Below are 288358 nucleotides of genomic sequence, written 5' to 3'. Positions count from 1 at the left end.
ACGCATCGCCAGAACCTGCAGAGGCCGAGTCCGCACCATCGGTGACTGTACCTGCGCCGGCGGTGCCAGCAGATGCCAGCGACTCCGACACAGAGAGCATCGGTGAGCAGATTATCCGGCTGGAGGAGAAGTTGCGGGAGCTGCGCAAGATCGCGACCGCCAGGATCCAGACGCCGCCAAAGAAGGACGAGGTAAGGGTGCCTGTCACCACCCGTAGACCACCTTCTGCTGCCACCGCTCCGTCAGTGCCCCAAAGGAGACCCCTGGTTGTTGTGAATAGCTGCGCAGAGCCCACCGGACCGCTGGAGACGGCGGTAACCACTCCGTTCCATCCCACCATTATCATGCCGGGACCGGTACGGTCCACCCAAGGGTTTACCCCTAGGCCCATGGGGCCAATACCTATTAGGGGCCCCTTCACCTTGCAGCTGCCCCATAATGCAGTTATGTGGGCCCATCCTCCTGTAGAGGACTACTACAGGCCGTATTTGCCAGCAGAGCCAAGTGGTTATGATATGCCACTGTGAATCAGCCTGCTAGGCCTTTGATTTATTTCACTGAAGAAATATGGTGTTAACCCTTCCAGGACAGGAGTCCTACGTTTCCTGGTCCTTTGTTGCGGTTGCCAGTTCATCCACGGCTCAGTGGTAGGTGTTGACCACTGAAATCACAAAGTCAACAAGGCCACGTTTGTTTTCAGGACCTCCTGCCTGCTTTTGCTACCCCACGCCAAGTTGTGCCTGTTCCTTAGTTGCACCTTTTACCCTTCACCCCCCTTTTCAGGTTGATCAGGGGTATTACAGCACTTGCCTTTGCTGTCCTTTTATTGTGCAACTTCATACTAAGGAACCGTGCCCGGAGACAGACTCAAAAGAACCTGAGCCTCTGAGATTTTTGCTCTTTTAAAGGAAATGTGCCCAGAGATGGACTCCACCGCACGAGAGCCTCTGTGATTTATAGGAAAGTAACCTGGGTACGGACTCATGTTTGTTCTTTGAGCCTCCAAGAACTTTTATACTGTTTTATCTATTGTGCTGTTCTATTATGGACTTATTCATTGTCATGGACTATCCTGGTTATAATGTTACGCTGTGCCAGGTCAGCGCCCCAGTTCCATTCACTATCCTGAGGAGAAGAGAACGACGCCCCTTGTCACCACCCTTCACCTTTGCCAATTGGACCTGATCTGAACGTAAATGCAGATGAATTACATGTATGTATGCCTGCATGTCTCTTTTTTTTCTGTTTCAGGTAGAGATTCCAGTTGGGCGAGCCCTGATGGAGTACGAGGTCGTACTCAGCTTAAAGCAGTGGGGTATGTAGTGTACGGGGACTGTAATGCCCGTCACTACAAAGGTGTCACTTGGTGTGCTGTCGTCCCTCCTTGGTCATGGGAAGTTGGTATATGTCAGTTTTATAAAATGTCATGTAATGTAATGCTATGTATTTCCCTATTGCTGTGAAACTTGCATGTACAGGCCTGCTAGGGGTGTCATTCCAGCTTCTAGTCACTAGAGGGAGCTAGGGAGCCCTAGTTTATATAAGGCCCAGTCAGGGAAGTGAAGGGAAGACGGAGTCTAGTGTCTGTAGTCTACAGTTGGAGATTAGACAATGTCAGAAACCAGTCCAGGCCTGAAGCCTGCCATCAGGAGAAGGTTTCCCTCCTGAATTCCCTTATGCAGAAACAGGAATACTTAAGTTAAAGAGCCTGAGGAAAGAGAGAGAGAGACAGAGGCAAAGTGCAAAGAAAGCAAGAGGTACTCAAAATAACAGAGGAGGTACTTTCTAAAGCTACAACCAAGGATATAAAGCCAGAACGAGGTTATTGGGCCTTGGTGAAGATTTGCTATGTTCCAGGATCAGTCAGAGATAGAGTGCAAGCTCCTGTACTGCAAGTCCTGTGTTTAACACTCTGTAATCACCTTGCTCAATCTGTATTGCCTGCATCAACCGTATTGCAAAATCGACTGTATGCCAAGGAACTGCGATTCCATGATTGTCTCTATGAAACCTACTAAAGTTGGAGTTCTGCTTTAACCTCACGGTGTTCCTCATTTATTCCTGCTATCCGCAAACGGCGTGCCACCGTTTAATTGGCACTGGCGTCACGAACAATTTCTTACCATCACCTGCCTATGCAGAGAGTCAGCCGTCTCAGGTTAGTGTCATTGCACTACTACACCCAGAAACTCTATTACACACAACTTGAGTACGCTGCATAGCCCCTCACCTCCAATGTTTCATACGATCTGCTGACCTGTAGGCCCTCACCTCCAATGTTTTCCAGGGTCAGCTCACCAGCAGGCCCTCAACCATAATGTTTAAGAGGGTCAGCTGAGCAGCAGGCCCTCACCCGTAATGTTTTAGAGGGTAACCAGCAGGCTATTATTAATAATTTTTAAAGGGTGTGTATGATGCCCTCCTTTATGTATAATAAAAGGTGCATTGGAGTGCCCATTCCTTGTCATTTTTGGCAGGCCTTTTACTTAGTGCATAGGCTGTATGAGTGTAGGAGTCCCACTACCTGAACAATAGCACCATGTGAATGAGGTTATCCTTTATGTGATATAGAGGCTGTATCTCTTTTTCCTTGTAATTTTTGGCAGCACTTACACTGTATATACAATTGAATCTACAGGAAAGAATGTTTCCTAACAATTTTTCCTCGAAAAATGATTATTTTTTTTGTGGGAGCGGGGTTTTGGGCGTTTTTTTGTAAGTCTGTAAAAGTGGTGTACAACTCGGACAACATGGTTCCCAGCAGCGACATTGGTGTCCAAGATGCATCATGGTCCCCCTGCTGTTCCTGATCGATTTCAGAGGTGTTTCCATCACTTTCAGACCTTTTCCTATGAACCAGGCACCCTCCCCTCATCCGAGCAGGGGGTGCCTGGTCGCCTCCCATTGACTTCCATTATACTCGGGTGCTCGGCCGAGCGCACGAATATCGCGATGTGTTCGGACCGAACACCCGAACACTTTGGTGCTCTTTCATCACTAGAGTTGATGGCATGGATGGAATAGTTTCCAGGAATATTTTCCCAACAGCTTGTTGAGATACAGGGAATTCATTCTGATTCCTGTGTGGACAAAAGTTAAGTTTCTTTCTCTGTCTAAGCATTTGTGTGCCCCCATTGAATGGGTCAAAAAAAGGAAAAATTTCAAAATGTAGACCCCTCTATACCCCAAAGATAATGGAGTTTTTATACATGGAATAAGCCATCACATATTAACAATCTATATGTGAACTGAATATTCAATGTAATATTTTAACGGTACAGTACAGTACACCTACGATGTGTAGGCAAAACAGTGCTAATATTCATTATAAAGTAATATGCAGGAACAGTGTGCTAATGAGGTGACGTAGATAAGCCTGTCAAATTGTAAATGGTCTCATTGGTAAGTGATTTTCACCGATGCAGCTGGGTAAACCAAGACAAATGGTCACATGGGGATCCAGTCTCTGCCAGTGATTGGCTGCGGCGATGTCAAGATGGAAGTTTACAGCGAAGGAGTCCAGTGGAGCATTGCAGACTTGGATGAGAAGGAGCTGGAAGCCAGTGCCAGGAAGCAGGTAAGTAAGCTTCCTTTCACAGGCCATGCCAAGTGAAGGGGTTTGGCAAAAACTCCTCCATTCTTGCACAACCCTTTTAAGACTAAAATGTACCAGAATGAATTAAATATATTAAATTCTATTGAAGAATATGAAGTTTTGAATGCTAAAGGATATATAGGTGTTGGCGTGCTCATTTCCAATCTACTTTCAATAGGTTTATCATAAATGTAGCACATCAGTAAACCTAGTGACCACATTTTCCACAATAATACACCGACTTTCAGACGTGGGCATTTCCCCCGCTCTTGGAGATGATTGCGTAGATTACATTTTTAGCATTATTAAATTGCACACAAAACAGATGAAATGATGAATCACTCCTGATTAAAATGAAACTGGAGCATCTTTAATTCTGTAGCATATTCTTGGTAAACCTAATGGAAATGAGCCATAAAGAGGGTGTATAGAGTGAGAGTGGATGTTTGGAAATTCCTGGTAATCAGGTACTGAGCAAACATTACACCACTGTCAATGTCAGGAAATCACCTAGTAGTCAGACTGTTTAAAGGAGTTTTCCAGGAGTTCAATATTGATGGCCTATCCTGAGGACAGACCATCAATATGTGATCAGTGGGGCTCCAACTTCTGGCATCCCCACCAATCAGCTGTTTGAAGAGGCCACCATGCTGTGTTGAGCACTGCAGTTTCTTCTTAAGCCAGTGAAATAACATTTATGGTCAGGTGGCCTTTGTGCAGCTCAGTCTTATTCAAGTGAATGGGTCTGAGCTGCATTGCTTTGGTGCTCTTCCACAGGGTTGGCAAAGTTATGGAAACAGCCAAGCTGCATGTGCAATGCTGTTTCCGTAATCCCGAAGCTCCAGGAACAGAGTAGCCCTCTGTACAACGCTGTTTGTGTATAGTAGCTCTTATCCACTGTTATGGGAGTTACAGCGGTCATCTCAGGGAGAGTTCACATGTCCGTTTTTTTTTGCTTTTTTTTTCGTTCTTCTGATCTGTCAGAAGAACAGAAAAAAAACAGCATCCTGTAAATAAAACAGATGCTTTGTATCAATTATGCACAGGATCCTGTAAAAAAAAAAAAAAAGGATCCTGTTGTATCCATTATGCACATTTGGTATTCATTTGAGCCATTTCCTTCTGAGATCAGTTTTTTAGATGGAAAAAAAGTCCTGCATACAGAACTTATTTGTCTGTCTTAAAAAACGGATCTCGACGGATCTCACTTCACTAAATGCCATTTATCATGTAGACAATGGCTTGATTGACTTTTCCATCACATTATACACTTCTAGTTTCCATGGTTGTGATGGAATGAATGAATCTAGCCAGCAATGGAGGCAATATGGACATTCGCAATACATTAATAAGTGCCTTGTATTAACTTTCTCTGCATAATAAATGCCATTTGCTAAAGTGAGACAACCCCTTTAAAGGGGTTGTCCCACCAAAAATTTTCGACATTTTTCAAACCAGCACTAAAATCTGAATATCTTTGTAAATGCATGCAAGAAAAATTTGATATAGCCCCTGAGTAGAGTTGAGCGGACACCTGGAAGTTCGGCCGAACTTTTGGCCACTAAAATGGCTCTAAAATAGCCCTGGAAAGAGCTAGAGGGCTGCAAAAGGCAGCAAAATGTGCTTAAGAGCATGGCAAATGCTCTGCAAACAAATGTGGATAGGGAAATGAATTAAAAAAACATAAAAGACCTTAAAAAAATAAAAATTAGGAATGATGTAGGAGGAAGAGGTTGAGGAGGCGGTGAATGGGTGGATGTGGCCGTGTAGGCTCACGTGGCGGTCTAGGTGGAAGCGGCGGCGAAGGAAGAATAGGTAGCCAACACAGACGTGTGTTATTTTGCATTTTTACATAGGGGTAAAAAAGGAATAAGTGCACTTGACTTGAGTACAAGGATGGATGGTTGAGGCTGTTAGAACTGTCTATTCTGCACAAGTTACAGACAAGTCTTGTGGGATCCAAGCCTGGTTCATTTTAATGAACGTGAGCTTGTCCACGTTGGCTGTGGACAGGCGGCTGCGTCTGTCTGTAATGACGCCTCCTGCCATGCTAAATACACGTTCAGAGAGTACACTGGCTGCAGGGCAGGCCAGCATCTCCAAGGCATACAGGGCAAGCTCTGGCCATGTGGACAATTTGGAGACCCAGAAGTTGAATTGGGCAGAACCATCAGTCAGTACGTGTAGGCGTGTGCACAGGTACTGTTCCACCATGTTGTTCAAATGCTGCCTCCTGCTAACACGCTCTATATCAGCAATTGGGGCTGGTTGTTGCGGCGAGGTGACAAAGCTTTTCCACATGTCGGCCATGCTAACCTTCTGAGGTGCTGGCGCTGACACAGCTGCGTTGGCGACCTCTTCCTTCTCCCCTGCCTTCGCCTTGTGCTTCAACTTGTCCCCCAGCGTCAGTCGGGAATGCTCTCAGGAGCGCGTCTACCAGCGTGCGCCTGTGGTCGCGCATCTTCCGATTACGCTCCAGTGAGGGAATAAAGGACGGCACATTGTCTTTGTACCGGGGATCCAGCAGGGTGGCCACCCAGTACTCAGCACACGTTAAAATGTGGGCAACTCTGCAGTCGTTGCGCAGGCACTGCAGCATGTAGTCACTCATGTGTGCCAGGCTGCCCAAAGGTAAGGACAAGCTGTCCTCTGTGGGAGGCGTATCGTCTGCGTCCTCCGTATCCTCCCAGCCATGCACCAGTGATGGGCCCGAGCTGCGTTGGGTGCCACCCCGCTGTGAACATGCTTCATCCCCATCCTCCTCCTCCTCCTCATCCTCCTCCTCCTTGTCCTCCAGTAGTGGGCCCTGGCTGGCCAAATTATTACCTGGCCTCTGCTGTTGCAAAAAAACTCCCTCTGAGCCACTTCTAAAAGACTGGCCTGAAAGTGTTAGAGATGACCCCTCTTCCTCCTCCTCCTCCTCGTCCTGGGCCACATCCTCTTCCATCATCGCCCTAAGTGTTTTCTCAATGAGACATGGAAGTGGTATTGTAACGCTGATAACGGCGTCATCGCCACTGTCCATGTTGGTGGAGTACTCGAAACAGCACAACAGGGCACACAGGTCTTGCATGGAGGCCCAGTCATTGGTGGTGAAGTGGTGCTGTTCCGCAGTGCGACTCACCCGTGCGTGCTGCAGCTGAAACTCCACTATGGCCTGCTGCTGCTCGCACAGTCTCTCCAGCATGTGCAAGGTGGAGTTTCACCTGGTGGGCACGTCGCATATGAGGCGGTGAGCGGGAAGGCCGAAGTTACGCTGTAGAGCAGACAGCTGAGCGGTGGCAGGATGAGAACGCCGGAAGCGCGCACAGACGGCCCGCACTTTATGCAGCAGCTCTGACATGTCGGGGTAGTTGTGAATGAATTTCTGCACCACCAAAGTCAGCACACGCGCCAGGCAAGGGATGTGCGTCAAACCGGCTAGTCCCAGAACTGCAACGAGATTTCGCCCATTATCACACACCATCAGGCCGGGCTTGAGGCTCACTGGCAGCAACCACTCATCGGTATGTTGTTCTATACCCCGCCACAACTCCTGTGCGGTGTGAGGCCTGTCCCCCAAACACATCAGTTTCAGAACGGCCTGCTGACGTTTACCCCTTGCTGTGCTGAAGTTGGTGGTGAAGGTCTGTCGCTGACCGGATGAGGAGGTGGTAGAAGAGGAGGAGGAAGCCGAGTAGGAAGAGGAGGCAACAGGAGGCAAAGAATGATGCCCTGCGATCCTTGGCGGCGGAAGGACGTGCACCAAACAGCTCTCCGCCTGGTGCCCAGCCGCCACTACATTTACCCAGTGTGCAGTTAGGGAGATATAGCGTCCCTGGCCGTGCTTACTGGTCCACGTATCTGTGGTTAGGTGGACCTTGCCACAGATGGCGTTGCGCAGTGCACACTTGATTTTATCCGATACTTGGTTGTGCAGGGAGGGCACGGCTCTCCTGGAGAAGTAGTGGAGGCTGGGAACGACGTACTGTGGGACAGCAAGCGACATGAGCTGTTTGAAGCTGTCCGTCTCCACCAGCCTGAATGACAGCATTTCAAAGGCCAGCAGTTTAGAAATGCTGGCATTCAGGGCCAGGGATCGAGGGTGGCTAGGTGGGAATTTACACTTTCTCTCAAAGGTCTGTGAGATGGAGAGCTGAACGCTTCCGTGTGACATGGTGGAGATGCTTGGTGACGGAGGTGATGTTGTTGGTGGCACATCCTCTGTTTGCTGGGCGGCAAGTGCCAACGTTCCTCCAGAGGCGGAGGAAGAGGCCGAGGCAGCAGCAGAAGAGGGAGCAGGGGGAGCCTGAGCCCTTTCTTGGTTTTGAAGGTGCTTACTCCACTGCAGCCCGTGTCTCGCATGTAGATGCCTGGTCATGCAGGTTGTGCTAAGGTTCAGAACGTTAATGCCTCGCTTCAGGCTCTGATGGCACAGCGAGCAAACCACTCGCGTCTTGTCGTCAGTACATTGTGTGAAGAAGTGCCATGCCAGGGAACTCCCTGAAGCTGCCTTTGGTGTGCTTGGTCCCTGGTGACGGTGGCCAGTAGCAGGCGAACTGTTTTGGCGATGGCTGCTCTGCTTTTGCACCCTGCTCCCTCTTTTGCTACGCTGTTGGCTCAGTCTCACCACTGCCTCTTCCTCCAAACTCATAAAGTCAGTGGCATGACCTTCATTCCATGTGGGGTCTAGGACCTCATCATCCCCTGCATCGTCTTCCACCCAGTCTTCCTCCCTTACCTCCTTTTCGGTCTGCACACTGCAGAAAGACGCAGCAGTTGGCACCTGTGTTTCGTCATCATCAGAGACGTGCTGAGGTGGTATTCCCATGTCCTCATCAGGAAACATAAGTCGTTGTGCGGCAGTGCATTCTATGTCTTCCACCCCTGGGGAAGGGCTAGGTGGATGCCCTTGGGAAACCCTGCCAGCAGAGTCTTCAAACAGCATAAGAGACTGCTGCATAACTTGAGGCTCAGACAGGTTCCCAGATATGCACAGGGGTGATGTGACAGACTGATGGGCATGGGTTTCAGGCACCACCTGTGCGCTTTCTGCAGAAGACTGGGTGGGAGATAATATGAACGTGCTGGATCCACTGTCGGCCACCCAATTGACTAGCGCCTGTACTTGCTCAGGCCTTACCATCCTTAGAACGGCATTAGGCCCGACCAAATATCGCTGTAGATTCTGGCGGCTACTGGGACCTGAGGTAGTAGGTTCAGTAGCACATGTAGCTGTGGCAGAACGGCCACGTCCTCTCCCTGCACCAGAGGCTCCACCAACACCACCACCACGACCATGACCATGTCCCTTATTAGATGTTTGCCTCATAGTTAGCGTTCACCAAGCAAAGTAAAAAGTTGTCAAGTCTGTTAAAAATAATTAACTGCCAATAAAAAGCCTGATGTAGGGTATTGCACTCCAATTTTTTTTTTTAAACTGTATATGACAGCGGTATTTGTGGCCTAAATTTCACAGTCACTTATGCACGTCTAATTCCAGATGTGCAGTATATTAAACAGAGGGGTTTGTTTCACCCAGTATGCCCCAGTATGCCAAAGCTGTTTTTCTGGCCTAAATGTGACACTCACTTATGCACCTATAATCCTAGATGTGCACTATATGAAACAGATGTTTTTTTTTCACCCAGTATGAGAAAGCCGTATTTCTGGCCTAAATTTCACAGTAACTTATGCATGTCTAATCCCAGATGTGCAGTATATCAGAGTGTTTTTTAACCCCAGTAAGCAAAAAGCCGTATTTGTGGCCAAAATTTCACAGTCACTTATGCACGTCTAATCCCAGATGTGCAGTATATCAGAGGGGTTTTTAACCCCAGTAAGCAAAAAGCTGTATTTGTGGCTTAAATTTCACAGTCACTTATGCTTGTCTAATCCCAGATGTGCAGTATATCAGAGGGTTTTTTAACCCCAGTAACCAAAAAGTTGTATTTCTGGCCTAAATGTGACACTTACTTATGCACCTATAATCCTAGATGTGCACTATATGAAACAGATGGGTTTTTTTTCGCCCCAGTATGCCCCAGTATGAGAAAGCCGTATTTCTGGCCTAAATTTCACAGTCACTTATGCAGCGATAATCCTAGATGTGCACTATATGACAAAAAGGTTTTTTTTAACCCCAGTGTCTCAAAGCTGTATTTCTGGACTTGCAGACATGCAGATAGCCTGTGCTGGTGCACTATCGTTGCATAAAATGGCTGCTGATTATGTATTGATATTGACAAACTGAAGGAAAACAAACTTTTCAGTAGTCGTTGGCTCAGGGCAGGCTTAAAACAATTGTGCACTGCTCCCACAAAACACATTTGCAGATTTGTAGATCGCTGAGTAAAGAAGCAGTTCTTCATAAGATTTCTCCCTGATCTCTCCCTCACAGCAGCTGCAGCCTCTCCCTACACTAATCCGAGCAGAGTGACGGCGGCGCTACGTGACTCCAGCTTAAATAGAGGATGGGTCACATGCTGCTGTTGGCCAATCACAGCCATGCCAATAGTAGGCATGGCTGTGATGGCCTTTTGGGGCAAGTAGTATGACGCTTGTTTATTGGCTGCTTTGCAAAATTGGCTGTAACAAAATTGACATGCCCTCTGATTTATGATAAGGAGATCTGCTGCAGAAGTGGCATACTCCCTGAGCTGTGATAGGGAGAGAGCTCCAGCAAAAAGGGCACACCCCTAAGAAAAGACACATTCCATGAGCTGCCGGCCTGGGGTAATTGGGACAAAAAATGAGGAGATCTCTGGATCCATGTGAGGTACAGGGCTGGTTCTAGCTTTGTTAGAAAGAGTCATGTACTATATGATGAATCAATTTAATTTTTTACTTTAATCATGGGATAATCCCTTCAACAAAAGCAAATCCAAGGCACAGGTGAACACATCTGAAATACATAGAACACTCCGGCCATTCCTATGAATTGATGACCATGTAATACTCTACATTAGTATGCCAACTCCACCACAGGAAGTGCTCCTCTCTACTTTGGCTAATAGAGTGTATGTGTGCGTGTTGAGGTTAGGGCGTATAACACTTTCAAAAATAGGGGACTATCCCTTGAAAATAAAACATTTGGAACAGTAGGAATAAAAATAGCTAAAAAAATTATAATAATAATTATATATATATATATATATTTTTTTTTAAATCATGTAGATTATTTAATCATTATAATTTATTCTACAGATTCAATCTCTGTCTTTAGTGCTGATAATAGGTGTATTTTGCTGTAGAAATTGTGGCGGTGCTGTATGTAAGCATTACAGCTTTTCTATTTCTCTCCCTCCCAGACTAGTGGTAATATAGAGTGGTGCTTTACCGATGATTTACAGGCTCCAAGCTACTTGACTACTGTAAGGTTATGTCGTTTCCACAATATACTGTAGCATCTAAAATAAAAAAAAGTTTCAGAAGTGCATTCCCGGAGTGAAATAACATCTAAAATTGCTACTTTTGCAAGGTGAAACGGCTTTTCTTATTTTTTTTACAATGCAGTAAGATAAGAACGCAACACAAAATAAAGCAATTTCCCAGTAGCGACGTAATTATAGTGCTTGTCTGATTTTTTTTTTTTCCTTGGTCTAATACCTATACTTCATCATTTAAATAATAGTAACGTTTTAGATGTAGCACGTAATCAAAAATTATAATATGGTGAAAGTCAAAAGAGAGAATATTTCTACAAAAAAAAATCCCCTCTTTTACAATGTAATAGTCCATGTCGAATTGCTCTCTATTTGCTTTTTATAAGCTTTATTTTTTTTTTCTAGCCTTTTAACATGCCGAGAGAGGGAGGAGGGAAGGAGCCGGCTACTGGAGAAGTAGCAGAGCTTTTATTGAATTGACATTTCCTTGGCTGTTTTTGCACCAAATTAACCCACTGCACAAAGGAACATCATTGATATGTAGTTTTAGAAGATGCCAATCATGTCTTGGGGCCAAGAGCTCCTTGCATCCTTCAGATGACTCCCCTCTTCCATCGGATGACAAATCCATACAATACTTTATTTTTTATTTATTTTTTCCATTTTAAATAATTAAATCTCAGCTTAAATATACGGATGCAGTATGCATGAACATTTATTCTCATACTACTCTGTATGTCACAATTTGTCTCTTTAGCATTGAAACCATTGATGCATGCTGCATGCAGTACCCTGCCTAACCACATGGTGTGCTGTGGATGGGTCCATGAGTAGCACAAGGCATGAAGCATTTTTTTTTCCAGCCAAATCCAGTTCATTACCTTACAGCACCACCAAGTGGTAACAAAAAAGAATTTATAAATCTAGAAATAACTACACATATTTGAAGGTTACAACTGAATTTGTGAGAACAGAGACACTTGCGCTGCCGTCAGGTATTTCTCTGAGGCTGACGTATTCACCTAGATTGCCGCTGCCTGGTATTAGGAGTGAGTGTCCAACCTACTCTCACCGATAATAAATGGCTGATTGTTATAAATATTTGTAGAATACCGGCGCTGGCACAGAGAGGGTAGGGGAGGGTAACAAGTAATACATATATATATATAGGACACTAATTATAAAGTCTTTACCTGTATCATATAGATGATCGTTCCGTGATGTGGTGTGATCCCGTTGCTCCAAAAAGGGCTGTGTAGATCTAATAGGACGCTTCTTGCTCTAACTCACACCTTGCGCGCTGCCCCGGCCGGTAGCTAGCGCACACGTGGAGGAGCCTGCAGGGATGAGTTCAGGGGGGTCTTCGCATGACGTCACAACTTCGCTCTGGGTGCCTCTAAGGGACAAATTTCCATCCAACGCGTTTCTGAACCAATATTTGAAGGTTAGCTTTACATAAAGTATCACCAAACCATAAAGTTTTAATCAAAGTAATTTATGCTAGCAATACACACGGTAATCCTCAGAAACACCTAGCCCAAAGTGTACCCCAACAAGACAATAGAATGTTTGTATAAAAATGTGACAAAATGTGCATGATGGTTACGTTCTACTTCTGTGTCCCATTCTGTGTCCCTTACTAGCCATTGGCTCACTTCTCCCTGCAGCCCTGGGCACCACACTACTCATCCAGCCTGCTTCCACTCCCATTAGGAGGTCCGGTTCCGCTACTTTGTCCTCCCTAGCTGCTGGCGGTGGTCCAAGCCACTGCCATCTTCAGTGAATGCTGCAGGCTTTGGCTTGCTTCCAGTTGTAAAGGCCTCCCAGCCACTGCACTCACACCCAATTTCTTCCCTGGCCTATGGCAAGCAGTCCCTGGGTACTTAAGGCACCTTCCCAAGTGGAAGAGTGCCTGAGCTTTAGGTTTCTTAGGATCTGGTAACCTGTAGTGTTGATCGAGCATGCTCGGCCGAACACCACTTCGGTTCGAGCCTCTTGATGCTTGGCACATGGCGGTATTCGGCCAAATACCGCATGTGCTCGAGCGCAATAATGAAGTGTCCTCCCCGCACATTTGTTGGCTGCTACGCAGCCAATTAACATGCAGGTGAGTACTGCCCTTCACTGTAATGCCGTACTGTTGGTTACTGGCATTACAGTGATTGGCTGGCCGGAATGCGTGTTCGGCTCAGTGTTAGTCAGGGATAGCTGTGCTGAAGAAGGGAAAGATAGTGTAGGGAGTGAAATTTTCTTTTTTTCATTAGAAAAACTTGTCAGAGACCCAAAAGTCCTTTTAAGGACTATTGTTGTGTGTGGCAGCAGCAATATATATTTTTAGCGCAATCTGCGCTAAATTGCTAAAACTTTACAGACCCAAAAGTCCTTTTAAGGTCTGTTGTGTGTGGCAGCAATATCTATTTTTAGCGCATCCTGCGATAAATAGCGTGCAATAGTTAGGCTGCTGCAGACAGCGACATTATCTGCGCTACATCTCCTGTGTAACGTGTGCGCATCCAAAAAATATCAGTGACATCCAGTGTACATTATCCGTAGACAGTGTCCTCTGCTGACAGTGACATTACCTGGGGTACGTACAGCTCCTGTGTAACCTTTCCACATCCAAAATACCTGTGACATTCCGTGTAATTTTATATTAGCCGCTGTGGACATCAGCGACATTATCTGTGCTACATCCCCTGTGTAACGTGTGCACATTCAAAAAATATCTGTGACATCCAGTGTATTTTTTCCGTAGACGGTGTCCGCTGCGGACAGTGACATTAACTAGGGTGCATCTCCTGTGTAATGTTTCCACATCCAAAATACTTGTGACATTCCCCGTAATTTTATATTAGCTGCTGCTGATATCAGCAACATTATCTGTGGTATATTTCTTGTGTGACGTTTCCACATCCCAAATACCTTGTTAAATTTTTTCGCGCATACACTTACAAATCCTACGCTACTGTAGGTGTGGCATACTTTTAAGCATACACTCACCTAAAGAATTATTAGGAACACCATACTAATACGGTGTTGGACCCCCTTTTGCCTTCAGAACTGCCTTAATTCTACGTGGCATTGATTCAACAAGGTGCTGATAGCATTCTTTAGAAATGTTGGCCCATATTGATAGGATAGCATCTTGCAGTTGATGGAGATTTGAGGGATGCACATCCAGAGCACGAAGCTCCCATTCCACCACATCCCAAAGATGCTCTATTGGGTTGAGATCTGGTGACTCTGGGGGCCATTTTAGTACAGTGAACTCATTGTCATGTTCAAGAAACCAATTTCAAATGATTCGAGCTTTGTGACATGGTGCATTATCCTGCTGGAAGTAGCCATCAGAGGATGGATACATGTTCTCATTCTGTTTACGCCAAATTCGGACTCTACCATTTGAATGTCTCAACAGAAATCGAGACTCATCAGACCAGGCAACATTTTTCCAGTCTTCAACAGTCCAATTTTGGTGAGCTCGTGCAAATTGTAGCCTCTTTTTCCTATTTGTAGTGGAGATGAGTGGTACCCGGTGGGGTCTTCTGCTGTTGTAGCCCATCCGCCTCAAGGTTGTGCGTGTTGTGGCTTCACAAATGCTTTGCTGCATACCTCGGTTGTAACGAGTGGTTATTTCAGTCAACGTTGCTCTTCTATCAGCTTGAATCAGTCGGCCCATTCTCCTCTGACCTCTAGCATCCACAAGGCATTTTTGCCCACAGGACTGCCGCATACTGGATGTTTTTCCCTTTTCACACCCTTCTTTGTAAACCCTAGAAATGGTTGTGCGTGAAAATCCCAGTAACTGAGCAGATTGTGAAATACTCAGACCGGCCCGTCTGGCACCAACAACCATGCCACGCTCAAAATTGCTTAAATCACCTTTCTTTCCCATTCTGACATTCAGTTTGGAGTTCAGGAGATTGTCTTGACCAGGACCACCCCCCTAAATGCATTGAAGCAACTGCCATGTGATTGGTTGACTAGATAATTGCATTAATGAGACATAGAACAGGTGTTCCTAATAATTCTTTAGGTGAGTGTATATAACATTTAATATGAAGAAGGCGAGCAGTAAGGGATAGGGAAGTGGCCGTGGTGCTGATGGTGCACGCAGAGGCCGTGGCTCTGGGCGCGTTGAAACTAGGCCTGCGGCCAGAGCACAAGAAAAACAATCATCCACGATACCTAGCTTCATGTCCCAGTTTGCAGGGCAGCGCAGGACAACGCTCTCGAAGTCAGACTAGTGCGACCAGGTGGTCGGTTGGATTGCAGCAGATAATGCTTCCAGTCGGTTAGGCACCACCCTGTCTTCCACAAAGTCCAGTCTCAGTAGCCAAGAGTCTGGTCAACACAATCCTCACCCTGGTCCTCCTTCCTCCCACCATGGTAACTCTTGCCAAACAAGTGATCCCACACTCGGATATTCCGAGGAGCTATTTTCAGCGCCATTCCTTCATTTGGGCCTCTCGACAAGCTTGTGTGAAGAGGGGCATGAGATCTTGTGCCCTGATTCCTAAACTCTTGAGCATCCACAGTCACAAGAAGATGATGATGTTAGTGTTTCACAAGGTGGATGATGATGATGATGAAACACAGCTGTCAATAAGTCAATAGCAATTAGTGTCTCAAGAGGTTGATGATGAGGATGAGACACAGTTGTCAATAACTGAGGTTGTTGTTAGGTCAACAAGTCAGGAGGATGAGCAGAGTGAGGAAGTGGAAGAGGAGGTGGTGGATGATGAAGTCACTGACCCAACCTGGGAAGGTGGCAAGCCGAGCGAGGGCAGCAGTACAGAGAGGGAGGGATCCGGAGCACCGAAACAGGCTGGAAGAGGCAGTGAGGTGGCAAAAGGGAGAAGGCGGGCCACACCAAACAGGCCCACAACTGTTCTCCGGAGCACACCCTTGCGGAAATCTACCTTGCCAAGTGGTAGGTGTTTCGCAGTCTGGCGCTTTTTTGAGGAAAGTGTGGACGACAAAAGAATTGTAATTTTCAACCTGTGCCATGCAAAAATGAGCAGGGGCGTGAACACTAGCAACCTCACCACCACCAGCATGATCCGCCACATGGCATCAAAGCACCGTAATAGGTGGGCCGAACGCCTGGGTCCACAATCTGTGTCTGCGGGTCACACCACTGCCTCCTGTTCCCCTGTGTTACGTGCTGGCCAATCCCCTGTCAAAGGCGCAGGACTGAATGCCTCCCACCCTGCACCTGGAGCTTCGCAAGCACCATCAGCGACCACATCCACTTCCGTGTCCCAGCGCAGCGTACAAATGTCCTTACCCTAGGCATTTAAACGCAAGCGCAAATACCCAGCCACCCACCCATAGGCCATAGTACTAAATGCGCAACTATCCAAATTACTGGCCATGGAAATGTTGCCATTTAGACTTGTGGACACTGAGGTCTTCCGCAGCCAGATGTCGGCGGCCGTCCCTCGTTACGCAGTCCCCAGCCGCCACTATTTTTTACGGTGTGCCATGCCCGCCTTACACCAGCATGTGTCCCGTAACATCACCCGTGCCCTGACCAAAGGAGTTATTTGGAAGGTCCACTTAACCACTGACACATGGACAAGTGCTTTCGGTAAGAGACGCTACATTTCCCTCACGGCACACTGGGTGAATGTTGTGGATGCCGGAAGCGAGTCATACCCTGGGATGGCCCAGGTGCTACCCACACCAAGGATTGCGGGCCCTACTTCCATCAGGGTTTCCACCACCACCTACATTAGTGGCTCCAACCCCCACTTCTCCTCCTCCGCCTCCTCCTCCACTTCCACCTCAGAATTATCCTCTTGCAGCACCAGTCAGCCATCATTCGGTAGCTGGAAGCAGTGTAGCACTGCAGTGGGGAAACGTCAACAGGCCGTGCTTAAGCTTATCTGCTTAGGTGAAAAACAGCACACCGCTGCAGAGCTGTGGCAGGGGATAAGAGACCAGACTGAGCTGTGGCTCTCGCCACTCAACCTAGAACCAGGCATGGTTGTGTCTGATAATGGCCATAACTTGGTGGCGGCTTTGGAGCTCGGAAAGCTCACACACATCCCATGCCTAGCCCACGTCTTCAACTTAGTGGTTCAGCGGCTTCTCAAAACCTACCCCATTTTGCCTGAGCTACTGGTGAAGGTGCGCCGCTTTTGTGCCGATTTCCGCAAGTCATCGACATTTTCCGCCGGTCTGTCAAGGCTGCAGCAGCGCTTACAATTGCCAGCTCACCGACTGTTGTCACGTGAGCACGCGCTGGAACTCGACGTTCCACATGTTAGCCAGGCTTTGTGAGTAGCAGAGGGCAGTAGTGAAATAACAGCTTTAACATGGTCGTCGCCCTTCCAGTCAACTTCTGCTCTTCACAAGCAACAAGTGGGCATGGATGTCTGACCTCTGTGAGGTTTTAAGAAACTTTGAGGAATCAACACAGATGGTGAGCAGCGATAACGCTATTATCAGCATCACCATCACACTTCTGTGTCTACTGAAACGCTCGCTTCTCACAATTAAGGACACCGCTTTGCTTGTGGAGGACGTGGAAATGGGGGAAGACATTACACAGGGTGATAGCCAGACCACCCTCAGTCCGTCTTCTTAGCGCAAATTGGATGATGAGGAGGAGAAGGAGGAGAAGGAGGAACAGGAGACGGTTGCCTCCGCTACGGAGGGTAGTACCCATGGAAGTTTAATTCCATCTGTTCAGCGAGGATAGGCAGAAGAGGAGGAAGAGGATGAGGATATTGAGAGTTATCCTCCTGATTATGACAGAGAAGTCTTGCCTGTTGGGACTCTGGTACACATGACTGACTTTATGTTAGGCTGCCTTTCCCGTGACCTACGCGTTTTACACATTTTGGACAACACCGATTACTGGTTGTTCACCCTTCTCGACCCCCGCTACAAAGAGAACTTCTCATCTCTCATTCCTGTGGTGGAGAGGACAAGCACAATAGTGCAATACCACAAGGTCCTTGTGGAAAAATTGCTCCAAAAATTTCCAGCTGACAATGCTGGCTGCAGAATACGTAGTTCCTTGGGCAACCGAGGAGGGGAGATGAGGGGAACACACAGCTTTTCCAATAGAGCCAGGGCAATACTCGCGAAAAGCTTGGGACAGTTTCATGACACCCCACCAGCACCCTCACTCTGATGCGCGGCCTAGTGTAACAAGGAGGGAAACATTTTGGAAGATGTTGAAGGAGTACGTAGCAGACTGTGTCAGCATCCTCAATGATCCCTCTTTGCCTTACAACTATTGGGTGTCCAAGCTGGACACGTGGCACGAACTGGCGCTCTACGCCTTGGAGGTGCTGGCCTGCCCTGCCGCCAGCATTTTGTCATATATAGTACGGGTATATAGGCTGCTTGGGGCACAGTAACTGATAAGCGCATCCGACTGTCAACTGAAAATGCTGACAGGTTGACTCTTATCAAAATGAACAAGGCCTGGATTGCCCCTGACTTCTCTACTCCACCAGAGGAAAGCGGCTGAACATAAAGGCACTTTAAATGTGTTTTTTATAATGTACTGAATACACTGTATTACCATGCACCCCTTCCACCACAAAAATGTATATGGTTCATGTAAAATGCAGGCCCTCGCATATAATGTTTTAGAGGGTAAGCTCACCAGCAGGCCCTCACCTACAATCCTTTAGAGGGTCAGCTCACCTGTAGGCCCTCGCATGTAATATTTTAGAGGTTCAGCTCACCAGCAGGCCCTCATCTACAATCTTTTAGAAGGTCAGCTCACCTGCAGGCCCTCACATATAATAATTTTGAGGGTCAGCTCACCAGCAGGCCCTCACCCATAATGTTTTACAGGGTCAGCTCACCAGCAGACCCTCGCCCATAACTTTTTCAATGGTTAGCTAAGCAGCAGGCACTCGCCCATAATTTTTTCAATGGTCAGCTCAGCAGCAGGCATTCGCCCATAATTTTTTCAATGCTCAGATAAGCAGCAGGCACTCGCCCCTAATGTTTTAGAGAGTCAGCTCTGCATCAGACCCTTACCCCTAATGTTTTAGCTGGTCATATCAGCAGCAGGCCTTCGCCCGTAATGTTTTAGAGGGTCACCAGCAGGCGTTTGCTCCTAATGTTTATGAGGGTCACCAGCAGGCTATTAATCATAATTTTTCAAGGGTGTATGATGCCCTCCTTTATGTGTAATAAAGGGTGTATTGGAGTGCCGGTTCCTTGTAATTTTTGAAAAGACCTTTCACTTAGTGCATAGGCTTTGAGTGTAGGAGTCCCACTACCTGAAAAATTGCACCACAATGTGAATGAGGCCCTCCATTATGTGATATGCAGGTTTTATCGGAGTGCCTCTTCCTTGTAATTTTTGGCAGCACTTGCACTTTATATTCAAGTAAATATACAGGAAAGAATGTTTTCTAACAATTTTTCCTCCGTCTAATTTAGATTTTATCTGCGGTTTTGTGCGTATTATGGCGTACTACTCGGACAACATTGTTCCCAGCAGCGACCTGGGAGTCCAAGATGCATCCAAGCATCCTCCCCATGCTGTTCCCGAACCATTTCGGTGGTGTTTCCATTAATTTCTGACCTTTTCTTATGAACCAGACACCCTCCCCTCTTCAGAGCAGGGGGTGCCTGGTTTAATGCTCGGGTTCTCCCTTTGACTTCCATTGTGCTTGGGTGCCCGGTAGAGCACCCGAGCATCCTGAGGTCTTCGACCTGAGCACCCGAACACTTTGGTGCTTGCTTAACACTAGTAACCTGTAAAGGTGTTTTTTTCAGTCTGACTACCCGTGTACTATACTCCTGTCTGACTACCAACTTTGCCTTCAAGGTGCCTGCCCTGACCTCAAACTCATCTCATGGATATGCTTGTATGCTGTCTCCAGACCATTCATATTGCCTGACCCCTCAGTGGTCAGCCGCCGACCACACCAGGACTATCTCAAGAGCTAGCCTCCCCACTACAGCGAAGTCCTGATCCCTAAATAAAGAGTAATTAAAAGGGGATTGCCAGGATAATACCCTTAGAGTTAACTCTAAGCCAAACCGGTTCTTGGTACAGTGGGTCTACACCCACTGCTCGTAACACAACGTCTGCAGAAAAGAGGAAGGGGGATCTGTGGGATCACTGTGTATGTGTGAGGATATTACTTTCCTGGTGATGATCAGTTATAAGGGCCTCTAATCAGTGGGTGAACCCAAAAAGAAGTGTTAAGTTTCCCTGCCTGGAAGGATTTCGGAAGCATAGACTGTGACAGTAACAAAACTCGGCCGTTCCACAATCGGTTACTGATGCTGCAGCCAATACTAATGGCAGCAAAGAATAATATTAATCATATAAAGAATAATCATTGTAAATAACTGCAATACCAAAAAAGGGTCTTGTGTATAAAATTGAGAACAAAAAGCTAAAAGGTGACCATATTGCAACAAATAGGGGAAAAGCATACAACCAATATGACCGCAATCACAAAAGAATTGTCCATTTTGTCAGGGCTATTTCATGATCACTCGAGTAGCTCTTTACAAGCCTAAAAGATAAAAACAAAAGGGTATAAAAAAATAATAAAGCCAGTGGTTAAAATGCTGTAGATGCCCTGCATTGTATTCTATGGGGCTCAGGGATATGGCATATACAGTATAAAAGAGCAGCATAAATTATATGTGCTGCCATACAGTGCCCCATACAGAGTAGATACACTCTGGCCCTAAGTGGGTGGTGTATGGCACAAGGTTCTTACTTTGGTTATACAGGGAATTAGAGATGAGCGAATCGAAGCTGATGAAGTGGAATTCGATCCGAATTTCAGGAAAAATTCGACTCGCAACGAAGCCGAATTTCCTCGTGCTTCGCGCACATGTGTGAGGACATGTTGAAAGGAACTCTGGTAACGCGGGATCACCCATAATGCCATGCATGCATGCAGCCAATCAGCAGCCAGCCAGCCCTGTGATGTCACAGCCCTATAAATAGCGGCAGCCATCTTAGATTCTGCCATTCAGCCACACCTCCACACTGTCACCTTGCCAGTCTGTGGCCACCTCATGCTGCTGCTGCCACCTCAACACTATCATTGTGCCACTGTGGCCTCCTCATGTCATAGGGCCACTCTGTGGACTTCTTATGCTGTTCCCACCCTTCCCACTTCATAACTGGGCTACTATTTTGTTTTTCGGCCTGGCTGACATAATCATTCATTTGACCCTTCTTCTGATCTGTCAGAAGGAAGGAAAAATCATGAGACGCACAACGGATCCTGTCTATGTAGCAGCTGTAAGGCCTGCATGACATGGTCCATATTTTGCATCAGAATTGGCTTATGATTTGGTAGCCAAAAGCAGGAGTGGTTACAAAACACAGAAGACATGCAAATATTCCATTCACGTGTCATCTCTGTTTTGGATCCACTCCTGTTTTTTTTTGGCATTAGCAATACTGATGGATTACTGACCAAATACTGAATGAGTAAAGGCAGATGCTGAACAGACAGGATCCATTTTTTGTGGGCTATTGTTCTGACGGATCAGAGGAAGGGCAAAATAATCAGTGACGTCAACACAAACTTACTGCTGACACCCTCTTCTCTCTGTCCGGGGGGCTCTACTTGTATAAGCGTTTAATAGAACAGGCTCTGTAGACATCTACGTGGAATCAGCTGATGACGGTGTAAAAGGAGTGCACTTCTTCTTGGCGCTACATCGACCTGTAAGGCTGAGTTCATACTTGAGTTATTTGGTCAGTTTTGGCCCCGTGACTGCCCAAATAAGTGATGTGTGCAGTGATTCTAAGAGTGACGCCTGTCATCTGCATGTCATACTGACTCACAGTATTATTTCACTACCACAGCAGACTCCCTATGCGTGTTACTGCAAGGCACAGTATTCTACACCACTATAAAGGCTCTCTGCAGCCAGGAAATAGCCGTTTTTTAACGCGTTTTGCCGCAAATATATTCGGATCGAACCAAATTTTTCCCAAAAGATTCGTCGAACCAGCGAATCGAATTTTTTTTTTATTTGCTCATCTCTACTGAGAATGACTGATCTCTCTCCAGTGAAATCATCTTCACATATAACAAGTTGCACGTCCAGCCTGATAAATGTGCCATTGGTTGAAAGCAATGCTGGATTTATTAGAGAATGAGGTTAATAAATGAGTCGCCCACATCACCCTGACTGCGTTTTATGGAACAGCCGCGTGGCAAAAGTGGCTAAAAGTTGCTATAAATTGATCCTATTTTACTAGAACTTTATTGATACACTCTAAACCAGGGGTCAATATGTAGCTCTATGCAAACAGTACATACCACCGCTAACTGAACCCTCTTATCTAATCAGAAGTAAGTAAAAGATAAAAGAAAAATTGGAGTGGATAAATGGGAAAGAAAAATATAGGGAAGGAAATGAAGGGAAGGGATAGGTAGAGCGCCAAAGGAGAACTAAAAATTAACGCGGAGACACCAGGTCGTGGTTACTCGTTACAGTACAAGGCAGCTACCCACCTAGAAAAGGCAGAACACAGGGACAAATAACGGTCTAGTGAGGCGCCAATTGCACGTAACTAGTAGAGTTGAGCGAACACCTGGTAACTAGTAGAGTTGAGCGAACCCGAACCGAACTTCGTCCCGAACCCGAACCCCATTGAAGTCAATGGGGACCCGAACTTTTGGGCACTAAAAAGTCTGTAAAACAGCCCAGGAAAGAGCTAGAGGGCTGCAAAAGGCAGCAACATGTAGGTAAATCCCCTGCAAACAAATGTGGATAGGGAAATGAATTAAAATTAAAAAAATAAAAATGACCCAATATCAATTGGACAGAGGTCCCATAGCAGAGAATCTGGCTTCACGTCAGCAGAGAATCAGTCTCTTCATGCCATAGCAAAAAATCTGGCTTCATGTCAGCAGAGAATCAGTCTCTTCATGCCATAGCAGAGAATCTGGCTTCATGTCACCCACCACTGGAAGAGGCCACTGTCACATATTTAGGCCCCGGCACCCAGACAGAGGAGAGCGGTCCCGTAACAGAGAATCTGGCCTTATGTCAGCGCAGAATCTGTCTTCATGTCATAGCAGAGAATCAGGCTTCACGTCACCCACCACTGGAACAGGCCACTGTCACACATTTAGGCCCAGGCACCCAGGCAGAGGAGAGAGGTCCTGTAACAGAGAATCTGGCCTTATGTCAGCGCATAATCTGTCTTCATGTCATAGCAGAGAATCAGGCTTCACGTCACCCACCACTGGAACAGGCCACTGTTACATATTTAGGCCCAGGCACCCAGGCAGAGGAGAGAGGTCCTGTAACAGAGAATCTGGCCTTATGTCAGCGCAGAATCTGTCTTCATGTCATAGCAGAGAATCAGGCTTCACGTCACCCACCACTGGAACAGGCCACTGTCACACATTTAGGCCCAGGCACCCAGGCAGAGGAGAGAGGTCCCGTAACAGAGAATCTGGCCTTATGTCAGCGCAGAATCTGTCTTCATGTCATAGCAGAGAATAAGGCTTCACGTCACCCACCACTGGAACAGGCCACTGTCACATATTTAGGCCCAGGCACCCAGGCAGAGGAGAGAGGTCCTGTAACAGAGAATCTGGCCTTATGTCAGCGCAGAATCTGTCTTCATGTCATAGCAGAGAATCAGGCTTCACGTCACCCACCACTGGAACAGGCCACTGTCACACATTTAGGCCCAGGCACCCAGGCAGAGGAGAGAGGTCCCGTAACAGAGAATCTGGCCTTATGTCAGCGCAGAATCTGTCTTCATGTCATAGCAGAGAATCAGGCTTCACGTCACCCACCACTGGAACAGGCCACTGTCACACATTTAGGCCCAGGCACCCAGGCAGAGGAGAGAGGTCCCGTAACAGAGAATCTGGCCTTATGTCAGCGCAGAATCTGTCTTCATGTCATAGCAGAGAATCAGGCTTCACGTCACCCACCACTGGAACAGGCCACTGTCACACATTTAGGCCCAGGCACCCAGGCAGAGGAGAGAGGTCCCGTAACAGAGAATCTGGCCTTATGTCAGCGCAGAATCTGTCTTCATGTCATAGCAGAGAATCAGGCTTCACGTCACCCACCACTGGAACAGGCCACTGTCACATATTTAGGCCCAGGCGCCCAGGCAGAGGAGAGAGGTCCTGTAACAGAGAATCTGGCCTTATGTCAGCGCAGAATCTGTCTTCATGTCATAGCAGAGAATCAGGCTTCACGTCACCCACCACTGGAACAGGCCACTGTCACACATTTAGGCCCAGGCACCCAGGCAGAGGAGAGAGGTCCCGTAACAGAGAATCTGGCCTTATGTCAGCGCAGAATCTGTCTTCATGTCAGAGCAGAGAATCAGGCTTCACGTCACCCACCACTGGAACAGGCCACTGTCACACATTTAGGCCCCAGGCACCCAGACAGAGGAGAGGTTCATTCAACTTTGGGTTGCCCCGCAATATAATGGCAAAATGAAATTAAAAATAGTATTGAATGAGGAAGTGCCCTGGAGTAGAATAATATATTGTTAAGGGGAGGTAGTTAATATCTAATCTGCACAAGGGATGGACAGGTCCTGTGGGATCCATGCCTGGTTCATTTTTATGAACGTCAGCTTGTCCACATTGGCTGTAGACAGGCGGCTGCGTTTGTCTGTAATGACGCCCCCTGCCGTGCTGAATACACGTTCAGACAAAACGCTGGCCGTCGGGCAGGCCAGCACCTCCAAGGCATAAAAGGCTAGCTCTGGCCACGTGGACAATTTGGAGACCCAGAAGTTGAATGGGGCCGAACCATCAGTCAGTACGTGGAGGGGTGTGCACAGGTACTGTTCCACCATGTTAGTGAAATGTTGCCTCCTGCTAACACGTTCCGTATCAGGTGGTGGTGCACTTAGCTGTGGCGTGTTGACAAAACTTTTCCACATCTCTGCCATGCTAACCCTGCCGTCAGAGGAGCTGGGCGTGACACAGCTGCGTTGGCGACCTCTTGCTCCTCCTCTGCCTTCGCCTTGGGCTTCCACTGGTTCCCCTGTGACATTTGGGAATGCTCTCAGTAGCGCGTCTACCAACGTGCGCTTGTACTCGCGCATCTTCCTATCACGCTCCAGTGTAGGAAGTAAGGTGGGCACATTGTCTTTGTACCGGGGATCCAGCAGGGTGGCAACCCAGTAGTCCGCACACGTTAAAATGTGGGCAACTCTGCTGTCGTTGCGCAGGCACTGCAGCATGTAGTCGCTCATGTGTGCCAGGCTGCCCAGAGGTAAGGACAAGCTGTCCTCTGTGGGAGGCGTATCGTCATCGTCCTGTGTTTCCCCCCAGCCACGCACCAGTGATGGGCCCGAGCTGCTTTGGGTGCCACCCCGCTGTGAACATGCTTCATCCTCATCCTCCTCCACCTCCTCCTCATCCTCGTCCTCCTCGTCCTCCAGTAGTGGGCCCTGTCTGGCCACATTTGTACCTGGCCTCTGGTGTTGCAAAAAACCTCCCTCTGAGTCACTTTGAAGAGACTGGCCTGAAAGTGGTAAAAATTACCCCTCTTCCTCTTCCTCCTGGGCCACCTCCTCTTCCATCATCGCCCTAAGTGTTTTCTCAAGGAGACATAGAAGTGGTATTGTAACGCTGATAACGGCGTCATCGCCACTGGCCATGTTGGTGGAGTACTCGAAACAACGCAACAGGGCACACAAGTCTCGCATGGAGGCCCAGTCATTGGTGGTGAAGTGTGTCTGATCCGCAGTGCGACTTACCCGTGCGTGCTGCAGCTGAAACTCCACTCTGGCCTGCTGCTGCTCGCACAGTCTGTCCAGCATATGCAAGGTGGAGTTCCACCTGGTGGGCACGTCGCATATGAGGCGGTGAGCGGGATTCCGAAGTTACGCTGTAGCGCAGACAGGCGAGCAGCGGCAGGGTGTGAACGCCGGAAGCGCGAACAGACGGCCCGCACTTTATGCAGCAGCTCTGACATGTCGGGGTAGTTGTGAATGAACTTCTGCACCACCAAATTCAGCACATGCGCCAGGCAAGGGATGTGCGTCAAACCGGTTAGTCCCAGAGCTGCAACGAGATTTCGCCCATTATCGCACACCACCAGGCCGGGCTTGAGGCTCACCGGCAGCAACCACTCGTCGGTCTGTTGTTCTATACCCCGCCACAACTCCTGTGCGGTGTGGGGCCTGTCCCCCAAACATATGAGTTTCAGAATGGCCTGCTGACATTTACCCCGGGCTGTGCTGAAGTTGGTGGTGAAGGTATGTGGCTGACTGGATGAGCAGGTGGAAGAAGAGGAGGAGGAAGCTGAGTAGGAGGAGGAGGAGACAGGAGGCAAAGAATGTTGCCCTGCGATCCTTGGCGGAGGAAGGACGTGCGCCAAACAGCTCTCCGCCTGGGGCCCAGCCGCCACTACATTTACCCAGTGTGCAGTTAGGGAGATATAGCGTCCCTGGCCGTGCTTACTGGTCCACGTATCTGTGGTTAGGTGGACCTTGCCACAGATGGCGTTGCGCAGTGCACACTTGATTTTATCGGACACTTGTTTGTGCAGGGAAGGCACGGCTCTCTTGGAGAAGTAGTGGCGGCTGGGAACAACATACTGTGGGACAGCAAGTGACATGAGCTGTTTGAAGCTGTGTGTGTCCACCAGCCTAAATGACAGCATTTCATAGGCCAGTAGTTTAGAAATGCTGGCATTCAGGGCCAGGGATCGAGGGTGGCTAGGTGGGAATTTACGCTTTCTCTCAAATGTTTGTGAGATGGAGAGCTGAACGCTGCCGTGTGACATGGTTGAGATGCTTGGTGACGCAGGTGGTGGTGTTGGTGGTACATCCCATGTTTGCTGGGCGGCAGGTGCCAACGTTCCTCCAGAGGCAGAGGAAGAGGCCGAGGCGGCGGCAGCAGCAGCAGAAGAGGCCGAGGCGGCGGCAGCAGCAGAAGAGGTCGAGGCGGCAGCAGCAGAAGAGGTAGCAGGGGGAGCCTGAGTGACTTCCTTGTTTTTAAGGTGTTTACTCCACTGCAGTTCATGCTTTGCATGCAGGTGCCTGGTCATGCAGGTTGTGCTAAGGTTCAGAACGTTAATGCCTCGCTTCAGGCTCTGATGGCACAGCGTGCAAACTACTCGGGTCTTGTCGTCAGCACATTGTTTGAAGAAGTGCCATGCCAGGGAACTCTTTGAAGCTGCCTTTGGGGTGCTCGGTCCCAGATGGTGGTGGTCAGTAGCAGGCGGAGTCTCTTGGCGGCGGGTGTTCTGATTTTGCCCACTGCTCCCTCTTTTGCTACGCTGTTGGCTCGGTCTCACCACTGCCTCTTCCTCCGAACTGTGAAAGTCAGTGGCACGACCTTCATTCCATGTGGGGTCTAGGACCTCATCGTCCCCTGCATTGTCTTCCACCCAGTCTTGATCCCTGACCTCCTGTTCAGTCTGCACACTGCAGAAAGACGCAGCAGTTGGCACCTGTGTTTCGTCATCATCAGAGACGTGCTGAGGTAGTATTCCCATGTCCTCATCATCAGGAAACATAAGTGGTTGTGCGTTAGTGCATTCTATCTCTTCTACCCCTGGGGAAGGGCTAGGTGGATGCCCTTGGGAAACCCTGGCAGCAGAGTCTTCAAACAGCATAAGAGACTGCTGCATAACTTGAGGCTCAGACAGTTTCCCTGATATGCATGGGGGTGATGTGACAGACTGATGGGCTTGGTTTTCATGCGCCATCTGTGCGCTTTCTGAAGAAGACTGGGTGGGAGATAATGTGAACGTGCTGGATCCACTGTCGGCCACCCAATTGACTAATGCCTGTACCTGCTCAGGCCTTACCATCCTTAGAATGGCATTGGGCCCCACCAAATATCCCTGTAAATTCTGGCGGCTACTGGGACCTGAGGTAGTTGGTACACTAGGACGTGTGGATGTGGCAGAACGGCCACGTCCTCTCCCAGCACCAGAGGGTCCACTAACACCACCACGACCACATCCGCGTCCCTTATTAGATGTTTTCCTCATTGTTCCCGTTCACCACAATTTTGAGAATGGCAAATTTGGGAATAGTTTTTCAACCCAGAACAAAAAATGTGCTTTTACGGTCACTACAAATAACTTGACCAGCTAAAACAGTACAGATTTGGTTGAATAGAAATGTGAGGCCTGTTTTTTTTTTGCGCTGTGTGACAGGTATAGGTTTAATCACAGAATTAGACTTCTATCTGCACGGTAGCGTGTGTCTTAGGTTTTTCTGAATGACACTATCAGCACCTTTAATGTAAGATATCCTTTTTGCGATAGATTTCAAGTAGGCCTCATATACCAGAAACTAGTTATTTTGAGAATGGCAAATTTGGGAATAGTTTTTCAACCCAGAACAAAAAATGTGCTTTTACGGTCACTACAAATAACTTGACCAGCTAAAACAGTACAGATTTGGTTGAATAGAAATGTGAGGCCTGTTTTTTTTTGCGCTGTGTGACAGGTATAGGTTTAATCACAGAATCAGACTTCTATCTGCATGGTAGCGTGTGTCTTAGGTTTTTCTGAATGACACTATCAGCACCTTCAATGTAAGATATCCTTTTTGGGATAGATTTCAAGTAGGCCTCATATACCAGAAACTAGTTATTTTGAGAATGGCAAATTTGGGAATAGTTTTTCAACCCAGAACAAAAAATGTGCTTTTACGGTCACTACAAATAACTTGACCAGCTAAAACAGTACAGATTTGGTTGAATAGAAATGTGAGGCCTGTTTTTTTTTGCGCTGTGTGACAGGTATAGGTTTAATCACAGAATCAGACTTCCATCTGCACGGTAGCGTGTGTCTTAGGTTTTTCTGAATGACACTATCAGCACCTTCAATGTAAGATATCCTTTTTGCGATAGATTTCAAGTAGGCCTCATATACCAGAAACTAGTTATTTTGAGAATGGCAAATTTGGGAATAGTTTTTCAACCCAGAACAAAAAATGTGCTTTTACGGTCACTACAAATAACTTGACCAGCTAAAACAGTACAGATTTGGTTGAATAGAAATGTGAGGCCTGTTTTTTTTTGCGCTGTGTGACAGGTATAGGTTTAATGACAGAATCAGACTTCTATCTGCACGGTAGCGTGTGTCTTAGGTTTTTCTGAATGACACTATCAGCACCTTCAATGTAAGATATCCTTTTTGGGATAGATTTCAAGTAGGCCTCATATACCAGAAACTAGTTATTTTGAGAATGGCAAATTTGGGAATAGTTTTTCAACCCAGAACAAAAAATGTGCTTTTACGGTCACTACAAATAACTTGACCAGCTAAAACAGTACAGATTTGGTTGAATAGAAATGTGAGGCCTGTTTTTTTTTTGCGCTGTGTGACAGGTATAGGTTTAATCACAGAATTAGACTTCTATCTGCACGGTAGCGTGTGTCTTAGGTTTTTCTGAATGACACTATCAGCACCTTTAATGTAAGATATCCTTTTTGCGATAGATTTCAAGTAGGCCTCATATACCAGAAACTAGTTATTTTGAGAATGGCAAATTTGGGAATAGTTTTTCAACCCAGAACAAAAAATGTGCTTTTACGGTCACTACAAATAACTTGACCAGCTAAAACAGTACAGATTTGGTTGAATAGAAATGTGAGGCCTGTTTTTTTTTGCGCTGTGTGACAGGTATAGGTTTAATCACAGAATCAGACTTCTATCTGCATGGTAGCGTGTGTCTTAGGTTTTTCTGAATGACACTATCAGCACCTTCAATGTAAGATATCCTTTTTGGGATAGATTTCAAGTAGGCCTCATATACCAGAAACTAGTTATTTTGAGAATGGCAAATTTGGGAATAGTTTTTCAACCCAGAACAAAAAATGTGCTTTTACGGTCACTACAAATAACTTGACCAGCTAAAACAGTACAGATTTGGTTGAATAGAAATGTGAGGCCTGTTTTTTTTTGCGCTGTGTGACAGGTATAGGTTTAATCACAGAATCAGACTTCCATCTGCACGGTAGCGTGTGTCTTAGGTTTTTCTGAATGACACTATCAGCACCTTCAATGTAAGATATCCTTTTTGGGATAGATTTCAAGTAGGCCTCATATACCAGAAACTAGTTATTTTGAGAATGGCAAATTTGGGAATAGTTTTTCAACCCAGAACAAAAAATGTGCTTTTACGGTCACTACAAATAACTTGACCAGCTAAAACAGTACAGATTTGGTTGAATAGAAATGTGAGGCCTGTTTTTTTTTGCGCTGTGTGACAGGTATAGGTTTAATGACAGAATCAGACTTCTATCTGCACGGTAGCGTGTGTCTTAGGTTTTTCTGAATGACACTATCAGCACCTTCAATGTAAGATATCCTTTTTGGGATAGATTTCAAGTAGGCCTCATATACCAGAAACTAGTTATTTTGAGAATGGCAAATTTGGGAATAGTTTTTCAACCCAGAACAAAAAATGTGCTTTTACGGTCACTACAAATAACTTGACCAGCTAAAACAGTACAGATTTGGTTGAGAAGAAATGTGAGGCCTGTTTTTTTTTGCGCTGTGTGACAGGTATAGGTTTAGTCACAGAATTAGACTTCTATCTGCACGGTAGCGTGTGTCTTAGGTTTTTCTGAATGACACTATCAGCACCTTCAATGTAAGATATCCTTTTTGGGATAGATTTCAAGTAGGCCTCAAATACCAGAAACTAGTTATTTTGAGAATGGCAAATTTGGGAATAGTTTTTCAACCCAGAACTAAAAAATGTGCTTTTACGGTCACTACAAATAACTTGACCAGCTAAAACAGTACAGATTTGGTTGAATAGAAATGTGAGGCCTGTTTTTTTTTGCGCTGTGTGACAGGTATAGGTTTAATCACAGAATCAGACTTCTATCTGCACGGTAGCGTGTGTCTTAGGTTTTTCTGAATGACACTATCAGCACCTTCAATGTAAGATATCCTTTTTGGGATAGATTTCAAGTAGGCCTCATATACCAGAAACTAGTTATTTTGAGAATGGCAAATTTGGGAATAGTTTTTCAACCCAGAACAAAAAATGTGCTTTTACGGTCACTACAAATAACTTGACCAGCTAAAACAGTACAGATTTGGTTGAATAGAAATGTGAGGCCTGTTTTTTTTTTTGCGCTGTGTGACAGGTATAGGTTTAATCACAGAATTAGACTTCTATCTGCACGGTAGCGTGTGTCTTAGGTTTTTCTGAATGACACTATCAGCACCTTCAATGTAAGATATCCTTTTTGGGATAGATTTCAAGTAGGCCTCATATACCAGAAACTAGTTATTTTGAGAATGGCAAATTTGGGAATAGTTTTTCAACCCAGAACAAAAAATGTGCTTTTACGGTCACTACAAATAACTTGACCAGCTAAAACAGTACAGATTTGGTTGAATAGAAATGTGAGGCCTGTTTTTTTTTTGCGCTGTGTGACAGGTATAGGTTTAATCACAGAATTAGACTTCTATCTGCACGGTATCGTGTGTCTTAGGTTTTTCTGAATGACACTATCAGCACCTTCAATGTAAGATATCCTTTTTGGGATAGATTTCAAGTAGGCCTCAAATACCAGAAACTAGTTATTTTGAGAATGGCAAATTTGGGAATAGTTTTTCAACCCAGAACAAAAAATGTGCTTTTACGGTCACTACAAATAACTTGACCAGCTAAAACTGTGCAGATTTGGTTGAATAGAAATGTGAGGCCTGTTTTTTTTTGCGCTGTGTGACAGGTATAGGTTTAATCACAGAATCAGACTTCTATCTGCACGGTAGCGTGTGTCTTAGGTTTTTCTGAATGACACTATCAGCACCTTCAATGTAAGATATCCTTTTTGGGATAGATTTCAAGTAGGCCTCATATACCAGAAACTAGTTATTTTGAGAATGTCAAATTTGGGAATAGTTTTTCAACCCAGAACAAAAAGTGTGCTTTTACGGTCACTACAAATAACTTGACCAGCTAAAACAGTACAGATTTGGTTGAATAGAAATGTCAGGTCTATTTTTTAGGCGCTGGGTGACAGGCTCAACTTGCCCCTGATGTAGTATATGGGCAAAAAATACCCACACTGTTGATGGTTAAATGCACTTGGGTGACACAGGCTCAGCCTGCACCAGATGTAGTATATGGCCAAAAAATAACCAGACTGTTGATGGTTAAATGCACTTCGGTGACACAGGCTCAGCCTGCAGCTGATGTAGTATATGGCCAAAAAATAACCAGACTGTTGATGGTTAAATGCACTTTGGTGACACAGGCTCAGCCTGCAGCTGATGTAGGATATAGCACAAAATAACCACACTATTGATGGTTAAATACACTTGGTGATAGCTTGTGCTGGCGCACCACAAGTCACAAAATGGCCGCCGATCACCCCAGAAAAAAAGTGATCTAAAAACGCTCTGGGCAGCCTCAAAAAAGTGAGCAAGTCAATATTAGCACTTGATGATCCACAGCTGCAGATCGATCACAGAATTAAGTCTTTTGGAGGAGTTAATCTGCCTAATCTCGCCCTAACGTCGCAGCTGCAACCTCTCCCTATGCTTGAATAAGCAGAGTGACGTGCAGCGCTACGTGACCCAAGCTTATATAGAGGCTGGGTCACATGCTGCACTGGCCAATCACAGCCATGCCAACAGTAGGCAAGGCTGTGATGGCCTCTTGGGGCAAGTAGTATGACGCTTGTTGATTGGCTGCTTTGCAGCCTTTCAAAAAGCGCCAAGAAAGCGCCGAACACCGAACCCGAACCCGGACTTTTACGAAAATGTTCGGGTTCGGGTCCGTGTCACGGACACCCCAAAATTCGGTACGAACCCGAACTATACAGTTCGGGTTCGCTCATCCCTAGTAACTAGTTGTAGAGAGAGTAGATGTATAAATATAGAGAAGATGTAAAACAGCTCAAATGGCAAATATGCAGTGGCATACAGAACCAAGTTAAGTCAAGGGACTTACTTCACCGGGGAGTAGGATGAACAGGATAAGCACAAAGACACCTGTCCTCCCTACCTCCCCCGCCGAGGTCGCCTGTAAGATGGATACACACCCCGTCCTTCGTGATGGAAATAAACTTGAGGACTTCAAACCAAGGATGCTTGTTTTATTCTTATTAAAAGCTCGATGCGTTTCAGGGATTACAGTTAGGTCCCCTTTATCAAGAGCATAAGCATCTAATCAGAAGCACAGAGTGCACACAGTTAGGCCTCTTTCACACTTGCGTTGTCCGGATCCGGCGTGTACTCCACTTGCCGGAATTACACTCCGGATCCGGAAAAACGCAAGTGTACTGAAAGCATTTGAAGACGGAACCGTCTTCCAAATGCTTTCAGTGTTACTATGGCACCCAGGACGCTATTAAAGTCCTGGTTGCCATAGTAGGAGCGGGGAGCGGGGGAGCAGTATACTTACAGTCCGTGCGGCTCCCCGGGCGCTCCAGAATGACGTCAGAGCGCCCCATGCGCATGGATGACGTGATCCATGCGATCACGTGATCCATGCGCTTGGGGCGCCCTGACGTCACTCTGGAGCGCCCGGGGAGCCGCACGGACGGTAAGTACACTGCTCCCCCGCTCCCCGCTACACTTACCATGGCTGTCAGGACTTTAGCGTCCCGGCAGCCATGGTAACCACTCTGAAAAAGCTAAATGTCGGCTCCGGCAATGCGCCGAAACGACGTTTAGCTTAAGGCCGGATCCGGATCAATGCCTTCCAATGGGCATTAATTCCGGATCCGGCCTTGCGGCAAGTGTTCCGGATTTTTGGCCGGAGCAAAAAGCGCAGCATGCTGCGGTATTTTCTCCGGCCAACAAACGTTCCGTACCGGAACTGAAGACATCCTAATGCATCCTGAACGGATTACTCTCCATTCAGAATGCATTAGGATAATCCTGATCAGGATTCTTCCGGCATAGAGCCCCGACGACGGAACTCTATGCCGGAAGACAATAACGCAGGTGTGAAAGAGCCCTAAGGGTGTCCCCATATTTAAGGGTTTGTACCACACAGCTAAGAACCACATGGAAATATCACAATGGTACATATCTACACTGGTACGAGCAGTGCACTCATTTAAAAAAGATTTCCCAAGTATCTCCAAGAAACGTTCCGTGAATTCGTCCATGGTTTTCAGAGACTCGTAGGGTGTGAAAAAGTCACAAATAGCCTGTTTGCTACTTTTTCAATGATATATTTTTTTGTGCAAGTGGTGGTTCTCCACCAGCCTTGCCACTTTAATGAAAAGGGGGCATGTTAAGGGCGGGGAGGAGGCAGGGCCGGTGGTCCCACCAGGTTTATCATCGTTTACTCCAGTTTTCTGGTGTAGAAGAACACTTAAATCTAGATATCAGTAGAGACACATGGACTGCCAGATTATAAACTAGGCACAGCATCCGGCAGCACGTCTTGGTATCATAGCCCTGTGTACGCCACCAGGCTATGAAAAGTCCCCAACGGGCTATGAGAAGTTCCCATAGAAGTCCCCAATGGACTTCCATGAGCAGACTTCCAGTTATCTGAGAGGACAGGAATGGAGAAAATTTGAAAAAGTTAGCCTTTTTTCTTTTTTTTTAGCTTTCCATTGCTCGGTATGTATTTATTTATTTTGGGGGGCAAACTCTTTGAGAACTCTAATTTCTTATTCATACACATTCAGTGTAATATCACAGTCCTTGACCTGCTGCAGTACACATCACAACTACTAGGTGGTAACACAACGACACATACTGTATTGGGCAGATATCTTGTGACACAGTATCTAAAAAATGTCTTATAAATTGCACATATCTCAGAACATATTAAGCCAAGAACAAAGAAAAGAAAACCTCTGTTTAGCTCCTACTTTATTCTAAACAACTAACAAGCTGCTATACCTTGATAGCTGCTTGTTAGCTGTTTGCATTACTACAGCTCAGCTTACTGCCAATGAGATAGGACCTATGCCTGGCTCTGGTGTGGGGCCCATGAATTCTTGTAATGCCCTTTGTACTTTTTATAAATTATATGTGACTGTCCTGGTGGTAGTTGCAGTTTAAAAATGTAAAATAGTAACCTACTAGTAAGTGTTTAGTAATAGTTATGCTTTCCAGTGATATTAACCAGTTAATCTAATTTTACAGACCGTGATAACTGCCAATAAGAGAGATATAGGCATATCATTTCTAGACACAGGAAATGCCAAATATTGCTAGTGACGTCATCCATCACTGTACTGTTAGAGTGCACAGTAAATGTGTCACTTATGGTACATGTGGTCTCGGTATGATTGCACTGCTTATAGGGACAGCCCCAGAGCCAATAGCCACAAACGACACTCAGATACCAGAGGATGACAGTAAAAGATCATTTTGGCAGGATAACTGCTTTTTACTGATCAACTTCAGTTCCCATTTTGTTTCAATCGGTTTCTCAGTTAACTTATTGTGCAAAGTATCCAAATAAATAATACTTAAAGGGGTTGTCTGACTTTAGCCAATGGCATTTATTATGTAGAGAAAGTTAAAACAAGGCACTCGCTAATGTATTATGATTGTCCATATTGCTTCCTTTGCCAAATTGATTCATTTTTTCATCACATTATACACTTCTCGTTTCCATGGTTATGACCACCCTGCAATTCAGCAGCGCTGGTCGTGCTTGCACACTATCTGAAAAAATAGGTGGCTTCTCTGGTGGCTGGGACCATGGGTGTGTGTAAGTATGGCCATCGCTGCTGGATTACAAGGTGGCCGTAACCATGGAAATGTGAAGTGCATAATGTGATGGAAAAATGAAATAAACCAGCAAAGGAAGCAATATGGACAAGCAGATTAGTAAGTGGCTTCTATTAACTTCCTCTACATAATAAATGCCATTTGCTGAAGTGAGACAACCCCTTTAAAGAGCACGGTCAACAAGATCAACCCTATCAAACCAGGCATATTGCGTGGTAGGGTTGAACATGCTGATTAAAGTGATGTCTGTCTTATGGCTAGAGAATCAACTGCTGCAGAAATATATTAGTTTATATATTCATGCAAATGACCTAGTTGGAGCACCAAAAGGCTGACAGTAATGCTTGGAGCACTGCTACACCCTTCGGTGCCCAAAAACTCCCTCTCTCCTTTGATTGACAGGTCTAATAGCCCTGTCTTCTTGTGTCACAATTAATCATTGGCACCTTCCTCCTGTGAACCAATTAGGGCACGTTCCTTTCTGTCATTTTCCCTGCTAATTTTCACTGTAAAATGGAGCTGGTACGGTTTTCAGCAATTTGACGAAATTCATCCAAAGTGAAATTTGGTGAAATTCGTAAGCAATCCAGTTTGTTCAGAATTCATTCACTCATCTCTATTGTGAAGTTAAAAAGTACCTGAGTTTTCAAAAAAAAAAAGTTTGCTTAATGGCTGTTCAATCATAAATGTGAAGGAACAGCTCTTTTTTGGACTTCCCCAATGTTTCTTTCAGTCATAGAATTCCCTGTTTCAACAGCACTGCTAGATGCATTTCTCTCACAAGCAGGTTGCTCCTTCCTTCTCTTGAATCTGCCAGTACTTTATCCAGAGACCTCGCTTTGCTTACTTTCAACTATGTTTTTTTTTTCTTCTAGGGAGCTCAGAGATCACACAGACACACATGAGGCTCCTATAATCTTCAAAAGCTGTGTAGAAGCAGCTCTTCCATCAGGCTCAGGATCTCAGTTAGCTCTGACACGCCCCCATTTCCTGTGAACCGTCTTCTGAGTCTCTATTACCAGGGACGGATCTTGCCTGACAACAGGTAGTGGGCTACAAGTTAGGTGGCCGTTAGACCCCTAGTGGCCATGACTTTACAGCTTTATTTCAGGTGGATGCAGGTACATATCTTCAATGAATTGATTTAGAAATTTGCTAATTTCACCGTTCTCTATTAAATGAAATGAAATTGTGTGAATGCACAGTGACTCTTTAAATAAAGATAACTGCTTTTACTGAAGAAATTGCTAGACTTCTGATTTCTCTTTTCTTTGTCATGCCAGCAAAAGTGTCACTTATTCCAAATAGCGGGACATATGTGCAGCGAGCCAATCATTCTCTTACATATTCTTTATTGAATTTAAATGTTATAACAGCACTGAATTTATTTGTATGTGTTTATTTCGATTCCATATTATTATTTAATATATTTAGAATATTATAATTATTACATTGGTTTAATAAAGTAGGTGTAATTTTCCACATCATGCCACTCCCTGGGCACCCACTCCCTGCACTTTTTTTGCTGTCATAACTACAGAAACCATCATCCATGCGGTTCGACCGTTGCAATTTTGACTCCATGCAACACTGTGGCTACCTCTAGAAATGGAAGCCAGACAAATGGATCCTTTCACACACAAGATTTTTGGCTGCGCTACATCTAATAAGCGCCAGCTGCCAGGGGACAGATCACGATCTGCTGTTCTGACAGGTACCTTTTAACCCTTTGGTGATATTCACTGTACATGAATGGTGGATGTGCGCAGGGGAATTATGCCACTGGCTCAGAGGCTGAATCCATACACGGCAGATGGTGCCGGCATCACACAGCTGACACCCACCTGCAGTAAACAGGGTTGGTGATGATGGGGATCACAGTCATTTAACACATTAGATGCCACGCAGCATCTGATTTGTTAGACACAGGAAGGGGACGCCTTCTGTCCTTGGTATGCCCAACCCGCACCAACCCAACCCCCTCTGTGACAGTATTGCAGGGTGACAAACAGTTTCCATGACAGCCTAGGGCATTGTGAAGACTTAAAGGGGTCGCCCCAAGAATAATATTTTAAATTTTTCAGACCAGCACCTGGATCTAAATACTTTTCTAATTGCAACTCATTCAAATTCTGTGTAACCGCTGAGTTAGGGCTCATGCACACGACCGTATGCCCTCCGAGACATACTTTCCGTGAGTGGGCCATATGTCCCGGAGGGGCATACATCGTGCGCACGGGAGCGCCCAGCATCATATCATATGAGTGCGGGACAATAGACCCGCGGGCGGCCCGATGCGCACAGCATCATAGTAACCTATGATGCTGTGCGCTCCCGTGCGCACGATGTATGCCACTCAGGGACATATGGCCTACTCACGGACCGTATGTCTCGGAGGGCATACGGTCGTGTGCACGGGCCCTTATTCACTGAAGCCTATCTGTTTATCTCCACCTGCTTTTTGCCCTTTTTCTAATTTCTCTGTTCAGCTCACTGAGGTGACATACATGCTCAATTCTATCCTTCATTTGCCACCAGCTGCAGCAGAAAGGACATGCCCACCGAGGAAAGTGCACTCCCCCTGAGCTGCCAGCTTGAAATAAGTCTCGCAGAGCAATTGGAACAATGAATGGGGAGATCTCTGGACCCATGTGAGGTACAGACTGGCTCTAGCTTTCTTAGAAAGAGATTGTCATGTACTATATGATGTCTGATTTTCGTTTTTTACATTAATCATGGGATAACCCCTTTAATAGGATAAAGGTTAATCACTATACACTGCAATACAGAAAGACAAGCATTCATGTCCACAAGGGGGACTAAAAAAAAGTTAAAAAAAACTTTAAAAGTTTTTTAAAATATACAAAACAAATATTCAATACTCTATTAAAACGTTATTTTTCACATGCAGTAAATATTGGTAAGGCTACTTTCACACTTGTTGTCCGGTTTTGAGATTCGGCACAGGGTCTCAAAACCACAGCACAACGCTGAAGTTTTGTCCCTATTCATTGTCAAGGGGGACAAAACTGAACAAACTGGAACGGAGTGCACCAGAATGCATTCCGTTATGGTTTGTTTGCGTTTCCCATACCGGACAGAAGAACGTTGCAAGCCGGATCCAGCACCAAAAACCATGTACGTCAATGGTGCCGGATCCGTTTTTTTTTTACACTAGAAAACCGGATCCGATGCTCATTGACTTACAATTGTTTTAGTGCCGGATCCAGCTTCTTTAAAATAATACAACCGGATGTATTATTCGAACGGAAGCGTTTTGCTGGGTGTTGCCATTCTTATTGTCTCTAACGGTCTGTCACTGCAAGCATTGTTTGGACAGTGTCTGCGTGTGTAGTGGCACCCCCAACTGGTAACACCCACATGTAAGTGTATTCATTTCTAGGAGGAACAGCACAATGCAGAGTTTTAAAAAACATTCTCCAGTATTTTTAAATTATAAGGAATAAAAGTCTTGGCTGAAGCAGACAATTCAGGAGTGGTGACAGGTCCTCCTGCTTCTCAGATGGGGGAGATTAGGGAGAACTTCAAGCAAATTTTAATTTTATGCTTTTGATGGAGTCACTTTCTTATTAAGATTGTATGAACTTAAAGTATTTCCTCACCCTAAGACATACTTTTTCCACCAAAAAGTGGGGAGAAAAGGGCAGTGTGTCTTATGAAGCGTCTTAGCAGTGTGTTGGCTGTACTCACCACTCTGGTGTTCTTCTGCCAGACAGCACACTGTGACCTGCAGTTGAACAGCATAAGGATGCACTATGACCTGACCCTGTGCAACATAAGGTCACAGTGCAGCGAGGCGCTGGCAGAAGACAAGGGAGGGGTGAGCGCGGGAAGATCGTGACATCTGGAGCAGGCAAGATAAGTTCATTTATTTATTTTATGTCTCATCTGAGGTCTGATGGGGTCTGTTGGGGGTTTAAACTGAGGTCTGATAGGGGTCTGATCTGAGATCTGATGAGCAATGGGGGTCTGATCTGAGGTTTGATGAGGTATGGTGTTGTAATCTGAGGTCTGATGATGGTTTGACATCAGGTCTGATAAGGAAAGGGGGTCTGATTTGTGGTCTGATAAGGAATGGAGGTCTGATTTGGAGGTCTGATCTGAAGTCTGATGAGGAATGGGGGTCTGATTTGGGGGTCTGATCTGGGATCTGTGAAGATTGGGGGTCTAATCTAAAACCAAGATGCATCCTATTGTGCGGGAAATATGGTTCACCTCCTCACTGCACTAGACGTGATGATCCAACGGTTTATGGCTGACCACTAATCAGAATAATGGCTCCATTTTCTGCAGCTCAGATTCTATCTAAGCAGTAGACATTTCTGGTTCTGAATTCTTTATATTTGAAGCACATCTATATAGAGGAATTCCAATGACAGATGTATATTATGTAATTATCATTAACGCAGATGAACCAAAATAGTAAAAATGTATCATCTTTTACTCATATATACTACTATACCACTCTGCAAGTATATGTTCCCCTATCAGAGTACTTATTCAACAATGCCTTTGCCCTTGTGTACTGTAAAACCCAAGGGAGCACTCAGAAAAGTCAAGTTAAACATCACATACTACCAAAATGTATTCTTAAGAAAAGATGGAGCATTGATGGAATATTCCTTCAGTCTACATTGGGTTATTTTGAGACATGGACAGACATCTCTTCGGGTGTGAGATCATGTGAGGGCAAACACATGAAAGAAGGTATTTCATACTTCACAGACTCCATTTCATCACAAGCAGATAAGATCACAACCAGCCAAAGTTAGGATGGAAAGGGAAGGAAAGATTTCTGATGGAAGCAATTCCTTTTTAAAACTAAATACTTTTTCAACGAACACAGGATAGATCTAATGTATATACTATGATGAACAGGAAGAACTATGGCGAAACTTTAGCAGAGTTTGCAGTCATACTTGTGGTGTCCATGACATCACCACAGGCACCTGTGATTGACTACCACCTTCATTAGACATGACACCACTATAGACTAGGGTTGAGCGAACCCGAACTGTAACGTTCGGGTTCGTACCGAACTTTAGTTTTTTTGGACCCCGGACCCGAACACTTCCGTAAAAGTTTGGGTTCGGGTTCGGTGTTCGGCGATTTCTTGCCGCTTTTTGAAAGGCTGCACAGCAGCCAATCAACAAGCGTCATACTACAGTACTTGCCCCAAGAGGCCATCACAGCCATGCCTACTAATGGCATGGCTGTGATTGGCCAGAGCAGCATGTGACCCAGGCTCTATATAAGCTTGAGTCACGTAGCGCTGCACGTCACTCTGCTGTTACAAGTGTAGAGAGAGGATGCTGCTGGACTTGTGATTTCAGGGAGAGAATAGGAGAGAATCTAACTCAGCGATCTACAGACAAATAGTTGTGTGGGTGCAGGGCACAATCGATTTACCCTGCCCTGAGGCCATTGACCAAAAAAAATGAAACTTTTATAATTCTGTTAGTTAGGTGGGCGGCGGCCATTTTATGCAAGCTCAGTGCACCAGCACTTCATCTGAGCTTTTGGGACATTGCAAATCACCATTTGTTTGGGCAAACTACAACATCTGGAATAGTCAGTGTGCAATTTAAGGTACAAATACATCCATCATTTTTTGGGGTTTTAAAAACACACAATTTTTTTCCAAAAAACAGTATTTTCCAGATCTGCAAGTGTTAAATTCAAGTTTAATATATACAGCTTTCATATTCGGTTACCAAAAAAAGACTTTTTTGGCAATCTACAACATCTGGATTAGTCAGTGTGCAATTTAAGGTAGAAATACACCCATCATTTTCTGTGGTTTGAAAAACACCCTTTTTTCTTCTTCAAAAAACAGTATTTTCCAGATCTGCAAGTGTTAAATTCAAGTTTAAAATATACAGCTTTTATATTATGTTATAAAAAAAAAAGACTTTTTTTGGCAATCTACAACATCTGTATTAGTCAGTGTGCAATTTAAACTAGAAATACACCCATCATTTTCTGTGGTTTGAAAGACACACTTTTTTTTTCAAAAAACTGTATTTTCCAGATCTGCAAGTGTTATATTCAAGTTTAAAATATACAGCTTTCATATTATGTTATCAAAAAAAGACTTTTTTTGGCAATCTACAACATCTGTATTAGTCAGTGTGCAATTTAAACTAGAAATACACCCATCATTTTCTGTGGTTTGAAAAACACATTTTTGTTTTCAAAAAACAGTATTTTCCAGATCTGCAAGTGTTAAATTCAAGTTTAAAATATACAGCTTTCATATTATGTTATCAAAAAAAGACTTTTTTTGGCAATCTACAACATCTGGATTAGTCAGTGTGCAATTTAAACTAGAAATACACCCATCATTTTCTGTTGTTTGAAAAACATTTTTGTTTTCAAAAAACAGTATTTTCCATATCAGCAAGTGTTAAATTCAAGTTTAATTTATACAACTTATATATTCTGTTACCAAAAAAAGACTTTTTTGGCAATCTACAACATCTGTATTAGTCAGTGTGCAATTTAAGGTAGAAATACACCCATCATTTTCTGTGGTTTGAAAAACACCCTTTTTTCTTCTTCAAAAAACAGTATTTTCCAGATCTGCAAGTGTTAAATTCAAGTTTAATATATACAGCTTTCATATTATGTTATCAAAAAAGACTTTTTTTGGCAATCTACAACATCTGTATTAGTCAGTGTGCAATTTAAGGTAGAAATACACCCATCATTTTCTGGGGTTTTAAAAACACACTTTTTTGACAAAAAAACACTATTTTCAGGCCTTGCAGCATCAGCACGTGTGAAATTACAGGCTTAAATACTGCTGTCAAATTCAGTTGTTAAACAAACACTCGTTTGGGCACAAAAAATTTAGTTGGCAGCCTTTGATGCAGATGTCATTGTAAGATACACCCTTAATACATTTGGGTTACATTCAGAGATTTTAAATACCGCCATTTGGTGCACCAATATTGAATTCAGGCCTACACTGGTTCAGGCCATGTGAGATGCCCCCTCTACATACAGGGGTTTGAATCAGGCATTTGAAATACAGCAATTTGAAATACAGCCATTTTGTGCAAAGATAAATTTACTTCAGGCCTACAGTGGTTCAGACCGTGTGAGATACTCCCTCTACATACAGGGGTTTGATTCAGGGATTTGAAATACAGGCATTTGAAATACAGCCATTTTGTGCAAAGATATATTTACTTCAGGCCTACAGTGGTTCAGGCCCTGTGAGATACCCCCTCTACATACAGGGGTTTGAATCAGGCATTTGAAATAAAGCCATTTGAAATACAGCCATTTTGGGCAAAGATATATTTACTTCAGGCCTACAGTGTTTCAGGCCCTGTGAGATACCCCCTCTACATACAGGGGTTTGAATCATGCATTTGAAATACAGCCATTTGAAATACAGCCATTTTGGGCAAAGATATATTTACTTCAGGCCTACAGTTGTTCAGACCCTGTGAGATGAATCCTCTACATACAGGGGTTTGAATCAGGCATCTGAAATACAGCCATTTGAAATACAGACATTTTGTGCAAAGATATATTTACTTCAGGCCTACACTGGTTCAGACCATGTGAGATACCCCCTCTACATACAGGGGTTTGAATCAGGCATCTGAAATACAGCCATTTGAAATACAGACATTTTGTGCAAAGATATATTTACTTCAGGCCTACAGTGGTTCAGACCGTGTGAGATACTCCATCTACATACAGGGCTTTGATTCAGGGATTTGAAATACAGCCATTTGAAATACAGCCATTTTGTGCAAAGATATATTTACTTCAGGCCTACAGTGGTTCAGGCCCTGTGAGATCCCCCCTCTACATACAGGGGTTTGAATCAGGCATTTGAAATACAGCCATTTGAAATACAGCCATTTTGGGCAAAGAAATATTTACTTCAGACCTACACTGGTTCAGGCCCTGTGAGATACCTCCTCTACATACAGGGGTTTGAATCAGGCATTTGAAATACAGTCATTTGAAATACAGCCATTTTGGGCAAAGAAATATTTACTTCAGGCCTACACTGGTTCAGGCCCTATGAGATACCCCCTCTACATACAAGGGTTTGAATTAGGCATTTGAAATACAGCCATTTTGTGCAAAGATATATTTACTTCAAGCCTACAGTGGTTCAGACCGTGTGAGATACTCCCTCTACTTACAGGGGTTTGATTCAGGGATTTGAAATACAGCCATTTTGTGCAAATATATATTTACTTCAGGCCTACAGTGGTTCAGACCGTGTGAGATACCCCCTCTACATACATGGGGTTTGAATCAGGCATTTGAAATACAGCCATTTGAAATACAGCCATTTTGGGCAAATAAATATTTACTTCAGGCCTATAGTGCTTCAGGCCCTGTTAGATACCCCCTCTACATACAGGGGTTTGAATCAGGCATTTGAAATACAGCCATTTGAAATACAGCCATTTTGTGCACATATATATTTACTTCAGGCCTACACTGGTTCAGGCCCTGTGAGATACTCCCTTTACATACTGTCGTTCTATTCTACTATTAATTAAACACCCATTTAGGGCAAAATCCTAAATTAGAAAAATATGAGGAGAGCGTCAAATAAGGGACGTGGCCCAGGTTGTGGTGCTGCTGGTGGAGCTCCTGTTGCAGGGAGAGGACGTGGTCGATCTGTGCCAGCTACACGCACAAGTCAAACCCCTTCCTCAGGTGCGAGTAGGCGACAAAACCTGCAGCGGTATTTGGTCGGGCCTAATGCTGCTCTACGAATGGTGAGGCCTGAACAACTACAGGCGATAGTAGATTGGGTTGCTGACAGTAGATCCAGGGGGCGGTGGTCGCACAGAGCCAACAGCACAGCAGAAGAGGGAGCAGGGTGCAAAAGCGGAGCGGCCGTCCTCTAGACAGTATGCCTCCTACTGCCCACCGCAGTAAGGGACCAAGCACACCAAAGCCAGCTCCAAGGAGTTCCCTGGCGTGGCAGTTCTTCAGACAATGTGCTGACGACAAGACACGAGTGGTTTGCACACTGTGCAATCAGAGCCTAAAGCGAGGCATAAACGTTCTCAACCTGAGCACAACCTGCATGACCAGGCGTTTAAGTGCAAAGCACGAGCTGCAGTGGAGTGGACACCTCAAAAACCAAGAAAGGTCTCTGGCTCCTCCTGCTTCCTCTTCTGCTTTAGTCGCGGCCTCTTCATCCACCTCCCGAGTGACAGTGCCACGTGGCACCCCGCATACCCATCTGTATTAGTCAGTGTGCAATTTAAGGTAGAAATACACCCATCATTTTCTGTGGTTTGAAAAACACCCTTTTTTCTTCTTCAAAAAACAGTATTTTCCAGATCTGCAAGTGTTAAATTCAAGTTTAATATATACAGCTTTCATATTATGTTATCAAAAAAGACTTTTTTTGGCAATCTACAACATCTGTATTAGTCAGTGTGCAATTTAAGGTAGAAATACACCCATCATTTTCTGGGGTTTTAAAAACACACTTTTTTGACAAAAAAACACTATTTTCAGGCCTTGCAGCATCAGCACGTGTGAAATTACAGGCTTAAATACTGCTGTCAAATTCAGTTGTTAAACAAACACTCGTTTGGGCACAAAAAATTTAGTTGGCAGCCTTTGATGCAGATGTCATTGTAAGATACACCCTTAATACATTTGGGTTACATTCAGAGATTTTAAATACCGCCATTTGGTGCACCAATATTGAATTCAGGCCTACACTGGTTCAGGCCATGTGAGATGCCCCCTCTACATACAGGGGTTTGAATCAGGCATTTGAAATACAGCAATTTGAAATACAGCCATTTTGTGCAAAGATAAATTTACTTCAGGCCTACAGTGGTTCAGACCGTGTGAGATACTCCCTCTACATACAGGGGTTTGATTCAGGGATTTGAAATACAGGCATTTGAAATACAGCCATTTTGTGCAAAGATATATTTACTTCAGGCCTACAGTGGTTCAGGCCCTGTGAGATCCCCCCTCTACATACAGGGGTTTGAATCAGGCATTTGAAATAAAGCCATTTGAAATACAGCCATTTTGGGCAAAGAAATATTTACTTCAGGCCTACACTGGTTCAGGCCCTGTGAGATACCCCCTCTACATACAGGGGTTTGAATCATGCATTTGAAATACAGCCATTTGAAATACAGCCATTTTGGGCAAAGATATATTTACTTCAGGCCTACAGTTGTTCAGACCCTGTGAGATGAATCCTCTACATACAGGGGTTTGAATCAGGCATCTGAAATACAGCCATTTGAAATACAGACATTTTGTGCAAAGATATATTTACTTCAGGCCTACACTGGTTCAGACCATGTGAGATACCCCCTCTACATACAGGGGTTTGAATCAGGCATCTGAAATACAGCCATTTGAAATACAGACATTTTGTGCAAAGATATATTTACTTCAGGCCTACAGTGGTTCAGACCGTGTGAGATACTCCATCTACATACAGGGCTTTGATTCAGGGATTTGAAATACAGCCATTTGAAATACAGCCATTTTGTGCAAAGATATATTTACTTCAGGCCTACAGTGGTTCAGGCCCTGTGAGATCCCCCCTCTACATACAGGGGTTTGAATCAGGCATTTGAAATACAGCCATTTGAAATACAGCCATTTTGGGCAAAGAAATATTTACTTCAGACCTACACTGGTTCAGGCCCTGTGAGATACCTCCTCTACATACAGGGGTTTGAATCAGGCATTTGAAATACAGTCATTTGAAATACAGCCATTTTGGGCAAAGAAATATTTACTTCAGGCCTACACTGGTTCAGGCCCTATGAGATACCCCCTCTACATACAAGGGTTTGGATTAGGCATTTGAAATACAGCCATTTTGTGCAAAGATATATTTACTTCAAGCCTACAGTGGTTCAGACCGTGTGAGATACTCCCTCTACTTACAGGGGTTTGATTCAGGGATTTGAAATACAGCCATTTTGTGCAAATATATATTTACTTCAGGCCTACAGTGGTTCAGACCGTGTGAGATACCCCCTCTACATACATGGGGTTTGAATCAGGCATTTGAAATACAGCCATTTGAAATACAGCCATTTTGGGCAAATAAATATTTACTTCAGGCCTATAGTGCTTCAGGCCCTGTTAGATACCCCCTCTACATACAGGGGTTTGAATCAGGCATTTGAAATACAGCCATTTGAAATACAGCCATTTTGTGCACATATATATTTACTTCAGGCCTACACTGGTTCAGGCCCTGTGAGATACTCCCTTTACATACTGTCGTTCTATTCTACTATTAATTAAACACCCATTTAGGGCAAAATCCTAAATTAGAAAAATATGAGGAGAGCGTCAAATAAGGGACGTGGCCCAGGTTGTGGTGCTGCTGGTGGAGCTCCTGTTGCAGGGAGAGGACGTGGTCGATCTGTGCCAGCTACACGCACAAGTCAAACCCCTTCCTCAGGTGCGAGTAGGCGACAAAACCTGCAGCGGTATTTGGTCGGGCCTAATGCTGCTCTACGAATGGTGAGGCCTGAACAACTACAGGCGATAGTAGATTGGGTTGCTGACAGTAGATCCAGGGGGCGGTGGTCGCACAGAGCCAACAGCACAGCAGAAGAGGGAGCAGGGTGCAAAAGCGGAGCGGCCGTCCTCTAGACAGTATGCCTCCTACTGCCCACCGCAGTAAGGGACCAAGCACACCAAAGCCAGCTCCAAGGAGTTCCCTGGCGTGGCAGTTCTTCAGACAATGTGCTGACGACAAGACACGAGTGGTTTGCACACTGTGCAATCAGAGCCTAAAGCGAGGCATAAACGTTCTCAACCTGAGCACAACCTGCATGACCAGGCGTTTAAGTGCAAAGCACGAGCTGCAGTGGAGTGGACACCTCAAAAACCAAGAAAGGTCTCTGGCTCCTCCTGCTTCCTCTTCTGCTTTAGTCGCGGCCTCTTCATCCACCTCCCGAGTGACAGTGCCACGTGGCACCCCGCAAACAGAGGATCTGCCAGCAACACCAACACCTGGGTCACCAAGCATCTCCACAATGTCCCACGGAAGCGTTCAGCTCTCCATATCCCAAACCCTGGAGAGGAAGAGGAAGTACCCCCCTACCCACCCGCGATCCCTAGCCCTGAATGCCAGCATTTCTAAATTACTGGCCTTTGAAATGCTGTCATTCCGTCTGGTGGAGACGGATAGTTTTAAAGGCCTTATGGCGGTGGCTGTCCCACAGTACGTCGTGCCCAGCCGCCACTACTTTTCAAGGCGAGCCATCCCTTCCCTGCACAACCAAGTAGGGGACAAAATCAGGTGTGCACTGCGCAACGCCATCTGTGGCAACGTGCACCTGACTACGGATACGTGGACCAGTAAGCACGGTCAGGGCCGTTATATCTCCATAACAGCACACTGGGTAAATGCAGTGGCGGCTGGGCCTGAGGTGGATAGCAGTTTGGCACATGTCCTTCCACCACCGAGGATTGCAGGGCGCTTCAGTTTGCCTCCTGTTGCTTCCTCCTCCTACTCTGCTTTCTCATCCTACACCAGCTCCTCATCCGGTCAGCGTAACACCTTCACCACCAACTTCAGCACAGCCAGGGGTAAACAACAGCAGGCAGTTTTAAAACTTATCTGTTTGGGGGACAAACCCCACACCGCGCAGGAGCTGTGGACGGGCCTTGAACAACAGACCGATGAGTGGTTTGCGCCAGTCAGCCTCAAGCCCGGCCTGGTGGTGTGTGCGATAATGGGCAAAATCTCGTAGCAGCTCTGGGACTAGCCGGTTTGACGCACATCCCTTGCCTGGCGCATGTGCTGAATTTGGTGGTGCAGAGATTCCTTAAAAATTACCCCGACATGTCAGAGCTGCTGCATAAAGTGCGGGCCGTCTGTGCGCGCTTTCGTCATTCTCACCCTGCTGCTGCTCGCCTGTCAGCCCTGCACCGTAACTAAGGCCTTCCCGCTCACCGCCTCATATGCGACATGCCCACAAGGTGGAACTCCACCCTGCAAATGCTGGCCAGACTGTGCGAGCAGCAGCAGGTAATAGTGGAGTTTCAGCTGCAGCACCACTTCACCACCAATAACTGAGCTGTTTCGAGTACTCCACCAACATTGCCAGTGCCGATAACGCCATTCTTAGCGTTACTATCCCACTTCTATGCCTCCTTGAAAAAACGCTCCTGGCGATGATGGAAGAGGATGTGGCACAGGAGGAGGAGGAGGAAGAGGGATCATTTCGTAGGGTTTCCGTCCAGTCATTCCCAAGTGGCTCCGAGGGTGGGTTCCTGCACCCACAAACCCAAGGTACAAAATTGTCCAGCCAGGGCACAGTTCTGGAGGATGAGGAGGTGGAGGATGAGGAGGAGGAGATGGAGGAGGAGGAACCATGTTCACAGCAGGGTGGCACCCAGACCAGCTCATGGCCATCACTGGTGCGTGGATGGGCGGATACAGAGGACACAGACGATACACCTCCCACAGAGGACAGCTTTTCGTTGCCTCTGGGCAGCCTGGCACAGATGAGCGATTACATGCTGCAGTGTCTCCGCAACGACCGCTGAGTTGCCCACATTCTAACTTGTGCTGATTACTGGGTGGCCACGCTGCTGGATCCCCGTTACAAGGACAACGAACCGTCCTTAATTCCGTCACTGAAGCGTGATCGTAAGATGCGCGAGTACAAGCGCATGCTGGTAGACGCGCTGCTGGTGGCATTCCCACCTGACAGCGGGGGCACAGTGGAAGCACAAGGCGAAGGCAGAGGACGAGGAAGAGGTCGCCAACACAGCTGGGGCACCGCCTGCACCTCAAAAGGCAGGGTTAGCATGGCCGAAATGTGGAAAAGCTTTGTCAGCACGCCACAACAACCAGCACCACCAGCTGATATGGAACGTCTTAGCAGGAGGCAGCATTTCTCCAACATGGTGGAGCAGTATGTGTGCACACGCCTACAAGTACTGAATGACGGGTCTGCCCCCTTCAACTTCTGGGTCTCCAAATTGGGCACATGGCCTGAGCTTGTCCTTCCTTTACGCCTTGGAGGTGCTGGCCTGCCCTGCAGCCAGTGTATTATCTGAACGTGTGTTTAGCACAGCAGGGGGCGTCATCACAGACAAGCGCAGCCGCCTGTCCACAGCCAATGTGGACAAGCTTACGTTCATTAAAATGAACCATGCATGGATCCCTCAGGACTTGTCCGTACCTTGTGCAGAATAGACATGTATACCGGCACTAAGCAGCCATTGTTATACTGCAGCGCAATTGCTCATGTTTGTATTTTGGATATTTCGCACTCTTTTGGAGTGTACCTTAATTTTACAAAATTAAATTAAAACCAAAAACCTGTGTTGGCTATCTTGTCCTCCTCCACCGCCGCTTCCACCTACTCCGCTATGTCCACCGCATCCTCAAACTCCTACTCCATATGGAACTCCACCTCGTAAATCAAATTTTTTTTTTTTTATACGTGTTTTATTTTATATCATTTCACTACTTTTTCATTTACATTTTCGGGTGAAATTCACCAATTTTTGGGTGTATAGTACCACTGCTATACCAAGTAGACCGGTAAAAAAAAAAAAATGTCAGTTACATTTTATGGTGAAATTAACAAATTTTTGGGTGTAATATACCCCTCCTCTACCTAGTTGACAGCTTAATAAATTTCAATAATTTTTCTGTTATATTCTTGGGTTGACATTATACAATTTTAGACGTGAATAAACCCCTGCTCTGCATAGGTGACAGGGAATAAAATCGAATAAATTATTCAGTAATGCGCACCACATCCTTTCATTCAATGCTTAAACTTTGAAAAGTTGTCCCACTTTTATGCTTTAATAATTTCTCCCATATTTCAACTCTAATTTTAAATTTGAAAAAATGAATCCTCCCTTGGATGTGGTCTCTCTTTCTCACGCTCCCTCTCTGGCCTGGAACCCTGATTCCCCGCCACCCGTGATCACCATGGTAGGCACATAAAAGAACATCGAAAGTTGATAGAGCAGATATCAAATTGGATCGTGAACATCACGGGGACGTGCGACATGGTGGGGCAGTAAGTGTGCACACGCCTACACGAACTGACTGACAGGGGTCAGCCCCTGCAACTTCTGGGTCTCCAAATTGGGCACATGGCCTGAGCTTGCCCTTTACCCCTTGGAGGTGTTGGCCTGCCCTGCAGCCAGTGTATTGTCTGAACGTGTGTTTAGCATGACTGAAGGGGGTTATCACAGGTTATATTTCCCAATGTTTTGGGTTGTACCCTAATTTTAAAAATAAAATTTAAAACCAAAAACCAGTGTAGGCTACCTCCTCCTCCACCGCTGCTTCCACCTACACCGCCACATCCACCGCCTCCTCAACCTCCTACTCCATATGGACCTGGTCCTCCTAGATCAAGATTATTATTTTTTATTTTTACGTATTTTATGTTATTTAAAGTCATTTCCTTATCCACATTTCTTTGCAGAGCACTTGCCATGCTCTTAACCACATTTTGACACCATTTGCAGCCCTCTAGCCCTTTCCATGACATTTTTGCAGCCATTTTAGTGCTCAAAAGTTCGGGTCCCCATTGACTTCAGTGGGGTTAGGGGTCAAGTTCGGGTCATGTTCGGGTCCCGAACTCGAACTTTTTTCTGAAGTTCGGCCGAACGTGTCGAACCCGAACATCCAGGTGTCCGCTCAACTCTACTATAGACCACATGTAATGGTCTTAGATCTACAAAGTTTAAAAAGCAAAAAACACTTTGACCCTTAGCCGTTTTTCACGCGTGTGAGGGCCGGATAGGATGCGGGTGCGTCGCGGGAAAATGCACCATTTTTTCGGCGCGAGTGCAAAGCATTTTAATGCATTTTGCACGTGCGTGAGAAAAATCGGCATGTTTGGTACTCAGACCCGAACCCGGACTTCTTCACAGAAGTTTGGGTTTGGGTTAGGACTTGTGTAGATTTTAATTTTTTTCCCTTATAATATGGTTATAAGGGAAAATAATAGCATTCTTAATACAGAATGCTTAGTAAAATAGGGATGGAGGGGTTAAAAATTTAAATTAAAAAATTTAACTCACCTCAACCGACTTCTCTTCTTTCTTCTTCTTTGATGACCTGGCAGAAAAGGACCTTTAGTGACATCACTGCGCTCATCACATGGTCCATCACATGATCCATCACCATGGACCATGTGATGAGCGCAGTGATGTCACCAAAGGTCCTTTTCTCCCACGTCATCAAAGAAGAAGAAAGAAGAGAAGTCGGGCTGCGCGAACAAGTGGATGGGGTGAGTTTAATTTTTTTTTTGTTTTTTTTAACCCCTCCATCCCTATTTTACTAAGCATTCTGTATTAAGAATGCTATTATTATTAGGGAAAATAATAAAGATCGGATCCCCATCTCGATCGTTACCTAACAACCATGCGTGAAAATCCCACCGCATCCGCACTTGCTTGCGGATGCTTGCGATTTTCACGCAGCTCCATTCACTTCTATGGGGCCTGCGTTGCGTGAAAAACGCACAATATAGAGCATGCTGCGATTTTCACGCAACGCACAAGTGAGGCGTGAAAATCACCGCTCATGTGCACAGCCCCATAGAAATTAATGGGTCCAGATTCTGTGTGGGTGCAATGTGTTCACCTCACGCATTGCACCCGCATCGAAAACTCGCCCGTGTGAAAGAGGCCTTAGAGGACCTTGCAATTTTCTGTTTTTGTTTTTCACTTCCTGCCATGTCAGAGCCTTAACTTTTTATTTTTTCATTCACATAGCCTTATGAGGGCTTATTTTATCTGGGATAAGTACTTTCTAATGCCACTATTTAATATTGCATATGATGTAGTGGGGAGCTGGGAAAAAATTCCAAATGTGGTGGAATTGGAAAACAAACGTTATGCTGCCCCCTTTTTTTTTTTTTACAGTGATCCCTATGCGCTGCAATTGACCCGTTACTTTCATTCTCCCCGTCAGAATGATTACAATGATACCACACTTGTATAGTATTTTTTTAATTTAAATTCTGAAAAAAAAAATTAAAGCCTTTTAAATCGCCAAATTCTGACCCCTATAATTTTTTGTAGTTATATGTACAGAGCTATACGAGGCTTAATTTTTTGTGGGTTGATCAGTACTTTTCAGTAATACCATTGATATTTTTATTTAGATTTTGGGGAAAGGGGGTGATTTCAACGTTTATATTTTTTATATATTTAAAAACTTTTTTTGCTTTTTTTATTGGTGAGTATAACTGACAATCAGTAAATTGATCATTGTGTTCTGTGATGGCTATATATATCATAGAACACTCCATGTAAAATATACCAATACAGTGCTGCCACCTGCTGGCCTGTATTGGTATATTCTAGTAATAGCTACGAAAGCCCCCTTGAGGATTTGCGCTATTACTATAACGTAACACATTTCCTAATCTCATCAAGGGAACGCTGATATGGGCGCGGGAGCTTGCAGCTGCTTCTGGCCCACTCAGTTGCCGTAATCACATTGCACCATAGCATCTGAGGGGTTAAATATATGCAAACAGCGGTAGGGCTGATTGCACACATCCGCCACAGATATCTGCTGTTTGAAACATAAGAAACCCAGCGGCTATGGCACCCACTGCACATGCCAGTGGGTGCCATATTTAAAGTGTAACTGCTGTTCTATTTTTATTTGTGTACTGTATAGGGGCGGTGATGCTGAGCATTTTTGTAATATACTTTAATTACTGAAATTGTACATTTCTATAAAAAAAATAGCTCTAAAGTGGCCCATTTTTAGCCTTAGCAACGCTCCTCTGTCTTCTGTTTACATAACACAGTCAGTGTTAGCAAGTCTCAACTGTTATGTAAACAGAAGACCGAGGAGCGTTGCTAAGGCTCAAAATGGGCCACTTTAGAGCTATTTTTTAAATAGAAATGTATAATTTCAGTAATTAAAGTATATTACAAAAATGGTTAGCATCACTGCCCCTATACATTACACAAATAAAAATAGAATGGTGGTTACACTTTAAAGGTAAGCACTGTACTCAACTATCTCCAGAACTCCCATAGAAATGAATGGAGTGGCCGCCCACATGTGTGACCAGCCGCTGGGTTCTTTTCAGGGGAGCTGCAGGGGATTGCAGGGGTACAGGGCCCCCGTTCTCATGATTGGTGGGGGTCGCAAAAGTAGGACCCCCACTGCTCTGATAGTTATCCCCTATCATGTGAATAGGGGATAACGTTAACCAATCGGAATAGCCCTTTAATCTCTTCTGGAGTTGAACGTTTGGTGGACAGCACATGGGTTACTACAATATGGACTGTGAAATTATTATTGTTGACAGGGTTATCTGTAGACACCTCCACATCCAATTATCTGCCTAACTGCATTGGTGGTTACCAGGCAAAAGAGCTCCATACGAAAGTACTTTAACCCTAAAGTAAAACCAAACATAAAGGAAAACTGGGTAGATAGTATCATGTGCGGAGGATGAAGCCATCCTGTAATAATTCACTGCTAAAGCAAAACTTCTTGGTACATTTTATACTTTCACATTTGGCTTCAGTTGGAAATACCCGCTGAAAAATCCTGCTGTAAGACTTTCACTTCCATTTCACTCTCTTAGCAGAAGAAATCAAGAACTGAAACTGATTGTCTGGCGTGCTGTTAAGGTTTTGGGACAGGCCCTTTAATTTCATTAGAAGTAAGACTTCACATTCAATTCCGTAAGAGAATGACCTCATCCATTTTATGAAAAGGAATATGACCTCGTCTCTTTATGAAAAGTTCACTTATGGGGACTTGAATATGCAATCTTGATCCATAAACTGCAAAAGAATACGATGAGATTTTCACTGGCTGCCTGTCAGGCCATGCTTAGGACACAGCTCAGAAGGTGGCTTACTGTGACAGGCCTTGGAGCCTTAACATTTAAAACATGATATTTATTAGTATGACTAAAACATATATAGTCCCCTTACAAACAAAAACAGACAGACACAGTCGGGACCTGGGTACATGTGAGCCACTAAGATGCGGGTCGCAGTACACAGAGTCCCTAGGGCGAGCCCTTTATTAAGGCTGTGTGGACCCCAAGGGTCAAGAGGAGCCACAATTGGTGCTGAGAAACACCCCAGCGTGGACGTCCTGAATCCCAATTGGAGAACAGGTGAATGCCCAGTCAGGGTGAAAAATAAGGGTAGATCTTACCGGTAATAAGTCAAACCATGCGTGTATCCAGCGGACACAGGAGACAACCGGAAATAAATTCTTTTCTCAGCACGTGGATAAGGTGTTCCTATGCGGGGGAGGGGTTCTTCATAGGTTAGGTCATGTCTAATCAAGGGCCGCAGGGAAATAAGCTGTCCCTGTTGTACCCTGCTTGACCTACTATGACCCTAATACCCTAACACGGGATCCGTGCCCCGCAAGGGGTGGTCCCGTCCGGAACCTTACCCTGGTATAAGGTCCCTATGAGACCCTGCCAGGGTGATGAATAGGACACCTATTCTAGTGAAACTAGAATAAATGATGGCAGAACCGTGGATATAAAGGAGGTATGTTCATGTGTCCCTACGCGTTTCTTCAATAGAACATACACGGAAAAAATAGTACTACAAACAACCCCTAGAATCGTCAGGGGACGGGGGTTAGTACTAGTAGCTGCTGCCTAAACCACTTAGTGTTAGTGATGTACTACTGAGCACGGGTGGAGAAGGGCAGACTGAAATGCATCACTCAGAAGGCTTAGTCTATTTGCACTAAGAAAAACCTCATAACCACATAAGAAACTATGCTTATGTTAGGCAGTTGGGAGGGAGGTGCTGGCTACCTCTAACCACTTAGTGATAAGTAACGTGGTTAATTTGTATCTAGAGTGCGTATGGCAGAGTCCAGGTACATAATCAGGCCTAGGTGCGTGTGGCATCCATCTGGCCGGAACGGCATCAATCGGTTTGTGTGAGGCCGGGTGTATGGCGGATCAAAGCCCCCTCCCTCTATTTCAATGCACAGATGCCAAGGTCACTACTGACCATGTCATCTGAGGGATAAAATGACTGAGATGGGAGATATCGTCAATCTTGGTCACGGAAGCTGCATCGCACATGCATGGCCACCCTCCATTCATTCCCATAAGAGTGCCGAAAATAGATGAACGCTGGATCGGCCAATTCTGTCAGCCCCATAGAAGTGAATGGAGCGGTGGCCGCGCTTGCGTGGTGAGCTTCCCATTCCTTTCAACGGGACTTCTGAAAATAGCTGAGCATACCGCTCGACAGTTTTTGGCTCTCCATAGGAATGAATGGAGGGCGCTCGTGCATGCTCGTGCTGTTCCTCCTGGCATCTTGGAACTTGTGGTGTTGCCCAAAACCTGCACACTGACTCTGGCTTCTCAAAGGGTCATTGTGTCCCAACACTGTTCTGTCTCAGCCTATGCCCTACAACTCCTTCACTATGTGCCTGTACAATAGGTTCCTTAGTTTTCCAGTTTCATTCTAGGGTATTCTCTCTCAAATGCTACTCTTGTTCAGATCCAGCTAGTCCTGGCTTAGTCTACCTGCCATGTTCTTCTGCCTGTTTATCTTTTACCTTGTTGTCTGAACATTGCCCACGTGACGATTTGTGCTCTTTGTTCTGTCTATCCACAGAAGACTACTCCTGTGGTTTCAACCTCATAAATCCCTGTAGTAAAGACCAGATTCCTAGCTAGGGTTCAAAGGGTGAATACCAGGGATCCTTAGACTCCAATCCCAAGTTCAGTGCTATGTCAAATCTGTTGCGATGTTGTGGGTAGTAGTGACATAAGCATCGTAAATCAACCAATATTTTGGAATACACACTTTAAATGAGTTGTCTGGACCATAGATATTGATGGCCTATCCTCTAGATAGGTCATACATATCAGGTCGATGGGGATCCAATATCCTGAACCCCCTTCAATCTGCAATTTCGGGCAGCCGCGAAACTATACAGTGTACGGAGCAGAGGCAGAAGGCTCCATCCACTGTGTAATTACTGGCCCTAGTGTACTGCAGCACAGTTCCCATTCACTTAAATGCAAGCTGAGCTGCAGTACCCTAACACGCCCACTACACAGTGTACGGCGCTGTCTGCTTCCCACTGTATATTTTCTAGAACATTGGTGGACCACCACCGATCAGGAGATTTGATATGGATGGCCTATCCTGATATATCATCAATATCAAATTCCTGGAAACCCCCTTTAAGGCTACTTTCACTTTAGCGTTTTTTGCGGATCTGTCATGGATCTGCAAAAACGCTTCCGTTACAAGAATACAACCGCATGCATCCATCATGAACGGATCCGGTTGTATTACTGTATGTCTTCTATACTCATGACGGATCCGTCTTGAACACCATTGAAAGTCAATGGGGGACGGATCCGTTTTCTATTGTGTCAGAGAAAACAGATCCGTCCGCATTGACTTACATTGTGTGCCAGGACGGATCCGTCTTGCTTCGCACCACATCGCGGACAGAAAAACTCTGTTTGCAGCTTTTTTCTGTCCGCAATGAGAACACAACCAAAAGGAACGGAATACATTTTGGTGCACTCCATTTTGTTCAGTTCAGTTTTGTCCCCATTGACAATGAATGGGGACAAAACTGAATCATTTTCTTCTGCCATTGAGAACCTATGTTGGATCTCAATAGCAGAATTGAAAACGCTAATTTGAAAGCAGCCTAAAATGTACAAATATTTTCTAATTAGGATAGTAACCAAGAAAAAACAAATAGAATAAAATTTCCATTTTATAACAACTTTCTGCTTTCTAATATCACAATATTGGTTGCAGCCTTGGCCACATTAATCAGTCATTTTTACCGCTGTCGTCTAATTTCACAGCTCTCGTTTTTTTGAGGGGAATAGAAATATAATTTCCAGAAATCAATCATTGGTTTCCTAGAATAAGCAGCTGGCAGGAATCTGGCAGATGGTGAACAAGTACCCCGACTTACAGCTCCTCAAAGTAGGTCAGAATAACTTATCTCACAGCGGAGGATTCCTTAAAGCAGCTTTATTTAAAGCAAGGAAGCTCCATGCATTCAGCTCTGTTATTTCTCTGAGAGATAATTTCCTTCCATTCAGTATCTTGGAGATGTGATTCATTATTTGCTATTTTCTTGATGAGGTAATAGCGACATTTTATTAAGCAGTAGTTCCCTGTTAAAAGATTATTATTTTTTTCTCCTCTAGGTTGTCACCCCGTATATAATGGCCATGCTGCTGATTAGCCTTGCATTGTGTATTATTCCTCTCGTACAGTTCAGTATTTTTTAGCATTATACTTTCCGAGACACTGGATGAATTTATGCACCTATATTAGCAATCAGTGCGATGTTTGCTAATGTGGCATGCCTCCCCATGGAATGCAGATGAAGGCTCAATGTGATTGCTCAGGGTTCAATGCATCTGAAATGTTTACTTGGCTACCTAAAGAGAATACATTTAAGACTGATTATAGATAGATAGATAGATAGATAGATAGATATTAGATAGATAGATAGATAGATAGATAGATAGATAGATAGATAGATAGATAGATAGATAGAGTCCCACCAGTAGTGATGGATGAACATCGGCCGGGACGGATAGCGAACGCTAATGGCAGGCGAACGTGAAAAACCTTCAGGTCATATTTGCAGCCACCAAATACTTACTAGAAGTGCACAAATAGTCCCACAACATGGACAGTGACAGACCAGAGGGAATTCATTGACATTGTAGGTACATTAGGCGGTCACTGGATAAACATTTTACTGTCGGCCAGTACAGGCCCCAAAAATTAGGCATTCACCTGACAGAAAAGAACCTGTGATTATGTGGCTGGAGGTACATTAGGCGGTCACTGGATACAAACATCCAAGCAAGGCTGCATGCGCACAAATTACCTATTAGGTATAATTAGGTGAGGGCCTGCAGGTGATCTGACCCTATAAAAGATTTTAGGGGTGGGCCTGCTGGTGAGCTGACCCTATAAAATATTGTAGATGAAGGCCTGCTGGTGAGCTGAGCCTGTAAAAAATGATATGCGAGGGCCTGCTGGTGAGCTGACCCTGTAAAAGATTTTAGGTGCGGGCCTGCTGGTGATCTGACCCTGCAAAAGATTTTAGGTGCGGGCCTGCTGGTGAGCTGACCCTCTAAAAGGTTGCAGGTGAGGGCCTGCAGGTAAGCTGACCCTGTAAAACATTATATGCGAGGGCCTTCAGGTGAGCTTACCCTGTAAAAGATTGTAGGGGAAGGCCTGCTGGTGAGCTGACCCTCTAAAAAATTATATGCGAGGGCCTGCAGCTGAGCTTACCCAGTAAAACATTATATGCGAAGGGCATTATATGCGACGAATAAGCATGTGTTGATATGATGGAAGAGGAGAAAAGGATGAGAAAAGTAAGATTCAACCATATACCCTTGTTTGTGGTGGAAAGGGTGCATGAAAATACAGTGTATTCAGTACATTATAAACAACACATTTAAAGTGCCTTTATGTTCAGCCGCTTTCCTCTGGTGGAGTAGAGAAGTCAGGGGCAATCCAGGCCTTGTTCATTTTTATAAGGGTCAAACTGTCAGCATTTTCAGTTGACAGGCGTATACGCTTATCTGTTATAATGCCACCAGCAGCACTAAATACACGCTCTGACAAAACACTGGCGGCAGGGCAGGCCAGCAACTCCAAGGCGTAGAGCGCAAGTTCGTGCCACGTGTCCAGCTTGGACACCCAGTAGTTGTAAGACACTGAGGGATCATTGAGGACACTGACACGGTCTGCTATTTACTCCTTCACTATATTCCCAAATTTTTCTCTCCTTGTGACACTAGGCCACGCATCAGGGTGAGGGTGCTGGCGGGGTGTCATGAAACTGTCCCAGGCTTTGGAGAGTGTTGTCCTGCCTCTGTTGTAAGTGCTGTGTGTTCCCCTTGTCTCCCATCCTCGGTTGGCCAAGGAACTACGGACTCTGCCGCCAGTGTTGTTAGGATCTTATTTTCAACAAGGATCTTTTCAACAAGGATTTTGCTTGTCCTCTCCACCAGAGGAATGAGAGATGAGAAGTTCTCTTTGTAGCAAGGGTCGAGAAGGGTGAACAACCAGTAATCCGTGTTGTCTAAAATGTGTATAACGCATGGGTCGCAGGAAAGGCAGCCTAACATGAAGTCAGCCATGTGTACCAGAGTACCAACAGGCAAGACTTTGCTGTCGTCATCAGCAGGATCACTCTCAATCTCCTCATCCTCTTCCTCCTCTTCTGCCCACCCATGCTGAACAGATAGAATTAAACTTCCATGGTTACTACCCTCTGTAGCAGAGGCAACCGTCTCCTGCTCCTCCTCCTCCTCTTCATCGTCCAATTCGCGCTGAGAAGACGAACTGAGGGTGGTCTGGCTATCACCCTGTGTAATGTCTTCCCTCATTTCCACCTCTTCCACATGCAAAGCGTCCGCCTTAATTGTGAGCAGCGAGCGTTTGAGTAGACACAGAAGTGGGATGGTTACATATAATACTGATAATAGCGTTATCGCCGGTCAACATCTGTGTTGATTCCTCAAAGTTTCTTAAAACCTCACAGAGGTCAGACATCCATGCCCACTCCTCGCTTGTGAATAGCGGAAGCTGACTGGAAAGGCGACGACCATGTTGCAGCTGGTATTTCAGTACTGCCCTCTGCTGCTCACAAAACCTGGCCAACATGTGGAACGTGGAGTTCCAGCGCATGCACACGTCGCACAGCAGCCAGTGAGATGGCAATTTCAAGCACTGCTGCAGCATTGACAGACCGGTTGAAGCTGTTGATGACTTGCAGAAATGTGAACACATGCGGCGCACCTTCACCAGTAGCTCAGGCAAATTGGGGTAGGTTTTGAGAAACCGCTGAACCACAAGGTTGAACACGTGGGATAGGCATGGGATGTGTCTGAGCTTGCCGAGCTCCAAAGCTGCCACCAAGTTGCAGCCATTATCAGACACAAGGCTTAGTCTTGTCTCTTATCCCCTGCCACAGCTCTTTGGCGGTGTGCTGTTTGTCTCCAAAGCATATCAGCTTCAGCTGGCCTGTTGCCGCTTCCCCACTGCAGTGCTACACTGCTTCCTGCTACCGACTGATGACTGACTGGTGCTGCCCGTGGATAAATCGGGGGTGGAAGTGGAGGAGGCAGAGGAGGAGAAGTGGAGTTTGGAGCCACTAATGTAGGTGCTGGCGGAAACCTTGATTGACGTAGGGCCCACAATCCTTGGTGTCGGTAGCACCTGTGTCATTCCAGGGTACGACTCGCTCCCAGCCTCCACAACATTCACCCAGTGTGTCGTCAGGGAAATGTAGTATCCCTGGCCGAATATACTTGTCCATGTGTCCGTGGTTAAGTAGACCTTCCCAGTAACTGCATTGGTCAGGGCACGTGTGATGTTACGGGACACATGCTAGTGTAAGGCAGGCACGGCACACCTTAAAAAATAGTGGCGGCTGGGGACTGCGTAAAGCTGGACGGCCTACGACATCAGGCTGCGGAAGGCCTCAGTGTCTACTAGCCTAAATGGCTACATTTCCAGGGCCAGTAATTTGGGAATCTGCGCATTTAGTGCTATGGCCTGTGGGTGGGCGGCTGGGTATTTTCGCTTGCATTCAAAGGCCTGGGGTAAGGACATTTGGACATTGCGCTGGGACACAGAAGTGGATGTGGTCGCTGATGGTACTTGCGAAGGTCTAGGTGCAGGGCGGGAGGCATCCCCTGCGCCTTCGACAGGGGATTCGCCAGCATGTAACATAGGGGAGGAGGAGCAGTGGTGTGACCCGCAGACACAGATTGTGGACCCAGGCATTCGTCAAACTTATTTTGGTGCTTGGATGCCATGTGGCGGATTATGATGGTGGTGGTGAGGTTGCTAGTGTTCACGCCTTGGCTCATTTTTGTATGGCACAGGTTGTGAACTACTATTCTTTTGTCGTCCGCACTTTCCTCAAAAAATCGCCATACTGCGGAACATCTACCCCTTGGCAAGGGAGATTTCCACAAGGGAGTGCTCCGTGGAACAGTTGCGGGTCTGTTTGGTGTGGCCAACCTTCTCCCTTTTGGCACCCCACTGCCTCTTCCAGCCTGTTGCAGTGCTGCAGATCCCTCCCCCTCTGTACTGCTGTCCTCGCTCAGCTTTCCACCTTCCCAGGTGGGGTCAGTGACCTCATCGTCCACCATCTCCTCTTCCACTTCCTCACTCTGATCATCCTCCTGATTTGTTGACCTAACCACAACCTCAGTGATTGACAACTGTGTCTCATCCTCTTCCTCAACCTCTTGAGACAGTAATTGCGGTTGACTCATTGGCAACTGTGTCTCATCTTCATCCACCTCATTAAACACTAATTGCCGTTCCCCACCGTCATGTTCTTGTGACTGTGGATGCTCAAGAGGTTGGGAATCAGGGCACAAGATCTCATGTCCATTTGGCCAGACTGTACATGGTGGGAAGAAAGAGGATCAGGGTGAGGATTGTGTTGACCAAACTCCTGGCTACTGAGACTGGACTTGTGGAAGACAGGGTAGTGCTTAACCGACTGGAAGCATTATCTGCAGCAATCCAACCGACCACCTGGTCGCACTGGTGTGGCTTCAAGAGTGGTGTCGTGCGCCACCCTGTAAACTGGGACATGAAGCTAGGTATCATGGATGATTGGTTTTCTTGTGCTCTGGCAGCAGGCACAGTTTCTCCGCGCCCAGGGCCACGGCCTCTGCGTGCACCATTAGCATCACGGCCACTTCACTGTCCCTTACTGCTCACCTTCTTCATTTTAAATGTGATATATGCTTGAAAGTACAGTAGCTTAGGATTTGGAAGTGTATGCGTAAAAATTTTTACAAAGGTATTTGTGGTTAGGAAACGTTATACAGTACAGGTACCACAGGTAATGTCAGTGTTCGCAGTGTCTACGGAAAAAGGTACACTGGATGTCACTGATATTTTAGGGATGCGCACACTTTAAACAGGAGATATGGCGCAGATAATTTAACTGTCCGCAGCGGACACCGTCTACGGAAAAAGTGCACTGGATGTCACTGATATTTTAGGGATGCACACACTTTAAACAGGAGATGTGGTGCGGATAATTTAACTGTCCGCAGTGGACACCGTCTACGGAAAAAGTACACTGGATGTCACAGATATTTTAGGGATGCGCACACTTTACACAGGAGATGTCGCGCAAATAATTTAACTGTTCGCAGCGGCCTATTACACAGTATTTAGCGGATGTGCTAAAAATATATATTGAGAGAAAATATATCACCCGCAGGTGATAGGAGACACAAGCGCTGGTACACAGTAACAATCGGCTAGTCCTTAAGTTTTGTACTCTACCTGTAGCTAGTCTGGATGACCAGGTAATGTGCTGTCAAAATAAATAAATGGTTTCGGTATACAAGTTAGTATCAGAATCAGACCATGTAATCAGTTGTCAAAGGAAAGACACATGGTTAAATATGTACAGATATTGGCGTCGGGAAATAGTATCAGGATGCAAGTAAGTAACTGAATCAGACCATATAATGGGTTATTGGGGAGGAGTACATGGTTAGGTATATGAAAGTTGGCACTAGGAATAGGGTAATAGGGGAGTGGTTAATGTTAGTGTAACCACCACCCTCAGTACCTTGTTTGTTCTTTTCACCAAAGTATTCCTTCTGTCGATGTTCCAGTATGCTGGTTTCTTCTGGGTTCCTTTTGTGAAGGTATTGATGTCCGTTCCGATCGCGGCGTTCTTCTTGATCTTCTAGCTCACCTGCCAGCAGCAGCGCGGCCCCGGCCGGAAGCACGCGCGGCGCGAGGGAGCTTGGTGTGTTACCCGGGAAACCTGTTTGCGGTGACGTCACCTGGTACGAGTATGGTAACCTCCGTAGGACAAAAGACTGTAACCTACGCGTTTCAGAGCCAAAGCGGGCTCCTTCGTCAGGGTTAGTCTACACATTGTTCATTGGAGGTTTAAATAGCTCGTCAGGTTTCCTATGGCAACGGATAAACACTTGGTCTTGAGGAGAAGAAGGTGCCAATATGTCAGTCTTTAGTGGACATGTTAAGTGTGATTATTTTCCCATGGATTCTGTCTGGTATTCATTATTTATTTCATCTGTTTATTGATCCAAAATTTTTGTTTAGATTGTTCTAAAGAGCAGCAACTACACTTTGTTTATAAAATCATTTGTACGGTACCACAGATCTGTTGATAATTGTAATTGCTGTGTTAGTTGGTGATTGTTTGTTACTGAAACGCAAACAGTTCTATCTCCTGGTTTAGTCCGTTTGGGGCTAAACTGTTGCATCTGAAAATCCATTTGCTTTCAGCTCTGGACATGGCTTTAATAAAGTCGCCTCCTCTCCTATCCTGCTTAACTTTTTCTATGCCCCCAAAACTAGATCCTAGGAATTTTCCCTGATGAAATTCGGTGTAGTGACGTGATAGTGGGTGATTCTCTGATTTCTTTTTTATGTTATTGGTGTGTTCTCTTATACGGACTCGGAGTTCCCTTTTAGTTCGCCCCACATACAATTTCCCGCATGGGCACTTGATATAGTAAATGACCCCTCTGGTGTGGCAGGTAATATAGTCCTTTATTATATGTCTGCCTTGTGGGGTGTCTATTTGGAGTGTCGGTTTGACCTGCTGTCTTAGGATTTTGCAATTAGAGCATAGTCTGCACGGGTAAAAGCCTTTTTTGGGGCATGTTTTTGGGTTCACTTTCTCGTTTTTGATGGAGGGGGCTACTAAATTGGCTAGGTTGGGGGCTTTTTTAAAGATGAAAGTAGGTTTATTAGGCATTTTATTGCCGATAATTTTGTCATATTTCAGAATGTCCCAGTATTTATATATGATTTTTTTAAACTTATTGGCCCCTGCACTGTATGTTGTAATAATAGGGATTTTGATATCTTCACTGTGCTCAGGGTCATCTGTTTCTTCTTTTGTCCTAGGTTTTTTGTCCACTAATAGGGTGAGGCGGTCTAGACCTTCTACAGTTCTGGTGATAGGGGTGAGTGTTTCTAATTTATAACCCTTCTCTATGAATTTGGTGTTTAACATTTTCGCCTCTTCTTGATAGTTAGTATTGCTAGTACAATTTCTACGGGCTCGTATGTACTGGCTATAAGGGATGTTGTTGAGCCATATGGGTAGGTGACAACTATCCAGAGGGATGAATCCATTTGTGTCTGTCGGTTTGTGGTACGTTTTCGTGTGTAGTTTGCCATTCTCGACATATATATTAAGATCAAGGAAGTTAATCTGTGCTTTGTCATAGGATGGAGTAAATTGTAGATAAAAGTCATTTTTATTTAAATTAGTTAAAAAACTGTCAAGGGATATAGTGTCCCCTTGCCAGATAAAAACAATATCATCGATAAAACGCTTCCAGAGGACCAGACCCGCACCGAGCCTGCCATGGGGAAAGATGGTAAGCTCCTCCCATCTGCCCATGTATAGGTTTGCGAAGCTCGGTGCGAATCTGGTCCCCATCGCGGTCCCCCACGTCTGGAGGTAAAAGTCAGGTCCATATTTAAAATAATTGTGGTCTAAAATGAACATGATGCAATCACCTATAAAATTTATTTGATCACCTGACATAGTTTTATCTATGTTTAAAAAGTGTTCCACAGCTTCACGGCCCTTTGTTTTTTCGATAACTGTGTACAGAGCGGTGACGTCAAGAGTACCCAAGATAAAATCTGCCTGCCACTGGATACCATCTAATATTTGGAGGATATGTTTGGTATCTTTCAAGTATGCAGGTAATTTAACTACTTTATCCTGTAGCATAACATCGATATATTTGGATAAATTGGAGGTGAGGCCCTCTATTCCAGAGATTATGGGTCTGCCGGGGGGGTTGGTTTTAATAAAACCAACCCCCCCGGCAGACCCATAATCTCTGGAATAGAGGGCCTCACCTCCAATTTATCCAAATATATCGATGTTATGCTACAGGATAAAGTAGTTAAATTACCTGCATACTTGAAAGATACCAAACATATCCTCCAAATATTAGATGGTATCCAGTGGCAGGCAGATTTTATCTTGGGTACTCTTGACGTCACCGTCTGTACACAGTTATCGAAAAAACAAAGGGCCGTGAAGCTGTGGAACACTTTTTAAACATAGATAAAACTATGTCAGGTGATCAAATAAATTTTATAGGTGATTGCATCATGTTCATTTTAGACCACAATTATTTTAAATATGGACCTGACTTTTACCTCCAGACGTGGGGGACCGCGATGGGGACCAGATTCGCACCGAGCTTCGCAAACCTATACATGGGCAGATGGGAGGAGCTTACCATCTTTCCCCATGGCAGGCTCGGTGCGGGTCTGGTCCTCTGGAAGCGTTTTATCGATGATATTGTTTTTATCTGGCAAGGGGACACTATATCCCTTGACAGTTTTTTAACTAATTTAAATAAAAATGACTTTTATCTACAATTTACTCCATCCTATGACAAAGCACAGATTAACTTCCTTGATCTTAATATATATGTCGAGAATGGCAAACTACACACGAAAACGTACCACAAACCGACAGACACAAATGGATTCATCCCTCTGGATAGTTGTCACCTACCCATATGGCTCAACAACATCCCTTATAGCCAGTACATACGAGCCCGTAGAAATTGTACTAGCAATACTAACTATCAAGAAGAGGCGAAAATGTTAAACACCAAATTCATAGAGAAGGGTTATAAATTAGAAACACTCACCCCTATCACCAGAACTGTAGAAGGTCTAGACCGCCTCACCCTATTAGTGGACAAAAAACCTAGGACAAAAGAAGAAACAGATGACCCTGAGCACAGTGAAGATATCAAAATCCCTATTATTACAACATACAGTGCAGGGGCCAATAAGTTTAAAAAAATCATATATAAATACTGGGACATTCTGAAATATGACAAAATTATCGGCAATAAAATGCCTAATAAACCTACTTTCATCTTTAAAAAAGCCCCCAACCTAGCCAATTTAGTAGCCCCCTCCATCAAAAACGAGAAAGTGAACCCAAAAACATGCCCCAAAAAAGGCTTTTACCCGTGCAGACTATGCTCTAATTGCAAAATCCTAAGACAGCAGGTCAAACCGACACTCCAAATAGACACCCCACAAGGCAGACATATAATAAAGGACTATATTACCTGCCACACCAGAGGGGTCATTTACTATATCAAGTGCCCATGCGGGAAATTGTATGTGGGGCGAACTAAAAGGGAACTCCGAGTCCGTATAAGAGAACACACCAATAACATAAAAAAGAAATCAGAGAATCACCCACTATCACGTCACTACACCGAATTTCATCAGGGAAAATTCCTAGGATCTAGTTTTGGGGGCATAGAAAAAGTTAAGCAGGATAGGAGAGGAGGCGACTTTATTAAAGCCATGTCCAGAGCTGAAAGCAAATGGATTTTCAGATGCAACAGTTTAGCCCCAAACGGACTAAACCAGGAGATAGAACTGTTTGCGTTTCAGTAACAAACAATCACCAACTAACACAGCAATTACAATTATCAACAGATCTGTGGTACCGTACAAATGATTTTATAAACAAAGTGTAGTTGCTGCTCTTTAGAACAATCTAAACAAAAATTTTGGATCAATAAACAGATGAAATAAATAATGAATACCAGACAGAATCCATGGGAAAATAATCACACTTAACATGTCCACTAAAGACTGACATATTGGCACCTTCTTCTCCTCAAGACCAAGTGTTTATCCGTTGCCATAGGAAACCTGACGAGCTATTTAAACCTCCAATGAACAATGTGTAGACTAACCCTGACGAAGGAGCCCGCTTTGGCTCTGAAACGCGTAGGTTACAGTCTTTTGTCCTACGGAGGTTACCATACTCGTACCAGGTGACGTCACCGCAAACAGGTTTCCCGGGTAACACACCAAGCTCCCTCGCGCCGCGCGTGCTTCCGGCCGGGGCCGCGCTGCTGCTGGCAGGTGAGCTAGAAGATCAAGAAGAACGCCGCGATCGGAACGGACATCAATACCTTCACAAAAGGAACCCAGAAGAAACCAGCATACTGGAACATCGACAGAAGGAATACTTTGGTGAAAAGAACAAACAAGGTACTGAGGGTGGTGGTTACACTAACATTAACCACTCCCCTATTACCCTATTCCTAGTGCCAACTTTCATATACCTAACCATGTACTCCTCCCCAATAACCCATTATATGGTCTGATTCAGTTACTTACTTGCATCCTGATACTATTTCCCGACGCCAATATCTGTACATATTTAACCATGTGTCTTTCCTTTGACAACTGATTACATGGTCTGATTCTGATACTAACTTGTATACCGAAACCATTTATTTATTTTGACAGCACATTACCTGGTCATCCAGACTAGCTACAGGTAGAGTACAAAACTTAAGGACTAGCCGATTGTTACTGTGTACCAGCGCTTGTGTCTCCTATCACCTGCGGGTGATATATTTTCTCTCTGTACATGCATCAAGGAGAACAATAGCTCCTTTTTCAGACACCTAGCAGCAGGACCTCCCCATACAGGTAGAACCACACGTATCAATACAATAGGAGCGCAGGGGGGTCCCTCTTTCTACTAAAAATATATATTGCTGCTGTCACACACAATAGTCCTTAAAAGGACTTTTGGGTCTCTGAAAAGTTTTTTGTATAAAAATCTTCCTATTACACTCCCTACACTCTCTGTCCCTTTCTATGCTCAGCTCTCCCTGACTACGAATGAGCCAAACATGGCTACTAGCATTACAGTGAGGGCAGTACTTACCTGCACGTTTTTTGGCTGCATAGCAGCCAAGAAACGTGCGGGGAGGAGACTCGAGCATGGCGCTCGAGCACATGCGGTACTCGGCCGAGTACCGCCATGTGCCGAGCATCGAGATGCTTGATCCGAACAGGTGTTCAGCCGAGCATGCTCGCTCATCACTAATGGACGTCATCCGTATTTTTTGAGGATCTGTGTTTTGCGGACCGAAAAATACATACAGTCGTGTGCATTAGCCCTTAGTTAGAGGGTTGCTCAGGGAAAATTTTAGAGACTGTTTTCTAATAAAACTGAATATAATTCCCCAAAAAATTATATGCAAAAAACACTTATCATTGATCTCATACACTAAAAAAAGAAAGCAAATTAAACGACAATTATATTTAGTTTGTCTCTTGACTTTCCCAGCCCATGCATTAATTATCCCATTATTACAGAAAGATAGAGAAACAGAACGAGTGATTGCGCTACATTTCATGGTGACAGGTTTCTTTTTAATCAAAGCTTGTGCTGGATCTCTTGCAATATATTGTGTGTATATCTGTGGTCAGCACTTTGTCTGTGCACCACAGGAGGCCCTGGAGTGAAATTTACTTGTTTTGGTATTGTTCGGTGAGCTGATCGCCTCTCTCTCTCTCTGTTGTCTGAGTCATTTCTTTGTATGTAATTCCAACTCAAGACTTAGATAGATATACAAGACCTTAGGCTCTGTGGGGAGTTGATATGAATACCGACTCGTACGAGCTTGTCTAAAACTCATCTTTTTGTTGAGGGTCTATAAAACACATGCCATTTAAAGAATTCACCACATGCTATGAAAGCTATCCACCTATGAAGTGGCTATGACATACCTAGTCTGCCATTCATCTAATTGTTGGCGCAGTTGATTTGTCCAATATGAGTAGAAAAAGATGGATTATCGAGAAAGAGAGGAAGAAGATTGTGCTGTAGAGTACATAGAACAATCACTAGATTCTCCATCATGACAATGCTCTGCTGCTTTATAACTCCTTAAAGTGTGTTTGGATCATTTTCTGATTATTTATAGGGTTCAATGTAAGAAGGTTATAGGCTAATTGCACACCAAGGTAAGGAATTATTTCATTCCGCAACTGAAATCGAAAGGTTTGTCTAATTAGTTGGAGGGTGTTGTCATTGATGATTTAACCAGAGTCTTAATATTTAATGCATTAACCCAAATGTCCAGATGTGATTAGGAACTGTAAAAAAAAAAATATATATATTAATATATAAGAAAGCTAATTAATGCACTTGCCATCCTAAGAAGTCTACTAATTACATAGGAAAGTAAAAGAAAATCATCACAGACTCATAGCCAAAGCTAAAGGTTTGGTGTAGAGAAGCCCTACCAATCCAGCCATAAAATGATCCCTGCATTAGGGAGGTGAGGATAAGTAAACTACCTTATAATACAGCATTTTAACCTTGATATTATGGCTGCAAGAAACATCCTCCACTGTTCTACTGAGCCAAGCTTAGATCACCAAAAAGACTTGACTGGTAGTGATCTAAGTTGGACTGCACCAAACTGAAACCATATCACAGCCATCTGAAACTGGTCTTAAATGGATTTGTCAGCCATTAATATAGATGACCTATCATGTGTATAGGTCACCAATATCTGATCGTTGAGGGTCTGACACCTGGCACCCCTGCCAATGAGCTGTGAGACGAGGAGGCTGTCCTTGCATGGTCTTCGCACTATGCCTCATCTCCTGAGGAGCGTTGGTGTAGTGTAATTACAAGTACTCGCTCCATTCCGAGACGACGTGCAGTGTAATGAAGAGGGAGCAGCGACTTATCTTCAAATAGCTAATCTGCAGGGGTGCCCGGTGTCAGACCACATGATCAGATATTGATGACCTATCCTGGCCATAGACCATTAAAGGGATTCTGTCACCAGATTTAACCCTATTAAGCTAGCTGACACTAGCGATGTGCTAATGTCAGCTAAACCTAACTAGCCTATTCCTACTTTTATCTATGCCCCCGTTACGCCAGAAATCTAACTTTTATAAAATGCTAATTAGCCTCTAGGAGCCGTGGGGGCGTTGTTCCTGCTCCTAGAGGCTCCGTTCTCCCGCCGTTCAGTATTCGGTGCAGGCACGGTGAGGAAGCTGGCAGCCTGCGAGCGTCTTTCCCTCACCACGCCTGCGCCGAATACTGAATGGCGTGAGATTTCACCAGAGCACAGGGCTGGCAGAAAGATGCGAGCGCTGCCTGGCCCTGTCAATCACGACTTGGAGGGAGGCGACAAAGGTGGGAGAACAGAGCCTCTAGGAGCAGGAACAACGCCCCCCCCCCCCCCGCCTCCTAGAGGCTAATTAGAATATTATAAAAGTTAGATTTCTGGCATAACAGGGCATAGATAAAAGTAGGAATAGGCTAGTTAGGTTTAGCTGACATTAGCACATCGCTAATGTCAGCTAGCTTAATAGGGTTAAATCTGGGGACAGAAACCCTTTAACGTCTGGACAAACTTTTAAAGGGAAGCTGTCATGTTGAACATGGTGACTGAGCTGAAAGCAGCATGTGATAGGGCAGGAGGAGCTGAACAGATAGGTGTGTATTTTAACCTATAATTTGCACATTTAAATTCCTGCTCATTCTGGGCTTTGAAGTCCAGGAGGCGGTCCTATCAATGATTGACAGCCTTCCCTCTATGACTATATAAACAGATATAGATGTCAATCACTGATAGGACCACCTCCTGTACTTCAAAGCCCTGAATGAGCAGGAATATAAATTAATAAATTATAAGTTATACTTAATCTTTACCCACAAAATTATATATAATTCAGCTCAGCTCCTCCTGCTCTATAACATGCTGCTTGTACATTCATTTGCATTTTCATGGTGACATTTTTCTTTAAGGTCCCATTCAGATTACTATCCTGTGGTCATAGTTTAATGTCTGTAATATAACCACAAGACCTGGAATCCCTCCAGTGTAAGTACTGTAAGCTCATTTTTAGATCACCATAGAGTGTCTATGTCTTCCAATTGTATTACGGATGCTGAAATTCACTAAACCTTCACCTCATATTGTATATATTATGAGGAAAACTAGATTTTGGACGGATACATTATTGTCATCTTCCGCATTAGCTTTTCTTGAAGATTATGACATTAGCATTGATGGTGACTATCATGCTAAATGCCCATTATGTCTGTCGCCATTGACAGGATGCCATGCACATGGAATTTAGCTCCATTGGCTGTGCTCCCTGACTCTACTGGCAGCATAGCATAAAGTCAGCCATGTGTGCCAGAGTCCCAACAGACAAGACTTCGCTGTACTCATCAGGAGGATGACTCTCAATCTCCTCATCCTCTTCCTTCTCTTCGGCCCGTCCATGCTGCACAGATGGAATAAATCTGCTGTGGGTACTACGCTCTGTAGCTGAGGTAACCGTCTCCTTCTCCTTCTCCTCCTCCTCCTCATCATCATCCAATTCACGCTGAGAAGATGAACTGAGGGTGGTCGGGCTATCACCCTGTGTACTGTCTTCCCCCATTTCCACCTCTTCTACATGCAAAGCGTCCTCCTTCATTGTGAGCAGCGAGCGTTTCAGTAGACACCGAAGTGGGATGTTACGCTGATAATAGCAGCATCACAGCTCACCATCTGTGTTGATTCCTCAAAGTTGCGTAAAACCTCACAGAGGTCAGACATCCATGCCCACTTATTGCTTGTGAAGAACATAATCTGACGGGAAAGGCGATGATTATGTTGCAACTGGTATTCCACTACTGCCCTCTGCTGCTCACAAAGCCTGGCCAATGTGTGGAACATGGAGTTCCAGCGCGTGCTAACATCGCACAACAGTCGGTGAGCTGGCAATTGCAAGCGCTGCTGCAGCGTTGCCAGACCGGCGGCAGCTGTAGATGACTTTCGGAAATGGGAACACATGCGGCGCACCTTTACCAGTAGCTCAGGCATATTGGGGTAGGTTTTGAGAAACTGCTGAACCACTAAGTTGAAGACATGGGTTAGGCATGGGATGTGTGTGAGCTTGCCAAGCTCCAAAGCCGCCACCAAGTTACGGCCATTATCAGACACAACCATGCCTGGTTGTAGGTTGAGTGGCGAGAGCCACAGCTCAGTCTGGTCTCTTATCTCCTGCCACAGCTCTGCGGCGGTGTGATGTTTGTCACCTAGGCAGATCAGCTTTAGCACGGCCTGTTGCCGCTTCCCCACTGTAGTGCTACACTGCTTCCAGCTACTGACTGATAGCTAACTAGTGCTGCAAGATGATAATTCAGAGGTGGAATTGGAGGAGGAGGTGGTGGTGAGGTTGCTAGTGTTCACGCCACTGCTCATTTTGGTAAGGCACAGGTTGCAAATGACAATTCTTTTATCGTCCGCACTTTCCTCAAAAAAGCGCCAGACTGCGGAACACCTATCCCTTGGCAAGGGAGATTTCCGCAAGGAGGTGCTCCGGGGAACAGTTGCAGGCCTGTTTGGGGTGGCCCCACCTTCTCCGTTTTGCCATCCCACTGCCTCCTCCAGGCTGTTGCGGTGCTGCGGATCCCTCCCCCTCTGTACTGCTGTCCTCGCTTGTCTTGCGACCTTCCCAGGTTGGGTCAGTGATTTCATTGTCCACCACCTCCTCTTCCACTTCCTCCCTCTGCTAATCCTCCTGACTTGTTGACCTAACAACAACCTCACTTATTGACAACTGTGTCTCATCCTCATCTTCAACCTCTTGAGACACTAATTGCTGTTGACTTATTGGCAGCTGTGTCTCATCATCATCATCCACCTCGTAAAACACTAATTGCCGTTCCCCACCGTTATCTTCTTGTGACTGTGAATGCTTAAGAGTTTTGGAATCAGGGCACAAGATCTCATGTCCCTCTTCAACCGGGCTTGTTGATAGGCCCAAATAAAGGAATGGTGCTGAAAGCAGCTCCTCGGAATATCCGAGTGTGGGATCACTTGTTTGGCAAGAGTCTCCATGGTGGGAGGAAGGAGGATCAGGGTGAGGATTGTGTTGACCAGACTCTTGAGTACTAAGACTGGACTTTGTGGAAGACAGGGTGGTGCTTAACCGACTGGAAGCATTATCTGCTGCAATCTAACCGACCACCTAGTCACACTGGTGTGACTTCGAGAGTGGTGTCATGAAGCTAGGTATCGTGGATGAGTGTGTTTCTTGTGCTCTGGCAGCAGGCACAGTTTCACCGCGCCCAGGGCTACGGCCTCTGCGTGCACCATCAGGAGTACGGCCTCTTCCCTGTCCCTTACTGCTCGCCTTGAGCATATTAAATGGTATATACTGTATGCTTGCAAGTATGTCACACGCGCAGGTTTTGTAAGTGTATGCGCAAATAAATTAAACTGAATGTCACTGATATTTAAGATGTGCAAAAGTTATACAGGAGATGCAGTGCAGGTAATGTCGCTGTCCACAGCGTCTTCGAAAAAAGTACACTGGGTTTTTTGGATGCGCACACTTTACACTGGAGATGTGGCGCAGCTAATGTCACTGTCCGCAGCGGACACCGTCTACGGAAAAAGTACACTGGATGTCACAGATATTTTTAGGATGCGCAGACGCTATACAGGAGATGTAGCGCAGGTAATGTAACTGTCCGCAGCTGACACCGTCTATGGAAAAAGTACACTGACTGGATGTCGTGGATATTTTTAGGCTGCGTACACGTTACACAGGAGATGTAGCGCAGATAATGTCGCTGTCTGCAGCGGCCAAACAATTGCAAGCTATTTATCGCAGGTTGCGCTAATAATATATATTGCTGCCAGATACAAAAATAGTCCTTAAAAGGACTTTTGGGTCTCTAATCACATGCAATTTAGCGCAGGTTGCGCTAAAAATATACAGTCAGGTCCATAAATATTGGGACATCAACACAATTCTAAGATTTTTGGCTCTATACACCACCACAATGGTTTTGAAATGAAACGAACAAGATGTGCTTTAACTGCAGACTGTCAGCTTTAATTTGAGGGTATTTACATCCAAATCAGGTAAACGGTGTAGGCATTACAACAGTTTGCATATGTGCCTCCCACTTGTTAAGGGACCAAAAGTAATGGGACAAAATAATAATAATCATAAATCAAACTTTCACTTTTTAATACTTGGTTGCAAATCCTTTGCAGTCAATTACAGCCTGAAGTCTGGAACGCATAGACATCACCAGACACTGGGTTTCATCCCTGGTGATGCTCTGCCAGGCCTCTACTGCAACTGTCTTCAGTTTCTGCTTATTCTTCGGGCATTTTCCCTTGAGTTTGGTTTTCAGCAAGTGAAATGCATGCTCAATCGGATTCAGGTCAGGTGATTGACTTGGCCATTGCAGAACATTTCACTTCTTTCCCTTAAAAAACTCTTTGGTTGCTTTTGCAGTATGCTTTAGGTCATTGTCCATCTGCACTGTGAAGTGCTGTCCAATGAGTTCTGAAGCATTTGGCTAAACATGAGCAGATAATATTGCCCGAAACACTTCAGAATTCATCCTGCTGCTTTTGTCAGCAGTCACATCATCAATAAATACAAGAGAACCAATTCCATTGGCAGCCATACATGTCCACGCCATGACACTACCACCACCATGCTTCTCTGATGAGGTGGTATGCTTAGGATCATGAGCAGTTCCTTTCCTTCTCCATATTCTTCTCTTCCCATCACTCTGGTACAAGTTGATCTTGGTCTCATCTGTCCATAGGATGTTGTTCCAGAACTGTGAAGGCTTTTTTAGATGTCGTTTGGCAAACTCCAATCTGGCCTACCTGTTTTTGAGGATCACCAATGGTTTACATCTTGTGGTGAACCCTCTGTATTCACTCTGGTGAAGTCTTCTCTTGATTGTTGACTTTGACACACATACACCTACCTCCTGGAGAGTGTCCTTGATCTGGCCAACTGTTGTGAAGGGTGTTTTCTTTACCAGGGAAAGAATTCTTCGGTCATCCACAACAGTAGTTTTCCGTGGTCTTCCGGGTCTTTTGGTGTTGCTGAGCTCACCGGTGCGTTCCTTCTTTTTAAGAATGTTCCAAAAAATTGTTTTGGCCCGGCCTAATGTTTTTGCTATCTCTCTGATGGGTTTGTTGTGTTTTTTCGGCCTAATGATGGCTTGCTTCACTGATAGTGACAGCTCTTTGGATCTCATCTTGAGAGTTGACAGCAACAGATTCCAAATGCACATAGCACACTTGAAATGAACTCTAGACCTTTTGTCTGCTCATTGTAATTGGGATAATGAGGGAATAACACACACCTGGCCATGGGACAGTTGAGAAGCCAATTGTCCCATTACTTTTGGTCCCTGAACAAGTGGGAGGAACATATGCAAACTGTTGTAATTTCTACACCGTTCACCTGATTTGGATGTAAATGCCCTCAAATTAAAGCTGACAGTCTGCAGTTAAAGCACATCTTGTTCGTTTCATTTCAAATCCATTGTGGTGGTGTATAAAGCTAAAAAATGTTAGAATTGTGTTGATGTCCCAATATTTATGGACCTGACTGTATATTGCTGACAGACACAACAATAGTCCTTAAAAGGACTTTTGGGTCTCTAACACCAACCCTGCCTAACTAAAAAATTTAGTTCAATTCCCTACACTATCTGTCCCTTCTACAGCACAGCTCTCCCTGACTAAGTCTGGATGAACCACGTGTCATTGGGTGATTTATAGCACCCGATGACGCGTTCCGGCCAGCCAATCACTGTTATGCCAGTAACTAACATGGCTACGGCATTACAGTGAGTGGCAGTACTTACCTGCAAGTTTATCCCCAAACGTGTGGGGAGGAGGCTCGAGCATGGCTCTCGAGCACACGCGGTATTCGGCTGAACACCGCGATGTGCCGAGCATCGCAATGCTCGAGCCGCACTGGTGTTCGGCCGAGCATGCTTGATCATCACTAGTGCTAAAATCTAAGGTAATTTCAAAACCATTTCCTTTGCTCTTTGCAGAGAAACCAGGTTGATTTGTAGCCTTCTGTGTTGCTGAGCTTGATTAGGTTAGTTCTTGCCTTTGACTCTCTGCTTGTTTATCCTTTTGCAAGAACTCTACTTGCCCTGACTTTCTGCTTGATTGACTGCTAATTCCAGGCTTATAAATACTGGAATTTTCTCCAATCTTTATTCCCTGTGTGTGGACATTAAATGTGCCTAATTTATTAAGAAGACACTTGCCGCTTAATAAATTAGGCGCATCACCTCCATACTCAAGAATTTCAAATCTACACTAGCTAAGCGTTGGTATAATCTAGAGCTATAACTTACACCAGTCTCTGGTGTATGTTATAGTAAACCCGGAAGGTTGAGGAGACTCTGTCCCCTCCCGCTAAGCAACGCCCCTTTTATGGACACATTAAAAAATTGTTGAGAAGAGCAAAAATTTGCCAATTATGGCATAAATATGGTGTGCACCGTAATTTACTACTTTTTCCCACCATGGTAGTGGCAAAAAAGCTGTGATAAATCTCCATCTCCTGATTTTTCTACTAACATCTGGATCTACCCATCTCAGCTGTTGCCCATGGGCTCCATACTAGAGGTGTTGCCCTATATCTGACAACCCAGAGGATCCTGTACCCATATTGACCCTGTGACAGTGTGCAGCGAGGCCCTGTGGGAGTCGGTGAAAAGAATTCAAGTTCTAGTGGCCCTGATGAAAGGTTCTGTCACTGGATACTCCCTCAGGCCATCACTCACTAGTCAGTATAGTGAACAGATTAAAGAACCAGGCCAGAAGTAAATGTATAACAGTTTCTCTTTACTTGTGCAAAACATAACTTGTGGCACATCCAGTAGCAATAAATACAAAGTGCATTCTCTGGCACCAGATGGAGACGTATGGTGGCTGGCTGGATGGCTGCAATTCTGCACATAGGTGATACTGGCATAGTGATTGTTGGGTAGGTTATGGTGTCCCTCACCTGGCAGCAGTGTCTGTAAGGCCTCATCCACACGACCGTTGTTTTTGTCCACATCCGAGCCACAGTATTTGCAGCTTGGATGTGGAAATAAACTGAATAATGGGAAACCTTAAAATATACTTTTAATAGTAATCTTTAAAATAATAGGCCCACAATTAATTATACAAAAAAACACCTCAATAAGAGGCGACACTCAACTGCCCACCACGGTGAACTGGTAGAGAGTTTATATAAACAGCCAGGAGGTGTGTTCGCTGGCTCACTCTGGGGTGAGTTGGGAATAACAGGGACAGAATATAAGAGGGAGACAGATGCTGAGTCTCTTCCCCTAAGAATATCCCTATATCCCAACTATTACACTTGTACCCCTCTCTGTCTGTCACTAGATGGCCCTAAATACTGACAGGTGACTGCCCAGCTTCGTCGGAAACAACACAGACCAGTCACATACTAGGGCAGACAAATTAGTATAGCAAAACAATGTCCCTACACGTTTCACTGGCTTTGTGCCAGATCATCAGGGGACCAGTCAATACCCGGACTTCAAACAAAGGAAAACAAACAATATGCGCTTGTTTAGGCCTCAATTGTCCGACCTCGCAACTCAAGGACAATCCAGTGATTTCAATAGAGTGTACTTAGCTTGCCAAGTTGTTCGTGTCCTGGGTCCGCTCCTCTCCTGCGTGTGACAGTGGGCAGCTTTGATGTGGACCCATTCACTTCAATGGGGCCGCAAAAGATGCGGACAGCACTCCGTGTGCTTTCCGCATTCCGTTGTTCCGTTCCGTGGTCCGCAAAAATAATATAACCTGTCCTATTCTTGTCCTTTTTGCAGTTATATTAATGGCTGTCCGCACCATTCCGCAAATTGCAGAACGCACACAGACGCCATCCATGTTTTGCGGATCCGCAATTTGTGGACTGCAAAACACACAATGGTCATGTGCATGAGGCCTAAAGCTGTATCTCGGTGATCACTCTGCTGTCTGGAATCTCAAAGCTTCACTTGATGGTGTCTTTAGAAGTTATTTTTGCAGGAGAAGGGTATCTGGTTCCTAAACTTTCCTGACAGGGTTAAAGGTACAGTTCATGTAAGTTGGTGCTCTATGAGCTGCTTCCCAAATCCCCCACTATTGGAACAGGACCTCTTTTGTCCCCTCTCCTCTTAGCTCTTCTTACTGGACTGGGACTCCCCCTCATGGTAGTAAGTCAGAAGAGCACACTGCTACCAAGACATAACATTGCATATAAAATGTAGCAATTGCAGATACTATAGTGGTACCCCCAGGTCTGGGGTACTACAAGTGACATTGGGACATATGAAGAAGAAAGAATGATGAGAGTGAATGATGTTCAAGTCTGACCTTTAATAGTCCAGAAGCAAGGGTGTCCTGGTATCCTGGGTAAATGTTTTCAATGATGGAACTATCCATTAATATGAAAAAAAATATGACACCCCACAGTAAATATGACCTTGTTAAATTAAGATTTGCAAAACATTGATATACCGTATATATTTGAAACCGACGGAACTATATTTTACAGCTGGGACTTTGAACTGTACTTTTGTCCTTCTGCATCTTTCTCTCGAATGCATGTCTCCTTCTGCTTAGCATTCTGTAATTATGCCAATTGGCAGAAGGCAGGAACACAAAGTAATAAATCATTATGTACAAGTTTCAGAAGTATTATTGGATTAAAAACAAAATCAGGTCCCCAAGCCCTACAGAAGACTGTTGTTTTCCATAAAAAAAAAGTTTGAAGATTCCAAACACGGAGTATCAAGAGAGGTTAAAATAAAGATCTCTCGCTTCATTGATTCAATAGGAAAAAAATAAAACGATCCACAGAGCGTTCTCCAGGCTGACGGTGGTTTATTAGTGTCCTACACCCTCCAGTGTCTTATCTGAAAGAATATTTAGCACATCTGGCAGTATTGTCACTGACATTTGGAACAGACTGCTGCCAATAAACGATGAGAAGATGCTGTTCATTAGAAGGACTGACAGGGTTCGCGATGAATATCACCAAAGTAAAAAGAAACTTTCTCCAGCGAGGATAAAGCTATTAGGTCACCACAAAGCTGACAGTGATGATCAAGTTGAAAGAACAGAGAGACAGTCTGCGAGATGGGCTTGTTCCAGGCATTTAAAATTACAGTATTACAGGTAAAAGCAAATCAGAACATAAAAAACAGCCATAAAACCAAAATGAGGATCAAAGGATCAAGTATTAGTCATTCCGCAGATCCTTACAAAATAAACAACTTATCTTGCCGGGGTCTGAGTTTACACAAAACCCACATCCTAGGCAGGACATCTGACCTATAGGATATAAAGGGTCTGTGCCATATTTGTTGCTGTGATGAAAGAAGATACAATATTATTAGGTGTAGAAATGTTATATTCTAAATGTTTCTGTTACAGCGTGCAATTTTTTGGAAGCCTTAAAGGAGTCGTCCCACGAAAAGTATTCAACATTTTTAAAACCAGCACCTGGCTCTGAAAACTTTTATAATTGCATGTAATTTAGTATAGCCACTGAGTTATTGAAATCTAACTGTATGGCGCCACCTGCTGTTTGCTCTCTTTCAAAATTCTTTGTCCATGCTTTGACGGAAGCACATGCTCAGTTCCACCTTCAACTACTACCAGCTGCAGCAGAAAAAACACACCCCCTGAGAAAGGAAACGCCCCTGAGCTGCCAGCTTGAAATAAATCTAGCAGACCAATTGAAGTAATAAATAGAAGAAGCTCTAGATCCATGTGTGGTACAGGGCTGGTTCTACGTTTGTTAGAAAGAGACCGTCATGTACAATATAATATCTGATATTAATTTATTTAAATTTGCAGTGGCAGGGTTTAGGGTGGCTCCAACGATATGCTGGGGCCCCCGGACACCATTGAGATGTCACCATGTGTTACTGCTCTCTGGAAGAGATGGTAAGTGTAATGCCTTGGAGCAGGGAGTACTTTGACATTTGAGCATTTGTGGACATTTGCTTATATCCCCTATGCAATGCTAAAACTTCTTACTTTATTTCTCTTGAAAAGGTTAACTTATACTATTTATTACTGTTACTGCATTATATATATATATATACATATATATATATGTTGTGATATATATCTTGTTCATTATCACTGTATTTATACGGCTCTGTGGAAAGGGTTAATGAATACTGAGAGACTGTTAGGACTTTGATTGAGAAGCTGGTAATTTTCCACAGCTGCCATAGGGTTTGAAGAAGAGTATGTTTTGGAGGGAAAAAAACTGACTTGTTTACCACCCTGTTTTGGAAGGAAAAACCCAGACTTGTTTACCACCCTGTTTTGGAGGGAAAAACACAGACGTGTTTATCACCCTGTTTTGGAGGGAAAACCCCAGACTTGATTACCACCAAAGGCAGACAGCCTGACCTTTTAAAGGGAACCTGTCACCTCCAAAAACCATCCCAAGCTGCCAGCAGTACCTGAGAGTAGCCAGCAGTGTGTTTCCGACGATCGTTTTCTTTCTGAAGGCAGATGAAGCAAAAGCTCAGAAAACGTTCTTTTATCTCCTGCCCGCATAATTTTCTAGTCATGGTTGAAGTCAAGGGGGCAGCAGCCTCCTTGCTTCAAGTCAAGGTAACCACGCCCCCTTCCCTGCCACTTTGCTGTGACTCCTTGAAGCAAGGAGGCCGCTACCCCCTTGACTTCAAGCATGACTAGAAAATCATGCGGGCAGGGGATAAAAGAACGTTTTCTGAGCTTTTGCTTCATCTGCCTTCAGGAAGAAAACGATCGTCGGAAATACACTGCTGGCTGCTCTCAGGTACTGCTGGCGGCTTGGGATGGTTTTTGGAGGTGACAGGTTCCCTTTAAATGTCTGGTTTTAGCTATGTTGTTATGTTTGGAAATTTGTTTTTGTCTGTAAAAACTGCTGTTTCATTGCCAGTGAGTATCATTGAAGCTATAAAGTAAGCCTATACCAGACGGAAGTTGAAATAATGTTTCTGTTTGTGCTGAGTTTCTCCACTCCACCCCTCCCACTAGAAGGTTCTAGTCTAGCTAGAAACTGTATATAAGGAGAGCAGTCAGAACCCCTAGTGTGCTGCAGTTAGGGAACAGTGCTTGGAAGAGGAGACTATGCCAGACTACTGAGTGACCAGAAGAGGACGCTGAGACGGGGATACACAGCCACAGACCCTGGATCACCAGCCTTGGAACAGGGTACCAGCCTTCTGAAGAGAAAGAGGGACAGCTATCTCAGGCCTTTCTTCAGCATCAAACCCTTCTTTTGCCAGGGTGCCTTACCATCCCTTCTGGAGAGCCGCAACACATGGTGACACCTCGACGGTGTCCAGGGGACCCAGCGTAGCGTTGGGGCCACCCCAAACCCGGCCATTGCATAAGGCATGGTGCACCTCAATAGGAATTAAGTCCAGAGAGTCAGGGTCTGCAGTAAACCAGTGTACTTCTTTACTGGAGTAATTCAGGTACAAAACAATACAGGCGAGGCATAGGGCTGGCTTCTCCAGTTTCCTCCCTGGCAGAAGAAGGGTTTGATCCTAAGGAAAGGCCTGAGCTAGCTGTCCCTCTCTCTCTCAGAAGGCTGGTACCCTGGCTGAATTCCCATGGTCTGTGGCTCAGTAGACCAGCTGCCTCTTTGGTCCCAAGGATGGTAACCCATGGTCTGTGGCTCAGCATCCCCGTCTCAGTGTCTTCTTCTGTTCACTCATGTAGTCTGGCAGAGTCTCCTCTTCTAAACTCAGTTTCCTAACTGCAGAACACTAGGGGCTCTGACTGCTCTCCTCATATATAGTTTCTAGCTGATCTAGAACTTCTAGTGAGAGGGGGTAGAGTGGAGAAACTCAGCACAAAAAATACAATGTTACAACTTCCGTCTCTCATAGACTTGAATTAGAACTTCATGATACCCAATAACTTGGCAACCACAGTAGTTTTTCCGGACAAGAACAAGTCTTAACAGACATAATAAAATAGCTAAACCTGACATTTAAAAGGTCAGACTGTCTGTCTGGTTTTGGTGGTAAACAAGTTTGGCTTTTCCCTCCAAAACATGCTCTTCTTTAAACTCTATGGTAGCTGTGGAAAACTACTAGCTTCTCGTTATTAGCTAGAAAGTCCCAAAAGTCTCTCAGTATTCATTAACTATTTTCACTCTGCTGTGAAAATGAGCAGGATATATATGACAACATATTTATAAAATGCAGCTACAGGGTTTTAAACAGTATAAGTTAACCCTTTAAAGTGAAATAAAGTAAAAAGTTAATGGCTTTGCATAAGGGAAACAGGCAAATGTCCATAAATGTTCAGACTTCAAAGTACCCCTGCTCCAGGGTACCATACATTATTCATGAGATAACCCTTTTTAAAGTAATCTGTCACCAGAAAATTCACTGTTGAACCAGGCCAAAGTCCAGCTCAGCTGAATGTAGTGATACCTTTCACTTAGTGATCAGTTGCTTCATTCTGGAGAAACAGTACTTTTAATACATCTGAAAATGAGCAGTTAATTGCACCAAGAGGCCAAAGCCCCTTTGTGCACCCTTGCTTCCCCTGCTTCTTCTGCCAGCACATCCTTTTCCTTCTATATTGACATAGTCAGTTGAGATGACAATGCAGAAACCTTCCCTGGTCAAGAGTACTTTTTCTCCACAATGAAGCAACGGATCGCTAAGTGAAAGGTATCATTACATTCAGCTGAGCTAGCCCTACAAGACATTGTGTGTGGTGTAACAGTAAGTTTCCTGGTGACACATTGCCTTTAAAAGAAGACTTCTACAGCGAAATGAGTATTCTAGAACAATTACAAAGCTTCAGAGATTATAATGAGTATAATAGTTCAATTCAGGTGATAAAAATGTATGAGGGTCTATTTTCAGAAAAATTTATAAAAGTCAAAAGAAAGAGAGAGGAAAAAAGTATAAAAAGTAGAATATCCTCCACAGTGTCACTCAATAGCTCTAAAAGAAATCTCAGGAGCTCGGTGTATGCTCAAACAGCTTCTTTCTGTGGATAGAAATCCACTCGTTAGGGGATATTACAACTTAAGAAAAAGTTGTATTATTGTAGTGCATAGATTTTAAGATTTAAAGGGGTTGTCTGACTTTAGAAAATGGCATTTATCATGTAGAGAAAGTTATTACAAGGCACTTACTAATGTATTGTGATTGTCCATATTGCATCCTTTGCTGGCTTCATTCATTTTACCATCACATTATACACTGCTTGTGTAACATCCCAGAGTTATGTTATTAAACTCTTCTACCCCGCTACTATCTGCTAAAGGCATCAGCACGGTCATTTGATGTGATTTCCCTCATGTCATTCACCACTGTGCAATTGAAACCATTTTAAATGTGATATTTCCTTTGTAATGTTTCAGGTCTACCAGCAGGTGGCGGCATCGTTGGTAGGAATAGTTAATTTTATGGCCATTCAGAATGGAACATTCCAGTTCTGTTCTGCCCCCCTGTTTAAGGGAAGTGGAGTTTCCCACGATCCTGCAGCAAGGGAGGAAAAAAACTGTTAGATCCAGTGTGTGCCAGCCACCCCGGCTAGGGGAAGGCTGTGCAAGTAGGAGCTCCCAGAAATAGGGATCCCAAACCAGGATCTTGTCTCGGTTGAGACCAAAGATCTTCATTCCCAGTCTGAGCCCTTCAGCCTCAACTGGTGACCAGCAAGCAGCCATCTCCAGAACTCCAGGACGAACCATTCCCTGTGAGCATAACTGTGAGTAACATCCAGAGACCAGGAGAAGCCAAATTCCTCCTCAGCTAGTCAGTCCCCATACCAAGCAGAAGATAGACAGAGCAGAAGATAGTAATTCCTGCCATATTCTTCAGGCACATGATAGAAGCAGAAGAGATATTGATCCCGGCCATACATTGCCAATACCTGCTGGGACCCAAGACTATTGCTGTGTCTCATATGGATTAATGCTGCCTTCAGTAATGACAAGTTGAATTATATCCCAAGTCTGGATCTCATTTACTGCTACCAAAACCCTCAATTACTCCTACTAGCAACACACTCATTTATTGCAAGTGAGCCAAGATCCAGGAGTCCAGCCGTACCCAGGTAGGAGACACCGTTGACACTATACCTACTACCACACAGAGACATTATACCCCACTCTGGCATTCCTCACCTGGTACGTGAGTTGCAACATCTTAAAGGGCCCTGAGACTGTACCCTGCGCACACTGCAATTGGCGTCACAAACAAAAACACTCGATTTCTATATCCATATCCGGACCCACTGCATAATTTTGGCGTCCGCCTAACCGTACCACGGTCCTGCTCATTGCACTTGTATCCAGGGATTACGACCACCCAGCAACCCAGCAAGTGGTGGTTGTGCTTGCACATAATAGGTAAAAACGCTGTCCACCCGGGTGGCCGGGACCACGGGAGTGAGCATAGGATGGCACTTTTTCCTATAGTGTGCAAGCACGACCACTGCTCCTGAATTGCTAGGTGTTCCTAATCCCTGGATACAAGCAGTGTATAATATAATGGAAAATGAATCCAGCAAGCAAAGGAGACAATATGGACAATCACAATACATTAGTAAGTGCCTAGTGTTAATGATAAATGCCATTTGATGAATGGAAACAACCCCTTTAACCTCTTAAGGACATAGGGCGTACAGGTACGCCCTTGTGCCCTGGTACTTAAGGACACAGGGCGTACATGTACGCCCTGTGTATTTTCGATCACTGCCGTGCGGCTGGCAGTGATCGGAACCCGGTGCCTGCTCAAATCATTGAGCAGGCACCTAGGCTAAATGCGCGGGGGGGTCCCGTGACCCCCCCATGTCGGCGATCGCGGCAAACCGCAGGTCAATTCAGACCTGCGGTTTGCTGCGATTTCTGAAGTTTCTGGTCCCGCGGTCCCTGACCGCGGGGATCAGAAACTTTATATGCCTAAAAAAAAAGTTTTATTCACCCCCCCCCCTGCACCCCCGAATGATTTTTATGGTGGCGGGAGGTGCAGGGGGAGGGTTGCGGGCGGTGTGGGCGGTGCGGGAGGCGGGCGGTGCGGCAGGCGGGATCGCGATCCCCCGCCCGCCTCCCCTTGTATAATCGTTAGTGTCTAGTGGGGATACCAGGGTGCCAGCACATTGCTGGCACCCTGGTATAAACGGCTGACATCTGCGATGCGATGTCAGCCGTTTAACCCTTTCCATACAGCGGTCCGTACGGACCGCTGTATGGAAAAGGTTAACAGCGCAGGGAGCTCCCTCCCTCTCCCATCGGGGGGCTGCTGTGCCTTTGCAGCCCCCCGATGGAGAGGGAGAGAGCCCCCAGAGAGCCCCCCGAGAGATCCCCTCCTTACCCTTCCCCGTCTGCGAAGTTCTGAGCAGTACTGAGCAGACGGGGAAGGTTCCCATGGCAACAGGACGCCTCTCAGGCGTCCTGCTGTCAATGGTGCTGAACAGATCTGTGCTGAAAGGCATAGATCTGTTCAGTGTAAGTAAAATACAGTACAGAACAATATATATTGTACTGTACTGTATTATACAGACATCAGACCCACTGGATCTTCAAGAACCAAGTGGGTCTGAGTCAAAAAAAAGTGAATAAAAGTGAAAAAAAAGTAAAAATCAAAAAACACATTTATCACTGATAAAAAATGAAAAAAATAAAATTCCCTACACATGTTTGGTATCGCCGCGTCCGTAACGACCTGATCTATAAAACGGTCATGTTACTTTACCCGAACGGTGAACACCATAAAAATAAAAAATAAAAAACTATGATGAAATTGAAATTTTGCCCACCTTACTTCCCAAAAAAGGTAATAAAAGTGATCAAAAAAGTCGCATGTACGCCAAAATTGTAACAATCAAACCGTCATCTCATCCCGCAAAAATCATACCCTACCAAAGATAATCGCCCAAAAACTGAAAAAACTATGGCTCTTAGACTATGGAAACACTAAAACATGATTTTTTTTGTTTCAAAAATAAAATCATTGTGTAAAACTTACATAAATAAAAAAAAAGTATACATATTAGGTATCGCCGCGTCCGTATCGCCCGGCTCTATAAAAATATCACATGATCTAACCCCTCAGATGACCACCGTAAAAAACTAAAAATAAAAACGGTGTAAAAAAAGCCATTTTTTGTCATCTTACGTCACAAAAAGTGTAATAGCAAGCAATCAAAAAGTCATATGCACCCCAAAATAGATGCCAATCAAACCGTCATCTCATCCCGCAAAAAATGAGACCCTACTTAAGATAATCTCCCAAAAACTGAAAAAACTATGGCTCTTAGACTATGGAGACACTAAAACATTTTTTTGGTTTTAAAAATGAAATCATTGTGTAAAACTTACATAAATAAAAAAAATTGTATACATATTAGGTATCTCCGCGTCCGTGACAACCTGCTCTATAAAATTACCACATGATCTAACCTGTCAGATGAATGTTGTAAATAACAAAAAAAAAAAAGGTGCCAAAAAAGCTATTTCTTGTTACCTTGCCGCACAAAAAGTGTAATATAGAGCAACAAAAAATCATATGTACCCTAAACTAGTACCAACAAAACTGCCACCCAATCCCGTAGTTTCTAAAATGGGGTCACTTTTTTGGAGTTTCTACTCTAGGGGTGCATCAGGGGGGCTTCAAATGGGACATGGTGTCAAAAAAACCAGTCCAGCAAAATATGCCTTCCAAAAACCATATGGTGTTCCTTTCCTTCTGCGCCCTGCCGTGTGCCCGTACAGCTGTTTACGACCACATATGGGGTGTTTCTGTAAACTACAGAATTAGGGCCATAAATAATGAGTTTTGTTTGGCTGTTAACCCTTGCTTTGTAACTGGAAAAAAAATATTAAAATGGAAAATCTGCCAAAAAAGTGAAATTTTGAAATTGTATCTCTATTTTCCATTAAATCTTGTGCAACACCTAAAGGGTTAACGACGTATGTAAAATCAGTTTTGAATACCTTGAGGGGTGTACTTTCTTAGATGGGGTCACTTTTATGGAGTTTATAATCTAGGGGTGCATCAGGGGGGCTTCAAATGGGACATGGTGCCAAAAAAACAGTCCAGCAAAATCAGCCCTCCAAAAACCAAACGGCGCACCTTTCACTCTACGCCCCGCTGTGTGCCCGTACAGTAGTTTACGGCCACATATGGGGTGTTTCTGTAAACAGCAGAGTCAGAGCAATAAAGATACAGTCTTGTTTGGCTGTTAACCCTTGCTTTGTTAGTGGAAAAAATGGGTTAAAATGGAAAATTAGGCAAATAAATTAAATTCTCAAATTTCATCGCCATTTGCCAATAACTCTTGTGCAACACCTAAAGGGTTAACGACGTATGTAAAATCAGTTTTGAATACCTTGAGGGGTGTAGTTTCTTAGATGGGGTCACTTTTAGGGAGTTTCTCCTCTAGGGGTGCATCAGGGGGCTTCAAATGGGACATGGTGTAAATAAACCAGTCCATAAAAATCAGCCTTCCAAAAACCAAACGGCGCACCTTTCACTCTACGCCCCGCTGTTGGGCCGTACAGTAGTTTACGGCCACATATTGGGTGTTTCTGTAAATGGCAGAGTCAGGGCAATAAAGATACAGTCTTGTTTGGCTGTTAACCCTTGGTTTATTAGTGGAAAAAATGGGTTAAAATGAAAAATTAGACAAAAAAATGAAATTCTCAAATTTCCTCCCTATTTGCCAATAACTCTTGTGCAACACCTAAAGGGTTAACAACGTATGCAAAATCAGTTTTGAATACCTTGAGGGGTGTAGTTTCTTAGATGGGGTCATTTTTGGGTGGTTTCTATAATGTAAGCCTCGCAAAGTGACTTGAGACCTGAACTGGTCCCTAGAAATTGAGTTTTTGTAAATTTCGGAAAAATTTCAAGATTTGCTTCTAAACTTCTAAGCCTTATAACATCCCCAAAAAATAAAATATCATTCCCAAAACAATTCAAACATGAAGTAGACATATGGGGAATGTAAAGTCATCACAATTTTTGGGGGTATTACTATGTATTACAGAAGTAGAGAAACTGAAACTTTGAAATTTGCAAATTTTTTTCAAATTTTTGTTAAATTAGGTATTTTTTGGTGCAAAAAAAATTTTTTTTTTGACTCCATTTTACCAGTGTCATGAAGTACAATATGTGACGAAAAAACAATCTCAGAACGGCCTGGATAAGTCAAACCGTTTTAAAGTTATCAGCACTTAAAGGGACTCTGGTCAGATTTTCAAAAAATGGCCTGGTCCTAAGGTGTAAAAAGGCTGTGTCCTTAAGGGGTTAAGAGTGCAGAAAAAAACTGTTTAAGCATACACCAAGCCCCAGAGATTTCTTCCGCTGAGCAGCACTTTGAAGAAGCTTCCACAGTTTCCTTGGAACCATTCACAGGCAGTGCCTTCTGAAGCTGTGCAGGAGTGGCAGCAAAGTAATTGTATGTGCATACAGGGGTGTCGTATCCTGAGCACAACATGATGAGGAGAACAGTTCCACCAATGTGGGTACGGTTCACCATTAGAGCCTCACCCTCCAAATTTCCCTATAAAGTGCTTGGCATTCGAACATTAGGGTAGTGCCTAAAGGTCCATGATCTCAGGGATTTAAAGTTTCTTGGTCAGTGAAATCACTCTTTAAAGTTTAAAGGGGTTGACCAATTAAAGGAGTTGCTCCACGAAAAATATTCTACAGTTTTCAACCCAGCACCTGGATCTGAATTCTTTTGAAATTGCATGTAATTAAAAATTTAGCATAGCCACTGAGTTATTCAATAAAATGTATCTGTATAGCGCCACCTGCTGTTTGTTTTGTTTCTCATTTTTTCGCCCCGGCTAACTGAGATGGCCGCACATGCTCAGTTCCATCCTTCAACTGCCTCCTGAGCTGTGATAGGCAGAGTATGGACACGCCCCCTGAGCTGTGATAGGGAGAGCATAGACACCAATGAGTTAAATACAGGGGAGGGGGGGAGGGTCTGCCCCCTGCTGCCTGGCAGCACCTGCCAGGCAGCAGGGGGCAGTCATGTACACAGTTCTTTTAGTATATTCTAACTTGAAGCGTCCCCATCACCATGGGAACGCCTCTGTGTTAGAATATACTGTCGGATCTGAGTTTCACGATCTAACTCAAATCCGATGGTATATTCTAACATAGAGGCGTTCCCATGGTGATGGGGACGCTTCAAGTTAAAATATACCGTCGGATTGGAGAAAACTCAGATCCGATGGTATATTAATAGGGACTCCTGACTTTACATTGAAAGTCAATGGGGGACGGATCTGTTTGCAATTGCACCATATTGGGTCAACATCAAACGGATCCGTCCCCATTGACTTGCATTGTAAGTCTGGACAGATCTGTTTAGCTCCGCACGGCCAGTCGGACACAAAAACGCTGCAAGCTGCGTTCGGGTGTCCGCCTGCTGAGCGGAACGGAGGCCAAACGGTGCCAAACTGATGCATTCTGAGCGCATCCGCATCCACTCAGAATGCATTGGGGCTGTACGGATCCGTTCGGGGCCGCTTGTGAGAGCCTTCAAACGGAACTCACAAGCGGAACCCCGAACGCAAGTGTGAAAGTAGCCATAGAGCCCCTAGGACGAAACTCTACTGTATGCCGGAAAAGAAAAACGCTAGTGTGAAAGTAGCCTAAAGTTGCATTACTGAAATAAATGGACTTTTGCACGATATTCTAATTTTTCGAGTTTCACCTGTACATTTATAGCCTGTAAATTATGCCATTTATTTTCACATATGTATGTGAACCTTATACAGAGGAGCGCTCCCCGAGCCCCTCACCATGCTACAATCTGAATTAGTAAAATAGGGAACAATTCACCATATTAAAGCAAGGATGGTGGAATTAAATAAAGGACACACTGATCCTCTAAATATAGAATGCTGTATTAAAAGATACAGTGCAGTGAAAAAGGTTCTCCCCCTTCCAGGTGTCATTTGTTTTTTTTTGATATGTCACAATGAATGGTTTCTATAGCGGTCATCATTCCCCATGAAATTACCCTCCTGAAGCATCTTTTCTTGAAACTCTGAGTTGTGCTGTTCCTCTCTTGTACCTTCTAGAAATGTGTAAATGCATTGACCACTGGGCATTCCCATTACCCTTAGCCAAGGGGTATGTCCTCAGTTGGTAACACCCCTTTGTCAATGTATTTATAATTTTCCAGTAGGAATAACAGAGGAACAACCCACTGCAGTTTTTTTTTCTTTTTTCTTTTATAAGAAACTAGCGGGATGACATGTCTTCACACGGGCATATTTAGATGATTTAATTTAATGAATTTTAAATATATTCACAGAGTACCCCATAACAGTAACCTCTACAGCACCCCTCCCCCTTAACTTTGACCTCCACAGCAGCCTTCTCCTTTAATAGTGACCTCCACAGTGCCCCACCCCGTTAACTGTGAGCTTCACAGCCCCCCACCACCATAACAGTGTTCTCCACAGCGGCTCGTCCCTTTAACAATGACCTTCCTGTACCAATGCTCGGTATTAGCATACTGAGCGCGAAAACTTCAGGAGGGCGGTGCGGGACGCAGGAGCAATGTTTAAAAATAAAAACGGGTGGCAGCATCAGCGGGGGTTACCCCGCAAGTACAGGTATTTAGCTACTATAAGTAAAACAGATGAAAGGTCCTCTTTAACAGTGACCTCCACAGCATCACGTCCCCTTAAAAGTGGGGGGCATAGGTAGGCTTAGAGTAGGACCTGCCTGACTGAGACCACCTTGGCGCAGGTAGGCGGGCACAGATGTGTTTTGATCCAAATATATTGGCTGAGAGTCTAGGCTTTTATATATTAGTCCATATATAATGCTTGTATCTTGTGCATTACTTTCTGTTTTCTGTGATTTATTTTTTCCATAAATAAAGCCATGTACAGCCGCATATTTATCACAACTTGCAGGATGTTTTTATTTATGTTTTTTTTTATCTTTTCTCTGTATTTTTTTCCCCCCTTAACAGCAACCTCTAACAGTGAGTTGTTATGGAAACCCGGTGTAACTTTGTATGTCAAGACTGAAGGACCTGCTAGTTTCTATTGGATAATAAGGTAATGTGACTGTGTGAATGGCAGTAAGAAAGTGAAGGAAGCTGCAAGCTCCTATTGGCTAATATATTTTTTGGGAATATCTCAGGAAAGGAACGCCCTAGAGAGCTTAGACGCCGGTCTAAAAACTTCCTGGGCGCCTGATCAGTCCAGTCACTTGGCTGTGCATAAAGAACAGACAGAAAACAGACAACAGACAGGCAGAAATTCATGTATATATACATATAAGAGAAAAAGCTCTAGAACTGTTATATTATGGCAAATACAATTATTTACCAAAAAGGACATGTCAGGAGAGGTGACGGGTCCTATGTAAGGGAAAACATTAGGCTCGTTTCTCACTAGTGCTAAAAGTCTTCTGGCAGAGGAACAGAATGCTGCAGGTCATCATTTCTGGGGGGAGCACCGCCAGGCCCCGCTGACTATAATTGGCCCGGCAGGGATCCAGCCTGTTTTCGTCATTAGTGCAGTTTTTGTCTAACCGAATCCCATCACTAGTTTTGGCCAAATCCCGTAATTATAAATATTTTTTTTTAATTGTAAGTTTTTATTCTACTTTCTTTATGGAGATCTTTGGGCAGCCACATTATGTAAGCTGCTTCAAGAACAGTGCAAGATATTTATTTTGCAACTACAAATCAGAAGACAAATCCTTGACTTCTATGGTAGAATGTTGTGGGCGTGCTCTGTGACACGTGAAAAGGTCACTGCGCGGGGAGGTAAAGGACGGAGAAGGAGATTAATGGTCCACATCATGTATCATGCGCTGTACTAAAGGTCTCCAGATTGATAACAGACCTATTACCTTCCATTGTGCTCCTGCTCTCAGATAATTATGAGAGGAGTGCCCCCAGCTGAAAAGTGTCAGGGCTCAGCTGCCAGTGTGAAAACTGAAATATACCGTAGATAGTACCTCAAATATTGATTAAAACTTGATTGAACAATAGGTCAAATTCTGATAATAGATTCCCTTTAATAACTGTTTCCATCACTTTTAGCGCAGCGTTGGCATCAGGTTCGAACAGATTTGCTATGGATTTCTCCATGGGTTTTTCACCTCTGACATTTCGACTCTTCATTGAGTGAAAATCCATAGACATTAATTGACATGCTGATTGCTGAACATTCCTCAGTGTGATTTATTAGACTCTCACTTACGTCTCTGGTAGTGCATTAGGCGGCAGACGTTCAGACAGTACGCTATGTGCGCACACAGCCTTAGTAGCAATAAATACAACCACAACATTGCAATACCCTCTGCCTTTTAATAGCCTTATAATAATTAAAGGGCACCTGTCAGCAGATTTGTACCTATGACACTGGTTGACCTGCTGCATGTGCACTTGACATCTGTGTTGGTCCCATGTTCATATGTGTCCGCATTGCTGAGAAAAATGATGTTTTAATACATGCAAATGAGCCTCTAGGAGTAGTTACTGGCGGAAGCTAATAGATCCTTCACCTTGAATCCAAAGGTCCTTAAAGCTTAGTAAAATGGCTGTTGTCCTTTGTGTCTTTATCCACTCTTTCTTACTTGGACTATCTTCCACTAAACACAGCTAGCAGCTGCACTCTCACTCCTTCAACTCCTACTCCTCCTCTCTACTGACTAACTAGGCCTGAACTGTGCTATATATACTGCAGTGCTATCCCCATCTAGTGGTGGAATGTATGTAGTGAACCTGACAGCCTGGTAACAGGGATTTCACATAAGGATGAAATAAAGCATGATATAACATGTGACACAATAAGCTTTTGCAGTGCCCACGTACACTAGTGGGACGCTGCACATATGAACATGGGACCATCACAGATGCCTTCAGCTGCCAAATGCACATGTAACAGGTCAGCCAGTGTCATAGGGACAAATTTGCTGACAGATTTCCTTTGAACAATTGCTTATTACCATTCTTATAAAACTCTCAGCGAGGGCACAAAAAGCATCTACATTTAGCACACACTATGAATTAAAATTTTTGGGGAAAAACATATAGCAATTAGAACCAGCCCCTTGATCTGAATACTTTTATAATTACATGTAATTAAAAATTTTGCATAGTCACTGAGTGTATAGCGCCATCTGCTGTTTGTTCTTTTTCTCATTTCTTTGAGATGGCCGCACATGCTCAGTTTCATCCTTCCAACTGTCTGAGTTGTGATAGGAAGAGCATGGACACGCCCCTTGAGCTGCAGCAGAAAGGACACTGCCCTTGAGCTGTCAGCTTGATACAAATCTAGCAGAGCAATGAATAGGGAGATCGCTGGATCCATGTGAGATACAGGACTGGTGATGATGTATATGATGTCTGATTTTATTTACTATTTATTTTATGCACTCCACACCCCTTTTCAGACAGCATCACACTGTCCCCAGTGGAGCTCACAATCTAAGTTTCCTATCAGTATGTGTTTGGAGTGTGAGAGGAAACCCACACAAACATGGGGAGAACATAGAAAATCCATGCAGATGTTGTCCATGGTCAGATTTGAACCTAGGACCTCAGCGCTGCAAGGCAACAGTGCTAAGCACTTAGCCACCATGCTGCCTTATTTTTACAATAATCATCGAATAACCCCATTAATATAACATTCAAGCAACCGCCATTAGGACAAACTTAGCTACACTTAAAAGTGAATGTGACGGTGAAATTTTATCATTTAACTGCATGCCTATACTCTGCATTGTAAAAATGATACTTTATCAGCCATAAATATATATTAAGAAATGATTCTACAAAGAATATCTGGACCTAATTAGTAGTGATGGACGAACATCCGCCGGGACGGTTCGCAAACATGCGTTCGCGATCAACTGTTCGCGACCGCGCGTTCGCGGAGGACACCATTCACTTTAATGGCAGGCCAACCTGAAAAACCTTCAGGTCATATTTGAAGCCACAAAATACTTACCAGAAGTACACAAATAGTCCCACAACATGGACAGTGACATACTAGAGGGAATTTATTGGCAAAAATTCCCACAAAAAATATGTATTTTAATCAGGGGTCATTTTTATGTGTCCTAAAGGGAAACTCTTAAAAATGTGCCCTGCTGGAGCCTAGAGAATTTTTATTTTAGGCCCCAAAAATTAGGCATTCATCTGACAGAAAAGAACTTGTGATGATGGGGCTGAAGCCAGGTACATTAGGAGGTCACTGGCTAAAAATGTTTACTGTAGGCCAGTACAGGCCCCAAAAATTAGGCATTCACCTGACAGAAAAGACCTTTAATGCATCTGTATATATTTAACACAAGGACCATTCTTCGTTCTGGATGGTGGCGGATATGTTTGGGCTGGCATGAGGAAATTAAATTACACGTGGTCGTCACAGGTGTTGAATTCCTCAGAGATCCATGCCTCATTCATTTTTAGAAATGTGAGATAGTCCACATTGTCGTGAGCTAGGCAAATGCGCTTATCGGTCACGATTCCCCTTGCTGCATTAAAAGTCCTTTCGGACAGGACAAGGGGCAAGCCAAGAGTTCCATGGCAAATTGTGCCAGCTCTGGCCACAGATCAAGCCTGCACACCCAGTAGTCAAGGGGTTCCTCGCTTCTCAGAGTGTCCACATCAGCCGTTAAACCGATGTAGTCGGACACCGGTCGGTCTAGGCGTTTCCTGAGGCTGGATCCGGAGGGTGACTGTCGATGGGTTGGCTGCAAGAATAATCTTATATCCGAAGTGACCAACACATCTTCAAAGCCCCCTCTTGCAGGCGCAATAGGATTGGTACCCGCACCTGTTTCGCTGTAGGTGGAAATTCCTCTGCCAATGCCCCGCAACAGCAGAATGCAGCATCTCTCGAAGCAAGGCCTGGAAATGCTGCATTCTGACAGCCCTCTGTGATGCTGGTAACATGTCCGCCATTTTGTGTTTGTACCGGGGGTCTAACTACTTTGCCACCCAGTACTGGTCCTTGTCCTTTATGCTTTTTATACGGGGGTCCCTCTTCAAACACTGGAGCAGGAAGGCCCCCATTTGGACTAAATTGGAAGCGATGGAGCGCCCTGGCTCCTGCTTATCGCCCAGGAGAATGTCGTCCTCGGTCTCCTCCCCCCAGCCACGGACAACACCAGGGTTCCCCGAAAAGTTTAAATTCCCACTCAAACCCTGCTCCTCTTACTCCTCCTCCTCTTCCCCCCAGCCTGACTTGTCTCAGATGGAGTACCCCCCCCCCCCCCCCCGGGAATTCATTCAGCATTGCAACTTCCTCCTCTTCCAGCTCCTGCTCCTCGATGGCTTGATCAATGACACAACTAAATACATGCTCCAGAAAGAAGGCATAAGGTACAATGTCACTGATGGCAACGTGGCTGCGACTGACCAGTTTGGTGATCTCATCAAATGGCCGCAGAAGTCTGCATGCTTTGTGCATGAGCAGCCACTGGCGCGTTGAAAAGAAACCAAGCTCCCCAGAACCTGTCCTGCTGCAGAGTTCATGCAGGTAGTCATTAACAGCACGTTGCTGCTGTAGCAGCCTATCAAGCATATACAAGGTGGAGTTCCGGTGCTTCGGGCAGTCACAAATCAGACATCTGACGGGCAACTGGTGTCGCCGCTGAACGTCAGCAAGGTGAGCCATGGCCATGTAAGATCTTCTAAAATAGCCAGAGATTTTCCTCACCTGCCACAAGACTTCCTGGACCCCGGGGTATTTGGCAACGAATCGCTGCACGACTAAGTTCAGGACGTGTGCCATGTACGGCACTTGTGTGATTTTGCTCTGTTTCAGCACGCTCAGCAGATTGGCACTGTTGCCGCACACCACTTTACCAACTGTCAAATTGAGTGAGGTTAGCCACTGATCGGCCTGTGACTGCAGAGCTGAAAGCAGTGCAGGACCGGGGTGGCTTTTGGCTTCTAGGCACAACAGCTGCAGCACAGGATGGCAACGTCTCACCTGACACATCAAATAGGTTCTGGGGAGCTTGGGGGAGGAACGGAAGAGGCGGTAGCAGTGGAAAAGGATGAGTCAGCCGAGGAAGAGACAGAGGATGGAGTAGGAGGAGGAGAAGAAGAGGCAGGCCTGCATGCAATCCTTGGCGGTAACACCAAATCCACACGGGAGCCACGGGTTACATGCTTGACGGCCATCAGAAGGTTCACCCAGTGGGCAGTAAAAGTTATGTACCTTCCCTGCCCTTAACTTGGCACCGACACTGTGTGCCAGAGATATATTCACTGGCCGTTGTAAGTGGCCATATAGCTCTGGGATGCCCTTCTGGGAGAAATATTTCCTTCCGAGGACCTTCCATTGCGGTGTGCCAATGGCCACTAATTTTCGAAAGGCCTCCGAGTCCACCAGTTTATATGGAAGTAGTTGGTGGGATAGCAGTTCCGAAAAGCCAGCGGTCAGCCATTAGGCAAGAGGGTTATCCGGCGTCATCAACTTTTTATGCTCGAACATTTGGGCCACAGAAGCCTGCCTTCTGCCAGATAAACGCGACAACGGCACGATGGAAGGTGGAGTGGAGGACAAATGGGAGGAGAGAGGAGAAGGAGAAGAGGCAGGACGTGGAGTGCCGGAAGTGTGGCTTTGTGGGTTCTGACGGTGTTCCTTCCACTGGGTTCGGTGAAGGGAGGCCAGGTGCCTTCTTAAGGCTGTCGTCCCTAGGTGATTGTTGGGCTTACCGCTAATGAGTTGACAGCACAGGCTGCAGATGGCAACACTATTGTCAGCTGCTGACACGTTAAAAAAAGCCCACACTGCGGAGCCATGTGCCAGCGTCCTGGGAGTGCCAGAACTGGCCGTGCGTGGTGGATGGCTCGCTCCAGATACATTTGCAGTCTGCTTTTTGCCTACTGTGCCCTGCGAGCTCTGCCTGCTTCTCCTCCCTCTCTGCTGCTCCCCCTCTGAACTCCCCTCCTCTTCCTCTCTTGTGGGCAACCACAAGACGTCCATTGACACGTCATCATCGTCACCTTCACCACCACTTACATTTGAGATCTCGAGTAGGCAGCAACAGCGGGGACCTCCCTCCTTGGGCTGATCTTGCTACTGTCGTCAGACCGCTGGGTGGCGGCCGTTGCTACCTCCTCTTCCTCATCCGATGTCAAGAATGTCTGCGCATCAGAAAGGTCTGTGAATGGATGGGAAAATAATTCCTCTGACTCGAGTGGAGGGGCTATAGTGGTGGTTGTGGTTTATTTGGGGGTGCACACAGCAGAGAGTGATGAGGTTGCAGATACAGAGGATGAGGAGGGTGCAGAAGCGGAAGGCTGAGTGGGCCACTCAACCAACTCTGGTGCGCCCTTTGAAGTAATCGCACGTGCCTTCTCCAACTTCCCACTTGGGCTCTGGTCTGGTGCAGCTGCCCGACCCCTACCGCCCCTGCGAAACGGCCTGCATCTTCCTCTGCCTGTCATTTTCAAAATGACCCTGTGCCTAAGTCCCTAGAGAGGAGCAGTATTTTGTGGAAGCAGGTATATCGCAGCCCTCAATTAATATTTGGTGGAAGCAGGTATATCACACCCCTTAATCAGTATTTTGTGGAAGCAGGTATATCACACCCCTCAATCAATATTTGGTGGAAGCGGGTATATCGAACCCCTTAATCAGTGTTTTCTGGAAGCAGGTATATCACACCCCTCAATTATTATTTTTCCGCAACTGTTATATCACACCACCCTGTTAAATTGGGGCAACAGGTGTATCGCAGCCGTCAATCAGTATTTTGTGGAAGAAGGTATATCACAGCCCTCAATCATTTTTTTTGGGACAACAGGTATATCTCACCCGTTGCAATTAGTTGTTCCAATAGCGTTTGTCCCTCTATATAGCTGCGGTATCGCAGCAGAACTGCACACAAATCCTGCACAACACAAATGCACTATAATATACTTTCGATGTTAGAAAGTATATTATAAGTATATAACACCCCTCAGTATATCAGACCTATCAATAGCACACCTATACCAGTCCTTAAAAGGACTTTTGTGGCCCTATTAGCTAGCATTTGGTGTCCCTAACAGCCTGTCTCTACTCCATAAAGTAACCCTACACTGGCAAAACACAATGTAAAATGACTGCCAGATCGGGTTCTTTTATAGGGTGGGGGTGTGTCCATGTGCTGAAACATCTCAAATGGCTGTCCTGTCCCACCTGATGGATGTGTCATGGGTCAAAGTTTGGCGCAATGCAAAAAATATGGCGCCGGCGGACATCGCCATATGTTTGCATGTTCAGCGAATCGAGAACGCGCAAAGTTCGCCGCAAAACGACGGCCAGGCAAGGCCATCTCTACTAATTAGAAGACAAATGGTGTTCAAGGGTCGACAGTCTCTTTCAGAGTTACATAACTTAAAGATGTAGTCTGGCCTAGGAGCCCAACAACTCCAATGGTGGTAATCATTGGATCATTGACCCCCTAGATCCCCCTGAGGAAGCAATAGAATCGCTAATTAACACAAATGTGATTTTTTTTTTTCTACTTGCACTTATTTCTGACCGCTGTGTGTCACCTATTTTGTGGAATGTGAGTTGATTCATTATATTTTTTAAATATTAATGTAATTTAAGTAAAGATTAAATATTTTATAGATTTTTGGCGGCAGTTTGCATTTCTTTTCTATGTTGGAAAAATAATAAAAAAACACAACTCTAATTCTGTTTGCAATCCCACGATTCGTGCATTGCTTCTCCCAGCTGCTTCTGGCCCTGGAAGTGGCCTGGTCTCGAGTCATAACCAATCACTGGCCCTAGTGATCACATGTGCTAAATGGGCAAGTCACTGCTAGTGATATGCTAGTGATGTACAATAGCGTTGAGTGAATTAAAGTCCACTGTGGACTTCGATCCGAATTTCCTTGTGCTTCTTGGTAGCGAATCGATTTTACCTAAAATAATAGTGTAAAAAAAAATATATCATACTTACCTCGTCCATTTGGTCCCGATGGGCCGGCCGCCGCCATCTTGCTTGAAGCTCTCGCACAAAATCCTGTATGCGGTGACGTATGACGTCACCATACCAGCCGGCGTGATGATATCATCACGGCCGCACAAAATTTTGAGCCAGATCTTCAAGCAAAATGGCGACGGCCAGCCTATTGCGAGCAAGTGGATGAGGTTTTTTTTTAATTAATTTATTTATTTTGAATAAAAAAATAAATTTGCGGCATCTGAGGAGTACAATAATGGGGAACGGCGCTATCGCCGCTCCTTGTCATTGCACCCACTGCTTACAAAGAAATGCGCTTCATGACAAATTACTTTGTCACAAAGCTAAATTATTTTTGTCAAATTCGGCTAAGCAGCCAAATCAAATTTTTGAATATTTTGCTCATCTCTAATGTACAATTCTAGCACTTGTGACCATTGTTTATAATTGGCCAGAGGTTACCAAAATTGGGTTTCTTGGCTCCAAGGCCAGACAACCCCTTCAAAGGGTAAGCTGGGGAAGGCCGCAGCGCTACTGCAAGCACGGGTACCTTCTCAAACAGTTGATCGGCAGGGGTACTGGGTGTCGGACCCCCACCGATCAGATACTAATGGCCTGTCCAGAGGATACGTTATCAGCATAAAAACTCTCTGAAAAACATTTGTTCGTGAAACTCTATACTTTGAAACTTTGAATGTAAGAAAACTGCCCAGTCTGAATCCTCATAAACACCGCAGCAATGCAGAGCGTCTGACTCGAGCAGCCTTACAACTTCTTACATCAATCAGGCCAAAGGGAAATTTATGGCGCTGTTCTGCAGTCCAGCGTGGCTCGGAGCCTGTGTTGATCACACTACATGAAATAACAGCTGTTGATTTGAAGCAGTAACCTAGAGAAGGACATTTTATGTTAGCAGCATGTATTTCCTGATTATTCTGACACTTTAACAAATGCTGCTCTGAGTTATTCTTTAAAGATCCTCCAATCTCAGTCTGTTCCAGCTTGTTACATTCTATATAAATCACAAGTAGAGCAGACGGTGCGAACGTGTTCCCCATGGCACTGGTCTATTGGGAAAATAGAAGGGTTATGTCATTTTATGATATGGCCGAAATATATATATATGGGGTTCATAAATGTCCCATGTAATTTTCAGTAGGATGCTATATAGTAATACATGTTAAAAGGCTTTAAGCACATTTTTTGGGGGCATACTTTCCTGCTTCCTGCCGCTGGCTGTCGGCTCCTGCGCTCTCCAGCCTCCACTGCTCCGCACAGGTCCCTGGATGTAAACTTCTGGTTTGACGACCCTGTAGCCAATCGCGACCTGCTTCAAATAGTCACGTGACGCGAGGGGAGCCGGTCACCACTGCGGCTAGCAATTGGCCGCAACTAGGGCGAGATAAATGAAAACAAATTCATACAGTTCTCTTTAACTTCTATTATAAATCTGCAATGATGATAGAAGGCAATTGGAACTGTATAAATTAGTCTCAGTTTAACTTCCCCTAGTGGTGACTGTAGGAAGCCAGAATCGTATTTTTATAGCTATGTGAAGGCAAGCTGGGGATTTGGAGCTCTGGAACAGAAATGAGCTATGACACTCTAAGGGTCCATTCACAAATCCGCAAAATGGGTTTGGATCCGTTCCGCAATGTTGCAGAATGGATATGCACCCATTCATTTTCAATGGGGCCGCAAAAGATGCGGACAGCACATAGTGTGTTGTCCGCATCCACACTTCTGTTCCGCAAAAAAATAGAACATTTCCTATTCTTGTCCGCAGACACGGACAAGAAAAGGCATTTCTATTTAAAGTGCCAGCAATGTGCGGTCCGCAAAATGCGGAACGCACTTGTTCGGTGTCCCTGTTTTGCAGATCCGCAATTTGGGGACCGCAAAACACTTGCGGACTTGTGAATGGACCCTTATGAAGTATTATAATATGTGGCAGCTCAGAATTTATCGACGTGGATTTTAAAAAATGCACATTAAGTCGGATGAACATAATACTAGTTTAGACAGCATATATATGAAAGGTAGCGGATCCACAGTCTACAGTAGGTGCATGACCATCGGTTCTTCTTTGGACACATAATGCACTATGTAGCAATGATATTTTATTATTTCTAATTGTACAAAGCATTCAGAAGGTCTTCAGACCCTTTCACTTTTTTCACATTTTCCTATGTTGCAGCCGTGTGCAAAAATAAAATAAAGAGTTCACGTTTTCTGCACTCAATACCCCATAAAGAGAAAGCGAAGACAGAATGTTCAAAATCTTTGCTAATTTATTAAAAAGGAAAAACTAAAATTTCACAATCACAATGACAATACATATCAGAACAAAAACCAAGCCAGTAGGAGGAAGGAACTGCCTGTAGAGCTCAGAGACAGGATTGTGTGGAGGCACAGATCTGGAGAAGGGGGCAAAAAAAATTCTGATGTACTTAAAGTTTCCAAGAGGACAGTGGTCTCCATAATTCCTACTCTTTATAGAGCTGGCCACCCCATTAAAATAAGTAATTGGGGGAGAAGGGCCTTAGTAAGAGAAGTGACCTAGAACCCAATGATCACTGTCACTGAGCTCCAAAGATCCTATGTGCAGATGAGAGTAATGTCCAGAAGGTCAACCATTACAGCAGCGCTCTGCTAATCTGGGCTTTATGGTGGAGGGGCCAGAAAGAAGCCTTTCCTCAGTAAAAAAAACATGAAAGCCCGTCTGGAGTTTGCAAAAAGCACCTAAAAGACTGTGAGAAACAAGATTCTCTGGTCTAATGAAACAAAGATTGAATCTTTTGGCATCAATTTATAAGCGTTATGTCTCAAGGAAGCGGGAAGTGTGTGACTTCACTTGTAATTTTATGACATTCTAACCCTTAAAAAATGACTGGCCGAACAACCCCTTTAAGTGTGGGGGACATTCCTGCATAGAATGGTGGTCATAGAATAGCATTACTGCTCCATTCCCACAATGTACTTGGGGGCCCCGTTCTTATGCCGACTGTAGGTCACAGCACTCGGACCACGTATAGTCATGCATTTTTCACCTATCCTGTGGACAGGGTGGATAGGGACTGAATGTTGTAAGTGGGTCATCTTTTTAACACATACTATATGTGTAAAAGAGAAAATATAAAATTTCAAAAAGAGGCAAATTTACAAAGCCATTGTAGGATCATTGAGAACCTGTTTCTAGATCTTCAAAAGAAATGTTGAATTCCTCACAATGTGAACAGATTACTTCCATATTTTTAAGAATTCATTCTAAATTATTCATTCTTTTTAGGCTGGTTTAGATGTAATGCCTTCTCTCTGTAAGATAATAGACAAAGTATATACAGCTAGGGCTCGGTGCTTCCAAGGTGTTTATTGATCTGGCTTCTATATTAAGCAGCTTGTTATCCCAGCCCCCTTCCCGTCTGTCCCTGATCAATACCATATTAAAGTAATATATTATAGAGAAGTCCATATACTCGCAGTCACCTTTATGATGTCCATTAATATACAGAGAGTGTCCTACTTGTCACATGTGACTTTAACTTCTCCCTGGATTCTCCGTAGGTTTAAATCGTTGATATAGGACAATCAGGAGAAAACTTCCAGTGACTTTTTGTGTAGACATCATATATAACTCAAGAATTGCTATAATGTTCTTCAGAAGGAGGACTGCTGTGCTGCTATGTAATCTTTCATGAAGCAAGATAGACATAACTAAGGATATGCTTTCAAAATTTGTCAATGGTTAGTCTGGGTGACCACGAAAGAGCATTCTAGAGCACACGTGCAGCACATAAGAAATCTTGGAGACTTGATTGGTCTTGATAGAGGTCTTAAGGAGGTCGTCGATACAGACAACCTGAATTAGCACTGATTTGTTGAGGGGCAATTGCAGTGGGCCACAGGGGAGACTATGGAGAATAAGAGTGGTGGTAGAAAGAAAGGAGGTAGTATTTCCTTACAGTGGCGGTCCTCGCTCCTTGGAGGCAGTTTAGTTATAGGAGGGGCCCTGAGGTATATCGTCCAAACCACAATGCAGGGAAGTCTGCAGCCTCAATGTAGATGCGTTACCTTCTCTGACAGGTACTCTGCACTATCGCTTATATAGCCGATGAACATTCTGCTGAATCCAGTAGCTCTTTTCCTCAAGGCCCGCTCATATAATATCACGTTGCAGCTTTCAACAGAAAGGGTTCCTCTATCTAGTTCTCCTTGCTGTTCTCACATTCACAGCTTTACTTACACTGAATCACTTCCTCTCATCAGCGTTTTTGAGTCGCAACACCCTGGAGGATTTGAGGTAAGGCACACAGTCCTCCGGACCCTAGCAAGAGACTCTTTCATGTACTGCAAATGTTCTACTGTTTAAGTTCAAACTTCCCACCTAAAGGGGTACTACGGTTGTTACAAGTTATATTAACTATTTGATTGGTGGGGGTTCTACCGCTGGGACCCCCACCAATCACGAGAATGTGGGACCTGTACCACTTGCTGCTCCCCTGAAAAGAACAGAGTGGTCGGTCACACATGCGCGCAGCCGTTCCATGAAATTCTATGCAATCTGAAGATAGCCTAGCACGGCGCTTCACTATCTCCTGAATTCCCATAGAGATGAATGGAGCAGCTGCACGCATGTGCAACTGGCCGCTCCGTTTTTTTTCAGGAGGGCTGCAAGGGGTACGGGCCCCGTTCTCATGATCAATTGGGGTCCCTGCAGTAGGACCCCCACCGATCGAATATTTATCCCCTCTCTGGTGGATAGGGAATAACATGTAACAACTGGTATACCCCTATAAAGAGACTTTAACCATCAAGCTTGTTGTGTCTCTGTTTGAGATAAATATTCTTGTTTTGCACCAAAAAGTGTCTGCAACATAACCATAGTAGGCTATTTGCCCCTGACAAGTTTCAGTATCCAACTGACATACAAAGATGAACCGCAGCTCTGGGAACAACAGTCAGGGTTCCGCAGTGGTCCAGCACAGGTCATCATTAGTAGGCTATACATGGCATAGTAATGCAAAAATCTGGATGGTCTGTTGTTTTTTGCTTTATTTAGTTCTTTTTTTGCATCTTCAATTATTTTAGCACAAGCGAAAATCATTTGAATCTGCTATTCAGGTCTATTGATGTTGATTTTGGGACTTCTTCTGCGCTTTGTTTTCATATTATTTGTAAGCCATTTAACACCTCTGTAATTTACTGCTGGTAATATCTCCACAGCTGGGAAATCAATATTAGTAGCTGTTGCAAAAAAAGAATCAGAGTTATAATAGCATATTTCCCAATAATTATATGTTGGTGGAGATTGCTGCTTAAATTCCCCCACCCACAGAAATAGTTCTTGACACGTCAGGTCTATTTGAAAACAATGTAAAATGATGACTATAACAGATGTTAATTCGAAAGCCAGAATTCGGGGAATGTCTCTCAGACTTCCAGATTTGAGAGTATGAGACATAAACAATGATGTTTCCAAAGTTATCTTGACTTCCGGAGTGCCAGGGTGGTCACTTTAAAGGGGTTTTCCTGGAGTTTTACGCTGATGACCTTTCTTCTAGATCGGTCATCAGTATCTAATTGGTGGGAGTCCGACATCATGGACCCCCGCCTATTAACAGTTTAAGAAGGCAGCAACACTCGCTGTATCGCCGCTGCATTCTCTAAGCTTTCCCTAGGCCATGTGACTTCATGTTCTTCATGTTCACATGGCCTAGGCACAGCTCAGCTCCACTGAAGTGAATGGTATTGAACTGCAATTCCAAGAACAGTCGCTATACAAAGTACGGTGCTATGCTTGGTTTTCAAACAGCTACGGTGCCTGCTGAAACAGCTAAATGGCAAGACTGTTGGAGTAGCTCATGGTTAGACGTCACCATGTCATTGGTAGATGGGCCCGACATATTCTTGATCAAAAAAATGCAGAAAGAGCTTCTAATGTTCAAATAGTAAGTATAGCAGTAATGCAGTTAAAATTTTTTCATGTTTTCAATATTTGCATGTGTCTTTGTGCATTAAGCAATGTGCTGCTACCCGCAGTACTTGTTTACTTTTGAATTGTAGCCATCCATGGTGGAGTGCACCTGAACTCTCTTTATATTTAATTTAGAGGTGCTGATTTAAATCTCTTTTACATTTGATATATATATATATATATATATCCACCAATTTCAGGTACAGTTTTCTATAATCTCAGACATCCCAACCTGCAAAAACTCATTTCAGGGAGGTGCACTTCTCATTTCAGGGAGGTTTTCTTTTTTTTTTCTTTCACAAACCTTTTATTACATTTTCCAAACATATGCAGTATCTGAACACTTTGCTCTATGGTGTGGAGGACTGGGCTCATTACCCTGCCCCAAACTATCATATTTATGTATATGATTAAAGGGATTCTGTCACCACCTATAAGCCCTGTGAGCTAAACATCTGCTCATGTCCAGGGCAGCATTCTGATTTCTAAGGTGGCCTTATAAAAGCTATTTGTGGCTTTATTCTGCGGAAAAACAGGTTTTACTAACCTGTCAATCACTGAATTAAGGTGCCCAAGCAGGGGAGGTCTGTGGATGCATGGTGCCCGGCCGCACGCATCGCCGTTCGTGCCCAGCGCCGCCTTCTACTCCTCAGTGCCGCCTCTCCCTCCCCTTCCTCCCGCTTTGAGATCCCGCGCGTGCGCACAGGCTCAGCCTGATGCGCCGTTGCGGACTGCTGGCATCGGCTTCTTCTTGCACTGTGCGCACGCGCCGAGAAGGGGACACTGCTACAGGTTGTCGGAAAGGTTTACTGTGAGTAAACTAGAGATGGGAAGTTCGGATCTTTCACATGAATCGGTTCATTTGAATCAGTTCATTCAAATGAACCGATTCATGAATCGAATCTTCGGTTCATTCGCTGAGCTGACAAGAAGCAAGTGAACCGAAGCTTAGGTTGCGCAATGCGCATGTGCGGATGCTTCCATTCACTTGCTGACTCGCTGAGTCGGCTCTTGGTCTGAGTCAGGAAGTTTATTCTTTAAAACCCTGTGTGTAATTATCTACCCCACTGTAGGAAAAAAACAAGCATCCAGGGGGTGTGAATTTAACACTGGGGTAAATAATATAATTAAAATGGAGGGTTAAATGTGTAAATGTATTTTAAAAATATACATCTCTCTCAATAGTTCTAAAGCTACTGAATGAGACAGAAGAAGGGATGCCTTTAACATATATATCTCCTTGAGAAGCCAATTTGACCCTAAAGGGTTAATTCAACCTGTAATCTAAACTCTGTGTCCTGTCCTTCTCTTATCTCTCTGCTCTGCTATCAGTGAACCTTTCCGGGATATATTGTCTCACATGCGGCGTCAGGGAGCCGCTATCTAATAGCGGGAGACTCCCTGAACCTCCGGGAGACTTGAGATCCCTGTAATCTATTGCTAAAGCTTTCTTTAATAGGCAAAAACAATAACAGAGTCCCTAGTCTGAGGACCATTTTACACAGGTCGAGGATCCGGACAATTATGAGGATGCTCATTCCTGATGATTACCCCATGTAAATGTACTGTTGTCACATGAAAAATGAGCAAACTAGCAAAAATTCTTGTTCGTCATCAGAACATTGATTTGTTTAAACTGGAAATGGACTACTGACAACATGCCATGGAATGGGGGACAATAAGTTGTAATAACAATCATTCATCCCTCATTCACTTTGCATCAGGCCTTGTAAAAGATCCTCATTATTGACTCGGCATCGGCCCCTGTAACAGGACCCTAGGAGGGTTTGTGCAGTATCTTCATTGCTTTAACTAAAGAACTGCTTGAGATCTACCAGTTGCTATCTACAGTGGGATGCGAAAGTTTGGGCAACCTTGTTAATCGTCATGATTTTCCTGTATAAATCGTTGGTTGTTACGATAAAAAATGTCAGTTAAATATATCATATAGTAGACACACACAGTGATATTTGAGAAGTGAAATGAAGTTTATTGGATTTACAGAAAGTGTGCTATAATTGTTTAAACAAAATTAGGCAGGTGTATAAATTTGGGCACCACAAAAAAGAAATGAAATCAATATTTAGTAGATCCTCCTTTTGCAGAAATTACAGCCTCTAAACGCTTCCTGTAGGTTCCAATGAGAGTCTGGATTCTGGTTGAAGGTATTTTGGACCATTCCTCGTTACAAAACATCTTTAGTTCATTCAGGTTTGATGGTTTCCGAGCATGGACAGCGCTCTTTAAGTCACACCACAAATTTTCAATTATATTCAGGTCTGGGGACTGAGATGGCCATTCCAGAACGTTGTACTTGTTCCTCTGCATAAATGCCTTAGTGGATTTTGAGCAGTGTTTAGGGTCATTGTCTTGTTGAAAGATCCAGTTCCGGCGCAGCTTCAGCTTTGTCACTGATTCCTGGACATTGGTCTCCACAATCTGCTGATTCTGAGTGGAATCCATGCGTCCCTCAACTGTGACAAGATTCCCAGTCCCTGCACTGGCCACACAGCCCCACAGCATGATGGAACCACCACCATATTTTACTGTAGGTAGCAGGTGTTTTTCTTGGAATGCTGTGTTCTTTTTCCTCCATGCATAACGCCCCTTGTTATGGCCAAATAACTCAATTTTAGATTCATCAGTCCACAGCACCTTATTCCAAAATGAAGCTGGCTTGTCCAAATGTGCTTTAGCCCACCTCAAGCGGCATTTTTTGTGCTGTGGGCAGAGAAAAGGCTTCCTCTGCATCACTCTCGCCTACAGCATCTCCTTGTGTAAAGTGCGCCGAATGGTTGAACGATGCACAGTGACTCCATCTGCAGCAAGATGATGTTGTAGGTCTTTGGTGCTGGTCTGTGGGTTGACTCTGACTGTTCTCACCATTCGTCGCTTCTGTCTATCCGAGATTTTTCTTGGTCTCCCACTTCGAGCCTTAACTTGAACTGAAAAGTCCAGCAATGAAGATACCAATAATATATCAAATCAGAGTATTTATATAGAAAACAAGAAGTCCAGCAAGGGTACCCTGTTATAACATGAGGTGACTAAATTTAATAAGAAATATAAATATATACATCAACACAAAAACTCTCAATAGTTAATCCGAGGTAAGAGGCCAGGATACAGTAAGATGCACTGGGTAAGTGGTGGGGAAGATAAATCCCTAGCACTGATACCCTAAACTGGTCCTCTGCCCAGGGACGTCTCCTGGTGGTGGGGACGCCCTGTCCACGTACCTAATCTCAAACTCCTGACTGTCCCTATTAAAGTGAACAGTGGAGGGAGATAGGTAAAGAGTGGTGCCCTAACGGATAACTAGAGCGGATTACTAGCACACAGTCAAAAAGTTTGAGAGGTGTCCACTGTATACTGCCCTCGTGACAAAATGCCAGGAGGTACAGGGTCCACCAAGAGGATAAAAAATATGTATACAAACAGACACACGCACAAATAAACACAATTATATAATAACCATAGATGACCTACAACCCCGACGCGTTTCACCCACAGCAGTGGGATCATCAGGGGGTTATACGGGGTAGGTATAATAAGGACAGGAGGCCCGTGACAATAGCGATGGCAGGCCCAGTCCAATGATACGTGCGTAGATAAATGCGTAGATAGATAGACACTTATAACGCAATAACAGACCCAGAATTGGTAAGTAGTTGCCAAATGGCAGATTACATACGGTCAACTCGGCGGCACGGTTAGTGAAATCCACCGCCTAGATGCAAACTGCAAATCTATATAGAGAACAAAGGCTTGGGTAAGCACATATAAAACAAAAAAGGAAGGAAATACATCCGTAGCGCTAAGAAGATACAATGATAGTGAGTGCCTGTGATTTGCGAAGGTATAAGGATAACGTTAAGGATAATTAATGAAGAGGCTCATGCAGGGGCATAAGGAATAATCACCCCGGATCCACCTAGCTGTATAAAACACAAGGTGAACATAATGATCCCTAAATACATGATCCTAACCAATAACGAATAGAACCAGAATAGGAGAATCCTATATAGATACCTGATAAGCCCTCCAGGAATACGATAGCTGGGTTTGTAGCTCATAAGATGTAGGGCTACCCGCCAAAGAGATACCTAAAATGCATATATGCCTGAAGTTAGACTCAGGGACTAGGCCGTATAGAAACTCTAGTAAACATAGCGCACTGGTACTTACATGATGCCGCCGTAGGTGTAAGGAAGAGGGTCTGGGGCGGTCATGCAGTATTGCCCCGCCCTTTAAATACCCTATGCGCCCATTACATATGATGAAGCAGATACCCAGGAGGCGGGGCGGCTAGAATGCAGTCGCCGTGATTAGTGCGTTCCAGGGTGGAACGCACGCTAAGGTGCGTCCAACCAGATGATGGGCCGGACGGATATCCGGTGAGTGTGATACGATCATCCCCTGTATAGCTGGCGTATGACGTGCGTGCCAGGGTGGAACGCACGCCGGAGGTGACGCAGTCGTGTTGCCGCCAGACCGGAAGTACGGTGTGTGGCGTGCCATGTGCGTGCCAGCGTGGAACGCAACCCGGAAGTAACGCACCATGTCACTGCCGGACCAACAGTATGGTATGTAGACCGCATATCTCCATAAATGGGGTAACTGCTAAACAGGGTAATGGTGGAAGTGATGGGCGTACAATGAAGAATAAAGAAAAAGGAAAAATGGGCAAAATGGGGGGCGAGGGAGAACATATGTGCCAGGAAAAAATAATGATAATGAATATATATATACAACTACTTAGATGCAGAGGTAGGGCTACCTCGATGATAGCGAGGACACCCACAGGGGGGTGTGAAGAGGTACAAAAACACCCCAAATAAGTGACATTCGGGTACTTTACGTACCCAGGCTATGTAACAAGGGAAAACATACTATTTTTACTGAGGCCATAGGTGCTAAAGGGACACACACGGAGCAGGGGAGGTCCCGCACCGAGGCCAGGACAGCGAGGCAACAGGAAAATTACAGTGTAAATAGGCATGGATGAAAGTGGGTATATAAAAGATGGATATGGGTGGGCATACAGGGGAAGTGGATAATTATAAAAAGCACGAAAAGGTCAGACGCTCATTAAGTCCACGGGGTGATTGGGAGCGGAACCTGTAAATCCACTCACTCTCCTTCTGTAGAATACGCCTGTCCAGGTCACCCCCTCGTGGGGACGGGGGTATCACTTCAAGGACCGAAAACCGAAGACAAGAAGGATCGCCACCATGGCAGTCGTTAACATGAGTGGCCACCGGTGTAGGCTCCTTCTTGATGACATAATTGACATGTTCTAAGATTCTTCTCCTAAACTCCCGTATCGTTTTACCCACGTAGTCCATGGGACATGGGCACTGACATAAGTAGACAAGCCCCTTGGACAGGCAGTTGATGAAATCCCGGACCTGAAACGAGTGACCAGTGGCCGAGCAGGTGACTGATTTAGTAGTCAAAACATATTGGCAGGCCTTGCATCGACCACATTTGAAAACACCCATGGGTTTCCGGTCAAGCCAGGAGCCACTCTTCAAAGGTGGTGAAAAGTGGTTCCGAACCAAGCGGTCCCTAAGGCTCCTACCGCGTCTATAGGAGACCGAGGGGTATTTGCTTATGATGTCCGAGAGATCAGCGTCCATGTGCAAGATCGGCCAATATTTGTGAAGGACTTCCCTAGTTTCACGGTTAGCGGAATCAAAATTAGCGATGATCCGAGCTGGTTGAGGGCCGTCATCGGTTCTCCTTCTTGGAACTAAGAGTTCAGTCCGCGGTCTGGTAGATGCACTCTGGAATGCCTCCCGGAGTACTCCTCTAGGGTAACCCCTTGCCAGGAATCTATCCTGAAGCCTACCAGCCTCATGAAAAAAGGAAGAATCATTGGAGCAGTTTCTCCTGACCCTAAGGTATTGACCTTTGGGTATACCCCGTCTAAGAGGGGCGGGATGATAGCTGCTCCAATGAAGAAGGGAGTTGGTAGCCGTGCTTTTCCGATAAATATTAGTTGATAGACTGTCACCCACCTTAGTGACCATTACATCAAGGAAGGTAATTGACTCATAATCCCATTCACAGGTGAACTTAAGACCCACCTTGTTCTCATTAAGATCCACGACGAACCGTCTGAAGCTGAGAGGATCACCCTTCCAGACAATAAACACATCATCTATATATCTGGTCCAAAATTGGATGTAGTCAGCCCACCAAACGACGTGGTCCGGAAACACGTGAGTGTCCTCCCACCAGCCCAGGAAGAGATTGGCGTATGATGGGGCACATGGGCTGCCCATCGCCGTCCCCCTGAGCTGGTGGTAGAACCGTGCATCAAAAAGAAAGAAGTTGTGATTAAGGGTGAACCTCAAGAGCTCATGAATAAAGGCATTGTGCGGAAAACAATGAGTACCCCTGGTTCTAAGATAGTAGTCAACCGCTCTGAGTCCCTGCTCATGTGGTATGGAGCTATAGAGAGCTTCGACGTCGATACTCCCAAGTATACACACTGGATCCAGATTCAGGGTATTAATTTTATTGAGGAAGTCTATCGTGTCCCTCGTATAGGTAGGGAGGGACACGACGAACTCCCTCAGAATCTGGTCCAGATAAATACCACAGTTCTGTGTTAAGCAGTTGACGCCTGAAACAATTGGACGACCTTTAAGGGGAGAGGTGCCCTTATGTACTTTGGGGAGGCCATAGAATGTAGCTACCAATGGTTTTGCCGGTAGTAAAAAGGCATATTCTGCGGCGCTGATGACCTTATTTCGTACACCCATGCTCAGGATATTTTTAAGTTCCCCCAAGTACAATGCAGTCGGGTTAGTCTGTAAAATCTCATACCCCTCTCTGTCCTTAAGAAGATCCAAGCACATGTTTTTATACATCAAGCAGTCAAGGATGACAAGATTGCCACCCTTATCGGATGGCTTGATCACAATCGTGTCATCCCTCTCCAATGACCTTAATGCCTCCATCTCTGTGACCGATAGATTAAAGGACTTAGGTCTCACACATCCCAGCTGGTCAAGATCACGTGTGACCAACTGAAGGAATATGTCGATATGTTCTGAACTCGATGGAGGAGGCATTCTACTGCTTTTGGGCCGTAGCTTGGTAAATGGGCCTGTACCAGGGGTTCTGTTGTGTTCACTGTTAAGGTCAACAAGATCCTGCAGGTCCCCATAGTCAGCCTCATCAAGACCCAATCTTTGGCATGTGTCTCTATTGGAGTTCTTAAAGAACTTATGCCATTTTAACCTTCTACAGAAGAGATGGAGGTCCTTAGTCCAAGTGAAGAGGCTGAAGTCCGTGGTGGGTACGAACGACAGTCCCCGCCTAAGGACCCCCATCTCCTCAGGGCGATGGGTCCGGGCAGAGAGGTTGATGATTTGAAGATCATCCGTGGGCCCCTGTCCTACCGATTGCGATCCCGAAGCTGATAGGGGATCGCCCCTTTCTCTAAAAAAGAGGACGAGGAGGAGGCAGAGGCAGAGGGAAATGGCGGCTGTTGAGGTACGGTATTTTGAAAAGGGCCGGGAGGCGGGGGAGGTTGATAAACGGGGGATGGATGTTGATACCCAGATCCCCAATAGCCTCTGCCCCTGCCTCCATAGCCACTCTGTCCTGACCATCGCCGACCACCCTGTCGTCTAAAGTCAGGGCGACCACGATTAGATGACACGTAACGTGATTTTGAGTGGGAATCGGTGTCAGAAGTGTCTATGTCCGAAGATGACGGTTCCGATCCAGATACCTGACTCTGTATAGCTGTATATGCCCGATTCTCCCTAAAATCGGCTAGGTCTCGCACAAATTGTCTGTGCTTGCGTTCTTTTATGAGCACCTGGAACCTATCTACAGCTGATTGTAAAGACGCCTCCCTTCTAGCAAATTCTGGATCTTCCTTAAGTTTAAGAGCCGTGTCAATTTGTTCCTTCAATTTCTTAGAGGAGTTCTCGAACAGTAGTCTCTCTTCGTCTAAGAGTAGTGTCATAAGGGCCAGAGAATTCTGAGTCAGAGTGTCCTCCCATCTGACCAGAAGTCCTGGTGAGGAGATTCTATCGGCAGGTCGTATACGGATCCGAAGTCCCCGTGGTACAATTTTGTGCTCGAGGTAACTTTCAAGCGACTTAATCTCCCACCAGGACTTGATGTTATCTTTATAGCAGGTGTATAAATCACTGAATACCTGTTTACCTGAAGCTGAAAGGCCCAGCGCGGGAACGTCCCTATCCGAGAAGATGTCCCTCGCTTCATTGACCAGGTCGTCAGTAAAAATGGTTCCCGACAGGAAACTAGCCATAACAAAGAACAAAAACTGAAAAGTCCAGCAATGAAGATACCAATAATATATCAAATCAGAGTATTTATATAGAAAACAAGAAGTCCAGCAAGGGTACCCTGTTATAACATGAGGTGACTAAATTTAATAAGAAATATAAATATATACATCAACACAAAAACTCTCAATAGTTAATCCGAGGTAAGAGGCCAGGATACAGTAAGATGCACTGGGTAAGTGGTGGGGAAGATAAATCCCTAGCACTGATACCCTAAACTGGTCCTCTGCCCAGGGACGTCTCCTGGTGGTGGGGACGCCCTGTCCACGTACCTAATCTCAAACTCCTGACTGTCCCTATTAAAGTGAACAGTGGAGGGAGATAGGTAAAGAGTGGTGCCCTAACGGATAACTAGAGCGGATTACTAGCACACAGTCAAAAAGTTTGAGGGGTGTCCACTGTATACTGCCCTCGTGACAAAATGCCAGGAGGTACAGGGTCCACCAAGAGGATAAAAAATATGTATACAAACAGACACACGCACAAATAAACACAATTATATAATAACCATAGATGACCTACAACCCCGACGCGTTTCACCCACAGCAGTGGGATCATCAGGGGGTTATACGGGGTAGGTATAATAAGGACAGGAGGCCCGTGACAATAGCGATGGCAGGCCCAGTCCAATGATACGTGCGTAGATAAATGCGTAGATAGATAGACACTTATAACGCAATAACAGACCCAGAATTGGTAAGTAGTTGCCAAATAGCAGATTACATACGGTCAACTCGGCGGCACGGTTAGTGAAATCCACCGCCTAGATGCAAACTGCAAATCTATATAGAGAACAAAGGCTTGGGTAAGCACATATAAAACAAAAAAGGAAGGAAATACATCCGTAGCGCTAAGAAGATACAATGATAGTGAGTACCTGTGATTGGCGAAGGTATAAGGATAACGTTAAGGATAATTAATGAAGAGGCTCATGCAGGGGCATAAGGAATAATCACCCCGGATCCACCTAGCTGTATAAAACACAAGGTGAACATAATGATCCCTAAATACATGATCCTAACCAATAACGAATAGAACCAGAATAGGAGAATCCTATATAGATACCTGATAAGCCCTCCAGGAATACGATAGCTGGGTTTGTAGCTCATAAGATGTAGGGCTACCCGCCAAAGAGATACCTAAAATGCATATATGCCTGAAGTTAGACTCAGGGACTAGGCCGTATAGAAACTCTAGTAAACATAGCGCACTGGTACTTACATGATGCCGCCGTAGGTGAAAGGAAGAGGGTCTGGGGCGGTCATGCTGTATTGCCCCGCCCTTTAAATACCCTATGCGCCCATTACATATGATGAAGCAGATACCCAGGAGGCGGAGCGGCTAGAATGCAGTCGCCGTGATTAGTGCGTTCCAGGGTGGAACGCACGCTAAGGTGCGTCCAACCAGATGATGGGCCGGACGGATATCCGGTGAGTGTGATACGATCATCCACTGTATAGCTGGCGTATGACGTGCGTGCCAGGGTGGAACGCACGCCGGAGGTGACGCAGTCGTGTTGCCGCCAGACCGGAAGTACGGTGTGTGGCGTGCCATGTGCGTGCCAGCGTGGAACGCAACCCGGAAGTAACGCACCATGTCACTGCCGGACCAACAGTATGGTATGTAGACCGCATATCTCCATAAATGGGGTAACTGCTAAACAGGGTAATGGTGGAAGTAATGGGCGTACAATGAAGAATAAAGAAAAAGGAAAAATTCTCAAAATGGGGGGCGAGGGAGAACATATGTGCCAGGAAAAAATAATGATAATGAATATATATATATACAACTACTTAGATGCAGAGGTAGGGCTACCTCGATGATAGCGAGGACGCCCACAGGGGGGTGTGAAGAGGTACAAAAACACCCCAAATAATTAGTGCGTTCCAGGGTGGAACGCACGCTAAGGTGCGTCCAACCAGATGATGGGCCGGACGGATATCCGGTGAGTGTGATACGATCATCCACTGTATAGCTGGCGTATGACGTGCATGCCAGGGTGAAACGCACGCCGGAGGTGACGCAGTCGTGTTGCCGCCAGACTTGAACTCAGCCTGTGGTCTTCCATTTCCTCAATATGTTCCTTACTGTGGAAACAGACAGCTGAAATCTCTGAGACAGCTTTCTGTATCCTTCCACTAAACCATGATGGTGAACAATCTTTGTCTTCAGGTCATTTGAGAGTTGTTTTGAGACCCCCATGTTGCTACTCTTCAGAGAAAATTTAAAGAGGAGGGAAACTTACAATTGACCCCCTTAAATACTCTTTCTCATAATTGAACTCACCTGTGTATGTAGGTCAGGGGTCACTGAGCTTACCAAGCCAATTTGAGTTCCAATAATTAGTTCTAAAGGTTTTGGAATCAATAAAATGACAACAGTGCCCAAATTTATGCACCTGCCTAATTTTGTTTAAACAATTATAGCACACTTTCTGTAAATCCAATAAACTTCATTTCACTTCTCAAATATCACTGTGTGTGTCTCCTATATGATATATTTAACTGACATTTTTTATCGTAACAACCAACGATTTATACAGGAAAATCATGACGATTAACAAGGTTGCCCAAACTTTCGCATCCCACTGTATCTACTGATAGCTAGAGATGTCCTTGCGGTCCGCCCGGCGCCATATTCTTTTGCATTGCGCCGAACTTAGTGCATTTGTATTGTGCAGCAGTTGTGTACGGTTCTGCAGCGATACCGCAGCTATACAAAGGGGCAAACGCTATTGGAACAACTAATTGCAAAAAACTGATTGAGGCAGGGGTGTGATATAACTATAATATAATTTCTATATAGTGCATTTGTATTGTGCAGCAGTTTTGTGTGCGGTTCTGCTGAGATACCGCAGCTATACAGAGGGTGTGATATACTTGTTTCCCCCCAAAAAACTGATTAAGGGGTTTGATATACCTGCTTCCAGCAAATAATCATTAAGGGGTTCTATATACTTGCTTTCACAAATACTGCTCTTCTCTAGGGACTTTGTCACAGGGTCATTTTGAAAATGACAGGCAGAGGAAGAGGCAGGCCTTTCCGCAGGGGTCGGGCAGATGCACCAGGCCGGAGCCTAAGTGGGAAGTTGGAGAAGGTGCGTGCGATTCCGTCAATGGACGCACCAGAGTTGGTTGAGTGGCTCACTCAGCCTTCTGCTTCTGCACCCTCCTCATCCTCTCTATCAGCTTTATCACGCTCTGCTGTGTGCACCCCCAAAGACACCACCATAGCCCCTCGACTCGAGTGAGAGGAATAATTTTCCCATCCATTCCCAGACCTAACCGATGCGCAGCCATTCTTGGCATCGGATGAGGAAGAGGAGGTAGCAACGGCCGCTACCCAGCGGTCTGACGACAGTTTCCAGATCAGCCCAAGGAGGGTGGTCCCCGCTGTTGCTGCCTACTCAGAGATCTCTAATGTCAGTGGTGGTGAAGGCGACGCGCGGTATGCCAGACCTAACAGGGGAATTACACATGAGGTCACAGTGTGAGCAATAGGTGGGCCGAGGTCAATACAGTTCTAGTTACTCACAGTTACATCGTCCCTGGGCAGGCTCGCACAAGTGAAGAGGAGAACGGCACAAGGATTCTCTGGGGCACACTCTGGTGTAAGGGACACAGGCCAGATGGTGGTTTGAGGTGCCCTTGATGGTCTGTATTAATGTGCCTATGGCAAGGTCCCTTGTAGTCGTGACGCCAGTACCTTTTGTGGTGGTACAGCCATTTACTGTAGTGTTAATTAAGGAACTGAAGACTGAGACGAGGATGGTGTAATTCAACTGATAACTTTTACTGAACATTGCTCCTGGTAACAGTAACATCCAAGTGTAAAAAAGTCTCATTAAGATGGACAGAAGTAAAGCTGCAACAGGTCCACTGCTGACAGGTGTAGTGTCTCTCTAGCTCTTAAATGATACAGATTTATGTGCTTACTGGTAGAGGACTTTTATGCTGGTCCTTGCTATCGCAGTGCAGGCTAGTGAGGCTGCCGGAGGCTGGTGAATCCTTCACTTGTGAATCCAAAGGTCCTAAGGCACTTGTAGAGATGGCCGTAACCCTTTGGGGGTCTCCTTCTTTAGTATTCTCTGAATTAATATATTGCTAAGTGAATGGAGCACTTCCACTCAGCGATAAAGACTCCAGACTGGACTGGACCTAACTGAACTAGAGACTCACACACCCAGACTGCACACTCTGCTAGACTGCAGTGCACTGCACCTAGACTAGGCCTGAGCTGGACTATATATATGGGAGGTGTTATCTCCCCCTAGTGGTAGGCTCAGTGTAATGCAATCTAAATACACCTGTAAGCAGGGATTACACATAAAGATGCATTGCAGCATAAAAACAGGCTATATAAGAAATGCAAAGCAATACACGACAACTTTGCAGTACCCACGAGGGTAGTGCGACACTGCAGAGGATGATGACGTGTCGATGGACGTAACGTGGGTGCCCACAAGAGAGGAAGAGGAGGCAAGTTCAGAGGGAGAGACAGGGCAGCAGATAAGGAGGAGAAGCAGGCGGAACTCGCAGGGCACAAGAGGCAAAAAGAAGACTTCAAATGTATCTGGAGCAAGCCATACACCATGCACTGTCACATCTTGCCTATAATCTCACTGGCCAACAGTAAAATTGTTATACAATGACCGCCTAGTGTACCTCCAGCCACATTATCAATTTTTCTTTTCTGTACGCTTTTCTGTACGATGAATGAATAACTTTTGGGGTCTGTAGTCCACTGGCCTGCAGTAAAATTGATATCCAATGACCATCTAATATACCTCCAGCCACATAATCACTTGATGTTTTCTGTCCAGTGAATGAATAATTTCTGAGGCCTGTATTCCACTGGCCTGCAGTAAAATCTATATCCATTGACCGTCTAATATACCTCCAGCCACATAATTACTTGTTATTTTCTGTACGGTGAATGAATAATTTATGGGGCCTGTAGTCCACTGGCCTGCCGTAAAATTGATATCCATTGATCGGAGAGGGCCAGGTCTTTGATGCTGAGGGAAGAGAGGATTTGTAGGAGGAGAGAGTGGTCAACAGTGTCAAAGGCAGAGGAAAGGTAAAGGAGGAGGAGCATTGGCTACTTTGGTTTGGGCAGTTTCAGTGCAGTGATTGGGTCTGAAGCCGGATTACATATGATTAAAAAGTGAGTGGGATGAAATGTGAGAGGACAATTCGAGATGGACATGTTATTCTAGGAGTTTGGATGCAAATGGGAGCAGTGAAATGGAACGATAGCTAGATAAAGAGGATGGGTCCAGGGAAGGCTTCTTGAGTATGGGTGGGACAGTTGTATGTTTAAGAGAGGAAGGGAAGATGCCAGTGGTTAGAGATAGGTTAAAGAGGTGGGTTAGGACAGGGATAACTCTAGTGGTGAGGTTATGGATGAGGTGGGATAAGATTGGGTCAAGGACACAGGTGGTGAGGTGTGACTTGGAAACAAAGTTGGAAAGCTTTTCATCTGTGCAGTGGTAAACTGGGTTATGTGGGAAGAGCATTGGGTGGCTGTGTAGGGGTGTCATGAGGGGTGTTTAAAGATTTCACGTATTTTACCTATTTTATCTCTGAAATATGAGGCAAAGTCTTCAGCTGAGATGAGGGATGTGGGAGGCGGCATGGGTTGACGGAGTAAAGATTAAAGGTATTAAACAGTTGCTTGGGATTACGGTAGAGTAGAGAAGTAGTCCTGTTTAGAAGAGGAGAGTGCAGACTTGAATTTGAGAACAACTTGTTTGTATGAGATGAAGTCCTCCTTGGACTGGGCTTTCTTCCAGCATCTTTCTGTAATTCTGGAAGCTTGTCTCAGTTTTTTTGTCATATTAGTGTTCCTGGATTGTCGATTGATTCCAGGGATCTGGTATGTGTGAGAGACTATGTCAAGGGCTGAAGTAATTGTGGTGTTGTAGAAAGCTGAGGCTGTGTTAGTGTCATGAAGGAAAGATATGGTGGATAGTGGTGAGAGAGAGTTTGAGAGTGTGTGAATGGTTTTTTAGATTTCTACGAGGATGTGTTATTTTATGGACTGGAGGGGCAATTGAGAAGAGAGTGGTTGAAAATGTAAGAAGATTGTGATCTAAGAAGGTGAAAAGAGAGTTTGAGAGATTAGATAGGGAGCAGAGGTGGGTGAAGACAAGGTCTAGCTTGTGTCTATCTCTGTGGGTGTCTGTGGAGGACCATTGTGTGAGTCGAAAGGAGGCAGTAAGACATAAATAACTCAATGTCTATACAAAATTTTTAATTACATGTAATGACAAAAGTATTCAGATCCAGCTGCTGGTTTGAACATTGTAGAATAATTTTCGTGGAACAACTCTTTTAAGAAATGTGTCATTGCTGGGCTGAGCCAGGTGTCAACATTAGAGAAGAGCAAAGGTTTAAAAAATTGGATTTGGGCACTTTGTTTAATTTTTCCCCAAAATGAGCTTTGTTCCGAATTAATCCGTCATGAAGAGCGTTATGTCAGCTACAGTATATTCCATCTGGCAGGGAGAGTTTATCTCAGTGTACATCAATGAGCACTGCAGCAACATGCATAGCTAGTCCTTTCTGGTAGTGAAACAGGTAGGTGGACACCCAACTAACAGTAAAACTAAAAAGCTTATTCACCTCAATTTGAGAATCAAGGTATAATAGAATTGCTTATCTATGAAACAAGGTGGGTACCCCAATAACAGTTAAATTACACAGATTATTCACTCCAATTTGAGAATCAAGGCCTAATGGAATTGCTTAATTATTAAACAAGGAGGACGCTGTTTAATTAGATAGCTCTGTGCCCTACAGGGATTGATGCACACTGTGCTGTCTCCTATCGATCTTTCCAGCTTCAGATTACAGTCCCTGCACTGTCCCTGCAGTCTCCCTACAGTGTGTAAAAACTCTCCCTGCTCTGTCCCTGCACTCTCCTTATCCAAAATTCACATCTGTCCCTATGCTCATCTCACAGTGAAATGGCAGACACCGTGCAGGATGAGGCTTTTAAAGGTCTGTAACATCACAGGACCTGGCTAGCTGCTGATTGGCTGTCTGCATAGCATTATGGGTCATATCACATTCCAGGGCTTCTTGCTTTCACTTTGTAAGACGTGTAGCCGCCGTTTTGGGAAAAAAACTATTAGTTACCAATAGAAATGAGCAAATTTTGTAAAAATTTGATTCGCCGGTTTGCCAAATTTTTCGGGAAAAAATTTGGTTCGATCCGAATATATTTGCGGCAAATTACTATTTCCTGGCTGCAGTTAGCCTTTATAGTGGTGTAGAACACTGTGCCTTGCAGTAACACGCATAGGCGTCGCTCTTAGAATTACTGCACACTTCACTTATTAGAGCAGTCACGGGGCCAAAACTGACCAAATAACTCAAATATGAACTCAACCTTACAGGTCGATGTTAGTGCCAGAAAAGAAGCGCACTCCTTTTACACCATCGCCAGCTGATTCCACATAGAGGTTATCAGATTGTGTTCTATTAAACGCATATACAAGTAGAGCCCACCCCCCCAACAGAGTGGAGAGGGAGTCAGCAGTAAGTTTGTGTTGATGTCACTGATTCATTTGTCCTTTCTCTAATCCGTCAGAACAATAACCCACAAAAAAATGGATACTGTCTGTGGAGCATACGCCTTCACTCGATCAGCATTTGCTCAATAATCAATCAGTATTGCTAATGCCAAAAAAAAAACAGGACTGGATCTAAAACAGAGATGACACGTCAATGGAATATTTGCATGTCTTCTGTGTTTTGTACCCACTCCTGCTTTTGGCTACTAAATCATAACCCAATTGTGATGGGACCATACAGGCCTTACAGCTTCTACACAGACAGGATCCGTTGTGCGTCTCATTTTTACTTCCTTCTGACAGATCAGAAGAAGGATCAAACAAATGATGTTGTCAGCCAGGCGGAAAGGCAAAATAGTGGCCCAGTCATGAAGTGGGGACGGTGGGAACAGCATTAGGAGACCACAGAGTGGCCCAATGACAGAGTCTGGAGTTTGCAGCAGTATGAGGAGGCCACAGAGTGGCACAATGACAGAGTGTGGAGGTGGCAGCAGTATGAGGAGGTCACCAAGGGGCACAATGACAGAGTCTGGAGGTGGCAGCAGCAGCATCAGTAGGAGGCCACAGAGTGGCACAATGACAGAGTCTGGAGTTTGCAGCAGTATGAGGAGGCCACTGAGTGGCACAATGACAGAGTGTGGAGGTGGCAGCAGTATGAGGAGGCAACCAAGTGGCACAATGACAGAGTCTGGAGGTGGCAGCAGCAGCAGCATCAGTAGGAGGCCACAGAGTGGCACAATGACAGAATCTGGAGACGGAAGCAGTATGAGGAGGCCACAAAGTGGCACAATGACAGATTCTGGAGGTGATGGCAGCAGAAGTAGTAGCATCAGTAGGAGGCCACAGAGTGGCACAATGACAGAGTGGGGAGGTGGCGGCGGCAGCAGCATTAGGAGGAGGCCACAAGATGGCACAATGACAGAGTCTGAAGGTGGCGGCAGCGGCAGCATCAGGAGATGGCCACCGAGTGGCACAATGACAGAGTCTGGAGTTTGCAGCAGTATGACCAGGCCACTGAGTGACACAATGACAGTCTGGAGGTGGCAGCAGTATGAGGAGGTCACTGAGGGGCACAATGACAGAGTCTGGAAGTGGCAGCAGTAGCATCAGTAGGAGGCCACTGAGTGGCACAATGACAGAGTGTGGAGGTGGCAGCAGTATGAGGAGGCCACAGAGTGGCACAATGACAGAGCAGGGAGGTGGCGGCAGCAGCAGCATCAGGAGAAGGCCACAGAGGGACACAATGACAGAGTCTGGAGTTTTCAGCAGTATGAGCAGGCCACTGATTGGCACAATGATAGAGTGTGGATAAGATAAGATAAGATGCCTTTATTGTCACTGTACAATACAATGAAATGTTGTTTGGAGAAATCCTAGATGCCATGGACAGAGGAACAAGAACTGACATTTAAACTAAAGCATTACACTACAAAAGAACAAAACATTGCACTAGAAAGCATTACTATTCCCAGTTCACAGCATATATATAAATATAGCAAGAGCAAAGTAGGAAGTGCTTATGAGTATATATACACACTGATCAGACACCACTGCAGACAAGAGATCATCATGGGTTCATGAATGCAGCAGTCACTTTCAGTCTGTGGTAGTTTCTATCCTAGGAAGGGGCAATAATCTCCGAGCATTTAGGAGACTGATTGTTTTGGGGTAAAAGCTGTTCTTCAGCCTAGTGGTGCGGGCGTGTAGGGCTCTAAGACGCCTACCGGAGGGTAGGGGAGTGAAAAGGCTATGGCCGGGGTGAGTTGGATCCCCGCAGATAATCTTTACCCTGTTGCTGCAGCGAGCAGTGAAGATGTCATCCAGTGATGGTTGCTGAGTACCAGTGATTCTGCCAGCCATTCTGATGATGCGCTTGAGGGTCTTCTTGTCCTCAGAAGAGCAGCCAGAGGACCACACTGTAATGCAGTATGTGATAACAGATTCTATGGTGCACCTGTAAAAATTGACTAGCAGCTGTTTTGGGAGTTGTGCTTTCTTCAGACTCCTCAGAAAATAAAGCCTCTGAAGGCCTTTTTTGGTAATTTCTGTTGTGTTTTTTATCCATGACAGGTCCTGACTAATATGAACGCCCAAGAATCTGAAACTTTGAACTACCTCCACGTTTCCACCATTAATGCTAATGGGATGGTGTCCATTTCGTTTCTTCTTCCTAAAATCCAGAATTAGCTCCTTTGTTTTCTTGGTATTGAGTATGAGGTTGTTGTTCTTACTCCATCTCTCTAGGTTCTCAACCTCTTTCCTATAGGCTGTTTCATCATTGTTGGAGATCAGGCCTATCACGGTCGTGTCATCTGCAAATTTTATAATGGTATTGGTATTGTGAATAGGTTTACAGTCATTTGTGAAGAGGGAGTAAAGGAGAGGGCTCCACACACAGCCTTGCGGTACCCCAGGGTTTAGTGCTAAGGATGAAGAGAAGTGCTTGCCCATGCGTACGATTTGTGGTCTTTTTGTAAGAAAATCCAGTATCCAGTTGCACAGGTGTGAGCTGAGACCAAAGTTGTTCAGTTTCGTTGCCAACTTGTTGGGAGGGATGGTGTTAAAGGCCGAGCTGTAATCAATGAACAGCATCCGCACATAGCTGTCTCTCTGCTCCAGGTGTGACAGCGCAGTGTGAAGGGTAAGTGAGACGGCATCCTCAGCCGACCTATGTGCTCTATAAGCAAACTGGTATTGGTCCATGGAGATGCAGATCTTGCTCTTCAATTGTGCCTGAGGACAAGTTGTTCAAAGCACTTCATAGCAATAGGAGTGAGAGCCACCGGGCGATAATCACTTAAGGTCTTCACCCCTGCCTGTTTTGGAATTGGGACAATTGTGGAGGACTTCAGGCAAGTGGGGACAATGGCCTGCTCTAGTGAGCTGTTAAACATTTTCAGCTGTTTAGCACAGTTTTTTTAGGACTTTTCCAGGAACTTCATCAGGGCCAGCTGCTTTGTGGGGATTAATGTGGTTTAAGGCCCATTCTACCTCATGTGCTCTCAGCATCAGGGAACACGATGGAGCCTCTTGCTGGGCTAATCTGATGAGAGGCAGCTCATTGTCTTTGTCAAATCGTGCAAAAAAATGATTTAGGTCATCAAGAGAGAAAGAATTTCCGGTGTTGATAGAACAGGTGTTGCTCTTATAATTCGTAATGGACTTGATACCCTGCCACATGCGTCGGGAATCAGAGCTTGTAAAATTATGTTGAAATTTTGTTTTGTAGCAGTGTTTTGCCTCCTTAATACCCCTCTTCAGATTGGACCTGTCTGTTTTGTACTCCTCTGGGTCTCCCTTTCGGAAAGCAATGTCACGTGCCTTCAAAAGGTTTTAGACATTTCTGTTTATCCATGGTTTCCTATTTGGGAAGGTCCGAATGATTTTGGTATCAGTGACATTGTCCATTCAAAATTTAATATAGGATAGGACAGAGGAGGCATATCTGTTTAAGTCTGTGTGATTTTCCTTTGTAGCTGCCTGTTTAAACAAATCCCAATCTGTGTCCTCAAAACAATCCTGTAGTCTCATTGTGGCTCCTTCAGGCCAAACTCTGATTGTATGCAAAGTAGGCTTAATCCTGGTGATAAGAGGTTTGTATGCTGGAGCTAAAAACAAAGAAATGTGATCCGACCTGCCGAGATGGGGGGCAGGTGATGCTGTATAAGCATTTGCTATGTTGCAATAAACACGGTCCAATGTATTTCTCCCCCTAGTTGGGAATTTAACAAACTGGTAAAATTTGGGGAGCACAGTTTTGAGATTGGCTTTGTTAAAATCACCCGCTAAGATGAACACTCCATCTGGATGGATATTTTGCAGACTGTTCGTAATATCATGCAATTTGGACAGTGCCAGCTTAACATTAGCTTGTGGAGGAATATAAACTACGGTGAGATACACGACTGTGAATTCCCTCGGTAAGTAGAACGGTCTGCATTTAAGTGTCATAAGTTCTAAATCAGCAGAGCAATATTGTTCAGCAATGACTGTGGAGGTGCACCAAGCCTTATGGACATAAATACACACTCCACCTCCCTTATTCTTACCGGACTCAGCGGTTGGATCCATTCGGCAGACAGTCCGATCCACAAGTTCAATAGCCTCGTCCGGGATGTTAGTATTTAGCCACGTTTCGGTGAAAAATGAGGCACAAGTGTTCATCCTATCAGATGAAATCCTCAGTCTCAGCTCATCGATCTTGTTCACTATAAACCGGGTATTTGCGACGAACATGCTGGGTAGTGCTTGCTTGTTTGGGGGGTGCTTTAATCGAGTATTGATGCTGCCCCTCTTGCCCCGCTTCTGCTTCCTTTCCCATCTCCTCCTGTGCTGTCGCTTCGACGGTATAATCATCCAGTCGGGCACCGATGTCCTTAGAATCTCATTCGGGATATTAGGGGGTGGTGGTGGAACAGGACCTTTCATTCTGATGTCCAGTAGCTCTTGCACACTATACGCTGTGTGTGCTGTAGCAAACTGAATACAGTTGCTCGCTGTGCTTAAAATTAAGGTGATAACTATGTAAAAAAAATAAGAAATTGGCATCTAAATGGAGAGCTCCAGGCTGCTGCGTCCATGCGCGCTGCCATCTCTGCTAAAAAAAAGGAGGTGGCAGCAGTATGAGGAGGTCACCGAGGGGGACAATGACAGAGTGTGGCAGCAGTATGAGGAGGCCACCGAGTGGCACAATGACAGTCTGGAGGTGGCAGCAGCATCAGTAGGAGGCCACCGAGTGACACAATGAGAGAGTCTGGAGGTGGCTGCAGCAGCAGTAGCAGCATCAGGAGAAGGCCACCAAGTGGCGCAATGACAGAGTCTGGAGGTGGCAGCAGCTGCAGCATCAGGAGAAGGCCACCGAGTGGCACAATGACAGTCTGGAGGTGGCAGCAGCTGCAGCAGTAGTAGCCTCAGGAGAAGGCCACTGAGTGGCACAATGACAGAAGTTGTCTTGTTAGTGTTAAATTGCAAGATAGCAATACAAAGAGGTAGTGCAACACAAAGGTAAGATATATATTAAACCCTAAAATAAGGGAAAATGTCAAAAAGTATATGCAACTACCTAAATTGTATATAAATGTAAAATATGATAAACAATAAACTGGCAGTCACAGTGAATCACTATCAATGTATGCCCCCAAACCTCCTAACAGAGATAAAGTGCAAAGTGCAAAAGCAAACACAAAGCCTTCATATTACTGACAATAGAATCCCATAAACCTACCCATGAAGTTAGGGGGAGATAATTCCTCAGGAGAGCCGTACACCCCAACACACGGTTCGGCGTCTGCCTTCTTCCAGGGGTGCGACTCTCCCTGAGAAAGTTATACCTTTTAAAGTCTTCAGCTCACCTGACATAAATCAAATGTGAAAAAAGACCTGTGTGCAAACACACCTCCTGTGGGAGACGTCACCAACCAGCGTGTGAGGTCATAAGCGACAAGCCCGATGGCTAGTCAGGCGCCGTGCACAAAAACCTCCCACTGAATGACGAGCACGTCGGTCACGTGATGGCCAGTCACATGACCGACCGCTTCATGGTCAGGTGACATCTGCCACAGGTCCTACAGAAAAGAACTGGTGCAAATATTAATGCACCATAGTAGATGCGATGGATGTATGCGGGGGTCACAATAGATGGACTTACAAGCACAATAGTTATATAGTTGGTGTAAATATATCCATATGTGAAACAAATGAATAGAAAAAATGAGTGACAAATCGATAGTGATTGGTGATGAAGCAGTGGTTAAAACACATAATTATGCACGAGAAAATAGTGTATAAATAAATAAATTCATATAGTGAGTATGTCAAATGGAGTGAGCAAGTGTTTCAATTCAAAATACAATACATGATTATAATAATACATGAGTCAAAAACTTGGAAGGCACACCGTCCAAAGGAAGGGAATATGTATCCCAAAAGGAGGTGCTCAATGGAGGGGCTGTCACGCCACTATCAAATATATATATATATATATATATATATATCCACGGCACACTCAAAATATTGATAAATTCGAAAGATTTATTATTGTGTCCAACACCAACTTAGTATTACATAACAAGAAGGCAGGGCCAATGTTTCGGTCCAAACCGGACCTTGATCACGGCCTATAAACAACATAGATATATATATATAGCATCAATGAGTTGTTCTGTCACAATAGTCAGATAAAGTATACACAAAAGAATTACAAACAGTCCACATTTATATTGAAAAAGACTCATGTTCAATGAGAGACAGCTAGGTAGGTATCAATCTAACCAGTAATAGGATAAAGAAAATAGAAACAACAAGTGAGATCTGGTCTAATCCATGTCATATACCAATATAGTAGTAAAAAGTTGCCGACCACATGGGGAATTTATACAAAAATCTGTGCATCGCATAATAATTTTAGACATGGCATAAAAAGCATGGATGGCCAGATATCACTTATATGGTTGTAGCTAATTTCCGTGGAGGTAACAGACAGTCTATGGATATATTATTCTATCATAAGTACAAGAAGACCAAAACTATGAAGCAAAAGATCAAGCGATATTGACATCAAGAATAAGGCACAAGAAATAAATCAAAGTATAGCTAAGAAAATGATCATATCATTACCTAGTGCTGTGGAGACAGTGTGTACTCGTTGGTGGTATAGGAAAGACTGGCTGTGTAATGCCAGTTTATAGTGGATAGCCTCGTGGTGTTCGGCGTCTGACGTCATCGGTCAGGAACAGATTGGCATACGAGGGCATGAAGGCCACCCCATAGCGGTCCCCTAGAGCTGTAGGTAGAATGAGCCATTGAACATTAAAAAGAAAGGAGGCCACTGAGTGGCACAATGACAGAGTGTGGTGGTGGCAGCAGTATGAGGAGGTCACCGAGTGGTACAATGACAGAGTCTGGAGGTGGAAGCAGTATGAGGAGGCCACCGAGTGGCACAATGACAGAGTCTGGAGGTGGCGGCAGCAGCAGCATCAGTAGAAGGCCACAGAGTGGCACAGTGACAGAGCGGGGAGGTGGCGGCGGCAGCAGCATCAGGAGGAGGCCACAGGGTGGCACAATGAAAGAGTGTGGAGGTGGCGATGTTAGCAGCATCAGGAGGAGGCCACAGAGTGGCACAATGATAGAGTTTGGAGGTGGCAGCAGTAGCAGCCTCAGGAGAAGGCCACTGAGTGGCACAATGACAGAGTCTGGACTTTGCAGCAGTATGAGGAGGCCACCGAGTGGCACAATGACAGAGTGTGGAGGTGGCAGCAGTATGAGGAGGTCACCGAGGGGCACAATGACAGAGTCTGGAGGTGGCGACAGCATCAGGAGGCCACAGAGTGGCAAAGTGACATAGTGTGGAGGTGGCAGCAGCATGAGGAGGCCACAGCATAAGGAGGCCACAGAGTGGCACAACGACGAGAGATTGTAGAGGTGGCAGCAACATGAGGAGGCCACAGAGTGGCCGCTTCATCTATTCATTTATAGGTAAAATGGAACAGAACAGAAGGTTAAAATTTCTCAAGTTTATAAAGTGTTGATTAAAACACGATTTAATAATACGCGTTCTCCGGCACAAAAGGCTTGGCAAATTGATTGTCCGTGAATTTCCCTCAAAGATTGGGATAATATATTGGCGAATTTAAGTTTACTTTCTTATAATTTTAATCAAGGTTTGGTTCAATTTAATATTCAATATTTAATAAATGTAATAATAAAAATTAAGTGTTGACTAAGACAGGAGACAATCCGCCAGTCTTCTGTTTATTCAACGACATGGTTGCGATGGAGAAAGCATTCCAAAAAACTATTTCTCTCCACCTGGAGACGAATCCTGTCAAGATTGATGCAAGTGCGGTATTGGCTGCTCATTGACCCAGATACTTCTGGGGGAACCTGCCTGGCATGAACAGGCCTCTAGTAGCTACAGACAATGAGAAGACAAAGCACCAAGATACAGAAGCTTTGAGCCCAGAAGAGTCGCGAAGTTCATCAAGATACGTCACTAAAGATTTTACTGCATATAACCGCAGCGATGACCGCAATATAAATATTGTTTTCCAACCGAAATACTTTAATAAAGATTTTACCACATATAACCGCAGCGCTGATCGCTGAATAAATTTAGTTTTTCGACCGAAATACTTCAATAAAGCTTTTACTGCATATAACCGCAGCGCTGACTGCTGAATAAAATTTGTTTTTCGACCAAAATACTTTAATAAAGATTTTACTGCATATAACCACAGCACTGAACGCTGAATTAAATTTGTTTTTCGCCGGAAATACGTCAATAAAGATTTTACTGCATATAACTGCAGCGCTGAACGATGAATAACATTTTTTTTTCAACCGAAATATGTCCCAAAAGGTTTTACACACATATAATTTCGACCGAATACGTCAATAAAGATTTTACCACACATAACGGAACAAGGAGATGGAGAGGGTCTTCGGATTCCCCCCCGAACTATACGGACGTCTCAGAAATGAACCGCTGCTCCCATCAGCAGCTCCTTGGAAGGTCATGCCGCGTCCTGGTCATCCGGCATCTATTCGCCCCGCTGAAGGATTATTTTGAAAGTGTGTAGAAGCCACACGGGGCCCCAACGCTGCAGATTTTTAATGGAGACATCATGGAGATTTTACCACATATAACCGCAGCGCTGACCGCTGAATAAATTTTGTTTTTCGACCGAAATACGTCAATAAAGATTTTACCACAAATATTACTGCAGCACTGAATGCTGAATATATTTTGTTTTTCAACCGAAATACGTCACTAAAGGTTTTACAACATATAACTGCAAAAGTGAACGCTGAATATATTTTGTTTTTGTACTAAAATAATAACTGCAGAATTGAAATGCATATATGTTTTTCTTTTTGTACTGAAAAAGGCCAGTAAACGCTTTTAGCTAAAATAAATGCAAAAGTGAAATGCGTATATTTTTTTACTTTTTGTACTGAAATAGGGCACTGAACGCTTTCACCACATATAACTGCAGAAGTGAAATGCGCATATATTTTTCCTTTTTGTACTGAAATAGGCCACTAAACTCTTTCAGCACAAATAACTGCAGAAGTGAAGTGCGTATATATTTTTCTTTTTCCACAGATATAAGCCACTAAAGGCTTTTCAACATAGCACTTGCACCCCAATAACAAGAACAAATTGCTAGAATGCCAGAGCTGTATAATGGCTATTTGGATCCCCAAATAATGTTTCCCTGCACTTGTAAATCGCTTTTCTGGCACTGTCCCTAGCGCCTCCTGATGTCTCTCCCTGCACTAAGATGTTGTGAAATGATTCCTCCCTATCCTTTCCCTGCACTTGTAAATCGCTTTTCTGGCACTGTCCCTAGCACCTTCTGATGCCTCTCCCTGCACTAAGATGTTGTGAAATGATTCCTCCCTATCCTTTTCCTGCACTTATAAATCGTTTTTTCAGGGTTTTTTTTCATAGTGAGGTTTCTCCTATTGCTGTCCCTAGCGCCTTCTCACGTCTGTCCCTGCACTATGAATGCTGTAAAATGTCTGACTTTAAGATAACTGGCATATTTATAGGGCTGTGACATCACAGGGCTGGCTGGCTGCTGATTGGCTGCATGCAGGCATGTCAATCTGGGTGATCCCACCTTCCCAGAGCTCCTTGTCCCATGTCCTTAGTCCTCACATGTGCAGCAGCCATTTTAGGAAAAATTATGATTCGTTACCATGAAGCGTGAGAAAATTCGCATTTGTTGCAAATCAAATTTTTCCTGAAATTAGGATCGAATTCCACTTCGTCAGCTTCGATTCGCTCATCTCTAGTTACCACGAAGCACTAGGAAATTCAGATTCAGATTCTTTGTGAATAGAATTTTTCCTAAACTTTGGATCGAATTCCACTTCAGATGCTTCGATTCGCTCAACAGTAGCCAATATACTTAGTCTGAGCATGTTCTTGTTTATAAATAGAGGTGCCTTTGAGGACCACATCGTCAAAGCACAGCAACATCAAGAGATTGCTGGGAAATGCCACAGCCACTGGGAAGGACCAGACACATAGTCCCTGATTCATCACACCTTCACTCCAGAATTCTGGCATCAAAAAGTCGCAAAACAGGGCATTTGTTACTTTTTTGCACTCGCTTGCGCAAAATGTATGCGATTGCACATAAATGTGCGACTTTTTACTCACTTGCGCACAATTTTGAGACTTTTTACATGTGTTTTCTAGTTTTCTAATATGGATGGAAAAGTGGACGTGGTGTGCTATGTAAATGAGTTTCACTCCAGATTTATCATTGAGACTTTTTTGAAAAGTCGCAAATAAGTCGCAGTCTCACTCCAGGAGGAGGGTGGAGTAGTAGAATTGGAGTAGCTTCTCTAGACAGAAGTGTTAGGTTTAAGAACAAGCCAAATTTATCAAACAACATACAACATTTGATAAATGTGGCACAAAGGACTCCAACCCAGACTGAAGCAAAACTGACTTCAAATATTATCCTAATGATAAATTCCCCCATACTGCGTAGTACGTAGCTAGCTAGTGTAGTGAGGTTCACAAACTAGAACTCTACCTTAGTTCTAGTTTGTATCAAAGACACAGTAACAGCCAGAGAAGGCTAGCCTGGGGCAAGGGTAGCCAACTGGGAGGGAGACTCAAGGGCAGATTTGTCTTCGCTGCTCAAGGTTCGGTGCAATGTCTACAGTTCGTGGTCAAAATAGAAAGCAGGTCTGTTAGTGAGAGGAAGCCTATTGCCACCTGAAGGGATTGTGTGTTCAAACCTGTGCCCTCAAAAGAGACTGCTATAACCACTAAGCTTGTTGCCCCCACATGAGCCTGTAACCATCAAGCCAGTTGCCTCTTTTAAGAACACTGTAACCACCAAGCTGTTGTCTCACATGTGATCAGTAAAGCCCCTAATATTCCATGTTGACTGCTTGATTCCTTACACCAACCTTGAGCGGGGAACCACGTACACTCATGAGCCAAAAGATCCTGGGTATGGTCTGACCCCTTACATATTGATAAGTTAATGGGCTTCCCATACATTTGGCCCTAGTGTGAGGGATAGGGATTTCAGATTGTGGGCCCCATTGGGGCAGAAACTAATGTGAATGATGATAATCTCTGTATAGAATATGTAGGTGCTATATAACCAACGTAAAATAAATAACGTAACGCCATCTCAAGTACGATATGTCTTTACATTTTTGCAGCCTTTCTTTATCTCAGGGACTGTGGCTTTCTAATGAAGTTAATTTACTGTGTACAGTAAAAATAATAATAGTTGGAGTTTTCATTGAGCTGTAACCTCACTCTGGACTTTCCTGGTATATGAGCAGAAGAGGAATCTCCTGTTCTCTGCCCTGTGAATGAGCAGCTGATGTAAAGTCCCCACCTACGGTGTAAAATGAATGGAGTAAACCTCTGAAATCAGCTGAGCACTTTCTATTGAATTACAGGAAATAAGATCTTAAAAGTTTTGTAAATATAAAAAAAAAAATCAAAAACAGGATATTTAAAGCCTCTTCTTCTTCAGTGGATTTAAAGGGAAATCAGATTTTGGGGAATTTTTTTGTTCTACAAGTTGTTTCGTATTTTTGCCTTTTTTATTTTTTTATTTCTGTGAAAATTTTACCTAATTGTGTTTACGGAATATAGTGCATCAAATAGTGCACTTGTTTTTGTATATCATTGGTCATTCCTTCATCAAATATTCCAGCAATAAATTAATTTCAGGGCAGACAGGCCATAGAGCCTATAGGGAAACTTCTCAGTGGGCTGAAGCCCAGGGGGCCACCAGAGCCCTCCTGATGGTCGCAATTAATGCTAGGAAAATCACGTATTTTGCCCTCCTAAATTCAACTATACTACTGTCCTCAGGAGGGTGATACAGCTGAATACTGCAGTGGGGACAGCACTATAATGTGCTACACTGTGATATTTTGTGCTGCTGGGGCAGTAGTTTGTGCTGCACTACGGTATTGCTGGCCCCACATACTTCTGTTGTCTCTGCTTACTTGTGTTGGCCCCACCTACTTGTGTTGCCCACCTTCTGTCACTTTGGCCTCGCCTACAACATGGGGCCACTTTTAGGATTTTTTCCAGGGCCACTTTAAGTTCCTAATCCACCCCTGATTACTTTGAAGGCAAAAAATATGTAACCTTCATGGATATTACAGTCATTGCAAATTCTGTGGGGCCTGGCAGCTCAGGGTGCCTAAAGCAACCAGCTTTAGAGGTAAGGGGCAGGAGAAAGAGATGGAAGGGATGCAGTAGTCAAATTAAGTAGGCTAAAATCAAGGGGTCATATGATCATAACTTTTTGGTTTCATGTACACACTTAGGCCCCTTTCACACGGGCGAGTATTCCGCGCGGATGCGATGCGTGAGTTGAACGCGTTGCACCCGCACTGAATACCGACCCATTCATTTCTATGGGGCTGTTCACATGAGCGGTGATTTTCACGCATCACTTGTGCGTTGCATGAAAATCGCAGCATGCTCTATATTCTGCATTTTTCACGCAACGCAGGCCCCATAGAAGTGAATGGGGTTGCGTGAAAATCGCAAGCATCCGCAAGCAAGTGCAGATGCGGTGCGATTTTCACGCACGGTTGCTAGGAGACGATCGGGATGGAGACCCGATCATTATTATTTTCCCTTATAACATGGTTATAAGGGAAAATAATAGCATTCTGAATACAGGATGCATAGTAAAATAGCGCTGGAGGGGTTAAAAAAAATAATAATAAAATAAAAAATTAACTCACCTTAGTCCACTTGATCACGCAGCCCGGCATCTCCTTCTGTCTCCTTTGCTAAATAGGACCTGTGGTGACGTCACTCCGGTCATCACATGATCCATCACATGATCTTTTACCATGGTGATGGATCATGTGATGACAGGAGTGACGTCTCCACAGGTCCTGTTCCTGTAATGAATGCTCACCACAGGTCCTGTTCAGCAAAGGAGACAGAAGGAGATGCCGGGCTGCGCGATCAAGTGGACTAAGGTGAGTTAAAAAAATTTAAAAAAAATTAACCCCTCCAGCGCTATTTTACTATGCATTCTGTATTCAGAATGCTATTATTTTCCCTTATAACCATGTTATAAGGGAAAATAATACAATCTACAGAACACCGATCCCAAGCCCGAACTTCGGTGAAGAAGTTCGGGTTTGGGTACCAAACATGCACGATTTTTTTCACGCAAGTGCAAAACGCATTACAATGTTTTGCACTCGCGCTGAAAAATCGTGGGTGTTCCCGTAACGCACCTGCACATTTTCCCGCAACGCCCGTCTGAAAGAGGCCTTACTGTTGATGGTAGTCATTGAGGAGCGGAGCTGTCTTCCATTTTTGGTCTGCAGTGGAGACCCAATAGCACCAGTGATGCCATGTCGCTAGGACTTTGTGATCAATGAGGATCCAGGTTCTGAGACCTTCACCAATTCTGAGAATGAAGAGAGAGCAGCGCTGATTCAGCACGATGGCCCCTTCACAGTTTTTTCCTGTACAGCTGTGCTCCCAGCTTTGCAGAAAATGGCAGCAAGCCCCATTCATTGGTCAGGTGGTTAGTTTGATGCTGTGCATGGAAAAAGTATAAAGGGGCAACAGCACTGAATCAGGTCTGTGGCCCCTTCATCTCAGGATCGATGGGGGTCCCAAACGTTATGGCATATCCTAACAATATAGGAGGCAGCAGTGGAGAGCAGAACCTCTAGGTATAATAGCAATGTCCCAATTTCTCCTATAGGCTCATTTTAGGTCAGGGAATAAGATGAGCAATAAGACCTGGCATTCAGTTGGTACTCCAAAGGCTACTTATATTTTTGCACATAAAGATAGCAAAACCATTTTCCATGAACAGATAGAACAGATGAGATGGCACAGATGAGATTGCTTGCTTAAAGAGGACCTTTCACCGATTCTTACCCTATGAACTAACTATACAGATATGTAGAGCGGCGCCCGGGGATCTCACTGCACTTACTGTTATCCCCGGGCGCCGCTCCGTTCTGCCGCTATGCCCTCCGGTATCTCCGCTCACTAAGTTATAGTAGGCGGAGATACCAGTCCCTAAGTTATGGTAGGCAGAGTCTGCCCTAACGTTGGCCAATCGCAGCGCAGAGCTCACAGCCTGGGAGGTTATTTTCTCCCAGGCTGTGAGCTCTGCAATGCGATTGGCCAGCGCTAGGGCAGACTCCGCCTACCATAACTTAGGGAACGGAGATACCGGAGGACATAGCAGGAGAACGGAGCGGAGCCCGGGGATAATAGTAAGTGCAGAGAGATCCCCGGGCGCCACTCCACATGTATGTATACTTAGTTCATAGGGTAAGAATCGGTGAAAGGTCCTCTTTAAATAATGTAACCAACAATTGGAAACCTACGACTGCCATTAATCACTGAAAACTGTAGGAGCTGGATAGCCACAAGTTGGATAACACTGCTCTAGATCAGTGAATGTGGTAGCCTTGTGATTTATTTTCTGTATGTGACAAGACAACCCCATTTGGTGGTGACTTTGTAACCAATCACTTGACACTAGGGTCTATGTCTTGTGGGTTGAATCACAAATAACCTTATCCATGACATGTGTTCTCAATTATTTTACATAATTACAAATTGGGGTGTATATGTTCTGCATAGCTGAAGGCTGGACCTCATCATCTGTTCATCTATGGGCCCAAGAAACTACAGGTCAACACTGTCTGTCAAACCCAGATTCATCCATTAGACCATAAGATGCTGGAGCTTATAGAGGGTATTCCCATCTGGACATTTATAAAAAAAATATTTGCTGGATAACGCTGACAATTGTAGGTCCCTGCTCTGAGAGAAAACTAGGTCCTGTTTTTGTGGGAATTCCAAAAATGCTAAGCATGCTCGGCTATTTTCAGAACTCTTATATGTCGTAATATCCATATGGTGATACCCCTTCGGGAAGAGTAGCTCAACACCACACCAATTAACACTTGGCATTGCACCTGATGATCTCCAACGGCAGAGTAGAAACAGCTGAAAAGTTGATTTAGCATCTTTTTGGAAAGGTGGTCTCCAATGACCATGGCATTTTGAAAGCCACATTGCTCATGAGTACAACCTATACCACTACTGTTTGCCTAATGCGCTTGTATAGCTGCTCAGTACATGTTATTTTAAGTCATTCTCAACAACGCCTATGGATGGAGTAGCTGAACCCTCATACTTTTGGCCATAAATTTTGGACACACTGTAGATTTGACTTCAACTGCATGGAAATCCTTGTGATACATTCTTACAATGGCAATTCTTTTATATTCATTGTGGTGTCTGGAAAATATTTTCTTACATTATCAGCTTCATCGTAAGTAGTTTTATGCTCATCTTTTCCATTTTACTGCTGCACATTTTTTATATGGATGGGAAGATTGACAGGCTGAAAGGACATTCAGTTCTTCCCTGTCATCTATTCCTCTGCTCCATTCTTTGTATCTGACTTTAAAGCCTCATTTATGTATGTAGTGTAGTGAAGCTGTGAATTGCTTGGTTTGACATCACTCCGTATACATTGTCGTTAGTGATTGTACCAAAAGCAGATTTTCATATCTGTCACTAACTGCTGAATTATTAACCTCGTCAAGGCAAATGAGTGTATGTCAGGGTCCTCTGGCAGCAAATGGGAAGAGCATTCGTGTGGCTATGTATCAAGTATGCAGAAATGCCAGCCATGTACTATTCCCTCCGGCAGAGAATGGATTAGGTCATTCGTGTTCTCAGCAAATAGTATTACAGGCATGGAGAATGTCAATCATGCATTATCGCTCATTTAAATGGGTTTATAAAATACAACTTTCCAGCTACCACAGCAATTTCTGGATGTAAAAGCAAGACCAATCTAACAAGGTGTAATATTTTAATCTGCTTAAAAGCTCATGCACATCCTCGCAACATGGCACCTTACATGAATAACCTACAACGTCTTCATTAGGCCTCATGCACACGACCGTTGTTTGGGTCCGCATCCGAGCCGCAGTTTTTGCGGCTCGGGTGCGGACTCATTCACTTCAATGGGGCCGCAAAAATGCGGACAGCACTCCGTGTGCTGTCCGCATCCTTTGCTTCGTTCCGAGGCCCCGCAAAAAAAATATAACCGTTTTGCGGACAAGAATAGGCATTTCTAAAATGGGCCGCCAGTTCCCTTCTGCTAATTGCGGAAGGCACACCGGCGGCTTCCGCTTTTTTGCGGATCCGCGGTTTGCGGACCGCAAAAAAACAAACGGTCGTGTGCATGAGGCCTTAATATGAGAAAATGAAAATGTGAGCCCAAAATACCATCAAAGGCACCATTCAAACAATAATGAAACTCACCATATACTTCAATATAAAATACAAAAATGTATTGGAAATATACAGTATCCCAAAAATCCATAAAAACTACACAAAAGGAGAGAAACAAATTGGGTAAATAGAAAACCAACACGGAAAAATGTATCATAATAAATCCAATAATTCATACATAGTGCAGAAAAGCATTAAATCAATTAGTTCTAATAATCTATATATATATACACTGCTCAAAAAAATAAAGGGAACACTTAAACAACACAATGTAACTCCAAGTCAATCACACTTTTGTGAAATCAAACTGTCCACTTAGGAAGAAAACACTGAGTGACAATCAATTTCACATGCTGTTGTGAAAATGGGATAGACAACAGGTGGAAATTATAGGCAATTAGCAAGACACCCCCAATAAAGAAGTGGTTCTGCAGGTGGTCATCATAGACCACTTCTCAGTTCCTATGCTTCCTGGCTGATGTTTTGGTCACTTTTGAATGCTGGCGGTGCTTTGACTCTAGTGGTAGCATGAGACGGAGTCTACAACCCACACAAGTGGCTCAGGTAGTGCAGCTTATCCAGGATGGCACATCAATGCGAGCTGTGGCAAGAAGGTTTGCTGTGTCTGTCAGCGTAGTGTCCAGAGCATGGAGGCGCTACCAGGAGACAGGCCAGTACATCAGAAGACGTGGAGGAGGCCGTAGGAGGGCAACAACCCAGCAGCAGGACCGCTACCTCCGCCTTTGTGCAAGGAGGAACAGGAGGAGCACTGCCAGAGCCCTGCAAAATGACCTCCAGCAGGCCACAAATGTGCATGTGTCTGCTCAAATGGTCAGAAACAGACTCCATGAGGGTGATATGAGGGCCCGACTTGCACAGGTGGGGGTTGTGCTTACAGTCCAACACCGTGCAGGACGTTTGGCATTTGATACAGAACACCAAGATTGGAAAATTCGCTACTGGCGCCCTGTGCTCTTCACAGATGAAAGCAGGTTCACACTGAGCACATGTGACAGACGTGACAGAGTCTGGAGACACCGTGGAGAACGTTCTGCTGCCTGCAACATCCTCCAGCATGACCGGTTTGGCATTGGGTCAGTAATGGTGTGGGGTGGCATTTCTTTGGAGGGCCGCACAGCCCTCCATGTGCTCGCCAGAGGTAGCCAGACTGCCATTAGGTACTGAGATGAGATCCTCAGACCCCTTGTGAGACCATATGCTGGTGCGGTTGGCCCTGGGTTCCTCCTAATGCAAGACAATGCTAGACCTCATGTGGCTGAAGTGTGTCAGCAGTTCCTGCAAGACGAAGGCATTGATGCTATGGACTGGCCCGCCCGTTCCCCAGACCTGAATCCAATTGAGCACATCTAGGACATCATGTCTCGCTCTATCCGCCAACGTCACGTTGCACCACAGACTGTCCAGGAGTTGGCAGATGCTTTAGTCCAGGTCTGGGAGGAGATCCCTCAGGAGACCGTCCGCCACCTCATCAGGAGCATGCACAGGCGTTGTAGGGAGGTCATACAGGCACGTGGAGGCCACACACACTACTGAGCCTCATTTTGACTTGTTTTAAGGACATTACATCAAAGTTGGATCAGCCTGTAGTGTGTTTTTCCACTTTAATTTTGAGTGTGACTCCAAATCCAGACCTCCATGGGTTGAAAAATTTGATTTCCATTTTTAATTTTTGTGTGATTTTGTTGTCAGCACATTCAACTATGTAAAGAACAAAGTATTTCAGAAGAATATTTAATTAATTCAGATCTAGGATTTGTTATTTTTGTGTTCCCTTTATTTTTTTGAGCAGTGTATATATATATATATATATATATATATATACACACACTCACCTAAAGAATTATTAGGAACACCATACTAATACGGTGTTGGACCCCCTTTTGCCCTCTGAACTGCCTTGATTCTATGTGGCATTGATTCTACAAGGTGCTGATAGCATTCTTTAGAAATGTTGGCCCATATTGATAGGATAGCATCTTGCAGTTGATAGAGATTTGAGGGATGCACATCCAGGGCACGAAGCTCCCGTTCCACCACATCCCAAAGATGCTCTATTGGGTTGAGATCTGGTGACTGTGGGGCCATTTTAGTACAGTGAACTCATTGTCATGTTCAAGAAACCAATGTGAAATGATTCGAGCTTTGTGACATGGTGCATTATCCTGCTGGAAGTAGCCATCAGAGGATGGATACATGTTCTCATTCTGTTTACGCCAAATTCGGACTCTACCATTTGAATGTCTCAACAGAAATCGAGACTCATCAGACCAGGCAACATTTTTCCAGTCTTCAACAGTCCAATTTTGGTGAGCTCGTGCAAATTGTAGCCTCTTTTTCCTATTTGTAGTGGAGATGAGTGGTACCCGGTGGGGTCTTCTGCTGTTGTAGCCCATCCGCCTCAAGGTTGTGCGTGTTGTGGCTTCACAAATGCTTTGCTGCATACCTTTTTCCCTTTTCACACCATTCTTTGTAAACCCTAGAAGCAGATTGTGAAATACTCAGACAGGCCCGTCTGGCACCAACAACCATGCCACGCTCAAAATTGCTTAAATCACCTTTCTTTCCCATTCTGACATTCAGTTTGGAGTTCAGGAGATTGTCTTGACCAGGAGCACCCCCCTAAATGCATTGAAGCAACTTCCATGTTGCATTAATGAGAAATAGAACAGGTGTTCCTAATAATTCTTTAGGTGAGTGTATATACCTTAACATTGGCCTTAGCATTGGCCCACTTACTAGGGACCTAAATAATTTGGAAATAAAAATAGTTCAGCAAAAATCTATATTTCATTCTTGATGGCAGTAACAGGTTTCCATACATTTAGAGGCGCCAGCCTCTAAATAATGTAGGTGCATCCACCGCCGGTCTAAATGTAAGCCAACTTCCTTGCTGGCTTAAAGAGGACCTTTCACCTGTATAAACTATGTTAACTGAGTATGCTGCCATATAGAGCGGCGCCCGGGGATCTCACTGCACTTACTATTATCCCCGGGCGCCGCTCCGTTCTCCCGTTATAGGCTCCGGTACCTTTGCTCCTTAAGTTATAGTAGGCGGTGTCTTCCCTTGTCCTGTGGGCGTCTCCTTCTCCTAGGCTGCAGCGCTGGCCAATCGCAGCGCACAGCTCACAGCCTGGGAGGTTTTTTTCTCCCAGGCTGTGAGCTGTGCGCTGCGATTGGCCAGCGCTGCAGCCTAGGAGAAGGAAACGCCCACAGGACAAGGGAAGACCCGCCTACTATAACTTAAGGAGCAAAGGTACCGGAGCCTATAACCGGAGAATGGAGCGGCGCCCGGGGATAATAGTAAGTGCAGTGAGATCCCCGGGCGCCGCTCTATATGTCAGCATACTAAGTTAACATAGTTTATACAGGTGAAAGGTCCTCTTTAAATTTAGGTCATTTTCTACACCTAAAACAGGTGTAGAACATGATAACTGAGATGGGTCTACCAGCCCGTCCGCTTCCCCACCCACACCACACCCCCTTTTTTAGACCCGGTGTAAGCAGGGTAAAGTCGCAGATTGTGACACAAATAACCTTTGCGCAGCAATCTGTGCCAGATAAACGTCGATAATTTGAGGGCAAATAATTCCAGGTCTTTAAAGGAGCACTCCCACAATTTTTTTTTTTCTGACCTGTTAGAAAGGTGCATGATGCAAACTGTAATGAAGATAATCTTACTGGTGACTGTATCATTGAGTTATAACCTCCCTTCTGATACTTAGCTGTGTCTTGACCAACTCTCTGATCTCCAACTGACACAGGACAGGGAGTCAGTTACTTCTCCATTCATTCCTATGAGACTGACATTAAGGCTCCAAAAGGAATACATAGAGAAACTGGCTTCCTGTCCACACATAAGATGCTGTGTTATTTGAAAGTCAGAGTGCTGGTTACATGACAAAGCTGGGGATCAGAAGGGAGGGGATAAGTCACAAATACACTCACTGGTATGGGCTCATGCACACGACCGTTGGATGTTTTGTGGTCTGCAATTTGTGGATCCGCAAAACACGGATACTGGCCATGTGCATTCCGCATTTTGTGGATCGGAACGGCTGGCCCTAATAGAACAGTCCTATCCTTGTCCGTAATGCTGACAATAATAGCATGAAGACACGGAATGCACACATTTCCAGTTTTTTGCAGCCCCTTTGAAGTGAATTGTTTCGCAAATGTGCTGCATTATAACAAAAAAACTTAACGGACGCGGAAAAAAAATGTTTGTTTGCATAAGCCCTAAAAAGATTACTTTTATTACAGTTTACATCATAGACCTTTCTAACAGGTCAGAAAATAAAAATTTTGTGGGAGTGTGCAGTGGCCGTGTTTGGGGTGGCCCCAACACTACACTGGGTCCTCTGTACACCGTAGTGGTGTCATCACGTTTTGCGCTCTCTGGAGGGGATGGTAAGGCATGGTACACCCCATTTTGAAATATGTCCAGAGAGTCAGGGTCTGCAGTAAACCAGTGTGCTTCTTTACTGGAGAAACTCAAGTGCAAAACAATACAAGTGAGGCATAGGGCAGGCTTCTCCAGTCTCCTCCCTGGCAGAAGAAGGGTTCATGCTGAGGAAAGGCCTGAGCTAGCTTCCCCTCTCTCTCTCAAAAGGCTGGTACCCTGGCCAAAGGCTGGAGGCCCAGTAGTCCAGCTGGCTCCTTGGTCACAGGGCTGGTGACTCATGGTCTATGGCTCAGCATCCCCATCTCAGTGTCTTCTTCTGGTCACTCATGCAGTCTAGCATGAGTCTCTTCCTCTAAGCACTGATCCCTAACTGCAGAACACTAGGGGCTCTACTCTGACTGCTCTCCTTATAAACAGTTTCAAACCAAAATTTATTACGGCTGCAAATGTGTGCAAAATCAAGAAAACAAATCCACTGGCCTCTTGAAAGAAGCTAAGTTCCAGCATCAGGGATCCCATCCATGTTGCTTCCGATTCCCAGTGGACCAGACTTTTATAATCCCATCCGTGGTTGCATGCACTGATGCAGCTATTCACTGGCCTCAATGGTAACGTGTCTCCAAGCTCCACATGGCCACTGAGCCTCTGCGGTCACGTGCTGTTGTCACACCTAAAGGTGGTAGACATTTTTGGTCAACAAAGGTCCATATCTGGATCATATCCAATGTCTGCAAACATGCTGCGGATGTTCAAGTGAGTCATCAGATGCTGTATGCCTACAGCACTTCCCAACATTTTGTCAACTCATTTGGCAAATTGGCGTTTAATCCAATGAGACTAATTTGATCCCATTCCTGATTACCAGGTATTTTTTACATTTGCAGGTCCCAGATTAAAGAGTCTTGGCTGTATTATTACAAGTAGAAAGTTCTATGTACTTCAAGCTCTAAGTTCTTAGACATCTGGGCTGCGTGTGTTTCGGAGCCCGGCATTACTGGACGCATCTGGAAGCACAGAGTGTTACGGAATAGCAAGTAATGATTTAAACACTGTGCCACCCTGGGGAAATCTCTGAGTAATGGCTGCGCTCAAATAACTGCTGTCTGCTGTGAAAAACCAGAGAAAGTGCGGAGGCAGATTTGCCCTATTAAAGATGTAAAGCAGCTAAACGGGCGAGAGCACTCTTCCTATCATCCCTAATTATTAATGTTTACGTACAAATAGATGATTTCGATTACATATGAACATTGGCTTCTCGTGGATGTCACCACCATCATGGTGTCTTTACGGCTTGAGTTTTATTTACAGGCTCTGGACCGTAAATCATAATTACAAGGAGCATTTCGGTGCTAGAGATCAGCAGATGTTCCATTATTAGCAGACACTGCAAAATATTAACTGTTCAGATGTAAAGATGGATCTTACGCCAGCAGCTTGGTAACAGGGATTATTTACAGTCAGTGTTGTACCGCTCTGCGGGAAGTCCACCAGCTGCACATCCCAGACATCAATCTGCACGACCATCCACCTGGGACCTACTCTCTATATACAGACAGATGAACAACAGCAGTGAGTTAGCACGTGTTTGCATGGCTAGATACACTGTATTAATACTAAGCAAACTGCCCTATACTGATGTTTGTACTGCAACTAGCAAGATGTCAGCAGAACTGTGAACCTATTGGGGCTCATGTGTCATTGCACACCAGAAACATGGCAAAATGAAATCAGAAACTAGGATCCTTAGAGAATGTGCCTTTTCTTGTAAGGGTAGAGGTATCTAGTTACAATATCTTTATTTTCTTTTTTTAACTATATCAGTCATTGCATCCATCAAAAATGGTTATTTCAGTTCAATCCTATGCCTCTTTTTTTTTTTACGGTGACTAAACTCTTATCCAGGAGGATAAAAGCTGGATCTCTAGTGCCACCTATTGCATGGCTATCCTACAAGTCAATGTCTGCTGATGGGTTTCTGACTGTCCTCAGAGCACTCATAGAAACTGCCAAGTTGGCAAAGGGAGTCTTATAGACCAGGCAATGCTCCCTGGGAAAAACGGAATGTAAATAAGCTCATATTCAGGAGGACAAAAGCTGGCTTTCTAGGGCCACCTATTGCATGGTTATCCTACAAGTCAAAGGCTGGCCCTTCAAGCGTGCTATGGAACAATCAGCTGCTTCTGGTTTTTGGGAGGTTTTCGGGGCACTCGCAGAGACTGCCAAGTTGGCAAAGGGAGTCTAATAGACCAGTTAATGCTCCCTGGGGAAAAAAAGGGAAAGTTAATAAGCTATTATCTAACAGGACAAGAGCTGGCTCTCTAGAGCGACCTATTGCATGGCTATCCTACAAGTCAATGTCTGGCACTACAAACAGACCCTGGAACAATCAGCTGCTGATGAGCTTCTGACTGTCATCAGAGCACTCGTAGAGACTGGCAAGTTGGCAAAGGGAGTCTTATAGACCAGGCAATGCTTCCTAGGAAAAAGGGAATGTAAATAAGGTAATATCTAGGAGGACAAAGGCTGGATCTTTAGTGCCACCTATTGCATGGCTATCCTAAAAGTCCAAGTCTGGCCCTCCAAACAGGCCCTGGAAGAATCAGCTGCTGATTGGTTTCTGACTGTCATCAGAGCACTCGTAGAGACTGGCAAGTTGGCAAAGGGAGTCTTATAGACCAGGCAATGCTTCCTGGGAAAAAGGGAATGTAAATAAGGTCATATCTAGGAGGACAAAGGCTGGATCTTTAGTGCCACCTATTGCATGGCTATCCTAAAAGTCCAAGTCTGGCCCTCCAAACAGGCCCTGGAAGAATCAGTTGCTGATGGGTTTCTGACTGTCATCAGAGCACTCGTAGAGACTGGCAAGTTGGCAAAGGGAGTCTTATAGACCAGGCAATGCTTCCTGGGAAAAATGGAATGTAAATAAGGTCATATCTAGGAGGACAAAGGCTGGATCTTTAGTGCCACCTATTGCATGGCTATCCTAAAAGTCCAAGTCTGGCCCTCCAAACAGGCCCTGGAAGAATCAGTTGCTGATGGGTTTCTGACTGTCATCAGAGCACTCGTAGAGACTGGCAAGTTGGCAAAGGGAGTCTTATAGACCAGGCAATGCTTCCTGGGAAAAAGGGAATGTAAATAAGGTCATATCTAGGAGGACAAAGGCTGGATCTTTAGTGCCACCTATTGCATGGCTATCCTAAAAGTCCAAGTCTGGCCCTCCAAACAGGCCATGGAAGAATCAGTTGCTGATGGGTTTCTGACTGTCATCAGAGCACTCGTAGAGACTGGCAAGTTGGCAAAGGGAGTCTTATAGACCAGGCAATGCTTCCTGGGAAAAAGGGAATGTAAATAAGGTCATATCTAGGAGGACAAAGGCTGGATCTTTAGTGCCACCTATTGCATGGCTATCCTAAAAGTCCAAGTCTGGCCCTCCAAACAGGCCCTGGAAGAATCAGCTGCTGATGGGTTTCTGACTTTCATCAGAGCACTCGTCGAAGCTGTCAAGTTGGCAAAGGGAATCTTATAGACCAGGCAATGATTCCTGGGAAAAACGGAATGTAAATAAGATCAAATCCAGGAGGACAAAAGCTGACTGTCTAGTGCCACCTATTGCATGGCTATCTTACAAGTCAAAGTCTGGCCCTCCAAGCAAGCCGTGGAACAATCAGCTGCTTTTGTTTTGTTTTTTTGTTTTGTTTTTTGCCAGCAGTCATATCACTCGTAGGGACTGCCAAGTTGGCAAAGGGAGTCTAATAGGTCAGATAATGTTCCCTGGGGTGTTAATAGGCTGTTGTCTAGGAGGACAAGAGCTGGCTCTCTAGTGCCGCCTATTGCATGACTACCCTACAAATCAATGTCTGGCTCATCAAAGAGGGCACAGAGCAATGACCTAGGATACAAGTGAAAACCAAAATCGTTTCTATAAGTGAAAGACATTCATCTGCAGACAGATGTTTCCAGGTTTTTGCCCCTCATAAGTGCAGAGCACTGCCCAGACATTGCACCCTGGGATGAATAAACTCTTATCCCGGAGGACAAAAGCTGGCTCTCTGGTGTCCTCTATTAGATAGCTAACCTGAAACTTAATGTCAGTTCACAAGAAGAAAATTAATTCCCCCAGGCCCATGTCAATGGTTTCTAGTCCAGCCAAACTAGAGCCCTGCTCTGCACTGATGAGAGGAAAAAACCTGAAACAGCTGTCTGTGGATGGATACATTTTCTTATGACAAAGATTCTGGTTTTGGCTTTCATCCCAGGTCATTGTTCCAGCATCAGTTTGGAGATGCAAAATATCTGCGTGCAACATAGAACACCTCGAGCACTCAGCATAGGGGCTGACCTTAGATTTATAAAGTTATTTTTTGGAGTATAATGTAACTTCTAAACATTTTTACTAAATTGACCATATGCTAAGAATTATGGTACTAATATACTTAAATATTAAAATTTGCGCAGGCATTTTCCCAGTTTGGTTTACTCTGATATAATATAAAGTCTATTATTTGGGCCTGAATTACCATCTTTCCATCGAGAAGTCCTTATTGAACACCAGACACACATGAAATACCTAAAAGCCGGGTCACCAGCAGTACCTAGTTCATCCTGAATGGCATCATTAGATCTCAATTTAATATTGCTTGCCTTAGACCATACCCTGATAGAGCTATTTGTCAAGCCCTGAACCTTCCCATTCAAAAGTGCCCCGGTATCTTCAGATCCTTATAGAGTTCAATTTTCTTGACTAAAGCTTCTTACATTGCGGTTTTGTATTCCTTGAAGAGTTCCGATTACCACAGTTGATATTGTGGTGTTTAATCAATACAATAATTTCCTGTGTTCCTTTCTGTACTTTTATGACTCCAGGGCTCTTAGGATTATATGTTCTCAATGATCACATCAGTCAAATCTCCTCTGGTTCAATCGATGGAATGTTTCCAATCATAACAAGTTATTGGGTCAGAACTTGTTAATAATAACAAAGATGAATTATTTACCACCACCAATGCTACCATTTCAATGCCGATCCTGTTCCTGCAGCTCTGCACCTCATCTCAACACACCAGGAATGCTAGGAAAGGCCAGCTCAGCCAAACACTAGCTGAGGTGGGTCACCACTGAGACCAATGATTGGTGAGCTAGCTAGCATTTCCGACATGTCGAGTGTAGCACAGCAGGGACCAGAGCAGTGTTGGAACGGTAGCAGCTGGGGAGCGGTGGAGGTCAACAGTGCTTCTTTGTTATTTTTTAACATGTTCCGGTGGGATTTTTTAAATTATTCCCAGAACAACCCAATATAAATATACTATACTGAAGTCTGAACTGCTGTAGCTGTAGCCCGTATTTAGCAACAAACAACAATTGTCCTACAATGGTCAATAACCAAATTAACCACCTCAGCCCCCATAGCTTAAACACCCTGAAAGACCAGGCCACTTTTTACACTTCTGACCTACACTACTTTCACCGTTTATTGCTCGGTCATGCAACTTACCACCCAAATGAATTTTACCTCCTTTTCTTCTCACTAATGGAGCTTTCATTTGGTGGTATTTCATTGCTGCTGACATTTTTACTTTTTTTGTTATTAATTGAAATTTAACGATTTTTTGGCAAAAAAATGACATTTTTCACTTTCAGTTGTAAAATTTTGCAAAAAAAACGACATCCATATATAAATTTTGCTCTAAATTTATTGTTCTATATGTCTTTGATAAAAAAAAAATGTTTGGGTAAAAAAAAATGGTTTGGGTAAAAGTTATAGCGTTTACAAACTATGGTACAAAAATGTGAATTTCCGCTTTTTGGAGCAGCTCTGACTTTCTGAGCACCTGTCATGTTTCCTGAGGTTCTACAATGGCCAGACAGTACAAACACCCCACAAATGACCCCATTTCGGAAAGTAGACACCCTAAGGTATTTGCTGATGGGCATAGTGAGTTCATAGAACTTTTTATTTTTTGTCACAAGTTAGTGGAAAATGATGATTTTTTTATTTATTTTTATTTTTCTTACAAAGTCTCATATTCTACTAACTTGTGACAAAAAATAAAAACTTCCATGAACTCACTATGCCCATCAGCGAATACCTTGGGGTGTCTTCTTTCCAAAATGGGGTCACTTGTGGGGTAGTTATACTGCCCTGGCATTCTAGGGGCCCAAATGTGTGGTAAGGAGTTTGAAATCAAATTCTGTAAAAAATGGCCGGTGAAATCCGAAAGGAGCTCTTTGGAATGTGGGCCCCTTTGCCCACCTAGGCTGCAAAAAAGTGTCACACATGTGGTATCTCCCTATTCAGGAGAAGTTGGGGAATGTGTTTTGGGGTGTCATTTTACATATACCCATGCTGGGTGAGAGAAATATCTTGGCAAAAGACAACTTTGTATAAAAAAATGGGAAAAGTTGTCTTTTGCCAAGATATTTCTCTCACCCAGCATGGGTATATGTAAAATGACACCCCAAAACACATTCCCCAACTTCTCCTGAATACGGAGATACCACATGTGTGACACTTTTTTGCAGCCTAGGTGGGCAAAGGGGCCCAAATTCCTTTTAGGAGGGCATTTTTAGACATTTGGATACCAGACTTCTTCTCACGCTTTGGGGCCCCTAAAATGCCAGGGCAGTATAAATACCCCACATGTGACCCCATTTTGGAAAGAAGACACCCCAAGGTATTCAATGAGGGGCATGGCGAGTTCATAGAAAAAAAAAATTTCGGCACAAGTTAGCGGAAATAGATTTTTTTGATTTTTTTCTCACAAAGTCTCCCTTTCCGCTAACTTGGGACAAAAATTTAAATCTTTCATGGACTCAATATGCCCCTCAGCGAATACCTTGGGGTGTCTTATTTCCAAAATGGTGTTATTTGTGGGGTGTTTGTACTGCCCTGGCATTTGAGGGTCTCCGCAATCATTACATGTATGGCCAGCATTAGGAGTTTCTGCTATTCTCCTTATATTAAGCATACGGGTAATGAGATTTTTTTTTTCCGTTCAGCCTCTGGGCTGAAGGAAAAAAATGAACGGCACAGATTTCTTCATTCGCATCGATCAATGTGGATGAAAAAATCTCTGCCAAAAAAAGAAAAAGGAGGGGAAAGGCGTCTGCCAGGACATAGGAGCTCCGCCCAACATCCATACCCACTTAGCTCGTATGCCCTGGCAAACCAGATTTCTCCATTCACATCAATCGATGTGGATGAATAAATCCTTGCCGGGATTTTTTTTTTTATATATATACAAAGTGTTTGCCAAAGCATATGAACACCGCTACCTCCTCAGCTCATATGCCTCGGCAAACGTATCTTTTACTGCAGAGGAGAAATCTCGTCTTGCAGCGCCGCATACACCGACTTGCGTGTAATCTGACAGCAGCGCAATGCTTCTGTCAGAATGCACATCAGTGCTTCAGCTAGTCGATCGGTTGGTCCACCTGGAAAGTAAAAAAAAACAAAACAAAAAAGAAAAAACCAGGCCGCAGCGCAATAAATTTATTAACTTTTGAACAGAACATATAAACTTTTTTTTAACTTTTTTAACTGAACGTTAACTTTTTTACTTACCGGTATTTTTAGTTTTTTTTTGTTTTTTTTACCTTTATAGAACAAACCTCTCCTTCCCCATGGGACAATATGCAAAGCGCAAATCGCCCAAAGATGTGGCGAAGTACGTTATGCACTTTATCCCAGGTGAAAGGAGAGGTTTGCAGCAGCTGTGAGTAAAAGGGCCCTAATAGCCCTGTGTGCCTGTCCTGTGAGATGCAATCCCTATGCTAGGTGTACCTGTGTGTGGTACTTCCGGAAACACTCTCCAAAGCATAGGGCAGGGTGGTCAGGACGGTCAGGACAGAAATAGCGGGTGTCACGCCTTATTCCACTCCTGCTACAGACACGACATCTTTTTCGGGGTGACGGTTGGGTTGAGGTACCAGGAACGACACTGGGGAAATGTCGCTCGTGTAGACGGCTAACTACACTGGTGGATGGGGCCACGGAACCTTCTGGATACAGGAGGTTCTCGATGATCTCTTCCTGGAATTTGAGGAAGGATCCTGTTCTCCCAGCCTTACTGTAGAGAACAAAACTATTGTACAGAGCCAATTGAATTAAATATACAGACACCTTCTTATACCAGCGTCTGGTGCGTCGGGAAACTAAATACGGAGACAACATCTGGTCATTGAAGTCCACCCCTCCCATGAGCAAATTATAGTCGTGGACTGAGAGGGGCTTTTCAATGACACGGGTTGCTCGCTCAATTTGTATTGTCGTGTCTGCGTGAATGGAGGAGAGCATGTAAACGTCACGCTTGTCTCTCCATTTCACCGCGAGCAGTTCTTCGTTACACAAGACAGCCCTCTCCCCCCTTTCAAGACGGGTGGTAACGAGCCGTTGGGGGAAGCCCACGCGACTAGTTCGCACGGTGCCACAGGCGCAAATCCGTTCTAGAAACAAATGCCTAAAGAGGGCCACACTTGTGTAGAAATTGTCCACATAAAGATGGTACCCCTTGCCAAATAAGGGTGACACCAAGTCCCAGACTGTCTTCCCACTGCTCCCCAGGTAGTCAGGGCAACCGACCGGCTCCAGGGTCTGATCTTTTCCCTCATAGATCCGAACTTTGTGGGTATAGCCTGTGGCCCTTTCACAGAGCTTATACAATTTGACCCCATACCGGGCACGCTTGCTTGGGATGTATTGTTTGAAGCCAAGGCGCCCGGTAAAATGTATTAGGGACTCGTCTACGCAGATGTTTTGCTCGGGGGTATACAAATCTGCAAATTTCTGGTTGAAGTGGTCTATGAGGGGCCGAATTTTGTGGAGCCGGTCAAAAGCTGGGTGACCTCTGGGTCGGGAGGTGGTGTTGTCGCTAAAATGCAGGAAACGGAGGATGGCCTCAAATCGTGCCCTGGACATAGCAGCAGAGAACATGGGCATGTGATGAATCGGGTTTGTGGACCAATATGACCGCAATTCATGCTTTTTAGTTAAACCCATGTTGAGGAGAAGGCCCAGAAAAATTTTTATTTCGGAAACTTGGACTGGTTACCACCGGAAAGGCTGGGCATAATAGCTTCCCGGGTTGGCGGATATAAATTGTGTGGCATACCGGTTTGTCTCTGCCACGACTAAGTCCAAGAGCTCCGCAGTCAAGAACAGCTCAAAAAATCCCAGGGCCGAACCGATATGAGCCGTCTCAACCCGAACTCCAGACTGGGCGGTGAAAGGGGGAACTAATGGTGCGGCTGAAGTTGGTGACTGCCAATCAGGGTTTGCCAGCACCTCAGGGACTCTAGGGGCTCTACGGGCCTGTCTGTGCGGTGTCTGCGACGGGGTAACTATTGCACGTGCCACCGTACCAGCTTCAACTGCCCTTCTGGTGCTCGCCACGTCACCATGTTGTACGGCAGTGCTGGTACTAGGTCCAGGGAGGGCTGCGCTGCTGGTGTATGCCTCACCACGTGATCCGGCAGCGCCAGCCCCACTCTGCTGCTCTTGAAGCGGATCCTGCATAACCTGTGGTCTAGCGACACGGGGCCTGGTACGCCTGGTGCTATCAGGGACCTCCACCTCCTCGTCCGAACTTTGGGTCAGAGAGCCACTGCTTTCTACAGGTTCATATTCTGACCCGCTAGATTCGTCAGATGAGGGTTCCCATTCCTCATCCGACTGGGTCAGAATCCTGTAGGCCTCTTCAGAAGAATACCCCCTGTTTGACATTTTGGACTACTAAATTTAGGGGTATTCCCTGAGACTACCCAAGAAAAAAAGCAAGCCTGTCTTACAAAGGGGAGGCTAGCGAAGTACCGGAGGCTAGCGAAGTACCGGAGGCCGCTGCGGTTGATAAAAAATATCAAAACTGATTTTTTTTTATCGCCGCAGCGCTTGTAAAGTGAATGTGCAGTGATCAAAAAAAATATATTTTTTGTCACTGCGGTGGGGCGGGCGTGGGTGAACCACGTGTGGGCGACCGATCAGGCCTGACCGGGCAAACACTGCGTTTTGGGTGGAGGGCGAACTAAAGTGACACTAATACTATTATAGATCTGACCGTGATCAGTTTTGATCACTTACAGATACTATAAAAGTACAAATGCTGATTAGCGATACGCTAATCAGCGAATCAGTGACTGCGGTGCGGTGGGGTGGGCGCTAACCGACGCTAACTACCTAACCAAGGGACCTAAACTATCCTAAAACTATCAGTCAATACCAGTGAAAAAAAATGTGACAGTTTACACTGATCACTTTTTGTCTTTCACTAAGTGATTGACAGGGGCGATCAAAGGGGTGATCAAAGGGTTAATTGGGGTGCAGGGGGGTGATCTGGGGCTAAAGTGATCAGTTATATGACTTGTGATTCGTTTTTTTGAAAATCGCCAGCCTGCCAGCCAATGATCGTTGCTGGCAGGCTGTTTTTTTAACTTTTGCCGGCCCGCGATGCGCATGCGCGGGCCGGCTTTGAGCGAAATCTCGCGTCTCGCGAGATGACGCGTATATGCGTGACTCTGCGCAGCGCTGCTGCCTCCGGAACGCGATCCTGCTTTAGGCGGTCCGGAGGCGGTTAAAGCCACCCATCTCAGACAATGGGGGCATATTGCTATGATAAAGCCCCCTTTGTCTGATCTCGTAAACACAGCTGGCAAAGTGAAGGAGGGCGCACCACGAATGTTCAGCTGTCCTCTATTCATTTCTATTGGGTCCCGAAAATAGCTGAGCACTGGCTCAGCTATTTCCGTTGGCCCCATAGAAGTGAATGGAAGTGGTGGCCGCGCATGCGCATTGCGCTACTATTCTTTTTTATGGGGATTCTGAAAATAGCTGAGTGTGCCACTTGGCTATTTTCAGCAGGCATTGTTTTTCGCTGCATTTACAAGATAGGTGCAGGTCTCAGAGGAGGGACCCAATGGGTGCATATGCTTCCATTGTCTGAGATGAGAATACCCCTTTAAAGGGTTTGGGCAAAAATATTGCCCAAGGAGGGCAATATAAACAAAGTAAACTCATTATTTCCCTGTCTTCAAGTGCCACTGGTCTGTCCTACTGGTATCTGTTTACTTGTCTGCAGCAGTGATGTGCAGTGACTGTTGCAGCAAATTCACTGCCCTTTATTTGCCGTAAACCACTGAAACAAGTAAAGACTGGGGAGGAGGACCAGAGAAAAGAGGTGACTAATGCTTCCTTCATTGTTTTATCATATTTGCCCACTTGGGCTATTTTTAGTGCAACTTGGACAACCCCTTTAAAGAGGTTGTCCAGCCTTTTTATTAGTAATGGCCTATCTTCAGGATAGGCCATCACTAGCTGATTGGCGGGGGTTTGGGATATCGGTGTAGTCAATGTCATTGCCGTAAACCCACAGCACTGTCAACATTGTAGTAAAAAAACAAAAAATACACACTCAACTCATTAATTTGTCATGAATCACAATAAATCAGGTATAACCAGGCCACTCTGCCTAATCATATTCATCATATTCCCTGAAGTTAGACCGCCCTTTAATACTGAAGGTACACAAGGAGATGATTGGTACAACTGAGTGACGAACGAGTCGTTTCTTGGTATAGTGAATGTTTCAACAATGACCCTTTAGACACGCCGAATACATTCACAAAATCGTAATTTCGATCGTATATTCCATCGTTTGCAAAGCCGACAGTTGCATTTACACAAAGCGATAACTTGAGTGGCGTGCTTAAACACACCCACTGTGTAATTGTCTGTACCTTGTGTAAAGGAACCCTGAAACACAGTAAGTCTATCAGTAAAGTAACGGATTAACTATGAATGTTGCAACAGTTAAACAAGATGCACGTGGCAATTACACTCAACCTCCCTACAGTCTCAAAAAACTCTCCCTACAATCTCCCTGCACTGTCCCTGTACTCTCCCTATCCAATATTCTTTTTTTAACTGTTTTCAGAAACACTGTCCCTGGTGCATGAGCGCTTTTCAAGTTTCTCCCTAAGCTCAGCCCACAGTGAAATGGCGGAGACCAAGTGGGATGAGTTTTTTTATAGGGCTGTGACATCTCAGTGGGATAGCTAACAGAGGATTGAAGATCTTGCGTTCCCAGGCTTCTTACTTTCACTGTGTAACACATGCAGCTGCCATGTTAGGGGGGAAAAATGGTGAATCGACTTTTTCCTAAACGTCAGATTGAATTCCACTTCGGATGCTTCAATTCGATCAATGCTAAATACACTCGTCTGAAACTGGAATAAAAAGAGGGAACATAACATGTCAATCAGCGATTGCCCCAGGAGATGGACCCTGTGTGACAGACTCTTTCCACAGAAGAGTAGTGCCTATGTAGCAAAGCTCATCTCGGTATACTCAGGTTCTGAGATAACTGCAATATTAACCATGGAAAATGCTCATAAATATGTATCATAATGTGCTATATATAATATTCTTCAACTATTTAATTGAGAAGTAACCAGAACTTATTCCATAACTCAATTAGCAAATTCTAAGACTTGTGAAACCACACGTCATTAAACAAATAGCGCTGCTAATTGCAATTTCTGTATATTAATGTGTACAATAATAACAGCATCACAGACAAATTGTGTAAAGTGGAGATTTCACACAATTCGCACAAAGGGGAAGAAAAAGTTGTAATAATTACTTCTTAAGTGTTTCTCTGGGAAATATTTTACTTCTATACTTTACTTTCCAAGTAATATAACTGTGCATTTATTTTAGCTCTCACAGATGTGCTTTATAAATTATACATAGAGCGAAATTCAATAGCACCCAAGTTCTCTATATATATGCTTTAAAAAAAATTATGCTAATGCTGCATTTTTACGTAGGAATATACCGTATGTGGAAGTGCGGTGTGAAAAATTGTTCAAAAATTAAAGAATACCCATTATATGCATTAAAATAGAGTTTTTATATTTATCCATAAGGTGTGAAAGGAAAAACATGTCAAAAGATACATTTAATATTCAACTTCTGCCATCGGAAGCCCCCAGGCAATGCAAGTCAGATCTACAGTACATTAAGGCTAATGTAAGGCACCTTCAGGTGCTCCCACTGGCAGATCCCTGCTAAGAATAGTTTAGCATTTGAATGGATTTTTCGAGGACGCTAATGCTAAGAACTATTTTTGGCTTCTGTATGTAACCAGAGAACTTCGCATTTAGTTTTGCAGACCCTTTACTGTTTCAGTAAAAATCAGCCCTTAGGACTTAGTACGTAAAGGAGAAACTCTCAAAAACATTTATAGAAGCTCTGAATCCCAGGACTCGAAGAGGAACGTAGAGTTCAGAAATGTCCATTGATGTTCTAGACTGACCATAAATGCAATCAGGGCAGGAGTTTGGGACACTGAAAGGCTTACTACACGCCAATTGTTCTTCTGGGCCTCTCATTTAATATATAGACCATTGACTCAGGGCCATGGATGGTACTGCCGTCTGTTCAGTTCGTTGGTGAAGAAGTGCAACTTGCCAGGAAAAGAGAGCAGAAGAGAGGTGTGATACTGGCAAAAATGGTGGTTGTAGTTATTACTCACTCCAACGCTCCCCTGGTCTGTGCTATGATGGAAAGGGTGCACCTTTCTTCCCTTTGGGGCACACCTTGGTCTTCTCCTGCCTAATGGTGTTTTGGGGTGCACTTGATGGTGGCGAATTGGTGAGTGAAAAGCAAGGTCCCTTGGCAGAAGAAGATAATATTGGTGCAGTATACAGGGAGTGCAGAATTATTAGGCAAGTTGTATTTTTGAGGATTAATTTTATTATTGAACAACAACCATGTTCTCAATGAACCCAAAAAACTCATTAATATCAAAGCTGAATATTTTTGGAATTAGTTTTTAGTTTGTTTTTAGTTTTAGCTATTTTAGGGGGATATCTGTGTGTGCAGGTGACTATTACTGTGCATAATTATTAGGTAACTTAACAAAAAACAAATATATACCCATTTCAATTATTTATTTTTACCAGTGAAACCAATATAACATCTCAACATTCACAAATATACATTTCTGACATTCAAAAACAAAACAAAAACAAATCAGTGACCAATATAGCCACCTTTCTTTGCAAGGACACTCAAAAGCCTGCCATCCATGGATTCTGTCAGTGTTTTGATCTGTTCACCATCAACATTGCGTGCAGCAGCAACCACAGCCTCCCAGACACTGTTCAGAGAGGTGTACTGTTTTCCCTCCTTGTAAATCTCACATTTGATGATGGACCACAGGTTCTCAATGGGGTTCAGATCAGGTGAACAAGGAGGCCATGTCATTAGATTTTCTTCTTTTATACCCTTTCTTGCCAGCCACGCTGTGGAGTACTTGGACGCGTGTGATGGAGCATTGTCCTGCATGAAAATCATGTTTTTCTTGAAGGATGCAGACTTCTTCCTGTACCACTGCTTGAAGAAGGTGTCTTCCAGAAACTGCCAGTAGGACTGGGAGTTGAGCTTGACTCCATCCTCAACCCGAAAAGGCCCCACAAGCTCATCTTTGATGACACCAGCCCAAACCAGTACTCCACCTCCACCTTGCTGGCGTCTGAGTCGGACTGGAGCTCTCTGCCCTTTACCAATCCAGCCACGGGCCCATCCATCTGGCCCATCAAGACTCACTCTCATTTCATCAGTCCATAAAACCTTAGAAAAATTAGTCTTGAGATATTTCTTGGCCCAGTCTTGACGTTTCAGCTTGTGTGTCTTGTTCAGTGGTGGTCGTCTTTCAGCCTTTCTTACCTTGGCCATGTCTCTGAGTATTGCACACCTTGTGCTTTTGGGCACTCCAGTGATGTTGCAGCTCTGAAATATGGCCAAACTGGTGGCAAGTGGCATCTTGGCAGCTGCACGCTTGACTTTTCTCAGTTCATGGGCAGTTATTTTGCGCCTTGGTTTTTCCACACGCTTCTTGCGACCCTGTTGACTATTTTGAATGAAACGCTTGATTGTTCGATGATCACGCTTCAGAAGCTTTGCAATTTTAAGAGTGCTGCATCCCTCTGCAAGATATCTCACTATTTTTGACTTTTCTGAGCCTGTCAAGTCCTTCTTTTGACCCATTTTGCCAAAGGAAAGGAAGTTGCCTAATAATTATGCACACCTAATATAGGGTGTTGATGTCATTAGACCACACCCCTTCTCATTACAGAGATGCACATCACCTAAAATGCTTAATTGGTAGTAGGCTTTCGAGCCTATACAGCTTGGAGTAAGACAACATGCATAAAGAGGATGATGTGGTCAAAATACTCATTTGCCTAATAATTCTGCACGCAGTGTAGTGATTCAGGAAATAAAGAGGCCAAGTTACCAGCAGAATGGTTCTTTACTGAATAATAAAGCTTGCATACTGCATTCTCAGCATGCATGGCCTGGCAGTTCTTTCACAAGTGCAAATTCCAATAGTTCTTACAAGTTACAGGGTTGAAGTAGTAGTTAATAGGTCTAGGTTTTTCTCTTAAGCAATTTTCTTCACACTGCACATCTCTAGCTGACTTTAGTATCCAGAAATGGGGTGCAACACATTTCCATGTATGATGCAACCACAGGACGGACTCCAACGTCAGACTATGCTCCGCACCTTTTGTACAGGTTGCTGTACTCACAATTAAAGTTACTACAGGTTTCCTCAGAATGTAGCATAGCAGACATATGTAGCTTGTGCCTTTTAGGTGTTGTCCATAACTGGAAACCTTTCTCTCCTGGACAATGTCTCTATGGAGTCTTTAAAGTATTTTTAAGACAGCTTATATCACAGGGCCTCTGTCCTAACTCCTCCCTATGGAAAGAGGAATCAGGGACTAGTTATTACGGTCTATAAACTTCATACTGACTTTTATACAGAAAATTCTTAGTTGGATCATGAATCACATTTTCAATCCTTTTGCAGCATCTCATATCACAATTTGCCCATAAAAACCTATTTGCAAGGGAACCACTGCCATAGCAGTTGAACACTGAAGAAGCAAGACAGCAGAAGCTGAAGACTGAATCTGAAAATGGCTGAAGACAGCAGGTAAATAAAATCATATTTCCCAAATTCCCTGTTTTTTTGGTTGGATTGTCCCATGACAGATTATGCAAATTGTCTGCAAAATAATAAATGGGATGCTTTGTGGATGTTTTTGGACATGTCAGGTCAGTGCTTTGAATGCCCTTTGAAATGGGATTAAAATATTGGGAGGAACAGGCAAAATGATGGTGGCCAAGAGTGAGGCAGATACCACAAGGTCAACTATAAAATCTTCTAGCAATAGCCACGGAATGTAAGAGGCAAATGGCAACAATACAGAGGCTGGTTTGGAATTTGGCCTCAGAGATTTGTTTGTTTAAAATCTTTCCCCTCTTTACAATGGCAGATCTGGTTCTGTGCAGGAATTGTTGTGCTTTTATTTCAGGTTCCACTCTTCAAAGGTTTGGATACTGTCTGATCTGTAGACAGCTCTCCATAATGCAGCAGGAAATTACCTTTTTGAAATATGAGATTTGGAAATTAACCACTAAACAAACTCAGGCTGAGAACATTGCAATGCCACTGCCACAGAGGCCCCCTAGAAATGGAAGATGGGTTACTGTAGGTTCAGGTAGACTGAGAGTTGTGGATAGAAGGCATGTCCCACAGTCTGTGGCTCTCCATAATTCATTTGCAGCACTTTCAGAGTGCAAGAGCAACATGGAGGATGGCTCAAGCACAGTGGGTGAGAAACAATCATCTCCCATGCCTAAAGTATGCAAGACTGCAGCCAAAGACAAAAAGGAGAAGGTGAGGATTGATAGTAAGCAGCTGTTGGTGGGCGATTCCATCATAAGAGGTGTGAAGTTTGAGGAGAATGGTGTTGTGAGATGTCTCCCTGGTGCTACCGCTAGCAGGGATAGACGACGGATCCTAAATATAGTTAGGCAAGCAAAGCAGGAAAGGGAAGTGGATGTTATTGTCCATCTTGGGACAAACGATCTGGCTTGCAATGAGGTTTCAAAGGTGAAAGAAGCTTTTCATACACTTGGAAAGGATATACGGGAGGTTGCATCAACTGTTTCATTCTCTGCAGTTTTGCCTGTGCATAACCTTCAGCATGACAGGAAGATGCGCATTAAGGAATTCAATGTATGGCTTGGTGAATGGTGTCTGAACCAAGGGTTTGGCTTTGTGTCTCATGATAGCTCTTGTTGGAATGGAAAAGAACTGTACAAGAAAGATGGTTTGCATCTTTCTCTCAAGGGAACAAATGTCCTCGGTGAACAGTTCCAAGTATTTGCTAAGAAGCATTTAAACTAGGAAAGGGGGGCAAAAGAGTGATAATCTAGCAGTCCGACTGCCCCCCGGAACAATGTCAAAAGAGGCCAGTAGCACAAATGTTAAGAAATGACAAGCTCAGAGTCTTGTCTACAAATGCTCGCAGTCTAGGGAATAAGATCAATGAGCTTGAGGCTATAATGGCATCTGAGAATATAGATGTAGTGGCTGTTACTGAGACGTGGTTCAAGGGGAGTAATGACTTGGATATATCAATACCAGGGTTCTCTCTATACAGGAAAGACAGAGAAGGCAAGAAGGGGGAGGGGTGGCCCTGTATGTGAAAGATAGCATAAAATCGAATTTGATACAAGTTAGAGAGAACAATTTAGAGTCAGTTTGGGTTACCTTGCAGCTTGATAATCATAAGGTAACTCGTGTAGGAGTTATATATAGATCACCTACCCAAGTCAAAGAATTAGATGATCTACTAGTTGAGGAAATAGCTAAAATGACATTTAAGGGGGAAGTTATCATTATGGGAGACTTCAATCTTCCAGATGTAAACTGGAAAACCAAAATAGCTAGTTCTGCCAAGAGTACAGATATTCTAAATTCCCTACTGGGATTATCTCTACAGCAAGTAGTGGAGGAGCCAACCCGGAAGGAGGCCATTTTAGATTTAGTATTCACAAATGGGAATTTGGTATCTGATATTACTGTAGGGGAAAGCTTGGGATCTAGTGATCACCAGTCAGTGTGGTTTACTATAAGTACAGTGACTGAGTCACACCACACAAAAACAAAAGTTTTAGATTTTAGAAAAACTGACTTTTCTAAAATTAGATTAGTGGTATACGAGTCCCTATCAGACTGGAACAGTTTCATTGGAGTCCAGGAGAAATGGAACTACTTAAAAGTGGCACTATTGAAGGCAACAGAAGATTGCATTAGGCTTGTCAGTAAAAGCAAAAAAAGGAAGAGACCACTGTGGTACTCAGCAGAAGTGGCCAAAATCATTAAAAACAAAAAGATAGCATTTAGGAATTATAAATTAGGCAGAGAGAGGCCAAACAAGTTATAAGAGCTTCTAAAGCACAGGCAGAAGAGAAATTAGCTCAGTCAGGGAAAAAAGGCCAAAAGGCATTCTTCAGATACGTAAATGAAAAAAGGAAACTAAAACAAGGAATTACCAAATTAAAAACTAAAGAAGGAAGGTATATGGAAGAAGATAAAGAACTAGCTGACTGCCTCAATGAATACTTCTGTTCAGTTTTTACAAAGGAAAATGAAGGAGAAGGACCTCAGTTGGGAAAGAAGACTAATGAATCTTTTGACGCATGTGTCTTTACAGAGGAAGAGGTTCTAAGTCAACTGTCTAAAATTAATACAAATAAGTCACAGGGGCCTGATGGGATACACCCGAAGCAATTAAAAGAGCTCGGCGGTGAACTAGCAAAACCATTGACAGATTTATTTAAATCACTGGCAACAGGAGTCGTCCCAGAAGATTGGAAATTAGCAAATGTTGTGCCCATTCACAAGAAAGGTAGTAGGGAGGAATCGGGCAACTATAGGCCAGTAAGCCTGACATCAATAGTGGGGAAATTAATGTAAACCATACTTAAGGAGAGGATTGTGGAACATCTAAAATCCCATGGATTGAAAGATGAAAAACAGCATGGGTTTACTTCAGGGAGATCATGTCAAACTAATCTTATTGATTTTTTTGATTGGGTGACTAAAATAATAGATGGAGGAGGTGCAGTAGACATCGCTTATCTAGACTTTAGTAAGGCTTTTGATACTGTCCCACATAGAAGGCTTATCAATAAAGTGCAGTCATTGGGCTTGGACTCCCATATTGTTGAATGGATTAGGCAGTGGCTGAGGGACAGGCAACAGAGGGTTGTAGTCAATGGAGTATATTCAGACCAAGGTCTTGTTACCAGTGGGGTACCTCAGGGATCTGTTCTGGGACCCATATTGTTTAATATCTTTGTCAGCGAAATTGCAGAAGGCCTCAATGGTAGGGTGTGTATTTTTGCTGATGACACAAAGATTTGTAACAGGGTTGATGTTCCTGGAGGAATACACCAAATGGAAAAGGACTTAGGAAAACTAGAGGAATGGTCAAAAATCTGGCAACTAAAATTTAATGTTGATAAGTGCAAGATAATGCACCTGGGACGTAAAAACCCAAGAGCAGAATATAAAATCAGTGATACAGTCCTAACCTCAGTATCTGAGGAAAGGGATTTAGGGATCATTATTTCAGAAGACTTAAAGGTAGGCAGACAATGTCACAGAGCAGCAGGAAATGCTAGCAGAATGCTTGGGTGTATAGCAAGAGGAATTACCAGTAGAAAGAGGGAGGTGCTCATGCCGCTCTACAGAGCACTAGTGAGACCTCATTTGGAGTATTGTGCTCAGTACTGGAGACCATATCTCCAGAAGGATATTGATACTTTGGAGAGAGTTCAGAGAAGAGCTACTAAACTAGTACATGGATTGCAGGATAAAACTTACCAGGAAAGATTAAAGGACCTTAACATGTATAGCTTGGAAGAAAGACGAGACAGAGGGGATATGATAGAAACTTTTAAATACATAAAGAGAATCAACAAGGTAAAAGAGGAAAGAATATTTAAAAGAAGAAAAACTGCTACGAGAGGACATCGTTTTAAATTAGAGGGGCAAAGGTTTAAAAGTAATATCAGGAAGTATTACTTTACTGAGAGAGTAGTGGATGCATGGAATAGCCTTCCTGCAGAAGTGGCAGCTGCAAATACAGTGGAGGAGTTTAAGCATGCATGGGATAGGCATGAGGCCATCCTTCATATAAGATAAAGCCAGGGGCTATCCATAGTATTTAGTATATTGGGCAGACTAGATGGGCCAAATGGTTCTTATCTGCCGACACATTCTATGTTTCTATGTTTCTATCTGGGCATGCTGAATTTACACTAATCCTTCCCTTTAAACCTCCAATATGGGCATGTACCTGGTCAATAACAACCCATTGAATTGCCAACAATGAACCAACTTGGATGACCACTTTGTGAGTAAGGATTTCAGGCCCATAAAGTTCTAGAAATGGGTCAGCCTTGTGGATCTTATGGTAAGCTTTTCATAAGGATGAGCTACACATGTCTGAGCCTCAAGCAAGCTCCGGAAGACCAGGAGATGGACTGTGGTATCCAAATTTATGGTCACTCCAATCCTGCAGGTAGGAAAATGTACACTGGCCTAGGCTCCTAAATGCTAACCTGTTCACTTTTGCTGCAGATTAGTTATTTATGGTTTTTTGTGGCCTGTGACCAACTGTTAAGGTATGTTCACATGCGCCAGAAAGAGGATGGTAATCTCTTTAGTTTTGGGAATATTGAGGACGAACATCGGCCAAGACGGTTCGCAAACGCGAACGCGCGTTCGCAATCAAATATTCGCAAATCGCATTAACCCGATTAAACTAGCTGACAAGCGTCCTTCACTCACTACGCCTGCGCCGAATACTAAACGGGACGGCGCAGGCGCGAGATACATGGCAGACACGGCCGGTAGAAGGAGACCAAGGCTGCCTGGCCCTGTCAATCAAGTGCAGCGGGGGGCGTCCAGAGGTGGGAGAACGGAGCTTCTAGGAGCAGGGGCAACGCCCCCCCCCCCCCCTGTTCCTAGAGGATAATTAGCATATTATAAAAGTTAGATTTCTGGTGTAACGGGGGCATAGATAGAAGTAGGAATAGGCTAGTTAGGTTCAGCTGACATTAGCACATTGCTAATGTCAGCTAGTTTAATAGGGTTAATTCTGATGACAGAAACCCTTTAATCAGTATTTTGTGGAAGCAGGTATGGATGTAGAAGAGTTAACACACATGCTTTACAAGACGTGTTATCTAAACTAAATGCGTTAAGCAAACACATTCAATTGCTTTTCAATGGCTTTTGTTTCAAGATAACACGATGAGTTCAGAAATTTGAGTTAAGAGTTTGTCTGTTGACCCTGCTACATCTGTATATCGCAGGCCTCAATCAATATTTGGTGAAAACAGGTATATAAAACCCCTTAATCAGTATTTTGTGGAAGCAGGTATATCGCAGGCCTCAATCAATATTTGTTGGAAACAGGTATATAAATCCCCTTAATCAGTATTTTGTGGAAACTTGTATATCGAACCCCTTAATCAGTATTTTGTGGAATCAGGTATATCGCAGCCCTCAATCAGTATTTTGTGGAAGCAGGTATAGCGCACCCCTCAATCAATATTTGGTGGAAGCAGGTATATCGCACCCCTCAATCAATATTTGGTGGAAGCAGGTATATCGCACCCCTCAATCAATATTTGGTGGAAGCAGGTATATCACACCTCTCAATTTTTTTTTTTGCCACAACAGTTATATCACACCACCCTGTTTATTTGGGGCAACAGGTATATCGCAGCCCTCCATCAGTATTTTGTGTAAGAAGGTATATCACATCCCTTAATCTGTTTTTTTGGTGCAACAGGTATATCACACCCGTTGCAATTAGCTGTTCCAATAGCGTTTGTCCCTCTATATAGCTGCGGTATCGCAGCAGAACCGCACACAACTGCTGCACAATACCATTGCACTATAATATACTTTCGATGTTAGAAAGTATATTATAAGTATATCACACCCCTCAGTATATCACACCTATCAATAGCACACCTATACCAGTCTTTTTTTTTTTAAACTCGTTTTATTGAAGTTTAACAACAAGCATGGTTCATCACATTCCGGAGCAGTGGCAACCCACGCAGGGGAACCACTAGCTCCACACAATACAGTCATGGTACATAGTGCGTCGGGTAATTATCGGCGATATTTCCACCACTTGGCATCAAAAGTACTGCATATCTACGTTCTAGTATTCAGACACCCAGCGCAGTGGGATCCTCCGACACGGAGTGCAAATGCATAGATTGTAAGGAATGAGTTGAAGAGCACCACTCCTCCCACACTTTCTGAAATTTCCTTGGGCACTTTCTATGTATATATACCACTTTTTCCATATTCATTGCATGATTCATCAAGGTCTTCCATTGGCCCACCGTAGGGAGTCTTTCCGCCATCCACCTCACCGCTACAGCCTTCCTGGCCAAGAAGAGAGCCTCCCCCAAAAATATTCTCTGATAATGTGTCCACTGTTCCTCCTCTAATATCCCCAGGATACATATTTTGGGGCAGACTTCTATCGAAACAGGCACCATTGTGGAGAGAATTTCTACAACCTTACTCCAAAAAGCTTGTAAATATCTACATCCCCACATCAAATGCCAGAAATCAGCACTCTCCTCTTGACATCTATGACACCTGCTGCTGGGCAATCTCCCCATCTTATACAACCTAAGAGGGGACAAATAGCTCCTATGCAATATGAACAATTGTATCAGTTTATTATTTACCGATGGGGAAACCTTAGTGGGTACCAACATAGCCTCCTCCCAGTCTTCAGCATCAAGAGTTGGAATATATGCCTTCCATTTCGCTTCTACCTCCAATGGTTGAAGAATCATGCAATCACCCAGTAAATATGTATACAGTATAGAAATAATGCCCTTAGGTCCCTGTGATCTCAACACCCCTATCAAAGGATATTTAGAAATACTGCGACTCGTCCCCCTAAACTGAGCATTCAGGGCGTGCCGTAATTGAAGGTACCTATAAAACATGGAATGGGGAATCTCAAATTTCTCCTGCAGTTGCTGCAGAGTCCGCAATACACCCCCATCATACAGCTCAGCCAGTGTCAGCACCCCGCATCCTTTCCATGCCTCGGCTCCCTCCAAGATTATCAAGTGCGGCAACATGGGATTATCCCAGAGCGGAGTTGCATCTGGTAAGTCTACATACGAGTTGAATTTGGCTGCTTTCCATACTTGGTTAGCCAATCTATGAGCAGGAAGTAACCTCCTGGGGACTAAAGCCGGAGACTCCAGCACAGGCCATAAAGTAGAAAGATTAAGATATTCCCTCAACCAATATTGCAGCCCTGGTAGTTCTCCCTGTTTAACCCATGCCGCTACATACTTCAGCTGGCCGGCCAAGTAATATAGAAACAAACCAGGGAAAGCCCCCCCCCCCCCCCCCTTGTCTTAGACCTCTGTAGTACTTTCTGTGAAAGCTTCCTTCTAGCTTTGCCCCACACAAAAGCCGTTACCAGGGAATGCAGCCTATCAAAAAAGGCCCTTGGTACCGGGGCGCATGCGTGCGACAGGAGATATAGGCCCTTGGGGAGTAAAATCATTTTAACTAAATTCAGTCTCCCCATCACCGAAATCGGCAATGCCTTCCATGTTTTAAATTTATCAATAAATAGGGACTCTATCGGTTCTATATTTCTCGCCACAGACACGCAAGGGTCCTTTGTGATCACAATGCCAAGATACTTAAACTGGTCTACTACCGGTAAATTATGTATACACTCCGGCCATCCATGATCCCAAAGAGGCATAATAGCTGATTTTGTCCAGTTTATGAGCAAGCCCGAGTATGTGCCAAATTTCTCTATTACCTCAATTGCACTGGGGAGGGTCCGCTCAGGCTCGTCCATAAACAGAAGGAGATCATCTGCGTACAGACCTATTTTCTCCTCTCTATCTCCCTTAGAGATCCCCATGAAGGACCCATCCTGTCTGACCCGCAATGCTAAATGCTCAATTACCACCGCAAACAAGAGGGGGGAAAGGGGGCAGCCCTGTCTGGTGCCTCTATGCAAAGTAAATGAATCCGATAGGGTACCATTCACTAGTATATTTGCCTTAGGTCTCTGGTACAGAATTTCAACCCACCGTATGAACCCCGGTCCAAACCCAAATTCCTTCAGGATCCGCAACAGGAAAGGCCACTCCACAGAGTCAAAGGCCTTGGCCGTGTCAAGTGACGCTATGGCCCATTCACGACCCTCCGCTACTCCTATCTGAGCAATGACCTGGGCTCTCCTGATATTGTCAGAGGTGGTCCTCCCCGGCATAAACCCTGCCTGATCCTGATGTACTATAGACGTAATTACTTTATTTAAACGGGAGGCTAACAACCTAGTCAGAATTTTGTAGTCTAAATTAAGCAATGAAATCGGCCTGTAAGAGCCACACACAGTTGGATCCTTATCCGGCTTTAATATAACAACAATAGTAGCATCATATAATGTCTCAGGTAGCTGGTGGCGCTGGAATGATGCTGAGTACAGCTTAAGGAGTTGGGGACTAAGAATTTCACTATACCTGGAGTAAACTTCAATCGGGATCCCATCCGGGCCCGGTGCCTTCCCAGTTGGTATATCATGAATGGCTAACTGGATTTCTTCCAGAGTTATGTCCTTATCCAGGAGGGCCATTTCCGCCGCGCTTAGCCTAGGGTGTTCCACCTCTGAGATATAGTCATTCAGTTCCCTCTCCGTGTAGTGAGCTGCTGAACTGTACAATGATTGGTAGAACCGTTTGAATCCATCAAGAATTCCTTCACCGGATTCCACCAATTGTCCCTCCGGGTTCAAAATTCGTAGTCCTATACCAGTCTTTAAAAGGACTTTTGTGGCCCTATTAGCTAGCGTTTGGTGTCTCTAACAGTCTGTCCCTGCTCCACAAAGCAACCTCTCCCTACACTGGCAAAACACAGAATGTAAAATGGCTGCCAGATCAAGTTCTATGATAGGGTAGGGGGAATGTCCATGTGCTGAAAGGTCTCAATTGACTGTCCTGTCCCACCTGAAGAATGTGTCATGGGTCAAAGTTTGGCGCAATGCAAAAGAATATGGCTGACATCGCCATATGTTCGCATGGTCAACGAATTGAGAACGCGCAAAGTTCGCCGCACAACGACCGCCGGGTGAACCGCAAGGCCATCTCTAGTCATAACGTATGACATTGATTACAAGACCTAATTTCCCTTGTGTTATTTTTTGTCTCTTCTTCCTTTAGTAGTCTTTTGGAAATGCCCTTAAAGGGTTTTTTTGGTACTTAGATATTAGCGACTTATCCTCAGGATAGGTCATCAATAACAGATTGATGGGGGTCTGATATACCATACCCGATGATTAGCTATGTTTTGGGCAACTGCTGGCGCTGGAGACTATACACGGGACGCAAGTGCCTATGTACTGCAGCCCAGCTACCTTACACTTGAATAAGAGCTGAGCTTCAGTACCTTGGACAGAACTTTGAATTTCCAGGTCCATTCAGTATATACGTCCTGGAGCCAGCAGCTGGCTGAAGCAGAACCCCGCATATCTGATATTGATGACCTGGGGAATAGGCCATAAAAATCTAAATGCCAGAAAACCCCTTTAAAGCAGTGTTCCACAAGATCTCTCTGCAGGAGTGCAAATGTTTTTGATTAGAGATGAGCGAACAACTCAAGATCTGATTTGGTTCAGGTTCGCCGAATTTTTGAAAAAAATTGGTTTGGAACCAAATCGATTCAGACTGAACCAAAGTTGCTCCAATTTCCCTGAAAATTGGTATATAACACCCTCTAGCCTTCTAGGACTCTTGAACACAATGACAGCAATAATAAATGATGTCTGAGTATGACACTGACATACATAGATATGGGTAAGCGCAAGTTTGACAGCATTAACATACAGTGTGTTTAAAAACACACCGCGCCGGCAGAAGTATTATGCTTTTTCACGTTTCCAAAGCTTTCCAAACGTGTCTCTTATCAGGGGCAGATGATGTTTAAACACACATGGTGTAAATAAGAAAGTGGCCGGGGGACTAAGCATCCAAAAATGATGCCTTGACAGAATGCCTGCCCGTAGGACATGCACAACTGTTGATTGTCAGAAGAAAAAGTGTATCTTTGCGAACAAGCCTAAAAAGTATTCCTTTTCATTGGGAGCAGCAGCGGTGCAGTTTGAATGTGGAAAGGATACGGTATGGATATAGTGGCATGCGGCAGTAGAAGCAGTATAGCATGCAACATACAAGGCCTCAGTGGTAGTAGAGGCAGATGCTTTGCATTAATAGTGGTGGCAGTAGGGGATTAGCAGTGAGGAGCAGCAGCTTCCATATGTTGGCAGGCAGCAGCAGCCTTATGGAAGATGATGGTCAGCAGGCTGCAGCAGTGGCGGTGGCTTGTACTTAGCTAATAGTGTTCCTATCCCTACCACATGCAGATGAAGCTGTAGCCAGATTAGTGGTGATTACATTCTTTGCCAAAGTCCTCAATCCCTTTCAGTCGGCTAAACCGTCTATAGATCTTTTTCCTTCTGAGGGCTGGCACAACCGTTGCTTGTGGGCTGTAGGGGAAGGGAATCACCCTACAGGAGTTGCTCCTAGCTGCTCTGGGGTGTTCACCCCTCAGCAGTCAGCCATAGACTCCAGAATATTCCTCCTAGAGAGGAAGGGTGGAGCCAGCCCTGACTAGCCTCGTAGGATCTCCCATTCCTTATACAACCTTATGGGGTTTGTAGGACATGTACCTAAAATACAGTAATATTAACACTTTCAGTGCTTTGTAGTGTACTGCATTTCAGAACACTGCATTTGTCCTGTCTGAGCTGCCTCTGGGGGAGAAAGTTGGGACTTATGGTATCATCGAAGTGGCAGCTGCACAATTTTCTTTTCAGGGGTGGCTCTCCTGCAGCAAACCCAAGAGGATCTGAAGAGGAAGAAGATTGGTAGTGGGTCTGGCTGTTAAATTCAATGACAGTGGCTTTTCTCTTACAGTTGCTACCTAGGGCTGTTCAGGGAGTGGAGGGTGCACCATTTCTTCCACTGGGGAACACCCTGATGTTACGGTCTACTGCCTGATGGTAGTCAGGGTGATCATAATGTTAAGAGTTTGTATGGGTATACTGGGAATACTAGTGAGCGCTTCCATTACAGAAGCACTCACTAGTCTGCAGGAGGCGAGGAAGTGAAGCGCTGTCAGCGCTGTACTCACCTCTCCCTGCTTGCTCTTCTTGGGGTATTGCTGCTGTGTCCTACAGTAGCTGCCTACAGTGTCAGGACGTGCAGAACACACTATGACCTGATGCTGTAGGCAGTCAGGTGACTGTGCAGCATGGGCCTTAAGAAGAGCTTTGGAGACCGCAGGATGCGGAGAGTGGCGGCAAAGCAGGAGAGGTAAGTTAATTTATTTATTTTAAAGTCTGATCTGAGATCTGATATCCCCCATATCAGGAGTCTTTCACACGACCGTATGGCTTTTTCAGTGTTTTGCGGTCCATTTTTTATGGATCCGTTGTTCCGTTTTTTTGTTTCCGTTGTGTTTCCGTTTCTGTTCTGTTTTTCCATATGGCATATAAAGTATACAGTAATTACAAAGAAAAAATTGGGCTGGGCCTAAAATTTTCAATAGATGGTTCTGCAAAAACGGAAGGATACGGAAGACATACAGATGCATTTCCGCATTTGTTCAGTTTTTTTGCGGACCCATTGACTTGAATGGAGCCACGGAACGTGATTTGCGGGCAATAATAGGACATGTTCTATCTTTCAACATAACGTAAAAACTGAAATACGGAAACAGAATGCATACAGAGTACATTCCGTTTTATTTTTGCAGAACAATTAAAATGAATGGTTACGCATACGGACCGTATACGGAACGCAAAAAACGGCCCGTAAACAAAAAAAAAATAAACGGTTGTGTGAAAGAGGCCTCAGACCTCTGATCAGACTTTAAAATAAATAAAGAGAGATTTATTGGAGGGTCTGGTCTGAGGTCTCATATGGGGGGGTCTGGAGGTCTAATGGGGGTCTGATCTGAGGTCTGATATATGGGCGGTCTGGAGGTCTAATGAGGGTCTAATCTGAGGTCTGATAATGGGGGGACTGACATGGAGGTCTATTGGGGGTCTGATCTAAGGTATGAAAGGGTCTGAGAGATCTAATGGTACTCTGGTCTGAGGTCTGATATGGGGTTTTCTGACATTGAGGTCTAATGGGGGTATGATCTGAGGTTTGAAACTGGGGTCTGCTATGGGGTTTCACTAAGAGGTCTAAAGGGAGTCTGATCTAAGGTTTGATATGGGGGTCTGATCTGAAAGGTAAAGGGGTGTTTTTGTACTGGCACACATTATAAGGAAGTATTTGCACTGACACACATTATGAGGGGGTAGTTTTTTTTCTGGCACACATTAGGGAGTATTTTTCTACTGGCACACATTATAAGGAGAAGTATTCATACTAGGGAGCTATGGGGAACATGATTACTAGTATGGGCACAATGGAGTCATTACTACTATTGGGGCACTGTTAACAGCATGCACTTTCTATTTGTGGGACTTTGGGGAGCACTGTTATTGTGGGGTGCACCTGGCACAGTTTAGCACAATTATTTTTGTAGGACATTATGTTTACACTATTAGTGTTGGACACTATTTGCTGGGTGCAGTTATTTTTTGGGGCACTCTGTGCCGATAATTGTTGAAGGGGGCACTATCTGTGTGGTACTAGTATTTTCAGGTGGACTGTTTCTGCAGTATAGTATTGGGGAGCACAGCGGGCACAGTATTGGGGGTGGCAGAATGGGGTGTTTAGAAGGTGGGAAGATGATGGAAAAGTATGAAACTAAGATGTCTGTTTGTTAAACTCTACAGGGAGAAAAGATGGCCGAAAGAAATCATCATGACAGTCTGGTCTGAACGGAGAAGATAAGGAAAGAGAATATCTACACCAGAGGAGACGTCACTGGATGTAAGAGGTACAGTATATGGTGCCGTATTATCCTGTATGTTCTGTAGCACTGTATGTAATGTTGTCCAAGTATGGAGGAAAACATTTCCAGCTGTTGTATCCTCAGGGTAGGTCATCAATATCAGATCAGCAGGGGTCTGACTCCTGGCACCCCTCTGATCAGCTGTTTGAAGAGAAGGCAGTTTGAAGAGAAGGCAGAGCTCGTTTCAATTTTGACCTCAGGCAGCAGAAAGGCTAGGTGCACCCTTGCCACAAAGCACTAAGGAAAGGAGGGGAGAGGGGCCCAAGCTGAACTCTTGCACCAGGGCCCATGAGCCTTTAGCTACGCCCCTACGTACTGGTTTCAGAGACATGACCGGCCAAGTCGTGTCTAAGTGTTCCCCTCACGGTAGTAAAGTCTAAATAGCTTAGGTAGCAGGATGCCTTACTGACCTCAATGCTCAGCCATGCAGATTTCTGAACCTTCTTGTCTCGTTTCTCCATCTGTAGATCATGCAGAGATCAGTGAGTCTTTGTAGCTTTCGTCTAGTCTTGTGAGGAATGGAGCACATGGAGTTTCTTCCTTACTCATCTTCTACTTTCTGAAGCCTGAGCAACAGGTGGATCCACACCGAAGTTTCCTGTATGGGGTGTGCCAGGGTTGAACTCCGTCACTTCCATCCATACAGAGCATAAAATGACATGACAAGCTTTAAACAGAAAACAATTTACAAGCACCCGCTGCTCTGGGGTACTGCACTTCCTCTAGGTGGGCTCTGGCCCCCACCTTATAGGAACACCCATTTACCCCAATGACGGGGCTCTTCTGGAAGCATGAAGCAAACAGTTAATTAGGAAATTCAGCTCTGCTGCATCTATGGTGTACTCTTTGTACCTTCAGTACATTGGAATTATACTTATTTACTGTAGTTTACCTTTAATTGATAATGTTCATTTCTCTGGAGCCAGATATTCACGTGGAATTATTCGTGTAGCAGATGTGTCCTTAGCTGCAGGATATGGGGGGGAAAAAAGATTTGGATATTTAGTGATTTTCAGCCTTATATGAAGCTTTCTAATGGGAGCCATTCCTTTTCTTCTACAGAATAATTATATTCATAACACAAACCTTTTCATATAAATATTTTGGGAGGATGATTGAAAGCCATGAGATGTTCAGTCATTTTTTTTTCTTCTCTTACTAACAAAATTGTAATTAAATCAGATGTGATTTAACAAGCTTTGAAGGGCTCTTCTTGCAATTTTGCATGATTTCATTAAGATATTGCTGGTAGATGAATGGTACTGGTAGCTGGGATTTAATCATTTAATTTGAATGCATAATAAGAAGCTATTTTAATGGCAGCAGATTACATCTTAACATGTTTCTTACACATGATGTGTCGCTGACACTTTTCTTAATTTGTACTGGATCTAACTTTATGGTATTGCAGGGGCTCTGTAGTCTTTTTTTTTTTTAACAGAATTTTATTGCAAGAAAAAACTCATAGGGTTATTCCGAACTTTCCAAAACAATGATTTGGTATTGCATGTTAGTGTTCTTATATACAGTACAGACCAAAAGTTTGGACACACCTTCTCATTCACAGAGTTTTCCTTATTTTCATGACTATGAAGGCATCAAAACTATGAATTAACACATGTGGAATTATATACATAACAAACAAGTGTGAAACAACTAAAAATATGTCATATTCTAGGTTCTTCAAAGTAGCCACCTTTTGCTTTGATTACTGCTTTGCACACTCTTGGCATTCTCTTGATGAGCTTCAAGAGGTAGTCCCCTGAAATGGTCTTCCAACAGTCTTGAAGGAGTTCCCAGAAATGCTTAGCACTTGTTGGCCCTTTTGCCTTCACTCTGCGGTCCAGCTCACCCCAAACCATCTCGATTGGGTTCAGGATTTGTGACTGTGGCAGCCAGGTCATCTATCTAGATGCTCTGATAACTGCTCTGATGAATGCGGCGTCTCCATGCTGTACTCGGCGCGCATCATCAGACACAAGCGCTCGATAGTAAGCATCAGCTGTTACATATAATTAGTTGATGCCTTGAAGCTACATGGGGGGTATAAAGAGGGGTTTATGGCCACACTTCATTAACCTCCTGACGAAGCTGAGGCGAAACGCGCGTCAGGGTTTCCAGCCTGTCCTGTGCCTGCTGTCTCTGCCCTCCATCATGTCTTTTGGTATGTTATGATTGTTTCCATCAGCTGTCTATATGTGTGGTGTATGTATAGCCTTCACTTGATGGTTTTGATGTATGGAGATGCAGTTATCAGAGCATCTAGATAGATATTACTTTATTCCCTATTGCCACCTGTATATTACCAGGGGCTTTACATCTATATACCCCTATAGCGGCTATGCAATGGAGTGATGATCGCAGTTATTTTCAGTGGTTAGTACCTTATACCACCTATCTGCGAATCACCCCAAGGCATACTATACATACATCTGACATGTGTTCCATCTTTTTGGTGGGTTTTTGAGACACCGGCCAGGGGACTATGGCATCTAGCTTTCTTTGCTGATTTTTCTGGATACATCTTTTTTGTGTAATCTTTTATAATTGTGTAATTACGATTCATTTGTAACTCAATAAAGTATATTTTTGAACATATTGGGCATGCTATGGTTGTTTTTTAGCAACATTTTTTAGGTTTATATGTGTTCAAACTTTTGGTCTGTACTGTATAGATAAAAGAAAAACAAAAACATACAGCGCCTCATGTGCAATATCGCCTTGAAAGATGTGCAGATATACAGGGAGTGCAGAATTATTAGGCAAGTTGTATTTTTGAGGATTAATTTTATTATTGAACAACAACCATGTTCTCAATGAACCCAAAAAACTCATTAATATCAAAGCTGAATATTTTTGGAAGTAGTTTTTAGTTTGTTTTTAGTTTTAGCTATTTTAGGGGGATATCTGTGTGTGCAGGTGACTATTACTGTGCATAATTATTAGGCAACTTAACAAAAAACAAATATATACCCATTTCAATTATTTATTTTTACCAGTGAAACCAATATAACATCTCAACATTCACAAATATACATTTCTGACATTCAAAAACAAAACAAAAACAAATCAGTGACCAATATAGCCACCTTTCTTTGCAAGGACACTCAAAAGCCTGCCATCCATGGATTCTGTCAGTGTTTTGATCTGTTCACCATCAACATTGCGTGCAGCAGCAACCACAGCCTTCCAGACACTGTTCAGAGAGGTGTACTGTTTTCTCTCCTTGTAAATCTCACATTTGATGATGGACCACAGGTTCTCAATGGGGTTCAGATCAGGTGAACAAGGAGGCCATGTCATTAGATTTTCTTCTTTTATACCCTTTCTTGCCAGCCACGCTGTGGAGTACTTGGACGCGTGTGATGGAGCATTGTCCTGCATGAAAATCATGTTTTTCTTGAAGGATGCAGGCTTCTTCCTGTACCACTGCTTGAAGAAGGTGTCTTCCAGAAACTGGCAGTAGGACTGGGAGTTGAGCTTGACTCCATCCTCAACCCGAAAAGGCCCCACAAGCTCATCTTTGATGATACCAGCCCAAACCAGTACTCCACCTCCACCTTGCTGGCGTCTGAGTCGGACTGGAGCTCTCTGCCCTTTACCAATCCAGCCACGGGCCCATCCATCTGGCCCATCAAGACTCACTCTCATTTCATCAGTCCATAAAACCTTAGAAAAATCAGTCTTGAGATATTTCTTGGCCCAGTCTTGACGTTTCAGCTTGTGTGTCTTGTTCAGTGGTGGTCGTCTTTCAGCCTTTCTTACCTTGGCCATGTCTCTGAGTATTGCACACCTTGTGCTTTTGGGCACTCCAGTGATGTTGCAGCTCTGAAATATGGCCAAACTGGTGGCAAGTGGCATCTTGGCAGCTGCACGCTTGACTTTTCTCAGTTCATGGGCAGTTATTTTGCGCCTTGGTTTTTCCACACGCTTCTTGCGACCCTGTTGACTATTTTGAATGAAACGCTTGATTGTTCGATGATTACGCTTCAGAAGCTTTGCAATTTTAAGAGTGCTGCATCCCTCTGCAAGATATCTCACTATTTTTGACTTTTCTGAGCCTGTCAAGTCCTTCTTTTGACCCATTTTGCCAAAGGAAAGGAAGTTGCCTAATAATTATGCACACCTAATATAGGGTGTTGATGTCATTAGACCACACCCCTTCTCATTACAGAGATGCACATCACCAAATATGCTTAATTGGTAGTAGGCTTTCGAGCCTATACAGCTTGGAGTAAGACAACATGCATAAAGAGGATGATGTGGTCAAAATACTCATTTGCCTAATAATTCTGCACGCAGTGTAGTAAGGTATATGCGCTTTCCAGATGCTGTTGTGAGTAGTCACAACAGCTATGATGGCGTCGCTGGTTTTTAACCCTTACCAGCATAAGGCGATACTGTGCTGCTGCCCAGGTTCCCTCCTGGCTTGAATAAACGAGTACCAGGATGATTTTGTAGATAATGTGAAGGAAAGAATGGAACCCACTGGTCGGCACTGCCAGCAATTTGGATGGAGAAGCAGTGTTTTTTAAATGTTCTTCTTTATTTTTTTAAATATAATAAACATTTCAGAGCGTCCCCTTCATCAGGACAATAACAAAGAGACATACACAAGGAAATTTAAAAACACTTTTGGCGGGCTGGCCAGGGGCAGGAAGGGGAGCAACAGAGGTATGTTCTGCATAATTAACCAAGTCCATAATACATTGTATATAGTCCATGGTATAAGGTTCCTTTGTAGTAATAAGCATTTACATATTTCATACTTGTTTTATTAGTTTACAGTCTTACAAGGAGCGCTTGCAGGGAACAGTTGTAGCGATCATGTCCAGCGCTTGTTCTACAGGAGGCCCCGTGATCCCTTACCAGCTCTGCACTCTGTGTTTGTTACAATGTTAATGGTCATTGTATCTAAAAGATAGATATATACCTAACTGTTACTTGATTAGGGAAAGGTATGTGCAGTGAAAGTGATGGAATATCCTTCGTTCCTCAGTGTGGGTAGTCAGACGGTTCACTATGTAACGGTGTGGAGCGGCCATCAGGCGGTGCCGAGTCCCGATCCCACTAAAAGTGAAAACGGCCCTTTGGATTGCTATTCGCAGCACTTCTTAAGGCCGAGAGTAACGAAGAGAAATAGCCAAAAGGAAAATGTAAAAAATATATAAGTATAGGTAAAACGAGATAAAAAAGAAATGACAAAAAATAATATATATATATATATATATATATATATATATACACAACAAATTAGATCAGCAAGTGGATTTGTGTGGCCAAAGAAGAAATGTTAAGCTGAGAGTATATAAAAAAAGAAAACTAAAACTTACTTATTTTCTACAAACCGGATTCCCAAAAAGTTGGGACACTAAACAAATTGTGAATAAAAACTGAATGCAATGTTGTGGAGATGGCAAATGTCAATATTTTATTTGTAATAGAACGTAGATGACAGATCAAACGTTTTATCCGAGTAAATGTATCATTTTAAAGGAAAAATACGTTGATTCCAATTTTCACGGTGTCAACAAATCCCCAAAAAGTTGTGACAAGTAGCAATAAGAGGCTGGAAAAAGTAAATTTGAGCATAACGAAAAGCTGGAAGACCAATTAACACTAATTCGGTCAATTGGCAACATGATTGGGTATAAAAAGAGCTTCTCAGAGTGGCAGTGTCTCTCAGAAGCCAAGATGGGTAGAGGATCACCAATTCCCACAATGTTGCGCAGAAAGATAGTGGAGCAATATCAGAAAGGTGTTACCCAGCGAAAAATTGACTTTACATCTATCATCATCAACTGTGCATAACATCATCCGAAGATTCAGAGAATCTGGAACAATCTCTGTGCGTAAGGGTCAAGGCCGTAAAACCATACTGGATGGCCGTGATCTCCGGGCCCTTAAACGACACTGCACCACAAACAGGAATGCTACTGTAAAGGAAATCACAGAATGGGCTCAGGAATACTTCCAGAAACCATTGTCAGTGAACACAATCCACCGTGCCATCCGCCGTTGCCAGCTGAAACTCTACAGTGCAAAGAAGAAGCCATTTCTAAGCAAGATCCACAAGCTCAGGCGTTTTCACTGGGCCAGGGATCATTTAAAATGGAGTGTGGCAAAATGGAAGACTGTTCTGTGGTCAGACGAGTCACGATTCGAAGTTCTTATTGGAAATCTGGGACGCCATGTCATCCGGACCAAAGAGGACAAGGACAACCCAAGTTGTTATCAACGCTCAGTTCAGAAGCCTGCATCTCTGATGGTATGGGGTTGCATGAGTGCGTGTGTCATGGGCAGCTTGCATGTCTGGAAAGGCACCATCAATTCAGAAAAATATATTCAGGTTCTAGAACAACATATGCTCCCATCCAGACGTCATCTCTTTCAGGGAAGACCCTGCATTTTTCAACAAGATAATGCCAGACCACATTCTGCATCAATCACAACATCATGGCTGCGTAGGAGAAGGATCCGGGTACTGAAATGGCCAGTCGGCAGTCCAGATCTTTCACCTATAGAGAACATTTGGCGCATCATAAAGAGGAAGGTGCAACAAAGAAGGCCCAAGACGATTGAACAGTTAGAGGCCTGTATTAGACAAGAATAGAAGAGCATTCCTATTTCTAAACTTGAGAAACTGGTCTCCTCGGTCCCCAGACGTCTGTTGAGTGTTGTAAGAAGAAGGGGAGATGCCACACCGTGGTGAAAATGGCCTTGTCCCAACTTTTTGGGGATTTGTTGACACCATGAAATTCTGATTCAACATATTTTTCCCTTAAAATGGTACATTTTCTCAGTTTAAAGTTTTGTTCCGTGATTTATGTTCTATTCTGAATAAAATATTAGAAGTTGGCACCTCCACATCATTGCATTCAGTTTTTATTCACGATTTGTATAGTGTCCCAACTTTTTTGGAATCCGGTTTGTAGTAGGAATAACACAGAAATGGTCACAAAGGTACAAAGTATGACAAAAATAGCTGGAGATTATAAAATTATTTTACTAATTTCATTAAGACCATGAGGATTGAGGGTGTCCAGTTGATAGATCCAATAGACCTCCCTTTTCTGCAAGTTTTCGAAGCCGTTGAACGGGTTGTCAGGTATAAAATCAATTGGGGTAATTTTCAGAGGATGTTTCGCTTTATTCAGTGTGGAGGCACAATGTCTAGATAGACTGTGCTTCAAATATTCTTTCTGAATGTTGTGCCCATGTTAGTTGACACATAGAAACATAGAAACATAGAAACATAGAATGTGTCGGCAGATAAGAACCATTCGGCCCATCTAGTCTGCCCAATATACTGAATACTATGGATAGCCCCCGGCCCTATCTTATATGAAGGATGGCCTGTCATGGTCTTACCTGCTTGCTGCTCTCCTTCGTTTGACATGTGCTGGCGGCCATCTTGGGTCCTGGGTTTCTTGTAGCCTTCCACCCTGCGGCTCCTCCTTCCCCTGGGAGGAGCTGGATGCCTAGCTCATATATATAGGAGGTCTGTGGCTTCAGTTCCTTGCTTGGTCCTCTTGTGTTCACATGCTTCTAAGACTGCTGCTGCTTCTGGTTCCTGATCCTGGCTTCGTCTGACTACCCTGCTGGTTCCTGATCCTGGCTTCGTCTGACTACCCTGCTGGTTCCTGATCCTGGCTTCGTCTGACTACCCTGCTGGTTCCTGATCCTGGCTTCGTCTGACTACCCTTCTGGTTCCTGACCTCTGGCTTCGCAAAGACTCTGCTCGGTTTCACCATCCGTTTGGACTTTTGCTTTACAGCTTTATTTTCAATAAAGCCTTCTTATTTTCACTTATCTCTTGTTGTACGTCTGGTTCATGGTTCCGTGACATTAGGACCAAGCCATGAATTCTGACGGTACAGGGCCATCCTCGCTACCCACGCTGGTTGCCAGACTTGATCAGCAGGATCACCTGTTGGGTCGGTTCGCTGTGGCGTTGCAAACCCTGCTTGAACGCACGGCTCATTTCGCTCCCGTTGCCGATGGGTCGGTTGTCGCTCCTGGGCTCGCTCCTACTGCCGCTCCGGTTGTTGCGCCAGAGTCTACCCCGACACCTGTTGTTGCGCCTGCGGTGTTTCGGGGTATGACCGGTTCTGCCCCTCTTCCACAGCGCTTTGGGGGAGAGCCAACTCAGTGCCGAGGTTTCCTTAACCAGGTGGGCATTTATTTCGAGTTGCTGCCACATGCCTTTCCTACTGAGAGATCAAAGGTGGGCTTCTTGATCTCGCTGCTCTCGGACAAGGCCTTGGCCTGGGCCAGCCCTTTATGGGAGAACAACAATCCGGTGGTTGCCGAGTTTTCCGGTTTTGTTGCTTCTCTTCGGAAGGTATTCGATGTGCCGGCTCGTGCTGCCTCTGCTGCGAAGCTCCTTATGTCCATCAGACAGGGTTCACGATCCGTAGCTGAATACGCCATTGAGTTTCGTACCCTGGCAGCAGAGGTGGGCTGGAATAATGAGGCTCTGGTCGCTGCTTTCTCTCATGGTCTCTCGGATGCCTTGAAGGATGAGGTTGCAGCTAAGGACCTACCAGTTGAGCTCGAGTCTCTTATTTCTTTCCTGATTTTGATTGACACCAGACTCAGGGAGAGACCTTCCTTTAAGGAGAACCTGCGGAGGTCTTCTAACAGATTGGTGCCTACGTTTGCTGTCCCACCCGTGCCTCCCTCTCCTCCCACGCCTCCTGGGGATGACTTGTCTGGGGGTGAACCCATGCAGCTGGGGTTTGCTCGCCTGTCCGAGGGGGAGAGGGCACTCCGGAGACGCGAGGGCCGATGCATGTACTGTGGTCTCGGTGGGCATTTTCGGTTGGCATGTCCGAACCGTCCGGGAAACGCTCGTACCCTGAGATCCTGTCGGGGGCAGATCTTGGGTGGAGTCTCCTCGTCCCCGGTTTCCCGTGTTGACAAACCACTGATCACTGTTGTCCTCTCCTGGGTCGGGGGCTCGGTGACGACCCAGGCGTTGGTGGACTCGGGTGCTGGTGGTTTGTTCATTGATAGTGTGTTCGCTGCCGCCAATTCCATTCCTCTGCAGGCTCGAGGTTCCCCACTGGCTCTTGAGGCGATAGACGGCAGACCCCTTCTGCCGCCACACGTGACTCATGAGACCCTTCCAGTGGGGATAGCCATTGGTGCCGTTCACAGAGAGTCGGTCTGCCTCCAGGTTATTTCGTCTCCACACTACTCGGTGGTCTTGGGGTACCCCTGGCTCCAGAAGCATAATCCGACTTTCGATTGGAGATCGGTCGAGATCCTCTCGTGGTCACCGCAGTGTGGGGCTAGTTGCATCCATGGGTCTGTCAAGTTGCTGTGTACTTCCTCGGACTCTCTGTTGCCTCCTGAATACGAGGAGTACCGGGATGTATTCGATAAGGTGCGCGCGGTTGCCCTACCTCCGCACCGCCCATACGATTGTGCCATAGAGTTACAATCTGGTGCCGTTCCTCCTCGTGGCAAAGTCTATCCACTGTCGGTAGCGGAGAATGAGGCCATGGAGGAGTACGTGAGGGAGGCGCTTTCACGCGGACACATTCGCAAATCTTCGTCCCCGGCAGGGGCTGGATTTTTCTTTGTGAAAAAGAAGGGCGGTGAGTTGAGGCCTTGCATCGATTACAGGGGTCTCAATCGCATCACGATCAAGAACGCTTACCCGATACCCTTGATTTCCGAGCTGTTCGATCGCCTTAAAGGGGCCACGGTCTTTACCAAACTCGACCTGAGGGCGGCATATAACCTGGTAAGGATCAAGGCGGGCGATGAGTGGAAGACCGCGTTTAACACCAGGACCGGTCATTACGAATCCTTGGTTATGCCCTTTGGGTTGTGCAATGCGCCCGCAGTCTTTCAGGAATTCATCAACGATGTTTTCCGTGACCTGTTGCAGCAGTGTGTGGTAGTCTATTTGGATGACATCTTGGTATATTCTGAATCCATGGAGGCCCACATTCTGGATGTCAGACGAGTGTTGCAACGGTTACGAGAGAACAAGCTGTTCGGTAAGCTTGAGAAATGCGAATTTCACCGATCCCAGGTAACCTTCTTAGGTTACATCATTTCCGCTGAGGGGTTCTCCATGGATCCTGAGAAGGTTTCGGCTGTCTTACAGTGGCCCCAGCCCAGTGGTCTTCGTTCCCTGCAGCGCTTTTTGGGCTTCGCCAATTATTATCGGAAGTTCATCAGGGACTTTTCCATGCTGGCCAAGCCTCTCACGGATCTGACCAGGAAGGGCAGTAATTCCCAGGTCTGGCCGCTCGAGGCCATCCGAGCTTTTGAGGCCCTAAAGTCCGCCTTTGTGTCGGCTCCGATTCTGTCGCATCCCAACCCTGGGTTGCCCTTTGTCCTCGAGGTGGACGCGTCTGAGACGGGAGTAGGCGCCCTTCTGTCTCAGCGTAGAACACCAGAGGGTCCTCTGCTTCCTTGTGGGTTTTACTCCCGGAAACTGTCTTCCGCGGAGTGCAACTATCAGATTGGTGACAGGGAGTTATTGGCCATCGTGCAGGCCCTTAAAGAATGGAGGCACTTGCTCGAGGGTTCGGTGGTTCCGGTTCTCATCCTGACGGACCACAAGAATCTGACCTACCTTTCTGAGGCCAAGAGATTGACACCACGTCAGGCCAGATGGGCTCTGTTCTTGTCACGTTTTAATTACGTGGTCTCCTACCTACCCGGTTCCAAGAACATCAGGGCGGATGCCTTATCACGGCAGTACTCCGAGCTGTCCAGGGAGGAGTCGATTCCGACTTCGGTCATACCTCCGAATCAGATCCTGGCCGCCATTCGCACCAGCCTGACCTCTCCCCTGGGTGAGCAGATTTTGGCGGCTCAATCTGGTGCTCCCTCTGGGAGACCCAACGGCAGATGTTTTGTGCCTGAGGAGTTGCGCACTCGGTTGTTGCGAACCTACCAAAACTCCAAGACCGCGGGGCATCCTGGAAAGAATCAGCTGTCCTGGGCTGTTTCACGTCTGTTCTGGTGGCCTTCCCTACGTTCCGACATCGCCGCATATGTAGCGGCATGCTCCGTTTGTGCCCAGAGTAAGTCCCCTCGGCACCTTCCGTTGGGCCTTCTGCAACCCATAGCCACCGGGGAGCGCCCATGGTCACACCTGGGGATGGATTTCATTGTGGACCTCCCTGCATCCCGAGGCCATACGGTCATTCTCATGATTGTGGATCGGTTTTCCAAAATGTGCCACTGTGTTCCTCTCAAGAAGTTACCCTCTGCACAAGAGTTGGCCACGATTTTTGCCAGGGAGGTCTTCCGGTTGCACGGTTTGCCTAAGGAGATTGTGTCGGATCGGGGGAGTCAGTTTGTGTCCAGGTTCTGGCGCGCCTTTTGCTCCCAGTTGGGGATTCATCTCTCCTTCTCCTCGGCCTACCACCCTCAGTCCAATGGGGCCGCAGAACGATCCAATCAGGCCTTGGAGCAATTCCTTCGTTGCTATGTCTCCGATCACCAAGACAATTGGGTTGACCTCCTGCCTTGGGCTGAGTTTGCCAGGAACACGGCGGTGAACTCTTCCTCTGGGACGTCTCCCTTCATGGCCAATTATGGGTTCCAACCTGCCGTGTTACCGGAGGTATTCTCTCCCCAGGATATTCCGGCTGTGGAGGATCACCTTTCCGTCCTACGTGCTTCTTGGGTACAGATCCAGAAGTCCCTTGAGGTCTCTGCGCAGCGCCAGAGATTCCAGGCTGATCGCAGACGAGCGCCTGCTCCTTCCTACCAGGTCGGAGACCGTGTATGGTTGTCCACCCGCAACCTCAACCTTCGAGTGCCCACTCCCAAGCTGGCGCCTCGCTTTGTTGGTCCCTTCCGAGTGCTTCGCAGGGTAAACCCGGTAGCCTATGCCCTTGCGCTTCCTCCTGGCATGCGGATCTCCAACGTGTTTCATGTCTCCCTGTTGAAGCCACTGGTGTGTAATCGTTTCACTTCCTCCGTTCCTCGGCCTCGTCCGGTCCAAGTGGGCAATCGTGAGGAATATGAGGTGAGCAATATCCTGGACTCACGCCTGGTCCGCGGTCGGTTGCAGTTTTTGGTCCATTGGCGTGGTTATGGTCCAGAGGAGCGTTCCTGGGTTCCCTCCGCAGATGTCCATGCTCCTGCCTTGCTCCGAGCCTTCCACGCACGCTTCCCTCAGAAACCGTTTTGTGCTCCGCGGAGGAGGGGCCCTTGAGGGGGAGGTACTGTCATGGTCTTACCTGCTTGCTGCTCTCCTTCGTTTGACATGTGCTGGCGGCCATCTTGGGTCCTGGGTTTCTTGTAGCCTTCCACCCTGCGGCTCCTCCTTCCCCTGGGAGGAGCTGGATGCCTAGCTCATATATATAGGAGGTCTGTGGCTTCAGTTCCTTGCTTGGTCCTCTTGTGTTCACATGCTTCTAAGACTGCTGCTGCTTCTGGTTCCTGATCCTGGCTTCGTCTGACTACCCTGCTGGTTCCTGATCCTGGCTTCGTCTGACTACCCTGCTGGTTCCTGATCCTGGCTTCGTCTGACTACCCTGCTGGTTCCTGATCCTGGCTTCGTCTGACTACCCTTCTGGTTCCTGACCTCTGGCTTCGCAAAGACTCTGCTCGGTTTCACCATCCGTTTGGACTTTTGCTTTACAGCTTTATTTTCAATAAAGCCTTCTTATTTTCACTTATCTCTTGTTGTACGTCTGGTTCATGGTTCCGTGACATGGCCTTATGCCTATCCCATGCATGCTTAAACCCCTTCACTGTATTTGCAGCTACCACTTCTGCAGGAAGGCTATTCCATGCATCCACTACTCTCTCAGTAAAGTAATACTTCCTTATATTACTGTTAAACCTTTGCCCCTCTAATTTAAAACTGTGTCCTCTTGTGGTAGTTTTTCTTCTTTTAAATATGCTCTCTTCCTTTACCGAGTTGATTCCCTTTATGTATTTAAAAGTTTCTATCATATCCCCTCTGTCTCTTCTTTCTTCCAAGCTATACATATTAAGGTCCTTTAACCTTTCCTGGTAAGTTTTATCCTGCAATCCATGTACTAGTTTAGTAGCTCTTCTCTGAACTCTCTCTAGAGTATCTATATCCTTCTGGAGATATGGCCTCCAGTACTGCGCACAATACTCCAAGTGAGGTCTCACCAGTGTTCTGTACAGCGGCATAAGCACTTCACTCTTTCTACTGCTTATACCTCTCCCTATACATCCAAGCATTCTGCTGGCATTTCGTGCTGCTCTATTACATTGTCTTCCCACCTTTAAGTCTTCTGAAATAATTACTCCTAAATCCCTTTCCTCAGATACTGAGGTCAGGACTGTGTCAAATATTCTATATTCTGCAATGTAATTCTTGCGTAGTACGTCCAACATATCGTGAGCCACAACTGATGTTGTTTTGGTTTTACTTGGAGAAAGAATATTTCTAATAGTAGGGGCACGTCTGTAGGTAATCTTGGGCCCACTGGGAAGATATTTGGATAAATGTGGATCCTGACAAAGAATGTGCCAGTGTTTTTCAAGACTCTTTTGAATGTATTTGTTTGATGTGTTAAACTGCGTGACAAACCATATGTCATTTGCTGTCTGCAATGGTTTTGCACCGTGCATGTTCATCTTGTGTATGTGACATGCTTTTTTGTAGAGCATGTTTTACTACCTTTTTTGGGTGGCCTTTATCACTAAACCTCTTTTCTAGTATTTGAGATTGTGATTTGTATTCCCGGTCTCTAATGCATTTGCATTGGCCATATGGAATATTTTGTAGCCATTTTTTCTGATGAAAACTAGTATAATGAATATAACTGGTTTTATCAACTATTTTAAAGTAGGTTTTTGTGGATAATTGATTATTTTGGTATGTGATAACGATATCCAAGAATTCTGTTGTTGTCTTGTTATAATTTGGCGTAAGTGAAATGCCCCAATCTGTGTTATTTCATGAATCACAAAATATTCCAGCAGAAATTTTGTCTCAGTCCCATATAATAAATATATCGTCGATATGTCTTTTATAGTATCTGATCTGTTTGCTATATATGGGATGATCTAGAATGTGCTTCCTTTCAAACTCTCCCATAAACAAATTAGCAAAAGATGGTGCCACTCATGTCCCCATGGCGGTCCCTTTACATTGATAGCAAATAGTATTGTTGTAGATGAAGTAGTTATTTTCTAAAATAATTTGCAAGCTATCCAGAAAAAAATGCAATTTGCGGTGGTTTCATTGTAATGTTGTTTTCAAGAACTGTAGTTACTCACCTTATCCCAAGGTCATGCTGTATATTGGAGTAGAGGGCACTGACGTCCATTGCCAGTAGTGAATAGTCTTCTGACCATGTAAATGTCTTAAGTTCACATATGATCTGGCTTCAATCGTGCAGATAACTGGACAAATTATGTACATACAGTTGGAAATGAAGATCCATATATTGCGATAAATTGCTGGTTGCACAGTTTGTATTCAATACAATGGGCCTACCTGGGGGATTCTCAATGTCTAGTGGCATGGCCGGGTGGCGGGGGGAGAGGCGGTCCGCTCCGGGTGCCGGCTCAAAGGGGAGTGCCAGAACAGAAGCAATGAGCTCTTCCATCAATACAGATGGAAGCGCTCATTGCTTTTCCCTTTATAAGATGCAGGGCATCTTATAAAGGGAATACTAGTGAGCGCTTCCATAATGGAAGCGCTCACTAGTCTGCATGAAGGAGGAGGGGGAGAGAAGCGCTGTGAGCGCTGTACAGTACTCACCCCTCCTCCTGCTCGCTCTTCTCAGGGCCGGCGCTGCTGTGTCCTGGCTGCCTGCAGCGTCAGGAAGTACAGAGCGCACTCTCACCTGACGCTGCAGGAGGTCAGATGACTGCAGCCCCATCCCTGAGAAGAGAAGACAGCCAGGACAGGGAGAGTGGCGACAGGAGAGGTAAGTTACTTTATTATTTTACAGTCTGATCTGAGGTCTGATATGGAGGTCTAATGGGGCGTCTGGAGAGGTCTAATGGAGGTCTGGAGAGGTCTAATAGGGGGTCTGGAGAGGTCTGACTGGGGGGGTCTGGAGGTCTGACTGGCGGGTGTCTGGAGGTCTGACTGGGGGGTCTGGAGGTCTGACTGGGGGGTCTGGAGGTCTGGCTGGGGGGTCTGGAGGTCTGAATGGGGGGTCTGGGGGTTTGACTGGGGGTCTGGAGATCTGAATGGGGGGTCTGGAGGTCTAATGGGGGTCATATATGGGGGTCTGGAGGTTTAGTGGGAGTCTGGAGTTCTAATGGGGGGTCTGGAGGTCTGATATGGGGGTCTGGTCTGAGGTCTGATATGTGGGTCTGGAGGTCTAATGGGGGTCTTATCTGAGGTCTGATATTGGGTCGGGGTCTTACATGGAGGTCTAATGGGGGTCTGATCTGAGGTTTAAAATTAGGGTCTTATATGGGGTCTGACATAGAGGTCTAAAGGGGGTTTGGTCTGAGATGGGGGGATCTCATTTAGGGTTTTATATAAGGGTCTGATCTGAAAGGAAGGGGGTATTTTTTTGTACTAGCGCACAATATAAAGGGGTGTTTTTGTACTGACGCACTATCTGTGTGGTACCAGTATTTTCAGGGGGACTGTTTCTGCAGGAAAGTATTTGGGAGCACAGTGGACACAGTATTGGGGGTGGCAGGATGGGGTGTTGAGAAGGTGAGAGGATGATGCAAAAGTAGGAAAATAAGATGTTTGTTTACTCTGCAGAGACGAGGCACGGCTGAAAAAAGTCACCATGGTGGTCTGGTCTAACATGAGAAGAAAAGGAAAGAGAATATCTACATCAGAGAAGAGAAGTCACTGGATGTAAGAGATACATATGTGGCGCTGTATGACCCTGTATGTTCTGTAGTGCTGTATGTAATGTTTTCCAAGTATGTCTTTAAAGGGGTTGTCCGCTTTTTTTTTGTATGAGTGCTGCCTTCTCTACTCTGTTCACCTGCTCATTACTACAAATGCCACGGTGAGCAGGTTAACAGAACAGAGAAGGCAGCTCTCATATGAGTGCTGCCCTCTCTTCAAACAGCTGGGGGCACAGAGGGCATTACTACTATGGAGGGGGCATAGAGGGCATTACTAATGTGAAGGAGGCAAAATGGGCATTTCTACTATGGAGGGGGCACAGAGCCAGAGGGCATTACTACAATGAAGGGGGCACAGTGGGCATTATTACTGTGAAGGGGGCACAGTGGGCATTACTAATGTGAAGGGGCACAATGGGGATTTCTACTATGGAGGGGGCACAGAGCCAGAGGGCATTACTACAATAAAGGGGGCACAGTGGGCATTACTACTATTAAGGGGGCAGAATGGGCATTATTACTGCGAAGGGGCAAAATGGGCATTATTACTGTGAAGGGGACACAATAGGCATTATTACTATACAGGGGACACAATGGGGATTATTACTATGAAGGGGGCACAAAGGGGATTATTACTGCGAAGGGGGCACAAAGGGGATTATTACTTTGAAAGGGGCACAGAGAGGGCATAGCTACTGTGAGGGGGGCACAATGTGGGCATAACTACTGTGAGAGGGCACAATGTGGGCATAACTACTGTGAGAGGGCACACATCTGTACAAAACTACTGTGAAGGTTGTACAATGAGGGCAATACTACTGTGAGGAGGTACAATTTTTTTTTAAGTATTGGGGGAGGGGTGCCAGAGAAAGGACCTGCCCCAGGTGCCAAACACCCTAGGCACGCCACTGTCAATGTCCTTATGAATTTTTGGTAAATGATAAATGTATTGGCTGCTCAGAGACTTTGGTGATAAAAAATTGCGCTCTTTTTTGTTTATATTTTTCTTATATGCGTTTTTTATAATATTTTTTTAGTTATTTCTGGGAATGGATTATGTGTAACACGTTCATAATATGTTTCATCGTTAAGAATTTTCTGAGCTTCTAATTCGTAGTCTATATAATTTTGTATGACAATTCCCCCCTCCCTTATCGGCGGGGCAAATAATTATTTCTCTATTGTTTTTTAGGGAGTCAAGGGCCCTCTGCTCTAATTTAGTAAGATTCCCCTTATAGTTAAATTTCTCTGGCTGGTCAACAATCTTCCTCAAATCAGATGATAGTAGGTCAAAAAAGGTTGGAATGTAGTGCCCCTGACTTTGTAGTGGAAAAGAATTGGATTTGGGGCGGACATCAATGTCTCCTCACTTATAGGGTTACCATTATGGTAAGATCCACTGGTTGTCCCTTTTTTCCGTCGATTCCAATGGTCTGATTGTATATATTGTTTTTATTATTCTCGATCTCAAAGTGTCTTTTTATTGTGAGGTTGCGTCAGAATTTTTGTATATCTCTAAAAAGTTCTAGAGGGTAATTTTATTATATGGGCAAAACGATAATCGCTTTGGTAATAAACTGTTTTAGTGTACAGATAAAATATGTGTAGAGAGATTTACGTTTCGATATTGACTTCTTTATTGTGCCCTTGCTTTTTTGTCCCCCTCTTTTCCGCGTGTTCTAGTTTTCTTTTGGTCGTGGGGAAGTACTGGGTGATCTGTGCACTTTGTCTTAGAGGGAGATTTATTTCCCTTTTTGGATTCTCAAAAAAATGAGCAGTGGATTTATTGGGAATAGATCCAAGGTTCAAAAATGGTACTAGAGCCTCTGACCCAGACTAAGTATTATCTATGGTACTAACCGCTGTCTGACTGGGGTCTGAAAGAGGATCCATAGACGGGGAGCCATGAATGGTAAAATTTTGGATAGACATATGGTTCCTGTCTATCTCTGTGTTTAACACCTCCTGTGTAGCAAGGTGAGGGGTCAGGTGAATCAAATTAGGGGAACTAATTGGATGGCATGGTGAAGGTATTTTTTCCAGTAGATATAGATCTACGTTCAGGTGTGTTCTTTCTGGTCTTATACTCAAAATATTTACTTTTTAGGGCCCTGAAATGATCGAGAAAATCATAAGTCGGAGACAACTGCTTCTGGAGTTCTCGGTTATCTGCAGGTACAGGTTGGTAGGTGGTATTCCTTAGTGTATAAGGGCTGGTGCAATTGGCCTGATCATCATGAGAGTCCTGCATGTGTCCTCTATTGGAACTAGGAGTGTTTTGGGGTATTACATGAGATAGCAGCTGGTGTCTGGGACTTTGTGTAATCCCGTTCTTATTGATCTTCTGATGTTCAGCGGAGGCCCAATGATTGCTCCCGTTATATGGAATAGCCTTCCTAAAATTTTGATTAGTGAATGACCGGGTTTTTTGTATACCAGGGTGGTGTCTGGTCTTAGGGTGTATAGGGGGTTTATGAGTGGCAATATTTGGGTGCTCACTAAAATCAGTGAAACCATTTTATAATCTCCAACTATTTTTGTCTTACTTTGTACCCTTGTGACCATTCCTCTATTTTTCCTACTAGAAAAGTAAGATTTTTATTTTTATATATATATATATATATATATATATATATATCAGGGGTGTGGAATTCCTATCGCCCGACGCCCGGGACATGCAGTTCCGGGCGCCGGGCAAGTAGTTTGAACAGTTGTTTTAGCCCTGTGCGGGCAAGTAGCAGGGACATGTCGGTTGGGCAGGAATAGGAGCGGTCATATGCTTGCCGCGAGCTGACCGCTCCTACATCTATGTCAGCCTGCCCCTGCATCGTCGGCTCAGTTCAGTCACAGCACACAATAGCAGAGACGCTGGCAGCAGGGAGGGGAGGGACTCGGGAGGAGTGTAATCTGATCCTAGAGTGGAGGCTGCTTCTGCCAGCCCCTCCCCTCCCCGCCCACCAACCAATCAAAGCTGAGGCAAGGCAAGCACTAGCAGCTCTGAGCCGTCTGTACAGGGAGTTAGAATAGAAATGAATCGAATGAGTCACAAGTTAAAAGAATCTAAAGATCCGATTAGTTAGAGACTCATTCGATTCATTGAGTTAAAAGAGCCGTGAGTCAGAGTCTAGAACAGGTTACACTGAGGCTGTGGGCTGATGCTTTTGTTGCAGCAGTGATAAGGTTAAGGGACAGGAGCAGAGACATAAGAGAAGTGACCGATGACACAGAGTTTAGATTACAGGGTAAATTAACCCTTTAGGATCAAATTGGCTTCTCAGGAGATATATATGTTATATGTTCTGGAATGTGTTGGATAACACTGACAGCATTATGTCAGTGTTATCCAATACATTCCAGAACTGTAAGGGTTACATAGCATCATAAATCAGTATAATGCTATGTGACCCCAGTCAGCGCTTGCAGGTCAGGCCGGGAACGCTCATCTGCAGGGGTGTCAGAAATAAAGGTTGTGCTGTCTGTCTTCTGAGGCTCTGGCCCTGCCTGCAATCTGCACTGCACGTGGAACTTGATAAACTATAACGTCTCCCTCTTGCCCCCATACAGTATAACGTCTCCTTGTGGCCCCCATACAGTATAACGTCACCTTGGGGCTGCCCTAGTGCCCCATACAGTATAACGTCACCAAGCGGCTGCCCCCGCACAGTATAACGTCACCCTGTGGCCCCCGCCCCCATACAATATAACGTCTCCCTGTGGCCCCCACCCCATACAGTATAACGTCTCCTTGTGGCCCCCACCCCATACAGCATGACATCTCCTTGTGGCCCTGCCCCCATACAGCATAACGTCTCCTTGTGGCCCCCGCCCCATACAGCATAACATCTCCTTGTGGCCCCCGCCCCATACAGCATAACATCTCCTTGTGGCCCCCGCCCCATACAGTATAACATCGCCTTGTGGCCCCCACCCCCATACAGTATAACGTTAGTATAAGTTCAGGACAAGTAGATGGTCATGAGGGACAAGTAGATTGAGCCCCCACTTTAGTCCTTCAACAAGTAGTTTTTTTTTTTATTTCCACACCCCTGTATATATATATATATATATGTATATATATATATATATATATATATATGGAAAATGAAGACGCAGCACACTTTCTTGGTTGGGTGCAAGATCAGGCCAGTGTGAACCAGCACCACGGTCCAATTCAATAGGACGAAAGAAGCCAGCAGCACACCATGAAATTCAAGGAAACACGTGCGGTTTATTCACCCAGTGTCATGTAGCAGCGACGTTTCAACCGCTTGTTGCGGTCTTTCTCAAGCTATGTGCACATGTGTTACAACCACAGTATATATAGGTGTGTCAATTCATGATACAAAAAAATCAATCAAGTGTAAAGGTGAACAAAGTTCATAATAAATCGCATTTACAGCATATAAAAATCTCAATATCAATGTGCAAAGTACATAATTAAACTAAAATTACAGTGCTATATAAAAAAATGCATATGTTGTGACAATACATGATAAAGTATAATTGATAATTAAAAAGCACAGATGCGCCCATTACATAATGTGTATTAAATGACTCACACAATCAGCTGATAAATTGCACGCGCCGAGCACCGCGGTCTTGGTGGCGTCCACATCTAAGATGGCCTAATCCGGTAGTGCTCACATGTGCGCATGTCTATGCGGTAGAGGCCCCCTACTTTAGAATCATGTGATCCTTGTCACATGATCCAGATGAAACCAAATAAACAAAATCATAAGGGATCTGAACGAATGACTATGGGTCAGGATCGCCTACACAACCAAGTTCACCAATGATCTGCGAACATCGCTCACACGGGAACTTGTCCTGTCAACCCTCATGTCACTTTACAGACCCATTCAAGTAGTGCACAATACGGGAAAGGATGGTGTCCCACAGTCAGGACCAACCGGGCCAACAGTGAGGTCATCGCTGTGATCGGGCAATGGCGGCGGCGGCACGGGTCACCGTGGCGAACCGCCACCATCCCCTGCGAGGCACCAAACAAATCCACCAAGTGCACTGTATGAATAGAGCAAACCCTGGTGTGACCCTTCACATAAAAGGGAACAACACCTTGATCAAATATCAAAAGTATTCAATGTGTAAGTGAACCTGCAACCTGCCATATACCAAGCGCCACATGTGTAGCAAAATTCAGACATGGCCATCATACAAGTTATTTAAAAAATATATAGAACAGAATGTGGGTAGCTGATAAGGACCGGAGTGCTCTTGTCTTCATGCAGAATGTCAGCCATCATTGTGATTGATAGCCAAATCTATAAAAGATTGCGACTGTCATCAGAAAACACTGGAAGATGATAGGGAATAGTTTTCCCCAGATTGAGGAGTTCCATACACCTCCACTTTTCTCGTATCGGAGAGGGCGAAACCTAGGTGATAGGTTGGTGAAGTCTGATGTGGGCAGCGGCAGGACCAGTGTAAGGGCACTATGTGGCTGTACGCGGACTGGCTGCTACCCATGTCATCACTGTGTAAATTGCTGCCTTATGTTGAAGGGGGATTCGTTTCAAAATCCTGCGACCAACAAAACGAGTAAGGAGTCCTGGAAAAAAAAGAAAGCAGTCAAAAGACTTTTGATTACCTCATAGACATGTGACTAGTAATATTGCTATGTTACTGGTCACATGGTGATGATGTCATCAAAGGTCCTTTATCCCATAGCTCTCACAGTTCGCTGATAAAAGGCCCTAGCGATAAAAGGCCCTAGCGACGCCCCTGATTCTAGGTATATACTATTCTATTCTGGCAGGGGGAACACAGCCAGGCATATTTCTGTGGGGGCACACTCCTGGCCAGGGGTTCAGATGTAGAAAAAAATCTAACTCTGACCGAAGTTGTATCTGAAGAACAGTTTAATGAAACTATCAGGACGTTTTTGAACAAGCGGTATGATAAAGAAAAACCTATCAGGTGTCCTAACTAAGGGCAACATAAATAAGTGACTGATTCTCTTAGCACAATGCTGGGTCACTTTCTTTAATTGACCCAGTCAATCTGCCAAGATCTTGTATTGAAAAGCTCCAGCTCATAATGATGAGTCATGAATATTCATGAGCTCCTGACTCTTCCCGCCTACCTGCTGCTGAGTGGCAGTTTTTTTCCATATGAACCAGCAGCAGGTGGGCAGGGGAGTGGATATAGCTCTGAATTAAATATACGCTGGAATCCAATCAGCTCATTAGCATGCAGCATCTTTGTGTGTATATTATGAGGTAACCATCTGTCACACCAGTAAGTGAATACATCTAAGGCACTTTTTAGTAGTTAATAATTGTACTGTATATAATTAGTTAGATTATAATCAAATATCCACATGACAGGTTCCCTTTAAACTACAACGGACACATATTATGGAAAAAAAAATACGATGTTATGGAAATAGGTACTAAAAAAATCTTTGATTTTGAAGAGAAAGTCTGACTCCGATCCAAATATCTAAACAATATTATTTCATATTATTATTATATTATCAAAAATATTAAACTTTTTACTAAAACAGTTAAGGGATTTGATGATCAAATCACTTACTTTCTTTAGGAAACATCATCTTCTGTGAATTGATCATCTCCCTTAGAGATTTGATCAATTCTCCATTTTCATAATTTCCCTGCGACATATATATACACTCACCTAAAGAATTATCAGGAACACCATGCTAATACGGTGTTGGACCCCTTTTTGCCTTCAGAACTGCCTTAATTCTATGTGGCATTGATTCCACAAGGTGTTGATAGCATTCTTTAGAAATGATGGCCCATATTGATAGGATAGCATCTTGCAGTTGATGGAGATTTGAGGGATGCACATCCAGGGCACGAAGCTCCCGTTCCACCACATCCCAAAGATGCTCTATTGGGTTGAGATCTGGTGACTGTGGGGGCCATTTAAGTACAGTGAACTCATTGTCATGTTCAAGAAACCAATTTGAAATGATTCGAGCTTTGTGACATGGTGCATTATCCTGCTGGAAGTAGCCATCAGAGGATGGATACATGTTCTCATTCTGTTTACGCCAAATTCGGACTCTACCATTTGAATGTCTTAACAGAAATCGAGACTCATCAGACCAGGCAACATTTTTCCAGTCTTCAACAGTCCAATTTTGGTGAGCTCGTGCAAATTGTAGCCTCTTTTTCCTATTTGTAGTGGAGATGAGTGGTACCCGGTGGGGTCTTCTGCTGTTGTAGCCCATCCGCCTCAAGGTTGTGCGTGTTGTGGCTTCACAAATGCTTTGCTGCATACCTCGGTTGTAACGAGTGGTTATTTCAGTCAACGTTGCTCTTCTATCAGCTTGAATCAGTCGGCCCATTCTCCTCTGACCTCTAGCATCCACAAGGCATTTTTTCCCACAGGACTGCCGCATACTGGATGTTTTTCCCTTTTCACACCATTCTTTGTAAACCCTAGAAATGGTTGTGCATGAAAATCCCAGTAACTGAGCAGATTGTGAAATACTCAGACCGGCCCGTCTGGCACCAACAACCATGCCACGCTCAAAATTGCTTAAATCACCTTTCTTTCCCATTCTGACATTCAGTTTGGAGTTCAGGAGATTGTCTTGACCAGGACCACCCCCCTAAATGCATTGAAGCAACTGCCATGTGATTGGTTGACTAGATAATTGCATTAATGAGAAATAGAACAGGTGTTCCTAATAATTCTTTAGGTGAGTGTATGTATGTATATATATATATATATATATATATATATATATCTTTTAGATACAAAGACCATTAACATTGTAACAAACACAGAGTGCAGAGCTGGTAAGGGATCACGGAGCCTCCTGTAGAACAATCGCTCCTTCTAAGACTGTAAACCAATAAAACAAGCATGAAATATGTAAATGCTTATTACTACAAAGGAACCTTATACCATGGACTATATACAATGTATTATGGACTTGGTTAATTATGCAGAACATGCCTCTGTTGCTCCCCTCCCCTTCCTGCCCCTTGGCCAGCCCGCCAAAGGTGTTTTTAAACTTCCTTGTGTATGTCACTTTGTTATTGTCCTGATGAAGGGGACTCTCCGTCTCAGAAACGCGTTGACCGTTTATATATTTAAAAAAAAATAAAGAAGAACATTTAAAGAACACTGCTTCTCCATCCATATTGCTGGCAGCACCAACCAGTGGGTTCCATTCCTTTATTCACATTATCTACATTTTTGTGTTCTTAGTGATTTTTTTATTGTACTCCATTAGGGCTCTAATAGGATCAGTGATGTAGTATGAAAACCACCTGTCTCATCCTATACTTGATTTTTTTTACTGTGGCTCTGAAGGTAGCAGAACTATCCGATGCCAAGGAGTATAAGGAAAGTTAAACAAGCCACAGTCAAAGCTAGAAGAGGCCAAAGTGGTTGACAAGGAGTTAATCCAGAAACAATCCAAGGAGCCAAAGCCAGGAGAACCAGTAAAACCTACTCAGTAGACAAGGGGGAAATCCTGAAACTAGTCAAGGTCAATACCCAGGAAGGTCCGACAGAAATACTACACTGTTCTGAGCACAAAGATAAAACTGGAGACTGGATCAAAGAATTACACGTTTGGTGAAATCAAATCGAAGAAAAACAACAGTAGAACTCAGGGCTATGTTTAATAGTGAAAGTAAGAGCATTTCCACATGCACAATGTGAAGGGAACTCAAGGGATTGGGACTGAACAGCTGTGTAGCCGTAAGAAAACCACTAATCAGTGAGGCAAACCAGAAAAAAAAAAGCTTCAATTTGATAGGGAGCATAAAGATTGGACTCTGGAGCAATGGAAGAAGGTCATGTGGTCTGATGAGTCAAGATTTACCCTGTTCCAGAGTGATGGGCGCATCAGGGTAAGAAGAGAGACAGATGAAGTGATGCACCCATCATGCCTAGTGCCTACTGTACAAGCCTGTGGGGGCAGTGCTATGATCTGGGGTTGCTGCAGTTGGTCAGGTATAGGTTCAACAACAGTATGTACTCCAAGAATGAGGTCAGCTGACTACCTGAACATACTGAATGACCAGGTTATTTCATCAATGGATTTGTTCTTCCCTAATGGCACGTGCATATTCAAAGATGACAATGCCAGGATTCATCGGGCTCAAATTGTGAAAGAGTGGTTCAGGAAGCATGAGACATCATTTTCAGACATGGATTGGCCACCACAGAGTCCAGACCTTAACCCAATTGAGAATCTTTGGGATGTGCTGGAGAAGGCTTTGCGCAGCAGTCAGACTTTTCCATCATCAATGCAAGATCTTGGTGAAAAATGAATGCAACATTGGATGGATGGATAAATCTTGTGACATTGCAGAAGCTTATCGAAACAATGCCCAGCGAATGCGTGCCGTAATCAAGGCTAAAGGCGGTCCAACAAAATATTAGAGTGTGTGACCTTTTTTTGGGGGGATAGGCAGTGTATATTCTCTACTACAAGCAACACAACCATGGTGGAAAACACTTACTAAGATAAAGGATTCAATTATATACTTCAGTATAATAAAATATTACTTTCTCTATGTTGATCCTGTGTTCTGTTTCATTGTCAAGCCTCTGGGTGATTTACCTTTTCAATCATATTATAAAAATGAATCTGACATTTTATTAACAGGACTAAAGCAACTTATACTTCAGAGGATAGTCCAGAACTAGAATAACATATTCCTCTTAAAGCAGTGTCACACCTGTCCTCAGATAGTGTGTGGTATTGCAATTCAGCCCCAGTGACTTGAATGGAGCAGAGCTTCATTACTGGACGGACACAACCCAAGGACTGGTGCTGTTCTATAATCTTGGACAACCGTTTTACATAGCTGTCAGGTAAACGGTTATTCAGTCAACAGCTTTATCTCCTGACTTCTCATTCACCATGGGTCAAGCAGGCATGTTTATTGCCTTTATGAAGGGGCATAGGTCTCCAACCTTCTCCAAAGGAATCAGCGGAATAGAGGAACCAGAAACATGATCAAAACCGGTTATATTTAGCTTGAAAACAAAAATCTTTCTGCCAGGTGATGGAGTAATTTTCTACAAATATGTTAATGGGTGGTGCAGAGATCTGTTTAACTGGGTTTTACAGGCTCCAGATATTGATGACATCCTCCAATCAGTGAGGGTCTGACACCCCGGACCCCTACCGATCAGCTGTTCCCTGCAGGTTCTAGCTTTGAAACTAGCACTTTGCATGGAACAGGAAGCACAGCTCCGTGTAGTGGGACAGGAGTGAAGTGAATGGGTGATGACCTGCAGTGACCCAGCAAGGCCACTGCACTTTGAATGGCGCTGTGCTTCCTATTCCATTGAGAGTTTCATTCGACGTGCTACTTCCTAAGCTAGAGGCAGCAAAGAGCTGGATCGGTGGGGGTGTGGGGTGTTGAGACCCTACTGATCAGATATTGATGACCTATCCTCAGGACCTATCATCAGTATCATGAGCCTGGTATAACCCTTGAATGAGTTTTTAATACCCCACATTGTAACCACAACAAGAGGGCATCCTCAACATCTAGAGGAAAGAAGGCTTCATCATCACCATAGATATGGATTCTCTACTGTAAGAGTAAAGAGATTCTCTGCTAGAGGTTGTGATGGTGGAGTCATCAGAAAACTATAAGTGGGGTCTGGGTGCCTTTCTTCAGTGTAGCAATTACTGGATTTATTGGAGATAAAGGCAGTGTCGGACTGGGGTACCTAGGGACCACTAGTAAAATTTATTTTGGGGGCCCACCGTACGGATACATTCAAATATAATAAATAATCGATTTTTTTTTTTATATGAACATAAGCTGGTTGAGGTGCTGTACATTGAATATATGTATGTAGTGTACTAAATCTAATGTGTTATGTGCCACTTGTGCAGGGGGTGGGAGACTAGGGGTCCACCTTGCTCAGGGGCCCACCGGAGGATTCCCCTGTACCCCTGTGGGCCAGTCCGAGCCTGGATAAAGGGAATTATTGATCCAGGGATTTATTTTTATTTATTCTGATAAATTATTCCCCTAAAAGGCTTCTGCCTCATTGGGGTTTTTGCCTTTATCTGGATCAACATTACAGAAAAGCATAGTCAAATGCTTCACTCAGACATTAACTGTCATAAGTGATACGTCACCACTGAAGCCAGTCACTGGCTGCAGCAGAGCTTTTAACCATGGCCATGCTGTGTCGGATGTAAACACTCAGGGACCGCAACATGGACACACCAGAGTTAGTGCAGAGGACCAGAGCGCTATGGAGCAGGTAAGTATGAATATTCAGCTTAGTGAGGCAGGCACCCCTTAAACAGGTTATCATGTTCACTTTTCGCCCAGGGAACAAAGGATTGGGCATGATGAAATCCAACTGGTCTATCTTTGTTTTCCCGAGTGACTTACTGTACATCAGGTACAGTCAGGCTCTGCTGGTGCACACTAGGTTATCCAAGTAAGCAGCCTCCACTGATCTATGAGAGTGACCAGCCTCTCGTTAATCCTATGATAAGTCGAGTAGATGCAGAAATGCAAACCAAAAATTATATTTTTAAACACTCATCATGATTAGTAGAGATGAGCCAAGTTTTCAAAAATTCAATTCGGCAGCTTCACCGAACTTCATCAAGAAATTCAGTTTGTTACAAATTACTTGGTCACAAATCACTTTTCATTGTATGGAGCGGGCGCAATGCAGAGTTCTGAAAAAAGTTCTGAGAAAATATTTTAGAATTGTTATTTCATGGAAAATATAGTTCTTTACTAAAAACAGACATGCCGGGACAGTTAAAGGTCCTCTGTAAAGGGGCTTTATATAGGTGGTTCTGGAGCAGCCACTGATGTGTAGGTTAGCGGAATATAAAAAGCTCAACATGATAATTGATGATGATGATAATTTAGCATTATCTTTACATATCCTCTGAAAAGTCACCATATAAAGTGTAATTTCCCCTACATCAAAATGCCTGGCTGATCACAGGTTCCTCCTGGCAAAATCAGCCATTCAGAAGGGGGCCAGGAGATGGACCCAGAGAAGTCACTTGATCACCCCATGGGTAGCATTCTGAAGGGATTGACCCTTTTAAAACTTTCTAGCCTGAAGTACAACTCTAATAACCAACCGTGTGATGGTAAAAATATATTTTCAACTAGCTATGTACAGTATGTGCAGAGACTTTATCATTGTCCTTGCTTTTGGGTCCTAAAGTTCCTGAGATTAAGCAAGATACCTGACACTGATTTCACCTTCTATCTACCACAAATTGTTCCTGACATGAACAGTAGCGCTCTTGTTCCCGGAGCATTCTTGGTCTTTTTGATACCCTTCTAACCCCAAGGCTTATAAACCAGGTGGTTCTCCACAGAGGCTCAACTTCCCACTCATCGTCTCAGTGTAAGATCTGTAAAAGATCCCATACGTAAGCTCTTGTGCCATTTATATTACAGGTATCTTTTTAATATGGCTTGGATCTTGACTCACCACGACTCTCCTTCCCCTATATCCATAACCCTGGGTTCAAGAGGTTAATTCTCTGGATGAATGTAGTTGGGAAGGAGGCAGGAAAACTCAACAGATATAGCAGTTGCTGGTGGCACAGGAGAAGTCATCTTCTTTTAAGTTTAGTAATAGTTTGTTCCAGGGGCGGACTGGGAACATAAAAGTGGCCCTGGGAAAAACTAAAAGTGGCCCCATGTTGTAGGCAGGTCCAAATTGACAGAATGCAAGGGCAATTCAAGTAGGTGTGGCCAGCGATACCATACTGTGGCACAAAAGACTGCCCCAGCGGAGCGAAAAACCACGGTGCATCACAAAATAATGCTCGAGCAGCAAACATCTAGTCAGAAGCTGCCTCCTTGTGGTGGCCAGTGCCATGTTCTGTCTTCCTATTCCAGTTTCCTCAGGATGACAATACAGCTAAATTTAGAAATCAGGCCAGGTACATAAGTACTTGACATTTCCAGCGTCGATAACTCTGGCAGTGTCAGAAAAGAAAAGCTGCAGCCATACCCTTCTTTCTTTTTTATATCTTGCACAATTTTGGATTATAATTCCCTCGCATCACATTGCGTAGCTACTGCATGGCATCACTGGCACTATACCAACGATTGTAGTCCTCGCCAATCAGTCCCATGTCCAATGCTGCGGTATTATTATATCTTTTTCCCAACTGGTCTTCTTCATACATAAAAATGATGAGGCTCCACAATGAAAGATAAATGTACAAATCAATGTGTTTTTATAGGGACTTTGTACCATACCGTCACCATGTGCCAGTCCCCAGGCTGCCACTTACAAAGCAAAGACGGTAGAAACACGGGCCGCTCTTTCAAGCACTTTACTTTCACTGACAGCCAATTTTACAACGTTTTTATAGTTCCATATTCAAAGAGCCAAACAAAATGTGACAAAACATAGATCAACCGAGGTCGAAGTCTGAATAAAGTTAAAGAGAGGTCCACGGAGGCCAAGTGATTCTCTTCTAATCTAACATTCATGATTTTAAACACGTTTCTGCTGAATTATGTGCGACCTTAAAAGTGTTTCCATCGACTGAACAAATCCAGACTGTTTCAAATCTCAGGTCGCTAGAAAAAAGATTTACTGAATGACAATAATGAAGATGATTATTATTCTATGTGTTAGTATTAGAAATGGCCTTGCGGTTCGCCCGGTGGTCGTTTTGCGGCGAACTTTGCTCGTTCGCGATTCGCCGAACATGCGAATATATGGCGATATTCATACGCGCCATAGTTGTTTGCATAGCGCCGAACTTTGACCCATGACACATCCATCAGGTGGGACAGGACAGCCAATTGAGACGTTTCACCACATGGACACACCCCCAACCCTATAACATAACCCGATCTGGCAGCCATTTTACATTCTGTGTTTTGCCAGTGTAGGGAGAGGTTGCTGTGTGGAGCAGGGACAGACTGTTAGGGACATCAAATGCTAGCTAATAGGACCACAGAAGTCCTTTTAAGGACTGGTATAGGTGTGCTATTGATAGGTGTGATACACAGAGGGGTGTGATATACTTATAATATACTTTCTAACAGAAATTATATTATAGTGTATTTGTATTGGGCAGCATTTGTGTGCGGTTCTGCTGCGATACCGCAGCTAGACAGAGGGACAAACGCAATTGGAGTAAACTAATTGCAAAGGATGTGATATACCTGTTGCCCCCCAGAAAACTGCTTGACGACTTCGATATACCTTCTTCCACAAAATCCTGATTGAGGGGTGCTATGTACCTGTTTCTGCCAAATACTGATTGTGGGGTGATATTGCTATATACCTTCTTTCACCAAATACTGATTGAGGGCTGCGATACACCTGTTTCCGCCAAATACTGATTGAGGGGTGCTATGTACCTGTTTCTGCCAAATACTGATTGAGGGGTGCTATATACCTTCTTACACCAAATACTGGTTGAGGCCTGCGATACACCTGCTTCCACAAAATACGGATTGAGGGGTGCTATATACCTGCTTCCGCCAAATACTGATTGAGGGGTGCCATATACCTTCTTCCACAAAATACTGATTGAGGGGTGCTATTGCTATATATGTACCTTCTTTCACCAAATACTGATTGAGGGGTGCAATACACCTTTTCAGCCAAATACTGATTGAGGGGTGCTATATACCTGTTTCCACCAATTACTGATTGAGGGGTGCAATACACTTTTTTCAGCCAAATACTGATTGAGGGGTGCAATACACTTTTTTCAGCCAAATACTGATTGAGGGGTGCTGAATACCTGTTTCCACCAAATACTGATTGAGGGCTGCAATACACCTACTTCCACAAAATACTGATTGACTGCCATATACCTGTTTCCGCCAAATACTGATTGAGGGGTGCTATATACCTTTTTCCGCCAAGGGTTCAGCCCCTTTGCTACAGGGTGAACTCTAGAGGAACTGTGTGAAACGTGTGTGGATGTGAAATGTGTGAAGAGTCATGAATAGGTCATTGGTTAATTACTCAGGGCCTCCCCCATAGTCCTCCCATTTCTCCACCCTCCAAGACCTTCCCAATAAGCACGCACACACTCTGCTTGGATTAAATCGGCCACAGCAGCCGTTCTTTATTAATAAAATTAATACATACATAAATAACAATACCATTAACCCCTGACGAGGGAGATCGTAGAAGCCCCAAAATTTTACCATCCATAAGAAGCCAACATGGCAATTCCATCTTGCCTCCAGCCATAAAACACCAGCTCGGAGACACCAACTGATGGACGCCTCTCCTAACGAACCAAGTGCCTCAAACTATGAGAGTCCAGCCCCACCATTGAGGCCCTCTTATTTCCAATACCGTCATATACCACCAGTTTCTAGGATCTCCCACCGCCAACGACGCGCAGCTTGACCCTAACACCTCCCTCAAGCCTGCGCGTTCCTCCACAACTGCAAAGCGCGTTCAATCCCACCCTGCGAACCCAGGGCCCACAAATCAATGCCCACAGCATTTAAATGAACCCCATCCGCTCTCCAGAATTCTCCACTCCCCGACTCCAAATCAAAATGCCTGACCGCCACCACCCCATTACGTGCCATAAACCTCCCAATCGCCCTATTCACCTTCACTCTGGCCTTATTAAGGCGTTCCACCGAGCGTGCTTCCCTCAAAGTCTTACGGGCCACTATATCCGACCAAACCGTTACCAGACCCGTAAACATGGACCACAATCTCAAAAGGTCGAACTTTATATCTTTTATCAACTCCCTGCAAGGCCTGACTCCCAAATCATTACCCCCGACATGCAACACTTATATGTCAGGGGCCCGATCCAACCGTGCAAAAGGGTGCACTTCCCTCAACACGCTCCCCCATAGCATACCCCTACACCCAAGCCACCGTATCACCGCGTCATCCCTACCGAAACCCAGCTGCCGCCCTTGTGGTCGCACGTCCGCCCGAAGCGCCCCCCAAAAAACAAAAGAGTGCCCAAGAATCCACACCAAAACCGCACCTGTAACACAAACAAAAACAAATTAATAACAGCTCCACCAATCAACACCCACCCAAACGAACATATGATTTAAAACGTGAAGATTCCCACCTCCCTATCCTCTTAATCACCTCCTCACTTAAGCCCAACCTGGCCTCCTCTGTTGCAGCCCCAATCCGGAAGGAATGACCCATAAAATCCCTAGAGTCCACCCCTAATGCACCCAAACATTTTTTAAACACCGCCACAAACTGAAATCGTGACAAGAACAACCCGTCTTCGTGCCGTAGCAGAGGTCACACCTCCCCAAAACTCACCCCCGCCCTGTATTCTCTTAAGCAGCGTACCGGACATAACAAACACTCAGGCACTTCAAACAATGTCACACTACAACCTCTGCCCTCCCTATCCGTATACAAGGAAGGAGAAAAGACAAAAAACACAGCGCCTCATGTGTGGTACCGCCTTATAGGAAATATACAATTATGGTGCGTAATTCGCTTACCGGATTCTGTTGTGAACAGTCACAACAGCTAGATGTGCCTTAGCTGGTATATTTCCCCACCAGCAAAGGGGGAATGCCGTGCTGCTGCCTGGGTCTTTTCCTGTCCAGATGGTTCCATGGAAATAGATGAGCAGGATGATCATGTCATGAGCAGGATGTTTTTTTTTCTATGAAGTCCTAAAGGAGCCCAAGGACTGATTTCTGTGCCTGCAGCGCCGGATAGTGGTCTGACATTTTTAAGAATTTCTGCATATCCGTATACAAGTCTACATCTTCCCCACACAAACCTCTCGCACTACGTACACTGGAACACACTAGTTCGCCCAAGCGGAAAGCCCCTAAAAACGCTAACAAAAAGGCCAACCTAAACAACCGCACCTCATTCCCTGATCTACAAAGCAAGCCCTCCTGCACAGCTATCCGCAACAATAAAGCGAACGAAACCGGCCTCCTACGATCAGCCACTCGCTTACCCCTTCTACATCCTTTTAATACCTGTCTTACCAAGAAGATTTTCGTAACATCTGGGAGGCCCCTCAATTTAAAACCGAACGCCAAACCCGCCATAACCCTATTCACCTGCGCTACTGACCATCCTTTTTCCGCCATATTCCCCAAGAACAATACTAATGGAATCTCACCCTCATCAATGCTCACTCCCAACTCAGCCCACCACAGCTCCCACTCCCTCCATGCCTTACCCTAGGCCACCCAAGTGCCAGCGCTCAGAGACTCCCTCAACAATCCCGCTACTGTACCTCCAAGAGCTCCCAAAGAAACTCCGGACACACCAGCCCGACTGCCTCCGCTTCCGGGGCCAGCGGCCGAAAATGCTCCCACTGTAAACGAGAAAGAGAGTCAGCCACCCCATTATGAACCCCCGGAACATGTACAGCCACAATCCAAGCGTTAAGCGCTAAACAACATAACACTAAGTGTTGCAATAACCTAACAACTGGAGGAGACGAAGCAGTCAAACCATTGATCGCCTGCACCACCCCCAGGTTATCGCAATAAAAACAAACTTTTCTATTTCTGAACCTATCCCCCCAGAGCACCACCGCAAGCACTATCGGAAACAACTCCAGCAATGCCACATTCCTAACCCAACCCCTCAACACCCAAGACTCGGGCCACTTCCCCGCACACCACTGGCCATTACAGTACACTCCAAATCCCACACCCCCCGCAGCATCCGAATAAAAATAAAAATCGAAACTGTCCACCGCATCACCCATCACTCTACCATTAAAATCCCTCAAAAAACCCTCCCAAACCGTTAAATCTCCCTTCAACTCGCGAACCAACCGAATAAAATGATGCGGGGCCACCTCCCCCCCCCCCCCCCCCCCCCGTGGCAGACGCCAACCTCCTACAAAAAATCTGCCCCATCGGAACAATCCGACATGCAAAGTTTTACTTTCCTAACAGTGATTGCAAGTCCCTCAGGCAAATTTTGGGAGCCCGCAATGCATTCTCCACCACCCTCCTCAAATCCTGCACCTTATCCTCCGGCAACCGACACTCCATTCTAACCGTGTCAATAACTATACCCAGAAAACTCAACTCCGTCGTGGGCCCCACCGTCTTCCCCGCCGCCAACGGCACCCCAAACGACTCAAAAACTGACTGTAACGTGGACAACAATAACGCACAAACCCGCGAATCTGCTGGACCCAAGCATAGGAAATCATCCAGATAATGGATAAGCGACGCACACCCCGACACATCCTTCACTACCCATTCCAGGAAAGAACTAAATGTTTCAAAGTATGCACAGGACACCGAGCACCCCATTGGCAGACACCTATCCACAAAATACCCGCCATCCCAGAAACAACCTAGCAAATGCAAACTATCTGGGTTAACAGGCAACAACCAGAACGCCGCCTCAATATCCGTTTTTGCCAATAAGGCCCCCGGCCCCAATTTACGTACCCAACCGACAGCCGCATCAAAGGAGGTATAGACCACCGAACAGAGCTCAGGATCAATACCCTCATTGACCGATGCCCCCTTTGGAAAGGATAAGTGATGAATGAGCTGAAACTTGTTCGGCTCTTTCTTAGGCACCACCCGCAAATTTAACGGTAAATCTGCAAAAGGCCCATCCATTCTACCCAACGCCACCTCTTTAGCCAGTTTCTCTGATACCACCTCCATATGCTCCAAAGCCGAACGCAGATTCTTCCTAACCACCAACACCTGCTCCCCCGGACGAGACGGAATACTAAACCCCTTGTGAAACCCTTCCTCAAAAATTCTGTCCGGGTATCTATTTAGATACTGCGCCATCCCGTCCACCCGCACTGGCGTCCGACCCTTTCGCACCAGCCTTACCCCCCTCTGCTTTGTTCCCCGGAAACAACGGCTAGCCCGTGACCTCCCCCGCAGGACGAACACTCGTGCTTGAATTTACATTTGGGCCCAAACTGTCACGGAACCATGAACCAGACGTACAACAAGAGATAAGTGAAAATAAGAAGGCTTTATTGAAAATAAAGCTGTAAAGCAAAAGTCCAAACGGATGGTGAAACCGAGCAGAGTCTTTGCGAAGCCAGAGGTCAGGAACCAGAAGGGTAGTCAGACGAAGCCAGGATCAGGAACCAGCAGGGTAGTCAGACGAAGCCAGGATCAGGAACCAGCAGGGTAGTCAGACGAAGCCAGGATCAGGAACCAGAAGCAGCAGCAGTCTTAGAAGCATGTGAACACAAGAGGACCAAGCAAGGAACTGAAGCCACAGACCTCCTATATATATGAGCTAGGCATCCAGCTCCTCCCAGTGGGAAGGAGGAGCCGCAGGGTGGAAGGCTACAAGAAACCCAGAAACCAAGATGGCCGCCAGCACATGTCAAACAAAGGAGAACAGCAGGAAGGTAAGACCATGACAGTACCTCCCCCTCAAGGGCCCCTCCTCCGCGGAGCACAGAACGGTTTCTGAGGGAAGCGTGCGTGGAAGGCTCGGAGCAAGGCAGGAGCATGGACATCTGCGGAGGGAACCCAGGAACGCTCCTCTGGACCATAACCACGCCAATGGACCAAAAACTGCAACCGACCGCGGACCAGGCGTGAGTCCAGGATATTGCTCACCTCATATTCCTCACGATTGCCCACTTGGACCGGACGAGGCCGAGGAACCGTGGAAGTGAAACGATTACACACCAGTGGCTTCAACAGGGAGACATGAAACACGTTGGAGATCCGCATGCCAGGAGGAAGCGCAAGGGCATAGGCTACCGGGTTTACCCTGCGAAGCACTCGGAAGGGACCAACAAAGCGAGGCGCCAGCTTGGGAGTGGGCACTCGAAGGTTGAGGTTGCGGGTGGACAACCATACATGGTCTCCGACCTGGTAGGAAGGAGCAGGCGCTCGTCTGCGATCAGCCTGGAGTCTCTGGCGCTGCGCAGAGACCTCAAGGGACTTCTGGATCTGTACCCAAGAAGCACGTAGGACGGAAAGGTGATCCTCCACAGCCGGAATATCCTGGGGAGAGAATACCTCCGGTAACACGGCAGGTTGGAACCCATAATTGGCCATGAAGGGAGACGTCCCAGAGGAAGAGTTCACCGCCGTGTTCCTGGCAAACTCAGCCCAAGGCAGGAGGTCAACCCAATTGTCTTGGTGATCGGAGACATAGCAACGAAGGAATTGCTCCAAGGCCTGATTGGATCGTTCTGCGGCCCCATTGGACTGAGGGTGGTAGGCCGAGGAGAAGGAGAGATGAATCCCCAACTGGGAGCAAAAGGCGCGCCAGAACCTGGACACAAACTGACTCCCCCGATCCGACACAATCTCCTTGGGCAAACCGTGCAACCGGAAGACCTCCCTGGCAAAAATCGTGGCCAACTCTTGTGCAGAGGGTAACTTCTTGAGAGGAACACAGTGGCACATTTTGGAAAACCGATCCACAATCATGAGAATGACCGTATGGCCTCGGGATGCAGGGAGGTCCACAATGAAATCCATCCCCAGGTGTGACCATGGGCGCTCCCCGGTGGCTATGGGTTGCAGAAGGCCCAACGGAAGGTGCCGAGGGGACTTACTCTGGGCACAAACGGAGCATGCCGCTACATATGCGGCGATGTCGGAACGTAGGGAAGGCCACCAGAACAGACGTGAAACAGCCCAGGACAGCTGATTCTTTCCAGGATGCCCCGCAGTCTTGGAGTTATGGTAGGTTCGCAACAACCGAGTGCGCAACTCCTCAGGCACAAAACATCTGCCGTTGGGTCTCCCAGAGGGAGCACCAGATTGAGCCGCCAAAATCTGCTCACCCAGGGGAGAGGTCAGGCTGGTGCGAATGGCGGCCAGGATCTGATTCGGAGGTATGACCGAAGTCGGAATCGACTCCTCCCTGGACAGCTCGGAGTACTGCCGTGATAAGGCATCCGCCCTGATGTTCTTGGAACCGGGTAGGTAGGAGACCACGTAATTAAAACGTGACAAGAACAGAGCCCATCTGGCCTGACGTGGTGTCAATCTCTTGGCCTCAGAAAGGTAGGTCAGATTCTTGTGGTCCGTCAGGATGAGAACCGGAACCACCGAACCCTCGAGCAAGTGCCTCCATTCTTTAAGGGCCTGCACGATGGCCAATAACTCCCTGTCACCAATCTGATAGTTGCACTCCGCGGAAGACAGTTTCCGGGAGTAAAACCCACAGGGAAGCAGAGGACCCTCTGGTGTTCTACGCTGAGACAGAAGGGCGCCTACTCCCGTCTCAGACGCGTCCACCTCGAGGACAAAGGGCAACCCAGGGTTGGGATGCGACAGAATCGGAGCCGACACAAAGGCGGACTTTAGGGCCTCAAAAGCTCGGATGGCCTCGAGCGGCCAGACCTGGGAATTACTGCCCTTCCTGGTCAGATCCGTGAGAGGCTTGGCCAGCATGGAAAAGTCCCTGATGAACTTCCGATAATAATTGGCGAAGCCCAAAAAGCGCTGCAGGGAACGAAGACCACTGGGCTGGGGCCACTGTAAGACAGCCGAAACCTTCTCAGGATCCTTGGAGAACCCCTCAGCGGAAATGATGTAACCTAAGAAGGTTACCTGGGATCGGTGAAATTCGCATTTCTCAAGCTTACCGAACAGCTTGTTCTCTCGTAACCGTTGCAACACTCGTCTGACATCCAGAATGTGGGCCTCCATGGATTCAGAATATACCAAGATGTCATCCAAATAGACCACCACACACTGCTGCAACAGGTCACGGAAAACATCGTTGATGAATTCCTGAAAGACTGCGGGCGCATTGCACAACCCAAAGGGCATAACCAAGGATTCATAATGACCGGTCCTGGTGTTAAACGCGGTCTTCCACTCATCGTCCGCCTTGATCCTTACCAGGTTATATGCCGCCCTCAGGTCGAGTTTGGTAAAGACCGTGGCCCCTTTAAGGCAATCGAACAGCTCGGAAATCAAGGGTATCGGGTAAGCGTTCTTGATCGTGATGCGATTGAGACCCCTGTAATCGATGCAAGGCCTCAACTCACCGCCCTTCTTTTTCACAAAGAAAAATCCAGCCCCTGCCGGGGACGAAGATTTGCGAATGTGTCCGCGTGAAAGCGCCTCCCTCACGTACTCCTCCATGGCCTCATTCTCCGCTACCGACAGTGGATAGACTTTGCCACGAGGAGGAACGGCACCAGATTGTAACTCTATGGCACAATCGTATGGGCGGTGCGGAGGTAGGGCAACCGCGCGCACCTTATCGAATACATCCCGGTACTCCTCGTATTCAGGAGGCAACAGAGAGTCCGAGGAAGTACACAGCAACTTGACAGACCCATGGATGCAACTAGCCCCACACTGCGGTGACCACGAGAGGATCTCGACCGATCTCCAATCGAAAGTCGGATTATGCTTCTGGAGCCAGGGGTACCCCAAGACCACCGAGTAGTGTGGAGACGAAATAACCTGGAGGCAGACCGACTCTCTGTGAACGGCACCAATGGCTATCCCCACTGGAAGGGTCTCATGAGTCACGTGTGGCGGCAGAAGGGGTCTGCCGTCTATCGCCTCAAGAGCCAGTGGGGAACCTCGAGCCTGCAGAGGAATGGAATTGGCGGCAGCGAACACACTATCAATGAACAAACCACCAGCACCAGAGTCCACCAACGCCTGGGTCGTCACCGAGCCCCCGACCCAGGAGAGGACAACAGTGATCAGTGGTTTGTCAACACGGGAAACCGGGGACGAGGAGACTCCACCCAAGATCTGCCCCCGACAGGATCTCAGGTACGAGCGTTTTCCCGGACGGTTCGGACATGCCAACCGAAAATGCCCACCGAGACCACAGTACATGCATCGGCCCTCGCGTCTCCGGAGTGCCCTCTCCCCCTCGGACAGGCGAGCAAACCCCAGCTGCATGGGTTCACCCCCAGACAAGTCATCCCCAGGAGGCGTGGGAGGAGAGGGAGGCACGGGTGGGACAGCAAACGTAGGCACCAATCTGTTAGAAGACCTCCGCAGGTTCTCCTTAAAGGAAGGTCTCTCCCTGAGTCTGGTGTCAATCAATATCAGGAAAGAAATAAGAGACTCGAGCTCAACTGGTAGGTCCTTAGCTGCAACCTCATCCTTCAAGGCATCCGAGAGACCATGAGAGAAAGCAGCGACCAGAGCCTCATTATTCCAGCCCACCTCTGCTGCCAGGGTACGAAACTCAATGGCGTATTCAGCTACGGATCGTGAACCCTGTCTGATGGACATAAGGAGCTTCGCAGCAGAGGCAGCACGAGCCGGCACATCGAATACCTTCCGAAGAGAAGCAACAAAACCGGAAAACTCGGCAACCACCGGATTGTTGTTCTCCCATAAAGGGCTGGCCCAGGCCAAGGCCTTGTCCGAGAGCAGCGAGATCAAGAAGCCCACCTTTGATCTCTCAGTGGGAAAGGCATGTGGCAGCAACTCGAAATAAATGCCCACCTGGTTAAGGAAACCTCGGCACTGAGTTGGCTCTCCCCCAAAGCGCTGTGGAAGAGGGGCAGAACCGGTCATACCCCGAAACACCGCAGGCGCAACAACAGGTGTCGGGGTAGACTCTGGCGCAACAACCGGAGCGGCAGTAGGAGCGAGCCCAGGAGCGACAACCGACCCATCGGCAACGGGAGCAAAATGAGCCGTGCGTTCAAGCAGGGTTTGCAACGCCACAGCGAACCGACCCAACAGGTGATCCTGCTGATCAAGTCTGGCAACCAGCGTGGGTAGCGAGGATGGCCCTGTACCGTCAGAATTCATGGCTTGGTCCTAATGTCACGGAACCATGAACCAGACGTACAACAAGAGATAAGTGAAAATAAGAAGGCTTTATTGAAAATAAAGCTGTAAAGCAAAAGTCCAAACGGATGGTGAAACCGAGCAGAGTCTTTGCGAAGCCAGAGGTCAGGAACCAGAAGGGTAGTCAGACGAAGCCAGGATCAGGAACCAGCAGGGTAGTCAGACGAAGCCAGGATCAGGAACCAGCAGGGTAGTCAGACGAAGCCAGGATCAGGAACCAGAAGCAGCAGCAGTCTTAGAAGCATGTGAACACAAGAGGACCAAGCAAGGAACTAAAGCCACAGACCTCCTATATATATGAGCTAGGCATCCAGCTCCTCCCAGTGGGAAGGAGGAGCCGCAGGGTGGAAGGCTACAAGAAACCCAGAAACCAAGATGGCCGCCAGCACATGTCAAACGAAGGAGAACAGCAGGAAGGTAAGACCATGACACAAACTTGCAACTCCCTTCGTTAAAGAGAAAGCACAAGCCCTTAGCCGCTGCCGTTGCAAACCCTGATTGACCAGCCCCCCGTGCTCCCCCCGAAAGGGCTGCCCCGACCCTACTGGTGCCGTCACCTTCATCCACAACCCTATGTCTTTATGATTCCACCGCATGCTACGGCGGACCGCCTTCCTCTGACGAAACTGCTCGTCAAACCCAACCACCCAGTAACCCCATAGACCCTATAAGCCTCCCCTATAGCGTCCAAATAGCAAAAAAGCGCCGAACAACTGTCCGGAGCTCTTTCACCAATCACACTTGCTAATATGGCGACAGCCTGTAGCCAATTCGCAAAAGTGAGCGGTATCAGCCGATACCGCCGTTTTTCCTCCTTCTCCTTCTTTCCCCCATCCCGTTTACCTAAGTCAAGACTGAAACGCTCAAAAGGGAGAAGTGAAAAAAAAACTACATATTCTCCCTGCCATATCCTGTCCCTGACCTCCTGCTACAAGTGCGCTCCCAGGGGGCCCTCAAAACACACGTACACCTCCCCCCTTGCCGCATCATCCACCCTGAGCCCGTCGTCCTCGCCGCCCACTTGCGTCTGCACGACACCGAACCCCCCGCCGTGACTCCCGAACTACCCGTCCCCCCACTAACTCCAGGCCCAACCCCCCATGCTTGCAGGGGTGCTGCACCCGACACCCCTCCCCCAGACTCCACACCCGCTAACCCACACAATAACCTCCCCAACCCCCCAATCATTTCCTTCTGCCCCCCGCCAAAACCACTCAGCCCAGCACCTTGAGCTAAAGCGAGAAACGCTCCCAATGCTGCCAGGCCTGGCAGCCGGGGTGCTGTGTACCCCGCAGCTTAATTTCCGGAATCCTGACGCTGCACCCCAGATGTCATTGGCACGACCAGTCCAGACGTCATCCGCCCACTTGAACATGGCATCCCAGCATCCTCCACCCTCCCCCTCTCCTGGTGCACAGCCTCGTGTCCCATGCTGCTGCTGCTGCCTCTCCCACGCTGAGCAGCCCTCCCCCCCCGCTGAGAGGGGGGAGCCTGCAGTACCTGCTCCTGCCACCACACCGCATGCTGCCGAGGACGGGGCACTGGTCACCCCGCAGTTGGATTCCTCCCAGGTTGGGAGGACCTGGAGGGAGTCTGCACACTGTACCCCCGGTGCAGAGGGTCCCCGGAGGGGCTCCTGACATGGCGCCGGACCCTGGGGGTAATGTCCAGGCTCAGGCGCACGGCAGCCGCACCTGCCGCGGCCAGGTCGCACTTGGCAGCGGGCTTGCTGTACCCGCCGCCCCCCCCCCCCTGCAACAGGCTGGCTACCTGCTCCTGCAGCCAGTCTGGACCCTTGGCATCCGCTGCCGCTCTCAGCTGCAGCAACATTTCATCCACCTAGTGGGACATCGTGACCGGTCAGTAAGTTCTTCTCCTCCGGCCACCTCCTTTTAAAACCTAAAACCCACCCCCTCTATTTCCCTAGCCACCCCCTCACCACCACTATTAACACATTCCTGCCCTGTCCCTTCCTACCAAAACCTCTCATGTCGGCCTCCCCCTACCTCTCGTCCTAGTCCGGCCTCTCTTCCCAAGGAACATGGAAAGTGAATAGGCAGAATCAAACTCAAGGTCCTTCTGTCCTGGGTGGCACCATAAAGGGGGGGTTAATTTTGATATTTTCTTTAGAACACTCACTTTTTTAAGTATGCCACTATGTGTAAAATGTGTCCTTGCTTTTGAACATTATGTTTCTGTGTAGATATGTATATTTACTTGCTGAACAAGCCACAGGTGGCAGACAACCAATGCACTTATAGATCCGCAGCTGTCAACTTGTTCCCTTTTTTCCATTAAGGTTCATGCTCGCTCCTGGAGTGTCCTATATATGACCAGATATGCATAGAACAAACAGATGAAATACAAACACAAATACAATTATATGAACAATATTCAAAAATATATTCTTGGGGATATCAGCTCTGAAGCCTGCAACAAATTAGACATGCAGACAAAAGTGGTTGTCTAGTTTAGAAAACTCATTTTCAAATGCTCAATTAGGGTGTTCTAAGCTAATAAATAGAGTTCCCAGAATCCTCGTCTTAGAACAAAGAGTGACTATTAAGAAAAAGAGCCTACAAGAGAATGTTAAAAGGGTTGTCCAAGATATATATACAAAAATAAAAAATAAGTAATGGAACCTATAATATTAATATATATATATTATACCTATTGTTCTGACTCAATAACTAGGCTGTATGTGTAAGGTTCTTGAGATGGTATGGCCATGGAAGAGGAATGTATGAAGAGTCCAGATGAGGTTTATTTCCAGGGTGATATTCTTCTAATTATGTGCAAAACAGCAGATGAAAATATAATTCCTGCCAAAGCTCAAAAGGAGAAATGTGAACGGAACAACAGCAAAACCTAGAAGGAACTAGAAAACAGGAAGAAGATTACATCAGAGCGTGGCTACATAGAGCCAGCAGGGACACTTACAACAATGCAAACCCCATACAACACAGTAGTATTTTATAGGCTCAGGCCAAGGAGAGGCAAATCTGATAGTGTAGGTCCCGTCCGTTGGAAGCCTCCTTGTCACTGGTAGATGGGACCAACACAATTTTAATCAACAATGTGTACAAAGAGCTTCTAATTTTCATATAATAAGTTTAGCAGTGATGCCATTTAGATTTATCCATGTTTCCAGTGTTTCATTGTGTCTGCGGCATATAGCGTTTCATTGCTTTTACAGTAGCGACATTGAAAAAAATCCACGAGATGTGGGACGTGATGCTCACTGGTAGAGAAGTTGTCCGAGATATACTTGTTGCTAAACCCCCTCTATTCCATCCTTTCTCCCGGCTGCTGCAGCCATGATATAGTGCTTAGCTGTGCCTTTATGCCATACATGACCTCTGCAGCCAATTATTGGTCTGTGGAGTATACAGCAGAAGCCAGCGATTGGCTGCAGTGGTCATAGGCGGTATACTGCACATCACCACAGCAGACAAGATACTAAAGACCAGCAGGGAGGATGAGGCGGCACTGGAACTGAGAGGGTTAGTGTAACATGTTTATATTAATCTGATGTGTTACATGGTGGTTTTTAAAAAAAAAAGACATCTATCTATCCAATAGCATAAAGTGTAAACGGCAATTGGGTGCCAGCAGATGTAGAAGTGACCCAATCTCCAAAAAATGCAAAAACAAATATTCCACGGCACTCCAAAAAAGTAAAATAAATGTGACTTTTATTCACCAACGCAACGTTTCGGTCCACACACTGGAACCTTCCTCAAGCAGTGATACAAATAGTGGCTATAACAGCATATAAATAGGGTGATCAATTTAAATCGTGATTAATATGATTAAGTAAAAAGGTATAAAAATAATCAATATAAATACAGTGCAATATCATTGAATTTCCATCTTATTCTATCAACTAGTGCAATTCGATGTGAATACCGTAAATACATATAATTCATATATAAATATAATTCATGATCAGGTGAAAATATTGATTACATAGTTAGTGCACAAGTGATCCATAAAAACATAAATAAAAACACATAATCCATCAGTCATGACCATAATAGATACCTTGGTTCACATGAGGATCTCGGCGTGTGCGCTTGCGCGATGTGCGCTTCCTACTTCCGCTCCATTTGGAGCGCATCGTTGGAACGCATGCATCACTTCCCTGTAGGTAAGTCATATTGTACACGCCTCTTATACTATTAGATGGCGCGTGCGTATTAGCATACTGGGAGTCACATGCTTCGTAACACAAATCATATGCCGTGACTTGGCTCTTAGTAGTCACCTGATATCTCACAAACGCTGCAAATAAAGAGCTCAACAGGGTATAGTCAGATGATCAAATGAAAATGTCTCTATTGGCCTCTTATTCCCACAGGAACCTTTTTAATAAAGAAACACAAGTAACTAAATAGTATAAATGTAGGAAGTGGATTACCATGCTGTTGGTAACAATGGAGGCATCGGCGTCCAATCACACTACTAATGCAAAATAGAAGTCGATGAGGACAGCCATGGCTGTCCAATATCCAATATAGACACTGGACCCACCATTGTCTGTCAACTCCCTGTCACATATTCTATAAAGAAAAACTGTAAATAAATCAAAAGATCCATTGTGACAGCAGAGTCATTGATATCTGGTCCCACCAACCAATGAGACCTCAGTATCTCTGAGGGTGGCAATGGTTGCCTGGTCTCTAATTTTAGACACCAGACCCACCACTGTTTACCACCCTCCATATCACCATGAATAAAATCAATAGTAATAGATCGCCCTTATACGATCACCTCTGTATCTACCGGATCCCAAACAGGATCCAAATGAAAATCCACTATATCCCACATACTTTCCTAAATCTAAGCATAATAATGTATAATACTTCTAAGTATAGCCCCTATGGGAAAAGAGGACCTAGAGGCTCCGTCTTCTCACCCTTTGGCACGCCCATGTCCAGTTGATTGACGTCCTAGTTCTCCTCAGTGCCCCGTAAATCCTGTGCCTGCGCCATCCCGTTTAGTATTCGGCGCAGGCGCAGTGAGTGAAGGACGCCCTCCTGCTGCAGGCTTCATTAGAGTCTCATTAGCATATTATAAAAGTCTTTATTTTGAGGGAACGGCGGCAGGCAGGGAGTTAATAATCATACAGTTATGTTCTGCTGACATTAGCACATCGCTAATATCAGCCAGATACATAACGATTTTTCTGATGACAGAAACCCTTTAATGTATTTAATTTAATAATCCATTCAATTTTTTGCCTTTTAAGCGCCAAGACCCTATTTCCCCCTCTGCGAGAGGTGGGAAAATGGTCAATAAGCATACATCTGATATCCTTCCCACAATGACCTAATTCTGTAAAGTGTTTAGAGACAGGTAGGTCCATCCGTTTTTTCCGGATTGTGTACCTATGTTGGTTAAAACACGTTTTTAGATCTAGTGTGGTCTCCCCTACGTATAATAACTGACATGGGCACCATAGAACATATATGACATGTGTAGTGTCACAGGTCAGGAAGGAATTCATTTTGTATTCCCTCCTGGTCACCGGATGTACAAAGGTAGTTCCTTTACATACATATTTACAATTTATGCAGTTTAGACATGGATAGCAGCCAATTTTTGGAGTTCTCAAGAAGGTTTGTCCCGGGGGGGTTTTTGTGACCCTATATCCGCATGCACCAATTTATCTTTTAAATTTGTTGGACGTCTATAGGACATGAGGGGTACGTTTTTAAACCCTTTTACTTTGTCTTGACCTGGTTTTAGAATAGGCCAATGTTTGTGGATAATATGCTTCACATTATAACTGTTTTGTGTGTAGGTAGTTATTAATGGAATTCTATCTATCCATGGGTGCACCTAGCCTTTCTGCTGCCTGAGGTGAAAACTAAAACGGCGCTCCCAATGCCAATTTCTTAACCTAACACCTTTGCCAAAATGCAAGCGCTCATTGCTCATGGCCCTTCCGCTGCCCCCTCTTGCCCCAACCTGATGCTGCCTGAGGCGATCGGCTCACCTGGCCTCATTGGTGGTGCACCCCTGTATCTATCTATATCGGAGAACCCCTTTAAGGGATATAAGAGGCCCTCACCTCCTCTTACATATATTTGTATCCCTTCACAGTAACTGTTCAGGCTTTTGACCCTGTTACTGTGGCAGTATCACCTATGTAATCCAGCTGTTGGACTGTTATGTGCTAATTTACTGTGGGAAAAGTCAGCAATGTGATTATTATGTCAAAATCTACCTCATGCATATGTAATGTGCTTTTGAAATGCTATATGTGATATGCCGCTGTGAGAAGTTTGCCTGATACTTAAAGGGTTTGTCTCCCTTCAGAAAATAGCAATTATCATGTAGACAAAGTTAATACAAGGCACTTACTAATGTATTGTGATTCTCCATATTGCCTCCTTTTCTGTCTGGATTCATTTTTCCAATGCATTATGCACTACTCATATCCACGGGTTACGGTCACCTTGTAATATAGCAGCACAGATACAAGGGATGGGAGCAGCTGCGCAAACATGCCTATGTGCGCTCCCTCGGTGCAGTCCACCAGACAGGCCATATAGTGTGCAAGCACGACCACCACTGATGGATTACAGGGTGGTCATAACCATGGAAACGAGCAGTGTATAATGTGATGGAAAAATGAATCAAGCCAGCAAAGGAGGCAATATGGACAATTACAATATATTAGTACGTGGCTTGTATTAACTTTGTCTACATGAGTATTCAAGAAATGGCCTGTGGGACGAGGATAACGGTCATGTGAGCCATATGCTTTTTTTAAAATGCACTGTAACTGATGTAAGCTGCACTACATATGTTGAGAAACTGCGCTGTAAATAGTTGGCATGCGTCTGGAAGTAAGGTGTTAATTGCCATGCAAGGTACAATATTGAGTAGTTAGGTAGCAAGTAGAGGTAAGTGATACTCTCAGACTGTCACATTGCCTTAGGGACATAGATAGTGGTTGGTGCACAGACACCCACAGCAGAAGGGAGCAGGGGTTGAGAAGGGGTACCCAACCATACCCCTTCCTAGCTCTGACACCTGTGATCTGCAGTGTATGGAGGAAAACACCTGCCAGCTTGCCACAAGGGAAATGTCTCTCTTGAGACTGGCCACATAGCCTTATTAACTTTTTTTTTTAAAAACAACCCAAAGCATGTTACTGCTTGCTATAATTTAAAGACAGCCCTGCTGTTGCATTTGATAAAAAGCAAAACTGTCAACCTTACTGTCACAGCCAGACAGCTGAGAAGCGCTCACAGGAGCTTCTCAGATCCTCCTCCTTGAATTTCTTTGTTTTGGTTTAGTTTCTCATCTCGTTAGTCTATCTCAGCTGTCATGCAGTTGGACTGATCGCTACCCTTTAAGTTCCTCCCCATAATGCAGTAGTGTGCGGCTGATACAACTTCCTGGAGTGTGTGTGCATGCTGTTCCCAGTTCCCAGTTCCCAGTCCTCAGTCCTCAGTCGTCTGCAGATAAGTGCTGTTTATGTATTTTATGATTTTGTCTTTTCTGGATCCAGGTGACCCTGACTCCCTCCGTGTCAGTGTAGGGAGACGGTGGTCGTGTCCCTTCACTATTGTAGGGTCTTCAGGTAATAGATAGCCGAGGAACGTGGATATGCGGCCATCCACCTTTGGGGTGTTCGCATAGGCTGAGCAGTGAGGGAGAGCGGCAGCTCTATTGCAGGGGTCTCCCTTTGTTCCTTAGTTGTGGATCCAGAGAGACATTGTTTATATGGTATTGTCTTGTTTCCTGTACACCATCCGTGACATTATCAGCCGCCAAAACCGTCTCAAGCATGGATCTGGTTTCACTTTTGGCTGAACGCCTCCAGGGTCTTTCATTGGAGGTAGCTGATCTCCGTAGGATTTTTTTCTCAGTTTCAAGTGACCGGTTCAGCTTGCGTTCATGGAGTTTGTGCTGAGCCCAAGATCTCGCTCCCGGATACGTTCTCTGGGGGTAGTGAGAATTTTGTGTGTTTTAAAGAGGCTTGCAAACTCCATTTTCGCCTTCTTCCCCATTCTTCTGGTGATGAAGAACGGAGGGTGGGGATCATTGTATCGCTGCTCAGGGGTAACGCTCAGTCTTGGGCCTTTTCGCTACCGTAGGGGGCACGGCCCCTCCGCTCAGTGGATGAATTCTTTTTAGCCCTGGGTCAGATATATGATGATCCGGATCGTATTGCTCTGGCTGAGTCTAGACTACGTCTGTTATGCCAGGGTAAACAATCCGCAGAGATATACTGCTCAGAATTTCGGAGATGGGCAGCTGATACTGGTTGGAATGATGCTGCACTCCGAAGTCAATTTTGCCATGGTCTTTCAGAGGGATTGAAAGATGCATTTTCCTTTCATGAGAGGCCTATCTCCTTGGACTCTGCTATGTCTCAGGCCATTCGTATTGACAGGCGTCTTAGAGAGAGACGAGAGATCTCTCCTTCCTGTCCTACTCAGTCTCGGAACAGTGCAGCGGTCTCATTCTGTGCGCAGGAGTCTCAGTCGCTGTCAGCCCCTTCTGAGCAGGAGCCCATGCAGCTGGGGTTGATTGCCTCTGACAATAGAAGATTCAGCCCGCATGGGAGGGTTTGTTTTTGTTGTGGAGGTATAAATCATTTGGCAAATGTTTGTCCCTCAAGGAGATTCAGGCAGTTTTCTGGGAGTAATAAAGAGACAAAAAGGAAAAAATCTTTTAAAAATGTTCCGTCTGTTACTATTGGCAGGGTTGAGGCGGAAATTGAAGGTTTTCCGTTTGCTTGTAGTTCCCGTTTTGTCCTGCCTGCTAGGGTGGCGCTAGAGAGCAAGAGCATTTTTTTGTGAGATTTTTGTGGATAGTGGAGCAGCTGTCAACCTCATTGATAATCAATTTGCAATGGCTCATGGTTTCCAGGTATGCACTTTGGGAAGGGATTTTCCTGTTTTTGCTATTGATTCAGCTCCACTTTCTCAGAAATCATTAAAGGGCATAGTTCACAATATCCGTTTAATTGTGAGTGATGCTCATGTTGAGGATGTGTCATGTTTCGTCCTTAGCGGTTTGCCTACTCCTCTAGTGTTGGGGCTACCCTGGCTCACTAAACATAACCCCACCATTGATTGGCAAGCGAGGCAAATAAATGGTTGGAGTAACTTTTGCAGAGAGAATTGCCTCATAACATCTGTTTCTGAGGTTTCTACTAAGACTGTACCACCTTTCCTCTCTGAATTTTTGGATGTCTTCTCTGAGAGTGGAGTTCAGGGTTTGCCTCCGCACAGGGAGTATGATTGCCCTATTAATCTCATCCCAGGCGCCAAGCTGCCTAAATCTCGTTTATACAATCTCTCCCAACCTGAGAGGGTCGCTATGCGGGCTTATATCTCTGAGAGTTTGAGAAAAGGACACATACGACCCTCAAAGTCACCTGTTGCCGCTGGTTTTTTCTTTGTTAAGAAAAAAGATGGTTCTTTAAGACCTTGTCTGGATTTCAGGGAGCTGAACAGTATCACTATTCGTGATCCTTATCCGCTTCCTCTGATCCCGGACCTGTTTAACCAGGTTGTTGGGGCTAAAGTCTTTTCCAAATTAGACCTAAGAGGGGCATACAACCTGGTTAGGGTCAGAGAAGGAGACGAATGGAAGACGGCTTTCAATACCCCTGAGGGCCATTTTGAGAATTTGGTTATGCTTTTTGGTTTGATGAATGCCCCAGCCGTTTTTCAGCATTTCGTCAACAGCATTTTTTATCATTTAATGGGAAAATTTGTATTAGTGTATTTGGATGACATTTTGATTTTTTCTTCTGATTTCAAGACTCATAAGGAACACTTACGCCAGGTCTTGCTCATTCTGCGGGAGAATAAATTATATGCGAAACTGGAAAAATATGTGTTTGCGGTTCCAGAAATCCAATTTCTGGGGTTTCTTGTCTCCGCTTCTGGTTTTCGCATGGACCCCGAGAAGGTCCGCGCTGTGCTTGAGTGGGAGCTTCCTGAGAACCAGAAGGCGCTGATGCGTTTTTTGGGCTTTGCCAATTATTACAGGAAATTTATTTTGAATTATTCCTCTGTTGTTAAACCACTCACTGATATGACCAGAAAGGGGGTAGATTTTTCTTCCTGGTCGGTAGAGGCGCTTAAGGCCTTTTCTAATATCAAGGAGAGTTTTGCTTCCGCTCCCATCCTAGTACAACCTGATATTTCGTTACCCTTCATAGTTGAGGTTGATGCTTCTGAGGTAGGGGTGGGTGCGGTCTTGTCTCAGGGTTCCTCTCCTGCCAAATGGCAACCGTGTGCCTTTTTCTCAAAGAAACTCTCCTCCGCAGAGAGAAATTATGATGTGGGAGATAGGGAATTGTTGGCCATCAAGTTGGCTTTTGAGGAATGGCGCCATTGGCTAGAGGGAGCCAGACACCCTATTACCGTGTTTACTGACCATAAAAATCTGGCCTATTTGGAGTCAGCCAAGCGTCTGAACCCGAGACAGGCCAGATGGTCTTTGTTCTTTTCAAGGTTTAATTTTGTTGTTACGTTCCGCCCTGGGGTTAAGAATGAGAAGGCAGATGCCCTGTCACGTTGTTTTCCGGGAGGTGGGAATTTTGAAGACCCGGGTCCCATTTTGGCTGAAGGTGTGGTGGTCTCTGCTCTTTTTCCTGAATTGGAGGCAGAGGTGCAGGCAGCCCAGTCAGAAGCTCCTGATCTTTGTCCTCCTGGGAGGTTGTTTGTGCCTCTCGCTTTGAGACACAAGATTTTTAAAGAACACCACGACACGGTCCTTGCTGGGCACCCGGAGGCAAGAGCCACACTGGATCTCATCGCTCGGAGATTCTGGTGGCCTGCGCTTCGTAAGTCGGTTGAGGGTTTTGTGGCAGCTTGCGAGACTTGCGCTCGTGCCAAGGTCCCTCATTCACGGCCATCAGGTCCTCTCCTTCCTTTGCCCATTCCTTCCCGTCCTTGGACACATCTGTCCATGGACTTCATAACGGACTTGCCTCGTTCCTCGGGGAAGTCTGTGATTCTGGTGGTGGTGGACCGTTTTAGCAAAATGGTGCATTTTATCCCTTTCCCTGGTTTGCCCAATGCTAAGACGCTGGCGCAGGCATTTATTGACCACATTGTCAAATTGCATGGGATTCCTTCAGACATAGTCTCTGATAGGGGCACGCAGTTTGTTTCCAGATTCTGGAAGGCTTTCTGTTCTCGCTTGGGGGTTCGGTTGTCATTCTCTTCTGCTTTCCATCCGCAGCCGAATGGCCAGACAGAGCGCGTCAATCAGAATCTGGAGACATATCTGCGCTGTTTTGTGGCGGAGAATCAGGAGGATTGGTGTTCTTTTTTGTCCCTTGCTGAGTTTGCTTTAAATAACCGTCGTCAGGAGTCCTCTGATAAGTCACCATTTTTTGGTGCATATGGGTTCCATCCGCAGTTTGGGACTTTCTCGGGAGAGGGCTCTTCTGGTTTGCCTGATGAGGACAGATTCTCCTCGTCTTTGTCATCTATTTGGCAAAAGATTCAGGATAATCTAAAGAGCATGAGTGAGAGATATAAGCGTGTGGCGGATAAGAGACGTGTGCCTGGTCCGGACCTGAATGTTGGTGATCTGGTGTGGTTGTCTACCAAGAATATCAAATTGAAGGTTCCCTCCTGGAAGTTGGGTCCTAGGTTTATTGGGCCTTACAAGATCCTGTCTGTCATCAATCCTGTTGCCTACCGTCTTGATCTTCCTCAGACTTGGAAGATCCATAATGTTTTTCATAAGTCCTTATTGAAACCTTATGTTCAATCTATTGTACCCTCGCCTTTGCCTCCTCCTCCGATTATGGTTGATGGAAATCTTGAATTTCAGGTCTCTAGGATTGTGGATTCTCGTCTTGTCCGCGGTTCCCTCCAGTACCTCGTTCATTGGGAGGGTTATGGTCCTGAGGAGAGGATGTGGGTCCCAGTGACTGACATTAAGGCCTCTCGTCTCATCAGGGCTTTCCATAGGTCCCATCCTGAGAAGGTGGGCTCTGAGTGTCCCGAGTCCACTCCTAGAGGGAGGGGTACTGTCACAGCCAGACAGCTGAGAAGCGCTCACAGGAGCTTCTCAGATCCTCCTCCTTGAATTTCTTTGTTTTGGTTTAGTTTCTCATCTCGTTAGTCTATCTCAGCTGTCATGCAGTTGGACTGATCGCTACCCTTTAAGTTCCTCCCCATAATGCAGTAGTGTGCGGCTGATACAACTTCCTGGAGTGTGTGTGCATGCTGTTCCCAGTTCCCAGTCCTCAGTCGTCTGCAGATAAGTGCTGTTTATGTATTTATGATTTTGTCTTTTCTGGATCCAGGTGACCCTGACTCCCTCCGTGTCAGTGTAGGGAGCCGGTGGTCGTGTCCCTTCACTATTGTAGGGTCTTCAGGTAATAGATAGCCGAGGAACGTGGATATGCGGCCATCCACCTTTGGGGTGTTCGCATAGGCTGAGCAGTGAGGGAGAGCGGCAGCTCTATTGCAGGGGTCTCCCTTTGTTCCTTAGTTGTGGATCCAGAGAGACATTGTTTATATGGTATTGTCTTGTTTCCTGTACACCATCCGTGACACTTACAGTTCAGGATATCACTGAATGGAATATGAGCAAATAACACTATTTTGTGTTAAAAGTAAAACAAATAAAAATAAAAGAATAAATACAGTATTAAAGGGAATGTTTAGTGGCTAAAACAATGATTTCATTCATAGTGTACATCAAGAAGTTTAAAGGAAGACCTGGAGCAAGACTGTGAAGGGGGAGCTGCTTGACATAGGCATTTAAAGAACATTCAAGAAGAGATCCCCTGTGCCATTCACTTCCCCTTCAGGACCTACCCTAGACACAACACAGTGGCCCACATTTACTAACCTAGATTTTGGCAAAAATCATGTAATGGGTGTGGCTTTATTGGAAAAAAGGCATGGCCTAAGATGTTCTGGATTGTGCCAAAAATGTCCCACAAGTCTGGTCTAAAATTCTGTCTCAAAGTAAGCCAACCAATAGTAAGCCAACCATTCATGACGTTAATCATCAGCCTCAGCCACTGTAATAAATTGGGTGCAGGTCTTGAAAACCTACACACTTAGTAAATCTCCCCCAGTGTGTCACTTTAGCCTTGAGTATTCCTTTTAATCAGATATTGCTATGAAAACCTTTAAATAGCGTGATCTAGAACTCCAATTTAGATGGACCAAACAGCTGAAAATGTACTTTAATAAACTTTAATAAAAGATAACACATTATAAATTATGGGCAAAATTATTTTTTTCGATAAGTTTGCCCTCCTTTAGGATTTACATGATTTATTGATACTGTACCCCCATTGCTACTTATAATATTAAATATTCAGATTGAGTCCATTTCCAGTGGAGAACCTGTGATCACCATCAAACAGTAGATTTTGCAAGGAGAGTTTGACTTTAGTTGCCCGATAAATATCCATTCATGTAATACATTGATGAATAGGGTCCTTCAGAGCAAAAGCCACTACTTGTCAGTGGCTCTTTCTCATGGACAGGGGAACCTAAGCTTGGTATTGCCCTCTGTGATTTCCATATGCTCTAAAAGATGGTCAAGCCCTTATATAGCAATTTTGTCAAGGATTGAAAGTTTTTACTTGTCTCATTTTTAAGACTTTTTCATACTTTTGTCAATTAAACAATATCCCAGAATTTGTCAATGTTGTTGTTTTTAACTTCAGATGGAAGTAATGAGCTGCTCTCTGGCAACATCTCAACTTTGATCACCGGGAAGCAAATAAACTTCAAACATTGTACTTCTTCTAATTGACATCCATCATCATCGTAAACTGTTTAAGAAACCATATTAAGGGTTACACACACATTCTCCCAACATGTAAACCGACTTCATTAGGACTTCATTAGGCATTCCTTTACAATGGTTGAGTGGGTGGGAGGAAAGATGATTAAATGGAAGACAACAAAGATCCATTGTCTGACATCCTCCTGAACTTCGACAATCTGTCGAGACAATTTGCATTGTTTTCCGAGCTGTGATTTCAAGTCTCTAAGCTCAATCTGTTCTATAGATCTCAATGGATATTTTAAAGCATCTTCCATTTTAGTCTTTCAAGCAAGAATTGATTTTCCAGCAAATTAGACAACTGATGGTTCAACAGATTTCACAAGCAAAGTGCAAGCTCACATTTTGTTTTTGAACATTAGTTACTTTCATCTTCAAAGTTCCTGCTTCAACTGTCTCCAGTTTGATAGAACGAGCCTCATAATTTAAGAGATAACAAGGTGGCTGTGAACTAATCAAATTCCCCTTTAGCTTATTTTTTTTTAAATAAATATATATTTTTATTTTCCAAATCATAATATTAATACATAAAACAATATCAATCATAACGGTGTGCCCAGCATGGCAATCATAGACATCCTTACAAGAAAAATTCTACACAACATCCTAAGGACACCCTCAAGATAATATATAATAATAACTATATCAACCCCCCCCCCCCCCCCATTGGCTGCCGTCCACTCCATTCATTGTTATATAGAATAGTATCAGTATGAATTATAGCTATGCAGCTCTGCGTGCAACTCTCCGTTTCCTTTCAATGTCCTCGTATACCCTAATTTTTTGGAGGTATGAACTCCACTCCCTTATTGAGGGCGGGGAGACAGAGCCCCAATACTTTATCAATATAGCCTTAGCAGCCATCAATCCCCGCATCCAAATCCGTCTAACCTGGGGCGGGACTTCCACTTCTGACCCATAATCTCCAAAGATCACTATCAAAATTCCCGGGTTGTAGTTCATTGAGCTCTCCTTTTGTAGGATAGTGAAGACCTCATCCCAATAACTTCTTATTTTGCTGCAGCTCCAAAGCAAATGGACATAGTTAGCATTAACATATCCACATTTAGAGCAGCAGCAATCCCGATCTTTATTTTGGGGAAATTTTCCTTGGGTTTTCGGCGTATAATACAGTCTATGGAGTATCTTAAATTGAATTAGCCTATGCGCACTGGAAACTGTCGCCCTTCTCACATTCCTATAAATAGTAGACCACTGTAGTGGGGGGCAATTCAGCTCTTGCTCCCACTTATCTGTGCTTTTGAAAGGCGTTACAGCTGCCAGTGCCATTCGGAGTTTCGCATAAAGTCTAGATAACTTCACCTTTTCATACTTCTGGGCGTCACAAAAATCAAAAAATATATTCTCTCGAAGAAAAATAAGACCCCTATTCCTAGAGGTTTCAAATATATGTTTCAAACGTGCATACATAAATAAATCTAATGGTGAACTATCAGTAAAACCAAATTCCAAAAGTGATTTAAAGCGACCCATATAAAAAAGGTCAGACACCCTGTTGATACCATTACGTGACCAATAACCAAAATCTGTAATTTTGAAGAACTCCTCCAGCTCCCTGTTCTCCCACAGAGGGGTAAAAACAAACGGACCGGAAGATTTAAGGATCTTCTTCAGTCTGTTCCAAACCCTCTGCAGTGAGCACGGGATCGACAAGGACCTCCTCATTCCCATATACCCAGTCTCCAAACATACAAAAATATTATCAACTGGTTTATCAAAAACTTTTGTCAAATATCGTGAAAGTAAGCTCTCTTTTGAATAACAGCAGCGCTGAATCTGTGCACATAAATAATAACCTTGAAAAAAAGGTAATGACAGCCCACCATCTGCCTCCGACAACCATAGATATCTCTGCTTTATACGCACCCTCTTCCTTCCCCAAATTAGATCGTTGATCATAGTCTCCAACCTATGAAAAAAAATATCATCGATCCAGATGGGGGAGGCACACAACGGAAACAAAACTATCGGTAAGATAATCATTTTAATCAAAGCTATTCGGTCCGTTTGTGCCAATATCAATTTCCGCCAAGCGCTGATTTTGTCCCTAACTTTATTCAAAACCGGGGCCAGATTAAGATCATAAAACCTATTTATAGGAACCCCAATCTTAACCCCCAGATAATCTAAAGTATCATTAGGGGCCAAAACACGAACTCGCCTCCCCTCATCTACGGCTTTCCGGTTTAGCGGGAGGAGCGATGACTTTGACCAATTAATTCTATAACCTGATAGTTTGCCATATTCTTCTATTACCTCTATGACATACGGGAGAATTTTCCATCCCTGATCCAGGAACAGAATGACGTCATCGGCATATAAGCTTATTTTATCGCTCACTCCCGCCACCCCAAAACCATCTATACAATTATCTAAGCGAATCCGGGAAGCCAATGGTTCAATAAAAAGAGCGAAGAGGAGAGGAGACAGGGGACAGCCCTGTCTCATCCCTCTCCGCATCATAATGGGGGAAGAGCTAATACCGTTAACACTAATAGATGCAACTGGCTGTGCATATAGCATTTGAGTCATTTCCAAAAACGAATTCCCAAGGCCAAAATGGGACATTGTAGCCCACAAAAAGGACCACTCCATCCTGTCAAACTCTTTTGCGGCGTCTAAAGACAGAATGGAGTGGTCTATGCTGCCCCCAACAGACAAATTCAAATAAACCCTATATAGACTCATCTGTATTTGCCGTCCCGGGATAAAGCCCGTCTGATTGGGGTGTACCAAACTCGCTATAACCCTCTTTAGACGATTGGCCAAAATTTTTGCGAAAATCTTGTAGTCTGTATTTAAAAGTGATATGGGTCTATATGACCCCATATCACACGGATCCTTCTCCTTTTTTAAGACCAAGATAATCACTGCCTCTCTAAATGATGGAGGTAAAGAGCAGCATGCGCGGGATTCATTCAGGACTAAAAGCAGGATCGGCAAAAGTACTTTAGCATGATACCTATATAGATCAAACGGCAATCCATCTGAGCCGGGGGCTGATTCATATTTTAGAGAGGAAAGGGTCGCCTGGAGTTCCTCTAAAAGAATGGGGGAGTCCAAGAGCTCTCTATCTTGAGAACATAACTGGGGGAGCTCTAATCTTTGAAGATATTGATCCATATCGGTACGACTAAGCGTAAACTCAGATTTATAAAGGGCGGAATAATATCTCGCAAACTCCTCCCTTATCTCCACTGCAGAACTCACCCCAACACCCTGTAAGTTCCTAATTTCTCTTATACCGGAAGACTCTCTCTGGTTGGCCACCAGACGAGCCAAAAACCTGCCCGTTTTACCAGATTCGCAGAAACGATTCTGGCCTTGAAATAGGAGCTTATGTTGTGCTTTTTTATATAGGAGCGTCTTAAGCTGTAAGTTGGCCTCTTTTAACTGATTAATGGATTGCTCCGTATAGGAGTCAATTAATGCGGCGCGCAAACTCCTTATTAAGTGTGTCAATTGTTGTTCCCTGCGCCGTACTTCCGCTCTAAACCTGTTAATTTTACTAAAGTATAAGCCCCTTATATGGGCTTTCAAAGCGTCCCACACGTAGTGAATATGTGCCGATCCTACATTAAAGTCCCAAAATTCCTGAATATCCTGGTCTATTCTGGATTGCTCCCCTATCACATCAAACCAGTGCGGGTTCAGTTTAAAAATTCTACCTGTATTAGGGGCCTCCGCAAATATAACAAGAACTGGGGAGTGATCCGAGATTCCATGAGGTTCATACCTCATTCTCAGGACGCGACCGCACAGATCCCGACTTGCAAATGCCAGATCTATACGGGACACAGACCTGAATGACTGGCTAAAACATGAGAAGATTTTTTTATTGCCATAGAGGTGGCGCCAGATTCCCCTTTAGCTTTGATATAAATATATAATAGCATGATATTTTTTTGTAGAAAAAAGGGGTTGTAGTCCAGCTTCTAAAAAAGCTGTGCTTTATTTCATGCGGTAAAAACTTCCAAACACAAGACTGGTATGCGGTCTACGCGTTTCGGACCTATCAATCACGGTCCTTACTCATCTTACTCATGACTACTCCTTACTCATGACCTACTCATGACCGCTCTTCTCAAGTTGTTGGCTGCAGGTGAGCGCTGCTTTGCTTTCTTCAAGTTGTTACCATTTCCATTACATTTTTTGCACCAGAAGACCAAAAATGTATACTAAATAGTTATATAATTATCAACAGGAAATAAGGGGTTTTCCGATAATAATTATACTTTATGTAATGTCCGTAGCATGCCTCCTAAAAAAGAAGATTCATACTTTCCTGCTCCATGCTGCGTCGGGTTCTCCAGAGAATGAGCAAAGAGACAGCAGAGGTAGTGTGATGGAACTGAACGACAGGGAGCAGATAAGTATGAATCTTCTTTTTCAACAGGCAGGCTGCAGACACTTGCTTAAAAATCATTATAACCAGAAAACTCCTTTAAGGCCAGAATAATTTTTATACCTTGAGTCCATCATGGTTTTTTTTATGTTTTTTTTTTTTTAGAAGAAGATAGGTTTGTTATGTAATTTCCAATTCTTAAACATGTTGCAAAGTTTCCATTGGTGGGTGCTTGCGCAAAAGTTTCACTGATAGTTTAAAATATAGAGATGAGCAAATCAGCTCTAACGATTTTGAATTAATTCTGAACTTAAAATTTTTGGTTTTGTTTTGGGCAAATAAGACAGACAGGAGTAGCATTCAAATGGAAAAGAAATGTGCAAGACAGGTTTAGTGTTCTTGTCTTAATTTGGATATCTTTCACGGAGACCCAAAGCTGTGCACATTAGCTTTTCTTCCAAAAAGAAACAAACTCTAAGCCTCTCTTATGCCATTAGAAGTCAGATATGCTAATATGCATATATTTTTTTATTTTTTTCCCCAGAAATGCAGAGCCATGTTGGCTGGAATACAATACTCCTCATGCATACTAGGTGGTCTCCATAATAAGAAAGAGTACCCAAGAACCTGACAACGGCCACTCAGCTAAACACATCAATTTTCTCTTTAGATACTCAGTTTTCTTTTCCATTTGGAAGATGGCCTTGCCCAGTCTTTTTTACCAGTGGAATGTTATGTGTTTCTGGGCAACTGTAGCATATTTAATTTGGGTAGAATCTTTTTTTTATTTTATTTTTATTCTGTGAATTAGATACAAAACAAATTTCAAGAAATCTGCTCATCTTTAATATATTGATATAATTATGTCAACCGCACATTCCGATGCTAAGAGACCTCTTTTAGATGACCATCCATCCAAAATCAGAGAAATAGTTTTCTACTATTATGGTTCCTTCAAAGAAGAAGGACAAAAAACACTGAACATAAGGGAATTGAAAAGCAGTCAGGCACTTCAGATAATGCAACGAAAATGTAATATTACATAGGGGTTGTTCAGATTAACGGTTGTCCATGTAAGACATAAAAGGCACAAGTCCAAAAGAATGGGAGCCACTCTTATAGAGGGAGTCTCTATTCTGGCTCATAGAAAAGTGTTCTGAATGTGTCATGTTCATGTGTCTTATCAGACAGATGAGCATGAATTCCTTTAATGAATCATGTCCTGCTATAGTTATGAGAAACACAAAGTACATCCTCTTTGAATTTTATGGTGTTAAGTATCAGGACAAAAATCTGGTCATTAAAAAGGTATTAAAACTTGTTAAATACAACCTTAGATGAACTACAACCTACAACACATGACAAATGACACAGTTTTATTATTTAACAAAAATTGGCCTAAAATGCAGACGCTATGTCTGAAAAATTGAGTACACCCTTGCTGCTTCCAAGCATGTCAGTTAGAGATCAGCAACGTTTTAAAAAATTTGATTTAGCCTATTTGCCAAAGTTTACCAAGAAATTTGATTTGTTCCGAATTAATTTGTTGCAAATCGTTATAAATCAGGTATACCCAGGCCACTCTGACCACTTCATATTCTTCACACCCAATTTAAGTGTGAAGGCTTGGAAGTTAACCCTTTCCCGACTGCTGACAGTACATTTACGTCGGCGGCCAGGCATTTCAAAATGGCACCCACTGGCAGAAGCAGCGAGCGTCATGGCTGTTGAGTTTGTGCTTTTTGAAAGAGCAGATACACGGCACTTTTAACTATTCAGATGCCATGGTCATCCGGGTGTTCTCTGGCTCCCCCCGGCTGGGATCAGGGGAGCTGGAGCTGGTATGTAGCAGCTCCTGTCCTCCTGTGTGATGGTGCCAGAGATGGTACACAGCATTTGGGGCGGAAAAATCTTCCTCAAAGCAATAAAATTGAGGGTTTCACAACAGGGATGACTGTAATCCCATGTTGATCTCTCCATAAAATGCGATATCCCTCCATTCTATGAACCTAATTCAAAATTGCAGCAATACTGTCCCTAGCGCATGATCCCTTGCCATGGATGAGGCTTTTATAGGGCTGTGACATTACAGGGGATTGATACCTCTGGATTGGCTAGCTGCATGGCATAATGGTTGATCTTGCATTCCCAGACTTCTTACTTTTATGTGCTGCCGCCATTTTAAGAAAACCTCATTCATTACCATTAAACACAAGGAATTTCAGCTTTGTTGCAAATCGAAGTTTTCCTAAACTTCAGACTGAATTCCACTTCGAATGCTTCGCTTCGCTCAACACTAATGTTGGAGAAGCAGTGATGATTTGGGCAGCCACAGAACCTGGGCAAATTGCATTAATTGAGTCGACCATGAACTCCTCCGCATACCAAAGTATTCCATAGTCAAATGTGAGGTCATCTATTCAACTGATAAAGCATGACTAAAACTTGGTCAAACAACAGGTCAATGATACCAAGCAGACCAGCAAAATCAGAACAGAATGGCTGAAAAAGTAAATAATCAAGTTGTTGCAATGGCCCAGCCAAAGCAAATACCTCAACCCAATTGAAATACTGTGTCAGAGCATAAATGAATGTTCACAAGCCTCGATGAACTGAAGCAAGGTTGTAAAGAAGAATGGGCCATTCTGACTGATAAAGTCATATGGAAAATGATTAATTCAAGTTATTGCTGCTAAAGCAGCTTCTACAATGAAACCATTGAACCTGTTATGTGTTGTATATCTGAAGTTGTAGTTACCTAATTTTAAGACCTTCAAAGGGCCAGAGAGTACACTTTGTTTTTCTCTTGGCTGTACTGTATGTTTTCCGAAGTAACGTTAAAAAGGAATCCTTGGGTCGCGAGTTTGTCAGATGATGAAAGATTTTTTCACTCGAATGTCATTGAAAAAGTTGTTTATTCATTTTTTTCATTTGTACTCCATCTGGCAATGAAAAAGGAAAGGAATAGATATAAGCTAAAATGATATGCTGTCAGATATTTTAATTAAGATTAATATTGCGAATTATATAAAGACATCAGAAGGGGAGGGATGGAGGTTAATGCATCAAGGTCTATGAATTTATACATAATTTTCCACCCATAACCACATGTAGGTAACAATGTCTGAGAGCAAACCTCGGAAAAGTGAAATTTCAACAATTTTTACTACCAACATTTTAGCTTTCATAACCTTGCTTTGCATTTTGTTCCCTTTAATTGTTTGCCGTCTGTTTCAGACATGATTCATTTAACCCCTTAAGGACCCACGCTGTACATGTACAGCGCTGGTGGACATGACTTAAGTACCAGCGCCGTACATGTACGGCAGGCTGATCGGGCAGGTGCAGGAGCTGCTCCCGCCTGATCAGCGGCAGGGGTCCAGCAGTCACTGATACCCGGACCCCTGCTGTATGCGCTGGCATCGGTGAAAACACAGATGCCGACGCATTAACCCTCGCACTGCCGTGGCACATGCAGGATCCTTCTGGGTGTGGGGTTGCCATCGGGACCCCGCGCTGCTTTGACGAGGACCTGATGGCTGGGAAGTCAGCCCGATGCCTTCCTTAGGCATCGTGGCTGCCTGCTATGACAGCCTGTGAGATCCAACCCCTGGATCTCACAAGCAAACAGGCTGTAAGTGTATTACAGTCTGTAATACACTTACAGCCAATGCTTTACAATACAGAAGTATTGTAATGCATTGTAAAAGGGATCAGACCCCCAAAAGTTGAAGTACCAGAGTGAGACAACAAATAAAGTGAAAAAAGAAGTTTAAAAAATAAAGTTTTACAAAAAAATTAAAAGTTTCAAGTAAAAAAAAAAAGCGTATTTTTCCCAACATAAAGTAAAAAAAATAGTAAAAAAAAAGGGAAAAAAAGAAAAGTAGATATCTACTATTAGGTATCGCCGCATCCATATCTACCGACCCACATATCAAATGACCTAACCCCTCAGATGAACACCGTCAAAAAAATAAAATAAAAACTGTGCTTAAAAAAAACTTTTTTTGTCACCTTACATCACTAAAAGTGCAGCACCAAGTGATCAAAAATGCCCCTCAAAATAGTAGGTACCGCCGCGTCCGTAACAACCTGCTCTATAAAAATACCACATGACCTAACCCCTTAGATGAACACCGTGAAAAATAATAAAAAAATAAAACGGTGTCAAAAAAGCCATTTTTGTCACCTTACAAAACAAAAAGTGTAATACCAAGCGATCAAAAAGTCATATGCACCCCAAAATAGTGCCAATTGAACTGTCATCTCATCCCGCAAAAAATGATACCCTACCTAAGACAATCGCCCAAAAAATAAAAAAAACCGATGGCTTTCAGAATATGGAGACACTAAAAAATCATTATTTTCAAAAATGTTTTATTATGTAAAACTGAAACAACCAAAAAAGTAGTCATATTTGATACTGTCACATCCGTAACAACCTGCTCTATAAAAATTCCACATGATCTAACCTGTCAGATAAACGCTGTAAATGACAAAAAATAAAAACGGTGCCAAAACAGCAATTTTTTGTTACCTTGCCTCACAAAAAGTGTAATATAGAGTAACCAAAAATCATATGTACCCTAAAATAGTACCAACAAAACTTCCACCTTATACTGTAGTTTCCAAAATGGGGTCATTTTTTGGGAAATGTGACATGGCAACTTAAAACTATCCCAGTGAAATCTGCCCTCCAAAAACCAAATGGCGTTCATTTCCTTCTGCGCCCTGCCGTGTGCCCGTACAGCAGTTTACGACCACATATGGGGTGTTTCTGTAAACTACAGAATCAGGGCCATAAATATTGAGCTTTGTTTGACTGTTCACCCTTGCTTTGTTACTAGACAAAATGGTTTAAAAAGGAAAATCTGCCAAAAAAAGTGAAATTCTGAAATTTAATCTCCATTTTCCATTAATTCTTGTGGAACACCTAAAGGGTTAAGAAAGTTTGTAAAATCTGTTTTCAATACCTTGATGGGTGTTGTTTCTAAAATGGGGCCATTTATAGGTGGTTTCTATTACGTAAGCCTCACAAAGTGACTTCAGACCTGAACTGGTCCTTAAAAAGTGGGTTTTGGAAATTTTCTGAAAAATTTCAAGATTTGCTTCTAAAATTCTAATCCTTCTAACGTCCCAAAAAAAAAGAATGTAATTTACAAAATTATCCAAACATAAAGTAGATATATGGGAAATCGAAAGTAATAACTATTTTTGGAGGTATCACTATCTGTTTTAAAAGCAGGGAAATAGAAATTTAGAAAATTGCAAATTTTTCTAAATTTTTATTTTATTTGGTATTTTTTATAAATAAAAATTAAAAATATTTTGACTCAAATTTACCACTGTCATGAAGTATAATATGTGAAGAGAAAACAATCTCAGAATCGCTTGGATAAGTAAAAGCATTTTAAAGTTATCACCACATAAAGTGACACATGTCAGATTTGCATAAAATGGCCTGGTCCTTAAGGCGAAAAATGGCAGGGTCCTGAAGGGGTTTGTGGCGAAACCAACCTCGCCACTGGGCTTTGGAGAGGACTGGCTGCTGGCCTCTTGCCCCTGGATTATGGGCCATATACTAACTTTTGAACCCCTGGTCTGATTCATGCCATTTTTTAATATGTTGTTCCCCTGAATGGATTGATTGCGAATATGTATTTTTATGTGAATGTGATGTATGGTTTTAGAGTTATGAAAGTTGGGTAGAAAGTATGTTTAACTGTATGTATAATTGAGTCTCCTCTCAGGATAAGGGGAGGGAATATGCTGGGTGTGTTTCTATTGTCCCATTGTGTGTTTAAAATGGTGATGTCTGTTCTGTTGTCCTCACATGTTTATTGGCGATCTCCTTTTGTCCTCAGAGATAATTGGATTGCTCTTCAGGTTGTCTGGACAGAGAGGAGGAAACCATGATGCATTGTGGGGATATGTTGTCCTATGTTACAGTCTTCATTCTGGTCCTCTGGGGGCGTGAACGATTGGTTGCTGTAGTTACATTGTATGTCTTGTAATATACTGATTGGTTGTATTTCAAACCCCTGTGGGCAGTACTATGTTTGTTTTTTGTGAATAAAAGAGGCTGTACTTCAAGTACAGTCAGACCACTGCTTGAGCCTCAACACGGAGCCTTGTCTCGTTATTGGGGAGATTCACTGTATGCTGTTAGAAGACCGATTGCCAGGATTGTATGGTTTTCCTGTTCGTCTGCTAGCAGCTATTCGTGAGGTTCCAGTTTGGAGTGCTACTTTGTATCCAGTTCGGGAGGTTGGTGTCCTGCAGTAGCTGTGCCTGTCTCTCAGAAAGGGGCTTATCGCCTAAACGGATTTTAACCCCTTGTCTGCTGAAACGTGCCGTTACATTGGTGGCAAGCAGCGGGATCGTTCCTACATCCAGAAGGACAGCTACAGGAGACACCATTTCTGTGAATTCTACAATTTAAGGACAACGTATGTCCCAGTACAGCGACCCTAAAAGCACCAGGATGGAACCAGCAGTGTTATACGAGGAGGAGGACCTGGATGGCCGGGATGCATTAAGGAAAGGCATCTGGTACCAGGCCCTGGATAATCTACAATACCAGCGGGGTGAGAGTCTCCCCAGTGAAGAGCAGTGGTTGCAGAAGCAAGTGGCCCTGCGGATGCCCTTCCTGGGAGAGCAGCCTCTGGAGGAATGGGTGAAGGAACTAGAGCACCGGGTATGGCAGGAGCTATGGCTGGAGGATGCCTACCAGGCGCTTTGGTGGTATATGGCACAGTATATACCCTGGACAGCCGAACATGACAAGCCAGAGGGAGAGGAGTTTTATGGTCCTGGCTTGTTATGGGAGTCCTTTGCAGAGCCTGACTTCGGGAGCCCTGCACAGTCCAGACTTCAGGACATTTTTTATGAGAGGGAGGCTAGGCATGAGTGGGATGACCCCCATGAGGTAGAGCAAGACCTGGCTCACCTAGCAACCCTGGAGTGGGAACTGGAGCAGGACTACCGAGATCTCTTCCACTCCATTGAGAAGGCTCAGCAGGACGGTAAGGTGACAGACCCAGATCCAGACCCATTCAGCTGGGCAGATATTGTAGAGTGTTACTGGGAAGGACCCCAGGTGGCCGGTAGAGATGGGACCGAGGTCTCTCCACCGGTCCTGCAGGGAATTGGGAGCCCAGTCTCCATTCCCCAGCGGCAGTGTGAAGTGCAGGGAGAGGAGAGCAGCGTCCTCCCTCTCCAGCGGCAGGCTGAGTTACAGGGGGCAGAGGTAGTTGTTCCTGCCCCCCAGCAGCAGCATGATTTTTTGGGAATAGAGAGCCCAGTCTCCTTTCCCCAGCAGCAGGACACTGTATTGGGAGCAGAGACAGTCGGTCCTGTCCCCCAGCAGCAGCATGATTTTTTGGGAATAGAGAGCCCAGTCTCCTTTCCCCAGCAGCAGGACACTGTATTGGGAGCAGAGACAGTCGGTCCTGTCCCCCAGCAGCAGCATGATTTTTTGGGAATAGAGAGCCCAGTCTCCTTTCCCCAGCAGCAGGACACTGTATTGGGAGCGGAGACGGTCGGTCGCCCTCCCCAGTGGCTGGAAGTATGTATGGGAGAGGAGCTTGTTACCCCCTCTCCCCAGCGGCAGCTTAACGCACCAGGGGGAGACAGTAAGCCCCACAACAGTGCAGATGGGACCGTGGTCTCTGCACTTACAGCACAGGGGGTAGAGACAGTCGGTCTCCCCCTCCAACAACCAGGCTCCAACCAGGCTTCTTCCGTGGTAGCGCTGGCACCAGGGCAGAGTACCGCTGATACCTGCCCACAAAGCAACCCCCACTCCAAGCCAGGGAGCCACACAGAGACCGGGAGTACCAGCTTCCAACATAACCTTGGTGGACTCACTGGACAGAGACAGGCTACTAAAGTCAACAGGTCCAGTATTTGGTTGTGGGTGGGCTGCCAGACTAACTCAGGTACCGACCGGCGTGAGGTCAGGTATCTGGTTAGTCTTCCCTGGGGGGGGGAGATGTGTGGCGAAACCAACCTCGCCACTGGGCTTTGGAGAGGACTGGCTGCTGGCCTCTTGCCCCTGGATTATGGGCCATATACTAACTTTTGAACCCCTGGTCTGATTCATGCCATTTTTTAATATGTTGTTCCCCTGAATGGATTGATTGCGAATATGTATTTTTATGTGAATGTGATGTATGGTTTTAGAGTTATGAAAGTTGGGTAGAAAGTATGTTTAACTGTATGTATAATTGAGTCTCCTCTCAGGATAAGGGGAGGGAATATGCTGGGTGTGTTTCTATTGTCCCATAGTGTGTTTAAAATGGTGATGTCTGTTCTGTTGTCCTCACATGTGTATTGGCGATCTCCTTTTGTCCTCAGAGATAATTGGATTGCTCTTCAGGTTGTCTGGACAGAGAGGAGGAAACCATGATGCATTGTGGGGATATGTTGTCCTATGTTACAGTCTTCATTCTGGTCCTCTGGGGGCGTGAACGATTGGTTGCTGTAGTTACATTGTATGTCTTGTAATATACTGATTGGTTGTATTTCAAACCCCTGTGGGCAGTACTATGTTTGTTTTTTGTGAATAAAAGAGGCTGTACTTCAGGTACAGTCAGACCACTGCTTGAGCCTCAACACGGAGCCTTGTCTCGTTATTGGGGAGATTCACTGTATGCTGTTAGAAGACCGATTGCCAGGATTGTATGGTTTTCCTGTTCGTCTGCTAGCAGCTATTCGTGAGGTTCCAGTTTGGAGTGCTACTTTGTATCCAGTTCGGGAGGTTGGTGTCCTGCAGTAGCTGTGCCTGTCTCTCAGAAAGGGGCTTATCGCCTAAACGGATTTTAACCCCTTGTCTGCTGAAACGGTCCGTTACAGGGTTAATAAAATGTTCAGTCAATTACAAAGTAAACGTGAGGGTACAGTTCACGGCTGATGTTTTATGCTTAGAAGCCAATCCAAAGTAAAAGAGAACAAATTCGTGTAATAGTCATATCGTTTGTAATTTTACTGCAGACACTACATTATTGAAATATGGCAGGTTCTACATTCTAAAACCTTGAGTTGGACCAAATACCTAAAAATCTATTCACATATTTAATTAAATAAACTATGAATATGAGTTCACAAAGCTAATTTAGCAAAAATAAATAAATGGTTTTGCCAAATTATGTACAATATTTTAGAATTTTGAATGCCAATAAACTCTATAAATTAGATTTAATCAGAGTAGAAAATGAATATGATTCATTTAACCACAAGTCCAATAAATGTTGATATTAAAAGGGTTATTTTACTAAGACAATTATTTTTCAGACCTATTAATGTAAATGGACATTGTAGATGGGTGTCTCATTTTTGCACCCTACTTCTGTGTGTGCCAGAGAGGAGAGCTGCAGAAAAGGACTTGGCAACTGTATGCATGTGATTAGCCATTATGTAATCTGAAATTTCCCCCGTGGCAGGCATTCCAGATAAGATGTATGAAGGGCTGCACCCGTGGTTAAGTGTTCAATTCATTGCTGAACTAGCTTCATTTCAAAAAGTGATTAAAGTGTAACTGTCATTAGTGTTGGGCAAGCATGCTCGGCCGAACACCATTTTCACTCGAGCTCAAGTCTCCTTCTAACATTTGCACATCCTAAATATCTGTCACATTCAGTGTAATTTTTCCCCCGCTGGTGACAGCGAAATTACCTGAGCTACATCTCCTGTATAACATTTGCGCATCCAAAATATCTGTCACATTCAGTGTAAATTTTTCCCCGCTGGTGACAGCGACATTACCTGCGCTACATCTCCTGTATAACGTTTGCGCATCCTAAATATCTGTGACATTCAGTCTAATTTATTTGCGCCAACACTTACAAAACCTGCGCTACTGTACGTGTGACATAGTTGCGAACATATATACTATTTAATATGCTCAAGGCGACAGTAAGGTACGGGGAAGTGGCCGTGCTGCTGATGGAGCACTCAGAGGCCATGGCCCTGGGTGCAGTGAAACTGCCTGCTGCCAGTGCACAAGAAACACACTCATCCACGATACTTAGCTCATGTCCCAGCTGGCAGGGCGGCGCAGGACACCACTCTCGAAGTCACACCAGTCTGACCAGTTGGTCAGTTGGATTGCAGCAGATAATGCTTCCAGTCAGTTAAGCACCACCCTGTCTTCCACAAAGTCCAGTCTCAGTAGCCAAGAGTCTGTTCAACAGAATCCTCACCCTATTCCTCCTTCCTCCCACCATGGAGAGTCGTGGTAAACAAGTGATCCCACACTTGGATATTCCGAGGAGCTCTTTTCATTGCCATTCCTTGATTTGGGCCTCTCGTCAAGCCCGCTTGAAGAGGGACATGAGGAGATCTTGTGCACTGATTCCCAAACTTTTGAGCATCCACAGAAAATGATGGTGGGGAACGGTAATTAGTGTTTCACGAGGTTGATGATAAGGATGAGACACAGTTGTCAATAAGTGAGGTTCTTGTTAGGTCAACAAGTCAGGAGGATGACCAGAGTGAGGAAGCGAAGAGGAGGTGGTGGACGATGAAATCACTGACCCAACCTGGGAAGGTGGCAAGCCGAGCAAGGACAGCAGTACAGAGGGGGAGGGATCCACAGCACCGCAACAGGCTGTAAGAGGCAGTGGGGTGGCAAAAGGGAGAAGTCGGGCCCCACCAAACATGCCCTCAACTGTTCCCCGGAGCACCCCCTTGCGGCAACCTCCTTTGCCAAGGGGTAGGTGTTCCGCAGTCTTGCGCTTTTTTAAAGAAAGTGCGTATGATAAAAGAATTGTCATTTGCAACCTGTGCCGTACCAAAATGAGCAGAGGTGTGAACACTAGCAACCTCACCACCACCAGCATGGTCCGCCACATGGCTTTAAAGCACCCTAATAGGTGGACCGAACGCCTGGGTCCACAATCTGTATCTGCAGGTCACACCACTGCCTCCTCTTCCCCTGTGTTACGTGCTGGCCAATCCCCTGTCCAAGATGCAGGCCCGGATGCCTCCCGCTTTGTACCTGGACCTTTGCAAGCACCGCTAGCACATACACTTCTGTGTCCCAACGCAGCATACAGATGTCCATACCCCAGGCCTTTGCACTAAATGCGCACCTTTACAAATTGCTGGCCCTGGAAATATTGCCATTTAGGCTTGTGGACACTGAGGCTTTCCACAGCCTGATGGCAGCGGCCGTCCCTCGTTACTCAGTCCATAGCTGCCACTATTTTTCCCGGTGTGCCGTCCCCGCCTTACACCAGCTTGTGTCCCTTAAAATTACCCGTGCCCTGACCAGCGCAGTTATTGGCAAGGTCCACTTAACAACTAACACATGGATAAGTGCTTTTGGCCAGGGACGCTACATTTCCCTAACGGCACACTGGGTGAATGTTGTGGAGGTCGGGAGTGAGTCGTACTCTGGGATGGCACAAGTGCTACCGACGCTAAGGATTGCGGGCCCTACTTCCATCAGGATTTCCGCCACCTCCTACATTAGTGGCTGCAACCGCCACTTCTCCTCCACCTACTCCTCCACTTCCACCTCTGAATTCTCCTCTTGCAGCACCAGTCAGCCATCAGTCAGTAGCTGGAAGCAGTGTAGCACTGCAGTGGGCAAGCGGCAACAGGCCCGCTGAAACTAATTTGCTTAGGTGACAAACAGCACACCGCCGCAGAGCTGTGGAAGGGGATAAGGGACCAGACTGAGCTGTGACTCTCGCAACTCAACCTACAACCAGGCATGGTTGTGTCTGATAATCGCCGTAACTTGGTGGCAGCTTTGGAGCTCAGCAAGCTCACACACATACCATGTCAGTCTTCTACTGAATTGGAATACTCACTACATCAGAAACTACTATGAGGTTTTTCTGACATAGTTTAGCATTCAGCTTTATAGCTGAATGGATGATTTCCTTGCTTCTAATGTACAATGTTGGGAGTTCAAATCCCAGCAGAAACTTTTCAGAAATTAGGTTTAAATACACTAGGTGTCCCAAAGCACTGACTCCATATATACTCCTATGCCAAACTAGAGTCCCGACACCCTACCCTCTTCAGAGCAGGGGATACCTGGGGTTCTCCCATTGCATTTCCATTGTGCTTGTTAGAATACCCGAGCATCGTGAAGTGTTCTACTCGAGCACACAAGCACTTTGGTGCTCGCCCAACACTAGAGGGGAACACACAGCAGTTCCAACAGAGGCAGGGCAACACTCTCCAAGGCCTGGGACAGTTTCATGACACCCCACCAGCACCCTCACTCTGATGTGCGGCCTAGTGTCACAAGGAGGGAAAAGATTTCGAAGATGGTGAAGGAGTACGTAGCAGACCGTGTCAGCGTCCTCAGTGATCCCTCTGTGCCTTACAACTATTGGGTGTCCAAGCTGGACACATGGAACGAACTGGTGCTCTACGCCTTGGAGATGCTTGCCTGGCCTGCCGCTAGTGCAGTGACCAGGAATGGGTTGTTAAAATGTTTAGTATTTGTCGTGATGCCAATTGCAGCGTGAGCAGGGTACTGTCACAGGGCCCTCCAAGGTGTTAAACCTCACGCCCCAGGTTAGGAATGCCAGAGTGGTGTAATGTCTCTGTATGGTGGTGAAAATGGTGTCAACGGTGTCTCCTACCTGGGTACGGCTGGACTCCTGGCTCACTTGCAATAAATTGAGTGTAATGGTAGGAGGAGTAATAGAGGAATTTGCAGCAGAAATTGAGATCCAGACCTTTGATAAAGTTCAAACTCGTCTTTACTGAGGGTAACTTTCATCCAAGCAAGGTACAGCTTTAGTCTTGGGTCCAGGCAGGCTTTGGCAATGTTTGGCAGGAATTTATCATTTGCACTTTCTATCTTCTGCTGTAAGGGGACTGACTAGCTGAGGAAGAATGGCTTCTCCTGGGTCTCTGGACTTTACTCACAGTTATCTTCTCAGGGTATGCTTTCTTCCTGGAACTGGAGTTCGTCTGCTTGCTTCCTCCAGCTGAGGCTGCAGGGCTCAGGCTGGGATGATGATCAATGTCTCAGCCGAGACAAGATCCTGGCTTCCCTCTCTATCTCAGGTTGCTCCTACATGCACACCCTACCCCTAGCAGGGGGTGGGCTACACTACCTTAACTTCCTTCTCTCCCCATGCTGCAGCATGTGGGCACAGCCCACTCTGCTCACAGAGGGGGAGCTAAGCTGGAATGAACTATTCCAGCTTAGATGTGCTAAACTGAACTTAAGTCCTTACCAGACCATTGCTGCCACCTGCTGGTGAACATGGAAATTGCAACAATAAACATTTAACATGGTTTATAATGCACATCTGTGAATGACATAATGTAAAATACATGAGATGACAAGGTTGATGCTCTTAGGAGATTGTAGCGGGGTAAAAGAGTTTAGTAACACAACTCTGGGGTGTTACATTAGCATTTTGTCAGAGCGGGTATTTAGTGCTGCTGGGGGCATAATAACTGATAAGCGCATCCGCCTGTCAACTGAAAATGCTGACCGGTTGACTCTTATAAAAAAGAACAAGACCTGGATTGCCCCTGACTTCTCTACTCCACCAGAGGAAAGCGGCTGAACATAAAGGCACTTTAAATGTGGCTTTTATGGTGTATTGAATACACAGTATTCTCATGCACCCTTTCCACCACAAAAAAGGGTATATGGTTCAATCTTCCTTTTTTCGTCCTCCTCCTCCTCCATCATATCAACATGCTTATTAGGCTGCCCTCGCTCCTAATGTTTTAGATAGTCAGCTCAGCAGCAGATCCTCACCCCTAAAGTTTTAGAGGGTCACCAGCAGGCCCTCGCCCATAATGTTTTAGATGGTCAGATCAGCAGCAGGCCCTCACCCCATATGTTTTAGAGGGTCAGCTCAGCAGCAGACCCTCACCCCTAATTTTTTAGATGGTCAGCTCAGCAGCAGACCCTCACCCCAAATGTTTTAGATGGTCAGATCAGCAGCAGACCCTCACCCCTAATGTTTTAGATGATCAGATCAGCAGCAGACCCTCACCCCTAATTTTTTAGATGGTCAGCTCAGCAGCAGACCCTCACCCCTAATTTTAAGATGGTCAACTCAGCAGCAGGCCCTCGCCCCTAATGTTTTAGATGTCAGCTCAGCAGCAGACCCTCACCCCTAATGTTTTAGATGGTCAGCTCAGCAGCAGACCCTCACCCCTAATTTTTTAGATGGTCAGATCAGCAGCAGGCCCTCACCCCTAATGTTTTAGAGGGTCACCAGCAGGCCCTTGCTCCTAGTGTTTTTGAGGGTCACCAGCAGGCCATCAATTATAATTTTTCAAGGGTGTGTATGATGCCCTCCTTTATGTGTAATAAAGGGTGTATTGGAGTGCCGCTTTCTTGTAATTTTTGGCAGCCCTTTCACTTAGTGCATAGGCTTTATGAATGTAGGAGTCCCACTATCTGAACAATTGTACCACAATGTGAATGAGGCCCTCCTTTATGTGATATACAGGTTGTATCGGAGTGCCTCTTCCTTGCAATTTTTGGCAGCACTTGCACTTTATATACAAGTAAATATACAGGAAAGAATGTTTCCTAACAATTTTTCCTCTAAAATCAATTTTATCTGCTGTTTTCTGTGTATTATTGTCGGTCTGTAAATGTGGCATACTACTCGGACAACATCGTTCCCAGCAGCGACCTGGGAGTCCAAGATGCATCCAGACATCCTCCCCATGCTGTTCCCGAACCATTTCAGTGGTGTTTCCATAAATTTCTGACCTTTTCCTCTTCAGAGCAGGGGGTGCCTGGTTTAATGCTCTGGTTCCCCCATTGACTTCCATTGTGCTCTGGTGCTTGGTAGAGCACCAGATCATCTCAAAGTGTTCTACTCGACACCAGAGCACCCGAGCACTTTGGTGCTCGATCAACACTAACTGTCATATTTTTCTTTTTTGTTAGTTTATTAGAGCTAGGCATGCATACCTGAGTTAGACTGTCAATGACTGTCAAAGATCTGTAACTACCTTATAATAACAGCTTCCATTAATGTCCTCTGTCCCTTTCCACAAAAATTATTTGGAAACATTAGCAAATTTCCAAATTTCTATTTCTCTACTTTCATAATAGATAATAGTACCTCCAAAAATAGTTATTACTTTACATTCCCCATATGTCTACTTCATGTTTGGATCATTTTGTGAATGCCATTTAATTTTTTAGGGAAGTTTAGAAGGCTTAGAAGTTAAGCAGCAAATCTTGAAATTTTTCAGATTTCCAAAACCCACTTTTTAAGGACAAGTTCAGGTCTGAAGTCACTTTGTGAGGCTTACATAATAGAAACCACCCAGAAATTACCCCATTTTAGAAACTAGACCCCTCAAGGCATTCAAAACTGATTTTACAAACTTTGTTAAACCTTTAGGTGTTCCACATGAATTTATGGAAAATAGAGATAAAATTTCAGAATTTACCTTTTTTGGCAGATTTTCCATTTTTATTTATGGCCCTGATTCTGTAGTTTACAGAAACACCCCATATGTGGTCGTAAACTGCTGTACGGGCACACGGCAGGGCGCAGAAGGAAAGGAATGCCATATGGTTTTTGTAAGGCAGATTTTGCTGGACTTTTTTTTTTTTACACCATGTCCCATTAGAAGCCCCCCTGATGCACCCCAAGAGTAGAAACTCCAAAAAAGTGACCCCATTTTGGAAACTACGGAATACGATGGCAGTTTTGTTCGTACTATTTTAAGGTACATATGATTTTTGGTTGTTCTATATTACAAAAAGGTAACAAAAAATAGCTGTTTTGGCAGCGTTTTTAATTTTTGTTATTTACAACGTTCATCTGACATGTTAGATCATGTGATATTTTTATAGGGCAGGTTAGCAGGTTGTTATGGACGCGACAATACCAAATATGACAAAAAAATTTTAGTGTCTCCACATTCTGTAAGCCGTAGTTTTTTGTTTGTTTTTTGTCTTGTGTAGAGGCTCATTTTTTTCAGGATGTGATGACAGTTTGATTGGTACTATTTTAGGGAGTATATGAGTTTTCTATTAAATTTTTTGTGATGTAAGGTGACAAAAAATGGCTTTTTGTAACACTGTTTTTATTTTTATTTTTTTACGGTGTTCACCTGAGGGGTTAGATCATGTTATATTTTTATAGAGCAGGTTCTTATGGACGTGGCGATACCTAATATTTAAACTTTTTTTATTTATGTAAGTTTTACACAATGATATCATTATTGAAACAAAACAAATCATGTTTTAGTGTCTCCATAGTCTGAGAGCCATAGTTTTTTTTTTCAGTTTTTAGGCTGTGGCAAACATCATCACTTACAAAATGTCTTTTTTGTCTGTACCTCTTCCCCTCCCCCCTTTTCCTGTCCCATTGTTTCCCCAGCAGGGTGTTGTCTCAGGGACACTGGGAGACCAGTTTAAACTAGCTGCAGTGTCCCCCCTCAACCTCCCATCAGCCCTTGCTATTGTCTGACCCCACCTTTCCTTGTACCATAGTAATCTATGTATTGTATGTAAATGAGGCTGTTGGAGGTTTGAAACCAGGTGCGCATGCCTAGTAAAGTCAGTTGACTCCCAAACTGTGTGCCGTCCAGTCACTGGGGAAATTGTCTCTTGGATATTGACCTGCTTCTTCAGCTACAAGGGATTTAAGTGAAGATATTGAGGGTATACCGTGAAGCTCCGCAACAATTGGTGGCAAGCGGCGGGATACAAGCCTTGCAGCACAGCAAAGCAGCAGTTCGTTGAAACAGCTATTCGGATATACCGGAGTTCGAGAATATGTGCAGTCATTCGAACGAACGGTGAATGGAGACGAATTATGCAACATTGAAACGAACTACGTTAAAGGAATTATTGGAAGCAAGGGGAAGAAAAGCCAGCAACAAAACCAAAGCTACTCTTGTGGCCGAACTCATGGAGGGGGACAGAGCGACCACTGCGGCAACTCCACAGGAGACAGAGCTAACGGAATTTACAAGAGAGCTCAATAGCAGGTTAGCTTTTTACCAAAACACCCCCTCCGTGGAGACACTAGAAAGACTGATAGCAGATGTACACGAGTACATTGTAGCTAAGCAAAATGCTATTCAGCGAGTTGGGGAAGGAGCCCCAGCGCCCACCAGCACTACCCAGGGAAAAGCTAAGATTCCCTACCAAGCTTTTAAAAATTACACAGAAGGAGAAAGTGATATTGACGAATACCTACAGGATTTCGAAAGGTTGTGCCAGCTACACGACATCAGCCCAGCCGAACAAGTACCCCTGCTGGCAGGTAGATTGTCAGGCCGCGCCGCAGAGGCATACCAAACCGTCCCAGACTAAGACACCAGGAATTATCACAAAGTCAAACAAGCCATCCTAGCACGGTATGCCATTACCTCTGAGGCATACCGACTCAAATTCCGGGACATCAAGAAACAAACAAAAGACTCACACACTGAATGGGCACACCGACTACAATGAGCCGCCAAGGGGTGGATGGAAGCGACACGGGTCATCACTATGGAAGAGATGTTCCAGTTAATAGTAATGGAGCAGTTTTTTAATGGACTAACCACAGAACTGCAAAATTGGGTACGAGATCGCAAACCCCGTACCCTACCAGAGGCAGCCAAGCTAGCTGACGAGTTCCAAGACACCAGGTGAGACCAACGCACACCACACCGGACCACGTATGGATCTACCACCCCTCTGCCAGCAGTGACTACCTTGGCTCACCCACGACCAGCCGCGAGCCACAACCAGTACCCTCCTAGGTACAATACCCGACCACCGATCTGCTGCCACACCTGCAACCAACAGGGGCACATCCAGAGAGACTGCCCACGTAACCGACCTCGCCAGAACTGGAACCACCAGGGTCCTCCTCCCCCCAATCGGGCTGCAGTACACTGCTGCCAAAGAGAATCTGTGCTCCCAACATCCACAGTCACCTCAATAGAAGAGCCTCTGGGGATCCTACACGAGGTAAACCCCATACAAGCCGCCTCAGACAACCGCCAGGGGCACCGCCAGGTGGTACACATGGAGGGGAAGAGTATACAAGGATTACATGTTTCTGGGGCCACGTTAACCCTGGTCCGAAATCATTTGGTGCCTAAGCACACCCTCACCGGAGACTGTGTAGCTGTAAGGGTGGCAGGGGGAGCAATTTACAAAGTTCCCACTGCCAAGGTGCATTTGAATTGGGGGGCAGGGCATGGAAACGTGGAGGTGGGAATTATGCAGGATTTGCCCGCTGATGTTATTTTGGGCAACGACTTGGGGGAGCTCACCTCTGCTTTTGTCCCTCAACCAACTATCCAAGAGGCCTACCCGGTTGTTACCCGGCAGCAAGCACGCACCACGGCTCCATCCGATCACTCTGAGGCTCAGGTAAACAATATGCTACACACCCCTACTATTCTCCCCTGGGATGCCCCCCTGGAATTTGGCAGTGAGGTGGCCCTAGATCCCTCCCTGCAGGTATATAAAGATAGGATAAACAAGGACCAAGGAGGGTTGGAGGGAGAGAGATATGCTTGGGAAAAAGGTCTCATATACCGCTATGCAGAGAAGGTAGTAGCAGGGTCCATACCCGTGCCCACTAAGCAGTTAGTGGTACCCCGAAAGTATAGACAAGAGTTGCTGTGCATCGCGCACGATATACCATTATCGGGACATTTAGGAATCAGCCAAACGAAACATCGGCTGACGCAGAACTTCTTCTGGCCAGGTATCTCAAAGGATATTAGACAATACTGTCAAACGTGCGATACCTGCCAGAGGGTAGGGAAGAGAGGGGATCGCTATAAAGCCAAAGTCAGATCCCTGCCCATAATTGAAGAACCCTTCAGTCGAGTAGCTGTAGACATAATAGGACCCCTAGCGAAACCCAGTCCCTCCGGCAAGAAATACATCTTGGCCGTAGTGGACTACGCTACTAGATACCCAGAGGCAGTGGCGTTGACCAATGTACATGCAGAGACTATAGCCGATGCCCTTATGCGAATATTCTCCCGTATGGGATTTCCCCGGGAGATTATATCGGATAGGGGCACCCAGTTCACTGCAGAGGTCACCCACCAACTCTGTAAAATGTGTGTGGGGTGAAACCGATCTTAAACTCCGCCTACCACCCCCAGTCCAACGGGCTCTGTGAACAGTTTAACGGAACACTTAAACAGATGATCCGCACGTTCATAGACACTCAAAAAGACTGGGAACGGTTTTTGCCCCACTTGCTCTTTGCCTATAGGGAAGTACCCCAAGAATCCACGGGATTCTCCCCTTTTGAATTATTGGAGGAGAGTGAGGGGCCCCTTAGACCTTATCAGAGAACACTGGGAGGGAGGGGTAACTACGAATGGTACCCCTATTGTCTCATACGTGCTGGAGTTTAGGGAACGCTTGGAGGCTCTGACCCAGACGGTACGTACTAACCTCCAAGCGGCCCAACAACGACAGCGCAGATGGTACAATAAGGGAGCAGCTTTCAGGTCAGGCAGAAGGGACAGGGACCGCAGCTTTCAGGTCAGGCAGAAGGTGTAAATCCTACAGCCAGTCCCTAATGACAAGCTGCAGGCCTCCTGGCAGGGCCCATACAAGGTGGTGGAGCAAATCTGCGATACCACCTATGTGATCGGCCCATGCGCTGGAGCAGGGGGCAGACGCATGCTCCATGTGAACATGCTGAATCCCTACTACGAGCGCATAGAAGAGGTGACCGCTATTTGTGCCTCTGCCGCAGAGGACTTTGACAATTTACCTCTCCCAGACCTCCTAGAGAAAGAGGGCCAGAAAGAGGACCTGGAAGAGGTTCAGTTAGGTGAACGGCTGAGTCCCCAGGAAAGGGCGCAGGCTCATAGTCTAATAAGGGAAAAAGGAACCACTTTTTCTAATCTCCCCGGGTACACCCTGTTAGCCACCCACAGAGTAGAAACACCAGGGCAGACCCCTCTCCGCCAACCTCCTTACCGCATACCTGAATCCGTAAAGGATAATATGCGCAAGGAAATTGAAGAGATGCTACAACTAGGAGTCATAGAGCACTCTGAAAGCCCTTGGGCCTCCCCAGTAGTTCTGGTGCCGAAGCGGGATGGGACTACCCGCTTCTGCGTAGACTACCGGAGGCTTAATGACAAAACCCGTATCCGATGCCTACCCTATGCCCCGGATAGACGAGCTCCTGGACAAAATGGCCAGAGGCCAATACCTCACCACAATAGATCTTTGTAAGGGGTATTGGCAGATTCCCCTAGCCGAAGACGCCATCCCTAAGTCAGCGTTTGTCACCCCGTTTGGCCTGTACCAGTTTAAGGTCATGCCATTCGGGATGAAAAACGCTCTGGCTACTTTTCAGAGGATGGTGGATCGGCTATTAGATGGGTATTGCGCCTATCTAGATGATATAGCGATCTTCAGCCACTCCTGGACTGAACACCTGACCCACATAGGAACCATACTAGACCGTATTAGGGAGGCAGGATTAACTCTGAAACCCAGTAAGTGCCATATAGGGATGGCAGAAGTCCAATACCTAGGACACCGGGTAGGGAGCGGCCAACAAAAACCCGAACCAGCTAAGGTAGAGGGTGAAGCCAGATGGCCAACCCCTCGTACCAAAACTCAAGTACTGGCATTCCTAGGTATCGCAGGATACTATCGTAAATTTGTACCCAACTACAGTACCCTGGCCAAACCCCTCACTGATTTAACACGCAAGAATCTTCCTAAGATAGTAGTCTGGACCCCAGAGTGTGAGCAGGCATTCCAGCAACTAAAAACGTCTCTTGTGAATTCACCTGTACTTGCCGCCCCTGATCCAACTAAACGCTTTCTCGTCCACACAGACGCTTCTATGTTTGGATTAGGGGCAGTACTGAGCCAAGTCGGAGAAGATGGCGGCGAGCATCCAGTGGCTTACTTAAGCAGAAAACTTTTACCCCGGGAAGTAAGCTACGCCGGCATAGAAAAAGAATGCCTGGCCGTGGTGTGGGCCCTTAAAAAGCTGCAGCCCTATTTGTATGGACAACCCTTTTCCTTACTCACAGATCACAACCCATTGGTGTGGCTGAACAGGGTGTCAGGAGACCATGCCAGGCTGCTGCGCTGGAGTTTGGCACTGCAGCCTTTTGACTTTACCATCCATTACCGCCCTGGGAAGCAAAATGGCAACGCCGACGGGTTATCCAGACAAACTGAACTTGAAAAGTGATCTGTGAGCGCTCCTCCGGACATCCCCAAGCCGATCCGTTTGGATCAGACTGTGTATGCCGGCTTGGTTCTGGGGGAGCATTGTGGCAAACATCGCCACTTATAGAATGTCTTTCTTGTCTGTACCTCTTCCCCTCCCCCCTTTTCCTGTCCCATTGTTTCCCCAGCAGGGTGTTGTCTCAGGGACACTGGGAGACCAGTTTAAACTAGCTGCAGTGTCCCCCCTCAACCTCCCATCAGCCCTTGCTATTGTCTGACCCCACCTTTCCTTGTACCATAGTAATCTATGTATTGTATGTAAATGAGGCTGTTGGAGGTTTGAAACCTCCTTTACCTAGTAAAGTCAGTTGATTCCCAAACTGTGTGCCATCCAGTCACTGGGGAAATTGTCTCTTGGATATTGACCTGCTTCTTCAGCTACAAGGGGATTTAAGTGAAGATATTGAGGGTATACCGTGAAGCTCCGCAACATAGGCAATTGTCTTAGGTAGAGTATAATTTTTGCGGGATGAGATGACGGTTTGATAGCACTATTTTGAGGTGCATATGACTTTTTTATCGCTTGCTATTACACTTTTTGTGATCTAAGGTGACAGGTTGTTACGGACGCGGCGATAACTAATATGTATACTTTTTTTAATATACTTAAGTTTTACATAATAACAGCATATTTTAAACAAAAAAAATCATGTTTTAGTGTCTCCATAGTCTGAGAGCCATAGTTTTTTTATATTTTGGGCGATTGTTTTAGGTAGGGTATCATTTTTTGCGGGATGAGGTGGATAGTTAGATTGGTACTATTTTGGGGGGCATACGCCCTTTTGATCGTTTGGTGTTGCACTTTTAGTGATGCAAGGTGACAAAAAAAAGTTTTTTTAATACAGTTTTTATTTTTTATTTTTTACGGTGTTCATTTGAGTGGTTAGGTCATGTGACATTTTTATAGAGCCGGTCGATACGGATGTGGCGATACCTAATATGTCTACTTTTCTTTTTTTCTCTCTATTTTTCACAAAAAATTTTTACTTTATTTTGGGAAAAGGACGCAGTTTTTTTTCCTTAAATTATTTTTTTTCAACTTTTCTCATTTTTTACTTTTTCTTTAAAATGTATCACAATACACTTACAGCCTGTTTGCCTGTGAGATCCAGGGGGCTGGATCTCACAGGCTGTCACGGAAGGCAGCCACGATGCCTAAGGAAGGCATCGGGCTGCCTTGCCTGCCATCAGGTCCCTTTCACAGAAGCTACGATCCCTGCAAGGACATCGCAAGTGCCGCGGTGTCAGCTCTGACCGCGGCACATCAAGGGTTATTGCGCCGGCATCTGTGATTTCACCGATGCCGGCGCATGCAGCAGGGGTCCAGCTATCAGTGACTGCCGGACCCCTTGCCCTTGCATCTCCTGCACCCGCCTGATCACAGCGCCGTACATGTACGGCGCTGGTCCTTAAGTCACGGACATCAGCGCCGTACATGTACGGCGCAGGTCGTTAAGGGGTTAAAAGACTATGCTATGGATTGTCTATCTTCCCTTTAGTATAAACAGAAGACAGGGGGGCGGTCCTTCACACTGCATGCCTGCATTAGGCTTCAGAGTGCTGAGGCGTGTCTCTCAGTAATCCAATCGGATTGGCTGGCAGGAAGCTGCTGTCTACAGTGTGTATGGGAAGTGAGGGAAGGCAGTTTTGGCTTCAGAGAACTGACAGAGGAGCCACCTTGAGAAGATCCTCATATTGTAGAGGTTAAAACAGCCATAACTATGGGAAAACTCAAGGAAAACAGTGGAATGTAAAAGAAACTAAAGATTGCGTTATGCATAATGCTGCAGCAGCAGTAACATATACTAAAGCAGATTTTTTGATGAAAACATGACAATTAAACTTTAAGAAGAGGAAATAACCCCTTTCATTTTTCCATTGCACCACTAAGCAACAGACACTGAAAACTAGGACCCTTCATAAATGCTAAAGATAAGTAGTGTTGAGCTAATCGAAATGAAACAAATTAACTTAGATTCCGAATTTCAGGAAAAATGTGATTCGCCACGAAGCCAAATTTTGTCGCGCTTCATGGTAATGAATAGATTTTCCTAAAACGGCGTTAAAAAAAAAAAAACATTTGCTCGCGAAGAGGTTGTTGCAGCCATCCATGAGCAAATGGATGAGATGAGTATGTTTTTTTATTTTTATCTCTGATTAACCCCTGAAAGGCCTCAATGTTAACTTGAGATGCCACGATCAGCGATGAAATCGGCATCTGAGGGGTTCAATGACGGAGGGCAGCATGATCTCCGTTCCCCATTCATTATGCCCACTACATACAATGGAATGTGCTTCAAGATGAAGTAATTTGTAACGACTCGTATTTCTTTGTGAAATATGGCAAAGCAGCTGCATTGGATTTTTGATAACTTCGCTCATCTCATTATAAGTAATGCATGTCTATGTCTTACTATACTGATGACCTCATTAGCAGTCTTTAGTATGAGCCATAAAATGATGATCATTACTAGAGATGAGTCAAGTGTTCAAAAATTTGATTCGGACGCTTGGCCAAATTTTTTTGAGAAATTTGCTTTGTCCTTGCAGTCTCTCTATTCAATATTTCCTTAGGAACTGATATATATGAACTCTGTTACCCATACGACAGGATTACTCCTGTTTTATTTATCTAATACTGTATTGTTTGGATTTCACAGATATCCTGCGTATATCCTGCCATCTCCACCTGGGATGATTATTTCACCCTCCTAGCCTATACTACTCTTACTCTCTATCATCAGACTATGCTGATAACATATTGCCGGATTATCTGAATGTATAATCATGCATAATTTTGGTTTGTTGCATATTCCTTTTAAAAAATACATATATTCTCCGCAACCATGTTATATTGTATAGCATATTGTCTACTATATAATACGTCACCTATTATGTAACCTTTTCCATTGTGTATATACTGTTCTAATGTTCACTTGTTTATACACCAGGCCGTGAACAAGGTCTAGGATTAGACCGAAACGTTGGCCAGTGGCTATTTTTTGGATGGATAAGAAAAGAATTAATGAAATTAAATAAAATAAAATAAAATAAGAAGCTCAAAGCAGCTATAGAGTGCCGTGGTTCTTTGATATATGTCTCACTATACTGATGACCTCATTAGCAGTCTTTAGTATGAGCCATAAAATGATGATCATTACTAGAGATGAGTCAAGCGTTAAAAAATTTGATTCGGACGCTTGGCCGAATTTCTTTGAGAAATTTGCTTTGTTCCGAATTAATTCGTCAAAGCACGTTAAACCAGCTATATCCCGGCCTGCAAGGACAGTGTATCTCAGGGTACTTGACTGTGCATTGCAGCAACATGCATAGCTAGTCATTTCTGGCAGTGAAACAGTTATTGTGACAGGTAGGTGAACACCCAATAATAGTAAAATTAGACAGCTTATTCAGGGATTCATGCAAACTGCACTGTCTCCTATGGATCCCTTCAGCTTAAGATTACAGTCCCTGCACTGTCCCTGCAGTCTCCCTATGCTCTCCCTACAGTGTGTAAAAAGCTCTCCCTGCAATCTCCCTACACTGTCTATACACTGTCCTTGCACTCTCTCTATTCAATATTACACAACCCTAGCACTTGTCAAGTCTCGCCGTATGCTCAGCTCACAGTGAAATGGCAGAGACAGCGCAGAATGAGCTCTGTAACATCACAGGGGCTGCCTAGCTGCTGATTGGCTGTCTGTATGGCCTTATGAGTTATCTTGCTCTCCCAGGCTTCTTACTTTCACTTTGTAACATGTTTATGGAAAAGCGATTTGTTACCACAAAGCGCGAGAAAATTTGTTGAATTTTTCCTAAACTTCGGATTGAATTCCACTTTGCATGATTCGCTCAGTACTAATCATTACAATCACAAATATCTGCTGAAGTACACCAGCACAAAAAAATCATGGACACGTCAATTTTTTTTCACAGACACTGAAATAAATCCCCTATTTGTATGGACTGTCGAGGAATTTCTGGATGGCTGTCAAACCTGTCAAGAAGGGCAGCAAAGATGCCAATTCTCTCCAAGAAAAACATCAAGGACAGACTGACGTTCTGCAGGAAGTACAAGGATTGAACTGCAGAGGACTCGGCAAAAGTTATTTTCTCTGATATAGCCCCCATTCAGACTGTTTGGAACATTTAAAAAAATTATTGTCTGGAGAGGAAAAGATGAGCGCTACCATGGGTCCTATGTTATGCCATCAGCAAAGCATTCTGAGATCTTTCATGTATAGGCTTACTTCTCATCCAAAGCAGTGAGCTCACTCACAATAGTATCAAAACATCCTCCAAAAGCAACTTCTCCCAACGATCCAGGAGCAATTTTGTGATTAACAACGCTTTTTCCAGCATGATGGAGACCATGTCACAAAAACCATGTTACAAAGGTGATAACTAAGTGAATCATTTAACAAAACATTGAAATTTTGGATCAATGGCCAGAAATCTCCCCAGATATCAATCTGACCTGTGGTCAATCTTCAAAAAGTGGGTGAACAAATAAAAATACAGAAATTGTGATAAACCTCATGTACTTAACTGGTTGCTATCAGACAGGAATTAGCCCAGAAGCTAATATCCAGCATGCCAGAGCAAATTGCAGACATCTTGAAAAAGAAGTGTCAACACTAGAGATATTGAGTCTATGCATAAATTTGATGTACTTGTTAATAAAAGTTAAAAATCGTATTAAATGCTTATAATTGTATTTTAGTATACCATAGAAGCATATGAAAAAAGATCTAAAAACACTGAAAACCAAAATTTGTCCTGGTCTTAAAACTTTTGGCCACAACTATATGTCCAGACTTAAGTGTGAGGAGCTGAGTTGTAGTTTACATTTGTATGTTCAGTATGTTCCTGTGCTTAGATGAACTTATGTGCTGATACATGGGGTTCCTGGACTTTTAATCCCCATCAATTACCCATTGATGTCCTAGTCACAAAATGATTTATGGTGCTGCTTCACACTGAAATCAATAGTAGGATGAACACTTTCCATCATATGAAGATAGACAATGGAATTTTCAGGACCTATTGACCCTTTTATAGAATAGGCCATCAATATATGACTTGTTCGGGGTCTGACGCCTGAGATCTCCACAATTGACAAAAAGAAGGGAATTGGTGCTCATTGGAGAACATGGGCCTTCTACTTTGCATCCAGGCGCTATGACATACATACAATTGGTGAGCTTGGAGTAGGATGATTATTTTCCATCATGTGAAGATAGACAGTGGGTTTTCAGGACTTATTGGCCCTTCTATAGAATAGGCCATCAATATATGACTTGTTCGGGGTCTGACATCTGAGATCTTCGCAATTGACAAAAATAAGGGACTTGGTGCTCATTGGAGAACATGTGCCTTCTACTGTGCATGACATACATAGTGGCGTGCCCGAGGGGGGTGCGGTCCGCCCCGGGTGCTGGCTCAAAGGGGGGTACCAGAACAGAAGCAATTAGCGCTTCCATCAATACAGATGGAAGCGGTCATTGCTTTTCCCTTTATAAGATGCAGGGCATCTTATAAAGGGAATTCTAGTGAGCGCTTCCATAATGGAAGAGCTCACTAGTATGCAGGAGGAGGGGGAAAGAAGCGCTGTGAGCGCTGTACAGTACTTACCCCTCCTCCTGCTCGCACTTCTCAGGGCCCGCGCTGCTGTGTCCTGGCTGTCTGCAGCGTCAGGACGTACAAAGCGCACTCTGACCTGACGCTCCAGGAGGTCAGGTGACTGCAGTGCAGCACGGGCCCTGAGAAGAGAAGACAGCCAGGACAGGGAGAGTGGCAACAGGAGAGGTAAGTTACCTTGTTATTTTACAGTCTGATCTGAGGTCTGATATGGAGGTCTAATGGGGGGTCTGGAGAGGTCTAATGGGGTCTGGAGTGGTCTATGGGAGGTCTGGAGGTCTGACTGGGGGGGTAAGGAGGTCTGACTTGGGGGGTCAGGAGGTCTGACAGTGGGGGTCTGGAGGTCTGACTGTGGGGGTCTGGAAGTCTGACTGGGGAGTCTGGAGGTCTGACTGGGGGGGTCTGGAGGTCTATTGGGGTCTGATTGGGGGTCTGGAGGTCTAATGGGGGTCTGGAGGTCTGACTGGGGGGTATGGAAGTCTTATGGGGTCAGATATGGGGGTCTGGATGTCTGATACGGGGGTCTGGTTTGAGGTCTGATATGTGGGTCTGATGGTCTGATATGGGGGTCCGGAGGTCTAATGGGGGTCTTATATGGGGGTCCAATTGTGGTCTGAACTGAGGTTTAAAACTGGGGTCTTATATGGGGTCTGACATAGAGGTCTGAAGGGGGTTTGGTCTGAGATGGGGGGATCTCATTTAGGGTTTTATATGGGGGTCTGATCTGAAAGGAAGGGGGGATTTTTTGGGATTAGCGCACAATATAAAGTGATGTTTTTGTTTGTGGTACTAGTATTTTCAGGGGGACTGTTTCTGCAGGAAAGTATTGGGGAGCACAGTGGACACAGTATTGGGGGTGGCAGGATGGGGTGTTGAGAAGGTGGGAGGATGATGGAAAAGTAGGAAAGTAAGATGTATGTTTGTTAAACTCTGCAGAGACCCACGGCTGAAAGAAGTCACCATAGTGGTCTGGTCTAACAGGAGAAGAGGAGGAAAGAGAATATCTACATAAGAGAAGAGAAGTCACTGGATGTAAGAGGTATGTGGTGCTGTATTATCCTGTTGCGCTGTATATAATGCTTTCCAAGTATGCCTTTAAAGGGGTTGTCTGCTTTTTTTTTTGTATGATTGCTGCCTTCTCTACTCTGTTCACCTGCTCATTACTGCAAATGCTACGGCGAGCAGGTGAACAGAACAGAGAAAGCAGCTCTCATATGAGCGCTGCCCTCTCTTCAAACAGCTGGGGGCAAAGAGGGCATTACTACTATGGAGGGGGCACAGAGGGCATTACTAATGTGAAGGTGGCACAATGGGAATTTCTACTATGGAGGGGGCACAGAGCATTACTACAATGAAGGGGGCACAGTGGGCATTATTACTGTGAAGGAGGCACAGAGCCAGAGGGCATTACTACAATGAAGGGGACACAGTGGGCATTATTACTATGAAGAGGGCAAAGTGGGCATTATTACTGTGAAGGGGGCACAATGGTGATTTCTACTATGGAAGGGGCACAGAGGGCATTACTAGCACAGTAGGCATTTCATACTATTAAGGGGACACAATGGGCATTATTACTGTGAAGGGGAAAAATGGGCATTACTACTATGAAGGGGGCACAGTGGGCATTATTACTATGAAGGGGGCACAGTGGGCATTATTACTATAAAGGGGGCACAATAGGTATTATTACTATGAAGGGGACACAATGGGGATTATTACTGTGAAGGGGGCACAATGGGGATTATTACTGTGAAGGGGCACAAATAGGGCATTACAACTGTGAAAGGGGCACAGAGAGGGCATAACTACTGTGAGGGGCACAATGTGGGCATAAATACTGTGAGGGGAAACACATATGTACAAACTACTGTGAAGGTTGTACAATGAGGGCAATACTACTGTGAGGGGGTAAACATTTTTTAAAGTATTGGGGGGGGGTGCCAGAGAAAGGACCCGCCCCGGGTGCCAAAACACCCTAGGCACTCCACTGGACATTCATACATCTGGTGAGTTTGGAGTAGGATGAATATTTTCCATCATGTGAAGATAGACAATGGGGTTTTCAGGACTTATTGGCCCTTCTATAGAATAGGCCATCAATATATGACTTGTTCGGGGTCTGACACCAGAGATCTTCACAATTGACAAAAAGAAGGGACTTGGTGCTCATTGGAGAACAAGGGCCTTCTACTGTGCATCCAGGTGCTATGGCATACATACAATTGGTGTGCTGGGAGTCGCGGTTCAGTCCATTCAGTACCACTATATAGCCACTCATAGAGTATCTGTTTCTGCTGAACGATGAGGTTCTAGGGTTTCGAACCCCGACCAATTACACATTGATGTCCTATTCACGAATTGAAAATCCAGAACAAACCTTTTAATAATGTTCAAAACATTCAATCACAATTCATATAATCATGGTATCAGTATTCATCAACTATCAGAGGAACACTACGGAACCATCCACTGTGGACTATTTCAATTATTCCCATCAAGCTTATAATGATAGCTATTAATGTCTCTCTGTTGTTGTCCTGGTTATTAATTTGCATGTTTTTGCACTTGTCATGGTCTCTCCCCCGATGTCCTTCACCATGTTGGGAATCTGTGCATTGACATAATAATCCTACAATTTAGCTGTCTAGGAGGACCTAATGAGGCTGCAGCAACACAGGAAGATAAGTTTAATAGCAGGTGTAAAATGCACATTGACAAAAAATACGAAGCAACAAAGTGTTAGTGTAATGAACGCCTCTTCATTAAGAACTTCCTTGATATGACACAAATCCAATTTGTGAGATGTGAGCAATTAAAGACAGTCTGTATTCCTTTCTTGCTGCTCAGTAGTTTCTAATGCCAGGATGTTAATGAGGACACGCAGTTTCCGCGTCTGCTACTGTCTACTATTCATAAACTCACATCCTATAGAAATATCATTCTTTGCTTTATTGCATTTTTGAGTCCCTCTGAATCATTTTCTAGATTATTTTATGATTTTTTTTTATTTCAGTTCTGCAAAGCCAATTACATTCCTTTCAGTAGGTAAATCCATAGGGATATGTATATTCTCCAATCTCTCTCCACATACATGCCTCTTTTATGGTAGAAGCCATTATCATACCCAGAGTTCATATACTTTGAAAATGATTTTTATTATCTACAGTCTGTATTTGAGTGTCAATACTTTTGGGACTTAGAAAGGACGAGCTTCAAAAAAAAATGATAGCTGTAGAGCTCTAATAAATAGAAATTAGGTTTGGATGAAAGTGTAACACCATCATAAAATATACCATTAGTGATCAAGATTGGGAATAAAAATTAGTCACCACTTAAAAGGGGAAACTAACGGGTTTTATTTCCAGAATGAGTTGCCACGGTGTAAATGTCCCCTTTTTAATGTGCCGTGAAGAAGTATTTGTCCCTTTCTGATTTCTTTGACTTTTGCCTATTTTGTCACTCTTAACTATTTAAGTTTAAAAAATAAATAAAATGAATATAGGACACACACATCCTGAGAAGGCACAAAGTTTTTAGATGATCATATTGATGGAAGGCAAAAAGTTATTCAAAATAGGGTGTCTCAAAAAGACACATGATAATGCTGTGCGCTCCTGCAAGTCCAGAGCGGAGAATCACACTCACACACGGAGCGCGATTCCCGCAATGGACTCGCTCGTGTGAAACAGCCCTAACTCTGCCTCAATATCTTCTAAAATTGAAGGGTTTGAGTTTTTACACACAAAAACAGCTAAGGCTACTTTCACACTCGCGTTTTGGCTTTCCGTTTGTGAGATCTGTCATGGGCTCTCACAAGCGGTCCAAAAAGGATCAGTTTTGCCCTAATGCATTCTGAATGGAAAAGGATCCGCTCAGAATGAATCAGTTTGCCTCCGATCAGTCTGCCTGCAGCGTTTTGCTGTCCGCTTGACGAAACTGAGCCAAACGGATCCGTCCATGGGGACGTATCCGTTTTCTCTGACACAATCTGGCACAATAGAAAACTGATCCGTCCCCCTTTGACTTTCAATGGAGTTCATGACGGATCCGTCTTGGCTATGTTACAGATAATACAAATGGATCCGTTCATGACGGATGCATGCGGTTGTATTATTGTAACGGATCAGTTTTTGCAGATCCATGACAGGTCCGCCCAAAACGCGAGTGTGAAAGTAGCCAAATTTGGTGGGGGGACATTGCTGTTCCCAGCAGGAATATTTAGTGTTGCATAGGGCCATTCAAATGAATCGTTGATCATTTGTCAGCGCCTCCATTCTTGTTCACAGAGGGGACTCCAAGCAGTGATCCCGTTTCTTTGATGTTCAAATGTTCCAATTGGACAGATGGACAGACTGCCTTTTTGGGACTCAATTTCGCAAACATTTTAAAAAATGTTTTGAAAAATGTGTGGGGAAAGTGAGTGGTGTTAGCTACGCTAACTAGTCTTACCCCCTATTGATCACTGTGTAAAAAAGTCAGTAACTGACTCCAGTAAGGGGTTGGCATTAAAAAAAAAATAGTATCGTTTCCAGACAAAAGTGTTAGTGTAGAGTTAAAGAATCCTGCAGACTGTTCCAGCAGAGGAACAGCCTGCTGGAGATCACCATATCTGGCAGAGCAAGATAATGCCATGAACCCCATTGACTACTGTATAATGGGATTCAATGGTGGTCCGGAGTCCAGACAGTTTTCTGGCAGAAATCCTGGCTTTCGGAAGGACAAAAAGTTCTGCATGCATGACTTTTTGTCCAGTCGAAAGTCAAGATTTCTGCCAGAAACAGGTTGGATCTCCATCAGATCTCATTATAGTCAATGGGGATCAAGCTGTTGACAGAATTATCCGGCTATTCCTGATACAGTGAACTCTGGTAGGTTGCTCCTCTGCCGGAACAGCTACCGAATTTCTTAACGTTTATGTGAACCTAGAGTTAGATTTAAAGATGCAACAAATTTAACAAACAATGCGTGACATTCGATAAATTTGATGCAAAGTATGATCTATTGCTGCCAAGCAATATTCTTTTAAGAGGGTCCATACTCTACTGGGTGCAGCAATGCCTGGCAACTGCCTCTACATCAACACATCAGCCACAGGAGCTCAACAGCACCCCTGCTGCCAGTCTAAGCCCCGTTGGCTCTAGGCCGCACCAACCCACAGGCACATGCAGCTACGGGTCGCACCCTGTGAACAGATCATAAAACTCACCATGTGGTCTCACACTGTAGACTGAGATCAGGTAGGTGATAACCTCAATGCTATCTCCTACTTATTACAACACCTGGATCAAGTATTTGATGTGCTGATTCCAAGGCAAAAGATACGACATATACGACAATCATTATATCATTTGTAAGTGAACATACAATTTTTGTTTGTAGAGTGAATTCATGATACAGCTGTCTGACATTGACTATGTAGCCATAGCCAAATGCCTCCAAGAACTGAAGATGCTTTCAGCTGACTGACTGTAGGTTGTGCAGAGGTCCTGGTCTTGGGAGTCCAACAGCAGGTATGGGCACTGGTACGGCATCATGACAGATATTTCCAAAGACACCTCACATAAATACACATACATCATATATATACACTATACACACATATATCAATATAAGCATGAAAAGTAAGAGAAGTCCACGGCACTCGCCATTAACAGCAGAAATCCTTATTTTAATGCTTTACTGCAGGTAACACAAGGGAGGCAAACACATGTAATATGGCCTTAAAAAAGCAGAAGAGGACACAAAATACCTCCCGTGTCTGCTTCCCGTGTATTAAGTGCAATGAAAGACAGAAATAACATTTTCCGCTTCTGTTAATGGTGAGCATAGTTAAAGGGAACCTGTCATCACCTTTATACAGCCCATACTAACGGCAAAATAAAGTACAGACGGGTTAGTTGATTTCAGCGGTCTGTCATTTAAAAGTTAAAAGTAAGTGGTTGCTGAGAACCAACATCACAATCATTGCAGACTGGGCCTGGAGAAGAGTCACGGCCACCTGAGAAGAGTCCTGGTTATTCATGAAGTCCTGCTCTCCTGCCCATCTGCTGATGGCTGACAGTCTTCTACCTAGTTTTCTCTCTTTCTCTCTAGGAGAGAACTGACAATCAGCAGCAGATGGGCGAGAGAGCAGGAGATTATAATAACCAGGACTCTTCTCAGGTAGATTTGACTCTTTTCCAGGCCCAGTCTGCAATGATTATGATGTTGGTTCTCGGCAACCCCTTACTTTTAGCTCATAAATGACACACCGCTGAGATCAGCATTACTGTCACTATTTTATGCTGCCCTCAGTGAGGTCGGCATAAAGTTGATGACGGGTTCCCTTTAATTTCTTTCATTGCTATCACTGACTGATGACATGGAGCACCATTACTTACTGGCTGTGAGGAATTACTGGTCTCAGCAGAGGAATTTGTGCATTATTACTGGCACTTCTGAAATGTTAACATTTCTTTTATATGACCCTGATGCCTATAAATGCACATATACCATATATATTGTACATACACAAATAAATACTCCGTACATATGCAACACACATAAATACACCATATATGCACTTCACACACATACATACACCCTACTACACATATATACATACACCATATATGCTCTACAACATACATATACTACACACAAATACATACATCATATATGCACTACATAAACATACATACATACACCATAAGTATACTACACACAAATACATACACCATAAATACATACTGTGAGACAGTGACAGGCCTCATGGCTGTTAGGAGAGAGGAATGGCAGGATTATCCACCTCTTTCCCATCAGTGGTCAGGCCTGAGGCAGCAACAGGTGCCACAATCCACGGAGCATAAAGCTGTCCTCAAAGTGGGAGCGGTGTGTCTTGTGTTGTACAGAAGCCGGAGGGGTTCTGTGTGGTCTGAGCTGGGAGCGCTGAGAGACCGCGAGGCTGGGATTAGCCTGAGGTTTGGTAGAGCCCAGCCGGGCAGGCTTTCATTTTGTTTTGTATCGTTTGTTTGTGCTTGTGTCGCAATAAAGCACGAGTCGGGACATGAAAACCTGTTGTCTGCGAAGGTATTTGTGAGGATGATCCCTGGAAAGAAAGCTACCTCTCCCACCATTGTTCCGTGAACACCAGCATCAGCTGCTGGGTTTGCATTGGGGCCATTGTGTTCAAAGGCGGTTCATGTTACCACTGCTCCGTGTATCCTGGCGCCGGTTACTTTTGAAGCATTTTTGTACTGGCACATATTATAAGTGGGTATTTTTTGTACAGGCATACATTATAGGGGGGAATTATTACTACTGGGGGCACTATGGGGACATTATTACTTCTGGGGACAAAACGAGGGACATTATTACTATTGGGTGCACTTTTACCACATAGTGCACTCTGGCATAGAATTATTACTATTGGTGGGACTTTTGGGAGGACTGTTACATTGGGAGATATCCTGGCACAGTATCAGCTCAGCACAATTATTTTGGAGGACACATGTTTACGGCACTTATAAGTTTCAGGGACACTATTTGCTGTGCACAGTTATTTTTTTAGGGACCTGTGTGCCAATAATTATTGAAGGGGGTGGTAATAGTATTTTCAGGGGGATTATCTGTTCATGCAGTATAGTATTGGGAAGCACAGTGGGCACAGTATTAGAGGTGGCAGGATGGGGTGTTCAAAAGGTGGGAGGAGGATGGAAAAGTAAGAAACTAAGATGTTTGTTTCTCAAACTCTGCAGAGACAAGAGATGGTTGAAAGAAATCATCATGGCGGTCTGGTCTGAATGGAGAAGATGAGGAAAGAGAACATCTACATCAGAGGAGAAGTCACTGGATGTAAGAGGTATGTGGTGCTGTATTATCCTATATGTTTTGTAGATCTGTATGTAACGTTTTCCAAGTATGTCTTTAACAGTAGGGCTGGAGGGAAGGGGTTAGGAAATTGGCATTGGGGGAGGTGGGTTGGGTGAGGGCACCATTTTAGTTTTCGCCTCAGGTAGCAGAAAGGCTAGGTGCACCCTGCAGAGTCTCACTCTTTCCAGTCCGTGCTGCCATTTTCAGTCCGTGCTGCCCCCCAACTGGTTACCGCCCTTCTGTGCCCTTACTGCAGACTGCTAACAATTCATTCATGACTTCTAGTAGAAATAATAAAGGAACGGCACAACATAGAGCCATAAGACTAGATGTTCCAGAATAGTTATTACATGGGGAATGCATGAAGCTATTTAAATAGGCATGTCAGGAGGGGTGACAGGTCCTCTTTAAACTACCTATCCAAAAATTCTGTTGCAGTAGACTGCAGTAAGCCCTTCCCTAATCCAATTGTTATTCAGCTCTTATTACAATACTAGCTATCTCAAGAAAGAAAAACTTTCCAGATTTGTCTGGGTCAGGAATCATAAGAAAATCTTCACCTAATGCTCTGTTGAATTCTATTAAGGTTTAGAAGGACCTGAATACTTTAGTAAACATAGGACTCTTATTTAAGGCGACATCCATTAGAACTATGCCGCTTCCTTTATACTGGCTCTTTACAAAGCAGCAGTCTAGTCAGATATTTCACTTCTTTCTGTAGTTTAAATTGCTCCGGCACAAACGCTTGCAGAGATATTTTACCGACTATTTATAAAAATCACAGCTCCTACAGCTTTTAAAACAGTACATCTTATCTCCTACCACACCAAAATGTTCTGGTGACAGCAAGAACTAATCGTTCTGTTTCATACTTGTTGTAAGGCAGCCACACGTGGCCACTGAGGAAAGCAAATACATTGTGTGAAATGGGGAAATGACATTGAAACTAAGGTCGGAAAAAAGACTCATGTCCAGCATGTAAAAGCTTTCGCAACTTTTTGAAATGTCTGGTCAAAGGTGTAACATAAAGCTCCTGGTCCACAATGCAAAAGCTGAAACAGGCCTCCTAGCATTTATAATATTGGTGTCTTCTTATGCAGGAGTGAAGCCTTTGGACCTCTTCAGGTACCTGGGCCTATCTCTACACCTACTATAGTGTGTGACTATTATAGCCAATTTTAGGGGGATTGACTCATTTGACAGATGACTCATTTGTTTGGATCACTTTTAAATCATTTCTAACTTTCAATACCATTGAGCACGAAGCACATGTTTTAAAAATGACTTTTGCCATTGTTTTCTCACGTTTTTCACGGCGTTTTCCCTCACACTTTCATAGGTCTTGTGCTTTGGCTACAAACAATGCAGCCAGATATTAGTCAGTCGTGAAAATTTTTTTTGTGTTTTTCTGACCTTTTAGTGTATTTTTTTCAAAACGTAGCATGCTCTTCTATAGGCCTTAAGACCTTAAAATACACCTTAAAAACACACCTAAATTTTTTTTATGACTACAAAGAAAGCCACCAATAACACTTGTGAAAAAGGTATAAAATTCGTGGTGCATTTTATGACCTAAAAATAACATAAAAACTGTATAAGAAGGAGACCTAAGGCTTCACACTGTGTTTTGCTTTGTCCGATGCCAGAGCTTTCCAAGCCTTTATATAAAACGTGACCAAAGGCCCCCATTCACCTGAGAGAGGTCAGCAGTGTCCTTTTGGCTTTTGTTGGGCTGGTATATGTTGGCATACATTTTGATTTCTTGCTCTACGGAATGGCACAGTCTGCTGCTCTAGTTCATACTGAGGCCTCCAGTACAAAAACATAAACTATACCATGCGGTATACTTTACCTCTAGAATAGAAGCCTATGAGCAACAGATCCCATTGTATGCCTAAATTTCAGGAAACTCTCCAGTTGTATACCTCCAACAGACATTGAAAAGCATAATGTGAAGCCACCCTTACTCCTTGTGATGGGCCATTTCAAAGATGGACTACTCTTTTGGAAAGTATGCTTTTCTATATGGATAATGGAATGGCCTTTCCTCCTTATATAAATCATGACCCATAGGCCAGAGTTCTTGTGATGCCAGAGCTACAGATCAATGTTAACACTGTAGTGGAGGGAGCTTCCTACTACAGCACTGCTCCGATTGAAGTCTCACCTTGTACCAACAATTAAAGGGGTTGTGCAGTGCTCATCCCATTCACTTGAATGGGACAAGGAGTTGTAATTACACTGTTCCACCTCTACAAAAGAGACGACGCACAGGTAATTTTGAAGCAGAAGCAGCGCTTGCATGAACGTTGATACTGCTTCAAACAGCCGATCAGCAGGGGTACCGGGAGTCAGACCCGATCTGATATTGGTGACCAAGCGCAGCTTGACATATAGGCACATTATAAAACTCCACGGCTCTCCTTATATCCAAGCGTCTTCACCACCACTAAAACATAGGATCACTCCAATAGTGAAGCACCGCTAATGAGATCGCCGAATAAAAGTTTTTAATATACTCACAAACATGAGATAAAACAAGCAGTCAAGGCTGTCTTTACAACTCTGCCCGACCCGGGCTTCGCTCCACGCTTCGTCAGGGGCGTCACCATTCTTACTCACACATCTGATATACCCTTCCCCCTCCCCCATAAAGATATCCCAAAAATAAATACAATAAAATCCATAAAATCCTTATAACCAGTTAAATGACATTTCCCATCAGTACCTAGAGTGACATCCTGGGTGTATTTTCTCACTTTCCACTTTATTTCGATTCCAGATTCATTCATTCATAAATCCGCTCGTAGTCACTCCCCTAATACCCACCCTCTTTTCTAACTAGTAAAGAACCAATCCTACTAACTCTCATAGTACACACCCCCCTATTCTAATTGGTGAGTGTTGCCTTTCCTTCTTTCCATAACACACCTCCCTCTCCTGATTGGCTAACAGTGATCGACCTTATACCTTTTCAAAATCGAGTTCTTTCTTCCACCAGGCACGATTTTAGATCTAATTCAACATTAAGTCCCTGTGGCTGGATAGTGTCCAGCTCATAGATCCAGCTAACCTCCCGCCGATCTATTTTCTTTATCGCATCTCCTCCCGCCAATCATTTTTCACCACTTCTAATACAGCAAATGCAAGCCCCTTGGGGTTTTTTTTTGTGAACTTTTTTAGAATGCATGGACACCCCTTTTTGATATTGTTAATTTGTTCCTGTATCCGGACTTTTAATTTTCTCGTTGTGCGTCCTACATACTGGAGGCCACCAGTGACTGAGGGTCAATGGACTTCCATTTTTCTGATAGGTGACAGAGGTGAGTTCCTATATCTTGCAAATAACCCATATATATTTAAGATAGGCATACCCCTTTAACTTAAGACCATGGTGAGGTAAGTAATGCAGTGATTTACAAAATGTACAAAAAAAATAAAAAAAATTGTGTAAATGGAGCTTTTCTCCTGACAATGTTGCCATCTCTTCATTCAAAGTGATATAAAGTGATCAACCCCAGCCAGGCATTCAGCCAGTTCCCTCCAGTTCTCCAGATCCGGTTGTTAAAATTACAACTGGATTGGAGAACCGTGTTTTACCGGCTGAGTCCCGATCCGGTGCTCTGGTGGCGGCAGGGCAGCTGGAGATTTTCGCTTCCATTGCTTTTGCGCGCCGCTGATAGTTTATCTCCTAAGTTGGGTGGTATGTGTGTGTAGTGTATATATAGTGTATTTATGTATGTGTACCATGTATATGGTGTATTTAAGCGAGTTGCCTATATATGGTGTATGTATATGTAAAGATGCGTCATGATGCTGTAGTGTCCCACTAGGTAAAGGTGGGCACTGCACAAAAGGGGTTAATGTGTTTTTATTACCTGTAATGTTATGTGTATGCATTTTCCCTGTGTTAACTGGTGTCAGGCCTATTAGGGTGCAGTTTAGCCTCCCAGACGTTAGAGGGAGCCAGAGAGCCCTGGTCATATATAGGTAGGCCCAGACAGGGGAAGTTAGTTCATTCCAGGGGACTAGAGGAGTTACTTCGTCCACCTGAAGCTCCTGAGGCTAGGCTTAGCTCAGTAGAGACACCCCAGTTGCAGGACAGCACCTCCTGGGAGAAACCTGCAGCTTCCCAACCAAGCAAGGATAATACAAGTCAGATAAGTACCCTGATGGGCAGAGGTTCTATAAAGTACAGCAAGCGCCCATACTGGAGAGAGGATTTATATACCAAGGATTAAAGCCAGCATTTAGGCATCCAGGCCTTGGGATTCAGCCAGCTAGAATAGATGAAGGGAATAGAGCAGCATTGCACTGCAAAGCATTAACTGTTGCACCCTCCAAGTACCTTGCATGATTAATTCCTGCCACTATTTAAAGTCTACCTGCTTGTGAAGTATTGTTCAAGGGACTGCATTATCATCACAATCACCTGTAACTGTATGTACAAAGTTGGACTGTGTTCACCAAGTAAAGCAACGTTTGGTTTATCCACTGCGTACTCAGTTATTCCTCCTATAAATCGGTGTGCCACCGTTACAGGCACTGGCGTCACGAAACCAACAGGGACCTTGCCCCAGGCACTCAAAATACCTGTAACATCCAGGGCACCTCATCCACCATCAGGCCTGGTACCTACAAACAGAGTGTGCCCCAGAGGAACTGTGTCTACCTCTCATTCACTGCCGCATGCCTGCCCAGGGTTCTCCAATACAGTGAGCAACCCTCGATTGCCCATAACCGTGACCTCACATCGCAATACCCTGCAGGTCTGGCGTGCTGCATAAATTGGCGTCACGAACAGGATTTACGGAACATTCCTGCGCCATTGCGGATATAAAACTGTGTGCTAAAGACTGCCTTAAAGTGATCAAGCCCTATTGTTTTATTCAAAATTGCTGGGCCAAAGAACTGTCATAATTAGCGGTGTGAAGAGAACGTTTTCTGGACTGTTTGCTGCTTGTTTAAGCCACCGCTTGCTGTCAGTGAATAGACAGCCATTTTGCCACTTAAACCTGAGGTGGATTACAAGTGCGCCCGGTGAACTGTTTGGCGCGAAAAAGAGGACTTTGGCGCGAAAAGAACCAGGCGGAGTCATCACCCAGCCGGCGAGGAGGAATAACGCCGCCCTGTCTGGAGAAAAAGGTGCCGCCTACCTGAGTCCCGGAGCTACGAGAGGCCGCGCCCACCTGCTGACGCTGTACGCAGGACGTCCGACGCCCGTAGCCGCGCATCTCGCGAGACTTGGAGCGAGCACTACCAGAGTGAGTACCAACTTAAAACTGTTGCCGGCTCTGCTATTTACCTTACCGGAACGCTCTCGACCCCTGCCAGGGCACCGGAGGGAGCCCCGTAAGCGACAAAAGACTTTTCTGTGAAAAAAAAAAAAAAGTTATTATCATTGCCGCTCCGGTCCGCTCTGCTACATTTAAAGGGCCATACCCACCTAGCAACGCCATGTCCACACCTGAGGAAATCGGACAGGTGGCCCCAGTCGTGCCTTCTGGAGTATCCCCAGCCGACCCTAGGGCCCCTGCCGCCGCGGCACCGCCAAGCATGATGCAGCTAACTATGCCGTACTATTTTGGGGCCCCCTGGTTCCCACGTTATTCAGGGGAAGCCCATAAGTTAAAGGACTTTAGGGAAGAGATACTGGCCTTGTTCCGGCTTTATCCCATAAATGCCGAACAGCAAATGGAGATCCTCCTAGCTCAGTTGGAAGGGGCCGCCCGCAGGGAAGTCATGTCGTGGCCCCGCTCTGAGAAAAGTAGCCTGGAACAGATCTTTGATTGCTTGGGCACCACGTTTGAGGCCAGAACGGTGTCAGAAGTTAAAATGCGTTTCTTCAGCAGAAAGCAGCAACCTGGGGAGTCGCTCCGTGATTTTGCCCTGTCCTTACAAGAGACACTGAGAGCTGTAGTCCAAGTGGATCCTAAAGAAGCTGAGGACCAGGACCGGACTCTTCGAGAGCAATTCATTGCAGGCGTAAGTAATGAGCATTTAAAGGGCCAGCTACGCATGTTGTCAGCTCAACACCCCCACTGTGCCTTTCTGGACTTTAAAGAATTGGCCATCAGTATATTGGGCCAGAACCCGGCTCCAGGGCCGGCAGCCTCCTATGAACCCCAGGCTTGTCAGCCAAAGACTGTTAATGTGGGTCTGCAGGGGTCAGTCAGGCCACCCAAGCTCCAGTCACGGATGTAGTGGCAGCCCTCATGGAGCAAGTGAACCATCTTACTCTAAGTCTAGAGAAGGTGTGCAAGAAGATAGAGGAATGGGAGAGACCATTATTACTAGAAGATGAAAGTCCTCTTCCTCCAAGGCTCCCACCTGCATATGGAAACATATATCCAAAAGAGCCTGATGGGCGACCAAGGTACCGGCCCAGAAGCAGAAAACAGCCTGTCTGTCACCACTGCAAGAAATATGGACATACTGAATCAATGTGCTGGCAGTTAAACGGGCAACCCCTGAGGCAGAGGACCGCCCCTCGGGAGGTAGAACAGTAGGTCCAAAGGATCCAAGCTGGATGCCTAAGTATGTAGGATCCCGTCCAAAAATTAATATATGCATAAACGGAGTACCCTTTGAAGCCCTCTTGGATACTGGGTCACAGGTCACCACCATTCAACGGCCTGCCTTTGACAAGTTCTGGGATCCAAGTCTTCTCACCCAGCCACCAGAGTGCTGGCTAGATATCATCGCCAGCAACGGTAAGCCAGTGGAAGTGCATGGGTATTGGGAACCTACCCTTCAAGTGGGAGAAGCCACCCTGCCACAGCAAGGCGTGATTGTGGTACAAGCAGGAGATAAAGGAGGACACCCTGTGATCTTAGGGACTAACGTTCTGAAAAATTGTTACTCTGAAGTGCTTGACGCCTTAAATCAAACTATATCTTCAGCCTCACCTGCTTCCAGAAGAGTTATCCAAAAGACTATTAGTGTGCTGAGTGCTCAACAAAAGTTTGCCAACAAGAAAGGAGAAATTTGCACTGTCCGGATCCGGGATAACCGGCCGGTAATTCTGCCTCCAAATTCCCAGATCATCCTGTGGTGCCGTGCGGTGTTAGGGATCCAGGGCCAGGACTATCAAGCCCTAGTGGAACCTATTCCCTTTGAAGATCATCCCTTCGTACGGACAGCCAAGAGCATGGTGACTGTGTCTCAAGGTAAAGTGCCTGTCCGCTTAATTAACTTTGGTGATCATCCCGTTACTCTCCTTAAACACTGCCCAGTTGCTCAGCTTTTTCAAGTGTCTTTCCAGGATGTGATCCGTCTGCCTGCCACGGAGGCGTTCCAGACCACACAGAGCAGCAGCACCCCTACGACATCCTGGTGGGAAGAACTACATGTGGGGAACGAATCCACCCCAAAAGAGCAAATAGAGGGAGTCCTGAAGCTGGTGAAGGAGCACCACCAGGCTTTCAGCAAGCATTCCACGGACTATGGAGAGGTCAGTGTAATCAAACACACCATACCCACTGGCTCTCATCCTCCTATTAAGGAGAGGCACAGACCCATACCACCTACTACCTATCAGTCTGTGAAAGAGATGATAAAAGAGATGAAAGACTCTAATATAATCCGGGACAGCCATAGTCCCTGGGCTGCGCCCCTAGTTCTTGCCCGAAAAAAAGATGGCAGCATAAGGTTCTGCGTGGATTACAGAAAAATTAATCAAATCACCCACAAAGATGCATATCCATTGCCACGCATTGAAGAGTCCTTGACTGCTCTGGGGTCATCAGCCTATTTCTCTACCTTGGACTTAACCAGTGGGTACTGGCAAGTACCCATGGCCCCAGAAGATCGAGAAAAGACTGCTTTCACTACACCTATGGGCCTGTTTGAATTCAATTATATGCCGTTTGGACTGTGTAACGCTCCAGGAACGTTCCAGAGGCTGATGGAACGTTGTTTAGGCCATAGGAATTTTGAGACTGTACTCTTGTATCTGGATGACGTCATTGTATACTCCAAAACGTATGAGGACCATCTAAAGCACCTGGGTGAGGTGTTTCAAGTTCTTGCTAAATATGGCCTCAAGATCAAGCCATCCAAGTGCCACCTACTGAAACCAGCAGTCAAATACCTTGGGCACGTTGTCAGTTCCGACGGAATACAGCCTGATCCTGATAAACTTGCTGCTGTCCGCAACTGGCCTACTCCAACGACCGTGAAAGAGGTGAGAAGCTTTCTCAGTTTTGCAGGGTACTACAGGCATTTCATCCCGCACTTCGCACAAATTGCGGATCCCATCCAGGAACTGTTGAGGGGGCATCCAAAAAAGAGCCCGAAAACCCCTATTCCTGTTGAATGGAACCAAGAACGAGAAATTGCCTTTCAAATCCTAAAGAAGAAGTTGACTGAACCCCCTGTTCTGGGTTACCCAGATTATCAGAAGCCGTTCCTCCTCTACACGGATGCCAGTAAAAGAGGCCTGGGGGCCGTGTTGGCTCAAGTGCAAGACAACAAAGAAAGGGTAATTGCCTACGCCAGCAGATCCCTGAAGGGAGCCGAAAAGAATGATCAGAATTACAGTTCTTTCAAGCTGGAGTTTCTTGCCTTAGTGTGGGCTGTGACTGAAAAGTTCAAAGACTATCTCGCTGCCACACCGTTTGTTGCCTTCACGGACAATAATCCCCTGGCGCATCTGAACACGGCCAAGTTAGGGGCACTGGAGCAAAGATGGGCCTCCCGCCTTGCCAACTATGACTTTACTGTGAAGTACCGGGCAGGCCGCTCCAATGATAATGCTGATGCCCTGTCGCGGCTTCCCACTACAGAGGCCCCAGATGATCTAAAAGATGCCTGGGAAGAAGTGGAGATGCCTGCGTTCTACAATAAATTCGCCCAGCAGGATAATATCCGTACTGAAAATCTCCCTGCTGCTGATCCTCCCTCATCAGATGATCCTGAGTCTAGAGGCGATCAAGAAAGATGGATTAAGCTCCAGTCCGAAAGTAGAGTCCTCGGTGAACTGCTCGACTTCCTTACCAGTGGGAAAATCCCTGAGAGAATCCGCAGGAAGAGTGCAGACCCAGAACTAGTAAGACTGTGGAGACATCGCCACCAACTATTCCTTCAAAGAGGCCTGTTGCTCAGAAGGAGTCTGGATCCAGTGTCCTGTGATAGAGTCTACCAGATTCTCCTGCCACGTCGGGATGCCAGCCTGGTACTGGACATGTACCACAACCAGTCCGGACACTTCGGGGTGCAAAAGACTGAGGCCACTATACGGAGGAGATTCTATTGGATTGGGATGAGAGAAGATATCGAGAAATGGTGCCGAGAATGCACTGCCTGTGCTGTGGGGCGGACGGAACGCCATGACCAGAGGGCGCCTCTCCATCCTATTGTAAGTACAGCTCCTCTAGAATTGGTCGCGATTGATCATGTGAAGTTGGAGCCGAGTCGCTCTGGATATACATATGCCATGACTATAATTGACCACTTCACCAAGTTTGTCGTAGCAGTGCCTGTGAAAGACCTGACAGCCAAGACTACAGCGGAGGCGTTCTGGAAACATTTCCTTCTGCCCTACGGCTGTCCGGAAAGGATCCTCACCGATCAAGGGTCTGCGTTTGAGTCACAGCTGTTCCATGAGATGTGCCTGCTGCACAACTGCCAGAAAGTCCGGACCACCGCCTATCATCCGCAAGGTAACGGACTCTGTGAAAAGATGAATAAGACTCTCATTGAAATGTTGAGAGCAGTACCCCCTGAGACAAGGGGTGATTGGCCTACTCTGTTGCCGCAGCTCATGTACACTTACAACAACACCATCCATTGTTCCACCGGTTACACCCCGTTCTATCTGATGTTTGGGCGACAAGGGAGATTACCTGCGGATCACTCCCTGGGGGTACAAGTGCCGGATGTGATCAACCCACTGCCCAGGACTGATTGGGTAGTGGAGCATCAAAGGCGTCTCCTCAATGCTAAGGAGATTGTCCAAGAACGGATGGAGATTGTTCGTGAGAGGCAGCAGAAGGACTATGACCAGACTGCCCATGCGGGACCCCTGGCTCTGGGAGACAAGGTATGGTTGAGAAACAACCACCGGACCAGCAAGTTGGACAGCAAATGGGAAAGGATTCCCTACCTGGTTACTGCCATACCTAATGCTGCAGCCCACATTTACCAGGTCTCCAGAGAAGGAAAAGGTCCCCAAGTTGTTCACAGGAACCGCCTCAAGCCCTGTATTTAAGGAGAACCAGCGGCGGAGGAGATGGAGTCTGAGCCTTCGGAGGAGGAATTGCCGGCTCCACCTATGGACCCTATGCAGGCTGTGGAGAACTTGATCCATGATAAAGAGCCGCTCCACTGGGCCCTCACGCCTTGGCTGAATTTGTTGGTTCCTGCTCCTGTTCCTGTTGGTCTCCCATCTCAGGAGACTCCACCTCCAAGAGCTCCTGAAGAAGTTCCAGAGGCAGTGAGCTCCCTTGACCTTCCTGAGTCCAGGCAGGAAGAATCTCCGCCACTAAGGAGGTCTACCCGTTCTACCAGGGGACACCCACCTGTGAGGTTTGAGGACTACATCATGAGCCCAGGTAGCCCCTCACGGGAAACCCCTGTTTAACTCTGTTGCAAGCCTGGGTACGGACTCATATTTGGTCCTTGAGCCTCCAAGAACTTTACATCGTTTTATATTGTTCTACTGTTATATTATGGACAAGTTGCATTTATGGACTATCCTGGTTTATTGATACGCTGCACCAGGTCAGCGCCCCTGTTCCCTTCCATTATCCTGAGAGAAGAGAACGACGCCCCTTTTCACCATTCCCTGCGGTCATATTGGTTGTCAATGTTTGTATTGTTGCTGTGATATTTGCCATGTATGCCGGTTCTCATTTTGTCTTTCAGGCTGCAGTATCCAGCCAGGCGGGGCCCCTCCGTGTTGCGCCGAGGACGGGCAACGTTATAGCGTGGTGGTATGTAGTGTCCCACTAGGTAAAGGTGGGCACTGCACAAAAGGGGTTAATGTGTTTTTATTACCTGTAATGTTATGTGTATGCATTTTCCCTGTGTTAACTGGTGTCAGGCCTATTAGGGTGCAGTTTAGCCTCCCAGACGTTAGAGGGAGCCAGAGAGCCCTGGTCATATATAGGTAGGCCCAGACAGGGGAAGTTAGTTCATTCCAGGGGACTAGAGGAGTTACTTCGTCCACCTGAAGCTCCTGAGGCTAGGCTTAGCTCAGTAGAGACACCCCAGTTGCAGGACAGCACCTCCTGGGAGAAACCTGCAGCTTCCCAACCAAGCAAGGATAATACAAGTCAGATAAGTACCCTGATGGGCAGAGGTTCTATAAAGTACAGCAAGCGCCCATACTGGAGAGAGGATTTATATACCAAGGATTAAAGCCAGCATTTAGGCATCCGGGCCTTGGGATTCAGCCAGCTAGAATAGCTGAAGGGAATAGAGCAGCATTGCACTGCAAAGCATTAACTGTTGCACCCTCCAAGTACCTTGCATGATTAATTCCTGCCACTATTTAAAGTCTACCTGCTTGTGAAGTTTTGTTCAAGGGACTGCATTATCATCACAATCACCTGTAACTGTATGTACAAAGTTGGACTGTGTTCACCAAGTAAAGCAACGTTTGGTTTATCCACTGCGTACTCAGTTATTCCTCCTATAAATCGGTGTGCCACCGTTACAGGCACTGGCGTCACGAAACCAACAGGGACCTTGCCCCAGGCACTCAAAATACCTGTAACATCCAGGGCACCTCATCCACCATCAGGCCTGGTCCCTACAAACAGAGTGTGCCCCAGAGGAACTGTGTCTACCTCTCATTCACTGCCGCATGCCTGCCCAGGGTTCTCCAATACAGTGAGCAACCCTCGATTGCCCATAACCGTGACCTCACATTTCAATACCCTGCAGGTCTGTAGGGAACCTGTTAAAAATTAGAATCCCACCAATGACCCCATCCCTTGCATTCCCCCCCCCCCCCCCCCCCCCAAGAAATATGGCCACCATTGTACAGGACTTAAAGGTTGTGTCCATGTTGTTTCTGCAGGTTTAATCTAAAATTGGGGTTCCTTTAAAAGCCTTTCCTTATTTTCAAAAGAAACTTGTTCACATTTCTCTACATTTTACAGGATATTATCCAGGTTACACTTGGCCGTTTCGGCATTTTCTCATGTTTTCAGCTGACAATTCATCCTGTTTCTTAAAGAAAACTTGCAGTTAATAACCTTTCAGAGACCTGAACTTTCTGGCTTATTAGCAAATACGTGATAAGACAAAGTGTTACACTGAGCCGACGCTTTCCAGGTAACAATCCCTATGGTGTTAATTTTTCTACTGGATAAAGTTGTTACCTGTCGCCAATGTGTTTATTAAATCCATGCACGTCATACTCGTGGTCACTGCGATTTCCCTTTGAACAATTTGTCCATGTTGGATTACATTATTTATTAAAGCTCAATATAGCACTGAGATTCTGTGCATAGCAAAAGTAAGGTTTTAAAAAAATTTATTTTAATGAGAGGAGGAAATTGGGCAACATTTACAGAAAATACAGATAAAGAAGACTATGAGCCATGTTTATGAATGATCAAAGTAAGTGTAGACTATTACTGCAAAATGCGATAAGGAACAGATGATACAGGTGAGACAGACAGCCCAATAGATAGGTACGATAGATAGATAGATAGATAGATAGATAGATAGATAGATAGATAGATAGATAGATAGATAGATAGATAGATAGATAGATTCTAGTTACAATCTATGGAGACAAGTATTGGGACACATGTCTTAATGTAGTGGCCCCACTAGATAAGCGTGGGCACTACACAAGGGTCAACAGTTTACCTCCTGGGAGAGCAACCCTGTAGTTCCCATCAAGCCAAGCAGAGTCAACATGTCCAGCTAAAACAAGTAAGCTGAAGGGCAGAAAGAGTAGAAATGTAAGGCAAGAAAGAGTACCTGAGGAGGATTATTTACCAAGGATAAAAGCCTACAATAAGGTATCTGGGCCTTGGGATCAAAGCCAGACAGGAGTTCTAATAAACGTTGTACACTATCTCCGAGGAGTCTGTACAGCCTGATTCTGCGCATGTGGATGTTTACCCTCTGTGTATCTTGTCAAGAAACAGTATACCTGCCATAATTGTGAAACCCTGCTTGCGAAGTGTACTTGATTTGTGGAACTGAGTTTGACATCCAACTGTATAAAGTTGAATTGATCGCAGTAAAGCAAAGTTTGGTTCACCATACCATCTGTGTACCTCACTTATTAATACTACCAATCGGTGTGCCACCGTTACAGGCACTGGCGTCACGAACCTTAAAGGGACCTTGCCCCAGGCACATAAAACACCTGCAACATCCAGGGCACCTCATCCACCACCAGGCCTGGTCCCTAGATACAGAGTGTGCCCCAGAGGACTCCTGTGCCAGCCTCTCCTTCACTGCTGTATGCCTGCCCAGGGTTTCCCTACAGAACTGTGAGTAACCCTCGCTTGCCGTTAACCGTGACCCTTACAATCGCAATACCCTGCAGGTCTGGCGTACCGCATATATTGGCGTCACGAACAGGATACGGAACATTCCTGCGCCATTGCGGATATCAAACTGTGTGCTGAAGACTACCTTAAAGTGACAAGCCCTAATTGTTTTATTGATAATTGCTGGGCCCAAAGGACTGTCCTAAGTAGCGGTGTGAAAATAGGGTCTTCTGGACTGTTTTGCTGCTTGTTTAAGCCACCGCTTGCTGTCAGTGAATAGACAGCGTTTTGCTAAAGATGGCCGCTGAGCTTGTTTGAGTTTACTGCTGCGTCATCTTCATCCTGAATTGGCGGTAAAAGTAGGCGCCTTTTTGCTGAGAAGAGCGGGAAAAAGCTCAAAGTCGGCGCCACCGCCTGTCTGGACATTTGCATGTCTGCAGAAATGGACTCCGCCTCCCCCATACTGGAGTACCTGGGGGGCGGCCTCCCAGTGCAATGGGAGGATCTGTCTGAACTTATTGGCGCCACCCTGTCGCTCTCCAGAGAAGGATCGAGCATGTTGGAGAGTGAAGACTACTCAGTTGGGATGTCCGCGCCTGATTTATTAGAAATGGAGAATGTTGGTGTAGAGCCAGAGGACGCTCCACCGGCCTACTCTCCGGGACCGGAGAGACCCGCCTGCCCGCCACTGGGGAAAGAACTGGAGAACTACTTTGGCTCCTGGAGAGACTTCTTTCAGCCCTCATTCAAGTGGTCAGCACTAATGGCAGAGGTCCGGGAGGCCGCCATAAAGAGGAATACTAAGACTAAGATATACTACGAAGAACTGACCAAGTCCATTCACGAACGTCACACTAATACCCAACCCCGCCTGGAAAGGAGAAAGGGGTTGGTTGTGTCTTTTGATAAGAACCGTGGCTACGGGTTCATACAAGATTACACTACTGGCAGGGACTTATATGTTAACCGGAGGTCCATCAAGAGAGATTACCTCCCCGAGCATCTGCATAACCTCCGCGAGGGAGAGGAAGTGGAATTTACCCCTGCCGAGAGCCTGCGAGGCCCATATGCTACTGCCGTGACCCGTCCCAAGAAAGAACCGGAGGACTGGGAGGCAGATGAGGACTACTCTGGCTGCGAGTGCAAACCTGTGCGCTCTCCAGAACCGGCCCATCACGCATTCCAAGAGCGGGGCTCTTTCATTGGTCCTAACGTATTTTGGCAGCCAACTGTGTTAGAGAAATGGGTGAGTCCCTATCCATCCCCCGAGCTGCCTCGCCGGGAGAAAACAAACCAAGACATGGAGAATCTGAAAGGACTCCGCGTTACCCTGGAGAATATCCGGAAGGGTAGGAGACCTGATGCGCCACCGGAACCTGCAGCGGCCGCGTCCGATGCATCCTACACTGTACCTGCGCCGGCGGCGACAGCAGAAGACAGCAATTCTGAGACCGAGAGCCTGGGTGACCAGATCGTCCGTCTGGAAGAGAAGTTGCGGGAGCTACGCAGGATTGCCACCGCCAGGATCCAGACGCCACCTAAGAAGGAAGAGGTAAGGGTGCCTGTCTCCACCCGTAGGCCACCTTCTACTACCACCACTCCGTCAAGGCCCCCAAGAAGGCCCTCTAACCCTGTGACTTGCTGCGCAGAGTCAGTTATTCCAAAGCCCACCGGACCGCTTGCGGCGGCGGTATCTAATCCAGCACCGCCTACCATAATCATGCCTGGACCGGTGCGGTCCACAACTGTCCTTACCCCTAGGCCTATGGGGCCAATACCTATTAGGGGTCCCTTCATGCTGCAGCTGCCCCCTGATACTGTAATGTGGGCACATCCGCCTGTGGAGGATTACTACAGGCCTTATTTGCCAGCAGAGCCGGGTGATTATGATAAGCCCTTGTGAATTAGCCTGCTAGGCCTTTGATTTGCTTTGCCAAGGGATTATTTCTGAAAATTTAACCCTTCCAGGACAGGAGTCCTTTGTTTTGGTCCTTTGTTGCTGCTGCCAGTTACCCACGGCTCAGTGGTAGTGGACACCCACTGAAATAAAAATGTCAGCAAAGCCATGTGTGTTTCCAGGACCTCCTGCCTGCTTCTACTATCCCACACCAAGTTGTGCCTGTTCCTTTGTTGCACCTTTTACCCTTAACCCCCTTTTCAGGTTGATCAGGGGTATTACAGCATTCGTTTTTATGCCATTTGGAAAGTGTGGGCTATCTTTCATGTGCTGTCATTTGATTGTGCAACTTGATACTAAGGAACCGTGCCCAGTGATAGACTCAAAAGTACCTGAGCCTCTGAGATTTTTACTCTTTTAAGGAAACGTGCCCAGAGATGGACTCCACTGTAAGCGAGCCTCTGTGATTTGCTATTCTACCTTGCTGGTGACAGACACTCACACTAAATAAGCACAAGAACCTGGGTACGGACTCATATTTGTTCTTTGAGCCTCCAAGAACTTTTAAATTGTTTTTTTCCTCTTGCTGTTCTATTAAGGACAATTTGCACATATGGACTATCCTGGTAGCACTGCTACGCTGTGCCAGGTCAGCGCCCCTGTTCCCTCATATGATCCTGAGAGAAGAGAACGACGCCCCTTTTCACCGTTACTTGTTCCTAAGCCAGTGGACTGCCTGAATTGTGCATGTAATGTGCTTCTGCAAATGTAGATGTCTTTCTCCTGCTTTGCTTTTTGGTCTCTTTTTCAGGTGCAGTATCCAGCTGGGCAGGGCCCCTCCATGTTGCGCCGAGGTCGGGCAACGTTAAAGTGTGGTGGTATGTAGTGGCCCCACTAGATAAGCGTGGGCACTACACAAGGGTCAATTGGTGCGTGCGCTACTTCTCCTCACTAGGGACAGGGATGGTATCTTTAATTGTGCATTTTAGGTAATTTGTAAAGTATTGTTTTTGTATTGTGCAATGTTTTTCCCTGTAATATGCATCATCAGGCCTAGTCTCTGTAGTTAGTCATCCCAGACGCTAGAGGGAGCTAGAGTACCCCTGGTATAAGTATTCAGGCCCCAGACAGGGAAGGTGGGTTGAAGGTCAGGAGTCTACAGAGACAAGCTAGAAGGCTCAAGCCAGAGCTTTCTCCTGACATGCAACTAGACAGTCCAGGCTTCTAGCTGCCACCAGGAGACTAGTAGAGGGATCCTAGTCTACCTGCTGATCAAGAGAGCAATGGTTAGCTCAGAAGATCTACCCCAAGGGAAGAGTTTACCTCCTGGGAGAGCAACCCTGTAGTTCCCATCAAGCCAAGCAGAGTCAACATGTCCAGCTAAAACAAGTAAGCTGAAGGGCAGAAAGAGTAGAAATGTAAGGCAAGAAAGAGTACCTGAGGAGGATTATTTACCAAGGATAAAAGCCTACAATAAGGTATCTGGGCCTTGGGATCAAAGCCAGACAGGAGTTCTAATGAACGTTGTACACTATCTCCGAGGAGTCTGTACAGCCTGATTCTGCGCATGTGGATGTTTACCCTCTGTGTATCTTGTCAAGAAACAGTATACCTGCCATAATTGTGAAACCCTGCTTGCGAAGTGTACTTGATTTGTGGAACTGAGTTTGACATCCAACTGTATAAAGTTGAATTAATCGCAGTAAAGCAAAGTTTGGTTCACCATACCATCTGTGTACCTCACTTATTAATACTACCAATCGGTGTGCCACCGTTACAGGCACTGGCGTCACGAACCTTAAAGGGACCTTGCCCCAGGCACATAAAACACCTGCAACATCCAGGGCACCTCATCCACCACCAGGCCTGGTCCCTAGATACAGAGTGTGCCCCAGAGGACTCCTGTGCCAGCCTCTCCTTCACTGCTGTATGCCTGCCCAGGGTTTCCCTACAGAACTGTGAGTAACCCTCGCTTGCCGTTAACCGTGACCTCACAATCACAATACCCTGCAGGTCTGGCGTACCGCATTAATCATTGAATGCAGGTATTTTATTCAGTTCCATTTCCACAGGTGTATAAAATCCAGCACCAGGCTATGCAGTCTACCATTTCCACAGGTGTATAAAATCCAGCACCTGGCAGTCTGCCTTTATAAACATTTGTGAAGGAATGTCTCCCTGAAATCCAGCGTGGTCCTGTAGTAGGATGCCACCGATGCAACAAGCCAGTTTGTGAAATTTCTTCCTTCCTAGATATCTTCACTAGTAACTGAATATAGTGGCTCGTCAAGTCCCCAGCATACAGGAAGATCCACACCAGTTTCTGTCTCTAATCTGTACAGTAATTGGGAAAACACTTTCATATGTCTTTCATGCATCATAACCAATACTCCTAAATTAGCTTTACAACAATAATGTCATAAAAAATGTCATAAAAAGGGGTGCATTCCCCCAATCACATACTTTGGGGTGCATTAGGGGGGGTGTCACATACTTTGGGGTGCACTTGGTGTTGTCACATACCTTGGGGTGCACATGGTTACATCACAGGTCTACACATACCCATGTTCTTGCGCTAGGCCTTGCTGGCTTTCTCCCACTCCTCGGGATGCAGCTCTCTGGCTATTTCTATCCATGACGCATCTTTCTTGATGTGGTCATGGTATAGTTCACAATAGGTGTCCCATATTTGGGGCCGTTCTTGTACCAATACTATCAGCTTTTCCACATTGATAGCCACGCTGCTCTTTTGTAGTACTTGCTGCCTCCTCTCCGTACTTCCTGGTCCTAGTTTGCTGCAACATGTGACTGAATGGAGTTTCCTAGAAAATATTTAGTCCAGGGGTCCGCAAAAAACGGATGACAGCTCTCTACAGACCCCTCAGTAGTAATAAGGCCCCCATAGTGCTCTTAGTAGAAATAAGGCGGATCTATAAGTCACTCCTATAGAGCCTCCAGTAGTAATAAGAACGCCTATGATGTCCCCTGGATTTGCAGTGCCCCCTGTTGTTATATTCCCGCCTCCACCATGCAGTCCCATGTAAATAACATCACACCATCTCTCCTGCCCCCTCCAAAATACAGTCCCATGTTAACAGGGGCGGGCTAGGCCAGGGGGCAGGGAGGCAATTGCCCCCCAGGCCGCCCTAAAAAAACGGCCGCTGGGCCGCCCGTCTTTAACAAAAATTATTTAAATTTTTTATTCTTCAGGGCCGGGTGGTGGTGGCTGTGTGCTGTGGGGCAGGGGAGGGAGAGGCGTGTCCCTCCCCTGTTCTTCTGATAGGCAGCAGGCACTAATGCCTGCAGCCTATCAGAGGCCGGATCAGGCAGCCCGATGACGTCATTATAATGGCGCCGCCTGAGCCGGGCAGCACAGCACACAGCAGGGACACAGGCCGGAAGAGGCCTGCATCGCTGCTGATGGAGGTAAGTATTAGGCCCCTTTCACACGGGCAAGTATTCCGCGCGGATGCGATGCGTGAGGTGAACGCATTGCACCCGCACTGAATACCGACCCATTCATTTCTATGGGGCTGTGCACATGAGCTGTGATTTTCACGCATCACTTATGCGTTGCGTGAAAATCGCAGCATGCTCTATACTCTGCATTTTTCACGCAACGCAGGCCCCATAGAAGTGAATGGGGTTGCGTGAAAATCGCAAGCATCCGCAAGCAAGTGCGGATGCGGTGCGATTTTCACGCATGGTTGCTAGGTGACAGTCTATTTACTGTATTATTTTCCCTTATAACATGGTTATGAGGGAAAATAATAGCATTCTGAATACAGAATGCTTAGTAGGTGATCAATTGAGGGTTAAAAAAAAATAAAAAAATTAACTCACCTTCTCCTCTTGTTCGCGTAGTTCCCGGTCTCTTCTTTACTTCTTTAATGATGAACTACCGGCTAGGACCTGTGGTGACGTCAGATCACATGCTCCAATCACATGGTCCATCACCACGGTGATGGACCATGTGATTGGAGCATGTGATCTGACGTCACCAAAGGTCCTTTAGCCCACAGCTCATCATTAAAGAAGTAAAGAAGAGACCGGGAACTACGCGAACAAGAGGAGAAGGTGAGTTAATTTTTTTAATATTTTTTTTAACCCTCAATTGATCACCTACTAAGCATTCTGTATTCAGAATGCTATTATTTTCCCTTATAACCATGTTATAAGGGAAAATAATACAATCTACAGAACACCGATCCCAAGCCTGAACTTCTGTGAAGAAGTTCGGGTTTGGGTACCAAACATGCGTGATTTTTCTCACGCGAGTGCAAAACGCATTACAATGTTTTGCACTCGCGCAGAAAAATTGCGGGTGTTCCCGCAACGCACTCGCACATTTTCCCGCAACGCCCGTGTGAAATAGGCCTTAGTGTTTTTTTTGTTTTTTTCTTTGCGGGGGGAGCTGTCACTATGTCTATGGGGGAGCTGGCACTATGGGGGGGAGCTGGCACTATGGGGGGGCTGGCACTATGGCTATGAGGGAGCTGGCACTATGGCTATGGGGAGCTGGCACTATGGGGGGGATCTGGCACTATGGGGGGGGCTTGCACTATAGGGGGAGCTGGCACTATAGGGGGGCTGGCACTATGGGGGAGCTAGCACTATGGGGGGCTGACACTATGGGGGATGCTGGCACTATGGGGGAGCTGGCACTATGGGGGGGAGCTTGCACTATGGGGGGGAGCGTGCACTATGAGGGGAGCTGGCACTATGAGGGGAGCTGGCACTATGAGGAGAGCTGGCACTATTGGGGGGCACTATGGGGGCATTTCTTACTGGCACATTATGGGGAGGCACCATGGGGGAGAGGAGCACTATGGGGGTATCTGGGGGCTCTAAAGGGGCTTTTTTAAAATAATTGGCACATTCTGTATATGACACTATAGGGGAGAGCAGCACTATGGGGCATCTGGTGTTACTATAGGGGCATTATTTGGGGGCACTATGGGGAAGTGGGGGCTCTAAAGGGGCCTTTTGTATTGGAACATTATGGGGGGCACTATGGCATTTGGTGGCACTAAGGATGCATTTTTTACTGGCACATTATGGGAGGCACTATAGGGGAGAGCGGCACTATGGGGCATTATTTGGGGGCACTATGGGGGAGTGGAGCACTATTGGGGCATCTGCTGGGGGCACTAAGAAGGGGCATTTTTTTACTGGGGGACACTATGGGGAAGGGGGAGAGGAGCACTATGAGAGCATTTACTGGGGCACTATATAGGGGTATTTTATACTGGCATACATTATGGGGACATTAGCTCAACTGCGGGCACTAAGCGGGGGTATTTCATGTACTGTCATATTATAGGGAGAATTAGTACTACTAGGGGGTATTATGGGGAGCTTTACTACTACTGGGGGGCTATGAGGAACATGATTACTAGGGCACTATAGGGGCATTATTACTACTAAGTGTGCTCCGGCAGAGAATTATTTCTATTGGTGGGATTTTGGGGAGCACTGTTGCTTTGGGGGCACCCTGGCATAGTATCAGCTTAGCACAATTATTTTTGGGGGACATTATCTTTATACTATTAGTGTCTGGGCGCAGTTATTTTTTAGAGCACTGTGTGCCAAAAATTGTTTAAGGGGGCACTATCTGTGTGGTAGTAGTATTCCCAGGGGTACTGTTTCTGCAGTATAGTATTGGGGGAATAGCGGGCACAGTATTGGGGCACTATCTGTGTGGTAGCAGTATTTCCATGGGGACTGTTTCTGCAGTATAGTATTGGGGGCACAGCGGGCACAGTATTGGGGGCACTATCTGTGTGGTAGTAGTATTTCCAGGGGGACTGTTTCTGCAGTATAGTATTGGGGGTGGCAGGAAAGGGTGTTCAGAAGATGTGAAGATGATGGAAATGTGGGAAACTAATGTCTGTTTCTCAATCTCTGCAGAGACGGGAGATGGCAGAAAAATCATCCTGGCGGTCTGGTCTGAATGGAGAAGATAAAGAAAGAGAACGTCTACAACAAAGGTGACATCACTGGATGTAAGAAGTAGGGGGCGCTATGTAGGAGAGGAGATGCTCCGACTTCTCCACCTGCCATTTGCAGAAGGAGGATTCAGAGCTGGGTGAGGACGGCCGAAGGGGGCAGCAGGCCATGGGCGGGTGGCAGATGGTGGGGAGAACCACAAGCCTTGAGCAGGATTTGGGGAGGGAGGAGCTTCCTGGCTGTAGCCTGCTGTTTATTGTATAATGTGAAGCAGGCAGTGCAGCCAGGACAAGTCTCCCCTCTCTGTATTATGTGTAGAGACAGGCCTCAACTATAGAATGTCAGCTGTACAGTGTTTGTTGGGAGTGGCCTATTATATGTAGGAGGGGCTTTTAATAAAGGGCGGGGCTAAAATGGGCCACTTGACTGGATTTGCCCCCCAGGACTAAGGCTGCCAGCCCTCCCCTGCATGTTAATAACACTATTTCCCTCCCTCCACCATACAGTCCCATGTAAATAACAACACACCATCTCTCCAGCTCCCTCCAATATACAGTCCCATGTAAATAACATCCCTCTCTATCTACAGCCTACTCCAAAATACAGTCCCATGTAAATAACATCCCTCTCTATCTACAGCCTACTCCAAAATACAGTCCCATGTAAATAACATCCCTCTCTATCTACAGCCTACTCCAAAATACAGTCCCATGTAAATAACAACACCTCCTCCCCAGCTGCCTTCAACATATAGTCCCAAGTAAATAATATCACCTCCTCCCCAGACGCCTCCAACATGCATTCCCATGTAAACATCACCCACTCAACATTCAGTCCCTTGTAAATAACACCATTCCCCCCCACCAGCCACCATCAACATACAGTCCCACATAAATAACATCGCCCCCTGAACATTCAGTCCCATGTAAATAACATCACTCCCTCCCCCAGCCACCATCAACATACAGTCCCAGGTAAATAACATCACTGCCTCTCCCAGCGCCCTCCGACATACAGTCCCATGTAAATAACATCACTCAATCCCACAGCTGCCATCAACATACAGTCCCATGTAAATAACATCCCTCTGCCTCAGCCCTCTCCAACATACAGTCCCATGTAAATAACATAATCCCCTACCACAGCTGCCCTCAACATACAGTCCCATGTAAAAAAAAATAACTCTGCCCCAGCCCCTCCAACATACAGTCCTATGTAAATAACATCACTCCCTCCAACAGCCACTATCCACATACATTCCTATGTAAATAACACATGGCCCCCTCCCCAGCCACCTCCAACACAGAGTTCCATGTAAATAACTTCCCTACCTTCAGCCCTAACATACAGTCCCAGTTAAATAACCACAACTCCCAGCATTGCTCTGCATCTCCCTTCACTTACCTCTCCTGATGTAGCAGACATCACCTCAGCTTCTTCCCCTCTACACTGACGCCCTCTCCTCCACTGGTCACATGATGGGGACATCTTTGCAGGTCCTTCTCAACCACTGACGGTTTTACTGGTCACTTGACCTGTGATGTCACCACAGGCCCTTCAGCTCTTCCACTGCATTAGATTCCATTGTATTGCAGTCCTGTGGATGGCAATACAGTTGTATCTAGCAGGCAAGCAGGACATTCGGGGGCCTGGGACAAAACATCAGGGGCCCAGGCCCCAAATGTTTTAACCTAGCAATGCCCCTGGCTCACTCCCTATTACAGCTCAGGAGGCAGTTGAAAGATGAAACTGAGCATGTGTGGCCATCTCAGTGAGCAGGTCAAAGAAATAAGAAATTAAGGGTACTTTCACAGGAGCGTTAAGGTTTTCCGATATTGAGTTCCGTCATAGGAGCTCAATACTGGAAAAAAATGCTTCAGTTTTGTCCCCATTCATTGTCAATGGGGACAAAACTGAACAGAACGGAGTGCTCCAAAATGCATTCCGTTCCGTTTAGTTGTGTTCCCAGACCGGAAAGCAAACAGCAACACATTGTATTTTGCTTTCCGTCCGGGGATGCGGAGCAAGACGGATCCGGCATTACCCCCAATGCAAGTCAATGGGGACGGATCCGTTTTCTCTGACACAATCTGGCACAATAGAAAACGGATCCGTCCCCCATTGACTTTCAATGGTGTTCAAAACGGATCCGTCATGGCTATAGAAGACGTAATACAACCGGATGACGGATGCACGCGGTTGTATTATTGTAACGGAAGCGTTTTTGCAGATCCATGACGGATCCACAAAAAACGATAATGTGAAAGTAGCCTTACATGCAATTACAAAAGTATTCAGATCCAGGTGCTGGTTTGAAAACTGTAGAATATTTTTTATGGGACAACTCCTTTAAAGGGTTTATCCAAGTTCTCCAACAGCCCCCCTATGTGCCGGGCCGCTCACAGGTACTATACTTAACCCGCTCCCTGCGCCACTCCTGGTTCTTGCACCGCTGCTGCTTCTCCCTGAACACGGATGAAAACATCCGGTGTCAGGGGGAGGGGGGAAGAGCAGCCAATGGCAGGCGGGGACGGGGACGAGCCTCCCTAGCGTCACCTGCAATGCTAGGGAGGCTCGTCCCACCTGCCATTGGCTGCTCCCCCCAACACCGGATGTTTTAATCCGTGTACAGGGAGAAGCAGCAGCGGCGGTGCGAGGAGCGGGGTAAGTATATTACCTGTGAGGAGCCCGGAACATGGGGGGTTGTTGGAGAACTTGGATAAACCCTTTAATTCTAATGTAAATACAAAGCTTATCAATTGTCATAGCACTGAAATAAAAACTAGCCGTGGTATCATCCTTGCATCCCATCAGTCTGTAGTGCCCTATGCCTACCCGCAGCCAGGCTGTAAATAGCCACAAACCTTGCTATTCACCATTCATCACAGTAAATACTAGACAGGGAGGAGGGGAGGAGGGAGATGCAGCTGCAGTTTGCTTGTTCTGAGAGGGTAGGCAGCAGGGACAGACCTCTGATGGGCTCACAGCACAAAGACCTGCCCTCTTAACAATCCCAAAGAGAGAATAAGCACTGAAACATTGTAACAGGCTATAAAGTAATGGAATATTAGAGCTTGTATCATTTCTGTTGATTGTTTTCCAATTAGCTCTTCAAGAGGCCTCATAGCTTCTAGCCAGATTCATAATTTATGGTAGGTTCACATCTCTGCTAAAGGTAATCTGGTAATCTGTTCTGGCAGAGGAACAGACTAGCAGAGTTACTGTATCCAACATGGCCAGGTACAGATCCCCATTGACTATAATGGGATCCAACGGGGATCCAATGACTTTCTAGCATAAATGCCAGCTTTTGGCTGGACAAATACCGATGTCCACAGTGCCCAAAACTTGTGGCTTTTCCCCACTCATGCCTCTTTTCCAAACTGTTGAGGACGTGGCATGGAAGGGGAAGTGTGCGGGCCAGCATTTATAATTTTTGATGCCGCTTAAATCTACAGTATGCCAGCAGGAGGGGTTAAAGGGGTTTTCAGAGATTTTTATACTGATCAGTAGGGGTCCAATACCCGGGACCCCCACCGATCAGCTGTTTGAGAAGGCAGCAATTCTCTCTGCTTTTCCTAGGCCGGTAACGTCATTTTCATCTGTCACGTGGCCTAGGATCATCTCAGCCCCATTCAAGCACAGCCGGTATAAGCTGTGAGAAAGCCACGGCACACACAGGATAGTTTATCAAATAGCTGATCAGCAGGGGACCACCACCGATCAGATACTGATGACCTATCCTCAGGATATATAAAAATCTCTGAGAACCTTTTTAAGTCTGTTGCATGGCCTGCGGGATGAAGCCTGCACCACTACATAACGTTGGCACTTCCTCCGGTAGCGCAGAGGGATTTG

The sequence above is a fragment of the Bufo bufo genome, chromosome 3 (assembly GCF_905171765.1).
Source record: "Bufo bufo chromosome 3, aBufBuf1.1, whole genome shotgun sequence".
In the NCBI taxonomy this organism is placed as follows: domain Eukaryota; kingdom Metazoa; phylum Chordata; class Amphibia; order Anura; family Bufonidae; genus Bufo; species Bufo bufo.
This window is presented reverse-complemented; position numbering follows the sequence as displayed.